The following is a 279,575-nucleotide window of genomic DNA, read 5'->3' as shown; positions in this document are numbered from 1 at the left end:
TTTTATTTTGCCCCCCTCGGCGGGCGGCAGCATGATGTAGTCATCCAGTGAACTGAAAATGCGATTTTAAGTATGTTTTTATTGCTACGAATCAGGACCTAACCTAGTAAAACACTGGACACTGAAGCCGAGCTACAGAGGAAATATCTCATCGAAATAGTCAAAGTTAGGTTGAAAAAATCTGCTTTTGTGGCCGTTAACCAGGGGCCCTGCCTTTTAAATTGTACCAGCCTGGCGGGCGTGGTGGCTCACTCCTGTAATCCCAGCACTTTGGGAGACCCAGGCGGGCAGATCACTTGAGGTCAGGAGTTCCAGACAAGCCTAGCCAACATGGTGAAACCCGGTCTGTAGTAAAAATACAAAAATTAGCTGAGCATGGTGGCACACGCCTGTAATCCCAGTTACTCAGGAGGCTGAGGCACAAGAATCGCTTGAATCCGGGAGGCAGAGGCTGCAGCGAGCCAAGATCGCACCCCTGCACTCCACCCTGGGTGACAGATCGAGACTCTGTCTCAAAAGTAAAAAAATACATACATACATACATACATACATACATACATACCAGCCTAGAGACCTGGATTTTACTCTAAGTTTTGCAACTAACTGTGTGGACTTAGACTAGTCTCAGTTTTCCCATCTATACAGTGAGAGTTGTAGACTGGTCTCTAGGTTCTCTGTCACAGCTGAAAATTGTAGGATTTTACTCTGCCAACATTCCACTATGTTGGTTTCAACATCCACCAAGGTATACTTGGTTTTTCTGCGAAATTCCTTGGTATTTTGGAGTTCTGGGAGAAAAGCAGTATTACAAAGTTCCTCTGATTTTACAAGTTGGCTAAAATATGTTTAGGACTATGTCCCAATCCTTCTTGCAGAAGTTATTTTCCAATGTAACACTTGAGAGAGAGAGAGACAGAACTGTGCTAGCGATCTTAACAGCATTGCTGTGAGTGGCACTTTCACGCTTTACAGCAACAAATCCCTGTTCATCCTCTGTATGTGCTTCTTTCTCCAGCCAACTTTTCCTAAGATGTAGTCTGCCCATGGTTATTTTATTTTATTTTTTTCCTTCCTTCTTTGTCTTTCTTTCTTTTTCTTTTGTCTTTTTCTTTCTTTCTTTTTCTTTTTCTTCTTTCTTGCTTCTTTTTTTTGACATGGAGTCTGGCCAATCTCCCAGGCTGGAGTGCAGTGGCACGATTCTCGGCTCACTGCAACCTCTGCCTCTGGGGTTCAAGTGATTCTCTTGCCTCAGCCTTCGAGTAGCTGGGATTACAGGCGCCCGCCACTAGGCTCGGCTAATTTTTGTATTTTTAGTAGAGACAGGGTTTCACCATGTTGGCCAGGCTGGTCTGAAACGCCTGACCTCAAGTGATCTGCCGGCCTGAGCCTCCCAAAGTGCTGGGATTACAGGCATGAGCCACCACACCTGGCCTGCCTATGGTTCTTGACTGACAGTTACTCTGTCCCAAGTAGCCATGCCAACCAGTTGGCCAGGTGTCTGCCTGAAACCAGATACCCTTTTTCCTTCAGGATCATGACAGTGCGCTGGCAAAGAAGTCTGCGGAGTGGTTTCTATGACTCCTCAAGATATAGTTCAGTCAGAGGAGCTGCCAGATCTGCGGCAATTATTCACACACATTTTGGGATTTATAGGCTAAAAATTTTGCACAATACTTTTCAGGTAAAGACACCTGTTTAACCCCATTCCATCCACATAGAGCTGAGTTCTCTCTATTCCATGTGTTCTAAGAAAACATGACCAAAGCGTGTAACAAGAGCACTATGTCTAATATGTTGCAAATGGAGCCTGAGACCGATTGAGAATTAGGAATTAGTAGACAAACAGCGTTAAATAGTGCTAATTTTGAAGGAGCACTGTATTCGTTTCCTGTTGTTGCTATAGCAAATTACCACAAACTTGGTGGTTTAAAACAACAGACATTTATTCTCTCATAGTTCTGGAGGCCAAAAGTTTGATAACAGTATCACTGAGCTGAAATCAAGGTACTGGTAGGTTCATGATTCCTCCAGCTGCTCTAGGGAAGAATACACTCCTGTCTTTTCTAGTGGCTGCTAGCATTCCTTGGCTTGGAGCACATTAATCCAAACTTCAAGACCAGCATCTTCAAATCTCTCTGCTCCATCTCCCCTCTGTGTTTGTAAAATCTCCCCCAGACTCCCTTTCGAAGGATACATGTGGTGGCAGAGTCCACCCAGATAATGCAGGCTAATTTCCACATCTCAGTATCTTTAATTACAATGAAGTCCAATGTTTTTCTTTCTTTTTTCTTTTTCTTTTAACCACATAAAGTAACATCCATAGGTTGTAGAGATTAGGATGTGAGTATATTTTGGGGGACAATTGTTTCAGCTCACCACAAGGAATATGGATCTGTCCTGGCACATGCTCAAGAATCCTAAGAATCCCTAGGCTTGTGGTGACGTAGGACACTTCTAGCAGTGGCAGTGGGCATGAGTTAAATAAAGTCTCCAAGTCCAAGGCATTGTCTGTGAAATCCTGAAGTTAATCAAATTTATCTTCCAGCTACTGTTTCCCCTTCCTTATTTCACCATTTCCCTCCCCCTCACTTGACCCCAACCTCCACTTTGTGTATCTAGTTCACCTAGAGCAGTCCTGTGGCCTCGGCTAAGCAAACACCTATATGTTGATGTTCTTCAAGTCTCCAGCTACAGTTTTCTGTGGCACTCCAGACACATTTAATCAACTGTCTGCTGCACTCATGTGATCCCGCAGGCGACCCAGTATCAACCTGTGTAAAACTAAAATACTTTCCCCCAAAATCTGTCCCTCTTCCTATATCATTCAATACATGGCAACAGTATCCACATAGTCATCTAAACCTCAATATCTGCACTCAGGTAGCTTGGACTTGAATTTTGTCTTTACCACTTACTATTTGAAACCTTGAGCAAGTTACTTAACTTTTCTATGCCTCGTTTACTTCATCTGTAAATGGAAATAATAAGAGCACTTATTAACAGTGCTCGCGTAATAGTCTTACAGGACTGGTATGTGGATTAAAAGAGGTGAGCACTGGCCAGGTGCGGTGGCTCTCGCCTATAATCCCAGAACTTTGGAAGGCCGAGGAGGGTGGATCACTTGAGGCCAGGAGTTCAAGAGCCTTCTGGCCAACATGGCAAAACCCTGTCTCTACTAAAAATCACAAAAATTATCCGGGTATGGTGAGGCGCCTGTAATCCCAGCTATTCTGAGGCATGAAAATGGCTTGAACCCAGGAGGCACAGGTTGCAGTGAAGTCCTTCTGATTTTACAGGTTGGCTAAAATGTGTTTAGGACTATGTAGCCAAGATCTGCCACTGTACTTCAGCCTGGGTGAAAGAGGGATACTCTGTCTCAGAAAGGAAAGAAGAAGGGGAGGGGTAGGGGGGAAGGACTTCTTAGGAGAGTGCATGACACGCTGTAAGCACTTACAGCTATTAGCATATATATATATATATATATACACACACACACACACACACACACACATATATGTATAATATACACACACACACACATATATTATTTATTTTTATTATTTTGTTTTTGGCAGAGTCTCGCTCTGTCTCCCAGGCTGGAGTGTGGTGGCATGATCTCAGCTCACCACAACCTCCACCTCCCAGATTCAGGCGATTCTCCTGCCTCAGCCTCTCAAGTAGCTGGGACTATGGGTACGCCACCACGCTGGGCTAATTTTTGTATTTTTAGGAGAGACAGTGTTTCACCATGTTGGCCAGGCTGATCTCGAACTCCTGACTCAGGTGATCCAACCACTTCAGCCTCCCAAAGTGTTGGGAGGCATGAGCCACAGCGTCCAGTCTAGCCTATATTTTTAATCGTATTGTCAGAGGCGTGTGAACCAGAGCAACTCCATCCTGAATAGGGGCTGGGTAAAATAAGGCTGACACCTACTGGGCTGCATTGCCAGATGGCTAAGGCATTCTAAGTCACAGGATGAGATAGGAGGTCAGCACAGAATACAGGTCATAAAGAACTTGCTGATAAAAGAGGTTGCCGTAAAGAAGCCGGCTAAAACCCACCAAAACCAAGATGGCCACGAGAGTGACTTCTGGTCGTCCTCACTGCTACACTCCCACCAGCGCCATGACAGTTTACAAATGCCATGGCAAAGTCAAGAAGTTACCCTATATGGTCTAGAAAGGGGAGGCATGAATAGTCCACCACTTGTTTAGCATATCAAGAAATAATCAGGCCGGACTCGGTGGCTCAGGCCTGCAATCCTAGCGCTTTGGGAGGCCAAGGAGGATGGATTGCCTGAGCTCAGGAGTTCGAGACCAGCCTGGGCAACACGGTGAAACACTGTCTCTACTAAAATACAAAAAAACAAAAAGCAATTAGCCAGGTGTGGCAGCGTGCGCCTGTAGTCCCAGCTACTTGGTAGGCTGAGGAAGGAGAATTGCTTGAACCCAGGAGGCGGAGGTTGCAGTCAGCCGAGATCAAGCCGCTGCACTGCAGCCTGGGTGACAGAGTGAGACTCCGTCTCTAAAAAAAACCAGAAATAACCAGAAAAAATGAGCAACTAGGAGCCCTCGGGGCTTCTCTGTCTCTGGAGTAGCCATCCTTTTATTCCTTTATTTTCTTCTTTTTTTTCTGTTTCTTTTTTTTTTTTTAAAGGAGTCTCCTGTGTCACCCAGGTTGGAGTGCAGTGGTGTGATCTCTGCTCACTGCAAGCTCCGCCTCCCGGTTCCAGCGATTCTCCTGCATCAGCCTCCCGAGTGGCTGGGACTACAGGAGCCCACCACCATGCCTGGCTAATTATTGTATTTTTAGTAGAGACGGGGTTTCACCATATTGGCCAAAATGTTCTCGATCTCCTGACCTCGTGGTCCACCCACCTCAGCCTCCTAAAGTGCTGGGATTACAGGCGTGAGCCTCCGCGCCAGGCTTTCCTTTACTTTCTTAATAACTTGTTTTCACTTTACTCTGTGGACTCGCCCCGAATTCTTTCTTGTACCAGATCCAGGAACCCTCCCTTGGGGTCTGGATCTGGACCCCTTTCCTGCAACATGTTTCTGGCAAACCCCAAAGGGACTATGGTGAGGAAACCCCCTACCCAAAGGCTAACTTTGGGTAAGTGGTGGGGTCCTGTAACAGTATTATCATTCTCCACTACTTCACCTCCTCACTCACTTCCACTGTTCCATCTTCTCCCTCACCCTTTGTGCCACCCTCCCCCAAAACTACATAATCTATCCACTACCTTTTTAATCAGTCCTCTTCTTTTCATTCTCATGGCTGCTCTTCTAATTCGGGCCTTGGTTTTCTCTGGATCACTGTACTACCTTCCTACATGGTCTCTCTGCTTCCATCCCTTACATAGAGGAGAAGGGGTCTTATAAACTGAAAACTCATCTTGTTAGAATAATAAACCCCTAGACTCTTTTCCTGAAATAGTAGACATTAAATAGCTTTTCAAAGTTTTGTTTTTTGGCCTGGCGTGGTGGCTCATGCCTGTAATCCCAGCACTTTGGGTGGCCAAGGCATGTGGATCACTTGAGGTCAGGAGTTCAAGACCATCCTGGACAACATGGTGAAACCCAGTCTCTACTAAAAATACAAAAATTAGCCAGGCATGGTGGTGTGCCTGTAATCCCAGCTCCTTGGGAGGCTGCGGCACAAGGATTGCTCAAACCCCGGAGGCAGAGGCTGCAGTGAGCCGAGATCACACCACTGCACTCTACCATAGGCAACAGAGCAAGACTGTCTAAAAAAAAAAAAGGGTTTTTTTTTGTTGTTGTTGTTGTTTTGTTTTCTTTTGTTTTTTGAGATAGGATTTCACTCTGTGACCCAGGCTGGAGTGCAGTGATGCCACCATAGCTCACTATAAGCTCAACTTCCTGGACTTTAGAGATCTTTCCGCTAAAGCCTCCCAAAACAGCTAGGACTGGACCCCTACCTACCAGCTGGGTGGGCGTGCCACCACACCCAACTAATTTTTTATTTTATTTTTTGTAGAGATAGGGTCTCGCCCTGTTGCCCAGACTGGTCTCAAATTCCTGGCCACAAACCTAGGCCTCCCAATTACTGGAATTACAGGCGTAAGTTACTGAGCTCAGCCTTTGTTTGTTTGCTTGTTGGTTGTTTGTTTTGAGACAAGGTCTTACTCTGTCACCCAGGCTACAATATAGTGGTGCTAAAAGCGCCTTTGCAAAAATTATAACAGTAACAAAATTATGACAGTGAAAGTAAAAGAGGTCTGACCTAACCCACTCCATCTTGCCCTTAACCTACAAACTGCCCGTGGTCATTCCTGGGTTTGGACCAAGCTAACTATGGGAGAAATTTACTTTATGGTTTAAATTATAATAGCCCTTCTCAAAACTAAACTACCTTTGTAAAACTAATGTAAAACTAGGAGGATGAGAGGACCCTGAATTCCGCTAAGATGTAGCCATAATTAAATGATTACCAGTCATTATTCCGGAGGTCACAAGATTTGCAACTTTCCCAGTTACTCCTGTAAATAACATCACATCACTATTGTGGAACCTAAGATTGGCCTTTTGAGGTGTCTTTTCAGGCTTTTGCATTTATTTTATTTTATTTTATTTCATTTTATTTTATTTTATTTTATTTTATTTGAGACAGGGTCTTGTTCTATCACCTAGGCTGCAGTGCAGTGGTGTCATCTCAGCTCACTGCAACCTCTGCTTCCTGGGCTCAAGCGATCCTCCCCGCTCAGCCTCCAGAGTAGCTAGGACCACAGGCACGCAGCACCACACCAGACTAACTTTTTGAGTTTTGGGTAGAGATGGGGTTTCACCATGTTGCCTAGGCTGGTCTCAAACTCCAGAGCTCAAACAATTTCCTGTCCTTGGCCTCACAAAGTGTTGGGATTACAGGTGTGAGCCACCGTGCCCAACTGACTTTTGCATTTCTGACTGTTACATGGCCCCAGTCAGACCAACAACTCCCCTGTGATCCTCCACCCAGAAGTAGACTCCACATACAAGAACCGTTTTCCACACTCCTATGATTGCATTTCCAACCAATCAGCAGTATCCTTACCCTAGCCCTCTGCCTGTCAAACTATCCTTTTAAAAACCTTAGCCTCCTAATTTTGAGGGAGGCTTATTTGAGTGATAATAAAACTCAGGTCTCCCATTTAGCTAGCTCTATGTGTTTTGAATTCTTTCTCTGTTGCAATTCCCCTATCTTGATAGAATGGCTCTATCTGGGCAGCAGGCAAGTAGAAACCATTGGGCAGTTACAGTGTGACCACAGCTTACTGTAGCCTTGAACTCTTGGTCTCAAGTGATCCACCAACTTGGCCTCCCAAAATGCTGGAATTATAAGCATAAGCCACCATGTCCAGCCAAGCCACCTCCCATTCTGTTCAAAGTCATCCGTCTGCTCACTGAGATAAATGCATATCTGATTGTCTCCTTTGGAAAGACTAATTACAAACTCAAAAGAATGTAACCATTTGTCTCTTACCTACCTATTAACTGGAAGCCCCCTCCCTGCTTCGAGTTGTCCCACCTATGTTTCCAGTTGTCCTGACTTTCTGGACTGAACCATTATTCATCTTACATATATTGATTGGTGTCTCATGTCTCCCTAAAATGTATAAAACCAACTTGTGTCCCAATCACCTTAGGCACATGTCGTCAGGACCTTCAGAGGCTGTTTCACTGGTGTGCATGTCCTTAACGTTGGCAAAATAAACTTTCTAAATTGACTGGGACCTATCTCAGATATTCAGGGTTCACAGGTTTTACAAGAGTGATGTTATTGCTTCTCCGGAGCAATTTGGGGAGGGACAGAATCTTGTAGCCTTTAGCTGCATGACTCCTAAACCATAATTTCTATCTTTCCTTCCTTCCTTCCTTCCTTCCTTCCTTCCTTCCTTCCTTCTTTCTTTTTTGAGACAGAGACTTGCTGTGTTGCCCAGGCTGGAGTGCAGTGTCAGGATCTCGGCTCACTGCAACCTCCGCCTCCAGGGTTCAAGTGATTCTCGTGCTCAGCCTCCTGAGTAGCTGGATTACAGGCACGTGCCACCATGCCCAGCTAATTTTTTTTTTTATTTTTAGTAGAAACGGGGCTTCACCATGTTGGTCAGGCTGGTCTCTAACTCCTGATTCAAGTTATCCACCTGCCTCGACCTCCCAAAGTACTGGGATTACAGACATGAGCCACGGTGCCTGGCCCTAAACCGTAGTTTCTAATCTTGTGGCTAATTTCTTAATCCTATGAAAACAGTCTAGTCCCCAGGCATGGAAGGGGGTTTGTTTTGGGAAAGGGCAGTTATTATCTTTGTTCCAAAGTTAAACTATAAACTAAGTTCCTCCCAAAGTTAATTCGGCCTATACCCAGGAATGAACAAGGACAGTTTGGAGGTTAGAAGCAAGATGGAGTTGGTTAGGTCAGATCTCTTTCACTGTAACAATTTTCCGTTATAATTTTGCAACAGTGGTTTCAATATGGGGTTCACTATATTGCCCAGGCTAGCCTTGAACTCCTGGACTCAAGTGATCCTCCTGCCTTGACCTCCCAAAGTGCTGAGTTTACAGACATGAGCCACCATGCCAGGCCACCTCCAGCTCAATTAATGATACAAGAAGCATCATGATACTGGAAAACGAGCTATCATTTGTTACTTCTCTACTACAGACTGGATGCTTTACATAACTTTTTCTTATTTATATCTTCTTATCTTTCTCGTGTGTGTGTGTGTTTTGTCTGTTTGTTTGTTTTTTGAAACAGAGTCTCGCTCTGTCACCCAGGCCGGAGTGCAGTGGCACGATCGTGGCTCACTGAAACCTCCGCCTCCTGAGTTCAAGCAACTCTCCTGCCTCAGCCTCCTGAGAAACTGGAATTACAAGCATGTGCCACCACACCCGGCTAACTTTTCTGTTTGTTTTTGACATGGAGATTTGCTCTTGTTGCCTAGGGTGGAGTGCAATGGCGCGATCTCGACTCACTGCAACTTCCACCTCCAAGGTTCAAATGATTCTCCTGCCTCAGCCTCCTGAATAGCTGGGATTACAGGCTCCTGCCACCTCACCCAGCTATTTTTTTTCCTTATATTTTTAGTAGATACGGAGTTTCACCACATTTGCCAGGCTGGTCTCGAACTCCTGACTTCAGATTATCCGCGTGCCTTGGCCTCCCAAAGTACTGGGATTATAGGCATGAGCCACCACGCCCAGCCTTGAAGCTCCTTTGTGAAGCCTGTAGACCAAGTTTTATTGTTTCCATTTTCTAGATAAGAAAGCAGAGGCTCAAGAAAGTGATGTGATTTTGCCAAGGTCATACTGTAAGTGACAAAGCAGAGACTGAGACTCAGATTTCCAACCCAAGTTCTCTTTTATTATGCTGTATTAGAAGCAGTGGGGTGAATTTATTTATATCCCCTGTGATCCTGCGGACATGTGAATTTGTATTTGTAGGTGCTTTACTAGGAACTCATGACAAACAGGGATTATGAGCTGATGGATTTCCAGAATTCTTACAGCAGGATCCTCCATATTAGGAAGCAAATGTATATGGAAAGAAGAGAGGAAAGAAGACAGAGAAAATAATGAAAGATTGGCAAGAAGAAAAATAAAGTAGAAGAAAAAAATGAAACGTAAGAAAAAAGAGAAAAAAGTAAAGGGACAGAAAGAAATAATATACATCGCTACATGTGTTAATTAAAGAAAGAATTCTCTGTGATTTGAAAGGCCTTTCAGAAGCAACAGATATATTGCAAGAACATGAAGTTAGAACTCAGGGAACCATGGGTGCAGAATCCACCTCCTACTTAAATGCTCTATTACTTTGGCTGAAATTACGTTCCCTTCTAAGTCTGTTTCCTCAACCTGCAAAATGTGGTTAATATGCTAACTTTTAGGGTGGTTTGTGAGGAAAGCTTGAAAAAAGAAAAGGTGTTTATTGCATCTGACAGCAACTCAATAACAGCATTCCACACCTATGGTTACTCCCACTGAGAGCCTGGAGCCTCAGCCATTCCATGACTGTTTAATCTTTTTTCCCTTCCAGGTTCTCTATGGGCAGACGGCGAAGGTCTTGGATCAGGTGCTCCAAAGCTTCCTCCCTGAGAACCCTGACTCCAGCAAGGTATAGGTACAGGCCTTCAAGATCCGAAGGAGTCACAGTCAGCCTCTCAGAGGATGTTGGCTGCCTGGGGAAAGTGGCAGGAGGAGGAAGAGGTTGTGTATTGAACTGGTTAAAATCAGGTTTGAATTCAAACAAACAACAACAAAAAACCTTGTGAATAATCCACTGTTTAGTAGCATGTGGATAATTGAGAGTTATGTCAATAACAAATAATCCAATGTGGATAATTGAGAGTATGTCCTCTGAGCCTGCCTCAAGTCTGTCATTATTTGAGTTAAATGTTCCTTGGGCCTTTGCTAGTTGACCCCTGTCTTCAACTACTGTGGTATACCAGTTAGGGCAGAGGTGATTACATAGGCCTGAGCTGGGAGGCTCTGAGCCTTAATTTCCCTGATTCTCCTTCCCCTCACATTTAGCAACTGATATCTTGGATGAATTCTGCACTCCCCTAGAACCTCAAGCCAGGGCTGGACTGGTGCCCTTTTTCTCAAGTTTGTCATGGAGCACTTTGGCCATGATGTGAATCTGGCTAACCTTTGGCCCTTTTCTAATCTTCATCCCTCTTACCACACACATCCTGGCCTCTTTCTCGGCCTCCTGAATAAGTCTATATTTGCACCTCAGGAATCTATCTGTCTTTTTGTTTTTCTCAGACTCTTCTCAACCTTTCTGCTTCTCTTAGAATATCCTTCACTTTCCTTTACTGCCTCCTTCTCCTCAACTTGCTGAGTTTGATTAGGATGGGGTTGCCTTATGTGGTCTGGTTCATGATCCTTTGCAGAGTGCCCTCTGTCTGACAATTTTCAGGGAAGGTAACTAGTGCCAAATACCAATTAATCCCAGAAGCAAGTTTGCTTTTCCTCTTTCTTTCCTCTTGTATCCCTCTTCTTTCCATCCTTTCAAACTGAACCACTTCTACATGCCAGGTTTTGTGTGGGCACTAAGAAAACAAAGAAATCAGATGGAATCCCTGCCCTCAATGAGATAAGCACCTCACCAACCCAGGTCTTTGCCTCTTAGTAGCAACGATTCTTCGGCAAGTTGTTTAACATTTCTGGGCTTTGCTCCTTAAATAAGTAAAAATCGGGGTTGAATATGAGTACTGTAAGAGAAACCAGAGGGAATTCAAAAGAGGGAGAGATCGGTTCCATCTCTGAACAACAGTGAAGGTGCCCTAGTTCATTTCTACTTCTATAACAAAATACCACAGGCCAGATAATTTGTAAACAGCATACATTTATTTTTCATAGTTCTAGAGGCTAAGAAGTTCAAGATCAAGGCACTGGCAGATTCAGTGTCTGGTGAGGACTGCTGTCTGCATCTGAGATGGCTCCTTCTTGCTTCATCCTCATGTGGTAGAAGGGCAAAAGGGATGAACATGTGGCAGATGAGATAAAAGAGCCAGGCAGCTATCTGAAGCCTATTTTATAAGTACATTAATCTCATTCACAAGGGCAGAGCCCTCATGACTTAATCATTTCTCAAAAGTCCCCACCTTTTAATACCATCACCTTAGGGTTTAAGGTCCAACATATGAGTTTTTTTTCGGTTTTGTTTGAGACTGAGTCTTCCTCTGTCACCCAGGCTGGAGTGCAGTGGCATGACAACAGCTCACTGCAGCCTCGACCACCTGGACTCAAGTGATCCTCCCACCTCAGCCTCCCAAGTAGCTGGGACCACAGGTGTATGCCCTCATGCTTGGCTGATTTTTTAAAAATATTTTTAGAGATGGAGTCTTCCTATGTTGCCCAGGCTGGTCTCAAGCTCCCAGACTCAAGTGATCCTCCTGTATTGGCCTCCCGAAACGCTGGGATTACAGGTGTGAGCCACTGTGCCCAGCTAGACTATTTTCTACGTATGTTCAAATATCCATATGTCTATGTGTGAGCATATAAGTGTATGTAAACAAAGGAAATGCATGTGAAAATATGTGAGCTTGTAGTGGAGTATGTGCAATATATGTGAATGGCGGGAGGTTGTGGTGTCTGGGAGAATATATATATGAATAAATGCATTTGTATCAGAGTGTAGGGCATAAGACTATGGCGGAATATATATGAAAGTGTGGGCAAGATATGTCTATGGGAGCTCATGTAAGCTTTGCAAGTATCTGTATGTGAGTGAGAGTGTATGTCAGAGTTTGAGATGAGTGTGTATGGTGTAGGGAGGGGAGGACTTGCATTGTTTCATGTGAGTGTATGGGTATGGAGAATAAATTAGTGGGTTGATTGGCAACCCTAGTTCTACTCCTTAGTTTGCATCATTCAGTGAAGGCTTTCCAGTGAATTGCCTTTAGCACCAGTTTCTGGGATTTGGGCACTCTAGGGTTAGGAAACTTGTTATTTTTCCCTTTCAGGCCCTTTGTTGAGGTACACCCTCATTTAGCACCATATACATTTTATGAGCACTTACTGTGCACAAGGCGTTGCTCTTAGATCTTTCCTGGCAGATAAGAATAATCTCTGAGGAGTCGTGTCCCTCAATATTATACCAAATCCTTTCCCTCACTGGATTTTCATAAGAGCTGACTCCCTTCATTGTATAAATGGAGACAGCAAGATCTGTTCAGAGCACGGGCTTGCAGGCAAGTAGACCTAGGGTGAATTTCTCTCTCTGTTATTACCTAGGTGTGTTAGTTTGTAAGGGCTACCATAACAAAATGCTACAGAATCGGTGGCCTAAAACAACAGAAATTTATTTCCTCACAGTTGTGAAGATTGGAAGTCCAAGATCAAGGTGTTAGCAGGGTTGGTTCTTTTGAGGCCCTTTCCTTGGCTTGCCAATGGCTACCTTCTTGCTGTGTCTTCAACATGGTCTTTCCTGTGTTAATGCATCCCTGATGTGTCTGTCTGTCTTTTCCAATATTCTCATTCTCTTCTTTTTTTTTTTTTTTTTTTTTTGATAGAGTCTTGCTCTGTCACCAGGCTGGAGTGCAGTGGCACCATCTCAGCTCACTACAAACTCCTCCTCTCGGGTTCAAGCAATTCTCCTTGCCTCAGCCTCCCGAGTAGCTGGGACTACAGGCATGCGCCATCACGCCCAGCTAATTTTTGTATTTTTAGTAGAGACAGGGTTTCACCATGTTGGCCAGGATGGTCTTGATCTCCTGACCTTGTGATCCGCCTGCCTCGGCCTACCAAAGTGCTGGGATTACAGGCGCAGGCCACCGCGCCCAGTCTATATTTTTTTCTTAAAAGGATGTCAGTCAGATTGGATTAGGGCCTACCCTAACAGCCTCATGTTTTTTGTTTGTTTGTTTTTTGTTTGTTTGTTTGTTTGTTTTGAGACAGAGTCTCCCTCTGTCACCCAGGCTGGAGTGCAGTGGTGCGATCTCGGCTCACTGCAACCTCCGCCTCTCTGGTTCAAGCAATTCTCCTTCCTCAGCCTCCTGAGTAGCTGGGATTACAGGCATGCCCCACCACACCCGGCTAATTTTGTGTGTGTGTGTGTGTTTTTAATAGAGACAGGGTTTCACCATGTTGGTCAGGTTGGTCTCAAACTCCTAACCTCGTGATCTGCCCTCCTCGGCCTCCCAAATGCTGGGATTACAGGCGTGAGCCACCATGCCGGGTCCAACAGCCTCATTTTAACTTAATCACTTCTTTAAAGACTCAGTCTCCAAATACAGTCACATTCTGAGGTGCTGGGGGTCAGAGCTTCAACATATGAATTTTGAGGGGATACAATCAGCCATATAACTAGCTGTGTGACCTTGGCCTCTCTGCACCTTGGTTTTTCCCCAGGGTATGTACAGATAATTAGGGGTTATAGTCTAAATATTTGACACCTGGAAGGGAGTCTGAGAACCTACAAACTTTGGTGGCCCTAGTGTTAGAGCAGAGTCCTGGAGGCCCCTGCTATGCCAGGCATTAATCCTTTGGTTGTTGAATTATATGGGGAGGTCCTAGGGGGAAGAGTTCTCATGAAGGAATCAAGGTGGTGGTGGCGCAAGTGAAGAGTGATACCAATCAGTATAGAAGTTTTTAATATTTTAACAACCTGTACGACTCTATCCCTGCATACTACCCAAACATCAGTCCCAGTAGAGTTAATGCCTACCGTATTAGTGTAGTTATACACACACATGTTGACCTCTTCCCCAAACACTCACCTTGGTTTCTCTAAAGAAATCCTATCAGCCCAATTCTAGGGACTCAAAAACTCAGCTACCCCAATGCTGAAGAGCTATTTTCTCCTCTCTCATACACTGTGGAGTTTACCAAGATAGGGTAGCTGGTGGCTGTTTGGGGCATGGTCTCTATATTACTCTGTTCTCACGCTGCTGATAAGGACATACCCGAGACTGGATAATTTACATAGGAAAGAGGTTTAATTGACTCACAGTTCCACATGGCTGGAGAGACCTCACAATCATGGCTGAAGACAAATGAGGAGCAAAGTCACATCTTACGTGGCAGCAGGCAAGAGGGCTTGGGTAAGGGAACTCCCTTTTATAAAACCATCACATCTCATGAGACCTAATCACTATCATGAGAACACCAAGGGAAAGACCTGCCTCCATGATTCACCAGGTCCCTCCTGCAAAAAGTAAAGTAGAGATTCCTTTTCAAAGACTTTCCTCCCCATCTAATTAGGAATAAATAGTAACTTCTTTTAGAAGCAAAATTTATTAAAAGACCTGTGCTAACATTCTTAAATATCTGCTAGCTGTAATAAAGAAATCAATGTACTTTACGTTCTTAGCTCCCACAATTTAGCCTGAATATTTTCCCTGGCATGCTTATACTGGTCCAAGCAAGCATTAGGCCATAGCCTGTTCCTCTTCCTTATTTAAAGGTGTTTTCACCTTTCTCAGCATTCTACAAGTTGATTCCTCCTTCCTTTGTTCTCCTCTGCCTTTGCCTCTTTTAAAAAGTTTTAAGTTGCTAGGCACTCAGGACAAATACAGGATGTGAGGTCCCCATGGAAACTGGACATAGCAGTAGGGTGGACGTGTCAGGTTATAAATGACCCTGTCTCCTTTGTTCGGTGTACTCTCGTGGCAAAACTGCTGGCAAGTGTACCCTTTCTGCAGAAAGTATAAAAATGGCCTTGCTGAGGAAATTAAATTTATGTTTAAGTGCTATTTCTTTACGGCACTGGGGAACAAGCATTTCAAACACTCCCATGACACATAGGAATTATGAGAGCCACCATTCAAGATGAGATTTGGGTGGGGACATAGCCAAACCATATCAGTCTCTAGGGACTCCAAGAAAGACACCCATCTCTATGTCCTGGAATGGTGTAGACTGTTTTACATCTACACCATTACAGTGTAGCAAAAGGCTAAGATTACAGTCTGGGCTTAGTTGCTTCCTCACCATTTCCCTCTCTTGGTGGACTTCACTCTTCCCTTTGTCCTACAAGGGGCTGGACAATTCAATGTTCTGTGAGAGCTTTTGCTGGGAAGCAGAAAGAAACTTGAACAGTAGTCAAGTTACAGTCATCTCTCTCCCTCATAGGAGACTCTTTCTTGACCTTGGGATCCATTTTATCCCATTCCCCTTTTTTCCCAGGGGGCAGAAAATGAGCCACCTTTGGGCAAGGAAGCCAGAGCAGGCTGCCTGCTTTCTCTTGACTGAGGGCCACTTCTCCATCGCTCTTTATGTCCTGACTCTTCTTTGTGTTTTTCTTTTGTTTTTGTTTTTTTTTGAGATGGAGTCTCACTCCATTGCCTAGGCTGGAGTGCAGTAGCATGATCTCAGCTCACTGCAACCTCTGCTTCTTGGGTTCAAGTGATTCTCCTGCCTCTGCTTCCCAAGTAGCTGGAATTACAGGTGCCCCTCACCACGCCTGGCTAACTTTTGTATTTTTAGTAGAAACGGGGTTTCAACATGTTGACCAGGCTGGTCTCAAACTCCTGACCTCAGATGATCTGCCTGCCTCAGCCTCCCAAAGTGCCTACCTCATCTTTGGGAAGTTGGTAAAAAGGGGTGGGAGCAGGGCCTTTTCTTAGGGTTGGGGGTTTCTTAATGGGAACCCAGGCCAAGAGGGATAATATGAGATTTCAGGGCAAGCTACTGACCCCAAGCCTCAGATAGTTTAGCAAAACCTAAATGAAGGATGTAGTCAGCTTCACTACCTCAGCATTCCTGGGGCTGTCCAGCAGGGCTCTTCTGGAAAGCTGAGGCCAAACAGAGAGAGAGAGAAGAAAAAGGTGCATCACAGTGGCAGAGGTGACTTTGTCAGAGGTGACTTTGGAAGTGGAGCAAGAGATCCCAGAACATTTGAGAAAGTTCTGTATAAACAGCTCCCAGATTGTGAAGGTAGTGGTTATGAGCAATGTTTGCTGGGATGAGGATTTAGGGAGGCCAGGGTGATTCAGTTTCATCTCCTCTCCTTGATGGAACCATGGGATCTCAGCCAGACTCCCTTGCAACCTAGTGGGGGTATTTTGTTTGTCCACCATTGAGTTGCTAGGGCAGCCTAATATTATTGAAAGAGCACTAAATTTGGAGCCACATCGTCTGAGCTGTAGCTCCAGTTCTGCCACTGAATTGCTGTGTGACTTGGGAAAATTTCTTCTTAGATCTCTGTAACATGAGACAGGGAGGGACTTCTTGGTCTCTGTGGAATCCATGCTGCTGTATAATCCTAAGTCTCTGAGTCAGTGGAGGTGGTGTAGGGTAGGGGAATGAACTGGCTTCTGCCTTCCAGCTTCCACCTTCAGCCTTGCCTCTTGGGACTGGGGCCAGCAAGCCTGAGAGAAGTCATTCCTCCTTTTACCTCTGCCTCCCAAGGGATGGCTCACTGACCCTCATTTTCTCTAGACTTCGTCTACTTGTAGTTCTTTTTGTTGTGATGTTAGGTTGTTAATTTGAGATCTTTCTAACTGTTCGATGTGGGCATTTAGTGCTACAAATTTCCCTCTTAACACTGCCGTAGCTGTGTTCTAGAGACTGTGGTATGTGTATCTTTGTTCTCATTAGTTTTAAAGAACTTCTTCATTTCTGCCTTAATTTCATTATCGACCCAGAAGTCATTTAGGAGCAGGTTATTCAATTTTCATGTAATTGTAATGTAATTGTATGGCTTTGAGTGAATTTCTTAGTCTTGGCTTCTAATTTGATTGCGCTGTGGCCCAAGAGATTGTTTGTTATAATTTCAGTTCTCTTCCATCTGCTGAGGAGTGTTTTACTTTCTATTATGTGATTTTTTTTTTTTTTTTTTTTTTGAGATGAGTTTCACTCTTGTTGCCCAGGCTGGAGTGCAATGGCACAATCTTGGCTCACTGCAACCTTCGCTTCCCGGGTTCAAGTGATTCTCCTGCCTCAGCCTCCTGAGGAGCTGAGACTACAGGCTTGCGCCACCATGCCTGGCTAACTTTTGTATTTTTAGTAGAGATGGGGTTTTACCATGTTGGCCAGGCTGGTCTCGAACTCCTGACCTCAGGTAATCTGCCTGCCTCAGCCTCCGAAAGTGCTGGGATTACAGGTATGAGCCACTGAGCCCAGCCTTATGCAATTGATTTTGGAGCATGTGCCATGTGATGATGAGAAGAATGTATATTCTGTTGTTTTTGAGTGGAGATTTCTGTAAATATGTAACAGATCCATTTGATCCAGTGCTGAGTTCAGATCCTGAATATCTTTGCTAATTTTCTGTCTCAATGATCTGTCTAATATTGTCAGTGGGATGTTTAAGTCTCCCACTATTATTCTGTGGGTGTCTAAGTCTCTTTGAAGGTCTCTAAGAAATTGCTTTATGAATCTGGGTGCTCCTGTGTTGGGTGCATATTATATTTAGGATAGTTAAATCTTGTTGAGTTGAACCCTTTACCATTATGTAATGCCCTTCTTTGTCTTTTTAAAATCTTTGTTGGTTTAAAGTCTGTTTTGTCAAAAACTAGGATTGCAACCCCTGCTTTTTTCTGTTTTCCGTTTGCTTGATAGATTTTTCTCCATCCCTTTATTTTGAGCCTATGCTTGTCACTGCACGTGAGATGGGTCTCTTCAAAACAGTGGTCTTGGTTGTTTATCCAGCTTACCACTCTCTGTCTTTTAATTAGGTCATTTAGCCTGTTTCAATTTGAGGTTAGTATTGTTCTGTGTGGATTTGATCCTGTCATCATTTTAGCTGGTTCTTTTGTACACTTGTTTATGTGGTTACTTTATAGTGTCACTGATCTGTGTACTTCAGTGTGTTTTTGTAGTGCCTGGTAATGGTTTTTCCTTTCCATTTTTAGTGCTTCCTTCACTAGCTCTTGTAAGGCAGGTCTAGTGGTAATGAATTCCTTCAGCATTTACTTGTCTGAAAAGGATCTTATTTCTCCTTCACTTACAAAGCTTAGTTTGGCTGGATATGAATTCTGGATTGGGATTTCTTTTCTTTAGGAATGCTGAATATTGGGCCCCCCATCTCTTCTGGCTTGTAGAATTTCAGCTGAGAAGTCTGCTGTTAGTCTGATGGGCTTTTTTTTTTTTTTTTTTTTTTTTTGTAGGTGACTTGGCCTTTCTCTCTGGCTGCCCTTAACATTTTCTCTTTTATTTCAACCCTGGAGAATCTGATAATTATGTGTCTTGGAGATGATCTTGTGATGTCAGTTACTCCTGATTCCTCACACACAACTAATGTTCCTGTATAAGGCTTTTACGGAACATTTCATCTTGCCCCAAATAAGGAGCTTCATGACAACTTTGCCTGATAATCTGCTAGACAGCTTGATCTTCTGTACTCACACAGTTGTTGAGATGCTAGGTACCATCTTTGAGGTGTTTGGGGGTCATCAATATCAGATATCCACCTCAGAAACTTCCTCACTATAAAGGATGAATTCATATAGAGCAAGGAGTCTAGCAGCACTCCTGTGCCTTTGTGTCACCATGGGAGAGGGACCAGAGAAATAGGTCTCACTTGCCCTTGAAAGTACATCTTTTCATCTTTTTTTATTTTCTTTTTCGGAGTCTCTCTCTGTCACCCAGGATGGAGTGCAATGGCACGATCTAGGCTCACTGCAACCTCCACCTCCTGGGTTCAAGCGATTCTTCTGCCTCCGCCTCCCAAGTAGCTGGGACTACAGGCGCATGCCACCATACCTGGCTAAATTTTGTATTTTTAGTAGAAACGCAGTTTCACCATATTGGCCAGACTGGTCTCAAACTCTTGACCTCGTGATCAGCCTGACTCGGCCTCCCAAACTGCTGGGATTACAGGCCTGAGCCACCGTGCCCGGCCTGAGAATACATCTTTATAGAATACTCGGTATAGTGCTCTGCCTCCACGCCCTGCTAAATTAAACTGGTTGTCACTGGGAAAAAAAAATCTCCTGTCTGGGTTTTACCAAGGGACACACACAGTTTGACTTTAGTCCTGTCCCCCTCCCAGTGAAAGTGGCAAAAACAATAACTGAAAGATTTAGGCATTACTGTACTTTCTTTATTGGGCAGTAAGTAAAAGTTATTTTAAAATTAACTAGTTTTTTTTTTTTTAATTTTAAAAACAATACCTGCACATAGGAAAGCAGTACAAACAGCCAGATTACCAAGTTCTTTCCACAAGGGTACCCAATGAAAACAGTTTCTTGTGTGTTCCTTTGAAAAAAAAAAAATGTTAAAATTTCTATAGAACAACTTTTTTTTTTTATTCACACAAATGGACTCAAACCAATTACACTGTTCTCTGCCTTACTTTGTCCCCTTAACTATTTGTATGCTTTTCCATATTAGTACAAACATATTCACCTCATTCTTTTTAATAGAGATATAGATGGAGGTAGAGTTTGTACCTCAGTTTAACTGATCAGTCCCTAAATGATGAATATTTGGGGATTCCAACCCCCCTACACCCAGTCTTTTGCTACTAGAAACGATGCTATAGTGACTATCCTTGTACACATGTCCATGCACAGGTGTGATATATCTGCAGGCTAAATTCCTAGAAATATAACTGTTGGATCAAATAATATGCACACTTCACTTTTTTTTTTTTGAGACAAGAGTGTCACTTTGTCACCTAGGCTGGAGTGCAGTGATGTGATCTCGGCTCACTGCAACCTCTGCATCCCAGGTTCAAGCAAATCTTGTCCCTCAGCTTCCCGAGTAGCTGGGACCACAGACACGTGCCACCCGCTATTTTTTTTGTATTTTTTGTAGAGACAGGGTTTCATCATGTTGGTCTCATACTCCTGACCTCAAGTGGTCTGCCTGCCTCAGCCTCCCAAAGTGCTGGGATTACAGGCATGAGCTACCACACCTGGCACAAGCTTAACATTTTTGATAAATACTGACAAATTGCCCTCCAATGAGGTTGCCCAATTTATACTCTTAACAGGCTGTGTAGAAGATGGACTGTTTTCCCACACTGTCACTTACAGTAAGAATTAACAAGCTTAATAATCTTATAAGTGAAAAGTTGTATCTCACTTTAATTTTAATTTCTTTCATTATGAGCGATGATGAGCATCTTTATCAGTAATTCATCTCTCTTACTGTCTACTTACTGTTCATGCCCTTTCCCCATTTTGCATTGTTATTCATCTTAATCTTATTGATTTATATGATCTTTTTGTTATTGAGGAAAGCAGCCCCTCTCTTACCTGTTTTATGTATTATAAAATCTGATACCACTTTGTCATTTGTGTTTTGACTTTGTCATATATATTTTTGTGATGCAAAAGTTTTAAATGTTATGTGAAATGCATCAATATTTTCTTGTATGGCTTTCAGATTTTGCATCATGTTTAGAGTTTCTTCACTTAAGGGTTATACATGTTTCTTCTTATACATTCATTAGTCACTTTCTTTCTTAACATTTGAATCTTAGATCCATCTGGAATTTTCCTTACTTTATAGTTAACATTTCAAACTTAGCACCACTAAACCTGCTTATTTCCCTCAGGCTGGTGCTTTTCAAATATTTCCACAAAAGGATATCTCAGAGGAGAGGAGTGTCCTTGAAACCCTGGGGATCTGGAGAGATTTGGTGCCAGCTACAGGATCAACATTTTTTTTTTTTTTTGAGACAGGGTCTTGCTCTGTTGCCCAGGCTGGAGTGCAGTGGCATGATCTCAGCTCACTGAAACCTCTGCCTCCCGGGTTCAAGCAATTCCCCTGCCTCAGCCTCCTGAGCAGCTGGGATTACAGGCACCTGCCACCACACTCAGCTAATTTTTGTATTTTTAGTAGAGATCCCCTGCCTTGGCCTCCCAAAGTGCTGGGATTACAGGCGTAAGCCACTACGCCCGACCAGGATCAACAATTTTTTTAAGCCTCGTGTTTTATCCTAAATAGCCGTGTCAGTTTTGCATTTTACTCCATGCTATGTCTATGTTTCCTTTAGTATAAAAATAGAAGTTTAAATTATTTATCCATTGAGTGAAAGTAGTGGCCCAAAAAGATGGGCCATGCCATGTTTTACCTGTGACTTCATTGCCCCGCCTTAGCCTTTTGTGCACACACAGGATTGCTGTATTCTGAGAGTGTGTGTCGGTGGAGGGAATTGCTTTTTGTACTTTGGAGCAGCAAAGCCTTGGGTTATTGGTCTAAAGTTAAGGTATGCAGCCATTAGGGGAGTGTACAGAGCCAATGGTGCCTCTATTAGTGTCCTAGGGCTACCATTGAGTACCATGATCTAGGTAACTTCAAACACCAGAAATTTTTTTCCTCACAGTTCTAGAAGCCAGAAGTCTGAAATAAAAGCATTGGATCTTTTTTGGAGCCTCAGAGGGATAATCTGTTTCATGCCTTTCTTCTAGCTTCTGGTGATTGTTGATAATCTTCGGCATTCCTTGGTTGTTGTGGCATAACTCCAAACTGCCTCTAACTTCACACAGTGTTCTCATTGTGTGTCTTTGTATCTCTTCTCCTCTTATAATATGACTTCAGTCATATTAGATCAAGGGCCCACTCTACTCCAGTATGATTTTATCTTAACCTGACTAATTATATTAGCAGTGATCCTATTTCAAAGTAAGGTTACATCCTGGGATTTTGGGAAGGACTTGAATGGGGGTGAGAGGGTGATACTATCCAACTCAACAGTGCCTTTGTTAGAAGAAATTGGTTCAAAGAAGAGGGTGACCTTGGGTTATGCCTGCCGTATCTTTCTGCCCACTCATTTTACTTTCCTATTAAGAGCTTCCTTTTACATTTTTATTTTAAGCTTTTTTTTTATTATGGAAACATTTAAATACATACAAGGTAGAGAGTAATGTAATGGATGGACCCTCATGTGTCAACCCTCCAGTATCAATAATTTTCAACTAATGGTTTCATCTATAACCCCTCCCCACTGGATTATTCCACACATTATATTATTTCATCCATAAATACTTCAGCATGCATTTCTTTTTTCTTCTTCTTCTCTGCCTTTTCTTTTCTTTTCTTTTCTTTTTTTTCTCCTCTACCTCTCTTCAGTATGTATTTCTAAAAGGTAAGGACCCTTTTTTCTCTTTTTTTTTTTTGAGACTGAGTCTTGCTCTATCACCCAGTCTGGAGTACAGTGACATGATCCTGGCTCACTGCAACCTCTGCCTTCCAGCTTCAAGTGATTCTCCTGCCTCAGCCTCTCGAGTAGCTGGGATTACAGGCACCCGCCATCATACCCGGCTAATTTTTGTATTCTTAGTAGAGAAGCAGTTTTACCATGTTGGCCAGGTTGGTCTCGAACTCCTGACCTCAAGTGTTCCACCTGCCTTGGCTTCCCAAAGTGCTGGAATTACAGACTTGAGCCACCTCAACTGGCCAAGATAAGGACACTTAAAAATATATATATGTCTATTTGCTCTTGTTACACATTAAAGAATTCCTTAATATCATAATAAATCAGTTTTTAAATTTCCCTGATATAAAACAATTTATGAAGACCGTTTAATAAATTGATGTTTTAGCCAGATGCAGTGGCTCATGCCTATCATCCCAGCAACTTAGGAGGCTGAGGCAGGAGGATTGCTTGAGCCCAGGAGTTCTAGACCAGCCTGGGCAACATATGGAGAAATAAAAAATAGCCAGGTGTGGTGGTGCACACCTGCAGTTCTAGCTATTCAGTAGGCTGAGGTGGGAGGACTGCTTAAGCCCAGGATTTTGAGGCTGCAGTGAGCTATGATTCTATGATTGCTCCACTGCACTCCATCCAGCCTGAACAACAGAGCAAGATCCTATCAAAATAATAGTAATAATAATAATAATAATAATAATAATAGAAAGAAAGAAAGAAAAGAAATTGATGCTTTCATTAACATCAGTAATTGTGGGGACTGCATGAGAAATTTTCGTTGAAGGTGCCAAGCCCCAGTAACTTCCTTGCGAATCCTTAACTATCAGCCCCTAAGACTGAATTCTTTCAGCTTCTCTCTGAAACCTATCTTTGAGTCAGACTCCTACCTTAATTAACTTTTTAACTTCCTTAGCTAGACCTTGTAGAAAATTAATTGTTCCTCCTTATTCTCTTTAGAACTAGCCACTTTCAAAGAGTTGCTTTTGAAATATACAATACCTTGTTGTTAACTATCAATTTTTAAAAAGTTGCTTCTGACAATAAGCATAGAATTCCATCAATCTCAGGATACACTAGAAACTTTTCTAAAATAATTTACTGCCAGGCACGGTGGCTCATGCCTGTAATCCCAGCACTTTGGGAGGCCGAGGTGGGTGGGTCACCTAAGGTCAGGAGTTGGAGACCAGTCTGACCAACATGGTGAAACCCCGTCTCTACTAAAAATACAAAATTAGCCAGGCGTGGTGGAGCATGCCTGTAATCCCAGCTACTCAGGAGGCTGAGGCAGGAATATTGCTTGAACCTGGGAGGGAGAGGTTGCAGTGAGCTGATATCATGCTATTGCACTCCAGCCTTCAGGCAACAAGAGTGAAACTTCGTCTCCCCTCCCCCCCCCCAAAAAAGAAAGAAAAAAGGAAAGAAAAGAAAAAAAGAAAAAAAGTCTTTAAGTCATTTTGGCTGGGTGTGGTGGCTCACACCCGTAATCCCAGCACTTTGGGATGCCGAGGGGGCTGGATCACCTGAGGTTAGGAGTTCAAGACCAGCCTGGCCAAGATGGTGAAACCCCGTCTCTACTAAAAACACAAAAATTAGCCAGGTGTGGTGGTGCGCACCTGAAATCCCAACTACTCAGGAGGCTGAGGCTAGAGAATCTCTTGAACCCGGGAGGTGGAGGTTGCAGTGAGCTTACATCATGCCACTGCACTCCAGCCTGGGCGACAAGAGCAAAACTCCATCTCAAAAAATAAAATAAAATAAAATAAAATAAAATAAAATAAAATAAAATAAAATAAATTTCTCTTGTGGGAAACAAACAAACACCTAGCTTTTTCATAGCTTTTCCTAATCTAAGCTGAGTTCATGTCTCCTGGGGGAAAATTAAACAAAACAAGGAACAGAAGGCTGAGTGAAGGATCCTGGCAGAGGTGGAAGTGAAGCTGGTCTCTTTGGGATCCAACTTTAATCACCCAAAGAAAGGCTACGTGGTTGATAGGGCACATCTATGTTCCATCTCCTTGGAACACAGATATTCAGGGGGCATGGACTGGGATTAATCACAGTCTAATTCCAATTTCAACCAGGCATAGAGAAGAAATTCTCTGGTAAATATTTGACAAAATAGAAATGGGCACAGTGGCACATGCCTGTAATCCCAGCACTTTGGACAAGGCAGGAGGATTGCTTGAGTTCAGGAGTTTGAGATCAGCCTGGGCAACACAATGAGACCTTATCTCTATTTTTAAAAAGTAATATTAATATACCGGGTGCAGTGGCTCACGCCTGTAAACCCAGCACTTTGGGAGGCTGAGGCGGGCGGATCACCTGAGGTCGGGAGTTCGAGACCAGCGTGACCAACATGGAGGAACCTGGTCTCTACTAAAAATACAAAATTATCCAGGCGTAGTGGCACATGCCTGTAATCCCAGCTACTTGGGAGGCTGAGGCAGGAGAATCACTTGAATCTGGGAGGCAGAGGTTTCAGTGAGCTGAGATCGCACCACTGCACTCCAGCCTGGGCAACAAGAGTGAAAGTCCGTCTCTAAATAAATAATAAATAAATCGAGAAAATAGTAAGATTCATGTCCACCCTCCTAGTCTTCAGGAGGATATTACTCCCTTGCCTGTACACTCCCTTCTCCAACACACACACTCTGAGTGGAAGCATCTTATTCATCTGTCAGAGGCTGGTTCAGGTTGTAGGCTTGAAGGCTGGGATTTGAGTCTTGACCTAGGCGAAAACAAGGACCAGGGCCTGGCCAGGAAAAGATCAAGAGGATACTGTTCACAACAACCCTTCCTATGAGTAGTGGGCATTTTATCTAACAAAACCTGTTCATGTTCATGTTCTTTTTTTTTTTTTTTTTTTTTTTTGAGATAGAGTTTTGCTTTGTCACCCAGGCTGGAGTGCAGTGGCATGATCTCAGCTCACTGCGACCTCTGCTTCCCAGCTTCAAGTGATTCTCCTGCCTCAGCCTCCCAGTAGCTAGGATTACAGGTGTGCACCACCATATCTGGCTATTTTTTTTTGTATTTTTAGTAGAGACGGGGTTTCACCATGTTGGCCCGGCTGGTCTTGAACTCCTGACCTCAGGTGATCCGCTCGCCTCGGCCTCCCAAAGTGCTGGAATTACAGACGTGAGTCACCATGCCCGACCATGTTCATATTCTTTCTTCTTTTTCAATTGTCTTCTTCTTATTACTACTATTATTATTATACTTTAAGTTCTGGAGTATATGTGCAGAACGTGCAGGTTTGTTACATAGGTATACATGTGCCATGGTGGTTTGCTGCACCCCTCAACCCGTCATCTACATTAGGTATCTCTCCTAATGCTGTCCCTCCTCTAGCCCCCTAGCCCCCAACAGGCCCCAGTGTGTGATGTTCCTCTCCCTGTGTCCATGTGTTCTCATTGTTCAACTCCCACTTATGAGTGAGAACATGAGGTGTTTGGTTTTATGTTCTTGTGTTAGTTTGGTAAGAATGTTTTCCAGCTTCATCCATGTCCCTGCAAAGGACATTAACTCATCCTTTTTTATATCTGCATAGTATTCCATGGTATATGTGTGCCACATTTTCTTTAGTCTATCATTGATGGACATTTGGGTTGGTTCCAAGTCTTTGCTGTTGTGAACAGTGCCACAATAAACATACGTGTGCATGTGTCTTCATAGTAGAAAGATTTATAATCCTCTGGGTATATACTCAGTAATGGGATTGCTGGGCCAAATGGTATTTCTGTTTCTAGATCCTTGAGGAATCGCCACACTGTCTTCCACAATGTTTGAACTAACTTGCACTCCCACCAACAGTGTAAAAGCATTCCTATTTTCCCACATCCTCTCCAGCATCTGTTGTTTCCTGACATTTTAATGATGCCATTCTAACTGGCATGAAATGATATCTCATTGTGATTTTGATTTACATTTCTCTAATGAACAATGATGATGACCTTTTTTCCCATATGTTTGTTGGCTGCATAAATGTCTTATTTTGCCGGGCGCGGTGACTCACGCCTGTAATCCCAGCACTTTGGGAGCCCAAGGTTAGTAGATCACGAGGTCAGGAGTTCAAGACTAGCCTGGCCAAGATGCTGAAACCCCGTTTCTACTAAAAATACAAAAATTAGCCAGGCACTGTGGCAGGCACCTCTAATCCCCACTACTTGGGAGGCTGAGGTAGGAGAATCACTTGAATCCTGGGGCCTGGAGGTTGCAGTGAGTCGAGATTGTGCCACTGCATTCCAGCCTGGGTGACAGAGTGAGACTCCATCTCAAAAAATAAATAAATACATAAAATAAAAATAAAAAATAGATGTCTTCTTTTGAGAAGTGTCTGTTCATATCCTTCACCCAATTTTTGATGGGGTTGTTTTTTTCTTGTAAATTTGTTTAAGTTCTTTGTAGATTCTGGAAATCAGCGTTTGTCAGATGGATAGACTGCAAAAATTTTCTCCCGTTCTGTAGGTTGCCTGTTCACTTTGAAGATAGTTTATTTTGCTGTGCAGAAGCTCTTTAGTTTAATTATATCGCATTTGTCAATTTTGGCTTTCATTGCCATTGCTTTTGATGTTTTAGTCATGAAGTTTTTGCCCATGCCTGTGTTCTGAATGATATTGCCTTGGATTTCTTCTAGGGTTTTTTATGGTTTTAGGTCTTACATTTAAGTCTTTAATCTATCTTGAGTTAATTTTTGTATAAGGTGTAAGGAAGGGGTCCAGTTTCATTTTTCTGTATATGGCTAACCACTTTTCCCACACCATTTATCAAATAGGGAATCCTATTCCCATTGCTTGTTTTTGTCAGGTTTGCCAAAGGTCAGATGTTTGTAGATGTGTGGTATTATTTCTGAGGTCTCTGTTCCGTTCCATTGGTCTACATATCTGTTTTGGTACCAGTGCCATGTGGTTTTGGTTACTGTAGACTCGTAGTACAGTTTGAAGTCAGGTAGCATGATGCCCCCTGCTTTGTTCTTTTTGCTTAGGATTGTCTGCTATGAGGACTCTTTTTGGTTCCATATGACATTTAAAGTAGGTTTTTTCTAACTGTGAAGAAAGTCAATTGTAGCTTGATGGGGATAGCATTGAATCTATAATTACTTTGATCAGTATGGCCATTTTCACCATATTGATTCTTCCTGTCCATGAGCATGGAATGTTTTTCCATTTGTTTGTGTACCCTCTCATTTCCTTGAGCAGTCGTTTGTAGTTCTCCTTGAAGTGATCCTTCACATCCCTTGTAAATTGTATTCCTAAGTATTTTATTCTCTTAGTAGCAATTGTGAATGGGAGTTCACTCATGATTTGGCTTTCTGTCTATTATTGGCGTATAGGAATGCTTGTGATTTTTGCACATTAATTTTGTATCCTGAGACTTTGCTGAATTTACTTATCAGCTTAAACAGATTTCGAGCTGAGATGATGGGATTTTCTAAATATACAATCATGTCATCTACAAACAGAGACAATGACTTTCTCTCTTCCTGTTTGAGTACCCTTTATTTCTTTCTCTTGCCTGATTCCCCCAGCCAGAACTTCCAATACTAGGTTGAAGAGGAGTGGTGAGAAAGAACATCCCTGTCTTGTGGCAGTTTTCAAAGGGAATGCTTTCAGTTTTTGCCCATTCAGAATGATATTGGCTGTGGGTTTGTCATAAATAGCTCTTATTATTTTGAGATACGTTCCGTCAACACCTAGTTTATTGAGAGTTTTTAGCATGAAGGGGAGTTGAATTTTGTCAAAGGCCTTTACTGCATCTATTGAGATAATCATGTGGTTTTTGTCATTGGTACTGTTTATGTGGTGGATTATGGTTATTGATTTGTGGATGTTGAAGCAGCCTTCCATCCCAGCAATGAAGCTGACTTGGTCGTGGTGGATAAGCTTTTTGATGTGCTGCTGAATTCGGTTTGCCAGTATTTTATTGAGGATTTTTGCATCGATATTCATCAGGGATATTGGCCTGAAATTTTTTTGTTGTTGTTGTGTCTCTGCCAGCTTTTGGTATCAGCATGATGCTGGCCTCATCAAATGAGTTAGGGAGGAGTCCCTCTTTTTCTATTGTTTGGAATAGTTTCAGAAGAAATGATACCAGCTCCTTCTCTGTCTTCTTCTTCATTATTCTGGCTAGCAGTCTATCTATTTTGTTGATATTTTCACAAAACCAGCTCCTGGATTCATTGATGTTTTGAAGGTTTTTTTGTGTATCTATATCCTTCAGTTTGGCTCTGATCTTAGTTATTTCTTGTCTTCTGCTAACTTTTGAATTTGTTTGCTCTTGATTCTCTAGTACTTTTAATTGTGATGTTAGGGTGTCAATTTTAGATCTTTCCTGCTTTCTCTTGTGGGCATTTAGTGCTCCAAATTTCCCTCTAAACACTGCTTTAGCTGTGTTCCAGAGATTCTGATACGTTGTGTCTTTGGTCTCATTGGTTTCAAAGAATTTATTTATTTCTGCCTTAATTTCATTATTTACCCAGTAGTAATTCAGCAGCAGGTTGTTAACTTTCCGGTAGTTGTGCATTTTTGAGTTACCTTCTTAATCCTGAGTTCTAATTTGATTGCACTGTAGTCTGAGAGACTGTTTGTTATGATTTCTATTCTTTTGCATTTGCTCAGGAGTGTTTTACTTCCAATTATGTGGTGAATTTTAGAATAAGTGTGATGTGGTGCTGAGAAGGATGTCTATTCTGTTGATTTGGAGCAGAGAGCTCTGTAGATGTCTATTAGGTCCACTTGGTCCAGAGCTTAGTTCAAGTCCTGAATATCCTTGTTAATTTTCTGTCTCGTTGATCTGTCTAATATTGACAGTGGGGTGTTAAAGTCTCTCACTGTTATTGTGTGGGAGTCTAAGTCGCTTTGTAGGTCTCTAAGAACTTGCTTTATGAATCTGGGTTCTCCTGTATTGAGTGCATATATATTTAGGATAATTAGATCTTCTTGTTGCATTGATTCCTTTACCATTATGTAATGCCCTTCATCGTCTTTTTTGATCTTTGTTGGTTTAAGTCTGTTTTATCAGAGACTAGGATTGCAACCCGTGTTTTTTTTTTTATGATACTTTAAGTTCTAGGTACATGTGCACAACGTGCAGGTTTGTTACATATGTATACACGTGCCATGTTCGTGTGCTGCACCCATTAACTCGTCATTTACATTAGATATATGTCCTAATGCTATCCCTCCCCTCTCCTCCCACCCCATGACAGGCCACAGTGTGTGATGTTCCTCTTCCTATGTCTAAGTGTTCTCATCGTTCAATTCCCACCTATGACTGAGAACATGCGGTGTTTGGTTTTTTGTCGTTGGTGATAGTTTGCTGAGAATGATGGTTTCCAGCTGCATTCATGTCCCTACAAAGGACATGAACTCATCCTTTTTTATGGCTGCATAGTATTTTATGGTGTATATGTGCCACATTTTCTTAATCCAGTCTATCATTGATGGACATTTGGGTTGGTTCCAAGTCTTTGCTATTGTGAATAGTGTTGCAATAAACATACGTGTGCATGTGTCTTTATAACGGCATGATTTATAATCCCTTGGGTATATGCCCTGTAATGGGACGGCTGGGTCAAATGGTATTTCTAGTTCTAGATCCTTAAGGAATCGCCACACTGTCTTCCACAATGGCGGAACTAGTTTACAGTCCCACGAACAGTGTAAAAGTGTTCCTATTTCTCCACATCCTCTCCAACACCTGTTGTTTCCTGACTTCTTAAGGATCACTCTTCTAACTGGTGTGAGATGGAATCTCATTGTGGTTTTGATTTGCATTTCTCTGATGACCAGTGATGATGAGCATTTTTTCATGTGTCTGTTGGCTGTATGAATGTCTTCTTTTGAGAAGTGTCTGTTCATATCCTTTGCCCACTTTTTGATGGGATAGTTTGCTTTTTTCTTGTAAATTTGAGTTCTTTGTAGATCCTAGATATTAGCCCTTTGTCAGATGAGACGATTGCAAAAATTTTCTCCCATTCTGTAGGTTGCTGGTTCACTCTGATGGTAGTTTCTTTTGCTGTGCAGAAGCTCTTTAGTTTAATCATATCCCATTTGTCAATTTTGGCTTTTGCTGCCGTTGCTTTTGGTGTTTTAGACATGAAGTCCTTGCCCATGCCCATGTCATGAATGGTATTACCTAGGTTTTCTTCTAGGGTTTTTATGGTTTTAGGTCTAACATTTAAGTCTCTAATCCATCCTGAATTCATTTTTGTATAAGGTGTAAGGAAGGGATCCAGTTTCAGCTTTCTACTTATGGCTAGCCAGTTTTCCCAGCACCATTTATTAAATATGGAATCCTTTCCCCATTTCTTGTTTTTGTCAGGTTTGTCAAAGATCAGATGGCTGCAGATGTGTGGTATTATTTCTGAGGACTCTGTTCTGTTCCGTTGATCTATATCTCTGCTTTGGTACCAGTACCATGCTGTTTTGGTTACTGTAACCTTGTAGTATAGTTTGAAGTCAGGTAGCGTGATGCCTCCAGCTTTGTTCTTTTGGCTTAGGATTGTCTTGGCAATGAATGCTCTTTTTTGGTCCCATATGAACTTTAAAGCAGTTTTTTCCAATTCTGTGAAGAAAGTCATTGGTAGCTTAATGGGGATGGCATTGAATCTATAAATTACCTTGGGCAGTATGGCCATTTTCACAATATTGATTCTTCCTATCTATGAGCACGGTATGTTCTTCCATTTGTTTGTGTCCTCTTTTATTTCACTGAGCAGTGATTTGTAGTTCTCCTCGAAGAGATCCTTTACATCCCTTGTAAGTTGTATTCTTAGTATTTTATTCTCTTTGAAGTTATTGTGAATGGGAGTTCATTCATGATTTGGCTCTCTGTTTGTCTGTTATTGGTGTATAAGAATGTTTGTGATTTTTCCACATTGGTTTTGTATCTTGAGACTTTGCCGAAGTTTCTTATCATCTTAAGGGGATTTTGGGCTGAGATGACGGGGTTTTCTAACTATACAATCATGTCATCTGCAAAGTGGGACACTTTGACTTCCTCTTTTCCTAATTGAATACACTTTATTTCTTTCTTCTGCCTGGTTGCCCTGGACAGAACTTCCAACACTATGTTGCATAGGAGTGGTGAGAGAGGGTATCCCTGTCTTGTGCCAGTTTTCAAAGGGAATGCTTCCAGTTTTTGCCAATTCAGTATGATACTGGCTGTGGGTTTGTCATAAATAGCTCTTATTATTTTGGGATACGTCCAACGAATACCTAACTTATTGAGAGTTTTTAGCATGAAAGGCTGTTGAATTTTGTCAAAGGCCTTTTCTGCATCTGTTGAGATAACCATGTGGTTTTTGTCTTTGGTTCTATTTACATCCTGGATTATGTTTATTGATTTGCATATGTTGAACCAGCCTTGCATCCCAGGGATGAAGCCCGCTTGTTCATGGTGGGTCAGCTTTTTGATGTGCTGCTGAATTCGGTTTGCCAGTATTTTATTGAGGATTTTTGCATTGATGTTCATCAGGATATTGGTCTAAAATTCTCTTTTTTTGTTGTGTTTCTGCCAGGCTTTGGTGTGAGGATGATGTTGGTCTCATAAAATGAGTTAGGGAGGATTCCCTCTTTTTCTATTGATTGGAATAGCTTCAGAAGGAATGGTACCAGCTCCTCTTTGTCACTCTGGTAGAATTTGGCTGTGAATCCATCTGGTCCTGGACTTTTTTTGGTTGGTAGGCTATTAACTATTGCCTCAATTTCAGAGCCTGTTATTGGTCTATTCAGGGATTCAACTTCTTCCTGGTTTAAGTCTTGGGAGGGTATATGTGTCCAGGAATTTATCCATTTCTTCCAGATTTTCTAGTTTATTTGCATAGAGGTACTTATAGTATTCTCTGATGGTAGTTTGCATTTCTGTGGAATCAGTGGTGATATCCCCTTTAGCACTTTTTATTGCGTCTATTTGATTCTTCTCTCTTTTGTTCTTTATTAGTTTTGCTAATGGTCTATCAATTTTGTTGATCTTTTCAAAAAACCAGCTCCTGGGTTCATTGATTTTTCGGAGGATTTTTTGTGTCTCTATCTCCTTCAGTTCTGCTCTGATCTTAGTTATTTCTTGCCTTCTGCTAGCTTTTGAATGTGTTTGCTTTCGCTTCTCTAGTTCTTTTAATTGTGATGTTAGGGTGTCAATTTTAGATCTTTTCTGCTTTCTCTTGTGGGCATTTAGTGCTATAAATTTCCCTCTACACACTGCTTTAAATGTATCCCAGAGATTCTGGTATGTTGTATCTTTGTTCTCATTGGTTTCAAAGAACTTCGTTATTTCTGCCTTCATTTCCTTTTGTACTCAGTAGTCATTTAAGAGCAGGTTGTTCAATTTCCATGTAGTTGACCGGTTTTGAGTGAGTTTCTTAATCCTGAGTTCTAGTTTGATTGCACTGTGGTCTGAGAGACAGTTTGTTATAATTTCTGTTCTTTTACATTTGCTGAGGAGTGTTTTCCTTCCAACTATGAGGTCAATTTTGGAATAAGTGTGATGTGGTGCTGAGAAGAATGTATATTCTGTTGATTTGGGGTGGAGAGTTTTACAGATGTCTATTAGGTCTGTTTGGTGCAGAGCTGAGTTCAATTCCTGGATATCATTTTTAACTTTCTGTCTCGTTGATCTGTCTAATGTTGACAGTGGGGTGTTAAAGTCTCCCATTGATATTGGGTGGAAGTCTAAGTCTCTTTGTAAGTCTCTAAGGACTTGCTTTATGAATCTGGGTGCTCCTGTATTGGGTGCATATATATTTAGGTTAGATCTTCTTGTTGAATTGATCCTTTTACCATTATGTAATGACTTTGTCTCTTTTTATCTTTGTTGGTTAAAGTCTGTTTTATCAGAAACTAGGACTGCAACCCCTGCCATTTTTTGTTTTGTATTTGCTTGGTAGATCTTCCTCCATCCCTTTATTTTGAGCCTATGTGTGTCTCTGCATGTGAGATGGGTCTCCTGAATATAGCACACTGATTGGTCTTGACTCTTTATCCAATTTGCCAGTCTGTGTCATTTAATTGGAGGATTTAGTCCATTTACATTTAAGGTTAATTTTGTTATGTGTGAATTTGATGCTGTCATTATGATGTTAGCTGGTTATTTTGCTCATTAGTTGATGCAGTTTCTTCCTAGCTTCGGTGGTCTTTACAATTTGGCATGTTTTTGCAGTGGCTGGTACCAGTTGTTCCTTTCCATGTTTAGTGCTTCCTTCAGGATCTCTTGTAGGGCAGGCCAGTTGGTGACAAAATCTCTTAGCATTTGCTCGTCTGTAAAGGATTTTATTTCTCGTTCACTTATGAAGCTTGGTTTGGCTGGATATGAAATTCTGGGTTTAAAATTCTTTTCTTTAAGAATGTTGAATATTGGCCCCCACTCTCTTCTGGCTTGTAGAATTTCTTTGAAGAGATCTGCTGTTAATCTGATGGGCTTCCCTTTGTGGGTACCCGACCTTTCTCTCTGGCTACACTTAACATTTTTTCCTTCATTTCAACTTTGGTGAATCTGATGATTATGTGTCTTAGAGTTGCTCTTCTCGAGGAGTATCTTTGTGTAGTTCTCTATATTTCCTGAATTTGAATGTTGGCCTGCCTTGCTAGGTTGGGGAAGTTCTCCTGGATGATATCCTGCAGAGTGTTTTCTAACTTGGTTCCATTTTCCCCATCACTTTCAGGCACACCAATCATACTCAGATTTGATCTTTTCACATAATCCCATATTTCTTGGAGGCTTTGTTCATTTCTTTTTACTCTTTTTTCTCTACACTTGTCTTCTCACTTCATTTCATTCATTTGATCTTCAATCACTGATACTCTTTCTTCCAGTTGATCGAGTCGGTTACTGAAGCTTGTGCATTCATCATGTAGTTCTTGTGCCATTGTTTTCAGCTCCATCAGGTCATTTATGGACTTCTCTGCATTGGTTATTCTAGTTATCCATTCCTCCATTCTTTTGCAAGGTTTTTAGTTTCTTTTTTTTTTTTTTTTTTTTTTTTTGAGGCGGAGTCTCGCTCTGTCGCCCAGGCTGGAGTGCAGTGGCGCAATCTCGGCTCACTGCAAGCTCCGCCTCCCGGGTTCACGCCATTCTCCTGCCTCAGCCTCCAAGTAGCTGGGACTACAGGCGCCCGCCACCTCGCCCGGCTAGTTTTTTGTATTTTTAGTAGAGACGGGGTTTCACCATGTTAGCCAGGATGGTCTCGATCTCCTGACCTCGTGATCCGCCCGTCTCGGCCTCCCAAAGTGCTGGGATTACAGGCTTGAGCCACCGCGCCCGGCCGGTTTTTAGTTTCTTTGCGCTGGTTATGTAGTTCCTCCTTTAGCTCTGAGAAGTTTGATCAACTGAAGCCTTCTTCTCTCAACTCGTCAAAGTCATTCTCCATCCAGCTTTGTTCCATTGCTGGTGATGAGCTGCATTCCTTTGGAGGGGGAGATGTGCTCTGATTTTTTGAATTTCCGGCTTTTCTGTCCTGCTTTTTCCCCATCTTTGTGGTTTTATCTGCCTCTGGTCTTTGATGATGGTGACGTACTGATGGGGTTTTGGTGTGGGTGTCCTTCCTGTTTGTTAGTTTTCCTTCTAACAGTCAGGACTCTCAGGTGTAGGTCTGTTGGAGATTGCTTGAGGTCCACTCCAGACCCTGTTTGCCTGGGTGTCAGCAGCAGAGGCTGCAGAAGATAGAATACTGCTGAACAGCGAGTGTACCTGTCTGATTCTTGCTTTGGAAGCTTCCTGTCAGGGGTGTAAACCACTGTGTGAGGTGTGGGGTGTCAGTCTTCCCCTAGTAGGGGATGTCTCCCAGTTAGGCTACTCAGGGGTCAGAGACCCACTTGAGCAAGCAGTCTGTCCATTCTCAGATCTCAACCTCTGTGCTGGGAGATCCACTGCTCTCTTCAAAGCTGTCAGACAGGGGCATTTACCTCTGCCGAGGTTTCTGCTTCTTTTTGTTTAGCTATGCCCTGTCCCCAGAGGAGGAGTCTACAGAGGCAGGCCGGCCTCCTTGAGCTGTGGTGGGCTCCACCCAATTCGATCTTCCTGGTGGCTTTGTTTACCTACTCAAGCCTCAGCGATGGTGGGTGCCCCCCCCCCACCAAGTCTCGCTGCGGCCTTGCAGTTAGATCTCAGACTGCTGTGCTAGCAATGAGAGAGGCTCCGTGGGCATGGGACCCTCTGGGCCAGGTGTGTTATATAATCTCCTGGTGTGCTGTTTGCTAAGACCCTTGGTAAAGCCCAGTATTAGGGTGGATTAACACCGATTTTCCAGGTGTTGTGTGTCTCACTTTCCTTTGGCTAGGAAAAGGAATTTCCTTCCCCCTTACACTTCCCAGGTGAGGCGATACCTCACCCTGCTTCAGCTCTCGCTGGTCGGGCTGCACCCGAGGACCAGCATCAACTGTCCGACAAGGCCCAGTGAGATGAACCCCTCACCTCAGTTGAAAATGCAGAAATCGCCCGTCTTCTGTGTCACTCACCCTGGGAGTTGGAGGCTGGAGCTGTTCGCCATCTTGGGCGTGCCACCCCAAACATTTTTTTTAAGAATGTTGAATATTGGCCCCCACTCTCTCCTGGCTTGTAGGGTTTCTGCAGAGAGATCTGCTGTTAGTATGATGTGCTTCCTCTTGTGAGTAACCTGACTTTTGTCTCTGGCTGCCCTTAACATTTTTTCCTTCATTTCAATCTTGGTTAATGTGACTATTATGTGTCTTGTGGTTGTTTTTCTCAAGGTATATCTTTGTGTTGTTCTCTGTACTTCCTGAATTTGAATGTTGGCTTGTCTTACTAGGTTGGGGAAGTTCTCCTGGATAATATCCTGAAGAGTGTTTTCCAACTTGTTTCCATTCTCCCGGTTACTTTCAGGTACACCAATCAAATGTAGGTTTGGCCTTTTCACCCAGTCCCATATTTCCTGGAGGCTTTGTTTGTGCCTTTTCATTCTTTTTTCTGTAATCTTGTCTTCACATTTTATTTCATTAAGTTGATCTTCAAATTCTGATATCCTTTCTTCTGCTTTATTGATTTGGCTATTGATACTTGTGTATGCTTCACAAAGTTCTCATGCTGTGTTTTTCAGCTCCATGAGGTCATTTATGTTCTTCTCTAAACTAGTTATTCTAGTTAGCAATTCGTCTAGTCTTTTTTCAAGGATCTTAGCTTCTTTGCATTGGGTTAGAACATGCTCCTTTAGCGAGGAGGAGTTTGTTCCCCCTTTCTGAAGCCTACTTCTGTCAATTTGTCAAGCTCATTCTACATCCAGTTTTGTTCCTTTGCTGGTGAAGAGTTGTGATCCTTTGGAGGTGTTCTGGTTTTTTAAATTTTCAGCCTTTTTGCAGTGGTTTCTTCCCACCTTCATGGATTTATCTACCTTTGGTCTTTGATGTTGGTGACCTTTGGATGGAGTTTCCGAATGGATGTCTTTTTTGTTGATGTTGATGCTATTACTTTCTGTTTGTTAGTTTTCCTTCTAACAGTCAGGTCCCTCTGCTGCAGGTCTGCTGGAATTTCCTGGAGGTGCACCCCAGACCTTGTTTGCCTGGGTATCACCAGCAGAGGCTGCAGAACAACAAAGATTGCTGTCTGCTCCTTACTCTGGGAGCTTTGTCCCAGAGGGGCAACCACCAGAGCTGGAGCTCTCCTGTATGAGGTGTCTGTCTGCCGCTGCTTGGAGTGGTCTCCCAGTCAGGAGACACAGGCATCAGGGACCCACTTGACAAGGCAATCTGACCCTTAGCAGAGCTCCAATGCTGTGCTGGGAGATCCGCTGCTCTCTTCAGAGTCAGCAGGCAGGGATATTCAAGTCTGCTGAAGCTGTGCCCACAGCAGCCCCTGCTGACAGGTGCTCTGTCCCAGGGAGATGGGGATTTTAGCTATAAGCCCCTGACTGGGGCTGCTGCCTTTTTTTCAGAGATACCCTGCCCAGAGAGGAGGAATCTAGAGAGGTGGTCTGACTACACAGCTTTGCTGAGTTGTGGAGGGCTCCACCCATTTGGAACTTCCCCAGGGACTTTGTTTACACTGTGAGGGGAAAACCACCTACTCAAGCCTCAGTAATGGCAGATGCCCTTCTCCCCACCAAGCTCCAGGGTCCCAGGTCAACGTCAGAGTGCTGTGCTGCCAGTGAGTGTTCCAAGCCAGTGGATCTTAGCTTGCTGGGCCCCATGGGGGTGGGATCCACTGAACTAGACCACTTGGCTCTCTGGCTTCAGCCCCTTTTCCTGGGGAGTGAATAGTTCTGTCTCACTAGTGTTCTAGGCACCACTGGGGTATGAAAAAAAAATAAAAATAAAACTCCTGCAGCTAGCTCAGTGTTGTCCAAATGGCTGCTCAGTTTCGTGCTTGAAACCCAGGGCCCTGGTGGTGTGCGCACCTGAGGGAATCTCCTGGTCTGTGGGTTGTGAAGACCATGGGAAAAGCATAGTATCAGGCCTGAGTGCACCATCCCTCACGGCAAAGTCGCTCACAACTTCCCTTGGCTAGGAGAGAGAGTTCCCCAACTCCTAGCATTTCCCGGGTGAGATGATGCCTCACTCTGCTTTGGCCCGCCCTCCATGGGCTGCACCCACTGTCTAACCAGTCCCAATGAGATAAGCTGGGTACCTCAGTTGGAAATGCAGATATCTTCCGCCTTCTGCATTGATCTCGCTGGGAGCTGCAGACTGGAGCTGTTCCTAGTCAGCCGTCTTGCCTGAGTCTAGACATGTTCATATTCTTAATGCCCATCAGTGAAGTGGGTGCTTTCATCTCTACTTGTTAGATGAGGAAATTAAGTCTCAAGAAGGAAGAGGTCCTCCAAGGCCACAGTGAGTGAGTATCAAAACTGACTACAAATCAGGCCTTGTAAACTCAGGTATCTGGCTTCCAAACTACTATGATTTTCCCCGAATTTGTCCTCTGTCAGTGGCCCATGGTGGAACTGCTCTCAGAGAGAATCCCCACTCACCTTATCTGAGCCCTGGAGATTTGGGGGATAATGGGCATCACTAAAGGAGGGCAGGGGCAGAAGGAGCACTTTGGCTGACACTACCCAGGCAAGGACGTGGCTGTAGCATTTCCGTGGAAGTGGTACAGTCTCCTCTGCAAGACAGGCCTCTTGGAGGAATTCATTTTTCTGAAGCTCAAGAAGCCTGGGCAAATCTTGTCAGCCCTATAACCTTCAGTCATGGCATTTATCTCATACATAACCTGGTACCAAGAGGGCCTGGGAATACCACTCCCTCCCCTGAGGAAGTAGATAGGGAGTAGCAGCTCGTTCAATAACCAGACACAGGGAGTCGTTGAGCACCGTTCAATGGAGTGGAGAAATAGAGGAGCAGAAAAAGAGAGAGGAAACCCTGACAGTCAGCCTCTGTATCCTGGCTGTCACCCCAGGATCCATGAGAAGGATTCAAGGGGTCTGGCTGAAGGATTCAAGGGATCTGGCTGAAGAGTCAGTTCTTTGTTATATCTCTCTATTCATTTCTCCTCTGGATCCTGAAAGCCACCCCTGACCCCTATTCATTGAACAAGGGACAACCTGGCTGTTTTCTCACTCCTCTTGTGCCCATGGGCAAGATGGAGGTAGTATGAGGGCCGATAATCCTATATCTTAGATGTGAAAAAACAAGGGATGTGATGTCCCCAGGGTCTAATCTAGGGAAACAAAAGCATTAGACATTTTACTCCTTGAAATTGCAAGACAGATCTAAACGTTGGGTCACAGGCAGGACCCTGGCCATTAGCAGCCACTCTTGGGCTCTGCTTGGCTCAGAGAGGGAGCCAGCAGGGGCCTCAGTCTAGGAGTTTGGGGTCAAATCTGAGAACCTTCAGCTTCTTTATAGAAAAAACAAACAAACAAACAAACAAAACAGGCTGCCAAGTCCCTGTCCAAAAGCTCCTGTAAGAGTTCCTCAGGCTGCCGCTGTCCCCAGGCCATATTCAGCTATGGAGACAGTATACCTGCCTTCCTAAATGCTGGTTTTGATACCAGTCTTATGGCTCAAGTTTCCTGTTCCAGGGCCATGGTGGAGTTCTGCTGTCTCCAGATTCCAGGAATTCTCTTGTATTCCATCATCATATACCAGACTGAGGATAAGAGGCACAGAATTGCAGCCATGGTCTTCTTCACCAAGGTAAGAACTACCTCCACCCTACAGAAGCCAGGAGTTGGCCTAGGACAAACATGTATATCTTCCTCTAAATATAACTTGCTTTTGTGCAGGACATTGCTCAGTGTCTGGATTGTTGTATGACTCTAACCAGTCATTGACTCTGGGACTTGGTATGGTCATCTGGAAAATGAGGGGTTCAGACTAGAGAATATGAAATCCACTGTATTTAGGACAAGAAGGTTCCTGGGGAGATCCCGTAGAAGTTTTCTTGCCCTCCTGAAACATTTTATCTCCTTGAAAAGAACAGACACCAAGCCTCTGTTCCTACTCTGGTAGGGACAGACTTGGGATGACCCAGGTTGTGGTTAGCAGATGCAAGTCTTATCTAGTTCTTTCAGTTCACCAGCATGTGGTTCCAGTGGGCATTTCTCCTCTGAGATCAGGGTAGTTGTGGGTTGCTAACGGGGCACTGATGGCAAAAGTGCCTCCTGCTTTGGGGAGGACTCATCTCAGCTGGTAGAATATGAGCTGGAAAGCCTTTCGGGGTCAAAAACCTCAGGGACTGACTCTTCCAGTATTTTGAAGCTCTCTGGTGTCCAAGCTGTTGCTTTGAGACTTGTTTCTGAGCTGCCTGTGTAAAGGCATCTGTGACAAGAGCATGATGGTGAGGCTAGTGAGTCTGCATGGCTTCAACAACATCTTCCACACCCCGGGTATATTGGGTGCACAGGGTCCAAATGTGGGGTGCAAGGCTGAGCAGAGGAAGGAAGGGAGGAATGCTCTAGCACCACTACCTCAGACCTTCCCTTAGCAAAGGCCATCCTCTAGGAATGGGGAAGCTAGGGAGGGTGAATTTTCTCATCACCCTCCTCCCCTTGCTAGGAAAGCATTAGTGTGCTCCATGATATGCAGTGTGGCTTAGTGGAAAGACCCCTGGCCTTTCTGTTAAGATCTGGGGGATCTTAGGCCTCCTCTGGGCACTCAAGTTAGATGCTTAACACTTGAAAGAACCTTGATCTGGGATTCAGCCACCCTGGATTCTCACGACAATTCTGTCCCTAACATGCAGTGTAACACTGGGAAAATATCTTCATTTCCCTGTAAAAATCCCTGTACATATTTTTCCCATCTGTAAAAGGTTTTATTTCTATTAGTAGATGCCTAACACTTTGCTTCAAGAGTCAGGACACCTAAGTTCTAGTCTCAATTCCAATTTGCTAGCAATTTGTTGTGTGACCTTGTTCAAATCACTTTGGGCCTCATGTAAGTTTTCCCACCTGTCAGTGTTGAGGGATGCATTTGGATCCAGGGATCTCTGAGGTGCCTTCCTGATCTACCATTCCATGTGTCTGTGCTTGATAACCCAGAGTAGTTTCCATCAGGCCTAGCTGCCAGGCCTTCTGAATGCATTCTTTGAGACAAATGAGTAGGTGATTTTGGCCAGCATGAGTGTCCTGTCAGACATATTCTACCCATTGGGTAAGTAACGCATGGGAACCTGGGCTTTGACATCACTCTTTCCTCAAAGTCTTTCTTTGATGATACAAAATGTGAAAAGGGAATTACTGCATATGTATTTGGTGGTACATGGGCCTCTTCAAATGTGTTCTGTGGAGTTTGTAGGTGGGTGAATCAAGTGTACAGAGCATGGGTACACTGAAGAGATGAAGACTCACACTCTGCCTCTGAGACCCAGGTCCGCATGCCACCCTGGGAGGCATTGTCTGACCCTCACCACTACCACCTTCCCTCCAAGGCAGAATCAAATTAGCTCCCAGAGTCTTTTCCCCAGCCCTCTAGTGCAGGGGTCATCACAATTTTTCTGTAAAAGGCCAGATAGTAAATATTTTCATCTTTGTAGCTATATGGTCTCTATGACAATGGCTCAACTCTGCCATTGCAACCACAGACAACATGTAATTGAATGGGCATGGCTATGTGCCAAATAAAACTTATTTCCCCAAACAGGCTGGGTGCGGTGGCTCACGCCTGTAATCCCAGCAATTTGGGAGCCCGAGGCAGGCAGATCACTTGAGGCTAGGAGTTCAAGACAAGCCTGCTCAACATGGCAAAACCCCATCTCTATGAAAAACACAAAAGTTAGCCAGACATGGTGGTTCATGCCTGTAGTCCCAGACACTTGGGAGTCTGAGGTTGACCCCAGGAGGTGGAAGTTGCAGTGAGCCAAGATTGTGCCACTGCACCCGAGCCAGGGTGAAAGAGTGAGACTCTGTCTCAAAAAAAAAAAAAAAAAGAAAAAGAAAAAGAAAATCAAACAAAAAGAAAACTTTATTTTCCAGCTAGATTTGGCCCCCAGCCTATAATTTGCCAACCCCTGTTCTAGTGTAATACTGAGCCCTATGAATCATGGGCATTTTGTGTTCGTTTGTTTCCTCTGCCACACCAAGGGCAGGGACAGTGACATAGTCATCATTTCTTTTTTTTTTTTTTTTTTTTGAGACGGAGTCTCGCTCTGTCACCCAGGCTGGAGTGCTGTGGCCGGATCTCAGCTCACTGGAAGCTCCGCCTCCCGGGTTTACGCCATTCTCCTGCCTCAGCCTCCCGGGTAGCTGGGACTACAGGCGCCACCACTTCGCCCGGCTAGTTTTTTGTAGTTTTTAGTAGAGACGGGGTTTCACCGTGTTAGCCAGGATGGTCTCGATCTCCTGACCTCGTGATCCGCCCGTCTCGGCTTCCCAAAGTGCTGGGATTACAGGCTTGAGCCACCGCGCCCGGCCAGTCATCATTTCTTTAACCTCAGAGGACCGCCCAGGGATTGGAAATTTTCAACTCAATATTTATTAAATACCTACTATGTCTTCAGCTCCCCTCCACCACCCCGCCATGTCCCAACATCATACACATGCAGAGAACTGAAACATGGGAAATGTCTGTTGAATTGTTTAATTTAAACATGCATACACAATTTTTGAAGCTGGGTGATGGGTTCATGGGCGTTCATTTTACTATTCTTACTACTTCTGTATAGTTTTGAAAACTTTCATATGGAAAAGTTTTAAAAAAATAAAAGAGTAGTAGACAAGGAGCCAGAAGGAAGGATATCACACAGATCTAGGAGAACTTGCAAAGCAACATAAAGCATTAGTACTTGCAAACCAATCTGCTGAGTACATGTAGGAAGTACTGGATGTGTATAGGTAAGCACAGAGGGTGAGAGTCTGTGTGAATTACTGTGGTTGTGTGTCTCTGTGTCTGTATATCATTATGTGAGTGTGTAAAGAAACATAGTTGTGTGCGTTTGCAAAGGAGGCTTCATTGTGACAGATTGTGGACATGTTTATATCCAAAGGAGATGAATATGAATGTTCTGAGTGTGGCTAGATGTATATGTACAGGTTTCTTTGAGTGTACACATACGTAGTGTGTGAGAGTCTGTATGTCCAGGCGTGTGTACTTGTGGATATTTTATGATCGCGTATGTCATACACACATACATGTCTAGGGGGAGGTAGGTACATGTGTTTCTGATCAAGGAGCAAGTTGCATGTGAGTATTTAATGGTAAACTTGGCTGAGTCATGTGTGTGTGTGCCAGAGGAGTAATGGTGACTTACTCAGGGCTGGAATCTGAGTATACTATGTTTTGTACCACTTGCCTGGGGAACAGAGGTTGAGTGCTACAGAAACAGGCTGTCATGGCTGGGCTGGGGCGCAGGCACACAAGGCCCTAGACACATAGTCTTAATCTGCACAGGAAGAAGGCTGTGAACGCACAAGAACTGTCACCATGTTTGGAAACTTGGTGGGTAGTCTAGAGAACAAAAGAAATGTGACCTTCCTTCATGATCAGACTTGCCACAGGTTTATTCCCCTGCTCTTTCTTCCACCTCATAGATAATAAGGAAGTGGTGAAGGTGAACTCACAGCCCTCAGCTAATTTCTCCTATGTTCCCCTCTCCCTGCCCCCTTCTTCCCCTTGCAGCACCCCCAGTGTCTATGAGCAGCAAGCTCCAAGTTGGCCTCTAGAGTCACTGGATGCTCTGTTCCCTGTGGTTGTCTCAGGCCTGCTGCTGTAAGCAGGGATGCCTGGGCAAAGCCCACCTCTATTCCTGGGGCTCAGCTCCCTGAAAACCTAAGTTGGTTGATACCCACCCAACTGCCTTGTCACTGCTCTCTTCCAGGAATCAAAGGCTTCTTGTCCTATCCTATCCATTTTCCTTTCTCCCCTTCTTATTTCCTCTGGTTAGAACTGGGCTAGAGGCCCACTATCTTAGTCTATTTTGCATTGCTATACCTAAGACTGGATAATTTATAAAGAAAAGAGATTCTGCAGAGTGTATAAGAAGGATGGTACTGGAATCTGCTTCTGGTGAGGACCTCAGGAAACTTTCAATCATGGCAAAAGGTGAAGGGGGAGCAAATGTGTCACATGACGAGAGAGGGAGGAAGAAGGTGGCAGGGGGGTGGCAGGCTCTTTTAAACAACTAGCTTCCATGTGAATTAATAGAGAGATAACTCAATTATTACCATGAGGATGACGCCAAGCCATTCCTGAGGGATCCACCTCCACGACTCAGACACTTCCCATTGGGTCCTAACTCCAACACTGGGGATCAAATTTCAACATGAGATTTGGAGGGGACAAAAAGCCAAACTGTATCACCCACCTCACCCCCTCCTCCCAGAAAACAGAAAAAGAGGCCAGTGCATGTCTAAGGGGAGAGGAATTGTTGGAGGATTCTCAGAGCCTGGGACCAGAGCAGCTGCCTGACTCCCTCACATCAGCTCCCTTTTCTTGCTCCACAGATTGTCAAACTCATCTTCTTCCACTGTGCCTATTTCCTCCAGTTGTCAGAGCTCTAGAAGTTCTTTTGCCAGATGGTCTGGGATAGAGATCTGTGGGCTCTGCAAATGTCTAAAAGTCCTTTATAAGGTGGATTTAATGGTTGAGACTGGACAAGGTTTTGGTTAAGGGTCTGGACTTTGGATTCTCTTATGCCTCTCTGGGATCACTGGGGCCCATGCTAGGGACCCATGACATGGCAACTAGGGTGCCTGACTTGGCCCAAAGATAACTGAGCCTTAGTCCTGAGTTGAAGCCTGTCTTTGTCTCCTTTATATAGGCAGAAAATGATGTTCATGTTCTGCAAAGTGGACATTTTCCTCTACCAGGCCATCAACTATATCCATTGCAAGCAACTGATTTAGGCAAAGCTGCAGGCAGTCTATAGGTTGATACACAGACTTCCTCTTCCACAACATCTCCACCTTTCAGTTCCTGACACCCACAAAGCTCCTTCATCTATTTTTTGGGCTGTTTACAAGTATTGGATGGTCTAATTCTCTCCAGCCTCTACCTCAAAGTGAAAATATAGGGATAGAAAACTGGCTTAGGATTTTGGATAACTTAGGTTTCATCCTTCCCAATTCTGCCACCTGATGCAAATCTCTTTGCTGCTCTGGCCTCAGTTTCCTCCCACTATAACATTGATTCATTGTAACTTGCCCTGCCCACTTCCCAGGGCAGTTGGAGAACAGTCTTTGAAGGTTGGGTATAGATGTGTCTGCATGGAAAATAAGCTAGATGACATGTAGACCTGGTTTCCTAGAGAAATTAGATTGTGGGTATCAGAGCACTGAACAATGTATCTGGAAGGTGAACATCCTTGCAGAACAATATGCAAGTGATTTCTCTGGTCTTGAGCTTGACAGCACAGTTAATTTTTGAAATATTCTGTATAGCCCTGCTCATAGTATATTGACTCTTTAGGGAAATTCCTGTTTCTAACCTCAAACTCCTTCTCAATTTGTTACCACATTCTTCCAGGGTTTTGAGGCTGGCTCTGGTTGCTCAAGTAACATTTGGGAACCTCCGACTTGAAGGAAAATGACTAGCAAAGATGCTTCCCCAACCTTTTCATTCTCTGTTTTTGTTTGTTTTGTTTGTTTTGTTTTTGAGACAGTCTCACTCTGTCTCCCAGGTTGGAGTGCAGTGGCACGATCTCAACTCACTGCAACCTCCACTTCCTAGGTTCAAGCAATTCTTCTGCCTCAGCCTCCCAAGTAGCTTGGATTACAGGCACCAGTCACCATGCCTGCGTAATTTTTGTATTTTTAGTGGAGACGGGGTTTCACCATGTTGGCCAGGTTGGTCTCGAACTCCTGACCTTATGTGATCCACCCGCCTCAGCCTCCCAAAATGCTGGGATTACAAGCGTGAGCCACTGTGCCTGGCCCATTCATTGCTTTTTGATCCTTTGAGGATATGCTGTCAACTTGCTGTCTTATGCTGTTTCCAGGGTTCTGTTTTAAAAGGGGTGTGGCATTCCTGCTTGAAGGTGAGGCCTGAACAGTGGGTTATCTGGATTGTTGGGATGAGGACAAGAGGACAGAGTGTGTATAGAGTCCTCATTTGCTTTTTCAGGGCCCATAATTTGGGTTCTGCACCCTAAAGCTGACTACTCCAGCATCCTTTAACATGGCTAGAGGAGTATTTAGGGGCTCTTTATCGCCAAATGTGAGATATAGCTGTGGCTGACTTGCTGGAGCAACTTCCCTTTAGGCTTCTTCACCTTCAAATCAGCGGTGGTGGAGAGCAGAGAGGAGCATTGGCCTAGACAGGCCCTGATATTATTTTTCCAGGGATAAGTGTCTATCTCATGAATGCATACTTTAGCAGGGCCTATTCATTAGGTATCTTCCTGGTGGAGTGTTTTCATGGGAGTCGGAAGGAGCCTTCACACTTTGGTCTCCTGCTCACTGAGGAGGAAGGACCTATCTATCCAGATGTTGAGGTGCCATCCTCTAGTTAGACTAGATGGCAGCACCACATGGGGTGAGGGATTGTGGGGGTGGCCCCAGGCTGAGGGTTCAGCTTGCCTTTTTTAAAGCTCCCTCTGTACAACCTTCTCTTTTCCTTTTTTCCCTTAACTTCTTTTGTCTCTTGATTGTTCCTCACTCCTCTCATTCCCCAACAGCCCTCTCCACCATTCCTCCACTGTTTTGCTTCTTGCCTATCATTCCCTGGCCATAAGCATCCAAAATGAATACTCAGCTGGGTGCGGTGGCTAAGGTCTGCAAGCCCAGCACTTTGTGAGGCCGAGGTGGGTGGATAGCTTGAGGTCAGGAGTTCGAGACTAGCCTGGCCAACGTGGTGAAACCCTGTCTCTACTTAAAAAAAAAAAAAAAAATTAGCCGGGCATGATGGTGCGTGCCTGTAATCCTAGCTACTTGGGAGGCTGAGGCAGGATAATCATTTGAACCTGGGAGGCAGATGTTGCAGTGAGCTGAGTCGGCGCCACTGCACTCTGGCCTGGGGTGAGAGTGAGACTGTCTTTCGAAAAAACAAAACAAAACAGAACAACAACAACAAAAAAACCCTAAAATGAATACTTACAAATGCATTCACTTATACCCAGCTGTACAAAAGATGACTCTCTAATTCCTGGGGGAAGTCAAGTAAGGTGAAGAGGATACAGATGTTGTAGAGCATTTCATTGTTCCCAAGGTCTTCATAACTCAGCAGAGGTCCCAGTGAGAATTCAGGCATCAGGCTAGCCAACCTCAGTTGAGAAAGATCCCATGTCCTTCCCTTCCCTTCCTTGCCTTTTTTGTTTTTTCTCTTCCTTATTCTTACTCCTTGAAAAATTCCTTGCTTTCCTTTTCTTTAAATATGACAAAGGCTCCCTCACCAGGGTGACTTTCAAGAGCAGGGCCATGCAAGGAATAAGAGGACTGTGTGGAAATGGTTCTCTCCTCCTCACAATGTTTCTTTAACTGAAGAGAGAGCAAGGAAACCATTTCCATTCCTACTGCTTCCTTGGGTCTCCCCAGGGACAGATGGTTACTGTCAAAACCAGTGAGTGGATAGGCTGGTTGAGAGGAAGCCCCTGCTAGCAGAGTATAGAGGGCTGGGTCCTGGAGTAGGAGTCCAGAGCCCTTTATATATCCATGGGAGGGAGGTAAACAGGGAGAGAGGGAGAAGGAGGCAGAGGAAGAGAGAGGGAAAAGGAAATAGTAGATTCTAAGCTATGTCCTACAGAACCTTTTTCTTGCTTAGATGTAAGTACAGGTCTGGCAAGGGCAGGGTGAGCAGCGGGAACAGTGGTGGGCATGGGATGGGCACAAGAGTGCCTCTGTCCTCTGCGCTGAGGATTCAGGTGAGGTGAGAACCAGACTTAGTGTCTCCACGAATCAAAAATATGGAGTGGAAAAGCAAAAAAATTAGTTGAAGGAACTTTTTATTTGGTAAGCATCATGCCAAGAAGCTCAGCTGATTGTTTTCCACTAAATTAATCAGGTGAACCAATTTGACCAAAATGGACCAAATAGTCTGCTTAGTTTTGATGTCATATAAACAATAACTTCTCCCTGGGCCCCAGTTTTCCTACTAATACTAGTCTTATGTATGATGCCTATTACTTATATAATTGCAACACTACAGAATTATTTCTTAGGTTAGTTTCTCTGGTTCAGGACACACTTCTCCCCACCTTCAATTCCAAAAGAGCAGCTGCTCAGAGTTAGAAGAGAGCTGCATTCCCCCCACCCACCCCAATTTTTTTTTTTTTTTTTTTTGAGATGGAGTCTCACTCTCTTGCCCAGGCTAGAGTACGGTGGTGCAATCTCAGCTCACTGCAACTTCCACCTCCCGAGTTCAAGTGATTCTCATGCCTCAGCCTCCCCAGTAGCTAGAATTGCAGGGGCCAACCATCACGATCAGCTAATGTTTGTATTTTTAGTAGCGATGGGTTTTGCCATGCTGGCCAGGCTGGTCTCGAACTCCTGATCTCAGGAGATCCACACATCTCGGCCTATCAAAGTGCTGGGATTACAGGTGTGAGCCACTGCACCCAGGCATGCATTCTTCCTCTTAAAATTTCATTCTCTGACATTCCAGTGAAGGATGAGGAGTTTGTCTGCAATGGCAGCTGTTAACTTGGAAGGTCTGCACAAAGTGGCCCAATTGGAGTAGCACTCCATTGTGGGATCAGACTCCAATGCTGCCTCCTCTAACCAACACCCAAACTTCTAATCCTAGGCTGGCTGGATATCCTTCAAATCTTTGGGTTCCATGAAGTTAGTTAGACTTTCCCTTTCCCTCCCACCTCCAGTCCTATCCCATCTCTCCCATCCTTTACCTGGCCCAGACACTTTTCTAGGATAAGGCTTATTTTCAGCACTCTATTGCTTGTTAGCTCTTTCTTTTGCTCAGATGATTTTGCCCCCTCCCGCCTTGAGTCTTGATTTGGCTACAACATAAGAGGATGTCTGATGCAAACTAGCTAAAACCATGTAAAAGCTTTCAACTTGGGAAACAGTAAGGTCCCCAAAGTCAGGTGCAGCTCCTCTTTAAAGCCCTGGGTTCCTAGTTCAAACCCCATACCTAACAGGCTATGGGTTGAGGACAAAGTTTGCCTTAGATCAGAGTGATTCCAAGTTGCTGCAGGTGTTTGAGTACCAGTCACTGAAAATGGGCATTGAGGGTACGCGAAGTTGGGCCTTGAGTATCAAATGTGATTTTGACTAGAATGATCTGAGATCTATCCAGCACTGAGATTCTGCATCTAATCAACTTCATCTCTCTGAGCCTCAATTTCCTCATTTGCAAAATAGAGATAACTCTGCTGGGTGTAGTAGCTCACACTGTAATTCCAGCACTTCGGGAGGCGGGAGGATCACCTGAGTCCAGGAGTTCAAGACCAACCTGGGCAACATAGAGAACTCCGTCTCTATTAGACAGAGAGAGAAGAGAGAGAGAGAGAGAGAGAGAGAGAGAGAGAGAGAGAGAGAGAGAGAGAGGAGAGAGAGAGAGAGAGAGAGAAGAGAGAGAGAGAGAGAGGAGAGGAGAGAGAGAGTAGAGAGAGAGAGACAGAGAAGAGAGAGAGAGAAGAGAGAGAGAGAGAGCGCTTTCCACATCCTGCCAACTTCACAGAGCTATGGGGATGCTAATTAGATGGCCATCCAGGTGGTAACCTATTATGGCCAGATTGCCCTGGTATTCTAATTGTAAGATGTTGAAATGTAGCTGAAGTATATGAAATACTCCATGGATGTAAAGAACTTATATAATGAGTATTGGAATCATCCCGTTCCAGAATCAGTACCCTTTTGGGGTGAGGGGACAACTTCAGGGGACAATGGCATTGTATGCTCCAGGTCTGAAGAGGGGAATAGATGGAAGAGAAACTTGTGGTCTGAGACCTTCGTGTGTGGAAAGTTGTCTTGCTTTACTCCCAGGAGTTCCAAGCCAACCAGGAAATTGATTTCTAAGATCACTTCATTTAAACATCATTTGGCCACATAAATTCCATCCCAGCCCACAAAATATGTTTTGACCCCTGCCTAAGCGCTTGTTACCCCCCACTGCTCTCCATTTTCCCTTCACTTATTATCCTTTCCTTCCCTCACCCAATTTTCTAAGCACCACAACCAGCCCGCCAGCAGCCAGCTCACTCAGGGCCTCATCCTTTGGACAAATTCCTAGAATTCACAGCCTAGATGGGAGAAGAATGAAGATTCATTTACCCCAGGACTCTTGCTTGATTTGTTGTTGAGCCTCTGCCTGATTTTCAGTCATCAGCCCCCAATTTTATTCCCAGAGCCAGTTAGGGCCAAGCCTCATTTTCCTGGGGGCCCAATTCCTCCCCCATTTTCCTTCCATCCAGGCATCAAGCCATAGGCCAAATGGGAGTCAAGGATGATGGCTCATTGGCAGGGCCAAGCAGGTGCCCCTGGCCTACATTCAGCCCTAGGGAGCTTCTTGTTTTCGCCTGAACTTCCAAGAATCTCAATTCCCAGATGAGGCATACTGTCAGATCTTGGCATATGACACGAAACATGTCCCCCTTTCCCTCTTCTGCCTGAGTCTGAATGTCCCTTTTCCTCTGACCTACAATGTAGAAGATTCTTGCTAAGAGCTGGATGAGGAAGGCTTCGTGGGGCCAGCGGGGCCAGGGGGTGGTGGGTCGCATCAACTAGAGTGCAGTTCTATGTGCGAAGAGGAAAAGCCCAGGTTCTGAACCTCCAAGATAGCTTGTTTAAAATTTCTATTGAAAGAATCTAGGGGTATTTACCTCTCAGCTCTGGACGCTGAGTTTTCAGACCTGCATATTTTGGGTAGAAGGGCCCGTGTCAGGCTGTGAAGCCAGTTCCTGGCAGGTCAAATGTGGCAAAGAACCATTCAGTAAAGCAGCCAGCCCAGCAACACAGGCTCAGAAGGCAGCCTTCAGAGCTGGTTCAGTTACAGAAGGTCTGAGACCCCTCTTCCAAGCCCCTTTTGGAAGCCTGACTCTCTGACTTCCAAGCTGCCTGCTGTCCCCAGTCCCTCTCTTTCTGGTGAAGACACTGAAGAACACGGTTGTGTCTTGTTTTCTGCCTGCAGCAGCTGGGGCTATTTGAATATTCTGTGGGATATTCCTGGAAGGTGACCTCCCTGGATCCTCCTCTTTCAGAGTCAAAGGCAAAGCAGGATGTGGCTGGGAATTCCACTTTTAAGGAACAGCACCATTAGATGACGCTAAGCCTCTTAGCCACTATGTGGCGCCATTTACCCATTTTTCTGTGCAAGGTTCGTGGGTGGTGGCTACACGCAAAGCAAACCAAATTTCAAAACTTGAAAATTTTTCAGGGATCTGGTTCTGACTAGGATCCTAAAATGTTGAGGGTACTTGGGCAAATCTCTTGACCTCTAGGAGCCTCAGTTCCTCATTTTGTGAAATGGGAGACAGATAGGGAGTCCCTGAAGTCCCTTCCAGCTTCATCATTTTGCACCTATGTGAGTGAATTCCCAATGATCGTCCAAGTGATGCAATTTTGGGCCTTTGGGTCACACAGAGCGTGGGTAAAAAAAAAAAAAAAGCGCATAAGGGCCAAGGCATGGATTTGGGGATGAGGGTGAGAAGGGGGTGGTCATGGAAGTGGGGATCCTCTACAACACACTGGCCAGGATTTTTCTTGAGCCTTCCATGGCACTAGAGAAGTGATAAGGGAGCCATTCATTTGCTCAGTAAACATTGATCACCAACTAGATGCCAGGCACTGTGTGATAGAGGCAAGGCTGCAGTGGTGGGTGGGAGAGAAGTGAATGGTGGGTGGGACACCAAGATGAGTAAACCCCAAAGTGTTTACCAGCCAGTGGGGAATAGATGAGTAAACAAATAACCAGTACACAAGGGATAATGGAGTCTGTGCTAAATAGAACTACAAACTGCTGGGGGTGACACTGAGGAAGGAGGGATAAATTCTGACCAGATAAGAAAGGTCTCACAGAGGAAGAGCCATTTTAGCTGGGCTTTGAAAGATGAACAGATGTGTGTGTGGTGGGGGAGGGGTCTGGAGAAAGGGAGAGCAGGAGGCGGAGGGAAAGGCAGGCATTCTGGGCGGAAAGAAGGAAGCAGGCATTCTAGCTTAACGAAAAACAGAGGGATGGGTACATTATGCTGTTTTGGGGGAATAGGGAGTAGTCCAAGGTGGCAGGAGAAATGGAGTGGGAAACGAGTTCACAAAAATGGTTTGGGGCCAAATTCTAGATTTACGGAGACTTTTCACTTGGCCAGATAGGTACAAAGTGTATGGGACAGGCTCCCAAGATATGGACAGAGTTCTAGCCCTCTAGTATGGAGAGGGCAAGAGCCAGTACTTCACACATATACAAGGCCACCATGGGTCAGTTAAGGTGAACAAGGCAGGCAGGCCTGACTGAAAGTATGGTAGATTAAAGGAGAAGGGAGCCTGAGAGGGCATTCTGAAGGAGCGCAGTCTTCCAACAGCGAATATTCCACTCTCTTCTGTCCTAAAACCTACATAGTAGAAGCTTTTAAAAATTATTTAACTTTTTTTTTTTTTTTTTTGAGACAGAGTCTCACTCTGTCGCCCAGGCAAGAGTTCAATGGCATGATCTCAGCTCACTGCAACCTCAGCCTCCTGAGTAGCTGGAATTAAAGGCACTCGCCACTATGCCCGGCTAATTTTTGTATTTTTAGTAGAGACAGAGTTTCACCATGTTGGCCAGGCTGGTCTCCATCTCCTGACCTCAGGAGATCCACCTGCCTCAGCCTTCCAGGTGCTGGGATTACAGGCGTAAGCCACTGTGCCTGACTTATTTAACTTTTATTTTAGGTTCAGGGGTACATGTTCAGGTTTGTTAGATAGGTAAATTGCATGTCATGGGGTTTTGGTGTGTAGATTATTTAGTCACCCAGGTAATAAGCACAGTACCTGATAGGTAGTTTTTCAATCCTCTCCCTCCTTCCACCCTTCACCCTCAAGTAGGCCCTGGCCTATTTCCCTCTCTGTGTGCATGTGTTCTCATCATTTAGTTCCCATTCATAAATAAGAGGATGCAGTATTTGGTTTTCTGTTCCTCATTAGTTTGCTTAGGGTAATAGCCTCCAGTTCCATTCATGTTGTTGCAAGGGACATGATATCACTCCTTTAATGGCTAATAGTATTCCTTTTTTTTTTTTTTTGAGACAGATTCTTGCTCTATTGGCATGGCTGGAGTGCAGTGGTGTGATCTCAGCTCACTGCAACCTTCACCTCCCAGGCTGAAGGGATTCTCATGCCTCAGCCTCTTGAATAGCTGGGATTACAGGTGTGTACCACCACGGCTGGCTACCTTTTGTATTTTTAGTAGAGATGGGGTTTTGCCATGTTGCCCAGGATGGTCTTGAACACCTGGCCTCAAGTGATCTACCCGCCTCGGCCTCCCAAAGTGCTGGGATTACAGGTGTGAGCCACTGCATGCGGGCTTTTTATGTCTACATAGTATTCTACGGTTTATATGCACCACATTTTCTTTATTATTATTATTATTATTATTATATTATTATTATTATGACAAGATCTGACTTTGTCATCCAGGCTAGAGTGCAGTGGCATGATTTCAGCTCACTGCAATCTCTGCCTCCTGGGCTCAAGTGATTCTCATGTCTCAGCCTCCCAAGTAACTGGGACTACAGGCGTATACCACCACACCTGGCTAATTTTTGTAGTTTTAGTAGAGATAGGGTTTCACCATGTTTCCCAGGCTGGTCTTGAACTCCTGGGCTCAAGCAATCCTCCTGCCTTGACCTCCCGAAGTGCTGGGATTACAGGCATGAGCCACCGCACCTGGCCCCACATTTTCTTTATCCAGTTTATCGTTGATGGTCATTTAGGTTTATTTCATGTCTTTGCTATTGTGAATAGTGCTGCAATGAACATAGGCATGCATGTGTCTCTATAATGGAGCAATTTATATTCCTTTGGTTGGGTGTATACCCAGCAATGGGATTGCTGGGTCGAATGGGAATTCTTTTTTGAGTTGAGAAACTGCCACACTGCTTTCTTTTATTTATTTATTTATTTTGAGACAGGGTCTCTGTTACCCAAGCTGGAGTGTAGTGGCATGATCATAGCTCATGGAAGCCTCAAACTTCTGGGCTCAAGTGATCCTCCCACCTCAGCCTCCCAAATTGCTAGGATTACAGGTGTGTGCCACCATGCCTGGCTAATGTTATTATTTTTTATTTTGTAGAGACAGGGTTTTGCTATGTTGCCCAGGCTGGTCTCAGACTCCTTGTCTCAAGTGATCCTCCCGCCTCAGCCTCCCAAAGTGCTGGGATTACAGGAGTGAGCCACCGTGCCTGGCCCTACACTGCTTTCCACAATGGCTGAACTAATTTACATTCCACCAGCAATGTATTCGCATTCCCTGTTCTGCACAACCTTGCCAGCGTCTGTTATTTTTTGGCTTTTTAATGCTAGCCATTCTGACTGGTGTGAGATAGTATCTCATTGTGGTTTTGATTTGCATTTCTCTAATGATAAGTGATGTTGAACACTTTTTCATACACTTGTTGGCTGCATGCGTGTCTTTTTTTGAAAAGTGTCGGCCAGACGCAGTGGCTAACGCCTGTAATCCTAGCACTTTGGGAGGCTGAGGCGGGTGGTTCATGAGGTCAGGAGTTCGAGAACAACAGCATTGCCAACATAGTGAAACCTTGTCTCCACTAAAAATATGAAAAATTAGCCAGGCGTGGTGGCAGGTGCCTGTAGTCCCAGCCAGTTTGGAGGCTGAGGTAGAAGAATCTCTTGAACCCGGGAGGCAGAGGTTATGGTGAGCTGAGATGGCACCACTGCACTCCAGCCTGGGCAACAAGAGTGAAACTCCATCCCAAAAACAAAACAAAACAAAACAAACAAAAAAACAAAAAGAAAATTGTCTGTTCATGTCCTTTGCCCACTTTTTAATGGGGTTGTGGTTTTTTGCTTGTTAATTTAAGTTTCTTATAGACTGTGGATATTACACCTTTGTTGGATGCATAGTTTGCCAATATTTTCTCCCATTTTGTAGATTGTGTTTACTTTTTTGACAGTTTATTTTTCTGTACGGAAACTCTTTTTTTTTTTTTTTTTTTTTTTTTTTTTGAGACGGAGTCTGGCTCTGTTACCCGGGCTGGAGTGCAGTGGCCGGATCTCAGCTCACTGTAAGCTCCGCCTCCTGGGTTCCCGCCATTCTCCTGCCTCAGCCTCCGGAGTAGCTGGGACTACAGGCGCCCGCCACCTCGCCCGGCTAGTTTTTTGTATTTTTTTAGTAGAGACAGGGTTTCACCGTGTTAGCCAGGATGGTTTCGATCTCCTGACCTCGTGATCCGCCCGTCTCGGCCTCCCAAAGTGCTGGGATTACAGGCCGGAAACTCTTTAATTTAACTAGGTTTCATTTGCCTGTTTTTATTTTTTGATTTTCTATTTTTGTTTTATTATTATTATTATTTTGTTTATTTTTGGAGATGGAGTCTTGCTCTGTTGAGCAACATCTGCCTTCCGGGTTCAAGCAATTTTCCTACCTCAGCCTCCTGAGTAGCTGGGATTACAGGCGCACGCCACCACACCTGGCTAATTTTTTTGTATTTTTAGTAGAGACGGGGTTTCACCATGTTGCCCAGGCTGGTTTCGAATTCCTGAGCTCAGGCAATCTGCCAGCCTCAGCCTTCCAATGTGCTAGGATTATAGGCGTGAGCTACCGCTTCCGGCCTTATTTTATTTTTTGAGACAGAGTTTCGTTCTGTCACAGAGGCAGGAGTGCAGTGGCACAATCTCGGCTCACTACAACCTCTGCCTCCCAAGTTCAATCAATTCTCTTGCCTCAGCCTCCCTAGTAGCTGGGATTACAGGCACCTGCCACCATGCCCGGCTAATTTTTCTATTTTTAGTAGAGACGGGGTTTTGCCATGTTGGCCAGGCTGGTCTCGAACTCCTGAGCTCAAGTGATCCACCCGCCTTGGCTTTCCGCAGTGCTGAGATTACAGGCAATTATAATTTTTATTTTTACAATTGCTTTTGGCATCTTGGTAGAAGCTTTAAACACCTGACCTATGAGATACAAGAAGAGGTCCTGCTTCAAGGATGGAAGAGTCATTCCAGGAAACCTGGCAAACTGCCCCTGCTGTGGCTGCATTTGCAGGACTAGTCACCAGTTTGTCTCCAGTTAGACCTCACCAGCCAGCGACAAATAGGAAAAGGCTGAGGCATTATGGGAGCTGGCATCACTCTAATTAGGATAATAAAGCAGGTGGGATTTAGGTTAGACTTAAGGAAAGCAGAAGACTGTATTCTGAAAAGTGAGAGATCTGGTAACCATAAGAGGTTATAACTTGTATTTGTTCAATAGCCGATGAGTGCCCACTCAATGCCAGGAGCATGGCTGGAGGGAGAAGTATGAAAAGTACTCTAGGAAAAAAAACCAAAGCAGGTTATGAGAATGCAGAGGACAGCACCCTGTCTTGGAGGAAAGGCATCAAGGAAGGCTCCCACAAAGTGGTGAGACATTAGAGATGGATATGGAAGAAGAAGTAGTTGATATACAGCTGGAGGGGATAGAGCAGTGTCCTGAAGAAAAGCACCATGCATGAGACTGGCAGGTTTAGGGAAGTAAGAAGCAAATGCACTGGAGTGGTTGAGGGTAAGCACAAGTGAGGGGAAGGGAAAGAGGGCGGGCAGAGAGAGGGAGCTGCTGCTTCTACCCTCCCCACTCTGAAAATCTCCAAGTGCCCAAGTTCTTATTTGCCATTTTTTGTTGAGTTAAGAATCCATTTCTGTAGAACTGAACTCAGGGGTCCCTGTGCACCTTTGTGTTTGTCACTACTCCCCTCCGCTCCATTCTAGCCATGAAGTCCACTGAGGAAACTACCCCCTGCACCAGGCATACAGCAAGTCAGTAATGAAGAGGGAAGAGGAGCCAGGAGCCTGCTAGCATGTCTTGAAACTCTCAATTCAGCTCAGCCCTGGCTCTGAGGGAGGAATGGGCTGAAAAGAAGAGTTAAGGAGGGTGTTGGATTGTGGTAGGACTTTTTATTCCTCATAGAAATTTTTGGTCTGGTGAAGGGAGAGAGGCATGGAGACTGGGTCAAGGGGTGGGGGCTACCTTGGAATTTAGATTCATCTAGGTGCTCCATTGGCAAACTCTCATTAGCAAAATAGGAGACTGGCTCAATCCTCAGGGAGGAGTCCTGGAGGCAGGAGTTGGGGAAGGGTGGGAGGAGGGGCTATGGCTTTTCTCAAAGGGACTGGGGTATCTGCCAGTTCTGGCACAGCCACAGGCAAGCAGGATTCTCTCTTGTTCCCCTGCCCCTCCCCTTCTCCAATCCCTATCACCTGCCTTGGCATGAGGGCCTCTAGAGAAAAGAAAATAAAAATGAGTGGGCAGAAACAGCTGGATACAGTCAGGAACACAACTGGCCTCCCGGGCTGTCTCCTGGTCCTTGTTTTGCTCCTCCCCCCACGCCCCTTCCTCCTCTGCAGGCTTCTGATAGGAGGACTGCAGCAGAGCTGGGGGAAGGGTGGGGAATTAGAGTGGGGTTGGATGATGGGGTAGAAAGTTGTTCCAAATATTAACTGGTCTCGTGAGATATCTTCTTGGCTGCAGCCTGACCATCTAACTTACTGTTTTTCCTCCAGCTGCTGCCTCCTGCTTTCCCTCTGCTGCAGGCTGGAATGAAGGGCGCGGGTGGCGGGGGGGGAGGAGAAGGAGGAGCAGCAAAGTTGGCCAGGGTCCTGCTGGCTGGGGGCCAGGACTGCCTCCCTAAACAAGCAAGCAGGGGCGCATACAGCCCTGGGTTGAGTTGTTGCCCTTAATCATCTGGCCACAGCAGGAATAAGAGGCTCCCGGAAAACCCTGGCTCTTGGCTATCTCTTCCATGAGCACACCCTGGCCCTGGGGCCTGAGATCTCTCCATGCAGAGGCAGCCATGAACTGCGGGGGCAGCAGCAAGGCTGGCCACACCACCCACCCCGCCACCTCCGGCCCCGCCGCTCAACCAGCCATCAGTCCCTTAACTGCCAGTGTTCGTGGACCATACAAAACAACCAAGTGAGTGAGCAGGGGCTGGCTGGGGGTTGGGAGAGATTCCTGGACTGGGAATACCAGCCTGTGCCCTCTTTTTTTTGCCCTCAGGGACAAACATGGGAGGCTTAGGCAAACTCTTCTCAGTGGATAGGGGACACTGAAATGTTGATCAGTGTAGGTGTTTTGACCCCCACCCCCAGCCATTTGCTTTTCTGTGTTCCTCTTGCCCTCTCTCCCTCTTTCTCTCTCTCTCTCCTTCCCCAACTCCCCACTCTGTTCTTATTCCTTTCTATTCCCAGACAAGGAACTCATTAAGCCCAAAGCAATTTTAGGGTGCCCAGTAGAAAGAATCACAGAGGCTGCTAGTGCCGATGCTGCTGGTGCTGCTGCTGAGAAGTGCCCAGGACCGGGCGCCAGGGGAGTTGGAGTCAACAACCATCACTGTCGGATCTGCTGACCCCCAAGCCAGTTTCTCCAGTCAGGCACCTCCTACTCCCTGTGGAGGCCTGGGGATCTCTAAGGCCCTCCAGCTTCCCTATCACTCCCATTTTCACTCCACTCTCTATCCCCTGCACTTAGCCTCCCGTGGTGGCTTTTCCATTTACTCCTTTCCCATCCCACCCCACCCCAGTCCCAAGTTTTCAAAGTGATGACAGAAGATTAAGAGATGCCCCATTCCTATCTTGGCCATTTAGTCTGCAGTTGCCCGTCTGTAACTTCCCCTGCTGTATACCGTGGCACAACTATTCTCTCAGAGCCACCAGGTGCCTCCCAAGAGCCCCTGAAAGACATCTGTTTCCAGGCTAGGCTGGTTTTTCTCCTGGAACTGCTGCGCCCAGGAGAGACTGGCCAGTCACTGTGACCACACTTGAGAGCTTGCTGTCCTCCTGATTCCTGAAGACCCAGGAGGAAAAGGCACTCCAGCTCCCTGCCTGGGATAACCTCCCTATGGTGCCTGGGCTGTCATATCACTTCTGTGGCTCTCAGCCCCCTTTCTGCCCTGGTCAAACGTGGGAAGGGAGAGGAAGGCAGGAGGGCCATGTCCTAACCCCTGTCATCCCTCCTCTTGCCAGCAGATCCCAGCCAGCCTAGAAGCAGGCTCACAGTTTTCCATGGAGGGCTTGGATAGTAAACTGATCCTGGATGTTGGCGGCATATGCCACCTGATCTACATCAGCACCATGAGGGCCTTTTCAGGTACCTGCCTCTACAAGCCAACTGAGCCGTCCCCGCCTGGCACCCCAGGTGCTCAGGGCCCACTGGTTCGAGAGCTTTTCTTTTCTTTTCTCTTTCTTTCTTTCTTTCTTTTTTTTTTTTTTTCTGAAATGGAGTTTTGTTCTTGTTGCCCAGGCTGGAGTGCAATGGCACAATCTCGACTCACTGCAACCTCTGCCTCCTGGGTTCAAGTGATTTTCCTGCCTCAGCCTCCCAAGTAGCTAGGATTACAGGTGTGCACCACTATGCCCGGCTAATTTTTTGTATTTAGTAGAGACGAGGTTTCACCATGTTGGTCAGGCTGGTCTGGAACTTCTGACTACAGGTGTGAGCCACTGTGGCCGGCCGAGAGTTTTTCTTTGACAGCAACCCTGAGCTCTTTGGCTATGTGCTGGGTTACTACCATACTCAGCAGCTGCACTGCCCTGCCAACGTTTGTTGGGATATCCTAGAGGAGGAGTTGGCTTATTGGGGCCTGGCAGAAGCACCCCTGGCACCTTGCTGCCAGCTCACGCTAAGTGGCAAGGAGACCTACACCCAGGACTTTCTGTCCTGGGAGGCCTGTGAGAATGCCTGCATGCATGAATGCCTTCTTCTGAACCACATAGAAGGCCAGGGACTGCAAAATACTTAAAATCCTGGCTCTGGGTGCTTCTTGACCAACCTCAGTCTTCCTTAGGGGCCAGGGTAACTAATTAACAGTGTGTGGCACCATGCCAGACACTCCTACCCCCAAAGGACCCTCCCAAAATGCCACAATGTCTACACACTTGACATGGTGCTTGGGACTCGAATCTATAGACTTCCGGCACAATTTGGGGGCATCCCTCAAAAAGGGAAGCCAAGAAGGGTGGAAGTATAGTTAGAGAGGTGGGGATGCTGGCAAATGGGATTCTCACAAGCATCTTTTTCTCTAGTGCCTTTCCCTGATCTCCACACTCTTTGCCATGTATGCCCTGGTCATCTTCTTCCAGGAGACAGAGGTCCAGCTGGATTACTTCTCTGTCAATTTTACTACTACGGAACATGGGATGGGGGTGGGGGAAAGCCAGCAGCAGCAGTAGCAGCAGAACAACAGTTTTGTTTACCGCCATGCCCCACATCTGCTATAACCTGGAGCTGCTCTGTCCCCTTTGGTTTGGAACTGAGCTCTTTGCCTGGACCATTTCTTGCCTTGATAAGGTGCGCTTCTTGTGTAGCCCTCTCAGTCTAGCTGATGTCTTCTGTTTGTTCCCTGCATTGGTGGAATTAGTGGTAGGCGACAAGGCTGTACGGCAACTCTATCTTAGCCGAATTCTTGGGGCCATTCGTTCTCTCTATGTCCTCAAGCTGGTTCGTCTCCTGGGCTTCCTTGAAAAATCCTTGGCCATGAGAGTCCTTGTTCATACCCTCCATTCTTCCTGGAAAGAGGTGGTGCCTTTCTCCTGAGTTAGGTTGCTGAAATCTTATTCTTTGGCTTGTTCTTCCTCTCTGGGGAGCTCTTAGGCTTGTCCATCTCAGGTCAAAGTGAGCCCCACTTGGGAGACATCTTTACATGTCTCTGGTGGACTGTCATAACTCTCACTACTGTCAGCTATGGAGATATCTATCCCCTCTCTGCTTCGGGCCAACCCACTGCTGCTCTCACAGCCACTGCAGGCATGTGCACTGGTATCTTGCTGGTTCCTGTGCTCCTGATCCGCTTCCAGCGCTATTATGCTGTAGCCCTGGCTCGCCAGAAACTAAGGCCCAGTGGGACCCTGTAAATAGGCCCGTTGATCAAGAGGGATGGACCCCACCTTCCCTTCTTTCCTTTTGCCAGTTTCTGGTTACAGAAAAGAAAGAGCCCCAGATCATGGCAATTCCTGCTAGTCAGGATCAGGTAACCATTACCTAAAGGTCATACTTTTCCCTGTTATCAAGGGGACACCCTGAAGGAAGGGCCTGGGGCAAGGCTAGCTAGGCTTCAGCTTTCCCTTGCCCTACCCTAGGCCTTTTTCTTAACCCTGGAGTGACCAGAAAGGATAGAAAGTAGTTCTTCTGGGATTAGTGCTATATCTCCCTCTCAACCAGTTCTCCTCTTCCATTCCCTCATCCCTGCCCCTGCCATCTAGACTAGGGTCCAGATGAGAGACTTCTGAGTGATGGTAGCCATAGGATATCAACATTGATTGCCTATGAGTATTATGGTGATTGCCTGTGGGTATTGATAGTAATTATCTGTGAGTACCTGACAGCAACTGGTTAGGGTATTGATGGCAATTGGTACCTTCAGTGCCCAAGCATAGCCAGATTGTAGCATTGCTCCCCCTACTGCTCCTGGGACAAATGCTCCTTAGAGCTATAAGAAGGCCTTTGAAGGTCCCTAGAGACTCAAGCAGATGCAGATCAGTCAGTTCTGAACCAAAGCACTCTAACTCCATGATATCCTCTTCATCCATTTTTTTTCCAGGCTGGAGTTCAGTGACGCCATTTTGGCTCACTGCAACCTCCACCTCCTAGGTTCAAGCGATTCTCTTCCCTCAGCCTCCCGAGTAGCTGGGACTACAGGCACGTGCCACCATACCCAGCTAATTTTTGTATTTTTAGTAGAGACGTGATTTCACCATGCTGGCCAGGCTGGTCTCAAACTCCTGACCTCATGATCTGCCCACCTCAGCCTCCCAAAGTCCTGGGATTACAGGTGTGAGCTACTGCGCCTGGTCTCTCTTCATCCCATTTTATCCTTGCCCACTCGTCCTCATCTCTGTGACTTTTTCATAATATTTTAGATACAGTATTAGCTATCATTAATTACAATGTATTAGCCAATATTAATCACAATACTTCAGCCATGATAACAGTATGTAATCACCTATAGATATGAAATGTTATCATTGAACATCACATGGACAGGAACGAAGAAACTGGGATTTTTGGCAACAATCGGCAAGCAATTTCCTCTTCCAGATTACAAAAACAATTTTGAGGCCAGGTGCAGTGGCTCACACCTGTAATCCCAGCAATTTTGGGAGGCTGAGGTGGACGGATTACTTGAGCTCAGGAGTTCAAGACCAGCCTGGCCAATATGGTAAAACCTCGTCTTTACTAAAAATACAAAAATTAGCCAGGCGTGGTGGTGCACGCCTGTAATCCCAGCTACTCAGGAGACGGAGGCAGGAGAATCGCTTGAACCCAGGAGAAGGAGGTTGCAATGAGCCTAGATCACATCACTGCACTCTAGCCTGGGAGACAGAGAGGGACTCCATCTCAAAACAACACCAATTTTGATTTTGCTTATTTATTAATTCTTTATTAGTTTTTCCAAACACTTTTTAGTACCTACAATGGGTCTACCCCAATCCTCGCTGCTACCTTCCCACCTCTTTTACCTTTTTATTTTATTTTTTAACTACCTGCATGTTTTTTCCTCCCTCCTTTTCCTGTGGTGCTTCCCACCATACACATCTTTTGGAAATGGCTTCCAGGAGGAAGAGAAGGGACCCTCTCAGGTCTAACTTCAAATCAAGCCACTGGGTTGTCTGAGGAAGTATCCCAAGCAACTAGTCTGGACTGGGAGGTTGAATTGAGCCCTTGCTGTTGCTGAAGCTGTGAGAATAATTCTGTTTACAAAACTTTTAAATAAAATATCCTTCAAAATATCCTTCAAAGTCTCCGTCCCAGGGTCTGTTTGTGGTTTTTCTGGGAGAGGCTTGTGGGAATCAGCAGTGGTGGGGTGGTGCAATAAACTAATGACAAGACCGTATAGACAAATTATTTTATTTTATTATTTTTTGAGAGGGAATCTTGCTCTGTCACCCAGGCTGGAGTGCAGTGGCATGATCTCAGCTCACTGCAACCTCTGCCTCCCAGGTTCAAGCAATTCTCCTGCCTCAGCTTTCCGAGTAGCTGGGGTTATAGGTGCATGCCACCACGCCCGGCTAATTTTTGTATTTTTAGTAGAAATGGAGTTTCGCCATGTTGGCCAGTCTGATCTCGAACTCCTGACCTCAGGTGATCTGCCCGTCTTGGCCTCCCAAAGTGCTGGAATTACAGGCATGAGCCACTGCACCCGGCAGGCAAATTATATGATAGGGTAAAAAGCAGTTTGTTATCTTCATTGAGTCTGTTCCTCACAGTAAACTATTATGACTCACAGACACCTTGATTGGGAGAGAAAAGCTTTTGTTTGTGTTGGGACCAGGTTGAGGAAGGGAAGGAGACAGGGCTAGGAGTTGCTGGTGAAAACTGCGGGTACTTATCAGAACTGAGAGGCTGTAGGCAGAGAGGTTTCCATTTAAGGAACACTAAGAGAGGATCAGAATTATGGCAAAACATCAAAGACAGTCTTGTCCTTCTCATTGCCTAGAAGTGAAAGATGTTGGAACAATTTGCTGCTTTCAGAGACCATTCTAGTCTACCACCCTTAATTTTGAGTTGGGAAAAAATTAAGTTTAGAGAAGTGGGGGTATTTTCCCAAGGGCACAAAGGGAAGAGTGGCAGAACTGGGAGTTCTGTCACCTCAGAGCAATACTGTATCAATCTTTATCAACTCATTAGCATTAGAGGTGGGTTGTTAGAATTTCCAAACAAAAGTAGAGAAGACTGCACCCTGTTCTAGACAGCAGCAATGGTGGTAGTGGCATGAGGGGATGGTGGTGGGATGAAGTGGTGGGGGTGGGACTAGGATGTAATGGAAAGCCTTGGAAGCTTGAATGAGTAGGCTTGGATGTTAGGGTTGAAAGGACCTTTGGGAATTGGTGGCCCCTACTCGGGTAGGGGCAGAGAAGCATACAACACCACAGAACATTATAAAAAGAACCAGATAGAATGTCAGAGCTGGGAGAAACCTGGAAGCTCATCAAGTCCAGCTTGCTCCTGTTTCAGGTGGGGAAACTGAGGCCCAGAGAGATGCTGAAACTTGACCTGGTTTCTACAGTGAATTAGGAGAGAAGTAGGGCTGCAACCATCCCTGTCACATAAGAAGAAACACTGACTGCCTTTGTTGTTTCCCTTGCATCTGAGTTAGGTGGTCAGACTTTTTAACCAAGAAAGAGAGATGGGGCAGGGGAGCCCAGTGTTGCATGGCCTGCCTAGTACTGCTTATATAATAAAACATTATAGAATGACAGTAATGAAAGCCTTAGTATGCACCTGTTTCTGTAACATAACCCTATATCTGAACCCATCCTACACCTCCAGCACGTAATGCCCTGCAATACTGTGTCCAAGAAGCCCCTCAAATTTAGTGATACCTCAACACTGAGCCCACAAATCCTCTAGACAGTAGGGCCTTCCCTGAATACCAAGCACTCCTTGGTCTTTCTCATGATTTAGTCTTTCTCATGATTAAGTCTTTCTCATGATTAGGTTCTCACTCTCACACTAAGGTCACTCCTTTTTTCTGCCCAGGCATAAATTTTCTTTTCTCTGAGGAGGGAAGGGAGTAGATGGGGATGCTGAAAAGCACTTTCATTTGAGCAGTTCTTGCCATATCTTTGCCCCACATGTGAAACTTCTCAGCCAAGGAACTAACTTGTTCCTATACCCACTCTCATAGCACAGTCACCACACTCCACCCCCATTCATCCACACCCCCGACATTCACTTTGCCCATGGCAGAGACCCTACTGGCCACGCTCTCTGCACAGCCCTGGAAAGCCTCTTGTTTCTAGTCACTAGGAGAGAAGGTTCAGTCTCCCAGCACACACTTCTTATCTGCATGTCTCTCATTGTGAGGGACTGGGAGGTCTGTAGGTCAACCGCAGCCTGATTCTGGCCCTATCTAGTGAAGTACTCAGTGATCTCTTGTGCTCCCCTCTGGCCTCAGCTCTTTAGCAGTTGCTACAGCAAGTGGTCTAATTGGGCCTCCACTTCCAGGTCAGACCCATAGAGGGCAACCATTTGCCAGTTTATGAGAAATTACTCTGGGTGTGGCCTCTCCCTTTCTTCACTTCCTTTTCAGTACTTGTAAAATTCTAGAACCACAGGCTGTCAGAATCAGAGGGTGTGTTTAGATAACTTATATTTGAATATCCTCACGATAAAGATAAAGAAGCAGGCCCAGAGAAGAGATGAGACCAGTCTAAACTCAGGCAGTGATTCACTCTGTGGCAGTTGGGGCTAGAATCCACGTTTCCTGAATGCCGGTTCAGAACTTTTGAAACACACTGCTAAGCATCTAACCCAAATGCCTCATTTTATAGTTGTGAAAACTGAGGCCCCGGAAAGAAGTTGACTAAGGTTGTACAGTCGTTGTGATGGAGCTAGGACTCAAACCCAGGTCTTCTGAATCCCAGTCCAGATTCAGAAACAATTTTAGGCATCTAGTTCATCCTGTTTTTTTTTTTTTTTTTCCTTTACAGATGAAAAGAGTTCAGAGAGGGAGTGTAATTTACCTGAAGCCACAGAGTAAATTAGTGAAAATAAGAACTGGAGCCCAAGGCTGGCTGTAGAACTGGGACTGAATGGAAATTGGAGACTCTCACTTCACTTCTAGTCTCCGAGAAACCTCAATAACTTCGGGACCCCAGTGTCTCGGAATTAAATAGCAGAGGTAGGGATGCAGTCCTTGCTTAAGCTGACTATGAATCCCCAGAAGGCTGGAATCTGGGGTATAGTTTGTATGTGTGTGTGTTGGGAGTGAGGGGTCTGCTCTGGTCCCCTCCAAAAAACTCTTAAGAAAAGGCTCACCTAATTTCTCCTCTTTCAAGGCCTCTGGCTTTGAGAGTGAGAAGATAACTCACTCATTGCCCACAGTTGCCGCTGAGAACATAATTACTAGCTGGGACATCACCATAGCATCCGGCCATCACATTTGCAGAATAGTGTCTTGTTTTTGTCAAAGCTCTTTCCTATTTTTTCTTTGTTTTTCAATTCAGCTTCCTCAAGCTCCAGGGAGCCAGATGAGTCAGATACCATTACCTCTTCTTTTATAAAGAAGAAACTCATTTATGGAGGGGTGGGAGAAATGAGTGGGGAGCTGAACCAGTGTTGGACAGACTGAGACTAAATCCCCAGTCCTTTGATTTCCAGCTTTCTGGAGTCTCTGCATAAATACCCAGAGTCCCAGAGGAGGCATCAGTGTCCCTCAAATGCCTGATGACAACTCCCTCCCTCATTTATTAATCACTGAGCTGGGGCCAGATACTGTATGGGGCTTTCATTGGAAACAAAGGTGACAGAGACCCTGCCTTTAAGTGTTCACAATCTGGATATTGATTAGTCACCACTCTGCCCATTTCAATCCTCAGCTTTCTCTTCTTCTACTAGAAAAATAACCCCAACAGTGCTTTATTTTATTTCATTTATTTCTTATTTATTTATTTGAGACAGTCTCACTCTGTTGCCCAGGCTACAGAACTTGATCACAGCTCTATGAAGCCTCAACCTCCTGGCTCAAGTGATCCTCTCACTTCAGCCTCTTCTGAGTAACTAGGACCACCATGCTTGCCTTTTTTTTTTTTTTTTTTTTTTTTTTTGGAGACAGCATCCCACTATGTTGCTGAGCCTGGTCTCAAACTCCGGGACTCCAGTGATCCTCCCACCTTGGCCTCCAAAGCACTGGGATTACAGATGTGAGCCACCTGGCCCAGCCTTGTTTTATTATTTTTGAGACAGGATCCGGCCCTATAGCTCAGGCTAGAGTGCAGTGATGTGATCACAGTTCACTGCAGCCTCAACCTCCTGGGCTCTGGTGATTCTCCCACCTCACCCTCCCTAGTAGCTGGGACCACAGGCATGCAACACCATGCCCAGCTAATTTTTAAATTTTTTGTAGATTTGGGGTCTCGCTCTGTGGCCTAGGCTGGTCTTAAACTCCTAGGCTCAAGCAGTCTTCCTACCTCGGCCTCCCAAAGTGTTGAGATTACAGGTGTGAGCCATCATGCCCAGTCCAATAATGCTTTTTGGCTGGTGATGTTGAATCAATTTTATAACCTTTTCAGAAGTTGATTAGGAGTCAGAACACTAGCATTCTAGTTCCAGTTCTGCTACTTTACTGTGTAGTAGTGAGCCAGTCCTTTCCTATGCGTGGGCTTTAGTTTTCACATCTGCAAAATGATTTTGTGGGATTGTGTCAGAAGAGAGTAGGAATATGGTTTCTAAGAACTTCTGGCTCAGATCATTTAGGAGATGAAGACCCTTTGTAATCTGTGGGCAGTGTTGTTTCTTTGGGTGGAAGACTGGAGGGTAGGAGCCAACAGGGCATGTTATGAGACCTTACATCCTGCTGCCTTCCTCCTTAGCTTTGTGAAATACCCTTCCCAAGGAGCAGGGAACTTGAGCTTTCTGAAAACCTCAGAGGGACCCCATTTCTACCTGTCCTCACTAGCAATACTCAGGAAGCACCAAAACTATTTTGGATTGGAAGTTATTCAGCCAGATTCCAAGGTTGAAGTTCATGAACAGAGAGAGAATCAGAGAAGGAGAAGAGAGAGGCATAAAGGAAGAGGCAGAGAGACAGAGAAAAGGAAGAAAGAGGTTGGAGGGACAGAGGGAAAGACTTAGAAGAAAAAAAGGAGGAGGGAGAAAAATAGTAGGAATTAGAGACAGAAACAGATAGAGACAGGAAGAAAAAGAAAGAAACAGACAGAGAAACAGAAGAGAGAAGGAAACAGAGAAGGGAAGAGGAGAGAGGAGAGAAAAACGGGAAAAGAGACAGAAACAGGGAAAGACAGAGAGAGAAAAAAATATGAATGAATATGATAATATGATAGTGGACATACCTAGTCCCAGGCAGCCGCATGAGAGAAACTGCATAAAATCGTACATCTTGAACAGAATCTAGAAGTGAAAGTGAATCTAGAAGTGAAAAATCAAGGCCAGAGAGCAATTGAGCTTTGTTCATAGTCACACAGCAAGCTAGTGGAGGTGCCAGGACTCAAACCCATGAGGCACTGGCATCAGGGAGTTTTGCCCTCTTCCCCCATCAGTTCTCCTCTGAGGATGAAGACATACAACATACATGCATGCTTACTAAGGCTGACTAGGGTAAGTTTTGTTCTATTACACAGCACTTTTGGGAGATTAGAGGCAGACTTCATGGAGGAGGTGACTTTTGGGTCAGGGCTTGAAGGATGAAAACAACAGCCAAAATTTTAATTGCGGCCAGGCGTGCTGGCTCACGCTGGTAATCCCAGCACTTTGAGAGGCCAAGGAGGGTTGATTACCTGAGGTCAGGAGTTCGAGACCAACTTAGCCAACATGGTGAAATCTGTGTCTACTAAAAATTAAAAAAAAAAAAATTAGCTGAGTGTGGTAGCACGTGCCTGTAGCCCCAGCTACTGGGAAGGCTGAGGCAGGAGAATCACTTGAACCTGGGAGACAGAGGTTGCAGTGAGCTGGGATCGCACCATCACACTATAGCCTAGGCAACAAGATCAAAACTCCGTCTCAAAAAAAAAAAAAAAAAGAATTTCAAAGATACAGTTATTCTTCAAAAAAATTCAAAGTAAGACTGGGCACAGTGGCTCATGCCTGTAATCCCAGCACTTTGGGAGGCTGAGGTGGCCAGATCACAAGGTCAAGAGATTGAGACCATCCTGGCCAATATGGTGAAACCCCATCTCTACTAAAAATACAAAAATTAGCTGGGCGTAGTGCGTGTTCCTGTAGTCCCAGCTACTCGGTAGGCTGAGGCAGGAGAATCACTTGAACCAGAAGGCGGAGGTTGCAGTGAGCCGAGATAGCGCCACTGCACTCCAGCGTGGGTGACAGAGTGAGACTCCATCTTAAAAAAAAAAAAAAAAAAAAAAAAAGTAGGTAAGATTTTGATAGGTGCAGAAGCGGGTGGTTCTAGTTCAAGGTAATAGCATAGGGGGTAGGAGTGCTTGAGGAGGACATGAATAGGCGGCTGAGCAAGGTGTCATCTGCCTTCTGGAGGGCAGAGGGCATGAAAAAGGGGTCCCAGATTTTGGTCACCCCATGAGTGACAGGTGTCTGGGTTGGCTTGTGATGACAGTGAGGAGGAAAGGGAGGCTTTTGAGCAGGGATGCTGTAAGAACAGGGTTGAGTTCTAGGAAGATTCCCTCTGCCAGTCAGCCTGACGGAGGATGAATTGGAGAAAAGATACTGACATCAGGGAGCCATGACAGAAGATCTTTGCTACAGTTCAGGTGACAGATAAGTAATAAGAATCTGATGTGGCGTGGTGGGAGTGGGTATAGATGCAGTGGTTTTGGGGGTGGCTTTCTAAGGTTCCTTTGGAGAAAACATAGGATCTGAATTAGTACCATTGTTGGGGGAATAAGGAGAGAGATGAGCAGAGGGCCAAAAAGCAGCCACCCAAAACTCCAGACAGGTGGCTGTCTTTTCCTAGCTTATGGTTGGAGTGTGTGTTTGTGTGTGTGTGTGTGTGTGTGTGTCTTTTTAAAATTTTCCATCGGCTGCTCTGAGAGTTTGTGTGTTTCCCAAAGTGCGTGAGCAACCTCCTGCATATGCATCTGTGTATGGATGTACGTCTCCAGGCGTCTAAATGCGTCTGTACCTTGCTCTGTGCGTGTTTTACCTAATCCATGCTGTGGTTAAACTGATTGGCTAAAGGAATGACTTCACATTGCTTCATGCATCTTAAAGTGCAGGAATAAGCATCTTTGCTCCCAAATGTGCTTCTAAATTCTGTTTGCTAAGCTAGGCTGTGGTGGATTTGATTGGCTAAAAGAGCTATTCCAAATTGCCTGTGCTCTGTGGCATAGCTACAGCTTGAAATCCTATTATTGCTGGCTACAGGAATTACCATAATGTGTTTGGCTTGATTTTCCAGACAATAATTTAGAACCTTGCCACCTCTCTATGCAGATCTACCCAGCTAAATGAGAAGTGGAACTGGGAATCTTTTTTGCAAACAAAACTCTGGCCCATTAAGAACTCTCTGCTGCCTTGTGAAGGGAATAGGGAGGGGAATGCAGCCTTGAAGGACCCCACAACTCTGATTATGGTTTGATTCTGCCCAGAGACATAGATATGTAGTCCACATAGGCTTAAGGTCTCTTATAGAATTTAGACCATTTCTTTCCATTCCAGCCTGTGAAATGGTGAGTGTTCTTATCATGCCTTCTTCTCATTCTTAAGAGCTGTCAGCTCTACCAAGAACAGTAGGCTCTCATAAGTATTTATTGCCTTGAAATTGAATTACAGCTGTCGAAGCCAAAACCCAGAGAGAAGGAGAATTTATTCAAGATCTCACAGAGGAATTTGAACTTGAATCCTGGTTTCTGGATTTCCTGTCAAGAACTCTTGCAACAATGTCATCCTGCCTTGTGATAGCTCAGGTTCAGACCTCTGGCAGTAGAGGGCTTATACGGCTCTGACCAATGTGTGATTGGGTCTAGTCTCTTTACCCCTCCGGGCCTCAGTGCTCTCATCTGCACTGTGTGAAGATTAGGCTACAAGGTATTCAGAGGCCTTTCTAGTTCTGCTTCTAGGAATCTGTGACCAACACTGAGAACATAAACCTGTAGGCCCTTGGGTGGGGTGAGGAGGGTAGGAAGCAGTTGGGGCCTGTCTCAGAAGCTGTGTGTCACACCTTCCTCCCTCTCCCCTGACTCCAAATCTCCATTAAAAGAGTAGAATAACTTTTCCGGTTTGGGAAATCATTCTCTGACCCAAAAGCCATTGGGCCTCTGGAAAGTGGGACAGCGTGTCCAGCCCACAGCCTCTAAATGCCTAATAGGGCTAGAAAGGCCAAGGTGGCTGGCGGGGCAGGTGGGAAATGGTTGGCTTGGAGAAGTTCCCCACTTCTGGAGGATCTAACCCTGGTGGGGAAGGGAGGTGACTGCCACTCAGCCCTGGCAGGTTGACAGGCTGGGCTGAACCAGTGTGTTCTGGAAAGGCCAGGAATGATGTCAGGGACGCTTTGGGCTGCAACAACAGGAAACCACTGAGTGTTTACATTGGCTCTCAGAGCTCAGGCAGCCTGTTTTTTCTTCACTTCCTCAGTCTATCTGTTTCCTCTGATTCAAATATTATGAAGAGGGACTCATTGCTCAGGCTAGGGAAAGTGGAAAGGAGGCCCAAGAAGAAAGAGCCTCCTTCCCAACCCAGAATGTCAGATGCTTGGGAGGGAAGGCCAGCTTTACGCTAGCTAGGCCCCTGCCAATAATAGATCTTAGGGTAGGGAAGCAAGACAGTTAGGGCTACTCTGAGCATTCTACTGCTCCGTGGAAAGCAACTTCAAAATTCTTCCAAAGACCCAAGTTCTAAACTTGGAAGCTATCTTGTATTCTCTTCCGATCTAATCAGTTACCAACTCTTGTTAATTAAATCTAATTGAATCCGTTTTAACCAACAGTGGATTTGTGTGCAAAGTGCTATGTTGTGCTGTCTGTGTGTGTGTAGGGAGAGAACACAGGTAGTGGGTGAGATACAAATAAAAAAGAGTTCTTGCCCTCAGGGATTAATGATAGAGTGACAGAGAGTAACAGTAGGATGTCCTCCATCTGTTACTATCTCTTCATCCCCAAGGCTGCTGCCCCAGTTCAGGAACACCCATCATTTCCCATTTGCATGCAACGGTCTTTTAATGGGTCTCCCTGTTTCCAGTCTTTCCCCTCCCATACTTCCTTCATAATTATATTGAAGTGACTCCGATATAATTATGGAGGAAGGCTCTCCAGCTCCACTCTCTCATCAAGCCTCCTAGATGGTGTGGCAGGGTGGCTTCGAGTTTCGTCTTGGTGTCAGGCAGACCTGGATTTGAGTGGGTACCTTACCATTCACTATTGGCTGTATGACAGTGGGCAGTGGCTTTGCTTTTCCAAAGTGCTATTTCTCTAGTTTTAGGTTCTTTATTGACAAAATGAAGATAAATTCTACCTCACAGGGCTGTTGTGAGAATTAAATGAAATAATGTATGCATGGTGCCCAGTACAGAGTTAACATTTGATAAATGGCAGTTCTAATTACCGTGCCTCAGATGTGTCATGTTCATTTCTATCTCAGCTCCTTTATGCCATCTGAAACAGGCTCCTTTCTCTTAAAGACTACTATAACTGGTGGGACCTTAGAGACCATATACAGGAGTCTGATCACTCCTACTGAGGCCTGGGAGGGGAAACAACGTGCTCAAGATTACACAGAAAGTGAATTCCAGGTCAGGTGCAGTGGCTCACACCTGTAATCCCAGCACTTGGGGAGACCAAGGTGGGTGGATCACCTGACATCAGGAGTTCGAGACCAGCCTGGCCAACATGGTGAAACCTCGTCTCTACTAAAAATACAAAAACTATTGGGGCGTAGTGGTGGGTGCCTGTAATCCCAGCTACTCAGGAGGCCGAGGCAGGAGAACAGCTTGAAGTTGGCAGGTGTAGGTTGCAGCAAGCTGAGATCATGCCACTGCACTTCAACCTAGAGTGACAAGAGCAAAACTCCATCAAAAAAAAGAAAAAGAAAAAGAAAAGAAAATGAATTCCAGAACCACAACTAAAACACTTTACAAATGTTAACTCATTTTATCTTTACAGCAGCCCTGTAAGGTCGGTAGTAGGGGTAGTATGTACTATTATTAGGTCCATTTAATAGATGAAAGGACAGGCTCAGATAGGTTAGGTAACTTGCCTAAGGTCACACAGCTGGAAATGACAGATCCAGGATATGCATCTAAGTAGTCTGACCTCAAGCAGCTGAGCACTTGAAATGTGATTAGTATGACTAAGCATTTCATTTCTAATAATAATTTATTTTAATAAATCTAAAGTTAAAATTTAATAGCCAGTTGAAGCTAATGGCTACCATGTTGGACAGGATGGTTCTAGGCTTAGTGCTTCTTCAGACCCAGAAGGATAAGACCATATCTAATAAACTTTTATGTCATTGCAGTACCCAGCACTGTGCATGACACATCTACCATTATATTCAAATTCAGCTATGTTAGTAGGCTCTTGTGATCCAGGCAAAAAGGAGCCTACAATATGGTAGTCACAGTCAAGAGGACAGAAGAGGACGTATTTGAGAGATCATTATTAACGATATGGTAGTCACAGTCAAGAGGGACAGAAGGGGACATATTTGAGAGATCATTATTATCACTATTATCATCACCATTATCATAGTAAAATTAATAGGTAATTAAGTACTTACTTATGTGCCAGGCAACTGTTTTACGTGCTTTCATAGATTAATTCATTTGATTCTTACAACAACTTTATGAGGTACGCTTAGGTACTATTACCATCATTCCCATTTTGCAGGTAAGGGAATGAGCCACAGAAAGTTGAAGTGACTAGTAAGTTGCAGAGCCAGGATATAAGCCAAGGCAGGCTGGTTTTAGAACCCAGTGTCTTAACAACTACTCTATATCATGCACTGGAGCAGAGGACAGATGTCCAGGGAGCAATATGAAAGTTTGGTTCATGGTAGGGTTGTAGTGCACGTGGGATGTCCACAGGGAGATAGCCAGTAGATGGTTGGCCATGTGGGTTTCAAGCTCAAAGAAGAGTGCAGGGTTAGAGATCGAATATTTGAAATCATCAGCATAAAGATGGCAATTGAAGCCACGGGAATTCATGTAATCCCACAGGGAAAGTGTGCAGTGTTAATAGAGGTTAGGAACACTAGGCATCAACATAAAGGAGGGATTCTCTGATAATGGATTTCAGGTAGAAGGAATAGGCTCCTTTTGAAGGTGGCAGCAGATCAGAAATAAGCATAGGGAGCAAGAAGGGCAGAGAAAGGGATTGAACTAAGCATCTTTCCCCCAAACCTGCTCTTCTTTAGTGGTCTCTACCTCAGTGAATGGCTCCACTATCAACATAATTGGAAAAACCCAGAACCTGGGGATCATCTCTAACTCCTCCATGTCCCTCACCTCTCGTATTCAATCTATTATCAAGGTCCATTGGCTCTTTTCAAAATTTATCCTGAACCTAACCTCTTCTGCCCACCTCCACCACCACTACCCTGGTCTAAGCCACCATCACATTTCACTTATATGACTGAAGTGGCCTCCTTCCTGGTCTCCCTGCTTCCATACTTACCTCCCTACAGTCAGTGCTCAACCCAGCATTCAGAATGATCATGTTAAAAACAAAAGTCGGTTTATGTCATTCCTCTATTCACAACTAGCCCATGGCTCCTCCAGCATGCTCAGGACTTACAATCCCCTTAAAGATGCCTCAGTCTCTGTCCTGGGTTCCAGACTAACGTTTGACATCTCCATGTGATAAATTGCCATTTGATAATTTGACATCTCTATTTGGTTTGACATCTCCATGTGGTATATTACCATTTGGTAAATTCTCCATTTACCACTGGTAAATCAAAGACAGCCAAAACAGAACATTGCCACTCCAAAGCTTGTTCCATCACAATCTTTCCCGCCAAAGAAACGGCACCATCATCCACCCAGGTAGCAAGTCAGAAATCTAAGACTTAGGTTTGCCTCCTTTTTCTTATTACCCCTAACCATTCAGCTTATTAGCAAGTCCGGCTACACTCAGAATATATCCTAACACTCCACCTCTCTCCTCATTTACTTCCCAAAAGTCCAGTTCAAGTCCCTATCATCTGTCAACTGGATGACTTGCCCTAACCTCCTTACAGGTCTCCTGGCTTCCACCCTTGCCCCCTACAACCCCTTCTTTACAATAAATCCAGAAGAATCTTTGTAAAACATAGATCATGCTAATCCCCTGCATGAAACTCCCCAGTGTCTTTCCATCACATGAGGACCAAAAGCCAATGTTTTGCCATAGCCCACAAGGGCCTACGTGATCCAGTCTCTGCAATTTCTCCAACTCCTTCTCTTACTACTCACTCCTTTTCTCACCACAACTCAGCCCTCTGATCATTTTTCCGGTATTTGAACAGCTCAACCCGTCACCACCTCCTCTCCTTACTTATCACCTGATTCACTCCTTCCTCAGGCATCAATTCAGATACTCACTGGCTCTGAGAGACTCTTTTCCATATCCCAGACTAAGAAATTCCTTCTGTGTGTCACTCTCACAACATTCCGTCATTCTCCTTCACAGTGTTAAGCCTAGGTTCAATCGTTAATTTAATTAATTGATTAATCAATTTTTGAGACAGGATCTTGCTCTGTCACCCATGCTGGAGTGCAGCGGCGTGACCACAGCGCACTGCAGCCTTGACCTCCCAGGCTCAAGGGATTCTCCCAACTCAGCTTCCCAAGTGACTGGGTCTACAAGTATGCACCGCCATACCGAGTCTTTGTTTGTTTGTTTTTATGTTTTTTTTTTTAAAAGGATTTTTTTCTTTTTTTTTTTTTATTATACTTTAAGTTCTAGGGTACATGTGCATGACGTTTATATCATGTATAACTCCCCAAAGCAATCCCTCCCTCCTCCCCCCTCCCCATGATAGGCCCCAGTGTGTGATGTTCCCCTTCCCGAGTCCAGTGATCTCATTGTTCAGTTCCCACCTATGAGTGAGAACATGCGGTGTTTGGTTTTCTCTTCTTGTGATACTTTGCTAAGAATGATGGTTTCCAGCTGCATCCATGTCCCTACAAAGGACGCAAACTCATCCTTTTTTATGGCTGCATAGTATTCCATGGTGTATATGTGCCAGATTTTCTTAATCCAGTCTGTCACAGATGGACATTTGGGTTGATTCCAAGTCTTTGCTATTGTGAATAGTGCTCTGTCTCAAAACATGAAAACATACGTGTACAAAGACACATGCACACGTATGTTTTTATGTTTTGAGACAGAGTCTTGCTCTGTTCCCCAGACTGAAGTATGGTGGTATAATCTCGACTCACTGCAGTCTCCACCTTCCAGGTTCAAGTGATTTTCCTGCCTCAGCCTCCTGGGTAGCTGGGACTACAGGCGTGTGCCACCATGCCCAGCTAATTTTTGTATTTTTAGTAGATGAGGTTTTGCCATGTTGGCCAGGCTAGTTTCAAACTCCTGAACTCAAGCAATTCTCCTGCCTTGGCCTCTCAAAGTGCTAGGATTACAGGTATGAGCCACTGCATCCAGCCTGATTGTCAATTTAATTACTAGATTGTAACCTCCATAAGAATAGGGACAGTCTGTCGTAGAATTCTATCCCATATGCCTAACACAGTAGCTGCAATATAGTATGAATTTATTTGTTTATTCATTCATTCAAAAATATTTATCAAACACTCACTATTTTTGCAAGTTACTATTCTAGGAGCTTGAGGTACAAAACAGACATAAGACTTGCCTTCATGGAGCTTACATTCCAGTGGGACACACACTGAGTGGCAGTAATTATATTTGATATTTATTGGATCTGTGATCTTAGCCTGAGTATAACCGTATTACTTAGTTTATTCATTTATTCAACAAACATCTATTGATATTTTCAATTGACCAGGTACTTTAGACATATTTTCATTTAATCAGTGAACAACCCTGTGAGAGAGATATCACTAGCCCCATTTCTAAGACAGAGAAACTGAGGTCAGAGAGGTTTAGCAACTTGCCTTAGGTTAAGTAGCAAACAGTCAAGTGCATGTAGTTTGACCAGAAAGCTTGCCAGCTTACTCATCACACTACAACATACTGCTTTTGACAAGTCAGTTCTGGCCCTAGAAGGATACAAAGGAACTCCTGCAGGGCGCCTGACCCAGAGGGAGATCTTGAGGAAATGAAGCCATGGAGAAAGCTCCCAGCCTACACCAGGCCTGTTATAACCCTGATGTAGTCTCCATTCCTTATGGTGATAGAGTAGACCTCATAACTGGGTTTTCTTTGACAGATTGGGAAAATAGAGACACAGGGTCAGGGAAGGAGTCACCCAAAGGCACATTAGCAGTGAAGAAAGACCCTGGCACCCTTGTATTCAGGATATCATAGAATAAGGCACTGAGAGTTAACTTTGGGAAGGAGACCAGTGGTGGTAGCTACAGAACAAGTACCTAATTGTCAATCTTAAGCCTGGGTTCTTGGGTAAGTCCTGTTTCCACACCTTTATGTGAACCCAGGAGATCTTTGCTATTCCGGACCATTTCCTGCCCTCACTTCCAATTCCGCCCTATTCTGAGCTAAGTGTTTGAAAGACAAGAGGCAGGGGACATGGTTCCGGGGCTCAACCTCTCCCACCATAAAGGCAATATAGGGAAAGTCCACTGGGCCTGGTGACACATGTGTGTAATTGTTGCTACTCAGGAGGTTGAGGCAGGAGGATCACTTGAGCCCAGGAGTTCAAGACTCTGTCTCAATTAAAATTAGAAATAAAAGATATAGGAAATGTCTTCAACACTGAAAGGGAGGCAGGTGCAACGGCAGGTGGAAAGGGGTATAGCCCTACCGGACTGCCCTTCCCTGAGGTGCAGAGCAAAACTCTGTCTGTGTAGTCCCTCTGCGAAGTGATTCCAAATGCCACAGTGTGGGGCAGACAAACAAGAAAGGGGTGGCAGGGATTTACAATCTTTGGATATGGCTAGACAGAGCCTGTCAGTGGGTAGGAGACTGTGTGTGAGTTAAATGAAGACAGTTTTGCATGGAGACAGGGCAGGCCTGGGAGAGGAGGAGAAAGGGAGGAGCATGAGGCAGGATGAGTGAAGAATCTCTGTACCCAGTTTTGTTGCTAGAACACAGCTGTGACTGTGTATTTCTAGGATATGTGTTCATACCTGAGTGGGTGTGTGGAAGGCAGGGCTTATTTATGCAAGGTCTATGCAGGAATATGTGTATGCAAGGTGTGTGTGTGTGCGCGTGTGTGTGTGTATGCGAAGTGTCAGGGGAGGGAAAGTTGTGGGTGTCAGTGTCCTTGTAAAGTCAGTCTGGATGTGCATTTCAGTTTTTGTGTGGAATGCAAGAAACACAAGATATAGGTAGTGTGTATCAGGGAGATTTTATATGTGAGATGTGTAAGAGGAAAAAGGGGCTAAGCATGCAGTGTGTGCTGACGGTTATAGGGGAACATTGAGGTAAGGTGTTGGCAGAGTACATGGCATGCTATCTGTGTGGCGTAAACAAGAGCTTTGAAATGGTCTAAGTGTACCAGGCATTCTCAGTAACCTCAGCCATGTCACTCTGAACCTCAACTTCTCTGCTGATAAAAGGGATAAGCCTCACCCACATACAGGGTTGTATAAAAATTCAGTGAGTTAATCCATGAGAATTGTCCTGCTCACAATAGGTGCTCAAGAAATGGTTAATACCATGATTCTGGTTGTGAAGTGAAATTGCCAACACCTGAGACAGAGCTCATTAAATGTTTATCAAACTAAAGAATAAATGACTTGTTGGTTTGGTTTTGCCTGCTCAACACCAAATAGTCAATTGATAACTTAACTGGGGCTTGTATTAGCTCATTATTTTTTTTCATTTGTATTTTATTTTTTATTATATTTATAGATCCAGGGCTCTCATTATGTTGAGAGCCCTGGAGCTATAGATATACAAGTCCCTGAAGGGGTTGGTGGGGAGTAAGGAAGGGAAGAGATGGCTTGAAAGCCATTCAGACAGGCCTGGGCAAAAAGCAGGGGAAATGCCAAGAACTCTCTATGCACTCAAGGAATTGAGTCAAGAATGCAAAGGTATATAGGGTTTCCATCCTACCCTGGCTCCGTCATTCCAAGGCAGCTCTTGAGTTTAAGGCTCAGGCCTGCCCAGAACAAGGCAAAATTGACCTCCTAAAGAGCAGAGGAAAGGGAGGAGCAGAGACTGCTTGTACGGGAAATGCCCATTGCTGTGAACTTGATCACATATAAAGCACGTAGCTCTACAACCTAGTCTCTAGGGCTTGACCCAAGCCGGGACTCAGCAAGTGGTCATGGAGAACAGAAGCCACATAGTCCCACGGCCATAGTATTAAGGTTAAAGAGTAGATTTCCTGGCCAGGCGCAGTGGCTCACGTCTCTAATCCCAGCACTTTGGGAGGCCGAGGTGGGCGGATCACGAGGTCAGGAGATCAAGACCATCCTGGCTAACACAGTGAAACTAAAAATACAAAAAATTAGCCGGGTGTGGTGGCATGCACCTGTAGTCCCAGCTACTGGGGAGGCTGAGGCAGGAGAATCGCTTGAACCTGGGAGGCAGAGGTTTCAACGAGCTGAGATCGTGCCACTGCACTCCAGCCTGGGTGACAGAGCAAGACTCCGCCTAAAAAAAAAAAAAAAGTAGATTTCCTGACTCCTTATTTGTGTGTATATTGTCTGTCTCCTCTCACTAGAATGTTCTTCACTACTATTTTTCTGGTACCTAGACCTAGCATGGAGTAGGTACTTCATAAATGGTTACAATAGATTATAGCCATAAGAGTAATATTTATCATAGCTGTTATTACCATTTTTTTCTTTTTGGTACTTTTTTTAACTGTGGCAAAATACATATCACAAAATTTTCCAACTTAACCATTTTCAAGTGTTCAATTCAGTGGCTTTAATACATTCACAGTGTTGTGCAACCATCACCACTTATCTATTTCTGAAACTTTTTCATCATACCAAACGAAACTCTGTAACCATTAAGCAATAACTTCCTACTCCCTGCCTCCCTCCTGTCCCTGGTAACCTCTAATCTACTTTCTGTCTCTGTGAATTTGCCTATTTTGAATATTTCATATGTGTCTTTATATAATATTTGTCCTTTTGTTTTTGGCTTATTCATTAACAATGTTTTCAAGGCTATTCACATTACAGCATATAAAGAACTTCATTCCTTTTAACAACTGAATAATATTCCACTGTATGTATATACCATATTTTATTTATCCATTGATCTGTTGATGGACATATGAGTTGTTTCCACATTTTGGCTATTGTGAATAGTGTTGCAGTGAACACTGGCATACAGGTATCTGTTTGAATACCTGTTTTAAATTATTTTGGGTGTAACCTAGGAGTGGAATTGCTGGGTCATATGGTAATTCTATGTTTAGCTTTTTGAGGAACTGCCAAACTGCTTCGCATAGCATCTACACCATTTTGCATTCTCATCAACAGTGTATGAAACTTAGAATTTCCCCACAACTTTTCAACATTTACTTTCTATTCTTTTTTAAAGCTTTTAATGCTTGTTTATTTTTAACTGTAGCAAAATATACATAACATACCACTGCACTCTAGCCTGGGGACAGAGTGAGACTCCTCCAAAACAAATAACATAGCATAAAATTTACCATTTTAACAATTCGTAGATTTACAATTCAGTAGTGTTAAGCATATTCACATTGTTGTGTAACCAATCCCCAGAACTCTTTTCATCTTGCAAAATTACTCTGTACCCATTAAACAACACTCCTCATTTTTGCCCTTCCACCAGCCCTAGGGAAACCATAATTTTTCTTCTGTCTCATGAATTTGACTACTCACAGGTACCTCATACAAGTTACGTCATACAGTTTTTGTTCTTTCCCTCCCTCCCTCCCTCCCTCCCTCCCTCCCTCCCTCCCTTCCTTCCTTCCTTCCTTTCTCTCTCTCGCTCTCTCTCACTCTTTCTTTCTCCTTCCTTCCTTTCCTTCCTTTTCTTCCCCTTCCTTCCTTCCTTCCTTCCTTCCTTCCTTCCTTCCTTCCTTCCTTCCTTCTTTCTTCGAGTCCTGCTGTCTCATCCTGGCTGGAGTGCAGTGGCACAATCTTGGCTCACTGCTACCTCTGCCTCCCAGGTTCAAGTGATTCTGCCTCAGCCTCCTAAGTAGCTGGGATTACAGGTGCGTGCCACCATGCCTAGCTAATTTTTGTATTTTTAGTAGAGATGGAGTTTCACCATGTTGCCCCGGCTGGTCTCAAACTTTCTGACCTCAGGTGATCCATCCACCTCAGCCTCCCAAAGTGCGGGGATTACAGGCATGAGCCACTGTGCCTGGCCAGTATCAGTATTTCTGTGACTGCTTTATTTCACTTAGCATAATGTCCTCAAGCTTCATCCATGTTGTAGCTTGTGTCAAAATTTCCTTCCCTTTTAAGGCTGAATAATATTCCATTGTATGTTTAGTGTATTTCATTCAACCTTTGATGGACACTTGGGTTGCTCCTCCCTTTCAGCTATTGTGAACAATGCTGCTGTGAACATGGGTGTATCAATATCTCTGTTTTCCAAAGTGCCTGTACCATTTAATATTCCCACCAACAGTTCACAGAAGCTCCAATTTCTCTATGTCCTCACCAATACTCCACTCTTTTTGGGTTATAGCCATTCTAAAGGTTGTGAAGTGGTAGCTCATTGTGGTTTTGTTTTCCATTTTCCTAATGACCAAAAATGTTGAGCATATTTTTATTTGCTTATTTAATATGTTATATCTTCTTTGAAGAAATGTCTATTCAAGTACTTCATCCATTTGTAAAATTGGCTTGTGCTATGGTTTGAATGTATCCCTCCAAAAGTGTGTTGGAACTTACTCCCCAATACAACAATTGGGAGGTGGGAGATGGGGCCTAATGAGAGGTGATTAGGTTAGAAGTGTATTAACACTGGAGTGGGTTTGTTATTGTGGGAAAAGATTCATTATAAAAGAGCAAGTTTGGTCCCCTTTTCTCTCTCACCCTCTCTTGCCCTCTAGCCTTCCACTATGTGATGACACAGCAAAATAGCCCTCACTAGATGCTAGTTTCTTAATCTTGGACTTCGCAGCCTCCACAAGTGTACGCCAATACATTTCTGTTCTTCATAAATTACCTACACTCAGGTATTCCGTTATAGCAGCACAAAATGGACTCAGGTTATTCATCTTTTTGTTGCTGAGCTGTAGCAATTCTTTGTATATTTTGGATACTAACTCCTTATCACATAAAATTTGAAACTATTTCCTCCTATTTTGTAGCTTGTCTTTTCTGTTTCTTCATAATGGCTTTTTGTTTGTTTGCTTTAGTTTTTTTGTTTTTGTGAAGCAGGGTCTTGCTCTGTCGCCCAGGCTGGAGTGCAGTGTTACGATCTTAGCTCACTGAAACCTCCTCCTCCTGGCTTCAAGTGATCCTCCTGCCTCAGCTTCTCAAGTAGCTGGGACTACAGACACATGCCCACACACCTGGCTAATTTCTGTATTTTTAGTAGAGACGGGGTTTCACCATGTTAGCCAGACTGGTCTCAAGTGATCCACCCGCCTCAGCCTCCCAAAGTGCTAGGATTACAGGTTTGAGCCACCGCACCCGAACCATAATGTTTTCTGATACATAAAAGTTCTAAATTTTCATGAAATCCAATTTACCTGTTTTTTTTGTTGTTGTTGTTACTTTTGGTGTCCTTTCCAAGGATCCATTGTCAAATACTAGATTATGAAGATTTTCACTTAGTTTTTTTTTTTTTTTTTTGAGAGTTTTACAGTTTTAGCTCTTATATTTAGGTTGACACTTTTTTGTTTTTGCTGTTGTTTTTGAGACGGAGCTCCGTCTGTCACCCAGGCTGGAGTGTAATGGCATGATCTCAGCTCACTGCAACCTCCACCTCCCAGGTTCAAGCCATTCTCCTGCCTCAGCCTCCCAAGCAGCTGGGAATACAGGCGCATGCCACCACACCTGGCTAATTTTTTGTAATTTCAATAGAGATGAGGTTTCACTGTGTTAGCCAGGATGGTCTCAATCTCCTGACTTCGTGACCCGCCACCTCTGCTTCCCAAAGTGCTGGGATTACAGGTGTGAGCCTCTGTGACCTGCCCAGGTTGCTATTTTTAAAAATTTTAGTAACTTGTGCAAACAAGGTTGATACATTTTGACTTGATTTTTGTACATGGTGTCAGATAAGGGTCCAACTTTATTCTTTTCATGTAGAAGTTCATTGTCCTGCACCATATGTTGAAAAGACTATTCTTTCCCCCAGTGAATGGTTTTAACACCCTTATCAAAAATCAGTTAGCCACAGATGGCTGTATTCATTTCTGGCCTTTCAATTTTATTTTATTCATCTATATGTCTATACTTATGCCAGTACCGCACTGTTTTGATTTTTGTACCTTTATAGTAATTTTAGAAATTGAGAAAAATGACCTCCAACTTTCTTCATCTTTTTCAAGATTGTGTTAGTTATTCAGGGCCCCTTGTAGTTTCATATAAATTTGAAGACTAAAAAAAATTTGAGGATTAGCCTTCCCATTTCTGTAAGAAAATACCTGTGGAAATTTGATATGGATTGCATTAAATCTGTAGATCATTTGAGATAGTACTGTGTTTTAAAAATATTAAGCCTTCATATCAATTACATGGAATGCTTTCTGTGTATTTAGGTTTTCTTAAACTTATTTCAGCAAGGTTTCCTAGTTTCAGTATACAAGTTTTTCAACTCCTTGGTTAATTTATTTTTAGGTATTTTATTCTTTTAGATGCCATTTTAATGGAATTCTTTCCTAATCACCTTTCTGGATTCTGTTGAATAGAAATACAAGTGATTTTGTGTATGGACATTGTACCCCACAATTTGGCTGAATTTGATTATTAGCTCCAATAGTTTTTTTTTGTGTGTGGATTCTTTGGGATTTTTAAATATATGGGATCATGTCATCTGGGAATAGAGGTAGTTTTATTTCTTCTTCTTCTTCTTTTTTTTTTTTTTTTGTGAGATGGAGTCTCACTCTGTTGCCCAGGCTGGAGTGCAGTGGCTCCATCTCGACTCACTGCACCCTCTGCCTCCTGGGTCAAGCAATTCTCCTGCCTCAGCCTCCTGAGCAGCTGGGATTTGGCACCTGCCACCACGCCTGGCCTATTTTTGTATTTTTTTTTTTAGTAGAGATGGGGTTTCACCATGTTGATCAGGCTGGTCTTAAACTCCTAGCTTCAAGTGATTCACCTGCCTCAGCCTCCCAAAGTGCTGGGAGTACAGGCATGAGTCACTGCACCCGGCCTTATTTCTTCTTTACAATTTTGATATTTTAATTTCTTTTTCTTGTCTTATTGCTCTAGCTAGAACTTCTAGTACAATTTTGAATAGCAGTGATGAAGCTGGGCATCTTTGTCTTTTTTTTTTTTTTTGAGACAGAGTTTCACTCTGTCGCCCACACTGGAGTGCAGTGGCATGATTTCTGCTCACTGAAACCTCTGCCCCCTGGGTTCAAGTGATTATCTTGCCTCAGCTTCCTGAGTGGCTGGGACAACAGGTGCACACCCCCACATGCAGCTAATTTTTGTATTTTTAGTAGAGACAGGGTTTTGCTATGTTGGCCAGGCTGGTCTCAAACTCCTGACCTCAAGTGATCCACTAGCCTCGGCCTCCCAAAGTGCTGGGATTATAGGCGTGAGCCACTGCTCCCAGTCAGCATCTTTGTCTTGTTCTTGTTCTTGATCTTAAGGGGAAAAGTTTTCCCGTTTTTCTCATTGAGTATGTTAGCTGTGAGTTTTTCCATAAATGTTCTTTTTAATGTTGATAAAGTTTCCTTTTATTCCTAGTTTTCTCAGTGTTTTTATCATCAAAAGGTATAGATTTTGTGAAATGCTTTTCCAATCTCAATTGAGAAGGCCATGTGGGTTTTTCCTCTTCCTTCTTATTAATATAATGGATTACATTGATTGGATTTTCTTTTTTTTTTTTTTTTTTTTTGAGATGGAGTTTCGCTCTATCGCCCAGGCTGGAGTGCAGTGGCCGATCTCAGCTCACTGCAAGCTCCACCTCCCGGGTTTACGCCATTCTCCTGCCTCAGCCTCCCGAGTAGCTGGGACTACAGGCGCCCGCCACCTCGCCCGGCTAGTTTTTGTATTTTTTTTTTAGTAGAGATGGGGTTTCACGGTGTTAGCCAGGATGGTCTCGATCTCCTGACCTCGTGATCCACCCGTCTCGGCCTCCCAAAGTGCTGGAATTACAGGCTTGAGCCACCGCGCCCGGCCCGGCTTTTCTTAAGTTGAATGTTGTTTCAATTCATGCAATAAATCCTACATGATTATGATGTATAATCCTCTTAATATGCTACTAGATTTTTTGTCAGTATTTAGTTGAGGACCTTTGCCTCTAAATTCATAAGGGAGGTCAGTCTGTATTTTGTTTTTAACATTGTATGCTTCATCTGGCTTTAGTATTAGGGTAATTCTGGCCTCAAAGAATGAGTTAGAAAGTATTTCCTCTTCTTCTATTTTTTGAAAGAGTTTCATAAGGGATGTTAGCCTGTAATTTCTTTCTTTCTTTTTTTTTTTTTTTTTCTTTTTTCTTTTTTTTTTTACATTGTATGTCTTCATTTGGCTTTAGTATCAGGTTAATTCTGGCCTCAAATAATGAGTTAGAAAGTATTCCCCCTTCTTCTGTTGTTTGAAAGAGTTTGAAAATAATTGGCATTAATTCTTCTTTAAATATTTTGTAGAATTTGGCCGGGCACAGTGGCTCAAGCCTGTCATCCTAACACTTTGGGAGGCCAAGTCGGGGGGATCACCTGAGGTCAGGAGTTCAAGACCAGCCTGGCCAACGTGGTGAAACCCCATCTCTACTAAAAATACAAAAATTACCTGGGGCATGGTGGCAGGCGCCTATAATCCCAGCTACTTGGGAGGCTGAGCAGGAGAATCACTTGAACCCATAAGGCGGAGGTTGCAGTGAGCTGAAATCGTGACATTGTACTCCAACCTGGTGACAAGAGAGAAACTCTGTCTCAAAAAAAAAAAAAAAAAATTGTTGGAATTTATAAGTGAAATCATCTGGCTCTGGTCTTTCCTTTGTTGGGAGTTTTTTCACCACTGATGCAATCTTTACTTGTTATAGGTAGCTTAAGGTTTTCTATTTCTTCTTGAGTTGCTTTAGGGAATTTTTGTGTTTCTAGGAATTTGTCCACTTAATCTAATTTATTCATGAACAACTGTTTATAGTATTCTTTTGTAATAATTTTTACTTTGCAAGGCTGGTAGAAATATCTCCACTTTCATTTATTATTTTACTTACTTTTTTTGTTGTTGTTGTTGTTGTTGTTGCCTAGGCTGGAGTGCAGTGTTGTGATCTTGGCTCACTGCAACATCTGCCTCCCGGGTTCAAGTGATTCTCCTACCTCAGCCTTCTGAGTAACTGGGATTACAGGCATGCACTACCACACTTGGCTAATTTTGTATTTTTAGTAGAGATGGGGTTTCTCCATGTGGGTCAGGCTGGTCTTGAACTCCCAACCTCAGGTGATCCATCTGCCTCGGCCACCCAAAGTGCTGGGATGACAGGCGTGAGCCACCATGCCTGGCTTATTTTACTTACATGCGTATGCGTATTCCCTCTTTCTTTTTTTGTCATTCTGGACAAAAGTTTGTCAATTTTGTTGATTTTTAAAAATGAACCAACTTTGGGTTTTATTGATTCTCTCTACTGTTTTCTATTCTCCATTTTGTTTATCTCACTCTAATATTTATTATTTCCTCCCTTCTGCTAGTTTTGTGTTTAATGGTGTGTGTGTGTTTTTTTTTATCAATGGCTAAAGTGAAGTTGTTGACTTGAGCTCTCTCTTTTTATTTTTTAATGTAAGCATTTAGAACTATAAATTTCCAGTCCCAGATACTCAGGAGACTGAGGCACAAGAATTGCTTGAACCTGGGAAGTGGAGGTTGCAGTGAGCCAAGACCACACCACTGCACTCCAGCCTGTGCGACAGAGGGAGATCCTGTCAAAAAAAAAAAAGAAAGAAAGAAAAAGAAAGAAAGAAAGAAAGAAAGAAAGAAAGAAAGAAAGAAAGAAAGAAAGAAAGAAAGGAAGGAAAGAAGGAAAGCAAAGAAAGAAAGAAAGAAAGAAAGAAAGACTATAAATTTCCCTCTAATCAGTGTCTTCACTTTATTCCCAAATTTTTGGTATGCTGTGTTTTCATCTTCATTCATCTCTAAGTATACTTTAACTTCCTTTGTAATTTCTTCTTTGACTTATTGGTTGCTTATGTCATTTAACTTCTACATATTTGCAAAATTTCCAGTTTTCCTTTAGTTATTGACTTCATTGCATGTGGTCGAGGAATATACTTTGCATGATTTCAATGTTTAAAAAATTTATTGGGACTTGTTTTATAACCTAACATATGGTCTATTCTGGAGAATGTTTCATTTGCACTTGAGAAGAACGTGTCTTTTGAGAAGAATATGTATTCTGCTGTTGTTGAGTGGAGTGTTCTATATTTGTTGGTCTAGCTGGTTTACAGTGCTGTTCAAATCCTCTACTTTCTTATTCATCTTCTGTCTATCCATTATTTAGAATAGGGTATTGTGTCTTCCACTGTTATTTTAGAATAGTGTATTTCTTCCTTCATTTCTGTCAGTTTATTTCATATTTTGAGGTTTTAACTGTTTGTTGCACATATGTTTGTAATAATTATACATTATTAATGAATTGACCCTTTCATCAATCTATAATTTCATTCTTTGTTTCTTGTTAACAATCTGTTTTATCTGATATAAATATTGCCACCCAGCTATCTTTTGGTTACTATTTGCATGGAATACTTTTTTCCATCCTTTTATGTTCAACCTATTTGTGTCTTTGAATACAAGTGAGACTGTTGTAGACAGACAACATATAGTTGGATCGTGTTTTTTAACTATCCTGCCAATTTCTGCCTTTTGATTGGATGATTTAATCAATTTACATTTAAAGTAATTACTGATATGAAAGAACTTACTTCTAACTTTTTGCTATTTGATTTTTTTATTCCTTTTCCCTTTTAAATAATTTTTATCTCTTTATTGATATTAAAAATTTCAAATATATATCTGTCCTGATTTTCTTCTTCAGTACTTTGTCCAAGTTTTCCTTTAGCTCTTTGAACATATTTAATACAGCTTTTTTTTTTTTCTTTTTTTTTGAGATAGAGTCTCACTTTGTTGCCCAGGCTGGAGTGCAGTGGCGTGATCTCGGCTCACTGCAAGCTTGGCCTCCCAGTTCACACCATTCTCCTGTCTCAGCTTCCTAAGTAGCTGGGACTACAGGCGCCCACCACCACACTGGGCTAATTTTTTGTATTTTTAGTAGAGATGGGGTTTCATTGTGTTAGCCAGGATGGTCTTGATCTCCTGACCTCGTGATCCACCTGCCTCGGCCTCCCAAAGTGCTGGGATTACAGGTGTGAGCCACCGTGCCTGGCCTCTTTTAAAGTCTTTGTCTTAAGTCCATTGTCTGGACTTCCTTGAGGATGGCTTCTATCAATTTATTTTGCTACTTCCCCATTTTATTGTATGCTTTGTGATTTGTTTTTGTTGAAAACTGTACATTCGAATATTACAGTGTGGTGACTGTGGAAATCAGATTCTCCTCTTTTTTCAGGGTTTGCTGTTTTGTTGATTGTTGAAGGCTGTTGTAGTCTGTATGTTTAGTAACTTTTCCAATCTCTTTTTGCAAAGGTTGTATCCCTTGTCACGTATGGTCACTGAAGTTTCTGGGTTTTTTTTAAAAAAGCTTATATTCAGCTGATGTTTTCATAGAGCTTTCCTTGAATTCAGGAGCTAGAAACAAAAACAAAAAATAAACAACAACAACAACAAAAAGCAACCTCCTCCTCCTGCCAAAAAAACCCAAAATCAAAACCAACACCTCCCCCAGTCTTTGTAAGATTGTCTCTGTGCTGAGACAATCCATCACTTAGCCAGGCTTACACTGAGCCTCAAGTGAATGCTTAGTATGGTCTAAGTTCTGAGTTAAAATAAACTAAAACAAGTGCCTGGGTCAGTTTTTCAGGAAGCCCCCAGATAGATTAGAATGGACTTACACTATAATTTGTGAATAATATCTGCTATGCTATTCCTGGAACCAGGAATCAGGGTCCCACACTGAGAACATGGGATGCCACTGCTTTAAGACTGCCACTACACCCAGGAGGAGATGGGACAAGCACAAGTAAATACACTACACAATTTACTTACCATTTTCAGCTGCCTTTTTTTTTCTGATTTACTTGGTTGTTGTAAACATTTTGACTGTTTTCCAGAGTTCTGACAAAGTTGGTTCTGACAGTTTCTGCTTATTTTCTGATATTTCTGTGGAGGGATGAGAACTTGAAGCTGTCTATGCTGCCATTTTGTTGCATGGTCTATAATTTTTAAATAACAGCTTTATTGAGATTTAACTGACATGCCATATGTATTAGGCCATTTTCATGCTGCTGATAAAGACTGTCAAGAAAAAGAGGTTTAATTGGACTTACAGTTCCACATGGCTGGGGAGACCTCAGAATCATGACAGGAGGCGAAACACACTTCTTACATGGCAGTGGCAAGAGAAAATGAGAGAGAAGCCAAAGCGGAAACCCCTGATAAACCTCATGAGACTTTTTCACTATCATGAGAATAGCATGGGAATGACCGGCCCCCACGATTCAATTATCTCCCCCTGGGTCCCGTTGTGGGAATTCTAGGAGATACAATTAAGTTGAGATTTGGGTGGGGACACAGCCAAACCATACATATCATTTTGCCCTGGCCCCTCCAAATCTCATGTCCTCACATTTCACTACCAATCATACCTTCCCAACAGTCCCCAAAAATCTTAACTCATTGCAGCGTTAACCCAAAAGTCCACAGTCCAAAGTCTCATCTGAGACAAGGCAAGTCCCTTCTGCCTATAAGCCTGTACAATCAAAGGCAAGCTTAGTTACTTCCTAGATACAATGGGGGTACATGTATTGGGTAAATACAACCATTCGAAATAGGAAATTGGCCAAAACAAGGAGGTTACAGGGCCCATGCAAGTCTGAAATCCAGTGGGGCAGTCAAATTTTAAAGCTTGAAAATGATCTCCTTTGACTACAGTTCTCATATCCAGTTCACGCTGATGCAAGAAATGGGTTCCCATGGTTTTGGGCCGCTCCACCCCTGTGACTTTGCATGGTACAGCCTCCATCCTGGCTGGCATTAATGTCTGTGGCTTTTCCAGGTGCACAATGCAAGCTGTTGGTGGAGCTACCATTCTGGGGCCTGGAGAACGGTGGCCCTCTTTTCACAGCTCCACTAGGCAGTGCCCCAGTAGGGACTCTATGTGGGGGCTCCAGCCCCACATTTCCATTCTGCACTTCCTTAGCAGAAGTTCTCCATGAGGCCCTGCCCCAGCAGTAAACTTTTGCTTGGGCATCCAGGTCCCATACATCTTCTGAAATCTAGACAGAGGTTCCCAAGCCTCAATTCTTGACTTCTGTGCACCTGAAGGCTCAACACCACGTGGAAGCTGTCAGGGCTTGGGGCTTCCACCCTCTGAAGCCACAGCGTGAGCTCTATGTTGGCACCTTTCAGCCATGGCTGGAGTGGTTGAGACACAGCGCACCAAGTCCCTAGGCTGCACCCAGCTCAGGGACCCTGGGGCTGGCTCATGAAACCACTTTTTCCTCGTAGGTCTCTGGACCTGTGATAGGAGGGGCTGCGGTGAAGACCTCTGACATGGCCTGGAGACATTTTCCCCATGGTTTTGGGGATTAACATTAGGCTACTTATGCAAATTTCTACAGCAAGCTTTAATTTCTCCTAGAAAAAATGGGTTTTTTCTTTTCTACTGCATCATCAGGCTGCAAATTTTCTGAATTTTTTATGCTGTTTTCCCTTTTAAAACAGAATGCTTTTGGCCGGGTGCTGTGGATCACGCCTGTAATCCTAGCACTTTGGAGGCTGAGGTGAGTGGATCAGCTGAGATCAGGAATTTGAGACCAGCTTGGCCAACATGGTGAAACCCTGTCTCTGCTAAAAATACAAAAAATTAGCCAGGCGTGGTGGTGGGTGCCTATGATCCTAGCTACTCGGGAGGCTGATGCAGGAGAATTGCTTGAACCCAGAAGGTGGAGGTTGCAGTCAGTGAACTGAGATCATGCCACTGCAATCCAGCCTGGGCAATAGAGCGAGACTGCATCTCAAAAAAAAAAAAAAAAAAAAAAAGGGAATGTTTTTAACAGTACCCAATTCATCTCTTGAATGCTTTGTTTCTTAGAAATTTCTTCCACCAGATACCCTAATCATCTCTCTCAAGTTCAAAGTTCCACAGATCTCTAGGGCAGGGGCAAAATGCCACCAGTCTCTTTGCTAAAACATAACAAGAGTCACTTTTGCTCCAATTCCCAACAAGTTCCTCATCCCCATCCGAGACCACCTCAGCCTGGACCTTATTGTTCATATCACTATCAGGATTTTTGTCAAAGCCATTCAGCAAGTCTCTGGGAAGTTTCAAACTTTCCCACACTTTCCTGTCTTCTTCTGAGCCCTCCAAACTGTTTCAACCTCTGCCGGTTACCCAGTTCCAAGTTGCTTCCACATTTTTGGGTATCTTTTCAGCAGCACCCCACTCTATTGGTATCAATTTACTGTATTAGTCTGTTTTCATGCTGCTGATAAAGACATACCCAAGACTGGGAAGAGAAAGAGGTTTAACTGGACTTACAGTTCCACATGGCTGGGGAGGCCTCAGAACCATGGCAGGAGGTGAAAGACACTTCTTACATGGTGGTGGCAAGAGCAAAATGAGGAGAAGCAAAAGCAGAAACCCAAATAAATCCAGCAGATCTTGGGAGACTTATTTACTATCATGAGAACAGCATGGGAAGACTCACCCCTATGATTAATTACACCCCCACCGGTCCCCACCACAGCTTGTGGAAATTCTGAGAGACACAATTCAAGTTGAGATTTGGGTGGGGACTCAGCCAAACCGTATCACCATAAAATTCAGTCTTTTAAAGTATACAATTCAGTCAAGCGTGGTGGCTCACACCTGTAATCCTAGCACTTTGGGAAGCTGAGGTGGGCAGATCACTTGAGGTCAGGAGTTTGAGACCAACCTGGCCAACATGGTGAAACTCCATCTCTACAAAAAATACAAAAATTCCCTGGGTGTGGTGGCGGGTGCTGGTAATCCCAGCTACTCGGGAGGCTGAGGTTCAAGAATCTCTTGAACCTGGGAGGCGGAGGTTGCAGTGAGCCAAGATCACGCCACTGTACTCCAGCATGGGGGACAGAGCAAGATCTGACTCAAAAATAAAAAAAAATAAAAAGTGTACAATCCATTGGCTTTTTGTATCCTCACTGAGTTGTGTATCATCACCACTATCAAAATGTAAAACATTTGTATCACCCTAAAAAGAAACCCTACAGGCTGGGTGCAGTAACTCACACCTATAATCCCAGCATTTTGGGAGGCTGAGGCAGGAGGATTGCTTGAGCCCAGGGGTTTGGAACCAGCCTAGGCAACATAGTGAGAGCACATTTTTTTAAAAAATAAAATAAAATAAAAAAGAAAATATTAGCTGGGTATGGTGGTATGTACCTGTAATAATCCCAGCTACTGGGGAGGCTGAGGTGGGAAGATCACTTGAGCCCAGGGGCTGGAGGATGCAATGAACTATGATCGTGCCACTGCATTCCAGCCTGGGTGACAGAATAAGACCCTGTCTCAAAAAAGAAAAAAAAAAAAAACCCTCAAATCCCTGCACCTTTTACCAGTCCTCCCATTCCTATCACCCTCCTTACCCTAGTGCTAGGCAACCACTAGTCTACTTTCTGTTTCTATGGATTTGCCTTTTCTGAATATTTCATATAATGGAATCCTACATTATGTGATCTTTCGTTACGATTTCTTTCACTTGGCGTAATTTTGCATGGTTCATATCATATCATGTGTCAATACTTCCTTTTAAAAATTTTTTGAAATTTTAATTTTGAGATAATGGTAGATTTACATACAGTTGAAAGAAATACTATAGTCCTCTGCATTTTTCCTCAGTTACCTGCACTCATAAAATCTTGCACAACTATTGTGTGATATCACAACCAGGATATTGACATCGATAGTCAAGATACAGACATTTTCACTACCACAGAGATCTTCATGTTGTCCTATAATAATCACACCTCCTCCCATCTACTCCTACATCCTTCTTTTTTTATTTTTTTTTCTGGGACAGAGTCTCACTCTGTTGCTCAGGCTGGATGCAAATGGCGCCATGTCTGCTCACTGCAACCTCCACCTCCGGGCTCAAACAATTCTCCTGCCTCAGCTTCCGAGTATCTGGGATTACAGGCACCCACCACCACGCCCGGCTAATTTTTGTAATTTTAGTAGAGACAGGATTTCACCATGCTGGCCAGACTGGTTTTTTTTTTTCTTTCTTTCTTTCTTTTTTTTTTTATTATACTTTAAGTTCTAGGGTACAGGTGCATAACGTTTATATCACCTATAACTCCCCAATGCAATCCCTCCCTCCTCCCCCCTCCCCATGATAGGCCCCAGTGTGTGATGTTCCCCTTCCCGAGTCCAAGTGATCACATTGTTCAGTTCCCACCTATGAGTGAGAACATGCGGTGTTTGGTTTTCTCTTCTTGTGATAGTTTGCTAAGAATGATGGTTTCCAGCTGCATCCATGTCCACAAAGGACGCAAACTCATCCTTTTTGATGGCTGCATAGTATTCCATGGTGTATATGTGCCACATTTTCTTAATCCAGTCTGTCACAGATGGACTTTTGGGTTGATTCCAAGTCTTTGCTATTGTGAATAGTGCCGCAATAAACATACGTGTGCATGTGTCTTTGTAGTAGAGTAATTTATAATCCTTGGGTATATACCCAGTAGTGGGATGGCTGGGTCATATGGTACATCTAGTTCTAGATCCCTGAGGAATCGCCATATGTTTCCATAATGGTTGAACTAGTTTACAATCCTACCAACAGTGTAAAAGTGTTCCTATTTTCCACATGCTCTCCAACACCTGTTGTTTCCTGACTTCTTAATGATTGCCATTCTAACTGGTGTGAGATGGTATCTCATTGTGGTTTTGGTTTGCATTTCTCTGATGGCGAGTGATGATGAGATTTTTTCATGTGTCTGTTGGCTGTTGATGTCTTTTTGAGAAATGTCTGTTCATATCCTTTGCCACTTTTTGATGGGGTTGTTTGTTTTTTTCTTGTATATTTGTTTGAGTTCTTTGTAGATTCTGGATATTAGCCCTTTGTCAGATGAGTAGGTTGCGAAAATTTTCTCCCATTCTGTAGGTTGCCTGTTCACTCTGATGGTAGTTTCTTTGCTGTGCAGAAGCTCTTTAGTTTAATTAGATCCCATTTGTCAATTTTGGCTTTTGCTGCCGTTGCTTTTGGTGTTTTAGACATGAAGTCCTTGCCATGCCTATGTCCTGAATGGTATTACCTAGATTTTCTTCTAGGGTTTTTATGGTATTAGGTCTAACATTTAAGTCTCTAATCCATCTTGAATTAATTTTCGTATAAGGAGTAAGGAAAGGATCCAGTTTCAGCTTTCTACTTATGGCTAGCCAATTTCCCAGCACCATTTATTAAATAGGGAATCCTTTCCCCATTTCTTGTTTCTCTCAGGTTGTCAAAGATCAGATGGCTGTAGATGTGTGGGTTATTTCTGAGGCTCTGTTCTTTCCATTGGTCTATTTCTCTGTTGTGGTACCAGTACCATGCTGTTTTGGTTACTGTAGCCTTGTAGTATAGTTTGAAGTCAGGTAGCGTGACGCCTCCAGCTTTGTCCTTTTGACCTAGGATTGTCTTGGCAATGCAGGCTCTTTTTTGGTTCCATATGACTTTAAAGCAGTTTTTTCCAATTCTGTGAAGAAAGTCATTGGTAGCTTGATGGGGATGGCATTGAATCTATAATAACCTTGGGCAGTATGGCCATTTTCACGATATTGATTCTTCCTATCCATGAGCATGGTATGTTCTTCCATTTGTTGTGTCCTCTTTGATTTCACTGAGCAGTGGTTTGTAGTTCTCCTTGAAGAGGTCCTTTACATCCTTGTAAGCTGGATTCCTAGGTATTTTATTCTCTTTGTAGCAATTGTGAATGGAAGTTCATTCCTGATTTGGCTCTCTGCTTGTCTGTTACTGGTGTATAAGAATGCTTGGATTTTTGCACATTAATTTTGTATCCTGAGACTTTGCTGAAGTTGCTTATCAGCTTAAGGAGATTTTGGGCTGAGACAATGGGGTTTTCTAATATACAATCATGTCATCTGCAAACAGGGACAATTTGACTTCTTCTTTTCCTAACTAGATACCCTTGATTTCTTTCTCTTGCTGTGCCCTAGCCAGAACTTCCAACACTATGTTGAATAGGAGTGGTGAGAGAGGGCATCCCTGTCTTGTGCCAGTTTTCAAAGGGAATTTTTCCAGTTTTTGCCCATTCAGTATGATATTAGCTGTGGGTTTGTCGAATAGCTCTTATTATTTTGAGGTACGTTCCATCAATACCGAATTTATTGAGCGTTTTTACCATAAAGGGCTGTTGAATTTTGTCAAAAGCCTTTTCTGCATCTATTGAGATAATCATGTGGTTCTTGTCTTTGGTTCTGTTCTATGCTGGATTACGTTTATTGATTTGCGAATGTTGAACCAGCCTTGCATCCCAGGGATGAAGCCCACTTGATCATGGTGGATAAGCTTTTTGATGTGCTGCTGAATCCGGTTGCCAGTATTTTATTGAGAATTTTTGCATCGATGTTCATCAGGGGTATTGGTCTAAAATTCTCTTTTTTTGTTGTGTCTCTGCCAGGCTTTGGTATCAGGATGATGTTGGCCTCATAAAATGAGTGAGGGAGGATTCCCTCTTTTTCTATTGATGGAATAGTTTCAGAAGGAATGGTACCAGCTCCTCCTTGTACCTCTGGTAGAATTCAGCTGTGAATCCATCTGTCCTGGACTTTTTTTCATGGATAGGCTATTAATTGTTGCCTCAATTTCAGAGACTGCTATTCGTCTATTCAGGGATTCAATTTCTTCCTGGTTCAGTCTTGGAGAGTGTAAGTGTCCAGGAAAATATCAATTCTTCTAGATTTTCTAGTTGATTTGCGTAGAGGCATTTATAGTATTCTGATGGTAGTTTGTATTTCTGTGGGGTCGGGGGTGATATCCCCTTTATCATTTTTTATTGCGTCTATTCATTCCTCTCTTTTCTTCTTTATTAGTCTTGCTAGCGGTCTGTCAATTTTGTTGATCTTTTCAAGAAACCAACTCCTGGATTCATTGATTTTTTGGAGGGTTTTTTGTGACTCTATCTCCTTCAGTTCTGCTCTGATCTTAGTGATTTCTTGCCTTCTGCTAGCTTTTGAATGTGTTTGCTCTTGCCTCTCTAGTTCTTTTAATTGTGATGTTAGAGTGTCAATTTTAGATCTTTCCTGCTTTCTCTTGTGGGCATTTAGTGCTATAAATTCCCTCTACACACTGCTTTATATGTGTCCCAGAGATTCTGGTATGTTGTATCTTTGTTCTCATTGGTTTCAAAGAACATCTTTATTTCTGCTTTCATTTCGTTATGTACCCAGTAGTCATTCAGGAGCAGGTTGTTCAGTTTCCATGTAGTTGAGTGGTTTGATTGAGTTCTTAGTCTGAGTTCTAGTTTGATTGCACTGTGGTCTGAGAGACAGTTTGTTATAATTTCTGTTCTTGTACATTTGCTGAGGAGTGCTTTACTTCCAATTATGTGGTCATTTTGAAATAAGTGCGATGTGGTGGTGAGAAGAATGTATATTCTGTTGATTTGGGGTAGAGAGTTCTATAGATGTCTATTAGGTCCGCTTGGTGCAGAGATGAGTTCAATTCCTGGATATCCTTGTGAACTTTCTGTCTCGTTGATCTGTCTAATGTGACAGTGGAGTGTTGAAGTCTCCCATTATTATTGTATGGGAGTCTAAGTCTCTTTGTAGGTCTCTAAGGACTTGCTTTATGAATCTGGGTGCTCCTGTATTGGGTGCATATATTTAGGAGAGTTAGCTCTTCCTGTTGAATTGATCCCTTTACCATTATGTAATGCCTTCTTTGTCTCTTCCCTCCCTTTATTTTGAGCCTATGTAATGTCTCTGCATGTGAGTGGGTCTCCTGAATACAGCAGACTGATGGGTCTTGACTCTTTATCCAGTTTGCCATTCTGTGTCTTTTCATTGGAGCATTTAGTCCATTTACATTTAAGGTTAATATTGTTATGTGTGAACTGATCCTATCATTATGATATTAACTGTTATTTTGCTCATTAGTTGATGCAGTTTCTTCCTAGCCTCAATGGTCTTTACATTTTGGCATGTTTTTGCAATGGCTGGTACGGTTGTTCCTTTCCATGTTTAGGGCTTCCTTCAGGGTCTCTTGTAAGGCGGCCTGGTGATTACAAAATCTCTAGCATTTGGTTATCTGTAAAGGATTTTATTTCTCTTCACTGATGAAACTTAGTTTGGCTGGATAGAAATTCTGGGTTTAAAATTCTTTTCTTTAAGAACGTTGAATATGGCCCAACTCTCTTCTGGCTTGTAGAGTTTCTGCCGAGAGATCTGCTTTTAGTCTGATGGGCTTCCCTTTGTGGGTAACCCGACCTTTCTCTCTGGCTGCCCTTAAGATTTTTTCTTCATTTCAACTTTGGTGAATTGGCAATGATGTGTCTTGGAGTTGCTCTCTGGAGGAGTATCTTTGTGGCGTTCTCTGTCTTTCCTGAATTTGAATGTTGGCCTGCCCTACTAGGTTGGGAAGTTCTCCTGGATGATATCTGAAGAATGTTTTCCAACTTGGTTCCATTTCCCCCTCACTTTCAGGCACCCCAGTCAGACGTAGATTTGGTCTTTTTACATAATGCCCATACTTCTTGCAGGCTTTGTTCATTTCTTTTTCTTCTTTTTTCTTTTGGTTTCTCTTCTCGCTTCATTTCATTCATTTGATCCTCAATCGCTGATACTCTTCTTCCAGTTGATCGAATCGGTTACTGAAGCTTGTGCATTTGTCACTTATTTCGTGTCATGGTTTTCATCTCTGTCATTTCGTTTATGATCTTCTCTGCATTAATTAGTCTAGCTGTCAATTCTTCCACTCTTTTTTCAAGATTTTTAGTTTCTTTGTGCTGGGTACGTAATTCTCCTTTAGCTCTGAGAATTGATGGACTGAAGCCTTCTTCTCTCATCTCGTCAAAGTCATTCTCTGACCAGCTTTGATCCGTTGCTGGCGATGGGCTGCACTCCTTTGCAGGGGAGATGCGCTCTTATTTTTTGAATTTCCAGCTTTTCTGCCCTGCTTCTTCCCCATCTTTGTGGTTTTATCTGTCTCTGGTCTTTGATGACGGTGACGTACTGATGGGGTTTTGGTATAGGTGTCCTTCCTGTTTGATAGTTTTCCGTCTGACAGTCAGAAGCTGTCTGTTGGTCTGTTGGAGATGCTTGAGGTCCACTCCAGACCCTGTTTGCCTGGGTATCAGCAGCAGAGGTTGCCGAAGATAGAATATTGCTGAACAGCGAGTGTACCTGTCTGATTCTTCCTTTGGAAGTTCCTCTCAGGGATGACTCCACCCTGTGAGGTGGGGGGTGTCAGACTGCCCCTAGTGGGGGATGTCTCCCAGCTAGGCTATCAGGGGTCAGGACCCACCTGAGCAGGCAGTCTGTCCGTTCTCAGATCTCAACCTCTGCGTTGGGAGATCCACGGCTCTCCCCAAAGCTGTCAGACAGAGTCGTTCGCGTCTGCACTGGCCCCGCTGCTTCCCCTATTGGACCTCAGCTGTGGGCTGTCCCCAGAGGTGGAGTCTACAGAGACAGGCAGGCTTCCTTGAGCTGCTGTGAGCTCCAGCCAGTTCGAGCTTCCCAGCGGCTTTGTTACCTACTTAAGCCTCAGCAATGGCGGGCGCCCCTCCCCCAGCCTCGCTGCTACCTTGCGGATAGATCGCCGCAGACTGCTGTGTTAGCAGTGAGGGAGGCTCCGTGGGCGTGGGCCCCTCCCGGCCAGGTGTTGGGATATATTCTCCTGGTGTGCCGTTTCCTTAAAGCGCAGTATTGGGGTGGGAGTTACGCGATTTTCCAGGTGTTATGTGTCTCAGTTCCCCTGGCTAGGAAAGGATTTCCTTCCCCCTTGCGCTTCCAGGTGAGGCGATGCCTCGCCCTGCTTCAGCTCACGCTGGTCAGGCTGCAGCAGCTGACCAGCACCGATTGTCCGGCATCCCTAGAGAGATGACCCCAGTACCTCAGTTGAAAATGCAGAAATCACCGGTCTTCTGTGTCACTGGCGCTGGGAGTTGGAGACTGGAGCTGTTCCTATTCGGCCATCTTGCTCCACCCCGCCGCCAGACTGGTTTTGAACTCCTGACTTCAAATGATCTGCCCACCTCGCCCTCCCAAAGTGGTGAGATTACAGATGTGAGCCACCGTGCCCAGCCCCCTACATCCTTCTTAACTGCTGACAGCCACTATTCTGTTTCCCATGCATTTAATTTTGTCTTTTCAATAATGTTATATGAATGGATTCTTACAATGTGTAACTCTTGAGATTGACTTTTTTCACTCAGTATGATTCTTTTAAAGTTAATCCAAATTGTCACCTATATCAATAGTTCATTCCTTTTTACTGCTGAATAGTATTCCATGTTATTGATGCACTGCAGCTTATTTATCCATTCACACACTGAAGGACATTTGGGCAGTTTCTAGTTTGGTACTGTTATTATTACTTTATTTTGAGACAGGGTCTCACTCTGTTACCCATGCTGGAGTGCAGTCGCATGATCATGGCGTACTGCAGCCTCAACCTTCTGGGCTCAAGTGATCCTCTCACCTCCATCCGCCTCTCAAGTAGCTGGGACCGCAAGCATGTGCTGCTATACCTGGCTGATTTTTTCATTTTTATATTTTGTAGACATGGAATCAGACTAAAGACCTAGGCTTGTTTCGGATTCCTGGGCTCAAGCAATCTTCTTGCCTCAGCCTCCTAAAATGTTGGGATTACAGGCATGACCCGCCCCCCCAACACATACCCAGCCTGAGCTATTATTAATGAAACAGTTATGAGCATTTCTGTACAGGTTTTCATGTGAACAGAAATGTTTACTTCTCTGGCATAAATGCCTAAGGGTGCAATTACTGTGTTATGGTTTGAATGTATCCCCCAAAAATCATGTGTTGGAAACTTAACCCCTAATGCAACAGTGTTGGAATGTGGGGCCTAATAATAGATTGTTAAGCCATGAGGCTGGAGGAATGGATTAATACTGTTATCATGGGAGTGGGCTCATTATAAAAGGGGAAATTTGGCCCCCATTTGCTGTCTCTTCCTTACCCTTTATTTGTTCTTCTGCCATGGAATCATGCAGCAAGAAGGCCCTTGCCAGATGCTAATCTCTCGATTGGACTTTTGAGCCTCCAGAAAATATGAGTCAATAAATTTCTGTTCATTATAAGTGATCAATCTGTGGTATGCTGTTATAGTAGAACGAAATAGACTAAGACATACTGGGTCACATTGTAGCTGCATTTCTAGTTTTATAAGAAACTACCAAACGATTTTTCAGAATGGCTGTGTCATTTTACATTCCCAATAACAATGTATGAGTGATTCCGTTTCTTCATATCCTTCACTGATTCAGTTCCTTAAATTTCTTCACATCGTTGGTGTTGTCACTGTTTTTTAAATTGTAGCCATTCTGATAGCTGTGTAGTGATGTCTGTTTGTATGACTTGGGCATGTAGTACCTACCTCAGTGGGACTCATGTGAAGGTTCACGTGCGTAAAGTATCTGGCACAGCTAGATAAATGTCAGCTATAATTATTACTACATAGATGGAGATGACATGGTCCCTGCCATCAAAGTAGTTATTATTTCAGGGAAGACAAAGATGTGGAAACAAATAATGTTAATCCATATTGGTAAATGGAGGAGTCATGATCCAAAAAATATTGGACTCCAGACTGAAGATGAAGGATCATCAGGGAGGATTTTTCAGGAGAAGTAATCCTCAGCTAAGCCTTGAAGGATAAGTTAGTTTAGCTAAGCAAAGGGAGGGCTGGCATGAATGCATTTCAGGCAGAGAGGACAGAAAGGACATATTATGGTAGCCACAGATTTAGTATGGCTGTAGGTTAGGGAGGTAGTAGTGGGAATAAGCCAGAGATGTAGCTGGGCAGGACATTGTAAGGGATCAAGCAAGGACCTACTTGTTACACAAAAGAGTTCAGACTTTTTACCCCATAGACATTGGAGAGCCACAGAATCCCCAAGAGTGATATTTGACCCAGGTGGAGACTCTTTTGCACCCCTTTTCTTCTAGAAATTTCTGCCCAGATGCCCACTGGAAAGGAGGTGACTTCTTCATGGGACCCTTGGTAGGCTGACATGCTCCCTTTTCAAGGGCTTCTGTTATTAAAAAGCTCTTTATGCATTAGGCATATTTACAATTCTTCTCTAACCTACCACCAAACAAAGCACAAACATGGCCATAAACAATTAATCACATCTCAGTTCTTATTAAGACAATAAACCCAGATTTCCATTCTTTAACTCACTGCCCCAGTGTGACCTGCATTTCCCCAGGCCTCTCACAGGCTTTCTTGCTCTCTCCTTCGTCCCTGCTCTAGTGAAATTCAGAAAACTTTGGCCTGATAAGGAAACCTGCATTCTAGGACTGGTCTGCCATAAAATGGCTGTGTTCCCTTGGGCCAGCCTCTTCTTCTTCTGGGCGTTAGTTGCCTCATCTGTATCAGGAAACATGTCAGCCTTCAATGGTCTAACATTCCCTAAAGGTATTTGTAATAATAGGTAGGAACCTTTCTCACACTTGTAGTTTTCGATAGTTCATTCTCACAGAAATGCCATGAGAACGCTAACATGATGAGTATTAGTCTCATTTTATTAAGAAAGAGGCTGTGTTTCAGAAGAATGGTCATGTGTCCAATGTCATACATCAATTCAAGAGCAGAGTTTGGCCTTGAACTTACTCAGTCCAATGTCTTACCACCAGACCACATCCCTTTCTTCACCTTCTTTATCAATTCCTTTAACTCATCTCCTTGTTTCCCCTGACTAGCTCCCAAGACCTAACCGCCACATCACAAAGGACAGTTTTATGCTATAAAGAATCTACTGCTGTCTAGGGACCCAAGAATCCTTGACGTGGCAAAGAGGACTGAGAAGAACAGAGAGGCATTGAAACAGGCCCAGGAGGGGAGCATGTCCTTCGCTTCACCCTACACTGCAACCCAGAGCCATGGTGGCAGGGCCAGATTAAGGCTTTAGAGGCCCTAGATGATGAACAGATTGTGATGCTCCTGTCCATATGTAACGCAAAAGAAAAACAACAATAAGCCATTGAAGGCCAGGTGCGGTTGCTCACGCCTGTAATCCCAGCACTTTGGGTGGCTGAGGCAGGTGGATCACCTGAGGGCAGGAGTTCGAGACCAACCTGGCCAACATGGTGAAACCCTGTCTCTACTAAAAACACAAAAATTAGCTGGGCCCAGTGACAAACACCTGTCATCCCAGCTACTCAGGAGGCTGAGGTAGGAGAATCACTTGAACCCGGGAGGTAGAGGTTGCAGTGAGCCAAGATAACAGCACTGCACTCCAGCCTGGGAGACAGAGCCAGACTTGGTCTCAAAATAAAATAAAATAAAGCCATTGAAATCAGTACAAGGAAGTTTATTAATATTCTGATCATCCTCATGATGACTAATATAAAATGTTTTTAAATATCAGACAGGAAAGTATTCTCATTTTGGAGGCTAGCTTTTTGTGCACTTGTTTGAGGATGACTATTTATCTACACATCTGCAGTACATGGTGGACGTGAGTGCCTGATCCGCTTGGGCTCACTGCTGTTTGGGCTCACGTATCTTGGGCCATCTGTCTGTTAGGGCCCCTGGGAGCCCTGTCAGTACCCCTCAGGCATTGGACTCCACAGGGAACACTCCCAGGACTCAGCCCAACCCTCCAGCCCAGGCTGTTGGCCTAATGCAGGGGTTTAGGGCAGGACAAATAATTGAGGCTCCTTTTTTATTCTGTCTTTATGGCTCCTACTCTCCCTTTTCCTCTCTGCCTGTCTCTGACTCTGTATACTTTTTCCCACCTCTCTTATTTTTTCTTTTCTGCTGTATTCTTTTCTATCGCTGAGTCTTTCTCCTTCTTTGCCCCAGTCTCTTGGACTGTTTCTCCTTTTGTCTTATCCTTTCTGTTTGTCTCTCTGCCTCTTGTCTTTTCTTCTCTCTCTTCCCCATACTCCAGTCTCTCCTTTTGTTTTTTGACGTCTATGGGTGTGTGTCTCAGTCTTAACCTCTCCCTGTCTTTGTCAGTCTCATTTTCTTTCCCATCCCAGAGCCCACAGAGACCTTTAGAGAGGGTAAGCTGTTATATCCTGGGCTCTCTCTCCAGAAGAGATAGAAATGGTGACTTAGGGCTAAATTTGAACTTTTCAGGCCTGGTGGGGGCCCTCCAGCAGACAGTTAAGGAAAAAGGAGGGAAAGCTGGTTTATTCAGTCAGGGGACGGAGACCGGGGTGGGAACTTGGCAAAGACTGTGAGTTCCAATGCTGTCCCAGCCCTACACTCTCTGACTGAGGCCTTGAGGCTATTTTTGGAAGCTTTCAAAATATCCCAGAAGGCGTGTCTATCCCCTCCATTCAGTCTGGAATGCCAGAGGATTCACTGAGGATAGCATAGCTGTAGCCTGTCCTGTATTCTTCCTCAGCTTCCACCAGCCACTGACAAAAGAACAGTAATGCTGTCCCCAGATTGGAACATCATGGAAGAGAGGAGAGTAGTAGCAGCAGATCATGAGTCATCCAGAGAGTGGGAAGGGATGAATAACGTGTGCCTCAATTTCCAAGACCCCAAAGTATCCACGCTAGAAGGGATCCTAGAGGTCAGCTAGTGTCACCCCTTCAATATTTATATGTGAAGGCCAGAGAAGGCGCTATTAATATCACCCCTTCAATATTTATACTTGAAGATCAGAGAGGGCGCTATTAATATCTCTCAAGAAGGAAGGGAGAAAAAAGAATCTCTTAAATCCATTTCCTTGATCTCTGTCCTAGTTTACTCTCTCCAGCGTGGATTGTTGCAACAGCTTGGTTTCACTGCCTCCAGTTTCTCCCTGGGCAATCTAGCTTCTATACTGGACAAATAGACCTACCATATTTTCGGCGGGGGTGGGTGCGGGGGAGAGGCAGCCCTGCCTATGTCACTTCTACTTCAGGTTTTCGCTAGTTTACCACTACCGACTGGATAAAATCCAAAACCCCTTAGCCTGAAACATAAGCCTATTTGTGATTTAGCCCCTACTCACCCTTTCAAACTTCTTTCTTACTTGCTATGTTTCCCTTTAGAACCTTCCAAACTCTCTACCATTCTCCCAAACTGACATTCTTTCCTCTCTGTGTTTCTTCCTCTCTCACATGCCTGCAGGTAGAAACTCGAACAGCTTAGAGAAATGAAGAGCAGGCTGAGTGTGGTGGCTCACGCCTGTAATCCCACCACCTTGGGAGACCGAGGCAGATGGAACATCTGAGGTCAGGAGTTCAGCAGCTCCAGACCAGCCAGGGCAACATGGTGAAATCCTGTCTCTACTAAAAATACAAAAAATTAGCCGGACGTGGTGGTGGGCACCTGTAATCCCAGCTACTCGGGAGGCTGTGGCAGGAGAATTGCTTGAACCCAGGAGGTGGTGGAGACTGTAGTGAGCCAAGATCTCGCCATTGCACTCCAGGCTGGACGACAAGAGCAAAACTCCATCTCAAAAGAAAAAAAAAAAAAAGAAAGAAGGAAACAAAGGAAAGAAAAGAAAAGAAAAGAAAAGAAAAGAAAAGAAAAGAAAAGAAAAGAGGATCCGGACGTGGTGGCTCACGCCTGTAATCCCAGCACTTTGGGAGGCTGAGGCGGGCAGATCACGAGGTCAGGAGACCGAGACCATCCTGGCTAACACAGTGAAACCCCATTTCTACTAAAAAAAAAAAAAAAAGAAAAAGAAAATTAGCCGGGCGTGGTGGTGGTGCCTGTAGTTCCAGCTACTTGGAGACTGAGTCAGGAGAATGGTGTGAACCCAGGAGGCAGAGCTTGCAGTGAGCAGAGAGTGCCCCTCTGCACTCCAGCCTGGGCAACAGAGCAGGATTCTGTCAAAAAAAAAAAAAAAAGGAGGGAAGGAAGGAAGGAAAGAAGGAAGGAAGGAAGGAAGGAAGGAAGGAAGGAAGGAAGGAAGGAAAAAAGAAAGAAAGAAAGAAAGAAAGAAAGAAAGAAAGAAAGAAAGAAAGAAAGAAAATAATATTAGTCCAGGAGCGGTGGCTCAAGCCTGTAATCCCAGCACTTTGGGAGGCCGAGGCAGGCGAATCACCTGAGGTCGGGAGTTTGAGACCAGCCCGACCAACATGGAGAAACCCCATGTCTACTAAAACTACAAATTAGCTGGGTGTGGTGGTGCATGCCTGTAATCCCAGCTACTCGGGAGGCTGAGGCAGGAGAATTGCTTGAACCCAGAAAGCGGAGGTTGCGGTGGCCAAGATCATGCCATTGCACAGCAGCCTGGGCAACAAGAGTGAAACTCCATCGAAGAAAGAAAGGAAGAAAGAAAGAAAGAAAGAAAGAAAGAAAGAAGAAAGAGAGAGAGAGAGAGAGAGAGGGAAGGAAGGAAGGAAGGAAGGAAGGAAGGAAGGAAGGAAGGAGAGAGAAAAAAAGAAAAAAGAAAGAAAGAAAGGAAAGAAAGAAAGGAAAAGAAAAACTCTTTAAGCTTTTCACACCATACTCCTGTCCAAAGATAAGCCTTCCACCTGTCTGACCTAATCACCTACTATTCTCTGTCCCCAACCCCCACCCCACAGTGATCCAGTCATAAAGAGCCTCCTTGCTGTTCCTAGAACATATGAGCTCCCACCTTAGGACCTTTGTCCTTGTTCATTTCTCTGTCTAGAATTCTCTTTTACCAGATATCTTGCTTCTTCCCTCAGTTCATTCATGTCTCTACTTATTTCTTTTTATTTTTTTTATAGAGATGGGGTTTCACTATGTTGCCCAGGTTGGTCTTGGACCCCTGAGCTCAAGCAATCCTCCCACCTTGGCCTCCTTAAAGTGCTAGGATTACAGGTGTGAGCCACCATACCTATAATGAATTGCTGCCTTTCAGTGAGGCATTCGCTGACCTTCCTTGTCTACATTTGCAACGTCCCCACACCTCCTTCCCTGCTTTATTTAACACTTATTACCATCTAACATACTATACATTAGACTGATTTACTTGTTTATTGCCCGTCTTCCCCACTAGAATGTAAGTTCCATGATGGTAGTGAGTTTTTAGCATAGCTATCTCCCCAGTACATGGTAGAGTACCTGTTAGATCATGGATTTTCAATAAAAGTATTCATTGCATAAAATTCAACAGGTGATAACCATAAATTCTGTTACATATTTCAGATTGCTTCTAGATTGTATTCTAATCCATTGGTTTGTTTGCCCTTTCTTTGGTAGAACAGTATTTTGTACTCGATGTGTGCTGTCATATTTCTCGCTTCTGTACATGCTGGTCCCTCTGCCTTGCATGAGTTTCTCTCTCCGTGATCTATGTGGAGAATTCCTGCTTACTCTTTAAGTATTTGCTTAATCTCCATCTTTTTGTGCTTCCCTTCCACTCTCCCATAGCATTTCTGCTTTCTGCCATTGTATTTATCACTCTGTGCCTTGATAGTCTATTTATACATCTGCTTCTCCTACTAAACTGTAAGTCCCTTGAAGGACTAGGAATTATTGATAGGGGCATCCGCGGTGTTTAGCATAGTACCTGGCATTTAGTAGGAGCAGCTATAATCAGAAAGACCTGGATTTTGGTCTTTTTTTTTTTTTTTTGACAAAGTCTCACACCTTCACCCAGACTGGAGTGCAGTGGCATGATCTCGGCTCACTGCAACCTCCATCTCCTAGGTTCAAGTGATCCTCCCACCTCAGCCTCCCAAGTAGTGGATTACAAGCGTGCACCCATGCTGGGCTAATTTTTTGTATTTTTAGAAGAGACAGCATTTCACCACATTGGCCAGGCTGGTCTCAAACTCCTGACCTCAAGTGATCCACCTGCCTCAGCCTCCCAAAGTGCTGGGATTACAGGTGTGAGCCACCACACCCTACCAGAAAGACCTGGATATGAATCCAGCTCTGCCATTTCCTAGTGTGATCTCCAGCAAGTTACTTCACTTCCTGTGTCTCAGTTACATGCCTTGTAATACAGGTATCATGATACTCACTTCAAGGTGTTATGGTAAAAATGCAATGAAATAACTCTGCATGCTAAACCAAATATGTGAACCTTTAGTTATCTTACTTGCTCTTCATGGCTCCTCCTGAGGGAAATAGGACAAGTATTATAAGCTTCATTTTTTTCAGAAGAATCAATAAAGGTCCAGAAAGAGAAAGTTCATTTTATTTTCTTTTCTTTTCTGAGATGGAGTTTTACTCTTGTTGTCCAGGCTGGAGTTGCCCAGATCTTGGCTCACTGCGACCTCCGCTTCCCGGGTTCAAGCAATCCTCCTGCCTCAGCCTTCTAAGTAGCTGGGACTACAGGCACCCGCCACCATGCCCAGCTAATATTTTGTATTTTTAGTAGAGACAGGGTTTCACCATGTTGCCCAAGCTGGTCTCGAACTCCTGACCTCAGGTAATCCACCTGCCTTGGCCTTCCAAAGTGCTGGAATTACAGGCGTGAGCCACCATGCCTGGCCTGAAAGTTCATTTTCTAAGGTTGCAGGGTAAATAAGCAAAAGAGCCAGGACCCAAATCGGAATCTCCCAAATTGGAGGTTTGCTGTCTGCCAGGGAAGTGGGAAGGGTGTGGACTCCGGGGTTCCTGGCTTCTAAGCCAGCATATGGGTATTGTGTGTTGTTCTTAGAGAAGACTGGCACCTCCTGGACAGCATGACCTGCCCCTCCAAGGGAAACAGAATGAAGTCCCCCTTTGCCTCCAGATCCACCTTAGTACAGGGATTCTTGGCTACCTCAACATCTTAATCAGGAAGCAGAAGGCAGTCCCTCAATCTTTGATGTTGGAAGGAGTAGGTGTTGGAAGGAGTAGAAACTTAAGAGCTTTCTTTCCTAAAAGGTAGCTGAAGGCTAGGCCTGATCAGGGAGGATTCTGAGAGGGAAGGTAAGCACAGGAACCACTATGCATAGTACCTACTGTTTGCCAGCTACTTTCTCACGTGTCCATTAATTCAGATTATAAACATTCACTGAGCACCTACTATCTGCCCGGTGCTTTGCTAGATGCTAGGGGTGCCCCAGTGAATGAGACCAGAAAGGAAGGACACACATGGCAAACAGGTGACAATCATAAATAACACATGGTAGTCTTCTTATTTTATGGATAAAGAAAGTGGGTCTTAGGAGAGGACATAAATTGTCAACATCACACAGCTAGTGTCGGGACTCAAAATGTAGATTTGTTCATCTTTAAACTTGATACTCTTTCCATTACACCACACCACCTCCCTGAATCTGCTGCCTCCAAATCATTTCCCTCACATTCCTGTTTCAGCACTCAAAATGTCACCATTGGCCGGGCGCGGTGGCTCACACCTATAATCCCAGCACTTTGGGAGGCCAAGGTGGGTGAATCATTAGGTCAGGAGTTCGAAACCAGCCTGGCTAACATAGTGAAACCCTGTCCCTAATAAAAATCCTCCCCCTCCAAAAAAATTAGCTGGGCATGGTGGCAGGCGCCTATAATCCCAGCTACTTGGGAGACTGATGCAGGAGAATTGCTTGAACCCAGGAGGCGGAGGTTGCAGTGAGCCGAGATAGTGCCATTGCACTCCAGTCTGGGCAACAAGAGTGAGACTCCGTCTCAAACAAACAAACAAACTGTCACCATTAGAGAGATACTCCTGTGGGATAACACTAGCTTCTCCAATAATTCAGTGTTAAAATATCAGAACAGCACACCCGGTGGCCTGATATTAGCATATCTCAGTTTATCAGCTTTAATTTATCAGTCACCTAGCAGGAAGCAGAAGGGAGTGGGTAGCAGATGGTGAGTTCTGATGGAGGGCAGAGAAAGGAGGAGGATAGGTATGGTAGCCTAAATGTATTAGAAGGAAATATAGATTAATAATTTTATAATCTTAGCACAGGGCCGGGCACAGTGGCTCACGTCTGTAACCCCAGCACTTTGAGAGGTCGAGGTGGGCAAATTGCTTGGGACTAGGAGTTCCAGATCAGCCTGGGCAAAATGGCAAAACTCCGTCTCTACAAAGAATACAAAAATTAGCTGGGCTTGGTGGCTCATGCCTGTAATTCCAGCTTCTTGGGAGGCTAAGGAACGAGAATTGCTTGAACCGGGAGGCGGAGGTTGCGGTGAGCCAAAATCGCGCCATTGCACTCCAGCCTGGGCAACAGAGCAAGAATCTGCCTAAAAATAAATAAATAAATAAATAAATAAATGAATAAATCTTGGCATAAGACAGAAATAATAAAATAAGCATTATTTTATTGGTAGAGTTGACTACATAAAAGTAAAACAAAAATTATTTTGTGTTGCAAAAGTTAAAGCAAATTCAAAAGACAAATGATAGGCGGGTGTGGTTGCTCATGCCTGTAATTCCAGCACTTTGGGAGGCCAAGGCAGGCAGATCACTTGAGGTCAGGAGTTTGAGACCAGCCTGGCAAACATGGCGAAACCCTGTCTCTACTAAAAATACAAAAATTAGCCGGGCATGGTGGTGTGCGCCTGTAATCCCAGCTACTCGGGAGACTGAGGCAGAAGAATCACTTGAACCTAGGAGGCAGAGGTTGCAGTGAGCCGAGATCATGCCACTGCACTCCGGCCTGGGCGACAGAGTGAGACTCGATCTCAAAAAAAAAAAAAAGTGAAGAATATCTATATATATATATATATATATATATATATATTAGCATATTGACAGAGATTAAAATGACTGATGATACCAAGTGTTGATGGGCATGTGGGGATAATAGCTCTGTATCCATTGCTCATGGAAATGGAAGCTAGAAAACTCTCTCTGGAGACTGAAAATATGTATCAAAATTTAAAATTGTTTACTGAGGATAAATGCAGCTAAGTGTGTAGAATATATGCCTAAGGTTATTTATCACAAAATTGTTTAATAGTGCAAAATTGAAAACAACTGTGTTGGCTGGGTACAGTGGTTCATGCCTGTAATTCCAGCACTTTGGGAGGCCGAGGCAGGTGGATCACCTGAGGTCGGGAGTTCGAGACCGGCATGACCAACATGGAGAAACCCCGTCTCTACTAAAAATACAAAATTAGCCAGGTGTGATGACGCATGCCTGTAATCCCAGCTACTCGGGAGGCCGAGACAGGAGAATCGCTTGAACCCAAGAAGCGGAGGCTGCGGTGAGCCGAGATCGTGCCGTTGCACACCAGCCTGGGCAACAAGAGCGAAATTCCATCTCAAAAAAAAAAAGAAAGAAAGAAAGAAAGAAAGAAAGAAAGAAGAAAACAACTCAATGTCCTTTGACAGCAGAATGGTTAAATAAACTGTAATACATCCATGCAATTAAACACTATGAAGCCACATAAAATGGTGAAATAGACCTATATTAGTTGGCATGCAAAGATGCCCAAGAATACTGTTGAGTGAAAAAAAGCAGGTTATAAACCAGAATGTAGAGTGTACATTATGGTGTGTGTGTGTGTGTGTGTGTGTGTGTATCCTGTATTATATTAATAAATATATTATTTTTAGAAGAAAGGAGGTAATAGTTCATTGGTACATTGGGCAGAGTCCTCCAGGTCCCAGGTTTGGACATGGCATACCACACAAAGTGACACAAGTCATAGACAAGGCATACAAACAAGTGACAAACTGGAGTCTGTCCAGAGGGAAGCAAGTAGGCTGAGAGGAAGTGGAACTCAAGTCAGGGAAACAGTTGAAGGATCTGGGGCAGAGAGAATATAAATCTCAGGGAAACTGATTTTGACTTGTATAAATGCAGCTCTTTGAATCCCTAGCTCTCTTGTGATTGAGTAGGCTGTCTAGCTAGGGACCGGGAGTGAGCTTCTCATCACTAAAGGTGGGTAAGGAGATGGTCAGGGAGTTAGATGACCTCTGAGTCCATTCTTTTCTAGTTTTTGAGATGTTCAGACTTGACAAATGTGGACGTGCATGGCCTGCCTGAGGCTGATGGGAAAGGCAAGGGCAGGGGCCTCAGGGAAAAAAGACCAATGGGACCTACTGTGAGTTAGGGCAAAGGCCAGTCAGCTTAGCTTCCCACCCCTGTCCCCTCAGGGAGATGTCCCCTCCCCAGCCACCCCATCTCATGGGCTTCTCCCTTATCTCAGAGCGTCTGACCTGTGGAAACTGCAGGTCTTCTAGCCCTTAGATTAGAACTCCTCCCTCCTTTTCCCTTCTTCTCAGTCAGAGAGCTTAAATTGCCTCCGTTAGTAGGCTGAATAGGTAGGTGGTTACCTAGGTGGTGTGATTCCCAAGGGCACTAGACCTATTCCTTGTTTCAAGATACCTCCCCAATGTCTGATTTTTCATTAGTGCTTTGTACTTTGAATCTGAATGCTTTCCAAAATTCCTTTGCAAAAAGGCCAATAATTCCGGGAAGAGGATCACCTTAAGCTGCCAGGAAAGGGGAGGGGTGGGGAAGGGCTTCTGTATTCTGCACAGGACTGCTTCTGAGTTTCTAGAGGAAGTTTTGTATGCTGGGAGACTGGGCAAGGCAAGAGTAGGAGGAGACGTTTGGGGAGGGGTTTTTCTATTCAAGGGCCCAAGTACTCTGTGGTTAAAGCTTAGAACCAGCAAGGCTCCATAGTTCCTAGGCCCAGCACACATTCGAATCACCCAGAGAACTTTTAAAAATATTGATGCTAGAAAGTTCGAGCAACTGTACTCAAGCCAGAAAGTTCTAATTTAATTGGCCTGGGGTGATGTCCAGACAGTTGTTTTTATAAAACTTCCCAAGTGATTCTAATGTGCAGCCAGGGCTATGAATGACTAAACCAAGAGAAGCCTAGTTAGATGTAATCTAGTTTGAGGAAGAAGAAAAAGGGGCTGGATTAGCTTCTTGGTCCTCTGTCAGGTGGGACCCACTGGGAATGTATGGTACTACTCCATTGCTCCCCGGCTACAACCTATTGTCTCAAGGGTGATTGAGGGCTGGAAAGCTGATTACCTATATATGGTGACCCAACTTTCTGGTTTGCCTGGGACTTTCCTGGTTTTGAAACGGAAAGTTCTGCATTCCCAGCAAACTGGAAATGTTTGTCACCCTACACAGGGTGACTGCAAGTATTTAGACCTTAAGTTATTTGAGCACTGATTGGGACAACCACTTTTTTCTCTCCCTCAGTTTTCTCTTCTGTAAAACAAGGCCAGCCTTTAAATGCTTGTTCTGCCTCTCTCACTGGCTGCTGCAAAATGGAATAACATTAGCAAAAGGGCTCAGTGATATGTATAACACTTCTGGATGGAATGGTATAAATAATATGCAGTACCTGCCAGTCTGGAAAGGTCGCAGGATGCTCGACAATTAAATCTGTAACACCCATTGTGGTGGTAGGCTGGCTTTCATATATTCTTTCCTTCTCTCCCATGAGTTCCTTTACCTTTTCCCCTAAATCCTAGGATATCAGAGCTGGAAGGGACCATAGACACTTCTTAGTCCTATTCCACCATCAAACAGATGGAAAGATGGAGGCCTAGAGAGGTAAAATAACTGATTCAAGATCATATAGCTCATTAGTGGCAGAGCTGGGTTTCAAACTTAGCACATCATTATGCCCAGCTCCTTCATCTCAGAACTGCATATCACTGCCCAACCACCTCTCTGACCCCCATAATCCCATAAAAAGGACATTGTGTTTTATTTCTCCCACAAATACTTTTTGAGTACAAAGAGAAAAGGAAGGTCAAGGGACTGTGGCAGCTCAGGGCAGGGGGAATCAAATTCAGACTGGGGAAGCAGCTATGGTCAGGGACTTCTTAGATGAGGTGAGCTGAGACTAGAATAAAAGTAATAGTTCTCCAGGTAAGTGGGGGAAGCCATTAGGGGAATGACATTCTAGGCAGTGGAAACATGTCCAATGACCCAGAGGAGGCAGAAAACATGGCTTTTCAGTCCAATCCAGGGCTTGGGATGACGGGAGAGCAGGGTGATGGGACAAGAGATGCCCTGCTAAGGAATTTGGACTTTCCCCTGTAGGTGTCACAACACTATGAAGGGATTTAAATAGCCAATCATAACTCCAGGACAAACAGAGGGGGATTTTAAAAACAATGGAAAAGTTAGAGTTACCCCCAATCTCAGAACAGAGTTAACACTCACTCTTCTAACACCAACTGCCAACTACTGGAGCTAACGCCAAGCCCTGAGTCATCCTTGGGCTACTGGGCTGGGAGGAGGCCCAGCCCCACCCTCCCCTGTCTGGGCTTGGTTTAGGCTGAGCCATGTAGACTCCAGGCCTAGGCTGGCCGGCCTTCAGGCCATCCTTCCCCAAGTGTGCTTCCCAGGCTGCTCTGAGCCTGGAGCTATCAGGACCCTCCTGGCTTCTGATAGCTGATAGCTAGCCTCTGATGACGCATCCCTCAAGGTCTCTGCTTTGATTCTTGTGCTCATTTGTATCAGTAGAGTTTTTCCTACCTCTCTCCTGGGCTTCGCGTAATGACCCCTCCTACTCCAAGGTCTCAGTAGCACAGAGTTTCCTTTCTTTCTGCCCCCATGGATTTTCCCTAAAGCATGTTTGTCAGGGAGTTGAGTGTCCAAAGCATTGCGAGGACACAGAGAAGAAAGGGAGTTTCTGTGGGGGGTGGGAGTGAGGGGGACAGCTTTTCACAGAAAATGACATTTGACTTGTATTGTGAAGGGTGAGTATGAGTTGGTCAGGTGAAAAAAGATTATAAAACTGAGGAGCAGAAAGCTCAAAGGCACAGAACTTTGAACCTATGTGGAAATGCTTAGGTGTGGCTCCAACATAGAGGAAATGCTTGGTGAGGTGATGAAGACCTGGGATGGAAGAGGAAACATTGAGATAAAACTGCTCAGCTGCCTCCACCTTGATGGTTCATGGGTACCTCAAATTCACCATGTCCAAAAACTTCATCCTCTTCCTTCTGCTCTGCAAGTTGGTACTGTTATAGGGCTTCTAATCACTAATTCCTATCTGTTCTGTAATACCTCTTTAATCCCTCAAATTTATCCTCTTCTCTCCATTTATATATAGATCTAGTATCCCTAATCCGAAAAGTGGCACTCAAAAAGTTTCAGATTTTGGAGCATTTTGAATTCTGGATTTTTGGATTAGAGATGTTCAACTGGAATAATGCAAATATTCCAAAGTTTGGAAAAATCATAGTTTCAAAACACTTCTGGTTCCAAGCATATTGGATAATGGATATTCAACCTCTACTACCATCCAAGTCCATAACTGAAGCATGAGTATGTCTTTTCCTTTTCTGCAATAAAAACTGGGTGTCCCTTTTCACAGCTCAGTTGCATGTGACCTGTGGCTTCCATTCTGTACTCTATTCTTAATAATTTAGAATGCTCAGAACCAAATTCACAGCTCAGTTGCATGTAAGTGGTGGCTTCCATGTCTGTACTCTATTGTTAATAATTTCTCCTCTTTCCTTTCCCCACTCAACAGGGTTCCCCAATTTTAACTTCCTGATCTTCACTTCTCTCATTCTGATTTTAAAGTTGTATTTATTTAATTTTATAATTTTATTGCTTTCTTTTGGTGAATTACCTCAAATCATTTGTGGAATGAATTGAGAGATGAATGAGTTGAGAGATGGCTGGCCCACAGGAGATAACATAGCTCACATCCTCATTACTTTTTGCCTGAACTATTACAATGGCTTCCAAACTGAGTTCTATATCCTCCATCTCATCTCATCCCATCCCCTCAATTCTGTCTTCCTTTGGCATGTGACATTATCTTTTCTAAAAACGAAAACCTGATCAAGTCACTTCCCTGCTTTAAAACTATAAGCAGTTTCTCATTATCCTGAGGATAACATTCAAGACCCCTAGTATGGCCGGGCACGGTGGCTCATGCTTGTAATCCCAGCACTTTGGGAGGCCGAGGCGGGAGGATCACCTGAGGTTGGGAGTTCAAGACCAGCCTGACCAACATGGAGAAATCCCATCTCTACTAAAAATGCAAGAAATTAGTTGGGTGTGGTGGTGCATGCCTGTAATCCCAGCTACTCGGGAGTCTGAGGTAGGAGAATCACTTGAACCCAGGAGGCAGAGGTTGCAGTGAGCCAAGATCGCAACACTGCACTCCAACCTGGGCAACAAGAGTGAAGCTTCGTCTCAAAACAAAACAAAACAAAACAAAAACAAAACTCTAGTATGAGGTACAAGGCCCTGTGTGAATTCACCACCTCTCATTCACTCTTATTATAGACACTGGTGTTCAATAGTGATAAAAAGCAAACACTGTTCCTGCCTTCATGGAACTTATGGTTTACTTGGGGAGACAGACATTAATCAACTGAAGACTCAAATAATTGTATATTCGCAAACTGTAGTAAGTTAGTAAGTTCTCTGGACAAAAGGTGGTTAGTTCTCTCTCTCTCTCGCTCTCTTTTTTTTTTTTTTTTTTGAGATGGAGTCTTGTACTGTCATCCAGGCTGGAGTGAGGTGGTGTCATCTGGGCTCATTTCAACCTCCGCCTTCCAGGTTCAAGTGATTCTCCTGCCTTAATCTCCCAAGCAGCTGGGATTACAGGTGATTGCCACCACATCTAGCTAATTTTTTTTGGATTTTTAGTAGAGGCGGGGTTTCGCCATGTTGGCCAGGCTGGTCTCGAACTCCTGACCTCATGATCCGCCTGCCTCGGCCTCCCAAAGGGCTGGGATTACAGGCGTGAGCCACTGCACCCAGCCAGGTGGTTAGTTCTTTGAGGACATATGGTAGGGATCCTGACATATGGTGGGTTTTAGAGAGTTCCACAAGCAGTGATATTTGATCTAAAGGAAGGATTGAATTGGTGTTAACTAGGTAAATGGTGAAGGTGGGGAAATATGTGCTCCCCTGCAGAATAAATAGTATGCAAAGACCTTCATGGAGGATGGACTGGAGGAAGCATAACACATTTTAGAGATGGAAAAATGGCTAGTGTGGCTGGAATGCAAGCAGTGACAGGGAGAGTTGGTAGAGACAGGCTAGAGAAATAGGTAGGAGCCATACCATAAATGCCTTTTAAAGGCCACGACAAAGATTATTTTCATCATAAAAGCACAGGGGAGAAGCCATTGAAGGTTTTTAAGCTGGAGAATGACATGATTTTGCATATTGAAAGTATTTCTCTGACTTCTTCGTGGACAAATGGATGCAGGAGAGCCAAAAAGGATGTGGGGAAATCAGTTAGGAACCTGCTGCAGTTGTCCATTTGACTGGGCTGGGACCAGGGTAGTGGCAGTGGACATAGAGAGAAGCAGACAGATTTGAAAGTTTTTAGAATGGCTCATTGATAGAACTTGGCAATGGGTTGAAATGGCGGGGGTGGGGCGGAGTGAGGAAAAAGAAGATTTTAAAGATGACTCTTAGATCTCTGGAAGGGTACAAGTTTGAGGAGAGGAATGATCAGAAGGGTTTTTGAGGCCTGGAGTGGTTGCTCATGCATGTAATCCCAACACTTTGGGAGGCTGAGGCAGGAAGATCTCTTGAGCTCAGGAGTTTGAGACAAGCCTGGGCACCATTGAAAGACCTCCATCTCTACAAAAAATAAAATTAGCCAAGCGTGGTGATACGCACCTGTAGTCCCAGCTATTCTGGAGGCTGAACCCAGGAGTTGAAGGCTGCAGTGAGCTGTGATTGTACCACTATACTCCAGCCTGGGTGAGAGACACCCTGTTTCTATTCCTTTTTTTTTTTTTTTCTCTTTGTTGGGCAGCCTCCTGAATCATAGTAGACTCAGAGAGACTCCCCCATTTTTTTTTTTTTGATATAGAGTCACACTCTGTTGCCCAGATTGAAGTGCAGTGGCACAATCTCAGCTCGCTGCAACCTCTGCCTCCCAGGTTCAAGCGATTCTTCTGCCTCAGCCTCCAGAGTAGCTGGGACTTTTTGTATTTTTAGTAGAGACAGGATTTCACCATATTGTCCAGGCTGGTCTCAAACTCCTGACCTCATAATTCCCCTGCCTTGGCCTCCCAATGTGCTGGGAGTACAGGTGTGAGCCACCGTGCCTGGCCCCCCATTTCTAAAAGAAAGAAAGAAAAAGAAAAAAGGAAGAAAGAAAGAGAGAGAGAGAAAGAAAAAGAAAGAAAAAGAGAAAAAGAAAGAAAGAAATGAAAGAGAGAGAGAGAAAAAAAAGAAAGAAAGAGAAAGAAAGAGAAAGAAAGAAAGAAAAAGAAAGAAAGAGAGAGAGAGAAGGAGGGAGGAAGGAAGGAAGGAAAGAAGGGAGAGTTTTTGGAAATGTTGAAGTGGAGGCATCTGTGAGTTGGTGCCTATTTGCCGCAGAAACCTACTGCTCCAGCCTCATCAATCTATTTGCAGATCTCTACATTTCCAGGATCTCTCTTGCTTCCTAGACTTTATAGATCTTGTTCTTTCTGCCTGAGGCACTATCTTCATTACTCTCTCTCCCCCCAACCTTCCAACTCCACTTTCCAGGAAGAAGATGTCTTAGTCCATTTCTACTGCTATAACAAAATATGTGACACTGAGTAATTTATAAATAATAGAAATTTATCCCCTCACAGTTCTGGAGGCCAGGAAGTTCAAGATCAAGGCTCTGGCAGGTTCTGTGTCTGGTGAGGGGCTGATTTCTGCTTCTAAGATGGCACCTTGAACACTATGTCCTCACATGGCAGAAGAGACAGAAAAGCAAAAAGGGCCTAGTTAGTTCCCTCCAGCCCTTTTATAAAGTTACTAATCTCATTCATGAGGGCAGAGACTTTATGGCCTAATCACAACTTAATACTGTTGTATTGGGGATTAAGTTTCAACATAAATTTTGGAAGGGACACCCACATTCAAACCATAGCAAAAGGAATTGCTAGAGGAAAGTCTCCAAGGTGTGAATGAGTACAGTGCGTGAGTGTGTGTGTTTGTGAAAACAGAATAGCCAAAGGAGCAGAGTGGTTACAAGTGTGAGCCCTGTGTCAGAGCATCTTGGCTCATAGTCTGCCATCCTTAGGTATCAATGACCTTGGGCAAGTTATTCTCTCAGCTTCAGCTTCCTCATCTATAACATGGGGATAATAATCACACCTATGATTTGAGGTTGTTATGAGGATTAAATTACCTAGTAATGCATATCAAGTACTCAGCAAGATGCCTGGCACAAAATAAGCACTCAATAAATACTGATCATAGTTATTGCAGAGCGTTTGGGTGTGTGTGTGTGTGCGTATGTGTGTGTGGAGTGGACATGGGCAATGAAGACACCAGTCTGAGTAGAGAAATCCAGCTGCATTTAAAAGAAAAGACGTGGGCCGGGCGTGGTGGCTCACACCTATAATTCCAGCACTTTGGGAGGCCGTGGTGGGTGGATCACCTGAGGTCAAGAGTTCAAGATCAGCCTGGCCAACAAGGCAAAATCCCATCTCTACTGAAAATACAAAAATTAGCCAGGCGTGGTGGGGCACACCTGTAGTCCCAGCTACTTAGGATGCTGAGACAAAAGAATTGCTTAAACCTGGGAGGCAGCAGCTGCAGTGAGCCAAGATCATGCCATTGCACCTCCAGCTTGGGCGACAGAGCGAGACTCCATCTCAAAAAATAAAAATAAAAATAAAAGTAAAAAAAGGCCGGGCACAGTGGCTCACGCCTGTAATCCCAGCACTTTGGGAGGCCGAGGCAGGCAGATCACCTGAGGTCAGGAGTTCAAGACCAGCCTGGCCAACATGGTGAAACCCCATCTCTACTAAAAATACAAAAGTTAGCCATGCATGGTTGTGGGGGCCTGTTATCTCAGCTACTTGGGAGGCTGAGACAGAAGAATTGCTTGAACCCGGGAGGCAGAGGTTGCACTGAGCCAAGATCACACCACGGCACTCCAGCCTGGGCGACAGAGAGAGACTTCGTCTCAAAAATAAAAGTAAAAATAAAAAATAAATAGAAGAAAATATGTGGCTGGAAATGAGAAGTGAGGCCTGGGTATGGATGAGGAGAAAATGGGAAAGATCACACTGTCCATAAGTGGCCAAGTGAACACCTGAATCTAGGCTGGGATGCCAAATCCTGTGATCTTTCTACTCAACTTACTGCTTCTTTTTACTGGGAGGAAAAATGGTTGCCGAAAGGCAGAGTGTATTACTTCAGCAGGGAGAAGGTAGAATGCTCAAGATATGGCCTAAGGGAAGAGACAACATAGGCCCAATGTGTACAACCTTGTGTGTAAGGGAGAAGTGCTGGTAGGTGGTAGCTTTAAAAAAAAGAAGAAAAAAAATATATATATATATGTGTGTGTGTGTGTGTGTGTGTGTGTGCGTGTGTGTGGCCAGGAGAGCCTGTAATCCCAGCACTTTAGGAGGCAGGGGCAGGCGGATCACAAGGTCAGGAGTTTGAGATCAGCCTGCCAATATGATGAAACCCAATCTCTACTTAAAAAGAAAAAAAAATTAGCCAGGAGTGGTGGCGGGTTCCTATAGTCCCAGCTACCTGGGAGGCTGAGGCAGGAGATTCGCTTGAACCTGGGAGGTGGAGGTTGCAGTGAGCTGAGATCATGCCACTACACTCCAGTCTAGGTGACAGAGCAAGATTCTATCTCAAAATATATATATATATGTGTGTGTGTGTGTGTGTGTGTGTATGTATGTGTATGGATACATATGTGTGTGTGTGTGTATGTGTGTATATATATGTATATAAAATTGGGTATAGTGTGTGTGTGTATGTATACATATGTGTGTGTATATGTGTGTGTATATATATGTATATAAAATTGAGTATAGTGTCTGTCTGGAGAGCTGGATTCCAGCTCACTGGCTGTGTGGCCTTGAGCTGGGCTCATACTTTGTCTTTGCCTTTTCATGGTAGGACTGGGAATCCCTACCCCACTAAAGCAAGGAGCAAATGAGATAACAAAAAAATAACATGTGAAACAGACCATTACCACCACCATCCACAAATAACATATGCACAAGCTCCTGGCACTGCATATAACACACCCTAGGTGCTCCAAAAAAGGTTCCGGAATGAGAATCATCATTTCTCTCTCTATATAGGTATGAAAAAAAGAACATGTGCACATTGTTGTGTGGATAGACAGGTGGTTAATATAGACTCCACAGGCCTCCTTTTTTCTCTTTTTATTTATTTATTTATTTATTTTTGAGGCAGAGTGAGACTCTGTCACCCAGGCTGGAATGCAGTGGTGCGATCTTGGTCCACTGCAACCTCCCGCTCCTAGGTTCAAGCGATTCTTGCACCTCAGCCTCTCGGATAGCTGGGACCACAGGTGCGTGCCACTATGCCTGGCTAATTTTTGTTATTTTTAGTAGAGACAGGGTTTTGCCATGTTGGCCAGGCTGGTCTTGAACTCTTGGCTTCAAGTGATCCACCCACCTTGGCCTCCCAAAGTGCTGGGATTACAGGCATGAGCCACTGCTCCCAGCCAACAGGGCTCTTTTTCTGATAAATAAAAGATGTAGGTGTTCTCAGGCTTCCAGCTTCTCTCCTACCAGGTTCTGGCTGGGGAGGTGTCAGCCTCCTTTGGACTCAGCCCCTTGGATGAAATGGCACCCCACATTAAGGGGCATTATGGAGGCAGGATCCATAAGGCATGCCCAGGCTTCATTCATTTATTTAACCTAATATTAATTGAGGTCTTACTCCATGCTGGGTGCTACACTGTATGCTGGGGCTATGATGGTGAGCAGAACAGACCTATTTCCTGCCCTCATCAAAATCATGATCTAATGGGGAAGTGTAATAGTTTTCCATGTGTCCAGTAACAAATTACGAGTGGCTTAAAACAATAATTAATTTTCTTACAGTTCTGGAGGTCAGAAGTTTAAAATGGGTCAGTAGGCCTGAGTTCCTTCTGAAGGCTCTAGAGAAGAATAAATTTCCTTGTCTTTTCCAGCTTATTGAGATTGCCTGCACTCCTTGGCTTGTGGTCCCTTCTCTCTTCAAAGTCAGCAATAGCAGATCAAATCTGCACACTGCATCACTCTTATATCCTCTCATGCCTCCCTCTTCCACTCTTCCACTTATAAAGACCGTTGTGATTACACTGGGCCCAAGTGGGTAATCTAGGATAATCTTCCCATCTCAAGGTCAGCTGATTAGTTACCTTAATTCCATCTGCAACCTTAATTCCTCTTTGCAACGTAGCATAACATAGTAATAGGTTTTGAAAATTGGAGGCTGAGTGCAGTGGCTCATGCCTGTAATTCCAGCACTTTGGGAGGCTGAGGTGGGCAGATCACTTGAGTTCAAGAGTTTGAGACCAGCCCTGCCAACATGGTGAAATCCTGTCTCTACCAAAAATATAAGATCACACCTGCACTCCAGCCTGGGCAACAGAGTGAGACTCTATCTGAAAAAAAAAAAAAAAAAAAGAAGAAGAAGAAAGAAAGAAAAGAAAATTAAGTTGTGAATATGTTCAGGGTGCCATTATTCTGTCTACTACAGGGAGGTAGATATTAAACAAGTAAATACATAGATAAAATACATTATTTCAAACTATAAGTGCTCTGAAGTAAACAAATCTCTGAGATTGAGAATATAGTGTTTTTTTTTTGGGGGGGATGGATTTTATTTTAGTGAAAATAGGCAAGGAAAGAAGAAATATTTATTATTATTATTATTACTATTATTATTTTGCGATGGATTTTTGGTCTTGTTGTCCAGGCTGGAGTGCAATGGCACGATCTCAGCTCACTGCAACCTCCACCTCCTGGGTTCAAGCGATTCTCCTGCTTCAGCCTCCTGAGTAGCTGGGATTACAGGCACCCGCCATCACACCCAGCTAATTTTTTGTATTTTCAGTAGAGACGGAGTTTCATCACATTGGTCATGTTGGCCAGGCTGGTCTCGAACTCCTGACCTCAGGTGATCCACCCACCTCAGCCTCCCAAAGTGCTGGGATTACAGGCGTGGGTCACCACACATGGACTTTCAGTTGCTCTTTACTTGCTGTGTTTTCCTTCTATCAGACATCCCTCTAGTCATATTAACACCATTCCAGGCTAGGCGTGGTGGCTCACTTTGAGGAGGCAAAGGTGGGTGGATCACTTGAGGCCAGGAGTTCAAGACCAGCCTCTACTTTCATCCCCTGTGCAGTCTATGAGGTCAGAGCCCTGAGGATGGGAAGCAACCTCCCTACGCCAGCAGGCAAGCCCATGACCCTTGGGATGTGCTTTGCTAATCCAGCCCCCTGGAAGATGGGGGCAACTAGAATGTGGAGCACTGGAAGGCTGGTGTACTTGCAGTTTAGTGATGCAGCCAGTCAGAGGGTTAATCAAGATAGAGATCTTTGCTCACAGAGCCAGGATGATTTCATCTCTATGGCAAGCATCATCAATCAACCAGGAGGCCTGGAGCTCGGCAAGTTTTTGGGAGATGAAAAGAGAATGCAAGCCACAATCCTTGCCTTCAGGAGCTTTTGTTGGAGATCTAGAACCCATGTCACAGGACGAGTAAGACCTCTCCAGTTTCCAGGTCAGCTTCTAAACAAGAGAAGCTCTCATTTCTCCTGAGTCTCAGATCTGGCCCCGAGCCATGGTAGGTACTTGGTCCAGGTCTGCTCTCAGCAGAGAGATCCACCAGCAAGCCCCTGTAATTTTTTCTCCCTCCCTAAAAACTTCTCAGCTTCTATTTTCAGATGTCTCCAAAGCAACAGGAGCATGGGATCATTAATCTTTTGTATTAACTTGCTTGATTCTTATTGCTCTTGAGTCTGGAGACCCAGTGGAAATAACCCTAGCCTGGGAGTCAGGAAAACTAGTCTTTTCCCTGACCAAGTCCATTCACTTCCCTTGGACTTAGTTTTCTCACTTGTAAAATTGGGACACGGAGCCTAGATGATGTTAAAGGTGTAATATTTTAAGATTCTGATTTCTGTTTTTGCTCTTTCATAAGGATGTGGGAGAGATGGATTTAGGCAGTGATGAAGGACCATGCTCTAAGATTCAGAGGTTCTATGAGTTCAACACGGGGCTCTCTCTTCTCCCAAACATTCTGATTCTCAGAATAAATGGCTGGATGTCTTTGGAACCAGTCATCTGGCAGTGTATTTAGGACTTTGTTGGCCTGCAGAAAGTAGAACCAGACCTCTTGGCCCCCAATCCCAAAGTCTTAGAGAAGTGGAGGCTGGGGAGTTGGGAGTGGTGTGTATGTGACAGGAAACTGGAGAATGGCTTCTCCTCTTCCCCTGTGGCGTTATTTTGCCAACACCACATTCTCTGGAGCCACTGGAGAGGCACATGATGTGGCTGTTTTGAAGGGGCACTTCAAACCCAGGGGAGGGCCCTGTATTTTCCTCACTGAGACACAGCCACATATGGGCTCACATCTTCATGTAAACACATGACTAGGCTGAATATAAACCAATGTCTTTGGTATAGTGTGAAGTAGGGGGAAGTCTCTTAAAAATAGTTAGGAATTTTTGAGGCCTATATTTCTCAGAAAAAAATAATGTTAAAATGTGTTCTGGTCTGAGACTAGGGACTAAAGAATGAGAAAAAGTGTTTTAGGAAGGTAAGTGGTGGGAGGAAGGGGCTACTATATATTAGGCTGACTTGGAAATAGAGATTAGGCCCAACAACACACATACAAGCAAATGGGCACATAAACAGGCAGGCATGGGAGCCTGTTTGCTCCATGTTTATGTTATCCATGTGTATGGATAACATACATATGGCCAAACAAAGGCACATCTGGGCCCAGGGAGATTCTGGAACCTACATTTATATACCACATACACATAGCTATGATCACCCTTTTTCTATGTGCAAGTATTTTTTTGTTTGTTTTTTTTGAGACGGAGTTTTGCTCTTGTTGCCCAGGCTGGAGTGCAGTGGCACGACCTCGGCTGACTGCAACCTCTGCCTCCCAGATTCAAGTGATTCTCCTGCCTCAGCCTGCTGAGTAGCTGGGATTACAGACGCCTGCCAACACATCCAGCTAATTTTTTGTATTTTTTGGTAGAGACGGGGTTTCACGACATTGGCCAGACTGGTCTTGAACTCCTGACCTCAGGTGTTCAAGACACACGTGAGTCACTGCACCTGGCCCTAAGCAATCATTTTATGGTTTGCAAAGACCCTTCTTTTTTTTTTTTTTTTTTTTTTTGAGACAGAGTCTCTCTGTCACTCAGGCTGGAGTGCAGTGCAGTGATGCGATCTCGGCTCACTGCAAGCTCTGCCTCCCAGGCTCATGCCATTCTCCTGTCCCAGCCTCCCGAGTAGCTGGGACTACAGGCGCCCGCCAGCACGGCCGGCTAATTTTTTTTTTTTGTATTTTTTAGTAGAGACGGGGTTTCACCGTGTTAGCCAGCATGGTCTCGATCTCCTAACTTTGTGATCCGCCTGCCCTCGACCTCCCAAAGTGCTGGGATTACAGGTGTAAGACACCGCGCCCGGCCTTGCAAAGATCCTTCTTATAGCCAACCTTACATATCCTCCTGATAAATAATCTTGGGAGATAGCTATTATTATTACCTCAATTTTTACAGGAAACTGAGGCTTGGGTTAATCAATTGATTTACCTAAAGTTGCTGAACTATTTATTGGAAAAGCAGACCAAAACCAGGTCTTCTGTTTCCAAAATTTACTGCTTTCAAGGTGGCACTTTCTCTCTCTCTCTTTCCCTCATACATATACGAAAGAAAAAAAAATGTGCCATTATTTTGCTATATATACATAAAGGCATATACGTACGAATAAAGCATATATACCACCAGTGGCCAGAAGGAGTTTTTGGGTTGTGCTCTCATGGAGGTCTTAGTAAGAGGAGAAGGGTCTGCTCAAAGCCCTGAGCCATCCTCCTTTCTGTTCCTTGTCCAGTCACCTACGACTGTTTTTTCAGAGCATTGTAGGTGGGAGCTTTTTATGCTGGGGTAATAGTTTTTATTGGCCCTGCTGAGATGAAGTCTTTGATGCCCCTACCTCAACACTTAGGATGTGGGGAGTGGTGAAAAAATATATTATATTACTGTTTCTTTGTCTGACTCCCTCACTAGGTTGTAAGCCCTGTAAGGGTAGAAACTTTTGTTTTTTTCATGTCTGTATACACAGAGCCTAGCACAGTGCCTTTTGTATAGTAAGCATACACACAAAAAATTGTTGAATGAATGAATGAATGGATGAATAATAAAGTCAGATAGGCTTGTTTCAAGACCTTACTTATAGTGAGATCATGGCCAAGTGACCTTACTTCCTTGAGCCTCAGTTACCTTATCTGTCAAATATGGATTGACACTCTGATTACCTAAGATGTTCTTGGTAGTGAATGACATAATGATTTGAAAATGACTGTTTTTATTTGAGGGCCTCTAACATATTGATTTTATAGACCCTTAGGGCATAGAAATTTTCTCTTCAACCTCCCAGAATATGGGGTCATCTAACCTTTGTTAACAAACTTTCAATTATGAGGACCTCAGTACTTTTTGAATGACTCTCTCCAGTTTTGGACAGCTGTGACTATACGAACCTTCTCCCTCCTGTCCCCCCGTGGCTTTCTCCCACTGGTTCCAGCTCTGTCTCTTGGCATTCAGAAGTCTGATTCAGAAGAAGACATAGACATCTCCCTGAATCTTCTCAAAGTTGAACAAGCTCAGATGCTTCAACTGTTCCTCATGTGTCCTGGGTGCCAGCCCCCCTCCCGCCAGCTTACTCCCCCATGGAGAGACCCTAGTGTGTATGTGTCCTACTTAAAGTGGGGGCCACAGCAGGATACAGTTCTTCAAATGAGGTGTCACTAGGGAAGAAGAAAGTAGCACTGTTCCCTTCCTCCTGGACACTAGACTTCTGGGTTTGAACGAACTCTCCTGGCAGCCACAACTTCTTGCTAACTTTTATGGGGTTTATTATCAAGTAAAACTTCAGAGATCTTTTTAGCTATGCTGCTACTAAGTCACATCTTTCCTATCTTTTCCTCCACGAGGTTGGCTATTTGGACTCAAGTACAATTCTTCCATTTGTTCTACTTTTAAGCTTTGCTATTATTTGGGCTTGTCATAAATTTGGGTCCAGATTCTGTTGCCCAAATGATTTACATTCTCTTTGAGATCCGTCTTATTTTTCTCTTTTCTTCTCTTCTTCTTCCTTTTCTTCCTCTTCTCTTTCCTCCTCCTCCTCTTTCTTTTTTTACTGGTTTATATAATTACAAAAGCAATTCATGCTCATTAAAAAATCAAAGAATACAAAAATACACAAAAATATTTACATTACATAAAAATTATCTCTTTACTCTTTTCTCTGATCCCCATCTTCTCTTCAGAGATAAACACTGTCATCAGTTTGCTGTGCACCTTTCCCCTTTTCTAGGGTCCTATAAAAACATGTGTGTAAAAGTATGGATATTTTAATTCACAAATGGGGTCATACTATACATATTGATATTGTTCTGTGACTCTTAGTAATAGATCTAATAGATCAAAACTCTTTTTTCATGATAGCTCATGTTTTTTGTTTTGTTTTGTTTTGTTTTTTGAGACAGAGTCTTGCTTTTGTCGTCCAGGCTGGAGTGCAGTGGCATGACCTCGGCTCACTGCAACATCCGCTTCCCAGGTTCAAGTTTTTCTCCTGCCTTAACCTCCCAAGTAGCTGGAACTACAAGTGCCCGCCATCATGACTGGCTAATTTTTGTATTTTTAGTAGAGACAGGGTGTCACTATATTTTCCAGGCTGGTCTCGAACTCCTGACCTCAGGTGATCCACCTGCCTCAGCCTCCCAAAGTGCAGGGATTTACAGTCGTGAGCCACCACACCTGGTTGATAGCTTGTGTTTTCAAAAGGTTGAATTACTGTATGGATATACCATAATGTATTTAATTAGTGCTCTAATGATGGACATTTATGTTGTTTCCCTTGATTATTATAGCATTGCAGTGAATGTCTTTGTAAATGCCTCTCTCTACACAGTAGAGTGTTTATCTAAGGCAGAATGGGAATGCAGCTGAAACAATCTATACCTGTGTGTGTGTGTGTGTTGTTTTTGTTGTTGTGAGTTGGGAGAGAGGAAGTGATGACATAGGATACTCTGTTCCATTAGTCTTGTCTCGTAACAGGATAACTTGAGGCAATGTGAAGGGGAATGTGTGCCCTTAGAGAAACGGAACATAATACAAGTTGATAGGCCTCCAAGGCTGGAAATGAGCAGATCCCTCTCTTCTTTTTTTTTTATTTTTTTTATTTTTTATTTTTTATTATACTTTAAGTTCTAGGGTACATGTGCATAACGTGCAGGTTTGTTACATATGTATACTTATGCCATGTTGGTGTGCTGCACCCATCAACTCGTCAGCACCCATCAATTCATCATTTATATCATGTATAACTCCCCAATGCAATCCCTCCCTCCTCCCCCCTCCCCATGATAGGCCCCAGTGTGTGATGTTCCCCTTCCCCAGTCCAAGTGATCTCATTGTTCAGTTCCCACCTATGAGTGAGAACATGCGGTGTTTGGTTTTCTCTTCTTGTGATAGTTTGCTAAGAATGATGGTTTCCAGCTGCATCCATGTCCCTACAAAGGACGCAAACTCATCCTTTTTGATGGCTGCATAATATTCCATGGTGTATATATGCCACATTTTCTTAATCCAGTCTGTCACAGATGGACATTTGGGTTGATTCCAAGTCTTTGCTATTGTGAATAGTGCCGCAATAAACAAACGTGTGCATGTGTCTTTGTAGTAGAGTGATTTATAATCCTTTGGGTATATACCCAGTAGTGGGATGGCTGGGTCATATGGTACATCTAGTTCTAGATCCTTGAGGAATCGCCATACTGTTTTCCATAATGGTTGAACTAGTTTACAATCCCACCAACAGTGTAAAAGTGTTCCTATTTCTCCACATCCTTTCCAACACCTGTTGTTTCCTGACTTCTTAATGATTGCCATTCTAACTGGTGTGAGATGGTATCTCATTGTGGTTTTGATTTGCATTTCTCTGATGGCGAGTGATGACGAGCATTTTTTCATGTGTCTGTTGGCTGTATGGATGTCTTCTTTTGAGAAATGTCTGTTCATATCCTTTGCCCACTTTTTGATGGGGTTGTTTGTTTTTTTCTTGTATATTTGTTTGAGTTCTTTGTAGATTCTGGACATTAGCCCTTTGTCAGATGAGTAGGTTGCAAAAATTTTCTCCCATTCTGTAGGTTGCCTGTTCACTCTGATGGAAGTTTCTTTAGCTGTGCAAAAGCTCTTTAGTTTAATGAGATCCCATTTGTCAATTTTGGCTTTTGCTGCCGTTGCTTTTGGTGTTTTAGACATGAAGTCCTTGCCCATGCCTATGTCCTGAATGGTACTACCTAGATTTTCTTCTAGGGTTTTTATGGTATTAGGTCTAACATTTAAGTCTCTAATCTATCTTGAATTAATCTTCGTATAAGGAGTAAGGAAAGGATCCAGTTTCAGCTTTCTACTTATGGCTAGCCAATTTTCCCAGCACCATTTATTAAATAGGGAATCCTTTCCCCATTTCTTGTTTCTCTCAGGTTTGTCAAAGATCACATGGCTGTAGATGTGTGGTATTATTTCTGAGGACTCTGTTCTGTTCCATTGGTCTATATCTCTGTTTTGGTACCAGTACCATGCTGTTTTGGTTACTGTAGCCTTGTAGTATAGTTTGAAGTCAGGTAGCGTGACGCCTCCAGCTTTGTCCTTTTGACTTAGGATTGTCTTGGCAATGCGGGCTCTTTTTTGGTTCCATATGAACTTTAAAGCAGTTTTTTCCAATTCTGTGAAGAAAGTCATTGGTAGCCTCAGCAAATGTCAAAGAACAGAAATTATAACAAACTGTCTCTCAGACCACAGTGCAATCAAACTAGAACTCAGGACTAAGAAACTCAATCAAAACCGCTCAACTACATGGAAACTGAACAACCTGCTCCTCAATGACTACTGGGTACATAACAAAATGAAAGCAGAAATCAAGATGTTCTTTGAAACCAATGAGAACAAAGATACAACATACCAGAATCTCTGGGACACATTTAAAGCAGTGTGTAGAGGGAAATTTAGAGCACTACATGCCCACAAGAGAAAGCAGGAAAGATCTAAAATGGACACTCTAACATCACAATTAAAAGAACTAGAGAGGCAAGAGGAAACACATTCAAAAGCTAGCAGAAGGCAAGAAATAACTAAGATCAGAGCAGAACTGAAGGAGATAGAGACACAAAAACCCTCCAAAAAATCAATGAATCCAGGAGTTGGTTTCTTGAAAAGATCAACAAAATTGACAGACCGCTAGCAAGACTAATAAAGAAGAAAAGAGAGAGGAATGAAATAGACGCAATAAAAAATGATAAAGGGGATATCACCACCGACCCCACAGAAATACAAACTACCATCAGAGAATACTATAAATGCCTCTATGCAAATCAACTAGAAAATCTAGAAGAAATGGATAATTTCCTGGACACTTACACTCTCCCAAGACTAAACCAGGAAGAAGTTGAATCCCTGAATAGACCAATAGCAGGCTCTGAAATTGAGGCAACAATTAATAGCCTACCCACCAAAAAAAGTCCAGGACCAGATGGATTCACAGCTGAATTCTACCAGAGATACAAGGAGGAGCTGGTACCATTCCCTCTGAAACTATTCCAATCAATAGAAAAAGAGGGAATCCTCCCTAACTCATTTTATGAGGCCAACATCATCCTGATACCAAGCCTGGCAGAGACACAACAAAAAAAGAGAATTTTAGACCAATATCCCTGATGAACATCGATGCAAAAATTCTCAATAAAATACTGGCAAACCGGATTCAGCAGCACATCAAAAAGCTTATCCACCATGATCAAGTGGGCTTCATCCCTGGGATGCAAGGCTGGTTCAACATTCGCAAATCAATAAACGTAATCCAGCATATAAACAGAATCAAAGACAAGAACCACATGATTATCTCAATAGATGCAGAAAAGGCTTTTGACAAAATTCAACAGCCCTTTATGGTAAAAACGCTCAATAAATTTGGTATTGATGGAACGTACCTCAAAATAATAAGAGCTATTTATGACAAACCCACAGCTAATATCATACTGAATGGGCAAAAACTGGAAAAATTCCCTTTGAAAACTGGCACAAGACAGGGATGCCCTCTCTCACCACTCCTATTCAACATAGTGTTGGAAGTTCTGGCTAGGGCAATCAGGCAAGAGAAAGAAATCAAGGGTATCCAGTTAGGAAAAGAAGAAGTCAAATTGTCCCTGTTTGCAGATGACATGATTGTATATTTAGAAAACCCCATCGTCTCAGCCCAAAATCTCCTTAAGCTGATAAGCAACTTCAGCAAAGTCTCAGGATACAAAATTAATGTGCAAAAATCCCAAGCATTCTTATACACCAGTAACAGACAAGCAGAGAGCCAAATCAGGAATGAACTTCCATTCACAATTGCTTCAAAGAGAATAAAATACCTAGGAATCCAGCTTACAAGGGATGTAAGGACCTCTTCAAGGAGAACTACAAACCACTGCTCAGTGAAATCAAAGAGGACACAAACAAATGGAAGAACATACCATGCTCATGGATAGGAAGAATCAATATCGTGAAAATGGCCATACTGCCCAAGGTTATTTATAGATTCAATGCCATCCCCATCAAGCTACCAGATCCCTGTCTTCTGTGGCCTAGCTGAGCAACCTGTCATGAGCTCTAAGGATATGCCTAGAAGTGTTCTGGATTCCTTTTGCGTGGAACACAAATTGTGATCCCTTTATGGGAACAGCTACAGCCCAACCTGGAATGGAAAATTAAAATAAAAAAAGCAGCGGCTGACAAGACAAAGCAGGATGTGAGAGGGAGACCAGATGAGCTCTGCGAACCTACTGCAGGCACTGTAGGGCTGAGGGAGACAGAGAGCACGAGGAGGGCAGGAAAGACCAAGGGAGGGCTTCGTGTAAGAGGTAGGGCCCAGGAAGCCCAGAGATAAGAGCAAGCACAGGGTGCTGCTGCGTGCAGTGAGTAGCCCAGCTAGAGGGCACGGCCTGTGCTGAGGAGCCGTGGGAGGAAGAGAGGGCTGGGAAGGTAAGGTGTGCATTGGTGTGTGTGTGAGGGGTCACTTGCCAATTCTGAGTACACATGAAGGCCATGTTTCTGAAGATCACCATGGTGACCATGTGGAAGCTGGCCCGGACAGGCAGCCTGGAGGCAGGGAAACCAGGGAGGAGCCTGTTCCGACAGTTGAGGCTAGAGTCAGGGAGCGCTGACCTGGGGCACTGGCAGTGGAGATGGAATGGAATGAAGCTGTGAAGGACACACAGACAGACAGAGAGCAGGGCTTGGTGACTGATGGCAGGGGTCAGGCAGAGTTAAAGATGATGACACTGTGCACACAAAAGACGGCGCCAACAGCAAAACCACCAACAGATACAGAGCTGCTGGGAAGGGGAGCTTGAGGGGAGAAGAGTGTGAGCACCCCTCACAGAGCCTCTCATAGAACCTGGCACTTAGCGGGCACTTGGTCACAGATGGATGTGGATGGTTTGCAGGCGGGCCATGAGCTCAGCAGGTTGTTTTCTCTCTGGGCACATGTAGACTGGTCACATATGCAGAGTGACTGGTCAGTGGGGGCAGGGCTGGAGGGCTGATGACTTGACTGGGAGATCCTGTCTATGGAGCCAATTTCATATTCCAAGAGGATGATGGCTCAAATTAAATTGATATTGGCTGGCTGGGGAAAGTGCTTGAAAAGCTTCCAGCCCTATCAGATGAAAAGCCAGAGAGAAACTTTGTCCTCTCATGGTGGTCCATTAGTGTGATTAATAATAAATATTCCCAGACACTTGATACTGACAAAACGCCTCATCAGACTGCTTATGATTTTCCACCTGCTATCTTGAGCCATTAGTCTGACCACTAAGGTGCAGGGGTGATGCGAATCTTAAGATACACCCCCTTCCTCAAGTATGTCTGGTCATAGCTCAGGACTGAGAAGGTCACAGATTCAGGCTGATAGAATGAAGGTGGACTTTGGGCTGACACTACCTGGGCCCAGATCCCTGTGCCACCATCCAGAAATCAACAAACATGTGACTGTTGGATAAGTCACATCACTCCTCAGATCCTCAATGTCCTCATTTCTACCAATGTAACTGTCATTTCTCGTGAGGGTTACATTGAGGTTAGATATTGAAATGGCCTCCTTAGTGCTCAGCACATAGTAAGTGCCTTGTTTAATATTATCTTCTCTCCTTTTACCCAAATAAGCTTTTTTCTTAAGAAGTAGTTACAGAACTGAGGATGGTTAAAAGCATGATTTTCCTACTACTGCAGTTTGTACTCTCAGCCACATTATGCTGTGAGAGGGTCTTTTTCCTTAGGGGAGACAACAGTATCTAAAGAATAAGCTAAAGAATACTTTAGTTTATTCTCTTTTTTGTGTAAGGGGCACAAACAGTCAAGTGTTTGCACTACTGACCCAGGGGAAGAAAAAGAGAGAGAGAGAGTGTGGGGCCCCAAGCTGATATTTTTTCTCATCTGTCTCTAACACATTTCTCTTCTATGAATGAAGCTAGAACAGCAATCCCAGGGGCTTAGTTAATTCTTCCTGCAGGAAAAACCCAAGAGCAAATGTGCTGAGTGAAGCAGAAGGACTTTCCAACAGTGATGAAAATGAAAAACAGCCCTCAGAAAGTTTTGATTGATGGGGAACTTTCAATTACTACCATTCAATGAATTGTTCGGGTGGAGGAATTCTTTTTGCAAAGTATCCCTAGGATTCAAGACTGTTCCCCAACCAGTTTGTCTCTGATATTGCCTCTTCTGCACTGCACTGCATCCCCTGAAGGAGGAATGCCACTTGAAATGCAGAAGCTTCTTTATTGCAGTGAACTTAGATCTAGGATGGGAACAATATATGAGCAGATAATTAAAAGTCCAATTTCATTTCTCTGTTGAGCTTGGACATAGACTTTCTTTTTCTTTTTCTTTTTCTTTTTCTTTTCTTTCTTTTCTTTTTTTTTTTTTTTTTTGAGACAGTCTCGCTCTGTCCCCCAGGCCGGAGTGCAGTGGCGCAATCTGGGCTCACTGCAAGCTCCGCCTCCCGGATTCATGCCATTCTCCTGCTTCAGCCTTCTGAGTAGCTGGGACTACAGGCGCCCGCCACCACACCTGACAAAGGGTTTTTGTATTTTTAGTAGAGACGGGGTTTCACTGTGTTAGCCAGGAGGGGCTCCATCTCCTGACCTCATGATCTGCCCACCTTGGTCTCCCAAAATGCTGGGATTACAGGCATGAGCCACCACACCTGGCTGAGCTTGGACATAGACTTTCATATAAATCAGCTTGATTTTTCTATTTTTCTTTTCTTTCTTTCTTTCTTTTTTTTAGATGAAGTCTTGCTCTGTCTCCCAGGCTGGACTGCAATGGCACAACCTCGGCTCACTGCAACCTACACCTCCCGGGCTCAAGCGATTCTCCTGCCTCAGCCTCCCGAGTAGCCGGGATTACAGGCATGTGCCACTGTGCCTAGCTAATTTTTGTATTTTTAGTAGAGAGATGGTTTCACCATGTTGCACAGGCTGATCTTGGACTTCTGACCTCAGGTGATCCACCTGCCTCAGCCTCCCAAAGTGTTGGGATTACAGGCGTGAGCCACCGTGCTTGGCCACCTTTTTTCTTTTTTCTTTCTTTTTTTTTTTTTTTTTTTTTTTTTGAGATGGAGTCTCATTCTGTTGCCAAGGCTAGAGTGCAGTGGCGTGATCTGGCTTACTGCAACCTCTGCCTCCCGTGTTCAAGTGATCCTCCCACCTCAGCCTCCCAAGTAGCTGGGACCATAGGTACCCACCACCATGTCCGGCTAATTTTTTGTATTTTTAGTAGAGATAGGGTTCACCGTTTTGGCCAGGCTGGTCTCGAACTACTGGCCTCAAGTGATCCACCAGCCTTGGTCTCCCAAAGTGTTGGGATTACAGGCATGTGCCATCACTCCCGGCATCACATAAATCAGCTTCATGCAGTTCTTGCTTGCCGTTCCCTTGACTTTGATGCCCAGACTAGCTGCAGCTCCAGAATCTTCCCAGTCCCCGGAATCCTGAGCCTTTCCAACTGGACCCCAACTCTGGCCCTAAAGCCCTGATCAAACATTCATTTGCATCTCCTGCCCACTGACTCAGATGCCCCTAGCTTCCTTGGACTCCAGCTCCAGAGTGTCCCTGTACCACTTCTGCTCATATTGGCCCTCATTAGCTGTACTGCTTGAAAAAGACTTGCCTGTCTCCCTTAGAACTTTCTGAATTTAGCTTGTCTGAAAACGCAAATGTCTTCATACTCCTTACATTCCTCTCACAGAGTAACCAACCTATGTGTAGATGTATGGCTCCTATTTCTATGTCTTCTCTCTAGAAACACTGACAAACCTCATCAGATCTAAATAGTTTTACTCATGGGTATTACTCTGGCCCCAGGATGATTGATCTAACTCTCAGTTCAAATAGGATCACAGTAGGGGGTAAGGTGGGAGGACTATCAGAAGTTTGGGCAATATAGGCATGAAGTGGTTTACAAGGAGGTAGGAAACAAAGCTGTTTCACTGCCATCTTGAAGAACAAGATAGCACCTCAGCTGCCTCTGCTCTGCTCTGGCATAACTGAGATGAGTACCTCCTAGCCAAAGTGCTTAATGTCTAGCCCCTAAACAATGTCTCGCTATTGACCATAATCACTATAACCAGCTTCTGTTTGGTGAAGTGGGGAGGAAGGCACTACTTCTCTGGTTCTAGCCCTCAAAATGTATTGCTTTATTTATTGACTCTCAGCCTGAACATTATTGGTGTATAGAAATGCTACTGATTTTTGTACATTGACTTGTATTTTACAACTTTGCTGAAGCTGTTTATCAAATCTAGGAGCCTTTGGGAAGAGATTATGTGGTTTCTAGGTATAGAATCATATCATCTGCAAAGAGAGATAGTTTGACTTCTTCTTTTCCTATTTGGACACTTTTATTTCTTTCACTTGCCTGATTGCTCTGGCCAGGACTTCCAGTATTATGTTGAATAGGAGTGGTGAGAATGGGCATCCTTGTCTTGTTCCAGTCCAGTTCTTTTTTTTGAGACGGAGTCTCACTCTTTTGCCAGATTGGAGTGCAGTGGTGCAGTCTCGGCTCACTGCAACCTCTGCCTCCTGGGTTCAAGCAATTCTCCTGCCTAAGCCTCCCAAGTAGCTGGGATTACAGGCACGCACCACCACGCCTGGCTAATTTTTGTATTTTTAGTAGAGATGGGGTTTCACCATGTTGACCAGGCTGATCTTGAACTCCTGACCTTGTGATCTGCCCACCTTGGCCTCCCAAAGGGTTGGGATTATAGGCGTGAGCCACTGTGCCCGGACAAGTCTTGTTCCAGTTCTTTAGGGAAAGGCTTTCAGCTTTCCCCATTCAGTATGATGTTGGCTGTGGGTTTGTGATAGATGCTCTTTCATTTGTTCTTTGTTTTTTTTTTTTTTTTTTTTTTGAGATGGAGTCTTCCTCTGTCACCTAGGCTGGAGTGCAGTGGCGTGATCTCAGCTCACTGCAACCTCCACCTCCCGAGTTCAAGTGATTCTCCTGCCTTAGCCTTCCAAGTAGCTGGGATTACAGGTGTCTGCCATAATGCCTGGCTAATTTTTATATTTTTAGTAGAGACAAGGTTTCACCATGTTGACCAGGCTGGTGTCGAACTCCTGACCTCAAGTGATCTGACCACTCGGTCTCTCAGACTGTTGGGATTACAGGTGTGAACCTCCTATAGATGGCTCTTATTATTTTGTGGTATGTTCTTTTGATGCTTAGTTTGTTGAGGGTTTTTTTTTTTTTTTTTTTGAGACTGAGTCTCGCTCTGTCACCCAGGCTGGAGAGTGCAGCGGCGCGATCTCGACTCACTGCAAGCTCCGCTCCCAGGTTCACGCCATTCTCCTGCCTCAGCCTCCCGAGTAGCTGGGACTACAGGTGCCCGCCACCACACCTGGCAATTTTTTATTTTTTATTTTTAGTAGAGATAGGGTTTCACTGTATTAGCCAGGATGGTCTTGATCCCTGACCTCGTGATCCACCCACCACGGCCTCCCAAAGTGCTGGGATTACAGGCATCACCCACCGTGCCTGGCTGCGTGTTTTTATCATAAAGGGATGTTGAATTGTATTGGAACCTTTTTCTGTACTATTGAAATGATCATATGATTTTTGTTTTTAATTGTGTGTATGTGGCAAATCACATTTATTGATTTGTATACGTTGAACCAGGTTTGCACTCCAGGAATGAAGCCTATTGATCATGGCATATTAACTTTTTGACGTGCTGCTGGATTCATTTGCTAGTATTTGTTAAGGACTTTTGCATCTATGCTCATTAGGGATATTGACCTGAAGTTTTCTTTTTTCATTGTGTCTCTGCCAGATTTTGGTATTAGGCTGATGCTGACTTCACAGAATGCGTTAGTGAGGAGCCCCACCTCCTCAATTTATTTTTAGAATAGTTTCAGTAGGACTGGTACCAGTTTTTCTCAAGAACACATCCCCATTTACAATAGCCACAAAGAGACTTGGTGCTGTGGCTCACACCTGTAATCCCAGCACTTTGGGAGTTTGAGCTGGGCAGATCACCTGAGGTCAGGAGTTTGAGGCCAGCCTGGCCAACATGGTGATGCCCTGTCTCTAGTAAAAATACAAAAATTAGCCAGGCAAGGTGGCATATGCCTGTAGTCCCCATTACTCGGAGGCCAAGGCAGGAGAACTGCTTGAACTCAGGAAGCGGAGGTTGCAATGAGCCGAGATTGTGCCATTGCACTATAGCCTGTGTGACAGAGCAATACTCCGTCTCGAAACCAAACAAAACAATAGCCACAAAGAAAATGAAATATCTAGGAGTATAGTAGCTAACCAAGGAGGTGAAAGATCTCTCCAAGGAGAAGTAAAAATCACTGCTCAAAGAAATCAGAGATGACACAAATACATGAAAAATATCCCATGCTCATGGATCGGAAGAAGCAATATGGTTAAAATGGCCATACGGCCCAAAGCAATTTACAGATTCAATGTTATTCTCATCAAACTACCAATGTCATTCTTTACAGAATTAGAAAAAACTGTTCTAAAATTCACAGGGAACCAAAAAAGAGCCCAAATAGCCAAAACAATCTTAAGCAAAAAGAACAAAGCTGGAGGCATCACACTACCCAACTTCAAACTGTACTATAAGGCCATCATAACCAAAACAGCATGGTACTGGTATAAAAACAGACACATAGACCAATGGAACAGAATATATAGAAAACTCAGAAATCAGGCCTCACACTTATAACCATCTGATCTTCAATGAGGTCAACAAAAACAAACAATAGGAAAGAACTCCCTATGTAATAAAAGGTGCTGAGATACTTGGCTAGCTATATGCAGAAGCATGAAACTAGACCCTTACCTTTCACCATATACAGAAATTAACTCAATATGGATTAAATATTTAAATTTAAGATCTCAAACTATAAAAATCACAGAAGAAAACCTAGGAAACACCCTTTTTGACATAGGCCTTGGTGAAGAATTTTTGTCTAAGTCTCAAAAAGAATTACAACAAAAGCAAAAATTGGCAAGTGACACCTAATTAAACTAAAGAGCTTCTGCACAGCAAAAGAAACTATCAACAGAGTAAACAGACAACCTACAGAATGAAGAAGACATTTCTAAACTGTTCAACTGACAAAGGTTTAACATCTAGAATCTATACGGCACTTAAATCAATAATCTAAAAATAAATAACCCATTAAAAAATGAGCAAAAGGCTGGGTGTGGTGGCTCATGCCTGTAATCCCAGCACTTTGGGAGGCTGAGGTGGGTGGATCACCTGAGGCCAGGAGTTCGAGACCAGCCTGGACAACATGGGGAAACCCTGTCTCTACTAAAAATACAAAAATTAGCCAGGTGTGGTGGTACGCACCTATAATTCCAGCTACTCGGGAGGCTGAGGCAGGAGAATCACTTGAACCCAGGAGGTGGAGGTTGCAGTGAGCTGAGATCATGCAATTGCACTCCAGCCTGGGCAACAAGAGTGAAACTTTGTCTCAAAAAACAAAACAAAACAAAACAACACAAAACAAAAAAAACTAATGAGCAAAGGACATGAACAGACCCTTCTCAGAAAAAGACATACAAGTGGCCAACAAATATATGAAAAAAAAAAAAAAGCCTGTCATCACACATCATCAGAGAAATGCAAATCTAACCCACAATGAAATACCACCTCACATCAGTCAGAATGACTAGTATTAAAAAGTCAAAAAAACAACAAATGCTGGCAAGGCTGTGGAGAAAAGGGAACGCTTATACACTATTGGTGGGAATGTGAATTACTTCAGCCACAGTGGAAAGCAATTTGAAGATTGTTAAAGAACTTAAAACACAGCTACATTTGTTCCAGCATTCTTATTGCTAGGTATATACCAAAAGGAAAATAGATCATTATACCAAAAAGACACATGGACTTGCATGTTCATCGCGGCATTATTCACAATAACGAAGACATGGAATCAATGTAGGTGCCCATGATCAGTGGTCAATTGGATAAAGAAATGGTTGACTGGATAAAGAAATGGTTGACTGGACAAAGAAAATGTGGTACATATACACCATGGAATACTGTGCAGCCATAGGAAAGAATAAAATTGTCCTTAGTAGCAACATGGATGGAACAGGAGGCCGTAACCCTAAGTGAATTAGTGCAGGAACAGAAAGCCAAATACTGCATGTTGTCACTTATAAGTGGGAGCTTAACATTGAGCACCTACAGACATAAACATGGGCACAACAAACATTGAAAACTACTAGAGGTGGGAGGGAGGAGGACATGGGTTGAAAAGCTTCCTAATGAATACTATGCTCACTGCCTGAGTGCAATATGTTCATGTAACAAACAAGCACATGTACCCCTTGTATCTAAAATAAAACATGAGAAAATAATATTTAAAAAATTTCTTGCTTGTACTCTCGCCAGAACTTCTTAACTGAGCTCTTTGTCTTCTGTACATTAGCTGTCTGGCCTTGAGTAAGTCCTTTCCTCTTTCTGATCCCCAGTTCTCCTGACCTGGAGTGAGACTGGACTAACTAGTCTCTGATAGTTTATGCTCTCCCTCTATTTCCCATCCTCTCCTCTCCAGAGGTCCAACCTCATCTTTCTCCCTCAGCCCCTCTTTCCTCCTATTTCTTAGCTCCCCCAGCCTCTGACACCCCCTGCCCCTGCTTGGACTTCTATGTCCCTTTTCTTTTCTTTTTAAGACGGAGTCTCACTCTGTTACTCTGGCTAGAGTACAGTGGCGTGATCTTTGCTCACTGCAGCCTCTGCTTCCTGGGTTCAAGCAATTCTCCTGCCTCAGCCTCTCAAGTAGCTGGGATTATAAGCACATGCCACCACACCCAGCTAATTTTTGTATTTTTGGTAGAGATGGAGTTTTGCCATGTTGGCCAGGCTGGTCTTGAACTCTTGACCTCAAGTGATCTGTCTGCCTCAGCCTCCAAAAGTGCTGGGATTACAGGTGTGATCCACCACATCTGGTCCCTGTTTCCCTTTTAGTAGTGTGTTCAGCTGCTTGACACTCTCTACCCAACTCTCCCCTGTGCATGTGTGTTGTGGGGAGTGGTTGGCATGGGAGGTAGGGAATGACACAGAGGAAGTTTCCACTTTCCAGAAAGTTGGATACTCCAAGTAAATTCTTTGTCTTTAGGCATTTGGCTTCATGCCAGGCCCCTGTGGGTTCTAGGTGAACATGAGTGAAGAAATCAGTTGAGTTCCTTGAACTTCTGGTGAAAAAGGGCCTATGGCAGTATTAAGGAGTGTGATGAGCTGCCATGCTACTCCTTCTGCTGAGGCTTTCTGGTGAGTGCTCTGCTCTTCCTTGGGACGACTGCTCAAAGACTGTTTGGACTTTCCGATGAGTGCTGCACTTTGAACAAATGCTTAGCTCAAGGAAATGATCTTGGCAGGGAACTTTGTTTACCCTAGCACACATCAATCAATCTTGTCAGCAGTGAGAGAAACCGAGGCACATTGAATTGTGGACACTGTTGGACTGGGAAGGCAGAGGAGGATGGAATAAGACTACTGGTTCCTGAATGCAAATGCAAGACCAGCCCATATGCAATCCTCTTAGGCTCATCTATTGCCCTAGGGAGTATATTTCCTTTCTCATCCCTTTATAATGTCAGAGTGGGAAAAGACCTTGGAAGTCCAGGAGTCCAGTCCTTTCTTGCTACAGAAATGGAAACTCAAGCCCAGAGAGGGGAAGGGAATTACCCAAGGCCACATAGTCGTCACAGGATGAGTTACCGGCAGAGCTATGAGTAGAAGGCAGGTGTCCTGACCTCTCAAATATCCTTTCCATTGTCTCAAACCGGCTTACCATCTGTGGTGCCTTACCTCACAAGGATATTCAGACCATGCCTTCACACGGTTGCTAGCGGAGAGAGGAATAACGGACTATTGCCAGCCACTTTCTATTTTTTTTTTTTAATTTTTTTTATTATACTTTAAAGTTCTAGGGTACATGTGCATAACGTGCAGGTTTGTTACATATGTATACTTATGCCATGTTGGGTGTGCTGCACCCATCAACTCGTCAGCACCCCATCAATTCATCATTTATATCATGTTACTCCCCAGTGCAATCCTTCCCCTCCTCCCCCCTCCCCATGATAGCCCCAGGTGTGATGTTCCCCTCGCCGAATCCAAGTGATCTCATTGTTCAGTTCTGACCTATAGTGAGAATATGCGGTGTTTGGTTTTCTCTTCTTGTGAGAGTTGCTAAGATGATGGTTTCTAGCTGCATCCATGTCCCTACAAAGGACGCAAACTCATCCTTTTTGATGGCTGCATAGTATTCCATGTTGTAGTCACATGTGCCACATTTTCTTAATCCAGTCTGTCACAGATGACATTGGTTTGGGTTTCCAAGTCTTTGCTATTGTGAATAGTGCCGCAATAAACTACGTGTGCATGTGTCTTGTAGTAGAGTAATTTATAATCCTTGGGTATATCCCAGTAGTGGGATGGCTGGTCATATGTACACCTCTTCTAGATCCTTGAGGAATCGCCATACTGGTTTCCATAATGGTTGAACTAGTTTACAATCCCCCAACAGTGTAAAAGTTTCCTATTTCTCCACATCCTCTCCACCACCTGTTGCTTTCCTGACTTCTTAATGATTGCCATTCTAACTGGTGTGAGTGTATCTCATTGTGGTTTTGATTTGCATTTCTCTGATGGTGAGTGATGATGAGCATTTTTTCATGTGTTCCTGTTGGCTGTATGAATGTCTTCTTTTGAGAAATGTCTGTTCATATCCTTTGCCCACTTTTTGATGGGGTTGTTTGTTTTTTTTCTTGTATATTTGTTTGAGTTCTTTGTAGATTCTGGACATTAGCCCTTTGTCAGATGAGTAGGTTGCAAAAATTTTCTCCCATTCTGTAGGTTGCCTGTTCACTCTGATGGAAGTTTCTTTAGCTGTGCAAAAGCTCTTTAGTTTAATGAGATCCCATTTGTCAATTTTGGCTTTTGCTGCCGTTGCTTTTGGTGTTTTAGACATGAATCCTTGCCCATGCCTATGTCCTGATGGTACTACCTAGATTTCTTCTAGGGTTTTTATGGTATTAGGTCTAACATTTAAGTCTCTCATCTATCTTGAATTAATCTTCGTATAAGGAGTAAGGAAGGATCCAGTTTTCAGCTTTCTACTTATGGCTAGCCAATTTTCCCAGCACCATTGATTAAATAGGGAATCCTTTCCCCATTTCTTGTTTCTCTCAGGTTTGTCAAGATCACATGGCGTAGATGTGTGGTATTATTTCTGAGGACTCTTTGCTGTTCCATTGGTCTATATCTCTGTTGTGGTACCAGTACCATGCTGTTTTTGGGTACTGTAGCCTTGTAGTATAGTTTGAAGTCAGGTTGTGACGCCTCCAGCTTTGTCCTTTCGACTTAGGATTGTCCTGCAATGCGGGCTCGTTTTTGGTTCCATATGAACTTTAAGCAGTTTTTTCCAATTCTGTGAGAAAGTCATTGGTAGCTTGATGGGGATGGCATTGAATCTAGAAATAACCATGGGCAGTATGGCCATTTTCACGATATTGATTCTTCCTATCCATGAGCATGGTATGTTCTTCCATTTGTTTGGTGTCCTCTTTGATTTCACTGAGCAGTGGTTTGTAGTCTCCTTGAAGAGGTCCTTTACATCCCTTGTAAGTTGGATTCCTAGGTTTTTTATTCTCTTTGAAGCAATTGTGAATGGAAGTTTATTCCTGGTTTGGCTCTCTGCTTGTCTGTTACTGGTGTATAAGAATGCTTGGGATTTTTGCACATTAATTTTGTATCCTGAGACTTTGCTGAAGTTGCTTATCAGCTTAAGGAGATTTTGGGCTGAGACGATGGGGTTTTCTAAATATACAATCATGTCATCTGCAACAGGGACAATTTGACTTCTTCTTTTCCTAACTGGATACCCTTGATTCTTTCTCTTGCCTGATTGCCCTAGCGACAACTCCAACACTATGTTGAATAGGAGTGGTGAGAGAGGCATCCCTGTCTTGTGCCAGTTTTCAAGGGAATTTTTCCAGTTTTTGGCCCATTCAGTATGATATTAGCTGTGGGTTTGTCATAATAGCTCTTATTATTTGAGGTACGTTCCATCAATACCAAATTTATTGAGCATTTTTTAGCATAAAGGGCTGTTGAATTTGGTCAAAAGCCTTTTCTGCATCGAGATAATCATGTGGTTCTTGTCTTTGATTCTGTTTATGTGCTGGATTACGTTTATTGATTTGCGAATGTTGAACCAGCCTTGCATCCCAGGATGAAGCCCACTTGATCATGGTGGTAAGCTTTTTGATGTGCTGCTGAATCCGTTTGCCAGTATTTATTGAGAATTTTTGCATCGATGTCATCAGGGGGTGGTCTAAAATTCTCTTTTTTGTTGTGTCTCTGCCAGGCTTTGGTATCAGGATGATGTTGGCCCCATAAAATGATTAGGGAGGATTCCCGTTTTTCTATTGATTGGAATAGTTTCAGAAGGAATGGTACCAGCTCCTCCTTGTACCTCTGGTAGAATTCAGCTGTGAATCCATCTGGTCCTGGACTTTTTTTGGTGGGTAGGCTATTAATTGTTGCCTCAATTCAGAGCCTGCTATTGGTCTCTTCAGGGATTCAACTTCTTCCTGGTTCAGTCTTGGGAGAGTGTAAGTGTCCAGAAATTATCCATTTCTTCTAGATTTTCTAGTTGATTTGCGTAGAGGCATTTATAGTATTCTCTGATGTAGTTTGTATTTCTGTGGGTCTGTGGTGATATCCCTTTATCTTTTTTATTGCGTCTATTTGATTCCTCTCTCTTTTCTTCTTTATTAGTCTTGCTAGCGTCTGTCAATTTGTTGATCTTTTTCAAGAAACCAACTCCTGGATTCATTGATTTTTTGGAGGGTTTTTTGTGTCTCTATCTCCTTCAGTTCTGCTCTGATCTTAGTTATTTTCTGCCTTCTGCTAGCTTTTGAATGTGTGTTTGCTCTGCCTCTCTAGTTCTTTTAATTGTGATGTTAGAGTGTCCATTTTAGATCTTTCCAGCTTTCTCTTGTGGGCATTTAGTGCTATAAATTTCCCTGTACACACGGCTTAAATGTGTCCATAGATTCTGGTATGTTGTATCTTTGTTCTCATTGGTTTCAAAGAACATCTTGATTTCTGCTTTCATTTTGTTATGTACCCAGTAGTCATTGAGAAGCAGGTTGTTCAGTTTCCATGTGGTTGAGCGATTTTATATTGAGTTTCTTAGTCTGAGTTCTAGTTTGATTGCACTGTGGTCTGAGAGACAGTTTGTTGTTATAATTTCTGTTCTTGTACATTTGCTGAGGAGTGCTTTACTTCCATTTATGTGGTCAATTTTGGAATAAGTGTGATGTGGTGCTGAGAAGAATGTTATATTCTGTTGATTTGGGGTGGAGTGTTCTATAGATGTCTATTAGGTCCGCTTGGTGCAGATGGAGTTCAATTCCTGGATATCCTTGTTAACTTTCTGTCTCGTTGATTCTGTCTAATGTTGACAGTGGAGTGTTGAAGTCTCCCATTATTATTGTATGGGAGTCTAAGTCTCTTTCTAAGTCTAAGGACTTGCTTTATATGAATCTGGTGCTCCTGTATTGGGTGCATATATATTTAGGAGAGTTAGCTCTTCCTGTTGAATGATCCCTTTACCATTATATAACGGCCTTCTTTGTCTCTTTTGATCTTGATGGTTTAAAGTCTGTTTATTAGAGCCTAGGATTGCAACCCCTGCTTTTTTTTGTCCTCCATTTGCTTGTTAGATCTTCCTCCATCCCTTTTTTGAGCCTATGTATGTCTCTGCATGTGAGATGGTCTCCTGAATACAGCAGACTGATGGGTCTGACTCTTTATCCAGTTTGCCATCTGTGTCTTTTCATTGGAGCATTTAGTCCATTTACATTTAAGGTTAATATTGTTATTGTGAACTTGATCCTGTCATTAGATATTAACTGGTTATTTGCTCGTTGTTGATGCAGTTTCTTCCTAGCCTCGATGGTCTTTACATTTTGGCATGTTTTTTGCAATGGCTGGTACCGTTGTTCCTTTCCATGTTTAGGGCTTTTTTCCAGGTCTCTTGTAAGGCAGGACTGGTGGTGACAAATCTCTAAGCATTTGTTATCTGTAAAGGATTTTATTTCTCTCCTTCACTTATGAAACTTAGTTTGGCTGGATTGAAATTCTGGTTGAAAATTCTTTTCTTTAAGAACGTTGAATATTGGCCCCCACTCTCTCCTGGCTTGTATAGTGTCTGCCGAGAGATCTGCTGTTAGTCTGATAGGCTTCCCTTGTGGGTTACCTGACCTTTCTGTCTGGCTGCCCTTAAGATTTTTTTCTTCATTTCAACTTGGTGAATCTGGCAATTATGTGTCTTGGAGTTGCTCTTCTGGAGGATTATCTTTGTGGCGTCTCTGTATTTCCTGATTTGAATGTTGTCTGCCCTACTAGGTTGTGGAAGTTCTCCTGGATGATATCCTGAAGAGTGTTTTCAACTTGGTTCCATTTTCCCCCTCACTTTCAGGCACCCCTATCAGACGTAGATTTGGTCTTTTTACATAATGCCATACTTTTGTGGGCTTTGTTCATTTCTTTTTCTTCTTTTTTTTTCTTTTGGTTTCTCTCTCTCGCTTCATTTCATTCATTTGATCCTCAATCCCTGATACTCCTTCTTCCAGTTGATCGAGTCGGTTACTGAAGCTTGTGCATTTGTCACGTATTTCTCGGTCATAGTTTTCATCTCTGTCATTTCGTTTATGATCTTCTCTGCATTAATTAGTCTAGCTGTCAATTCTTCCACTCTTTTTTCAAGATTTTTTGTTTCTTTGTGCTGGGTATGTAATTCTCTCCTTTAGCTCTGAGAAGTTTGATGGACTGAAGCCTTCTTCTCTCATCGCGTCAAAGTCATTCTCTGACCAGCTTTGATCCGTTGCTGGCGATGAGATGCGCTCCTTTGCAGGGGAGATGCCCCCTTATTTTTTGAATTTCCACTTTTCTGCCCTGCTCTCTTCCCCATCTTTGTGGTTTTATCTGTCTCTGGTCTTTGATGATGGTGATGTACTGATGGGGTTTTTGGTATATGTGTCCTTCCTGTTTGATAGTTTTCCATCTGACGTCAGAAGGACTGTCTGTTCGTCTGTTGGAGATTGCTTGAGGTCCACTCCAGACCCTGTTTGCCTGGGTATCAGCAGCAGAGGTTGCCGAAGATAGAATATTGCTGAACAGCGAGGTACCTGTCTGATTCTTCCTTTGGAAGTTTCCTCTCAGGGGTGACTCCACCCTGTGAGGTGTGGTGTCAGACTGCCCCTAGTGGGGATGTTTTCCCAGCTAGGCTACTCATGGGTCAGGGACCCACCTGAGCAGCCGTCTGTCCCTTTCTCAGATCTCAACCTCTGCGTCGGGAGATCCACGGGGCCCCCAAAGCTGTCAACAGGTCGCGTGTCTGCACCGGCCCCCGCTGCTTCCCCTATTGTACTTCAGCTGTGGGCTGTCCCCAGAGGTGGAGTCTACAGAGACAGGCAGCTTCCTTAGCTGCTGTGAGCTCCACCCAGTTTCGAGCTTCCCAGCGCTTTGTGTTACCTACTTAAGCCTCAGCAATGGCGGGCGCCCCTCCCCCTGCCTCGCTGCTGCCTTGGGGATAGATCGCCGCAGACTGCTGTGTTAAATGAGGGAGGCTCCGTGGGCGTGGGGACCCTCCTGCAGGTGTGGGATATATTCTCCTGTGTGCCTGTTTCCTTAAAGGGCAGTATTGGGGTGGGAGTTACCCAATTTTCCAGGTGTTGTGTGTCTCAGTTCCCCGGCTAGGAACGGATTTCCTTCCCCTTGCGCTTCCGTGAGGCGATGCCTCGCCCGCTTCAGCTCTCGCTGGTCAGGCTGCAGCAGCTGACCAGCACCGATTGTTTGGCACTCCCTAGTGAGAATGACCCCAGTACCTCCATTGAAAATGCCGAAATCCCCGGTCTACTGTGTCTCTCGCGCTGGGAGTTGGAGACTGGAGCTGTTCCTATTCGGCCATCTTGCTCCTCCCCTCCACCAGCCACTTTCAAACTAAAACTCAGACTTATTTTATTTTACTTTTTTTGGAGACTGAGTCTCGAGCTATTGCCCAAGCTGGAGTGCAGTGGCCCAGTCTTGGCTCACTGCAGCCTCTGCCTCCCGGAAGTGATTCTCCTGCCTCATCCTCCCGAGTGCCTGGAACTACAGGCGTGTGCCATCACGCCCGGCTAATTTTTTTGTTTTTGTTTTTTTTTTTTGTATTTTTAGTAGAGATGGTGTTTTGTCATGTTGAGCAGGCTGGTCTCGAACTCTTGACCTCAAGCGATCTGCAGACCTCGGCCTCCCAAAGTGGTGGGATTACAGGTGTAAGCCACTGTGCATGGTCTCACTTATTTATTATTATTATTATTTTTGAGACAGAGTCTTGCTGTGTCACCCTGGCTGGAGTACACTGGCGCAGTCTTGGCTCACTGTAACCTCCGCCTCCTGGGTTCAAGCGATTCTCCTGCCTCAGCCTCCTGAATAGCTCGGATTACAGGCACATGCCTGGCTAATTTTTGTAATTTTAGTAGAGACGGGGTTTCACCATGTTGGCCAGGCTGGTCTTGAACTCCTGACCTCAGGTGATCCACCTGCCTCAGCCTCCCAAAGTGCTGGGATTACAGGAGTGAGCTACCGTCCCTGGCACTCACTTATTTTTTTATATCGATATGGGAGGGGGTCTTGATATGTCCCCCAGCTGGTCTCAAATTCCTGGGCTCAAGCAATCCTCCTGCATCACCTCTCAAAGTGTTAAGATTAACAGTCGTGAGCCACCACCTCTCAGCCTAAAACTCAGACTTGACCAGACACTTCAACCGTCTAGAACACTGGCCATCCTGGGATTCTGTGACCTTGACAAGAAGCAGAAAGGGAGCTCGCAGACAAACCCCAAGGGTGTGGACTAGGGAGGTCACATCTAACCTGAGGGAATTATAGCCAGCCTCATCAGGGAATCAGAAAGTGAATGTACTGGGGGAGGGGCTAAAGGATCAGGGCACTGATTTGAGGAAGGTGAAGACTGGCATTTAGAGGAAGGAAAGATAAATGAGGACTCAGCAAGGATGGGTAGGAAATATAATGGGGAGAGTCCTACGGAAGAGAATGGATGAAGTGTTGGAAGAGGTGAGGCAGTTTAGTCAAAAGAAGAGAAGTTTCCTGTGGACCTGAGATCTTCAGGCCTTTGAGGAGCTGTTAGGGACAACAGGGGATTTGTGTGGCCTCGGGGATCTGAGGATGGAAGAACTGAGATCCATGGATGGAAGCCATAAAGAAAAGGAGTTCAGATATGGCAAGAACTTTCTAAGAGCCAGAGTTGTCTAGAGAAGGAAAAGATAGCTGTGATAGGTAGTGAGCTCCCCATCAGTGGAAAGTTGCAGTCAGGGGCTGAGTAAGCATCTGTCAGGGCCCAGGGTCTGGGGCCTGAGTGGGGGTGGGGCTGGAAGGCCAGGACGTGCAAGGCTAGGGGCTGTGATGGGGGTGGGAGAGAGCGAGGTGTGGTGGTGGGTCGGGAGTGGTAGCTATCCTAGGTCCGCCTGGGCCCAGCCGGGCCCCCCACGTGGGCGCTGTGGTCTGGCTGCGCCCGGCCGGGCCAGGCGGGGCTGGGCGGGGCAAGGCCAGCGGTCGGCTGGGAGGCGGGCGCGAGGGCGGGGAGCGGCGCGGAAGCCGGGCCACATAAAGGAGCGGGCGGCGCGACAGGGGCGGCTCTTTCCTGGGTGGGGTTTGTGAAGTCGTGGCCCGTTAGCAGGAAGCCTAACAGTCGCCCCGACGCTAGTGAGGGACCCAATCTGAGTCCCCGGCCAACGGAATCCGAGCTGTGTGTACTGCGTGCTCAGCACTGCCCGACAGTCCTAGCTAAACTTCGCCAACTCCGCTGCCTTTGCCGCCACCATGCCCAAAACGGTGAGTGCCGGGGGTGGGCGCTGTCGACCCCAATGGCTCTGGCTGAGCCTCATAGCCCTTTGCTGATGGCTGAGGGCTTGGCCCGCCACCGGCCCGCCTGGGACGCCGCGCCCTCCGCCATAGCCAAGGGTAGGGAGGGGACCGGAGTGGGATCCTGGTCTGGTGCGCCCTCAGGGGTTGAGGGGGTGTCCAGGCTGGAAGTTTGGACAGGGCGAGGCCTGCCTCTTTCTCAGGTTCGAGTTCCCTGTGTCTGAGATGCAACAGTGAGGACGGCTTCGTTGGGGCCTGGGGTTTCCCCTTTTCTCTGACGGGCCATGGGCACAGAGGAGAGGATTCTGGTCCAGAAGACTACACTTTCCCCAACTCAGGAATTGACACATTTCTGGGGCAAGGCTGCCAATGTCCAAGAGGGGCCATGGGAACAGAGAAGCAGGGAGGAAGGAGGGAGCCGCTAGGGGTGGATCCGGCACCCCGACTCATCTTTCCCACAGCCTCACCGGGTGGCTCCAGCTGTTTTCCACTAGGAGGTGAGGAGAGAGATGTGAGGAAATCGTCATCGAGGATGCACCCGAGAGCACCAACACTTATTTAGGCACCAGTCTGAGGAGAGGCCTACCTCATCTCCTGGGAGAGAGGACCGATTTCTCCCTCCCCTCCACCCCCAAATCCCTGCCCCTCCTATTGCTTAATGCCTCTCTATCTCCTCCTATCCCCTCCGGACTATTTTGTGTGGTGTGGGTTCTCTCGTGGGGCCACACCTTTCTAGAGTGTTGGTTGATTTGGGGATGCGTCTCCACCCCACTGGCTGTTATGAGAGGAACAGAAGCCTCCTGGGAGTGGGGATAGGGGGGCCGGATGCCCAGGAGGGAGAGGGGAGGAGGGGTGTGCCTGACTAATGAGCTCTGCTTGCTTTTGTGCAAGTCATGCCAAATGGCTGCTGAGGCCCTTCCCTTGCTCAGAAAGGCCTGGTGACCACCCTGACTTGAGTCCCTTAGGCCAAACAGCTTGTTGGGCTGGCCTAGGCAATGCAGTGCTCCCAGATATGTCTCCCCAGGACTGCTTGAGACTTGTAGAGGTGAGATAGTGACTAGTAGCCTTCAAAAGGGCTGAAGGCCCCTGGGATGAGAGGAGGCAAGTTGGGGGACCAGCCTTTTGGGTTTGTGATGAGCTTTGGTTGCCACGTTACTGTATACCAGCTTCACTGCCAAGTCGTTCTTGCCTTTCCAGAACGTTGTCCTTCAGAAACACCAAGTTTTCAAAAAGTATGTGCTTTCACTGTCTGTCTCCTTTAAATTGCTTGTGGTTTTAGGACATGAGACTTTTACACACTTTCTTCCCTAACCCCTGCCCCCAAAGAGAGAGAGTAATGGTTTTGGAGAGAGGGGAAAATACCCCATTGTCTGCCAAAACAGGATTATAAAGATCCTGTCAGGAGCGGCTCTTTGGGTCTCTTTCTGCGGTTGAGTCCTGACTCCTCTTAAGGTGCGGCTTTACCTGAACAGTTGGGTGGATCCCTGGGAATAGACATTGCTCTATGGCCTTTCTTCTGTAGTGACATATCTCATCCTCAATTCTGAGATAGCCCACTTTGAAACACAACTTCATGGGCCTGGAAGTTGCCTCAAACTTACATTAACATCTCATCTGAGTCAAAGTGGAAAAGAAGACAAGACGGCGTGTTTATTGTTTTCCTGGGAACGGAGAGAGATTGAAGTATAAGCTGTTTGTAGTCAGTCCTGGAGTAATGAAGTTACCTAAATACTGAAGGCATTTTTATGCAGATTGACTGAAACCTAAATCAAATTGGAGGGAGAGGGTTGAGTTTTGATAGACTGGAAGCATTAGATAATTTTCTGTGCTTCGACTCAAGGAATGGTCAACTTTTAGGAAAAGCAACTATATTATGTCTGTTAAGACCGTAGAATTTTAACCTGAAAGGGACTTTGGAGACTGTTTAATAAAACTCTCTTAAAACAAAAACAAAAACAAAAACAAAAAACTAATGAGGAAATTGAGACCTACAGGGAAAGACCTACCTAAGGGCACATGGTGACTGAGCCAAGATTGGGGTCCAGGCTTTCCGATGCTCATCTCATTGACCCTCTATTCTGACCCAATGATTGAGTTCTTGACATTTGAGTTCCCTTTCTTGCTCCAAACAAATTGCCCCCTCTTCTCAGAACTTTATGGGCCTCAGATAAAGGAAATGAGTAATTTGAGCAAAGTGGCCAAGGTTGGCATTTGTGTGTCTCCTGGTAAGGTTCAGTAGTGTCACCACGTGCCTCCTGTTACTTTTCTTATTCCTCATACCAAGGTCGAGGTGTTCAGGGGCACACCCTAGTTCACTGAATACCAACCAGTAATGTTAATTAAAAGGGGAAAAAAATTTCCCTTTCTCTGCTCCATTTTCATTTATGTGCTTTAGGCTATTTCTAGCGTATGACAGATAGAGAAAGGTAGTGGAAAAATCAAACTCCTTCATTCATATGCAGCATGTCTACAGCCTATCTAGGGTTGGTTTCACTTTTATAGCTAATTGTCCCTCTTAATCAGCCCAACCACCCCTACATCTGTTAAAACATGCCGGCCGAGCGCAGTGGCTCAAGCCTTTAATCCCAGCACTTTCGGAGGGCGAGGCGGGTGGATCACGAGGTCAGGAGTTTGAGACCAGCCTGACCAACATGGAGAAACCCCGTCTCTACTAAAATTACAAAAATTAGCCAGGCGTGGTGGTGTGCGCCTGTAATCCCAGCTATTCGGGAGGCTGAGGCAGGAGAATCCCTTGAACCCGGGAGGCGGAGGTTGCAGTGGGCCGAGATCGCATCACTGCACTCCAGCCTGGGCAACAGAGCAAGACTCCGTTTCAAAAGCAAAAAAAGCAAAAAAACAAAAAAAACATGCCTCACTACCCACTGCCACCCTTGCCTTCTTGCCATTCCTTGGACTCTGCTTCTGGTTGCCAGTTTCCTGAGTCTGCTTTAATAGCCAGAATGGAAAAGCTTATTAATTGCCATCTACATTTTTTGGTGATGATGACAGTTATATATATATATATATATATATATATATATCTAGATATATATTTTTTTTTTTTTTTTTTTTTTTTTTTTTTGAGACGGAGTCTCGCTCTGTCGCCCAGGCTGGAGTGCAGTGGCACGATCTCGGCTCACTGCAAGCTCTGCCTCCCGGTTTACGCCATTCTCCTGCCTCAGCCCCCGAGTAGGTGGGACTACAGGTGCCCGCCACCACGCCCGGCTAGTTTTTTTTTTTGTATTTTTTTTTTAGTAGAGACGGGGTTTCACCGTGTTAGCCAGGATGGTCTCAATCTCCTGACCTCGTGATCCGTCCGTCTCGGCCTCTCAAAGTGCTGGGATTACAGGCTTGAGCCACCGCGCCTGGCCCAGTTATATATATATTTTTGAAAAGGCCTTTCCCCTTCCCTACCTTCTTTAATTTTTTTCTTTTAAGATCACAAAGGACTTGAGGCTTTCTTGGATTTCCTAAAAAAAGAGTGTTCTGAATTTTTGAGATGTTCTTGAGTTTCTGGTTTCCTTCCTTGGGATTTATTAAATGCTAGTATTGAAAAGGCTCTCCACAACTACAAAGTCCAATTCCTCTCATTGTATAGATGATGAAACTGAAACCATGTTAGGGGGAGACTAACCTAGAGTGATGCAGTATGCCAGTTGCAAAGCTAGGACTTGAATCCAGGTCTTAGTTAGAGGGTCAGTCTTGGTGAAACACCTCTTTGATCTGCTGGGGTTTTAGCCATAGATCAACAGATCAAGGGAAAGGCAATCAAGTGGTCATTTGATGGGACCATCAATGTGAGCAGACATAGAGCCTAGATCCTTGAAGTATTTGAAGGTGTCTGTGTCAGCATTCAGCTAAACTTTAACAGGGGCTATGTGAACTGTTTATTCTCCTGCCATTCCTAGCATTACTTGAGCCACTCGAGTGGCACTAAAGTGGTACTTGGTAAATAGGAGCCAGAATCTCAGTCTTTTAACCCTTGAACCAGCCCTGCCTACAGACTTAAGTGTGGGGAAAAGGATCAGGAAGAGAGGTTGTATGAGAGAGGATCCTGCATCTCTCAACTTTGGTTCTTCAGTTCACTTGGCCCTTTGTGAAAGTGTAGATGATAGAGATAGAGCAGGAACCATCTTGGGAATTTCCTTTACACATTTCTTTTAACAGCCCTCTGGGTAGGGAGGGGGCTGGGGGGGCAGGAAGGCCTTTGTGGGACCCACACTAACTAATCTATACTCTGGTGTTAGGCTTGGAGAGCGAAAGGTTGCTCTGTGAGGCAGTGATAGAAGTAGTATTGACCACTAATCTTCTAACTTTCCGTTCTGTAGCTGCCTGCAACAGTAGCTTGTTTTAGGGTGTTGTTCTTTTCTCTTACCTCCTGCTCCCATGAAACTGCGTTACCGAATGATGGAGCTGGAAAGGACATTTGGAAGTCATCTAGTCTATTCCCCTGCCTCCAAATCTATTCTCTCTGGATGAGATAATATGACAGCTACAATTATTCTGAACTCTGTTCTAGTGTTGCATGGCAACAGCCTGTCTTAGGTCCCTTTGTATCTTTCTGGGAGTTTCCCCCACTGGAATTTCTAGACTCTGGGTCCCCAGAGGGGAGAAGATCTGGCTACCAACACTACCAGAGTTAGGCCTTTCATAACCATAGCTGCTGGAAATTTGGCATTGTTACAGATTGCGAACAGTCTGTCTCTAATCTTTCAAAGATAGAATTGAATTTATCCTATGCCTCTTTCCTAACTCACAATCTTCTTTCCGTGCCACCTGCTCTATTATTTTGCTTGCAAAGGGGAAAAAACAGGTACAAATGTGGTCTCCTTTGGGGTAGTCTGTTGGTTCAAGTGAAGGGGTGGTATTTTCACGATTGACTGGCTTTGCTGTCCATCCCTCCTTCCATTTCATGCTTAGAGCTGGAAAACTTCTCAATTCCAAGTTCTAATTTGTGGTATAGAAGTTGTCACTTTGGAGGGTTAGCTCAGGATTCCATGAATTTGGAAGGTGGGTGCTGGGAAATGGAAAGCAACACTGAACTGAGAAATTTTCGTCTCTTTCCATGTAAGAAGAACTTCTCTCCTGTCCTCAGTAAAGTGAGCCAAATGAAGTGGGACTTTAGGCAAGTCCTTTCTTAAGGCCCTCTGTCTCTCCAGCTTGTCATGAGGGAGCTGTACCAGTGATGGGTAAACTCTAGGAATCCCTCCAGTACTGATGCTTTTGAGAATCTTGATGGTATAGCATTGAGTCTCTTATTTGTGTGTTCATTTCTTCAGACATTCTTTCTTCAGCGTTTGGGCACCTATGTGCCAGGCAGTATTGGAAATACAAAATTGAACAGTGCTTATTAAAATGTTTCCTCTTGTCCCATTATACTTCTGGAGTGCTGTTTCTTCTTGAGTGCTGAGTTCAGAATGGACTGTTTCTCACATGGGAGTTAGTTTGTTTCATTAGTAGATCCAAGAAGAATACTGGCTTGAGTACTCTTGGCCATTTCTTCCTGAGTCTATGGGAGAGAAAGGGCTGTGTCTTTCCTTACTGTGGAAAGAAAGAAAAAGTGAGAGTATATTATGAAGGCTGTGGGTTGACTGAAAAGCTTTGGACAAACACCAGAAGCTTCATAGATTTTCCTGCCATTCTTCCCACATTTTTCAATGACTGCCTGCCTGATAGTAGAATAGTCCCTTTTATTTCTGCTGAAAGGAAGGCCTGGAAGCTACTAGATTATGTTTTAGATTTTCTTCTAACATGGTTAGTGTGGTAGTTAGATATATTGGTAGATATTGAGGCCTTCCTAAGGGCTCTGAAACAAGCCTCCTAAAGTATCTACCACCAGTGAGCTCAGGACTGGCTATTGTGGGGTACAGCTTTTTTTTTTTTTTTTTTTTTTTTTGATACGGAGTTTTGCTCTTGTTGCTGAGGCTGGAGTGCAATGGCGCGATCTCGGCTCACCACAACCTCTGCCTCCTGGGTTCAAGCGATTCTCCTGCCTCAGGCTCCTGAGTAGCTGGATTACAGGCATGCGCCTGTAATTTTGTAACCACGCCCGGCTAATTTTTTATGGGGTACAGCATTTCAAAGGCATTTGCATCTAGGGCAACCCAGAGCTTCCCTAGCCTTAAGCTTTCCTTTAGCTGGTTGTTCTGGATGGGCAGGGTTTCTCACAGGAGTGTTTTGAACCACGGAACAACTGAGCTGGCCTTAAATCTTCTGCCTCAGCCTTTATCTTCTTGATGGGGGCACTAAAGTCCAGAAAAGGCAAAGGATTTGAGTGAACTGGTTATAGTACCAGGAATAAAACCTAACTTGCTTGGCTCCAGTGTAGGGTAGGGACGTTGAATGCCTACCTTCTAAATGGCACTACTGCGAGGTGCTCAGTGTCTTCTCCCTCTGTGCTGGTGGTGACATGACTGTGGAGTTATGGTCATAGAAAGAGCAAGTTCTTCTGAGAATGTAGAGCTGACCTCATGGGTTTCTTTATTTGGAAATGGTTCAGGCTCTGACCTTATCTCAGGGACTCTTTGTAGCACTTCCCAGGAAGGTGTTTTGCTTTGGCTTGTGAAGGGTGGTGGAAGGCATATGTATAAGCTGAAGGGAGGTAGAGAGAGGACACTAGTTACATTTTCCTGCTTGAGACTAGGCCTTGCTGTCCTAAGAAACTTTAGGGAGTAATTTATTCATCGTATTCATAGCCAGAGGGGTTAGGCAGCTTGTTTGAGGTCACAAAGTTGGTAATAGTATTGAAAGGAGAACTTGGATTTCCTAATTCCCAAGTTAGTGGTCTCCCACTGGACTTGGCTGTCTTAGAAGGATGACTCCATCCAGAGAGCACAGACTTCCAGAGAATTGGCTCTGTGGTGATTACATTAACAATATGGCTACAATGGAGTTCCCCTAAAATGCTTTTGCTATAGCAGGTTTTTCTGGGATCTCCGATGACTGTCTTCTCTTCCTGTCCACCCCTCACCCCAGTTCCCTGCTTTCTCTTTGCCCTCTTTAATTCTGAGCTCTGACCTCTTTGAATTCTGAATTCTGACTCAGTGCTCCAGCTTGATCTGTCCCTTGAGTTAGGAGAACAGTATGGCACTTTTTCAATTGAGTGACAATATTTGCTGCTGCAGCAAATTGTTTGAATGCAGACTGGAATCTCCTGGCCTCAAACTTCACCACTCACCTCTAGGTGCTTATAGGCCAAGTCTGGGGCAGGAAGCTAAAAAAAGACCTTTCAAGCCTCCATGGAAAGGAAGCATAGTGTTGCAAAACAGACTCTGAAACTAGACTGCTTGAAGTCACATCTGAGCTCTGCGACAAACTAGTTATATAGCCTTGGACAAGTTATTTAACTTCTACACCTCGTTTTCCTCAACCATAAATATAATAGTACTTACAGGGTTGTTGTGAGGATTACATGAGGTAATTTATGTAAAGGGCTTAGAACTGTGCCTAGAATCTGACAAGTGATATACAGATGTTATGATTATTTGTTGAATTAGTATATGCCTAACTTTGTGCTAGATGGGATGGACAAGAAAGAAGACAGGTAGTTGAATTTTCACCATTTAATGAGTGGTTACTATGTACTATTTACCGTAAGGGATAGAAATAAATGAAGGGATGATGTAATTGCTGCCTTCAAAGATCTCCTATCTCCTATTTAATGGGGATTTAGGGCTAACTCACTTAAAAACGACTTGAGAAAAATATATACTTTGCATGGCATTTTCTACAACTTTTTGAGGAGAAAGGGTTTACTGGGACATGAACAGGGCCTTAAAGGGTGTGTGCACTTGGGAGCAGTGGCCGTTCTGGGTGGGAAAGTGATGTGTTTTGGGTATGTGGGTGTAAACCAGGTGGCCCTAGGCTGATGCTCTCTTGACAGTGACTTTCTCTGAAGTGAAGGGAGGCTTGAGGTGCTGACTGATTCAAGGGGAGCCACAGATATAAGCATAGATGAAGCTGCTCTTTCTAGGGTCATATGGATCCAACAGTCCTTTCTTAATGGCAAACAAGGGTCTGTGGGGAGACTATACCTTTGGTTTTCCAGAATTGGGCAAATTATTTTTTTTTTTTTTGAGATGGAGTCTTGCTCTGTTGCCCAGGCTGGAGTGCAATGGCGTAATCTTGGTTCACTGTAACTTCCGCCTCCTGGGTTCAAGCGATTCTTGTGCCTCAGCCTCCCAAATAACTGGGATTACAGGCATGAGCCACCATGCCCAGCTAATTTTTGTATTTTTGGTAGAGACGGGGTTTCACCATGTTGGCCAGGCTGGTCTTGAACTCCTGACCTCAAGTGATCCACCTGCCTCGGCCTCCCAAAGTGGTGGGATTACAGGTGTGAGCTACCACGCCCCGCCTGGCAAATTAATTTTTAAAAATGTTGCTTTTGTTGCCTAAGTAGGTATGTGAGAGGGTCTTTTCTTCATGCTTATACATGAACTAAACCAAAGAATAGAGCTTGGCAATAACTTTTTATGTCAGCAGCCTAGAAACAGCTTTTAATTCTCCCATTGACTGTGCTATAAAATCAGGTATTTGGGAAAGGGTGGAGATACAGGGAGGATTTCTCAGTGTGTGGTTGTTAGAGGTGGAGGAATATGACGTTTTCTGGCCAGGGCACAGCTGCAGCATCCGTGTCTTGAATTTGGAGAAAAGGCCTTTTGGGCAACTTTCAAAGCATAGCCCTTTGTGCCTAATGACACAGATATGAGATCTGATGCTTCTTTCAATCGGCTTGTTGTGGCATAAGGTAAGTGTTGATATATCTCCTAGGCCACTAGTATGGCAAATGGCTCTGTGCTTGCTTGATAGAACTTTTTTGCCAGTTATCTTCTGTGATTGGTGACTTCGAAGACTGAAGTTTCTTCCCATTCCTGGCAACCTTCTACCTTGTGGGAATTTGACAGATACATTGTACATCTGGGATATTGGTCAGGGCCTAATGAGAGAAGAGTTGAGATGTGACAAATTGGTTGTGCAAAACAAGATATAATCCTGAACTTTTCCTGGGTATATATTTGGGAAGTGACTGGGGCCAAGGCCTAGGAGGGGGAACAAGGCATACCTATCAGGCTTGATGAGTATTTCTTTCCCTCGGCCTCCATTAAATACCTGAGAAGGATCAAGTCTTATTTTTCTCAAGTTGTGTGTTTAGATAAGGTTCCTGATCTCACTTTCTTGATCTAATCTGCCCTCCCTCCACCCATGATCCATTTCTTTTTTTCTTTTCTTTTTTTTTTTTTTTTTTTTTGAGACGGAGTCTTGCTCTATTGGCCAGGTTGGAGTGCAGTGGCACGATTTCGGCTCACTGCAACCTCTGTCTCCTGGGTTCGAGAGATTCTCCTGCCTCAGCCACCCAAGTAGCTGGGACTACAGGCGTGCGCCCCCAAGCCTGGCTAATTTTTGTATTTTTTTAGTAGAGACGAGGTTTCACCATGTTGGCCAGGCTGGTCTTGAACTCCTGACCTCAGATGATCCACCTGCTTCAGCCTCCCAAAATGCTGGGATTACAGGTGTGCGGCATCGCGCCTGGCCGATCCATTTAGTTTTTCAGAATCTCAACCTGGATGTTTGATGAAGCTCACCAAGAGCCTCTTTTTTATCTGTTGTAATTTTTAACTGAGGTTGACTAATCTATGGTATGGAGTTGGAGGGTGAGGGTCAAGGTAACAGTCAATCTGGGTATCATTAGTTAAGTCGTACAAATCTTTGCTGTTTTCAAGGGTTTTAAGTGAGCTAAACTCCTCTCCAAACATCCTTGTAGATACTTGTGGGAGACTGACTAATTCCTTTACAAAGAAGAAAAGTCACATAACTTCTTTGTCTTTTAATTTTCCTTTTCTCCAACATGAAAATATCAGCAATATTAGAAATAGGCAAATGGAATTTGAGCATGGTGGCTCACACCTGTAATCCCAGCATTTTGAGAGGCCGAGGCAGGTGGATCATTTGAGGTCAGGAATTTGAGACCAGCCTGGCCAATATGGTGAAACCTTGTCTCTACTAAAAATAGACAAAATAGCCGGGCGTGTTGGTGGGCGCCTGTAATCCCAGCTACTGGTGAGGCTGAGGCAGGAGAATCACTTGAACCTGGTAGATGGAGGTTGGAGTGAGCTGAGATCACGCCATTGCACTCCAGCCTGGGTGACAAAGCAAGACTCTGTCTTAAAAAAAAGAAAAAAGAAAAAAGAAATATGTAAATGGAAAAGAACAAAACCCCCTCCCAGGTTCCTTATTTCCCTTGTGCCTGGGCCATTGTAGAGCTAGCATATGCCTGGTGGGAACATCTACCATTTGCTTTAGGGTTACACTACATCTTTCTACTTTGAGTGCTTGAAGAGCTGCTCCAGCAGGGCCTGTTGTTGGCCTGGTGAAAATCTAGCCTAGTTGCCTTTCTGTCTGCCATAGCCTGGGCATTTTCCTAAGGTTGGGAGTTTTTTTCCTTCTGGCCTTAGGCCAGTTGCCAGAGGAAACCGATGACTAAAGGCTTCCTCCCTGCGACGTCAACTTCTGGAACCCTTCCTGATGATTCCTACCAGTCAAGTCTGCCTTATTTGGCTATTTTCTCCCCCCTCAAGTTACTCCCTCTCCTTGCCACCCCACCTCAACTAGTCCTCTGTTCCCCTTTAGTACAGGGATTGCCTTCTTCAAGTTTATACAATACCACCTGCAAACTTCTTTTCTTCTTGTTTAGAGTCCTAATATGGGGGAGGAGTGGGGAAGGAGAGAGGAAGATGAGAGAGCTCTGGAATGACTGTGATTTCTCCACCCTGCTTTCTTATCTCCCCTTATCCTCTTGGCACTGCCTGGTCACTCCTCTCCAGCTTCTTACCTAGATCTTTGACAGCCTAGGAGTGGTCTCGATTGGCCTAAAGAGGTTCAGAGTGTGGAGGTGGGATGGGGCTAGGGCTTTCAGCATTTGAAACTTTCTTTGGAGCAGGTAAAGCCTTCCAGTTGGTAAGTCTAGTTCTTTAAGTATGCCTGTTGTATGCCGAGCCTTCTCACTTGGCTTTCCTGGATGGGCTGAGTCTAAGTTCCCTTTACCTCCCCTTCCCAGTCCTGAGCTATCTAACTTTAGGTTAGAAGAGCTGAGCTTTTGATACTTACAGCTTGGGGCAGTTGTCTAGGTGTCTTTTTAAAAATACCTTTTGAGAAGCTTCCTTTACCCATTTAGAAAGGCATTGAGTGTGTCATTTTCTCCTCCAACTATCAATATATAAGCAGCCCCCTCTATTTCAGTGAGCTCTGCTTTTGATATACTGGATCTACCTACCAGAGAGCTCACTGTGGAGATCCTGGCTTGGAGACACAACTGTTGACTACATGCCTTGGGTGGGGTCTTGGAGTCCAGCCTGCAGACTACAGTTGCTGGCTATTTTTGGTTATCTGTGACTCAGGAAGAATAGAAGACCCTTGGATTGGTCATTGTTCCATCAGGGAAAGGGAAGACAAAGAAACAAACTAAAACTGAGCGCATATGAGATTTGACTTCCTTTACTCCCTCCCCCACAACATCCCTCTTTGTAGGGCTATGAAATTGCTTTTGACTGAGTCTTAAATTGCTAAGCTCCCTTTCCCCTTCCTCTATCTGAGTCATTGTTGACTGTGTTGCCCTTGGACGGGGAGAGTTGGTGATGTGGGCTTGGGTGGAGCAAAAGGGAGAATTTCTAGTCAGGAAGATTGCCACACACCTAGTGTTGGGCTTTCAACTGATCCTGTATTTTGTAAATATGATTTCCTTTGGTATTAGTCCTGGAGATCAAAGGAGAGGGACTTCTGAATTTTCTGTGAGGGCCTACAAGGCTGATAGAGAATAAGCAAGTTTCTGGGAGAGGTGTACCCTTCACTGGATCTGTTTTTGCCCATCCTCTACTTCTTCCTCCTTTTCTTCCTTCTCACTGACATTTTATCCAGTGCTTGCTTGTGAAACAAGGATCCCACATTGGATCTCTAGCCACCTAAGAGTTGGCCATGAACATAAAACTTAACTGCTCTGAGCCCCCTGGAGAAAGCGCAAGAAGAAGTCTTGGCATCTGTTTTCCTTCCTTTAGAAATGGCCATGTAAAATTTCTAATGGCCATGTAAAATTCTATTCAATGGCTATGCCATAATTTAAAATCATTCTCCTTTAGGGGAGCATTTAGATTACCCCCAGCATTTGCTAGTATAGATAACATTCCCATGAATGTGAAAAGAGAAAATTGAAACCTCTTAGCATGGCATGTAGGGAGATCCCTTTGGTACCTCACCCCATTCTAGCTTCCTCTCCCAACTCAGCTCCCATTTATTCCCACATGTATGCTATGTGGTAGCTTTGTGGGCCCAAGGTTTCCCAAGTCCAGGTAAGCCATACCCATCCTTTTTCTTTTTATCATCCAGCTTTCTCAGGTTGAATTTTTGTTGTTGTTGTTGTTGTTTTGCTTTTTTGAGACAGAGTCCTACTCTGTTACCCAGGCTGGAGTGCAGTTGTCCAAACTTGGCTCACTGCAACCTCCACCTCCTGGGTTCAAGCGATTTTTAGCCTCAGCCTCCCCAGTAGCTGAAATTACAGGCATGTGTCACCACACCTGGCTAATTTTTGTATTTTTTTAGTAGAGTCAGGGTTTTACCATGTTGGCCAGGCTGGTCTTGAACTCCTGGCCTAAAGTGATCCACCCACCTCAGCCTCCCAAAGTGCTGGGATTATAAGCAAGAGCCACAGTGCCTGGCCATGATTTTTTTTTTTTTTTTAACTGTGGAAAGCAATGGCATACTTCTTCTTTCTGCTTTAGACTATGTTCTTTCCTTCAGCTCGAAATTTCAGGTGCCTCTTCTTCACCTTCCCCCCCCCCCCACCCACTCCATGTCACTTCCACTGGAAATTTTCTTTATTACTCCCAGATAGTATTGTACTATCTTCTGTGTGCCCATTGTACTTTGTAAGAACTTCTATTATGTTATTTACCATGCGAATTGCAGCCATCTGGGCTCCTAGGGTTGCTCTTTCGTTAAACTTGTGCATTTGGAAATTTCTAGCTCTTCCTGCCTCAAGAAGGGGCCATTCTCCAGGTGGAGGTGGTTAGGAATGGACAAACCTTTGAGGAGTGTTTGGTCAGTAATATACATGGTGAGGGAGAAGCAGTAGCAATGAATGCAGGGGATCCAACAGTGTTGGATGAGCACCTGGTAGGGCATACTAACCACTAGTAATAGAAAAAATACACCTTGGAGAAGGGACAGGTGTATTAGCACCTATAGGGAAGAGAGGCCTGAGGGTAAGTACAGAGAAAGCCTAGCTGGCCTTGAGTCACTAGTGCAAATTCTGAAACCATTCCAGATTTTAGTTCCCCATCTCTGGAATGGAGAGAGTAATAGCACCTTACTTTTTAGGGTTATGCTGAGGATTCATTCAGTGCACTAATGCATCTGCAAGTGCTCTGTGAGGTGTGAGGCACAAAGGAATGAAGGTAGGCCCAGGACATTCCATGTTTTGTTCCAGTTGGCCTTTTAAAGTTCTGTCCTATGTATGATTCCAATCAGAAGGCTAGATGCTACAGTTTCTCTGAACCCCACATAGGTGCCCCTACAGCCTGTTTTTTTTTTTTTTTTTTTTTTTTTTTTAGTAGGAGGTATGCAGGAAAGTACCATCTCCTCTCTGATTTGAGCAACATGACTCCAACTACCCTAGCACAACCCTACTCAAGAATGACCACAAGTGCCTGGGGAGGGAGGTGCCACCTTCACCTTAGCTCTTTAGTATAAAATAAGTGGTTTGGAGTAGAGGGTTTCCTAACATCCTTTTAGCTGTAGGTAGAAGTATAGAAGCTGCAGTGAAACTGAGCACCTTTCAGGTCTTCTGGTCTGAAGCCTGCCATGCACTGTGGGAAGAACAGATCTTCATGTCTGTCACTAACTGTATACTCTTCAGAGGCCTGCCCATCTCATCTGTCTTAGGAAAACAGTTCATGAAGAACCATCTAAGCCAAATTCAATGTCTTTGAGTGGAGAATCCCAATTAATTGCTTTTTGTTTTCACCACATACTACCCATGGCTTCTTTTGTTGTTTTTGTTGTTGTTGTTGGGACCCTTGGCTTCTTGCTGCTGCCTTGGCCATTTGCATACCCCCAGTCCACCCCAGGATTTTATGTTTTGTAAGGAAGCAAATTACCTGAGCCAGTGGAAGATCTACTCGTATACTATACATCAACACAAAGAAGGGACTTGCTCAAGGTCACGAATTGAGGCAGAAGCAGAAACTGGTATTGAAGGCAAGACTCTCAGGAGTGTGGTCTTTCCATTATATCAGTCTAGCCCACTAGTATGTAAGCTTCATGAGAACAGAGATGGTTTCCCACCACCCATTGTATCCCCAGTACCTAACACAATGATGCCTGGCATAAAGTAGAATCTCAACAAATATATATTGAATAGGTATGTTAATAGCTACTATTTTCATGTTGGAACTGTATTCTTTAGATTCCTTTAGCTAGATCTACCAGACAGCCAAACAACAATTCCATTGATCCACTGGAAACTACCTAATGTGGACCCAGCTGGCCCTGGCAGAATGGAGCAGGGTAGCACCAGGGAATGGGAAGGCATTGTCTCTCTTGTGCATCTTGGAGAGACTGTTTATCTGTGAGTGGCCAGCATGTTCATAGCCATTTCTGCTCCCTTTTCCCATATCTTCACATAATACTGTAGTGTTCATGTCAAGTGAGAATATTCAAATCAAAGCTTTTTGTGTATTCTAACAGGCAGCCATGCAAACATTTCTGTCCACCTTTGTGAAGTAGCCCAAAGTTTGGCTGTAGAGTACATATTTGAGACATTACTCAATTTTTTATTTTTTGTATTTGTGCCACTCATTATGGCATGGCCAGCAGGCAGGGCTGCATTGTGTAAGTTAATCCTGAGAGGTTTGTGCACCTGAGGTTTAGGAATTCCGTTGGCCCCTGTGCTGAGGCCTACGAAGAGACAGGCACAGATCAGGGAGGATAGCAAGGAAGTCCTGGAGATCATAATGTTGGAGCATCCAGTGGATATCCACTCTTGCTATTGCTACTGTTGCCACCACCACCACCACCACCACCACCCAGTCTGCTTTAGGGCCCAGAGCTGCATATCTTTGCAGACTGGGTATGTTTTGTCCAAGGTAGGCTAATTTGGGGGGCAATAGGAGGTATTTTCCTACCATCCACTCCTGAGAGAGGGGTAGGGCCAGCATTTGAGAGGTGTAGGTTTATGCTTACTAGGTAAGGTTGGCTGTCCTAAAATAGGGAGAGCTTCTGAAGGTCACTTAGTCTTTAAAGGACTTTTCCCATCTGTTTTTTAAATCCTGAGCTAGACGGCGTATAAGGAAAGTTAACAGACACAATTTCTGCTGTGTGGCAGGACAGATTTAAATAAAGACAGGCTTTGTTTTACAATTTTGGATTAATTTTTCATTATGAAACTAAACATATTTGTTGTAAGAAGTGAAACAGCATTGAAAAACATAAAACCTCCTGTCTTCTGCCCCGACTGTATTCTCCAGAGACAACCATCATTAACCAGTTAGTTATGTGAACATAGACTCTTTTTTTCTGTTTTTTTTTCTTTCTTTCTTTCTTTTTTGAGATGGAGTCTTGCTCTGTTGCCCAGCCTGGAGTGCAGTGGTACGATATTGGCTCACTGCAATCTCTGCCTCCCAGGTTCAAGTGATTCTTAGGCCTCAGCTTCCTGAGTAGCTGGGATTACAGGCGCCTGCCACCATGTCTGGCTAATTTTTTCTATTTTTAGTAGAAATGTGGTCTCGCCATGTTGGCCGGCCTGGTCCTGAACTCCTGATCTCAGGTGATCCACCCGCCTTAGCCTCCCAAAGTGCTGGGATTATAGGCATGAGCCACTGTGCCAGCCCATAGACTTTTTTTTCATGCATTTGTACATATATGTCTTTAAACGCACAGATAGTACAAATCCATATTGTTTGGCTTTTTTAACTTAGTATGTGCTGGCCGTCTTTTAATGTCAAATCTGACTTTAAAGTCTACAGGGACTCATTAATAAGCAAATTAACAAATAGGTAGAATACTTTTTAAACATTATTTTTATTTTTGTTTTTTGAGACGGAGTTTTGCTCTTTTTGCCCAGGCTGGAGTGCAATGGTGTGATCTTGGCTCACTGAAACCTCCACCTCCTGGATTCAAGCTATTTTCCTGCCTCAGCCTCCCGAGTAGCTGGGATTACAGGCGCATGCCACCACAGCAGACTAATTTTGTATTTTTAGTAGAGACGGGGTTTCACCATGTTGGTCAGGCTGGTCTCGAACCCCTGACATCCACTAATCCACCCGCCTCGGTCTCCCAAAGTGCTGGGATTACAAGCGTAAGCCACTGTGCCTGGCCAAAATTTTTTTTGTATAGAGACAGGGTCTCACTCTGTTACCCAGGCTGGAGTGCAGTGGTGTGGTCGTAGGACACTGTAACCTCCAACTCCTGGGCTTAATCAATCCTCCTGTCTCAGCCCCCTGAGTGGCTAAGACTACAGGCGCATTCTTCCATGCCCATTTTTTTTTTTTTATTTTTTTTGTATGGACAGGGTGCTAGCCATGTTGCCCAGGCTAGTCTTGAGCTCCTGGGCTCAAGAAATCCTGTCACCTCAGCCTCCCAAAGTGTTGGGATTAAAGGCGTGAGCCACCAACGCCCAGATAAATTGGCGGAACACTTAAAATCTACACAAATATAGGGGCCATACTCTTCATTAAGTGGAAAATAAAGAAGATGTAGTGAGGATTTGTCTGTTTGAGAGGGAAGGCTTTTTGAAGATGTGATATGTGAATCCTTCTGCTGGGATGAAAGATGATGGTAGCTGCTCCCCTTTCCAAGCTCAGTAGGCCCCACCTATAGAGATTGCTTTAGATCCTGTGTCTAAATGATCTCAGTGGAGTGATTAGTGGTAGGATAAACTTATTTTCTATGCTTAGCATGGTCTCCTTCCTGTTCTGTGGTTTTGCCAACCTGGGGTGGTTTGATTCCAGACAGTACCTGACTGAGAATCCTGCACCTCAGAAGACCTCTGGCTGTTGGAGCTGTCTGAGGTGAAGGAAAGAAACTTTGTGAGTGTACATATGTGTGTGTTTGTGGTAGGCACATGCTTTTCCAATGTTCTCCAAAGAAGAGCAGTGGAGACTGGTCCGATGGTAGTGGGTTACTGATGGTACTGGGTTATCAGAACTTATTAACATTAACGTCACCAAAGGTTTTGTTTTTGTTTTTGTTTTTTTGTTTTTTTGAGACAGAGTCTTGCTCTGTCACTCAGGTTGGAGTGCAGTGGCATGATCTTGGCTTACAGCGGCCTCCACCTTCCAGGTTCAAGCAGTTCTCATGCCTCAGCCTCCCAAGTATAGGCATGCGCCACTGTGCCTGGCCAATTCTAATATTTTTAGTAGAGACAGGGTTTTGCCATGTTGGTCAGGCTGGTCTCGAACTCCTGGCTTCAAGCAACCTGCCTGCCTTGGCCTTCCAAAGTGTTGGGATTGCAGGTGTGAGCCACCATGCCTCAGCCACCGAAGTTGGTATACAACCCCCCACTGCTAAATTTGACAGGCTTAAAAAAAAACAAAGAAGAGCTTTGGAAGGGCCTGTCAATTATCAGAGAAGCTGGATTAGAATCCCCTTCCTAACAACATACACATCAGGAATCTTGTCCACGTGGTAGGAAAGTGGAATTTTGCAGGGTACTCAGCTGTAACTGAGCCACCAGTTGAATAATTGAGGAAGATAGTGATTTTTGAAATACAAATATTTTGAAAGAAAAATTCTAGCCTAGTGGTTGCTGGTCCTGGTCTTAGAAGCTTTCTAGCTTGAGGGTATTGATTATGTAGAAGGAACCAGGCCAGTAGAGGAGAAGCAGAATTACCAGAAATGCTGGCTCTATTCTGCCCACTCATGGCAGGCCCCACCTTTCTCTTGCCTTTTTATTCCCATACTTCCACAGTGGGTGGGGCGGAGTTCTGCTTGCCCAGCCTGGAGCCTCTGCTACCAGAGGTTGACCCTGACTGGGCTAGGCCCACAGGCCACTGCAGGCATGATTCCCTTCCCTTTCAGACAAACAGGAAGCTGCCTGCAAACTCTGAGTGACTGACACTTTCAGAAGCTTTGTGGGGCAGGGCATTTGAGATGAGGCTGCAAAAGGAAAAGGAAATGGCATTTTAAACAATTTTTTGGGTTACTTGAGAAGGTGTGGATCCAAAGTATCTCCAGGCATTTATTGTAGGCCAGGCTTGTAGGAATATCTGTGTTTCCATACTTACTTGCTGTTTGACCTTGGGGAAGTTTGTTAACCTCCCTGAGCCTCCCCTTCTGCCATTGGTAAAGTGGGAAGGATTATGTGTTAACCTCAGAATTGGTGGGAAACTTGGATAAGTTAACAATGGAAGGCTCTGAAATGTTAGCTCTGTAGAAAATCAAGTGTACAGGATTCAGGTGCCCAGAGAAGTTTAAATCTTGTTTTAATAGTCTCTGTTGACAAAAGTAGTAGAGTATGTCAGTAGATGAAAGACTTTCAGCTCACCACTAAGAATAGTTATGGTCCTTAAAAGGGTGAGCCTCAGTTACCAGAAAATGTTCAGTTCTGTGGTACAGCTTATTTATAGACCATTTAGGACCAATGAGGCATTGCCATATAATCGTCTCTCAACCATCCATAATAAAACTCTCTTCTCAGCCGGACATGGTAGCTCATGCCTGTAATCCCAGCACTTTGGGAGGCTGAGGCGGGCGAATCATGAGGTCAGGAGTTTGAGACCAGCCTGACCAAAATGGTGAAACCCCGTCTCTACTAAAAATACAAAAAAATTAGCTGGATGTGGTGGCGAGTGCCTATAATCCCAGTTACTCAGAAGGCTGAGGCAGGAGAATCACTTGAATCCAGGAGGCAGAGGGTGCAGTGAGCTCAGATTGAGCCACTGCACTCCAGCCTGGGTGACAGAGCGAGACTCTGTCTCAAAAAACAAACAAACAAACAAATCCCCTCTCTTCTCAGCTACCTGTGGACTGCCTATTCTAAATAATGTGAGCTCAGGAATATAAGCTCTTATGATAGTCCAAATAACATATAATTAGTTATTCAAACATGTCCCAAAAGTTTCCAGGGTGAAGTGGTTAGGTTGCTATTGCTGAGTAATCCATGGAGTATTACTCTTATGTTGATGTGGATAACTGATCTTAACTATAAGGAAAATGGTGAACTTTGCACTCTGGAGCAAGGAAAGTGATAGGCTTCTACTTCTCAGATCATTTGTGCCCTCACTGACCATCCCTCCAGCTGTGAACTCAGGTAGAGGAAGCATATTTATGAGAATCGGATTGGAAAGGAGGCAATTCTTCAAAGATTGGAGGTTGAGAAGACATGTTTGAGGTGTCCTGCGCTGCTGAGATTGTCCTTTGGCAAGAAGAACCAAGCGTAAAGAAAATCTTAAAAGAACCATTAGGAACCTCTTGGGGCAAGTTCTTCTGGAATCTCTAGCTGTTTAACACCCAGAAAAGGAAATTCTAGGGTTAGGAAGCTGGAAAGGATTTATAATTTAGGGGATAGCTGCCCATTTTACAAATAGTTTTCTGTTCAAAATAGCCAAGTCAGATGCGAATCGAAGGAATCTCTTGATAGGTTGGCTGGCATTGCCCTGTAATTTTCTTCCAGTGTCCATGTAATGATAATTCTCTATATTTGTAATAAGTTTCATAGTTGTAAAACTATTTTTATTGTTATTACTGTGTCATTTGATATTCATCAACTCTCTAGAGTTATGGATTATTATAGTTATCCATAGGTTAGGAATTATTATCTTTTTTTTTATTTTTAAAATAGAGACGGGATTGCACTGTGTTGGCCAGCCTAGTCTTGAACTCCTGGGCTCAAGAGATCTGCCCACTTCAGCCTCTCAAAGTGCTGGGATTACAGGTGTGAGTCACCACACCCAGCCAGGAATTATTATCTTTACTTAAACATAAGGTAAAACTGGGGCTCAAAGACTTTAAGTGGCTGCAAAAATTACTCAGCTAATGAGTAATGGAGACAAGGCTTGATTGGGAGACAGAAGACTTTGGTTTTCGACTATGCACAGGGTGGAGTGTGGGAAGGGAAGGCAGTGTTGTTTCATAAATGCCTGGACTTAAGCTCTGGTCATGTTTAGGTCAGAGTTCTGAAGTTAGAAAGGAAGTTTCAGCTTTAAACATTTGGCCCTTCCCCCGTTCCAGTGGTTGCCCAACCTCTTTTCAGTCTCTCTTCTAAAAGATCGTAAGTCAAGACTAATGTTTAGAGAGAGAGCACTTGGGGGCTGTGTGGGGATGGCCACCTGTTATGTTTGTGTCCTGCCTGCTTGGGGCCTGGCCTGACTCTGGTTTTGCAGCTGGCTTCCTGTGTAACCCATTCTTGGTAGTGTCAGACTACTACCTTCAAGGCTAGTTGTGCTTTCCACCTGGTTGAGCCAATAACTTATTTTGTTTTGCCATGCTCCTGGATGTATAGGAGTTGCTTGTTAGTAAGTGAAAATTGTTTGGGAGCTGCTTAGACCTAGCTAATGTAGGGTTTTGTTTGTACCTTGGTGGGAGCAAGAGCATTGATCCAACTTTTTGTTGAGAGGAAGGGGCATTGGAGAATCATGGAAAGGGCACTCTTTTTCAGTTGAAGAGCTGTTGTTTATTCTGGCCCTGCTGTTAGCTTTCCAGAGCAATCTTGACAAAGTCCTTGCTCCTTTTTGAGCCATAACTGTTCCACAGGAGGTTGGTTTGGCTAATCTCTGAGGGCTATTTCCTGCTCTGAAGCTCTGGTTTATTCAGAAATGTTATACTCCCCTAACATTGGAGGCTGGTCTGCCCCATCATGGGTACGGGAATGGTGGCACACATCTCAGAAATGGTTTTGTTCTGTGGGGAAACTGAGCCAAATGGACAACTCTACCAGCTCTGAAAAGTTGGAAGTGGTCAGCTGTGTCTGAATTTTGTAAGGGAGCATAACTGGGCCGAGGGGTGGGCAGGCAAGGGTGGTAGGCATCATTAGAGGCTGGATGTGGATGAAGAGGGAAGAGGTGCCCCGGAGAGGTAGTTCATAGATAACCCACCAGAAACAGGTGATAAACTGACATCATAAGGTAGATGGTTTATCCCAGTCTGTGGCCAGGTAGTTCCTAGTCACAGGCAGTTGGTACTCCCTCAGGAATGTGATACCATCACATGGGAATGTGTCACTAGAGCAGCAAAAGGCTGGATGCAGGAAGAGCAGCTGTCTCTTGTCACCATTCCCTCTGTGTAGGGTGGGAGGTTCTTAAAATTGGGCCATAGAGACCATATATGGCAAATGAAAAAAACAATTCATAATGGCAGATAGGACTGGTCCTTTAGAGAAAGGAAAAGTTGTAATGCTTGCTTGATGTCAAAGCATGTGGGATTGGATTTGCTAGTTCAAATACATTTTATTTTTTTTTTTTCTTGTAGACTTGAAGCAAGCTTTGGAAAAAGGGGGAAATTTAAACTCATGACCCTAGGAGACCAGAATGAAGCTGAATGTTGACTGTTAGAGCTGCCCTTCTTATAATAGGGGGCTGAGTTTTGCATGGAGCCATCTAGGCTCCCTGACTTCACATCTACCTTGGCCAGGGTGTACCTGGGGAAGTCCAGCTTACCTGTGTAATTGATCTTGACCAGTTGGTAGGAGCACATGTAGACTCTGATTAATTGGTTTGGGTTAAGGCTTTGGGAATCAATATTTTCTAAGCACTCCCACAGGACTTCCAACATTGGGCAAAGGTTGATTACTACATCTCTAATAGAAGCCTCTCCTTGCTACATGTGACAAAACTGAACCAGAGAAAGGGGAGGGAGGCCTGTGCCCATGCCAACATGGCATGGATACAGCTGATCTGAGCTCTGAGCTAATGCTTTTCCCTGGCTCTTTGGACTTTTCTAACAGTTCAACTGGGCATCCTCTAAACTTGGTCAGAGGTCCAGGAAGAGATAGTAGTTATGGCGCCCAACCCACAAGTGCTGGAGGAAGGGGTGGGTTTAACTAATTGCACCCAAGGGAGGTGAGCAGCCCTTTTTAGAGAGTGAGTTCACTGTCTAGGCATGAGCAGACCAGTGGTTGGGGGAAAGGGGAAGGATAGAATAGGGTAGGAGGTGAGTAATGCTGTGAGCATCAAGACATTCAGTTAGTGAGAACTTTATAGGGAGCTGGTGAGCTCCAAGGACCTGGTGACTTCCTCCTTAGATCCATGTGGACTTGCAGGGCTGGGACCCTGTCTCAGTGTCCAAGACTTGTGTCCTGTGCTTGGGAACTGAGGACTGCTTGTTCTCTGCTTTCTGCTTCAGCTGGATGGCCTTTACACTTGATTAGGGAGTGAGCCCAGCAATAGAGCAGCCTCTCCTTGGCCCCAGCCCCTACTGCTACTATCCTTTCAGAGTGCATCAAGCTCTCCCACATGTTGGGGCACACCATACCATAGTGTGGTCTTTGATTATTTTTCCACTGTTTTACATGTAGTATCCCGATTAGAGAATAAGCTCCTTCTATGGTAGGAAAGAGGTCTTTGTTCCAAATCCTTCCTGGGAGTATGGGAAGGTGCTTAATGGAGAGAAGCAAGTAGTATGAGTAGGACACTTTGGGTTTCTTTTCTCTCATCAGTATCAAAAGGAACTTTTCTTAGGAGAGAAAGGTGACTTGGAGCTTTAGGGTGGATATAGTACACACTTCATTCTGTGGGGTGCAAGAATTATGTCTTTTTCCTACTAGATGGGGAACCCCTTGAAGTAGTACTTGTCATAGTGTCTGTATTCCCAGTGCAGAGTAAAATACCCCACATTTTGCAGGGATTCAATAGCTGCTGAATTGGTTTAAGGACATTTTTTGTCTTACCCTCTCCCTTGAGTCAGATTAGATTCCCTAGAAGCCCCCTATCTCCTGGCTGAAGACTATAGAAGCTAACGGGGGAGGAAAAGAAGGGCTGTATCCACGGTTGGCTGTCTATGGCACCTCTTGTATCCAGAAATCCACCTATAATTCTTAGCAGTAGTTAACTTTTCAGGTGTATATACTTTCACATGTAGATGTTTTTTATTTCTTTTCTTTCCTTTTCCTGTTTTTTTTTTTTTTTTGAGATGGAGTTTTGCTCTTGTTGCACAGGCTGGAGTGCAATGGTGCAATCTCTACTCAATGCAACCTTCGCCTCCCAGGTTCAAGTGATTCTCCTGCCTCAGCCTCTCAAGTAGCTGGGATTACAGGTACCCGCGACCACGCCTGGTTAATTTTTTGTATTTTTGGTAGAGATGGGGTTTCACCATGTTGGCCAGGCTGGTCTTGAACGCCTGGCCTTAGGTTATCTACCCACCTCGGCCTCCTGGGATTACAGGCATGAGCCACTGTTCCCGACTCTTTTCTTTTCTATAGGAGGAACAAGTGTAAAGAGCCAGGGTGGGAGGTTAGAAGGTAGGCACTCCTGAATGGTTGTTTCTTCCCACCACTTTTGAGAGAAGGCCAAGCAGATCATGAACATCCTATACTTAGTCCAGAGGAGAAAAACCTTAGTGTAGTGTGGCAACTAATGGAAGTCATTGGCCATGGATCTCTGTGGTGGCCTTCTTTCATTCTTAGCCTCTCACTTCCATTGAGTTTGGCATCTTTAGCTTGATTTCCTTTTATTCTCCAATCCTTTTCTGAGGGAATAGGGAGAGAAGCAAGGCACACATGTTCCTTTGCTTCTTGAGCCCTTAATTGGCCAACTGGGAGGGATCCCCTTCTTGCTTCTTTCAGCTTCATGCATGCGGAGCCAGAGGCCTGGGAGTCAGGTACTTTATGGCTCAGCTTCTGGCCTGGGGCCTCCTATCGTGGGGATCAGCTTGGCCCAGGGCCTTCCTAGTATGAGAATGAACTTTTGGGGAAGATGATTAGTGGTCTAAGCTTATTATCTATTATTTCTGCCAGTGTCTTTGCATAGGAAGGGAGTAGGCTGCTATGTATGATTAACTGGTATGTGGGCCAGTTATCTTTGGCTAACTTTCAGATAAAATCTTTGCTATCCATCTCTTTTGGAAAGTAGAATGTGAAAAGAGATATTTATCCAGGTTTGAGGCCTTGCAGATAGTCAGTGAGTTATCAGACTACTAATATTTGGTTTAGTCTAGGAATTGGTGAACTTGCCTGTTGGACCAGTTTTTGTATGTATCGTAAGAATAAGTTTTACAATTTTAAAAGCATTTTTTGTTTTTTTGTTTTAATTTTTTTGTTTTGTTTTGTTTTGTTTTGCTTTGAGACGCAGTTTTGCTGTTGTTGCCCAGCTGGAGTGCAGTGGCATGATCTCGGCTCACTGCAACTTCTGCCTCCTGGGTTCAAGCGATTCTCCTGCCTCAGCCTCCTGAGTAGCTGGGATTATAGGTGCCCATCACCATTCCCAGCTAATTTTTGTAGTTTTAGTAGATACAAGGTTTCGCCATGTTGGCCAGGCTGGTCTCAAACTCCTGGCCTCAGGTGATCCTTCTGCCTCGGCCAGCATTGTTTTTTTAAAAAAGAAAAAAGAATATGCAACAGAGACCATATGTGGCTTACAGAGACAGTTTGCCAATCTCTGCTAGTCTATGCTTTAGACTGCCAATTTATTGTATACCTATTTCTTATATACTCATGACTTCTTTATAGTCACCTCTTTCCTGAGCCAGACACACTGCAGGCCTTTGAATCCTGCTTCTTGTAGCCAATCATAAATACCTTCCATGTTGGTTACTAACTAACCAAACCACTGTGTCTCCTTCCATGTATACATGGGGTCTGTGGTCACCTAGGGTTAGAATTAAAATTGTATCCTTGGAATGGAAATAACTTGGTAGATGATGCTTACCTCCAGCGCAGTGTTCGTTTGTAAAACTTTGCTTTTCATTGCAGATAGCCCTAAATCTAGAAAGTACACAGCTCCTGTTGATAGTAATTAGGGAGATTTGAAAACACAAACACAGAAGTCCAAAGCTGTACTCAACAGGAGATTCCAGAGCTGGGGCCAGCTCTTTCTGTTACTTCCCTCACACTTAATTCCTGGTTTTGTTGAGCCTCCTAAAATCAAATCTGGCTTTTGAGAATGTGCCTTTGTGTTCTTGTGGGACCACGCCTGGACAGAGAATCTTGGCTACTTTGGAGCAAGACACTGAAACTGTTTGGAGTTGTGAGGGTGATACTAGTGTAGTTCTAGTGATAGGCTTATCCAGCCAGGGAGGCATTCCTGGCTTCATCTGTAGCCCTTATGCCCTTTATACTATGTTAGATTTTGCGTATTTATGGGGGTTCATGCCTATTTGAGCACCCATACCCATTTGTGCCAGGTCTTTGGGAATCCTGGAGTGGAAGGAGTATGGTGCTAAGGCTAAGTCACTCTCCTGGAAAGGTCAGGATTCTAATAGGAGGTGCCTCACGTCTGCTCTGGAATGCCTTTTCATCTCCCTCCTGCTGTGCCTGCCTTCCTCAAACACACCTAGGATTGTAGATATCCACCCAGCTCTAGGCTACTAGCCTGGGAGACTCAACCACTGGGCTTACTGACCGCTGGGCTCAAAGAGTTGAGCAGCACTTACCAGGGCTGCTCCTTTTCTCCCCTTTTCTACTGCTCCCCAAACCCTGCACCTCTACCCACAGTAGCATAATAGATACAAGGAATATGAAATGACGCTTCTGCCCTTTAAGGACTAAAGAGTATTTATGAGTAGTTAATGAGTGAGGTTGGCTTAAATGGTTTTCAGGTGATAATTAATGGTGAGCATCCTAAGTAGAGTTGCCTCAGGTCTTCCTGTGATTTTTTTTGGAGGGCCTAGAGTCTGATCAACATTGCTCAAGTTGGTTCAAGAGAAAGGAGGTAAATGAGATAAATAATAAATGAATAAATAAAAGATAAATGAGAAACCAAATATTAGAATCATTTTAACCATTATTTATTGCTGCATGACTTTGGGTAATGTATTTAATGTCTCTGAACCTTAGTTTCCCCATTTTTAAAATGGAGGATAGTGGGCTGGGTGCAGTGGCTCACACCTGTAATCCCAGCACTTTGGGAGGCCGAGGTGGTCAGATCATGGGGTCAGGAGATCCAGACCATCCTGGCTAACACGGTGAAACCCCATCTCTACTAAAAATACAAAAAATTAGCTGGACATGGTGGCATGTGCCTGTAGTCCCAGCTATTCGGGAGGCTGAGGCAGGAGAATTGCTTGAACCTGGGAGGCGGAGGTTGCAGTGAGCCGAGATCTCACCACTGCACTACAACCTGGGTGACAGAGTGAGACTCCATCTCAAAAAAAATAAAAAAACCCAGAAAACCAAACCCAAAATGCAGGATAGTAATGATACCTACTTCACTGAGATTTATGAGAGTTAAAAGAACTCAAGAGTATGAATATATCTAGGAGAGTACCTGGCATATTGAAAGTGCTTGATAAATGGCTGGATTCCCTAAATCTTTTCCATCATATTTTGCCCTCTTTAAGGATTTGAGATCGAATAATTTTAGAATCCTAAAGTCTGCTTTTAATTTGTTAGTGTGCCTCCTGTACTGCACTATCTCTTTATGATTTTTTTCCAAAAATCATGAAAGTGCTGGGATTTTCCAAAAATCCCAAAGTGCTGGGATTGCAGGCATGAGCCACCACGCCCGGCACTCTTTATGATTTTGTTTTAATAGATGAGGAAACTGATACTTCAAACAGTGATACCAATGACTGGCCTAGTTTGTGGTGAAACCCACTGAGCCTTCTGTAGCAATCTGTTGGAGGGAATGGTTGTCTGAGAATCCATGTGGGTGTGTCTATCGCTTTGTAAAGAGGAACTCCAGCTCTGGGGGGCCTTAAAAGTCCCAGGATGAGGGAGTAGTAGAAAAGGAGAAGAGGCACATGAGACCCAGGGTAGAAAGGATGGTTATGGGATGGGAAGAATGGAGGATGTATGGAGGAGAAAATGATTAGAGGAATTCTTACTTAAGAAGGCAAAACAGTTTGTGAAATCAGTGGATCTCCGCCCCTTTGCAGAAGCCAGGCAGCCTTGGCTGAGGCCCACCTCAGACCCTTGTTATGCTGGTAGCTTTCACTTCCTCTTTGTGTGTGTGTGTGTATGTGTGTGTGTATGTGTGTGTGTGGTGGAGTATAGATGCAGAGGGATCTTAGTTTGGTTGCCTTTCCAGGTCTATCTGTAGGTAGGCAGGTTATCCATGTGTATTGAAAGTATGTTGTTGGGCCGGGCGTGTTGGCTCACACCTGTAATCCCAGAACTTTGGGAGGCTGAGATGTGTGGATAACCAGAGGTCAGGAGTTCAAGACCAACCTGATCAACATGGTGAAACCCGGCTTTACTAAAATACAAAATTAGCCATACGTGGTGGCACATGCCTGTGATCCAGCTACTTGGGTTGCTGAGGCATGAGAATTACTTGAACCTGGGAGGTGGAGGTGTTGCAGTTAGCTGAGATCGTGAGATCATGCCATTGCACACCAGGCTGGGCTGCAAGACAAAACTCCATCTCAAAGAAAGAAAAGAAAAGAAAAAGAAAAAAGAAAGTATGTTGTCACGGGCTCCCTCAAGTCCTGAAGAGTGATTCCTCTGAGGTCTGTGTGAACTAGGGTGCGGAGTGCTCATTAAGCTAAGCTGGTGCCTCAGTGGGGCTGTGGGAACATAATTAGCTTCTTACCTTTATTTTATACATTAGTCCACCTTGCCTGGCTTTGTCTTCAGGGATTTCTGTCTCTGATTGTGGCCCATCTACCCCAAATCTTATGAGCTGGCACCTAATGCCAAAGTGGTGGGAAGATCTTTAATTCATTTTCTTCTGATAAATTCTGGGAAGAGGGTCAGGAAGCTGGGAAAGGAGACATTGATATTTAACGTCATGCCTTTGAGAGAGTTTTTGCTTATATATTTCTCTGTGTCATTTGAAAGGAATACTTTGTGTTTCTTACCTCTGTATCCCTGTACATGCTGTCTCTCTACCGAGAACACCGTGAGGCTCCTTTTCCCTTTAATCTTTTTCCTGTGATAGTCTCCTTTATCCTTCAGGAGAGGTCAGCTCTATCTCAAGAAACCTTCTGCCTTCTCACCTCCCCTTGTCTCCTCACCTTCCCCATTATGGCCTGGATGCCTGTTGCTTGTGTTTCCACAGTCCACTTTAATTACCTCTATCTCTGCCCTTGCTGTAGAGAATGGTAATTTCTCATCCATTTATCTGCATATTTCCTCCATCTGACAAAAAAATGCCCTCACGTGCTTGCTCATTCACACACACACTCACATGAATTATTTCAAAGCCTGATCTGATCCATATTGGGTGTCTGATAAAGTGGTGGTATGTGGAACCTGTATGTGTATACATATGTCTGTTTAGATAATGTGGGTTCTTTCTGAAACACCTGAGGTAGGTAAGATGTAGTTTTACTTGTTTTTCCAGATCTTACTAGAATTGTAGATTTTTAGAGTTTGCTTTGGATTATGGAACAATGTATGTTGCCTTGACCATTAGGGAGGCTTCTGGGTAATTTCCATAGAGATTCTGGCTGGCCTCTTTACTGTTGTCTGAGAAAACTAGACCAAACATTCGGGTCTGAGGGTAGGATTCTTATTCTCTCCAAAGAACTGATATGAATATGTGTGTGGGGGGCTAGGTGGGTTCATGCTTGCTCACCTCAGCATTGAGGGGTGTGAAGGTTATGTGTTTGTGGTGGTAGGGGTGCTAAAAACCCTTTTATTATTGCAGGATAGGTTAAATAGCTTTTACTAGTCTCAGTAAATTGTTAGCTGAGCTTGTGGTTTGGAGGGAAAGATGTGGCTTTATCAACTCGAAAAAACAAAGCCAGCTTTTGGAGAAGTTATCTCAAGCTACAGAGGGACCAAAACTAATAAGCTGGATGCCATGTGGTCTCTTCTCTTATCCTTGCCACCAAGGGACTTTTCCAAAACAATCATAGATCCATAGAGCCCAAGAGCATTCTTGGGCTCTCTATACCTCTGCTTCTAGGAAGGTGGTCATGACAGAAATGAAGGCTGTGAGCTATTGGCTTTAAACAAATACACCTGCAGCAGGTTATGAAGCCACCTTTCAACCTTCATTACATCCACTGGAGGTAGGTATTTTTGAGAGTAGGTATTTTCTTAAGGTCTACATGGTAAACCTTGTTCCCTAATGGGGATGAGAATTGGATTAGGCTGTAAGATTAGGTGTAGGGGAACAGCAGGCTGGGTGGGGGGTTGGGGACATCCTGCTTAGGGGTAGCCAGCCAAAGTCCCCCATACAAGCCCAACCAAGGATCATGCCACATTGAAGGTCTGCACTTAGTAGTGAGGCATCTGCCTTCCAACTTCTCACGTGAGTAAGGAGGCCCTCCCTAAATATTCAGATGGATGTTCAGCCACATTCTTTGCTATATTTATAGGGTGGGAAGGGAAGACATGGGGGGGCCAGGGAGTCCGAGCTGTTTAGAGAGGAGAGAAGGAAGTTTCAACAATGAGTAGGTTCAGGCTGTGGCATACCCTGGCTGCCTCTTCCTCTTTGAGTTTGTCAGGGGACCTTCCTATGGCCTGAGATCATTTTCTTTTTCAAATGGGCCAAAGCCACTGTAGGCACATTTAAATCAGGTGCTTTAACAGAAATACCAATGCTGGCATCTAAAACCCATGTGTAATGAGACTTGAGTGACACTTGGGACCTTTTTAAAAATATAATTTTCTTGTGTTTTTGCATTTCCTGGTTTGTTAATCAAGGAAGAACACTGGCATGTCATCTTCCAGTCTCCAAATGTAAGTTAAATTGTCAATTTGGTTTTTTCCAGAAAATTTATTTTTCCAGAAGTGCTTTGAATCATCATCATCTATCTGTAGGCATGGATCCTCCAATTTAGAAGGTGCTCCTAGTGTTACCTAGTTACCCTTCCTGTTCCATTCTGTGAAACTGGGAGATTTACTGTAGATTATTCAGTCTGGTCAGATAGAGAACTGCAGCTCCCTCCCCAGTCAACCAAAGCCACCTCTATGGAGGGGGGGAAGTATGGTAATGACATTATCTTTCCTTAGGCAGCCACGTGTTCTCTGAGAACAGGATGTGGGGAGGGCTGGACCCCAGTCACAGGGTATGGGGGTGGGCACCGGAAAATGGGCTGGTGGTAAGGCAGTGAGGATTAGTGCCTGCCTCCTTGGCTTTGAGAGGCATGAAGAGCTCCTGTATTCTTGATTGTTCACTCATGTGTACATCTCACCCTTGCACATGGCATGTCTGTGTTCTTACCCTAAGAAAGACTGTACCTGAGAAACACCTTGTGTAAGAGCCCCAGCTCTTTGGCCTGCAGAAACTCAGTGAGGCAGAGTCAGTGGGTCCAGGCTGCTCACTGTACCAACCCATGCCTTGTGATTCTTTATGACAGCCTGTGGCTTCAGGTCACTTTGGCTAAGCTTTGTTGGGGAGCTGGGCCCCAGTAGATAATGGGCAGCTTTGCTGCTCTTTCTCAGGGCCCCAGTTGTTTCCCTCCCCACAAATGGCTCCTTAGCTGAGGTGATTTGCATGTTCAGCTTCCTTTCAGGCCCCATCCTTCTCTTCTCCCTGCCCCCCACTGCTTCTGCTGGGGACCTTTGGTGATGTGCTGCCTGGGGTGGGGAAAAGAGGATGTAGCTAGCTTCCTGTGCAAAAGAGGGTGGGGCGCCGGCCTTCCTGCCTGTCTGCCCACCCACCCAGTGCTTGAGGAATTGCCTGAAGAGTTCAGTTCAGAGTCACCAGAGGCTGAAGGGCTTTCTTCAGAGTGGAGATTGACCTTTGCTCATGCTGGTCTCTCTCCACAGTTTTCTACTGTGGGAATAGCTGAACACTTTTTTCCTGAAATCGCAATGCTGAAAGGGCCTTTAGAGGCCAACTAGTCCAACCACTTCACATTACAGATGGGGAAACTGAAGCCCAGAAAGTCATATAAGTGCTATAAGGAATCAGTGGCAAAGCCAGGGATGAGTAGAATTCTAAAAGGTCAGACCTAGAGCTCTCTCCCTCCCCGCAAGCTGTTAATCCAGTGGGTTACAAACTGTTTGGCTGGGCTACCTGGTGAGCTACAGCCTCCCTTCAACCAGAACAGCTCTACTTTTACATACTTTGTATTTTGAAGTTTTGTGTGATTTTCAGTTTGGGAGATTGAGGAGGCAGGGAGCTGTTAAAAATGTAATAAAGTCAAAACCACTGAGTAAAACCCAGACATTACAGTTGGGAACACTCAGACCTACAGTGGGAAGGGAGTATCCCAAGTTTACTGGGATTGGATTCAGACCCAATCTCTGGACCACCATTCGTTGCTGGTTGCTCTGAGCTAATGATGTGACTCCTTCTACCACAAGGACTGTTCCCACCCTGTGTTACCAATGCTCTTCTCCTGTCCCAAAGACAGCCTCTTTTGTAGCATCCTAAGACAGACCTGAAGTCCATAATGATGTGACTCCTTCTACCACAAGGACTGTTCCCCCCTGTGTTACCAATACTCTTCTCCTGTCCCAAAGACAGCCTCTTTTGTAGCATCCTAAGACAGACCTGAAGTCCAGAGGCTGCTCAGTTTCTTGGATGAAACAAGTGGTAATAGACAAGCCTTTGCAAGGACCTTTGTGTAGCCTTAAATAAGAGAAACTTGGAAAGGTAAAGAACAGAATACTAGTAGTTAGGGAGATCAGGGTTCTAGTTCTATTTCTTTCACACTTGAGCATGTTGTTCTTTACCTCACTGAACCTCCATTTCTCCCTTCTTTAGAATGGTACTTGTCTCGGTCCTGTCTTTTTCTTACAGGGTTTAATTCAGTGAGAAAATGCATATGGGCAAGTATCTTTTAAATTGTAGAGCACTGCACACATGGTGCTAGGATTATTGTTGTATACAAGTGAGCCAGAGGCCCTGGAAGAATCTGGGTTGGATAATGGGATTGCAAGAGAAAGGAACTAAAATTTATGAAACATCTACTACATGCCAGGTACCAAGCCAGGTGCTTTTCTATTTGTAAAGGATAAAATGTTATCCTTGCAACACTCCGATGAGGTGGGCATTATTACTCCCATTTTACCTGTAGGAAAACTGAGGCTTTAAGAGGTCTAGGGACTTGTAATGTTCCACAGACTACCTCTACAGCCCAGGGTTTCTATCAGGTATTTGTGAAGAGACCTTAAGAATGTCGTGTGGTTTCTACTGGGGCTTTCTAGCCCACTCCCTGCCTCACTCCAGCCTGTCTCCTCTGGTGGGGATGAGACTGTCTCTTGTTGGCTTCATGTCTCAGTTCTGAACTCTTTATTCTCAGATTTCCTTGGTGGTGCACTGGGCACAATTAAGTGCCCTTGTTTGACCTTTACCTGATGGGGAGCCCTTTGGGTCAGCCACCTTTTGCCTGATAGTGAAGATGTCCTGCTACCCTGGGGTACTGGTAAGGAGAGCCAGGGATTTGTAGCTAGCCAGACAGACTTGGCTCTTGGTCAAGGTCATGCAGCTAGAAAATAGCAGTTGGTTCCTTTCTTTGAGACTCAGTTTCCTCATTCATAAAATGGGTTTAATAATGCTTAACTTGCATGTATCTCTTGTCCAGTGTGCTGATAAATGTTTAACAATCAACTCTTTGGCAAATCCGTGATTTTTACCGTTTGCCAATTCCCATGGTATAAATACTCCCACCATGGCTGATTTCAGGCTACCAATATGCAGTCCTTGGTGGAGGAGTTGGGAAGAGATGTGCATGATCAGCTCTACTGCAAGCTGGTTCTAGTGCACCATTGCTAGTCATACCTATTTTAGACTTCTACCCTCACCCTCCAACCTACTCACATCTGTATGCAAGTGCAGCATCCTCTCAACCATGCCTCTTCTTTTCCTCAAGTTCCAAGAACATCAAGGAAAGGAAGAGCTTCATTTAAGGTCTGCTCCTTGCCTGAAAGTTCTTCCAGAAAGAGTGAATGTGGAGTGTTTAAGAGGCAGAGAACTCAAGAGGGCTTTGAGTGGGGCCCTAATTATAGCATCATGTTTTGACTGCTGAAGTATCTGAACTGTCTGTTTTCTCCCACTGTTTGATTCTTAGCTAGATGGGAGGATGGTTGAAGATCCTGGACAATGGCCTGAGGGTGTGGTGCACTTAGCGTTCTGATTGTGATTTCAAAGTCTCCTCCTCTTCCTGCCATCTGACCATACTTTGCTGGATGCTAACCTCAAGGTCCCTGGTCATGGGGATCTCTGGGCCAGAAAGCATTTTGGATGACCAGACGCCTGGTCCTGTTCTCTCATTTCAACAGCATCAGGGCCATATGTTGTTTCTTTGAACTTTTCAGATGGAAAGAATCACCTGAGGCATTTGTTAAAAATGCTAATTCCCCAGCATCTCCTCTGGAGAGTCCAATTCAGTAAGCTTAGGGTGGTGTCTAGAAGTCTGGACTTTTTGGCCAGTGCCAAATTCTTATAGTAAGCTAAGCTTGGGATATACCTCATTAAGCACTGCACAACACTCCTGCCATGGTGGCATCATTATGCCCATGTAACAAGTTGAAATTTAAGAGTTCATGGCTTATTATTGGTAGACCTGGATCTTGAGATCAGGTTTTCAGAACACAAAACTATGTTGCTCTTACTATAGAGACATTATTTAGTGCACAGTGGTGTATGTGGTGGTGTGTAGTGATGATTCTAGGTAGGGAGGAGCAGGGATAATCCCTGTACTACTTTACAAATAGGGAGGCCAAGGTGCAGAGGGATTTGAGGGCAGTTGCAGAACTGACCACATCCTTGCATCCTTTATCTTTTGTGGATATGGACTGTATTCAATCCTGGAGAGCCATTTACCAGGTCCAGCAGCCCAGATGTCTCTATAGTTGGCTTTTTTTTTTTTTTTTTTTGACAGAGTCTTGCTCTGTCGCTCATGCTGCAGGACAGTGATGTGATCTCGGCTCACTGCAACCTCCGCCTCCTGGGTTCAAGCAATTCTCCTGCCTCAGCCTCCCAAGTAGCTGGGACTACAGGAATGCGCTGCTACACCGGCTAATTTTTATACTTTTAGTGAGACGGAGCTTCACCATGTTGGCCAGGCTGGTCTTGAACTTCTGGCCTCAAGTGATCCGCCCGCCTTGGCTTCCCAAAGTGCTGGGATTACAGGCGTGATCCACCACACTCAGTCTCTCAGCTGTTCTTTACTTGTTGTGTTTCCCTTCTATCAGACATCCCTCTAGTCCTATTAACACCATCCCGGGCCAGGCGTGGTGGCTCATGCCTGTAATTCCAGCACTTTGAGAGGCAAAGGCGGGCGGATCACTTAAGGCCAGGAGTTCAAGACCAGCCTGGACAACATGGTGAAACCCCTTCTCTACTAAAAATACAAAACTTAGCCAGACATAGTGGCGGGTGCCTGTAAGCTACTTAGGAGGCTGGGGCAGGGGAATTGTTTGAACCTGGGAGACGGACGTTGCAGTGAGCCAAGATCACGCCATTGCACTACAGCCTGGGCAACAGAGCGAGACTCTGTCCAAAACAAAACAAAACAAAACAAAACAAAAAAACAAAAACAAAAAACCCCATAAAACACCATTCCATGAGAAGCTGGTTGGCTCGGGGGGAATAATCTATGCCACGGGCTCCCAAATCTGGCTGGGTCTTGGAATTACCTGAGTTGCTTGACTTCTGATGCATGGTCCCTACTTCTGACCTAGTAAATCAGAATCTCTGTGGACAAGGTGGGAAATCTATATTTTAAAAATGACCTCAGGTGATTCTGATAAGCTAGTTTGCAAACCCAGTTTGTGATCTTCTGGATACCATCTGAGGGAGTTTGGAGGTCCCAGTGGGTTGTGTTGATGGTTGCAGACTTGTGTGTGTTATTGGGACATAACTGGAGAAAATGGCAAGGCAGAATCCAGAATAAGGAGGGAAGATCAGGCAGCCTTTGAAAATAATAAGGTAGCATAAGTGCTGTGTTGTGCTCTGCCTCGCCATAGGATTCTGCTTCTTGGGGAGGAAATCCCCATCCCTCTCAAGAGATAAAATATTTAAAATAATGCTGGAATATGTGTGTATTTAACTGTTGTGCATGGTTTCACATTGTCTTGCCAACTAGAAGTGTAATCACCTTTTAGTTTTCCCTGAAAGTGAGAGTCCTTTATGCTAGAAGGGCTCTTTAGAGGTCTTCTTGGGCAGCCCCTAGCCCTCTGTAGTGGAACAGGTTTTTGTTTTAAATTATTCCTGATAGGTAGGATATTCGTCATAATATGGCTAAAAGGGGAGGGGTTAGTAATCATCACATTCTACTTATGATGTGTCAAGTATTTTCATGTCTGTTATTATAATTATTTTATGTTTTTATTACTATTAAATTATTTTCTTCCTCCAGTGTCAAACATGTCTATTATTTTAACTTAAATCTCCCAATAGCCCTGTAGTGAGGTCGATATTATTAGACCGTTGTATAGATTAGGAAACCGAATTTTAGAAAGAGGAAGGTCAAAAATGCTCCAAAGCTCAAAATGCTGATACCATTATTCCAGAACAAGGGCTCCAGTTTTGTGGGTTCCCAAGATACTAGGTTTGGTTCTTAGCTTACCAGCAAGGTAGGTAGGAAGCCAACCTTAGCCTACCCCTGGTGTTGAAACTAGAGCTTTGATTTGCTTTGCTTTGCTTTTTTTTTTTTTTTTTTTTTTTTTTTTTTTTTTGACAGGATCTCTCTCTGTTGCACAGGATAGAGGGCAGTGGCGAGATTTGGGCTCACTACAACCTCTGCCTCCTGTTTTCAAGCAAGCAATCCTCATGCCTCAGCCTCCTGAGTATTAGTAGCTGGGACTACAGGCGTGCGCCACCATGCCCAGCTAATTTTTATACTTTTTGTAGAGACAGAATTTCGCCATTTTGCCCAGGCTGGTCTTCAACTGGGCTCAAGCGGTCTGCTCACCTCACCCTCCCAAAGTGCTGGGATTACAGGCATGAGCCACCACACTCAGCTGGAAACACAGCTTTTTGATTAGGGCCAGAAGCATACCCCTGCAACTGCATATTTGACTAATCCTGGCTTCAGCAGTTTTAACATTCCCATGAGCAATAGATGGAACCCAAGTTTGGGTTTGGATCAGCTCCAGTGTGCTTCAGAAGTATGATGCTTGAGGTTGCTGGAGTCTGTTCCTAAGCAGAGGGAATAGAGCCCTCTTCTGGCACCCGGGGCAGAGCTGGCATATTCAGGCAGCCAAAAATGGTTAGTTTCCAGTCTACAAATACTTCCTGTGAAACTTGCTGGCAAGAAGCTGGGTCAAGCAGGAAACTGATGCTAAAAAGTGAAGCCCAGCTAGGTGTGGCCCTGGATAGGGGCTTTGCCCATTTGAAGACTTACTTTATTAGTGATGGACCTGCACTCCTTTTATTTCAGCAGCTTTGAAGTTTTATGGGGGTTGAACGAATCTGTTGTTCTTGGCTGCCTGGATATGAACCCATTACTCAAATTCCCTTCCTCTTTCTCTGCTCTGTGCCCTCCTCAATCCCCAGCTTGAGTCTTGGCTATGCCTGTTACTGGGGGCCTTCCCAACCAGTTGCTATTTAAGTTTTTCCAAAGGAAACAGTTCTAGAAACAAGGCTGTCTGAGTTTTCCTTCCATGGTGTTATAAAACATTTAGTCTCCCTAGAATGGGTGGTGGTGATTGTCTCACAGCCTGAAAGTTAGGCCTGCCCTCTGTTGAAAGCTAAACTTCCAAGCAGTGCCAGCTTGGAGTTTTTCACAGAAACAAATTGATCCAGCCTCCTCCACATAGTTTTTTTACATCAATAATAGTATGCTTGAAGTATCTACTCTTTTCTAAATGCCAGGCTGGCACTATGGCTTACTAAATAGGCTAGTGGATCAAAAGCCAGGTTTTTTTTTTTGTTGTTGTTGTTGTTGAGATGGAGTCTTGCGCCATCACCCAGGCTGGAGTGCAGTGGCACAATCTCGGTTCACTGCAGTCTCCGCCTCCCGGGTTCAAGCAATTCTCCTGTCTCAGTCTCCCTAGTAGCTGGGACTACAGGCACACGCCACCATGCCTGGCTAATTTTGTGTGTTTTTAGTAGAGACAGGATTTCACCGTATTGGTCAGACTGGTCTCGAACTCCTGACCTCAGGTGATCCACCCACCTGGGCCTCCCAAAGTGCTGGGATTACAAGCGTGAGCCACCGCGCCCAGCCTCAAAAGCCAGGTTTTTAACCCCTCCTCCCACACTGCCTAGCAGCTGTGTGGCTCTGGGCCAATGCCTCCATTTCTTTGAACCTCAGTTTCCCCAACTGTATGTTGCAAGGTTATAATCGAGTGATCTCTGAGGTCTTTTTCAGGTCTGACAATCTGGCATTCTGGACTGTTTATTTTCTTAGAGGACAAGTTGAAGTTCAGAAGGGAGAAGCCATATGAGATTCTCGGATGCATGGGTTGAAATAATGAGAAAATGTAAAAAGAGGAATGGCCATGCTAAGGAGCTGGTGGGACAACCCATGTGCCTAAGAAGGAGAGATGAGTTGGGGCTGGAGAGTATTTGCCCTGGGGGTATGGTTTGGCTAAGGTGATTTTGAAAGTAAGAACTGAAGTTAGGTTCAGACACTAAGGAGATGGTTTTCTTCCTGACTTTCACGTGTGGAGAGAAAAACAAGAGGGCTCTACCTGGGCCTGAGGTTGAACAAAAGGCCATGCAATTAAGGCTGGATTAGCAAAGAAACTAACTTGCTAAAGTGACATCACTGTCTCTGATTTTTTTTCCTTCAGTTTTCACCTTTGACCTGAGCTCTGCTCCCACAGGGATGAGGTGGTTGTATTTCCATTGCTAACCATCACACATATGGTAATTGGAGGAGTAACTGCCAGTCTCCAGTATGCCCTTGTCTTCCAGTTGAAATGCTTCTTGAGGAGCTTTGGATGACAGGGCTGGGTCAAAACAAATGAAAGGGGACCCTTGTCTCCCATGCCCTCTGGAGCTGTTGGAGTGGTTGAAGAACTACTGCTAACCCATTAAGCTGTGAGTGAGGTTGGGTATTATTCTCCTTTCTGGAAGCTACTGGGAAAAGGCATGGGCATACAAAAGGTTAACGCCAGGCAGGTCTTATGGGCTGTATTGAGAGTCTGGAAGAGGTCCTAGCAGATAACTGTACCAGTTACCACTTCCAAGTCAACAGGGAAGAGGCTGGCTTGCTGGGAAGTGAGTAAGTCAGTGAAGGAGGAGGAGGAGGAGGAGGAGGAGCAGAGTAGCCCCTAGGCTAAAGATTTCAAAGCAAACCTTGTTTTCCCCCTTATGGAAAATAGCTGCTTGAGACAGTGCTGTCATCCAGAGAGGCAAAACAGACCAGGACCTGCCCTGCCCTGCCTTGTCCCCACTCTTAGTAGCAGGAAATGGTGGGAACTGGAGCCTAAACAATGGAGTTTAGCCTCTGACCTGATGAAGGCAGTGTGAGTGACGCTGTGATGACTATTCTCTGGCCAGGGAAGATACTAGAACTCTGGGATTGCGTTAGTAGGGCTCATCCTTCCTCTGGCTTCCCTGCCCCACTTATACTTGCCTTCTTTTCTACACCAGCAGTCCCACTGAAAGCCCAGTGGGGGTGGCCCATGGGGGAGGTGGCAGGTGGGAAATGAGGTCATGGACTCAGACCCAACTGAGCTGACTCACAAGCTCTGCCCCAGTGAGACAAGGGGACCTTCCCAAGCAGTGCTTCCCAGATGTGCCCAGGCTTCCTATGCCAGAATGTTTGAGTCTTAGCCAAAATAGTTGCCAAGGCAGTGTCTGAAGACAACATGACAGGAGAGGTGGGTGGAGTTGTGGAAGGAGCTCCAGGAATGTCCAGAAGACCCGCCTCCACTACTTGTTGGCTTCATAAATGTGACCTCAGTGATGTTAAGTGAGACTGTGTGTGATGAGGCCGACACATTGTTGGCATTCAGTAAGTGTTCATTTCCAACCTTCTGTCACCTGCCTCTATGCACTTCAGTTTTCTCATCTATGAATTGGGGATGGTAATGTTCATTCCCTCGGCTCGGAGGTCCATGCTCCAGGCAAGTTACTTGTAATTATTTGACTTACTCTCTGCTTTTCTCTCTGACTCTTCCAAACTTCTCTGCAGGAAAGAGCCATCTTATAGTTCAGTGACATGGGGTAGGTGAGGGGAAACCATTGACAATCCCTTTTGCTGTAGCTGGGCTACTGCTCACATGGGTGCTACTGACAATAGGCAAAGAGAGAGTTGCTTATTTGAAACTGGCAGGCCCAGAGACCAAAGTACCTCAGCTGCTGGTGCCAAGACAGAGGTAGTATCTGGCCTGGTTACTTCTGTGTCTCAGCCCAGCTAACTGGGGACATGAGAGAGATCCCAGTTTGTTGAAGGCTTTGGACAGTGGACCACCGAGATGAATTTGTTTGTGCTTAGCGAAGTGCTTGGTGTGGGAAGTGTCTATGTTGAATTGCTCAGTAAATAACAGTGGGCTTATTGTTCTTGGGCAATGGGTGGGAGGGCCAGGGCATGTGAGAGGATGACACTCCCCCTTCCCCAAACACACATGCAGACATTTTGTTATTGTTCCTTCAACCCTTAGTGTTCTCCTGAGACACAGTCTTTGACCTCATGCTGTGCCTAGATCCTCAGGGCCTGGCTTTGTCAGGGATCTAGCCTTATAAACAGTTCTCTACTGGGGACTACATCTTGAAATGCTACCCCACCCAGGTCAGCTCCTTTATTCTTGTCAAACTGAAGGCTGACTGGGAATTTTCTGCCAACTTTGGAAACTTCATTTTTAGGTTCTTTCCTCCCAAACAAGACCACTGTCTTCTCTTTGGGGAGAGAGCAACATCTAGGCCCGAAAAGAAGACCGTGGGTGCCCACTAAGGGTGAGCATCCAGTGGGCCCTCTGTGGCAGTGGGTCTGGGTCTGCAGCCCACTGGATCCCATTCTTGGATCCCAGATGAATCTAAGAGAGAACAAAGGGACCTTTTTTGATCAGGACTTCTATCGATCACCTTCAGGCCCCAGCTGTTACTACCCTTACTCCTTGCTACCTCTGACACGTACACAGAAAACAGGAGAGCATAGACCCATGGCCTTGTCCTCATGACTTACAATTTTTTTAAATTTAAATTTTAAAATTTTTATTATTTTTTAACTTTTTTTTAATTTAAATTTTAAAATTTTTATTATTTTTTAACCTTCTTTTTTTTTTTTTTTTTTTTTTTTTAAATAGAGATGGTCTTGCTATACTGCCCGGGCTGATTTCTAGCTCCTGGCTTCAAGCTGTCCTCCCACCTTGGTCTCCGAAAGTGTTGGGATTACAGGTGTGAGCTGCCGTACCCAGCCTAATTTTGATTTTTTTAACCTGATACATAATAATAAATGCGTACATAAATTGTACATATTTATGGGGTACATAGCAGTGTTTCGATATATACAATATATAGTGATCAGATCAGGGTAATTAGCATACCATCATCTCAAACATTTATCATTTCTTTTTTTGAGACAGGGTCTCACTCTGTCGCCCAGGCTGGAGTGCAGTGGTGTGATCTTGGCTCACTGCAACCTCTGCCTCCCAGATTTAAGCGATTCTCCTGCCTCAGCCTCCTGAGTAGCTGGGATTATAGGTGTGTGCCACCATGCCCAGCTAATTTTTGTATTTTTAGTAGAGGTGGGGTTTTGCCATGTTGGCCAGGCTGGTCTTGAACTCCTGACATCAGGTGATCCGCCCGCCTTGGCCTCTCAAAGTGCGGGGATTACAGGTGTGAGACACCATGCTTGGCCGGGTGTTTAACTTTCTGTGCCTGGCTTATTTCACTTAACGTAATGTCCTTCAGGCCTATCCCTGTTGCTGCAAATGACAGGATTTTATTTATTTATTTATTTTGAGATGGAGTCTTGCTCTGTTGCCCAGGCTGGAGTGCAGTGGCATGATCTTGGCTTACTGCAACTTCTGCCTCTCAGGTTCAAGCGATTCTCCTGCTTCAGCCTCCTGAATAGCTGGGATTATAGGCACACGCCATCACACCTGGCTAATTTTTGTATTTTTAGTAGAGACGGGGTTTCACTGTGTTGGCTAGGCTGGTCTTGAACTCCTGACTTCAGGTAATCCACCCATCTCGGCCACCCAAAGTGCTGGGATTATAGGCATGAGCCACTGTGCTTGGCCAGGATTTCATTTTTTATGGCTGAATAATATTCCATTATGTATATATGCCACATTTTCTTTTCTTTTCTTTTCTTTCTTTTTTTTTTTTTTTTTTTTGAGACAGAGTCTTACTCTTCTGGCCAGGCTGGAGTGCAGTGGCACAATCTTGGCTCACTGAAACCTCCGCCTCCCAGGCTCAAGTGATTCTCCTGCCTCAGCCTCTGAGTAGCTGGGATTACAAGCATATGCCACCACGCCCAGCTAATTTGCCACATTTTCTTTATCCATTCATCTGGTTTTGCACACTTGGGTTGATTCCATATCTTGGCTATTGTGATGTGGTGATGCAGTAAACACGAGGATGCAGATATCTCTTCAATATACTGATTTTTTTTTCCTTTGGATAAATGCCTAGTTGTGGGATTGCTGGATCATATGGTAGTCCTATTTTTAGTTTTCTGAGAAACCTCCATACTGTTGTCCATAGTGGTTGTACTGGTTTACATTCCTGCTAACAGGACTCTCATTTGCTTCTGAGTTAAGTGGAGACAGGAATGGGAATTCTTTTGTGTTTGTTTTTCTTTCCAATTTTTTAAAAACCTAAATTATTTATCTCCACAATGAAGTTCAGGAAACCTCAGACTGTTGTCCCTGGGAAGAAGCCACGGTGGAATGGCAGAAACCCTGAGTAGGGATTCAGAAAAAAAATAGGTTCTGGTTGGGTTTCAGCTCACACTTTCAGATTTTGGTAGAGCCCTTGTACTAGGGTGATCCACTAGGAGGGAGGAAGCATGGGCAACCCTAGCCTCTCTGACATGCTTATTCATAATTCAGGATGGGCCCTTCCTTACCAACTGATTTATTTAAGAAATATTTGTTTAATGAATATTTGATTACATACTTTGGGCCAGCACTGGGCTCCACCCTTGATTGGTGCCCTGAAGATGCTGGATTGGCATGATCTACAATTGACATGATCTGTACGAGACACTGGCTTGCTTCCTTTGAAAATTATTTCCAATATTGTGAATTAAAGGGAACTTGTGGGTTTTGGAATATGTCCCCAGAATCCCACCCCTTCCCCTTTCCTTAATTTCCTTCCTGGGTGTTTTCTTCCAAAAAGCCCAGCTCTGATTGTGCCCCACCCTGCCTGGAACTTCTAGACTGGCTGGCCACTGCCAACAGGATTAAGGCCCAGCCTTCTAGCATAGCCTTCAATGCCCTCCACCTACCTTCCTAGACTCTGCCCTCTCTTCACTTTGCAGGCCTCATTCACCCTGGAGTAGGTGTACATACTGACTTCTAAAGGGGCCATCTGCATCCTTGCCTCCCTCTGGGCCATCATACATGTTGTTTTCTCTATCTGGGACATTTGAGTGCTCTTATCCCTACCCACACAGTCTTTCTTTTCCACAATCCAACTTATTCTTTGGAATCAGTGCAAACACCACTCTGAACTGTGGTTCCTAATTTCCATGAAAGGTTTCCTCTGTTCTTCTATTATGGCACTTCTCAGGGTCTTCCTTGTACATTTTAGTTTTTGTGTTTTTCAGTAAGTGCCTTGAGATCAGGGACTGGTTCTACTGCTCTGTTCCAACCATAGTTTCTTAAACATTGTGTTCCATTAATATTGGGTGAATTGAAATGAATTTATAGGAAGCTCCTTAACCTGGAGTCTTCAGACCTCTATGGGGTCCATGGATAGAATTTGAAGTGGAAAGGATATATGAACTTGGATGGAGGAAAATAACTTATTTTTTTTTTTTTTTTTTTTTTTTTTACCAACCTCTCCTTTGTAATTTAGCTATTTGTTCAATTATGAATGTAGGCAAATAAAAATAAAAATAAAATAAAGGCAGCAGTAATAGCAGTACCCATGACCTTGTTACCAACTCTTAGGTTGTGGAGTGTTTTCCTGGATTCTAACCTTTTTTTTTAAGTTTGCTTAATAATAGAAGTTTACATAGAAACTATCTAATATGCTTCTTTTTTTTTTTTTTTAGATGAAGTCTTGCTCTGTCACCCAGGCTGGAGTGCAGTGATGTGATCTTGGCTCACTGCAGCCTCTGCCTCCTGGGTTCAAGCGATTTTCCTGCCTCAGCTTCTGGAGTAGCTGGGACTACAGGCATGCACCACCATGCCCGGCTAATTTTTTGTATTATTATTTTTTTTTGAGATGGAGTTTTGCTCTTTTGCCCAGGCTGGAGTGCAATGGCGTGATCTCAGTTCACTGCAACCTCCGCCTCCCAGGTTCAAGCGATTCTCCTACCTCAGCCTCCCAAGTAGCTGGGATTATAGTCATGCCCTACTATGCCCAGCTAATTTTTTGTATTTTTAGTAGAGGTGGGGTTTCACTATGTTTGTCAGCTGGTCTTGAACTCCAGACATCAGGTGATCCACCTGCCTTGGCCTCCCAAAGTGCTGGGATTATAGGTGTGAGCCACCGTGCCTGGCCTAATTTTTGTACTTTTAGTAGAGATGGGGTTTCACCATGTTGGCCACGCTGGTTCGAACTCCTGACCTCAAGTAATTCGCCCGTCTTGGCCTCCCAAAGTCCTGGGGTTACAGGCGTGAGACACCACACCTGGCCCCTAACGTACATATTTTTATATCACAATTAGTTATTGTATATTTGTCAAAATATTATTTATGCTCAATACATGTTTGAAATTACAGTAGCAATAACTAACTAATAAGACCTAGTGCTAGGTAATTACTTAATGTGGTAATAAGCACACATTATTAGATTTTGATTTACATTTCAACTATTTCAATATAATTTTGTTTTATTGTGTCTACTTTATTTCATGCATTTACAAATATTCTGAGAAGGAGTCCATAGGCTTCACTAGACAGGCAAGAATGATTCATGGCACAAAAAAGTCCAGATGTCAAATATCCCCATCTCGATGTGTGTATATTATGCTGTATTTATCTCCAATATCCCCTTGTTTAGTACCCATTCATTTAGCCAACATCGTGTGTGAGTACCCATTGAATCTTGAGTACTGGAAAGGTAATTCTAAGTAAGACGTAAACTTTGAGGTGAGAATGAAGCCTATTGTTCTAAAAGCCCACTGCTCCTTTCTATTCTCTCCTGTCCCTTCAGTCATTGGTGTTTTGAGGTCACCCCTTACCCGGCTCAAGGGTGATTTGTGGCTGGATATAGCATGGTGCCCTTCAAATTCCAGTCCAGTGGCCCCATCCTACTTTATGAGGGCCCATTCTATAGGGGTCACTGACTTGGCAGGAAGCCTAGGGTAGTACCAAATCAAAGTGGCTAACCTTGCCTTACTCCCACTGGGGTACTTGCCTTACTTGTTCCTGCCTTCAGGGCCTTTCCTGTCCCATTGTCAATCCTAAAATAGATTTCCTCCTTGGCTCCCTAGTGAGATTTATTTACAAAGTTGTTTTCTGGGCCTGATCCTCATAGTAATTGTTTATCTGACAAAATGGCTGCCTGGCCCCCTCTTCCCTGCTCCTGACCCGTGTGTCCAAGAAAGTCCTAGGGGTTCAAAGACTGACAAGGCTTAATGTCTTACTCACTCCATGGAAATTTGCATCTTTGGCAATACTATATCTAGTGCTTTCCCTCAATACTATTAGTAGTATGTGACCACCTTAGAAAACGTAGAATTTTTTTTTTTTTTAGTTTAAAGAAGGGAGAAAGCACTCATAAGATCACCACCCCAAAACAAAGCCTGACTATTACTTGGACAAGATTCCAATCATCCCTCTATGTATACATTTTACAAAGTTGAGCTCATGGACTCTATGAAATACTGTTTACACTTCCTCACTCAATATTACTAAAGTGTCTTCCCTGAGCATGAAATTGTCTTCATAAAGGTTTTGTATGACCATATAACAAGTCATCTCGTGACTGTACTATATACATTATTTAAGCAAAATGTCTAACAACTAAAAATCAATCTTTTATTTCTTTTAATGGTAGACTTTTGCACTCTGTAAGAGGAATTTAGCATATTGGTTTACATTGTGAGGTTTGGATTTAGACCTGGATTCAAACCCTGTCTCCCCTGCTTAATAGCAATGTGACTTTAGACAAATACCTATTTCTTTATCTCCAATGTGGAGGTAATACTCTACTTCACAGGGTGATTATTGATATTAAATGGGGTAGTACATATGAAGTGCCTGGTGAGTAGCAAGTCTTGATACAGGAAAGCTGCTGCCTGTTACTATTACTACTGCTACCATTACTACTGAGTTTTCAGCCAAAGGAATAAATCTCTAATTATGAAATTTCAGCTATCATTGACCTAGGCTTGGGGATCTATTTGTAAAGGTGGTGAATATTTTTTCTAGTGACCGTGAAGTCATATATGTGTGGCTGTCTCTTATTTTGGTCTGGGCCTGTTTCTGGACCTTTGTCTCCCTACTGACTTGGCTTTGGTAGCACCTCTATGCTGCCCATACTCACCTCTACTGAAGCCCCCTTCCCGTCTTGAGCCTAAGAAAGCCAATGAGACATAAATATAGGAAGCATTAACAATGCAAGGCAGTATATAGAACCACAGACATCAGCACTGAAATGGTCTTTGGACCATTTATCTTGTTTAATTGGCTGCCCTCCATCTCATTCCTGCCTTTGCACAGGTGAGGGAAACTAAGGCCCAGGAAAAGGACAGGAGTTATCTAAGGTTGTAGATTTGACCAGTTACATGCTAGGCTTGGAATCCAGTGTTCTTCTTTGTTTTTAATTTTTATTTTAAGTTCAGGGGTACATGTGCAGGTTTGTCATATAGGTAAACTCGTGTCATGGGGATTCATTGTACAGATCATTTTATCACCCAGGTATTAAGCCTAGTACCCATTAGTTATTAATATTTTTTCCTGATCATCTCCCTTCTCCCACCCTCCACCTTCTGTGTGTCCATGTGTTCTCATCATTTAATTCCCACTTATAAGTGAGAACATGTGGTATTTTGTAACCTCTGCCTCTCGGGTTAAAGCGATTCTCATGCCTCAACCACCAAAGTAGCTGGGATTACAGGTGTGCACCACCTTGCCTGGCTAATTTTTGTATTTTTAGTAGAGGGGGGGTTTTGCTATATTGTCCAGGCTGGTCTAGAACTCCTGGCCTCAAGGAATGTGTCCACCTTGGCCTCCTAAAGTGCTGGGATTACAGGTGTGAGCCACCACGCCCAGCCTGGCATTTGATTTTCTGTTCCTGCATTAGTTTGCTAAGGATAATGACCTCCACTCCATTCATGTTCCTGCAAAGGACATGATCTTGTTGTTTTTTATGGCTGCATAGTATCATACATTTCCTTTATCCAGTCTACCATTGATTGGCATTTAGGTTGATTCCATGTCATTGCTATTGTGAATAGTGCTTCAATGAACATGTGCGTGCATGCATCTTTATGATACAATGATTTATATTCCTTTGGGTATATACCCAGTAATGAGATTGCTGTGTTGAATGGTAGTTTTGTTTTCAGGTCTTTGAGAAATTGCCACACTGTTTTCTACCATGGTTGAACTAATTTACACTCCCACCAACAGTGTATAAGGGTTCCCTTTCTTTGCAATCTCACCAGCACCTGTTTTTTTTTATTATTTTTTAATAATAGCCATTCTGACTTGTGTGAGATGGTATCTCATTGTGGTTTTGATTTGCATTTCTCTAATGATGTTAGTTTGTTATATATGCTGCTTGGCCACATGTATGTCTTCTTTTGAAAAGTGTCTCTTCATATCCTTTGCCCACATTTTAATGGGGTGTTTGTTTTTTTTTTTCTTGTAAATTTGTTAAAGTTCCCTATAGATGCTGGATATTAGACCTTTGTAAGTTGCATAGTTTGCAAATATTTTATCTGGTTCCATAAGTTGCCTATTTACTCTGCTGATGGTTTCTTTTGCTGTGCAGAAGCTCTTTTATTCTTTTTTAAAAAATTTTTAGACAAAGCCTTACTCTGTTGCCCAGGTTGGAATGCAGTGGTGTGATCTCGGCTCACTGCAACCTCTACCTTCTGGGTTCCAGCAATTCTCATACCCCAGCCTCCCAAGTAGCTTTAACTACAGGTGTGCACCACCATGCCTGGCTAATTTTTGTATTTTTAGTAGAGATGGGGTTTTGCCATGTTGCCCAGGCTGGTCTCAAACTCCTGGCCTCAAGCAATCTACCCACCTCAGCCTCCCGAAGTGCTGGGATTACAGGCATGAGGCACTGCACCCAGCCTACATTCTTGTCTGTTCTTTGGTAAGTATTGCTCTGTGACTGTGTTGTTTGTCTTAAGTAAGCTGCTTGGGAGCAGGGGTTGTGTTTGGGTCAATATTCTCCCTTCATCCCTGTCAATATCCAAGTTGCTCAGGCTCTTAGCATCCTTGCTGTCTCCTTTGTGGTTGAGCAAAGACACTTATCTCAGGCTCTGTTGAACACAGAGCCAGATGACTAACCTGCTTCCTTTGATCTCATCCTAGATCAGTGTGCGTGTGACCACCATGGATGCAGAGCTGGAGTTTGCCATCCAGCCCAACACCACCGGGAAGCAGCTATTTGACCAGGTAAAGTGGAGATTCCTTAGCCTCCTCTCCTTCTCCCAATAGCTTCCACCACAATGCCAACAATCCATGCCTTTTGCCTCTTGTCAAAGAATCTCTCTTCCTGTTCACTACAAGATAGGTCAAAACGAAGGCTGATTCCAGCCTTAATATAAAAGGAGGCAAAGTTTAACTTTGGCAGCCTGCACCCTATGGTCCTGATTAATTTTATCTTTGGTCCTGAATAAGGGAGAAAAGAAAAGGTGTATATTCTATGCTAGATGCTTTAAAAATCTTAGCATATGGAGCCTTCCTTTCAACTCTGAAACATGTAAGTGATGTCTTCTCCATTTTAATGATGAGGCTCAGAAGTTAAATAAATTAATTGCACCCAAATGATATTGACTGGAATTTGCACCCCATATTCTTGCCCACTGCACCACACTGCCTCTGTCTCATATTTTTGCTTCCTAGTAGAAGGAAACTAACTTACTCTCCTCGAAGTAGTAAGCTCTATGTACGTTTCTCTCAAAAGAATGTTGGGACTTAGGACAATATGGGAGGTGATAGATGCAGTAGGAGGCTGCTTCATCTCCTGCAGGCATGCCATGAAGATAATTGCTTACTCGCCATAGTGAAGTGGTCATTCCCATCTCCAACCCAAGGGATGTCCCTTTGTGGTGAATCATTATTGTCAAAAAGGATGTACTGTATACTATAATAAACAGATGGGAGCTACAGACATTTTTAGCATTCAAGGGAATGTGCCATCTGTGGCCAGACTTCTAGGAGCAGAAATGAGGCTCCCATTTCCAGAGGCTGGGACCTCACCAGACAGGCCATTATCCCATTTCTCCACCAGCCTCCGATGAGGTAGAGGTCTGAGTTATTGTCTGGGATGTTAGGCTGCATATCACCCTGATGGATTCTCCAGGACCTCTTGCTTCCCTTTCTTCCTTGCTCTCTGTGTCCTTCTACCATATAAGAACTTCCCCAGGGTTGGGGAGAGGAAGAAAGAAAGAAGGAGGTTGTGTTCAAATAAGCTAATTCTGTTCCTGTGAATACTCCTGACTGGTGAGAGAAAAGACAAGAGTAGAATGGAGACAGGGGTAGGAGAGGGCTAGAAATTTGAGAACAGCTTGGGTACGCCTTCTGAGTTCCTATTACATAAAGTGGGAAAATTATTGTCTGTGTCTAATACAGATGAGAGTTAACATTTATCCAGGACTCAGTATATGCTAAATATTATGATAAGCATTTGACTATAACAAAGCTCTGTGAGTGCATGATTTAGTACTGGCACATTTTACAGATGAGGATGCAAAATCCTTATTTTCCTAGTTAGACCCTGGGAAAATTATTGGTTGGTATCCTCATCCCCCCAACTGCCACCCGCAAAAAAAAAAAAAAATCTAATACTTACCTCACAGGATTTTTGTGAGTGTATTATGTTTTGTATCTTACCTGTTACTCAAAAACTGATTATAGTGGCATATGAGGATGTCTAATCCAAAAGATAAATTAGAATCGATGAGAAAGATAAGAAAACATAAATAGGGAAGAAAGTGTTAGCTGGAAGAAAGCATCCAGCATATAGTAGAGAAGTAATGAATGATAGTTCCCTTTCTAATACCATTGTGCTTCTTGTATTACTAATTGAACTGGAGTTGACATGATGTGGTGGCTCCTGTCTGTAATCCTAACACTGAGATGGGAGAATTGCTTGAGCCCAGGGGTTCGAGACCAGCCTGGGTAATATAGTGAGACCCTGTCTCTACAAAAAATTTAAAATTAGCCTGGCATGGTGGTGCACACCTATAGTCCCAGCTACTCAGGAGATTGTGCCAGGAGGGTTGCTCAAGCCCAGGAGTTCGAGGTTACAGTGAGCTATGATCATGCCACTGTACTCCAGCCTAGGTGACAGAGCAAGACTCTGTCTCTACAAAAAAAAAAAAAAAAAAGGTGAAGAAAGATAATCTAGAATTGGGAAGTTGGGAGATGGGCTTAATGATCCTCAAAATATCTAACTTTAGATTTAGGTGGAATTTACTTCTCTGGACTTTGTTTTGTGTTTGTTTTACTTTGAATGGCAAAGTGTAATCATTGATACTTAATTTGTGAACATGCAAATTAGTCTGAGGAATATTTAAATATAAGTTTACAACAATTCAAGTGATGTGCTTACATTCACATAGCTCACAAGTGATTACGGTGCTAGTCTGGAATGACTAAATGCATTCAAATTATAATTGTGCTTTTCATTCTCCCTTTGCAAGGAGGTTATATTGGAGAACTTTTAAAGGGACAGCCTAGTGAAGTCAAAAGGGCCTGGATAGATAGCCATGAATCTTGGGCTCTAGGGCTGGCTCTGTCACTAACTCCCTGTGATACAAACATTTCCCTTCTTTGGGCCTCAGTTTCTCATCTGTACAGTGCCTAACTTGTTTCTCAAATCTGGTTATCTCTCAAAAAATTTATCTGGCATTTATTTGTGCATTCAATCTCTCTGTCTCTCCCATTTCTGTTCCTAGTATTGGGATTTCAGACAATCCTTTTCTGTAAAAAGGAGGCAAATGTGTCACCTGAGTATGATCAGCTGCTGGCATATGTGAGGAGGTAGGGCTAGCTGGCAAGGGATCATCTCTTCCTTGACAGGCTTCTTACTATCTCTAAGACAAAAGGGAGGAGGTGTCCATAGAATACATAGGCTTTTGGGCCCTTTGTTTTAGATAGATGTTTTGCTATCATTCTGGGTAGCAGCTATTAGAGAGGGAGGAGGTTACTCAGTGCAGATTTTACAGACCAGCTGGGAGCCAGAGGCTCCTTTGACATTTACCTATACTCCTTCCAAGAGCCGGATTCTACTAATTCCCCATCCCAAGCCAGATGATGCCATCTCCTACCCTCAACACTGGGGGCTTTGTGTATGTGCATTGCAGGGGGATGGCTGTGGAGGGTGAGGAAGGCATGATTTGGAGCCTGTGGGGGGCAGAAAAATTATTGAACAAAGAGGTTTATTAACTTCAAAAACCTCAATGCCTGGTAGTTTTTGTTAGTGTTGGTTTGGTTTGTGTGCTGTGGGTGTGGATTTGAGGGAAGCCCAGGTAGTAGGGAACCCTGACCAGATTGGTATGCTAATTCTGAATGCTACTGCTTCCTAAACAAAGCCTTTGAGAGACTTGGAAACCAAGAAGTCCATGACTTCCCATCATTGTTATCTTGAGAAGTATTATTTATTCAACACATACTATGGACTATCCCTGGCTAGGCACTTTAATCCTCACAGTGATCCTGCCTCTGCGAGGTGAAAGAACATACCCTAGGTCATGTAGTTGGTAAGTTGTGATATGAATTTTGAATACAACTCTGATCACAAAACTATACTTTTCCTGCACTGCACTACTCTGTTTGGGGTGATTGAGAGTATTTAACTTAGAGAAGACTCAAGGAAGATATGCTTTCTGTCTTCAGACTTCTGAAGGACTGCCATAAGAAGGAGAGGGGCAGTCACATTCTGTAAGTCAGAGGGACAGAGGTGAACCCCACAGGTGAAAAAATACAGGGAAAAAGATTTGAACTCAAGGAATTGAGCATTTGGCCCTCTTGAGGCCAAGGCAGGTCAGGTCAGGAATCAGTAGAGGTATGTGTTCATAGGCAGTTGGGGGATGTGAGCTCTTCTCTCTCTAACTTGATGAGGCATAGGGAGGAAGTCCGTTCTCTCTGACCTTTGGGACCCATCATTCAAGGAGGCCCTCCTGGTGAAGCCGGGGCCTGGGAGGAAGGAGCTAGACTCCTTGGCAGGAATTGGCAAAAGCTCTATGGCCATCCTGGAACGCAGCAGTCATCTGGCCGATGACCAGAGAGGAAGCCAACCAAGAGGAAGTACTCCTTGGCACCAGCAATAAATAATAGGCAACAATGGGATGCCATAGCTTGAGGAGGTCTAGGGCCTGGTGGGAAAGGGAAGTAGGGCTCACAGTTTCTCTCATTTACCTCTCTTCTTGTGAGTGTGCTTATAGCTAGAGGGGAGAGAGAACATGTTTTGCTATAGTGATTCTGTCACTTGCTTCAACTTCTAAAGCTTTTGATCTTGGATTACCTAGGTGCCACTAAAGGGCAGTGCTCAAAGACAGAGGTGAAATCTCACAGCATCGATTCATTCATCTATTTACTGATTCATTCAATATTGACTGAAGGTCTACACTGTCAAACACCATCTCTGTTCTTCAGGAACTTTGAGTTCCTTACCTATAAGGCATAGAAAGGCACATGCAACTCTCTACCCACAAAGAATGAAATAAACTCCCTTGAGGCTCAGGTTCCATGAGGTAGTATATAAAGCATAGGATTTAGAACCAGCCCTGAGTTCGAATTCTGTCCTGTTACTTCACTGTGTGACCTTGGATGGCTCATTTAGCCTCTCAGTACTTAACTTTCCTTAGTAAAATGATAATCACTCTAATCTCAGAGATTTTGTGATTTAATCCTCAAATAAGGAAAATGCCTGGCACATACCATGCATTCTAATATTGGTGGTTCTTATTAAGGACTAAAGTAGGTGGCTTTGCCCTGAGAGTTCAGATGAGGGAGCTACGAAATCAGGAAGTTCTTCTGGTTCAGTAAAGTACTTAGGACTTTAATACTCTGCAATAAGGACAGTAAACCTTTTTATCTTTCATTTTATAGAATAACTAACATCTATTATTGTAGTAGGAGGATCTCCATCTTACAGATGAGGAACCGAAGCTTACAGAGGTGAAATTATATGTTTAAGGTCATATAGCTAGGAAGTGGTATAGCTGGGGCTTAAACCAGGGCACATAGCATTTCCAGTTTTTCTTATGCTTTTGGTCAACTGTCCTCTGGAACCTTCTTCCACTTTACCTGCTTCCAAAACTTAGAACCCTAGCTAGGTTGGGCATGGTGGCTCATGCCTGTATTCCTAGTGCTTTGGGAGTCCAAGGTGAGAGGATCACTTGAGGCTAGGATTTTCAGACCAGCCTGGGCAACATAGCAAGACCCCATCTCTACAAAAACTTAAAAATTAGCTGGGCATGGTGGTGTATGCCTGTAGTCCTAGCTACTTGAGTGGTTGAGGCTGGAGAATCACTTGAGTCCAGGAGTTCAAGGTTACAGTGAGCTATGATTGCACCACTGCACTCCAGCTTGGGTAACAGCAAGACCCTATCTCCAAACAAACAAAAAATGATAAAAGAAATAAACTTAGAACCTCAGCTGAGTATGTTCTCTGTTATAGAGCAAGTGACCACTTGACCACAGGCAATGTGGTCAAGAAACAGCAGTAGTGGTAGCCCATCTTGGTACTTTCCAGTGGTGCAATAATTTGCTTTCAGGTGGGTGGCTGATGCAGATGCTGCCAGATCTGTAATGGTATCTTGAGGGTCTCAGGTGTTTGGGCATTGATGCAATTTTGCACATTGTTTCTCGCACAGTTCTCTTGTGGCTCCAGCATTACTCCCTCGCTCTGTCACCCAAGCTGGAGTGCAGTGGTGTGATCTCACTGCAACCTTCGCGCCCCACAGTCTCAAGTGATCCTCCCACTTCAGCCTCCCAAGTAGCTGGGACCACAGGTGCCCACACCAGCTATCTTTTTGTATGTTTAGTAGAGATGGGGTCTCACCATGTTGCCTAGGCTGGTCTCGAACTCCTGAGCTCAAACAATCTGCCCACCTCAGCCTCCCAAAATGCTGGGATTACAGGCATGAGCCACTGTGCCCGGCCATGCTCTGGGCTTTTGAAGTGGCTGATGTCATCACTAGTTTGTTTACTCAGATGAATGCATGGGGGATTCAAGAAGAGAATCTCTGGTCTCCTAAGCTGACCTGATCTCCCCTCCCCTTTACAGACCTCAGATGTAGGCTGCCTCCACATGACAAAAGGAGATAAAGGTTTTTTTTTTTTTTTTTTCTACTTCCAGAAGCTCCTGATAATTAATGAGGATTTATTCCGAGGCAGATCTTTTCTTTTCACTGGACATCAGTTTTCCAGTTTTTGTTCCTTGAACACTGTAACTCTCCACAGTCATGGAGCTGAGTAGAATACACAGCCTCCAGTTTCTTAAGCTAGTGTCTTAACTGAAGTCTTAGTTTCTTTAGGTGTATGTGGCAGGTTCCAAGAGGTACACGAAGCTATGAGATGAATGTGATTTAGTATTCTAGAGCATTAATTTTACTTGCAATAATTTTTAAAATTCATCCTTTATAGAGTAGAATATAAAATTTGCACAAATAATTAAAACTAAACCTGAGGCTTCAAAGAAATTACAGCTGGCTTACAGCCATCTACCTATTATCTCCCCCTACCCCATCCTACCACCCCACTGTGTCCCTTGATATATGCATTCATTATTTTCTGTTGCTTAAGGATTTTTTCCATGGGAGCTTTGAGAAATACTGGCTCAGATCAGATAAGCTGGCTGTCGGGTCAAAGGGAGCCAATAAAGAATTTTCTTTTTCCTCAGGGATAGAACCATTTCTCAGAGTGGAATGATAAGGACCCTAGTCACTGGAGCCACAGAGGTTATTCCTGGAATTAGAAGCTATATGCTAAGCTCTCACTTGAAAATAAGGTTTCTCTTTCTTCTGGAATGGAGGTCTCAACTGGAAGCAAAGCTGGAAGCAAGAAAAACTTGGCTTGGAAAAGGGGTTTAGAGTTGCGTGATAAAATGGTTCATAGCACCCGCATGGACCTTAGAGATTTCCTTGTAGCCTGGGGTCAGGAGTCATCCATTTTTGTTATTTGTTCTTTTTCAGTTTCAATTCTGATTTCAGACCATATTTCCTTCCCGCCACGTCCTCAATTTCTCACTTTGGGACTTCAGTGCAGGCTGAGAAATATTACTCATCTCTTTAAGCCCTAGAGCCTAAGGAAGTGGAAAATTTATGTTTCTGATTTCTTTATGTTCACAAAGGAAGAGGCAGTGCTCAGAGAGATCACTCCCCCTCCCCCCACCACTGAGCCTGAATTCTCTTTTTTTTTTTTTTTTTTGATACCGCTTTAGGTATTACTTTGTCCAACTTCTCCTCAGTTACTATGGATCTCAGAACTACTTTAGTCACCATGATCCTCCTTCTCTCTCTCTCTTTTTTCTTTTTTTTTTTTTTGAGACAGAGTTTCACTCTTGTTGCCCAGGCTGGAATGCAATAGCATGATCTTGGCTCACTGCAACCTCCACCTCCTGGGTTCAAGCGATTCTCCTATCTCAGCCTCCCAAGTAGCTGGGATTACAGGCATGTGCCACCACATCCAGCTACTTTTCTATTTTTCAGTAAAGACGAGGTTTCTCCATGTTGTTCAGTCTGATCTTGAACTCCTGACCTCAGGTGATCCACCTGTCTTGGCCTCCCAAAGTGCTGGGATTACAGACATAAGCCACCACGCCTGGCCAGTCCACCTTCTCTTATCACACCCCTACTCCCACCAAATAGTGAAACAGACAATGTGGTGCAAAAAGAGGCTAAGGGGCTCACTCCTGGGATTTCTGGGACTGGCTGCATAGTCTGTGCCTACCTCACTTCCTTTCAGTCGTGGAGTCTCTGAGCCTGTACAATTAGTACAAAACTGTACTAACTACAAGTTAGTACAGGCAAAGATCAGTTGCTGCTTGTCTGAGTCCATTTTATGTTTTTTTTTTTTTTTGATGGTGTCTTGTTCTGTCACCCACACTGGAGTGCAGTGGTGCAATCTCAGCTCACAGCAACCTCTACCTCCTGGGTTCAAGCGATTTTCCTGCCTCAGCCTCCCAAGTAGCTGGGACTATAGGCATGCACCACCATGCCCGGCTAATTTTTTGTATTTTTAGTAGAGACCGGGTTTCACTGTGTTAGTCAGGATGGTCTCAATCTCCTGACCCTGTGATCCGCCCATCTTGGCCTCCCAAAGTGCTGAGATTACAGGCATGAGCCAACACTCCTGGCCCATTTTATGTTTTTATAATAAAATACCTGAGGCTAGGTACTTTATAAAGAAAAGAGGTTTATTTGTCTCGTAATTGTAGTGGCTGGAAAGTCCAAGAGCATGGCACCAGCACCTGCTCAGCCTCTGGTGAGGGCCTTTGTGCTGCTTCATAATGTGACAAAAGGTCAAGTAATTCACAGGGACAGGGGTCCCCATGACTGAAACACCTCTCATTACACACTACCTCTTAATGATTCTACCTCCCAGCACTGCCACACTGGCAATGAAGCATCAACATGAGTTTTGATGGGGACAAACCACATCCAAACCATGGCACTGCTCTACTACTTCTGTTCCAAGTCTGTTCTCTCCCCATGACCTAATATCTTGGCACTCATGGTCCATCTTCTCTTCAGCATCTTTAGTGGGTCTTCTCTCTCTCTCTGTCTCTTTTTTTTGTCTCTCTCTCAGCTGGATTGTTTCTTGGATCTTGCCTCTTCCCATCAACTGCATCTGGACACACTATTCTTCTGCAGCCCTGCGGAAAATAATTAGAAATGTTCATTGGGCCTTGGGCCCTGTTTAGATCTAGGATGATATAAGAGGTGCTTTAAAAATATTTTTTCTGTTCATGCCCCCCACTACCTTCATCCTCTGCAAAAAGCCAATATTACATTTCAATATAAGCATTCACATTTCTGCATCTGAAACTTTCTGGCAGTTCCAGCTGTCTATTGCCTTAGAGTCAGGGACTCACCTGGCCATTGAATTCTGGAAGCCTTTTGAACTCTCCTCATTACCTCCCAACCCCATTGATCTTTTCTAAACATGTTTCTAATTATCCACATCAGCAAGAGGTAGTTGGGAAATGGGATTGTTTTTATTAACCATTTGCAAAATAACCTTGTAATGTAATTAGTACAGTGATAGAACTTAAGAGAAGAAAGAGATCATTGAAGCCATACTCCCCAATTTGGATAGATAAGGAAGGTGAGGCCCAGAGAGGAAAGGTGCCATCTTAATATCATACAGCTAGTTGGAGACAGACATGAACATTTTCTCAGGTTTCTGATACTTGATCCAAGCTATGAAAGGGAAGGGTGACCTGGTAAGCAATGGAGGTTGATGACTAGGGGGACATAGCTTCTCCCCAAAGTGGTTGTTGCTTGGGTCTGTATGCTTGCCAGGAAGCATATCTCGATGCAGAAGTAATCAAAGTTTATTATCTGGATGGGATATTTAGGCTAAAAGAGAGACAAGACAATTAATCACTTGAGAAGCTCAGGAGTCCTAAGCTCATATGAGTACTTGGCATTAGGAGATAGCATGCTAGAGAAGAAAAGATACAAGCTTTATTTAGTCAGATACATCATGGTTCTGTATGGCTCTGTAATTTTAGATGCATTACCTCTCTAAGCTTAGTTCCTCATCTATAATATGTTGCTATCTCACAGGATTGTTTACTGTTCAGTGCCTGACACATGATTGGTGCTTAATATATATGAGCTACTTTTTTCCTTGGGGCCTCTGAAGCTCTAGATTATAAACTCTGGGTGTGACTGTGGGGCCTGACTTTGGATCCATAAAAGAAACTTTGTGGATACAGTGTTGGTGTGTATATATGTGTCTTTGTGAGTGAGTGTGTGTGCGTGTGTGTGTGTGTGTGTGTATTTTGAAGGGAGATATTAATTTGTTCATAAGGGAAGGACATCAGCAACACTGGGTCCTTGTTCCCTGCTTCCATCTCTAGGTATATTTCTGTGATTCTTTCTCACCTTACCTTACCCTCCACTTGCATCCTTCCCCCAAAAAAACAAAATAAAGAAGACTGCCTAAGGCCAGCCTGACCTCATTAGGATGTGGCTCAGCTTCACTGCTGCCATCAACAGGGGTGGGTATGCTGGGGTTGAGCTGACAGCCAGACTATTAACATGCTAATGTCAGGGACTAGAGAACAGAGCTCATCTGTATTCTCTTGGCAAGCCTCCCTTTCCTGCCCACTGTTCAGCCAGGAGGCTCAGGACAACAGGGAGCACCTCAGCTACTACACTGAGGTACTTACCCTATTTCTACCCTCAGGTCCACCTTAAACCTGTGTAAGAGGAATCATGACTGGGCTTTGATCAGGGTTGGAAAAAATCCTCTCAGAACCCAGGTACAGCATGGCTTCAGAGTCCTTCACAGTCCCTGTTTTATCTTCTCAAACATTCTTTATTTGGGGTATTGTAAATGGAACTCAGTCTTAAGGGTGTGGGTATTACCCCCAGTTGCTAAGGATAAAGGACAATGTATGGGAGCAACCCAAGAGAACAAGATGCAGGAGTTAATCCAACAATCTCCACATTCAGTCTTTAATTCATCATGGAAGTGGAAAGTGGCATGACATTGTAGAGGGAGGGAGAAGGTGGCAGAAATCACTGGATATGCATGGATTTGGAGTCAAACAGACATGGTTTGAACCCTAATTCTGTCACTCATGACCTGAACCTTGGGCATTTCTTTGAACCTCATTTTTGATATCTATAAAATGGGTCTAATTATAAGTCTAGCATAGGGATATTATGAAAATTAAAGGAGATGATGGATGTAAGGTTCTTGGTATGTGTCAGTGCTCATAAGTAATAGATCCCTTTCCTACCCCAGCAGTACTTTGTGCAGAGAGATGCTGACATCAGTTCTTGATTGCTGCCCAAGTGTATTTTCTTGCCAGACCCTGAGCACCTTAAAACCTTTAAGGGCAGATATCATATTGACTTCAAACTTGTGTCCTCTGTGCCTCACATAGGGGAGGTATTCAATCAATGGTTGGTTGTTTTGGTTTTCTCTTCTAGGTGGTGAAAACTATTGGCTTGAGGGAAGTTTGGTTCTTTGGTCTGCAGTACCAGGACACTAAAGGTTTCTCCACCTGGCTGAAACTCAATAAGAAGGTAACTGCTTATTCCTCGGTTGGGTTTAGAATTCTTTTCTTTTCCAGAACATTCCTGGGAGGGTACCATGTGCTAATTGGCAAATCCTGTATACCTAGGGCTGTGTTTGTGACTGGGTGGTCTGTTGACCACCTGGATCAGAATAAGGACAGAGGACTCAGGCAAGTAAAAGCTTTTGCTCTGTCTCCACTTTGACTTCTAACAGCGACAATGGCCAGCATTCAAAGAAGAAGAGACTCTTTTCTTTCTACTGGGAACACTAGCTTGAACTTTGACTTGTTTTGGATCAAATCCATTAGTGGCTCTTCAAGAGAGGATTGGTATCCCCTTCATCTCTCCAAAGTCAATGGCTTTAGGGGATTTTTTTTTTTTTTTTTTTTGAGAAGGAGTCTTGCACTCTCGCCCAGGCTGGAGTGCAGTGGTGCCATCTCAGCTCACTGCAAATTCCGCCTCCCAGATTCACACCATTTTCCTGCCTCAGCCTCCCAAGTAGCTGGGATTACGGGCACCCGCCACCACGCCCGACTAATTTTTTGTATTTTTAGTAGAGACAGGGTTTCACCATGTTAGCCAGGATGGTCTCAATCTCCTGACCTTGTGATCTGCCTGCCTCGGTCTCCCAAAGTACTGGGATTACAGGCGTGAGCCACTGTGCTCGGCCGGGGATTTGTTAAAAAGAGCCACAGATTCTTGAACTAGAAAAAAAAATCTGAACGATCTCACAGTCTTATGCTGAACCTTCTCCAGCAGTCAACTGATATCTGAACCCCATATAGATGTTTCCCTCTTTCTTGACCTTTTACCTCAGTTGGACCCCAAATGGAATGGTTTGAGTCCATGCAAGCTCTCCACCCCAAGCAGCATCTCCACGAGAACCTGGTAGCCTTCCATCTTCGTATCCTCAAACTGGCTGGTCTTGTCCTTAGAAGTCTCCATACTGTCCTGCAGTTTGCTTCTCTGATTGTGTCTAGGGAGTAGGTACCCCACTTTCTGCTGGTAAAGTCTTGTTTTCCTAAAAAGTTGAGTCTTTTGCTGGACAAGTGTGGAGCCACTAGTATTCCATTTCAGGCTTTAAAAAATGGTCTAATTTGTGCTCTTGTCTAGCCAATTCTTAATCCTTAGTCATATATCCTAGTCCTTACTTTGCTAATTTATGAAATTGGAGGAGACTTATAAGACAAGCCGAAAAGAAGAGCTTATGCCTACTCTCAGAATTTGGGGATAGTTGGATATAGTCAGATAAAATGGTTTGAAGACTTCTGATCATCAGTCGGTATTAAGGTAATTTCAGGAAGAAATTCCCAACAGAAAGTGATTACAGACATGGGATTCAGTCCCCAGTGAAAGTAATGTATTGTTTTTCTTAATTACCAGGGGGTTGCCACCCAGCTCTCTAAGATTATGCAAATTGATGATCTTTCAGTGTTTTTCCCCCACCCCACAGCCACTCTGTCACCCCTAAAACCTATTTTTTGAGAGTCCATAACCTTACTGCTCCCAGGTGACTGCCCAGGACGTGCGGAAGGAAAGCCCCCTGCTCTTTAAGTTCCGTGCCAAGTTCTATCCTGAGGATGTATCCGAGGAATTGATTCAGGACATCACTCAGCGCCTGTTCTTTCTGCAAGTGAAAGAGGGCATTCTCAATGATGATATTTACTGCCCACCTGAGACTGCTGTGCTGCTGGCCTCGTATGCTGTCCAGTCTAAGTATGGCGACTTCAATAAGGAGGTGCATAAGTCTGGCTACCTGGCCGGAGACAAGTTGCTCCCACAGAGGTGAGGTGATTCCCTGCCCTCCTTTGCCTTGGCCATAAGGGGCTGCAGCCCATAGCTGACCAATCCCTGCCCCACAGGGGATGCCAGATCTGTTCCTCTCCATTGGGGTCTGTCTGAAGACTGTGTTATGCTGCTCAAGAGACATTTGCATATAGTGTCATACTCTGTTGTTGTTTTTCTGGCTTTCCAAATTAAAAGCCTTTTTTCCCCTCTGTCTACCTGATTACAGAACTTTATTAACCTGGAGGCAAGTGCTTATGTAGAACCAGAGATTGAGTAATTTCTTTCACCCCTCCCTGGTTCCATTTTCTCAGTTCTTTTTACTGATTTAGATCTCTTATATCAGAAGTTCACAGGGGAGAGAGAGAAATAAGCAAACCAGGGACATGGGGAGCTCAAATAGTCTTTTAATATTGACAACTAGTGTACAGAGCTTTCTCCTTTTGTAAACTTCAAAGTCAAAAGCTCTAAAACCCTCATTATTTTTGTTTTTGCATCACAATAACACACAAAAGAACAAAGCAGGCATTATCCTTATTTCCTGGCCGAGGAAATAGAGGTGCAGAGGTACTCACACTGACTTTCCCCATCTGCTGCAGCTCATCTGAGGCAGAGCCAGACCTGGAAGCTTAGCACCTTAATATTTTAACACTAAATTTTTTCTAACTATACATAATGGCCATTTCCATAGTCTTTTGGATTAGAAGGAAAAGCTTTGCTTCATTCTGGGAGCCTCAGTCCCACTGGAGTTATGGCATATATGTACAACACACCTATAAGATATTAGGGATAGTGCTTATACCCTGGGGACTCTCCCTGAGTCATTGCCATGATATCTGAGATGGCATGTTTAAAGCTAACCTTGTTTATAATCTAGTAGGTCTTGGAGGTTGGACCTGTTGGTTTTTCTCAAAGCCATTAGGACTCAGTTCATTGCTCTGTAGCCAAAGGCCATTCTTTCATTTCTGAGCAGTATTCTTATAAACATAGACTGTTGGTCCCAAGAGGATCTAGGAGAGAGTGTACCTGGCTCCATGAGGTCCATCCCTACTGTTAGCCCCTCAAGTCAGCACAAACTCCTGACAATTTATTGCTATACTTAGGGACCACAGCACATCATTTGATTTGTGGATAAAGGTACAAAGGAAGGTGTTCCCCTTGTTGTTTTTGATCATCCATTCTTGTAGCTCTCTTACCTTTCAGGCAATTCCTTGTGTCTAATTTAATACCTTCTTAGCTATAATTTCAGTCTGCTTCCAGTGTGACCTCAATTGGCTGACTCTACATCCTCTTTGCATCAGCCTCTTAGAAAGCTAAATGGCTTCCTTCTCTCCTGCACAGGGACTTTTGTGCTTTAAACTACTCATCACCCATTGTCTTTCCAGAGTCCTGGAACAGCATAAACTCAACAAGGACCAGTGGGAGGAGCGGATCCAGGTGTGGCATGAGGAACACCGTGGCATGCTCAGGTAAGCTTGCCCAAGCAGTGGTGGGCCCCACTTCCCTTATAGGGTGAATGAGAATGCATTCTGGGGAGAAGAGACAGATGACAAGGGACATTGGTAGATGTTGGAGAAAGAGGGAACAGGGACGATAGAAGGCAAACTAGGACTATTATGAGGCTGTTTTTTGTTTGCTTGTTTGTTTGTTTTGCTGAATGGTAGTAACTGATAGCACGAACAGTTTTGACTATCAAGAAATGGAGGGGACCTCAGGATGTCCAGGGAGCTACTGGGCCACCAAGGACTCCCCGCCCCCTACCAGAAGGAAATAAGGAAGGAGCTCTTAAACATGGCAAAGCATTTTTGAGGGTTGTCTAGTTGAAGGACAAATATCATTTTGCCATCACCACATTCTGAGCCCTGCTAAGAATGTGTAAGAGGCTGTCACAATGAATGAGAGAAAGAAAATTGCTTCTGTGGCAGTCAAGATGCCAGAGGCCAGCAAGGGTCAGCCCATCTTTATTCCCTTTGGGAGCATAGACCCTAGGTTTTTGTTAGGAGATTTTGCTTTGCAAAAGTCATGCTATCCTCTGTTCTCCATCATCTGCTTGCCTTTTGTCCCCTTTCCCACTCCTGATAGCAAGATCCTTGTCAGAAGTACAGAGTAAGCAGGCTTTCTCTCTCCTTGGGTCTGACTCAAAAGCCCCACTTTGTGACCCCCAACTGTGTCATTTAGGGAGGATGCTGTCCTGGAATATCTGAAGATTGCTCAAGATCTGGAGATGTATGGTGTGAACTACTTCAGCATCAAGAACAAGAAAGGCTCAGAGCTGTGGCTGGGGGTGGATGCACTGGGTCTCAACATCTATGAGCAGAATGACAGGTATAAGTCAGATCTCTTTTAGTTTATTTAGATTATGTTAACATCTAGGGCTCACTTTTCACCAAGGAGCAAGGCCATAGCTCTTGGGTCCCACCTCAGTTCTTTTTCTACCTAATTTAGTCCAGCCCAGATGATTTCACAACTTTCCTTAGGCCTCTAAATCCTGTATTGACTAGACTCACACTGTCAACTGTGGTAGCCACCAGCCACATGGGGCTATTGAACACTTGAAATGTGGCTACTTTGAATTGAGATGTGCTGTAAGTGTAAACTACACACTGGACTTTGAAGATTAGTGTGAAAAACAGAATGTAAAAATGTCTTAATGTTTTAAAAAATATTTATTTACATGTTCAAATGATAATATTTTAAATATATTGGGCTAATTAAACTTATTAAAATTTTATTACATCCGTTTCTTTTTACTTATTTTCATGTAGCTACTAGAAAACTTAAAATTATATATGTGACAGTCATTATGTTTTTATTGGTTTGTGCAGGCCTAGACTCTCTTATCGGGATATATTATAATTAGTCTCCTGTGATAATTAAATGGCTTTTGGCCTATAATCCTCTCACTGTAGCCTTATCTCACTTGCTTATATTTTTCACTTGGTGTGCTCTTGGTGAGAATGGAGATCAATAGATTATTGTTCCATATAACTGCTGAATCTTGGAGTTCATTATTTACTTTTTCTCTAACTTTTGTAAGCTTGGATAGAAGAAACTCAGTTAAATAGGGCTGGGGATTCCCTTGAGGAATTGTTACAAGTTCCATTCCTCAAACAAAAACATAAAACGAACTCGAGACAAGGAATCATATGTTAGTTGTAATATCAGGAGATCCTTTAGTGAACTCAATGCTGGCAACTGACCTGGTGGCATGTGATGACACTAGCTGAGCTGGCACCGAGTCTGCCTCCTCCAGAGAGAAGTGTTTGTTTGACCAAGCTTGGTGGCTCACGCCTGTAATCCCAGCACTTTGGGAGGCTGAGGAGGGAGGATCGCTTGAGCCAAGAGTTCAAGACCAGCCTGGGTAACATAGTGAGACCTCGTCTCTATTATTTTAAAAGAGAGAGAGAGAGAGAGAGAGAGACATAGAAGCTTGGGGGTGACGTGAGGGCAAGCCACCAGTTCTCTATGCCCTTCTTGTCTTGCCCTTGTCCTGATATTATTGGTTTCCATTTCTACAGACTAACTCCCAAGATAGGCTTCCCCTGGAGTGAAATCAGGAACATCTCTTTCAATGATAAGAAATTTGTCATCAAGCCCATTGACAAAAAAGCCCCGGTGAGTGATTCCTCCCTCTGACCAAGACGGGTACTTGCCAAGGCCTGCAGTAATGAGCAATCATGCTATTCTATTTTTCTCTTCCTTTGCTGGTGTGTGTGTGTGTGTGCGCGCGTGTCTGTGTGTGTGCACATGTGTGTGCACACGTGCACGAACAGGAAGCACAGATAGAGATTGGGAATGGAGGGAGATGTTGATGCTAAAAATGGCCAGCAGACATCCTGTACCTGGTTCTACTCTGCTACCTGTCTCCCTCACTGTGGATGAGGGAGAGCCACAGGCAGTGTTAAGTACTGCTTCTTAGCCATTGTCTCTGCCACCGTGAGGTTCTGGGGTGGAAACCAAATGCATCTCGTATTTCCAAGCCCCTGGGGTCCTGGAAAGTGGACACTGTTCACATATTTGATTCCTTCCTTTCTTTTCCTTTTTCCCCTTTCCCCTTTCCCCTTCTCTCCTCTCCTCTCCTCTCCTCTCCTCTCCCCTTCCCTTCCCTCCCCTCCCCTCCCCTCCCCTCCCCTCCCCTCCCCTCCCCTCCCCTCCCCTCCCCTCCCCTCCCCTCCCCTCCTCTTCTCTTCTCTTCTCTCTCTTCTCTTCTCTTTTCTTTTCTTTTCCCCTCCCCTCCCTTCCTCTCCCTCCCTTCCCTTCCCTTCCCTTCCTCCCTTTTTTGACAGAGTCTCGCTCTGTCGCCCAGGCTGAAGTGCAGTGGCACAATCTTGGCTTACTACAACCTCAGCCTCCCGAGTAGCTGGGATTACAGGTGCATTCCACCATGCCCGGCTAATTTTTTTTTTTTTTGAGGCGGAGTCTTGCTCTGTCACCCAGACTGGAGTGCAGTGGCCAGATCTCAGCTCACTGCAAGCTCTGCCTCCCGGGTTTATGCCGTTCTCCTGCCTCAGCCTCCCGAGTAGCTGGAACTACAGGCGCCCACCACCTCGCCCGGCTATTTTTTGTATTTTTAGTAGAGACGGGGTTCACCGTGTTAGCCAGGATGGTTTCGATCTCCTGAACTCGTGATCCGCCCATCTCGGCCTCCCAAGTGCTGGGATTACAGGCTTGAGCCACCGCGCCCGGCCAATTTTTGTAGTTTTAGTAGAGATAGGGCTTCGCCATGTTGGCCAGGCTGGTCTTGAACTCCTGACCTCAGGTGATTTGCCTGCCTTGGCCTCCCAAAGTGCTGGGATTACAGTGTGAGCCACCATGCCCAGCCCTTGATTTCTTTTTTTTATTATGGAGAAATGGCTGTGACCAGAGAAGTCCAAATCCCAAGATGATCCTACAAACTTCTTGGTAGAACTTGACTGCTGCCCTCTCAGACTTTTCTCCAGAGCATTCCAAGACCAAAAAAGTGCTTTAAGTTCACTCATTTCTCTAATACACTCGCCACACTTCTTACCCACTCAAGACCAGACAGCTGGTGATTGTGGTAGGGTAGGAAACTGAGCTAAGTATCTCCTTTTCTGGGATACCTCATGTCCAACAAGGCCCAGTGACAATACTGCGCCTTACCTTTTTTCATGAAGGCTCAACCATTCTTCTCCAGCCCTGAGGTGTCTGAACTTTCCCTGCTAGGGACTTTACACATGTTGTCTCCTTAAACCCTCAGCAACATGGTCAGGTAGGTAGTAAGTAGCATACTAATTTTATGGTTGACAAAACTGAGGTTAGAGAGATGGAGTGATTTGTTCAAGATAACACAGCTAAAAATGGTAGAACTGGGATTTAGACCTAGGTGATTTGACTTTGAGAGCCTGTGCTCCCTCCACTGCACCCCAAGCTATATGAGACAGTAGCAGTGTGTGGTCAGTGGCAGAGGAGATGGCGGTTAGCCCATCAGCTGGTGACTTTGGTCCAGTGGTATTTGTAGTAGCAAACTCAAACTCACTGAATTTTCTTGTGTGTTTTCTTTTATTGCTGCTGTGCTCAACTTTTATCAGAAAAAGTTAAGTAACAAAGCCAGCTGAGATCAAGGGCTCATTTTAAAAACAACAACCAGGACAAGCAGTGATCAGAGATTTATGTATTTATATATGTATTTACAGCCTGCCTTGTTCCAAAAAGGATTTAAGGGGCTGGCTCTAGGATTTGCTTTCAGGAGATTGTAGAAACAGTCCAGTCACCCATACTGCACCCACCAGCATATTGTCAGGGGTCATTTGGCTTCCAAAAGAGGTCACCTGAGACCTAGCATGTTCCTTAATTAGCAGAGAAAGTTTGAATCCTTCAACTTGATTAAGAGTAATTTAGGATGCTTTCATAAGCAAAGATTGAAAGAAATTGTGGGAAGAACACGGGTTTCAGAGTCAAGAAACCTGGGTTTCTAGTCTTTGGTCTGCCTGCTGTCTGACCCTGGGCAAGTCACTTTACCACTCTGATAATTAGTCTTCCCATCTGTAGTGCAGGAGGTTAGATTAAACATTCTTTTCAGTGCTTTTGGATTTAGCTTTTCAGAAGGCAGAAGATCACTTTCACCTGGCCCTCCAAATTCTTTCTGATTGCTGATTTCCCACCAGGACTTCGTCTTCTATGCTCCCCGGCTGCGGATTAACAAGCGTATCTTGGCCTTGTGCATGGGGAACCATGAACTATACATGCGCCGTCGCAAGCCTGACACCATTGAGGTGCAGCAGATGAAGGCACAGGCCCGGGAGGAGAAGCACCAGAAGCAGATGGAGCGGTAGGTGCTGCACACTGATGTGAGGGGCCAGGGCTGGGGCAAGGAAGCTTCTCAAAGGTGCCCAGCCTGCTAATTCAGGACATGAGGCCAACCTAGGACTTCATAGATGAGAGGTTAGACACCAATATTACATTTATTCAGAAAACATTTACCAAGTTTGAGGGGCAGTTTTTACAGAGCTGGATCTAGCAGGAACCTGCCCTGTAGGACCTCATAGTCTACTCAGTCTAGTAGCAGAGAGAGGGAAAACAATATATACATAACTCAAGGTACAAACACCATGCCATTCATTCACTTAATAAATATTTATTAAGCAATGAATAAGAAAAGACCAAAAATCTCTGCTTTTGTGAAGCTAGCATTCAGTGGGGAGAAGACAAACATAATAAATAAGCAAATTATGTGGTACATAAGATGGTTAACAATTGCTATGGAGAAAAAAACATAGAAGAGGGGTGGGGAGAAGGGTAAGCCAAGTATTCTGAGGGCTCAGATGGAGAATACCTAGCCAAGGGAGATAAGAAGGTTCCTGGAAGAAATGGTAGGGCAAGAAAAAGCAAATACCTATTCCAGATTTGTAACAAACTCTGGGGAAAAGAAGCCTAGAGCTGGGCTTTAGGGCAGGCAGATTTGGACCTGAGGACTGATGCACTAGCCATAGAGATTACTGGACTTGAAGCACTTCATCCCAGCAGAGAGCCAAAACTTGTCTCCCTACAAGGTAGACAGGGCAGGTCTTATTGGACCATTTTCAAGATAGGGGAACAAGAGCAAAGCAGTGACATAGCTAAGGTCACCCAGTGGGTTGGTGGGAGAGCTAGGATTCCTGACTCAGGGGCACATTGACAGGGCCCCGTGTACACTGGCCTATGTGGGGCTGTGATATGAGGACAAGGGTATGGAGGTAAGGGAGGGTGGCCCAAACTCACAATCCCTGAGTGTGTTGGGAAGGTTGGGCTGAGAGACCCAGAGGCAGCAAGCCCAGGATTTTTTGTTTTTTTTTTTTTTGAAAATGGGGTCTTGTTCTGTTGTCCACGCTGGAGTGCAGTGGCGCAATCTCAGCTCACTGCAACCTCCACCTCCCAGGTTCAAGCTATTCTCCTGCCTCAGCCTCCCGAATAGCTAGGGCTACAGGCGCAAGCCACTACGCCCAGCTAATTTTTGTATTTTTAGTAGAGATGGGGTTTCATCGTGTTAGCCAGGATGGTCTCGATTTCCTGACCTCATGATCTGCCCGCCTCAGCCTCCCAAAGTGCTGGGATTATAGGCGTGAGCCACCACGCCTGGCCTCCTCAGGCTTTTATGGAGCTTTACTATCCTGTTTTATCCATTTTATCTCCTTCCCTAGTGCTATGCTGGAAAATGAGAAGAAGAAACGTGAAATGGCAGAAAAAGAGAAAGAGAAGATTGAACGGGAGAAGGAGGAACTGATGGAGAGGCTGAAGCAGATTGAGGAACAGACTAAGAAGGCTCAACAAGGTGAGGCTTGGAGTCACCTTGGAGATTGGGTTTTTCCAGACCTGACTCTGAGCTGGAGAACCTTCTTCCTGAGCTGTAGACACAGACAATGTAGTTCAGGTGTGGCTACAGACTAGAAAAAGAATGGGCAAGAAGAGAACTCAGAACTTTCTGCCAGCTTTGTCCTGGGGTGGATCATTTCCAGGAAGGAAGCTAGTGTGTCATCTTTATCTCTGTGCTCTTCACTGCTTCTCCCCTCCTTTTCTGCCCAGAACTGGAAGAACAGACCCGTAGGGCTCTGGAACTTGAGCAGGAACGGAAGCGTGCCCAGAGCGAGGCTGAAAAGCTTGCCAAGGAGCGTCAGGAAGCTGAAGAGGCCAAGGAGGCCTTGCTGCAGGCCTCCCGGGACCAGAAAAAGACTCAGGAACAGCTGGTAAAGCTGTAGGATGGACTGGGGTTTTGGGAACTGAGTTTTCTTCCTTGTCTGCCTACTTACTTATAGATACTTTTGCTTACATGCTGGCTCTTTAGAGCAGACTACCACTCCATGGGCCTCCAGCAAATAACTAGTTCGGAAGCAAGCTGAGAAGTCACTAGTGTGGCCCAGGAATTTTTGCAATCTTCCCTAACCCTTAGTTTCTGTTCACTTTCTTTACCCTTGGGTATCTGAGCTGATTGACCTAGCAAAGGAAAGGGAAGGAGAAAGGAACAAAAGGAACTCATACTTGAGTTCCTGCTGTATGTTGCTGTGTTGGAAATATTTCCCTTTTCCTTACTTATTTCTTCTTCCCAGTAACCCTATGGGATTAACCTCATATGAGATAATATGCCCAGATAAGGAAATTAGAGCTCAGAGAAGAGATTCACCAAAGGTCACACGGCTGTGGCTAAATAAGGATTAGAACCCATTTCTGCCTCTGTTTGAAAGCTTTGGTCCCTGAAATCACATGCAACTGTGTCTATGCATTTTGGGGACATTTGGCATCAATACTTTCATCACAGTTTCCAAGGGTTCTGTGACACAGAAGTGAAGAACCTGTGGTCCAAACTCCTTGACATATACTCTTCCCCTCTACTGTTGGAGGTGGGAATATAGGGAACCAAGACCTGTCTCTCATGAGGAAGCTGTCATGGGAGATTTACCCAAGGTGTGCATAAGCTTTTTTCCTTGTTCAGATCACCTTGTGACACTAGAGTGTCTTTCCTGTACTTGTCCTGGGAAGAGTCTTAGTGGAATCCTGAGCATTCTAGGATATCAGGAAAGGATCTGCCACTTCAGGAAGTGACCCAGTGATGGCCAAAGCTTTACTGAGGCCCCAGCTGCATACTTGCCAAGAGGGGCATGGGGAGAGATAATGAGGAAGGGACAGAGATGGCATATTGTCGGTCTTCAGGAGGCCTACAGTCTAGGTGGGGGAACTCTGACTTGAAGTGGTGGTCAGGGAAGATGGGACTGGAATGAAGTGGTGTGGTAAAAGATTCTCTGAGGCAGCAAGCAAGTGGAGCAGTAGGTCCCTTACTAGTCCCCCAGGGGAACTTGGTTTGAAGACACCTGGGTCCTGAGGACCAGAAGGCCCAGCTCTCACAGGCTTCCACTTTTTCCGTAGGCCTTGGAAATGGCAGAGCTGACAGCTCGAATCTCCCAGCTGGAGATGGCCCGACAGAAGAAGGAGAGTGAGGCTGTGGAGTGGCAGCAGAAGGTAAGACACAGGGCCTAAAGCAAAGCATTGAGGGAATGGGTACCATATGTATAGGTTACAGCTCCTTAGATTCCTTATGTTTTGGCTCCCTCCCTCTTTCATACTTCCTACAGCAGGCATCATGAGAGAAGGCACTCATGGTTTCCTCAAATACTTACTGGAGTTCTCCAATACCTTAAGGAAGTTGGAACAATTGCTCTTGTTTTATGGCTGAAGAAACTAAGGATCAGGCAGATGAAGTGTCTTGTCCTACTTGGTGCCTGCCTCTTGCCAGACCATTCTAGGCATATACAGGATGCCACAGTTTAACTGGTCTCACTGAAAGTCTTCTCTCCTTCTGTCGCTGGACAGGCCCAGATGGTACAGGAAGACTTGGAGAAGACCCGTGCTGAGCTGAAGACTGCCATGAGTACACCTCATGTGGCTGAGCCTGCTGAGAATGAGCAGGATGAGCAGGATGAGAATGGGGCAGAGGCTAGTGCTGACCTACGGGCTGATGCTATGGCCAAGGACCGCAGTGAGGAGGAACGTACCACTGAGGCAGAGAAGAATGAGCGTGTGCAGAAGCACCTGAAGGTATCCAAGTAGGGCCAAGAGTCAAGGAGACTATGCATTGATTTAGTAGCCCATGGTATTCCCTAACCATCATGGGAGATAGGTATAAGATCCTGTCCCAGTGCTGTGTGGGAGCCCAAGCCTTTCTTAAGTGACAGCTTTAAGGATAAGTACCTCTCCCTTATTAATCAGACCTTGGGCTATCTCTTCCCTTTTTGAGATTTTCTCTCTGCCCCACCTCCCACTCACTACATTCACCTCTTACATTAAGAAAATATCTAGCTGACAAAATTCCCACCTGAATCTTTGGTATGTTGTTCTACTCTCAGAGAATACCATTATCAGCTGGTCCCCTAAGTCTGTTTTATTTTTATTTTTAAAAATACTCTTGCCCCACTGCAGTTCTAACAGAGTTGGAAATGACTCAATATTTATATAGAGAGAGAAAGGGTGAGGAAGAAAGAAGGAAACAGAAGAGAGAAAAGTCTGGTCAAATAATAGGAGGTAAAATGGGAAAAAGCCATTGACCTCTGTGTTCCTGTGCACCCTCGCAGGCCCTCACTTCGGAGCTGGCCAATGCGCGAGATGAGTCCAAGAAGACTGCCAATGACATGATCCATGCTGAGAACATGCGACTGGGCCGAGACAAATACAAGACCCTGCGCCAGATCCGGCAGGGCAACACCAAGCAGCGCATTGACGAATTTGAGTCCATGTAATGGGCACCCAGCCTCTAGGGACCCCTCCTCCCTTTTTCCTTGTCCCCACACTCCTACACCTAACTCACCTAACTCATACTATGCTGGAGCCACTAACCAGAGCAGCCCTGGAGTCATGCCAAGCATTTAGTGTAGCCATGGGACCAAACCTAGCCCCTTAGCCCCCACCCACTTCCCTGGGCAAATGAATGGCTCATTATGGTGCCAATGGAACCTCCTTTCTCTTCTCTGTTCCATTTAATCTATATTGCTAGAATATCCTACTTGCCCAGCCCAGAGGTACTTTCCACTTGATTTTGCAAATACCCTTACAGTTACTGTTGTCCAATGGCAGTCAAGTGTGGAGTAGGTTGGAAGCTAGCTCCCCTCCCCTCCCCTCCCCTACCACTGCCGTCTTCTTCAGGGTCCTGAGATTTACAGGGTTAGAGTATTACGTGGTTTAGGGAATGAGACAGACCTTGGATATCTGCTCCAGGATGTCAACTGACCTAAAATTTGTCCTCCCAGTGCCCATCCCGTTTAGAGTTATTTAGGCTTTGTAATGACTGAGGGATAAAAAGATGTTCAGTCATTTTTGTTTCTACCTCCCAGATTGGACCTGTTACAAACTCAGCCTCAAACTGAAGCCTTGTCGTTGACTTTAGGGACTCAATTTCTCCCCAGGGTGGATGGGGGAAACAGTGCCTTCAAGAGGCTTCACCAAACGTACTAGAAGGCCATTGACCATTCTGTTCTGGCAAGGCTGAGTAGAAGATCCTACCCCAATTCCTTATAGGAGTATAGGCCTGTCTAAAGTGAGCTCTGTGGGCAGAGCTGCCCCTTACTTATTATTCCAGATCTGCAGTCACTTCGTGGGATCTGCCCCTCCCTGCTTCAATCCCCCAAATCCTCTCCAGCTATAATAGTAGGGATGAGTACCCAAAAGCTCAGTCAGCCCCATCAGGACTCTTGTGAAAAGAGAGGATATGTTCACACCTAGCTTCAGTATTTTCCCTGCCAGGGGTTTTAGGTCTCTTCCCCTCTCAGAGCTACTTGGGCCATAGCTCCTGCTCCACAGTCATCCCGGGCTTGGCATCTAGAGCTTGATGCCAGTAGGCTCAACTAGGGAGTGAGTGCAAGAAGCTGAATGTGGTGAGAGAAGTCTGTGCCCTGATCCCTGTTTACTCAACCCTCTCACGTGACCAAAATCTCCTTCTCATCACTCCCCTCCAAAGTGGTGACTGGGCCCTGCCTCTGTTTGACAAACCTCTAACCCAGGTCTTGACACCAGCTGTTCTGTCCCTTGGAGCTGTAAACCAGAGAGCTGCTGGGGATTCTGGCCTAGTTCCTTCCACACCCCCACCCATTGCTCTCAACCCAGGAGCATCCACCTCCTTCTCTGTCTCGTATGTGCTCTTGTTCTTTCTATAGTATTATGTATTTCACTGATATCTAAATACTGATTTCTGCCTTCCTTGCTAATGCACCATTAGAAGATATTAGTCTTGGGGCAGGATCATTTTGGCCTCATTCCTTTACCACCCCCACACTTGGAAAGCATATACTATATTACAAAATGACATTTTGCCAAAAATATTAATATAAGAAGCTTTCAGTATTAGTGATGTCATCTGTCACTATAGGTCATACAATCCATTCTTAAAGTACTTGTTATTTGTTTTTATTATTCCTGTTTGTCTTCTCCCCAGGGTTCAGTCCTCAAGGGGCCATCCTGTCCCACCATTCAATGCCCCTAGCTTAGAGCCTCCTTCAGTTCCCCTGTCCACCACCCCCGACTCTTTGCCTGACCTTGAGGAGTCTTGTGTGCATTGCTGTGAATTATTGACACTCACTTGGTGATATGTCCTATATTGGCTAAATTCAAACCTGGAATTGTGGGGCGATCTATTAATAGCTGCCTTAGAGTCAGTAACTTACCCTTAGGGAGGCTGGGGAGAAAGGTTAGATTTTGTATTCAGGGGTTTTTTGTGTACTTTTTGGGTTTTTTAAAAATTGTTTTTGGAGGGGTTTATGCTCAATCCATGTTCTGTTTCAGTGCCAATAAAATTTAGGAAGACTTCACAGTGACTCAATATTTCTTTGTAGTATGAGTGGGTAGCTCTAAGATATTTCACTGCAATTTCTATTTACTCTATATATTAGCATCTTATCTTTGGTCTCATTTCATCTATACCTCAGGTCTATGGAGAGGGGTAATATGACTATCCCCATTTTATACAGGAGAGAATGGACTCAAAGAAGTATAATAACTTCCCAAGGTCACAGGACTGTCTAACTTAATAGTTTGTGCCCTTTCTGTAGTTCCAGACCAATTTTTCTACTGTGGGTGTGGATCCTGCATTGACCATGTGATGCTCCTGGACTTGCCTGGCATTGGGACTTGCCTGGCATTGGGACAATACTTATTTGTATTACTTCATTTCTCTTGGGGTGGTCAGGCCTTGTCCTACCTCCTTGTCAGGAAGGCCTTCAGGCTTTCCTCACCTCCTACTACTCTCACATATTGTAGTGCCAATAAAGGTCAGGAAAACTACCTTGGGTCCTGTTTCTGAAGGCAATGGGGAATGGAGTGTGAAGTGAGGATGGAGAGTGTGTGTATGTACAAAAGCTATTGGGTAGTACTTTATAGTTTATAAAACATGTATAAAACATTTTGTAGCCTAGATATGGTTATCCTCATTTTGCATATGAGGAAACTGAGGCCAGACAAACCTTCTAAACTGTCCTGGACCTGGCACTCTCACTTACCAGTTTCCTTCCTGGTAAGCCAACACTTGCAAGGAAAAGTAAGTTATCATATGTTCCCTTTCCTTTCTTCCTTCCTTCCTTCCTTCCTTCCTTCCTTCCTTCCTTCCTTCCTTCTCTCTCTCTCTCTCTCTCTCTCTCTCTCTCCCCTCCCCTGTCCTCCCCTCCCCTCCCCTTCCCTTCCTTTCCATTCATCTCACTCTGTTGCCCAGTCTGGAGTGGAGTGGTGCAATCCTGGCTCATTGCAACCTTCAAGCAGTTCTCCTCCTGCCTCAGCCTCCCTAGGAGGTGGGACTAAAGGCACACACCATCATGCCTGGCTAATTTTTGTATTTTTAGTAGAGATGGGGTTTCACCATGTTGGCCAGGCTGGTCTTGAACTCCTGGTCTCAAGTGATCTGCCTGCCTTGGCCTCGCAAAGTGCTGGGATTACAGGTGGGAGTCCATGAGGCCTGTCCCAGTTGTAGTATGTTTTGTGAGCTTTAAATCCTTACAACAACCCTTTGAGGCAGTGGCTCAAAACTTGTCTGCACATAAGAACCCTTTAAAGATTTCAAAGCCCAGACCATATCCTCAAATCAAATTATAATCTCTAGTATTGGGATCCAGGCACCAGTGTATTTGATGATTCCAGTGTGTCCTCCTGGGAGTGGGCAGACATATACTAGGAAGAGGAGACATTTGCACAGCTTCAAGTCTAAGGTAGCAGATATAGTTCTAAGTCCCTGGACCATCAGTGTAGGAGGAGGCCTTAGGAATCTCTGCTAATAATTATCCCAACTGTTGTTGCCTTGGGAAGTGAAGGAGTTTTAGATCCTTTCCAACCACAACGAGAGGATGTCTGTTTTTGGATATTGGGTTGTATGTGTGGTAGTTATTTATTTATTTATTTTAAATGGAAAACAGGTAGACTTCTTCCAGAAAGATGGATGTGGCAGGCAAGATAATGGCCCTCTAAAGACATCCATGTTCTAATCCATGGGACCTATAAATATGTTACCTTACATGGCAAAAGGGACTTGGGATGTCATTGGGTTAAGGGTTTTAAGATAGGGAAAGGGTGCTGTATTATCAGGTGGGCCCAATATAATCACAAGAGTCATTAAGATGGAAGAGTGTCAGATTCAGAGAGATTTGAATATGCTGTGTTGCTGATATTAAAGATGGAGGAAGGGGCCATGAACCAATGAATGCAGGTGCCTTCTATAAAATGGGAGAGTCAAGGAAGTGAATTCTCCCCTAGAGCCTCCAGAAGAAATGCAGCTTTGTGGACACCTTAGTTTTAGCTCAGTTTTAGCCCATTTTCGACTTTCGTCTTGTTACTGGAAAGGGGTTCGATCCAGACCCCAAGAGAGAGTTCTTGGACCTCGCGCAAAAAAGAATTTGAGGTGAGTCCATAGAGTAAAGTGAAAGCAAGCTTATCAGGAAAGTAAAAGAATGGTTACTCCATAGGCAGAACAGCAGTATGGGCTGCTCGATTGAGTATATTTGTAGTTATTTCTTGATTATATGCTAAACAAGCAGTGGATTTTTCATGAGTTTTCTAGGAAAGGGGAGATATTTCCCCAGAACTTAGGGTCTCTCCCATTTTTAGACTATATAGGGTGACTTCCAAACGTTGCCATGGCATTTGTAAACTGTCATAGTGCTGGTAGAGTGTCTTTTAGCATGCTAATGCATTATAATTAGTGTATGATAAGCAGTGAGGACAACTAGAGGTCACTTTCATTGCCATTTTGGTTTTGGTAGGTTTTTGCTGGCTTCTTTACCACATCCTGTTTTATCAGCAGGGTCTTTGTGACCTGTATCTTCTGTTGACCTCCTATCTCATCCTGTGACTAAAAATGCCTGACCTCCTGGGAATGCAGCCCAGTAGGTCTCAGCCTTTTTTTTTTTATCCAGCCCCTATTCTAGATGAAGTAGCTCTGGCTCAAATGCCTCTGACAATCTGACCTCCAGAACTACAAAGTAATCAATTTGTTCTGTTTTAAGCCACTATAGCATTATTCTCCATTTCCCTATTTCTTGAAAATCCTTATTCTTGAAATGACAATATTATAGAAATGGAGAAGGGAACAATCAGTGGTTGCCTGCAGTTAAAGAACAAGGCAGGGGATGGAGAGCATGTGAGAAATGGATATGGCTATGAGAGAGAAACAGGAGGGGTCCTTGTAATAACTAGTGTCTTGACTATATCAGTGTTTAAATTTTGGTTGTGATATTGAAGGCTAATTTACAAGATGATACCACTGGGAGAACATGAGTAAATCGTACATGGGATCTCTCTGCATTATTTCTTACAACTGTATGTGAATCTACAAAGACTTCAAAAAAATTAATTTAAAAACTAAGGGGTAAAGGTGCTAGGTGTATATCCAAGAGCAATGAGTGCTTATGTCCACCAAAAGACATAGCAATACTATTTGCAATAGTGCCCAATCTGGAAACTAGCCAGACTTTCATCAACAGGAGAATGAACAAAACAATTGTATATTCATAAATGGGGTATTGCTCAGCAATAAAAATAAATGGACTACTGTGATATTGTGAAATATATATATTTGGTCTTCTTCCCATTTCCTGGCATACCACTCCTAAAGTCCTTGGGATCTCCAAACTGCTGTCTTTTTGTATGCTAATGATTGACTAATAACTTCAGTGTGGGGCTGATCACCAGAAAGACAAAGCATGAAAAGAAGGTTGGGACTTTAACCTCCAGGGAGGGAAGAGGGGCTTAAGGTCAAGTTGATAGCCAATGACCAATAGTTTAGTCAACGATGCCTACATAATGAAGTCTCCATAAAAATCTATTAATTTGGTGCAAAAGTTATTGCTGTTTTTGCCATTAAAAGTAACGGCAAAAGGTGTGGTGGCGCATGCCTGTAGTCCCAGCTACTGTTCGAAAGGCTGAGGCACGAGAATCACTTGAACACAGGAAGTAAAGTTTGCGGTGAGTGGAGATGGCTCCACTGCACTCCAGCATGAGTGACAGAGCAAGACTCTGTCTTTAAAGAAAACAACAACAACAAAAACCCTCACTCTGGATCCTCCTTGAAGAAGAAGCCAAAATTCCTTATCCTAGTGGCTCTTCACTATTTGACTTGTCTTATCTTCCACTATTCGTCATCATCTATCTCCCCACAGCACTTTGCATTCCAGGCATGCTAGACCTGGCATCCCTCAAAATTCCAGACTTTCTCATAACGACGTTCCTTGTAATAATAATTGTAATTAGCATTTATTAAATACTTACTCTATGCTAGACACTGTTCAGCATGCTTTACAGTTATTACCACATATCTTCACAGTATCTCTGAGGCAAGGGCAATTTTTACACTTAAGGAAACTAAGGCACAGAAACTATAAGTAACTTGCCCAAAGTCACATAGCTTGAAATGACAGAGGCAAGATTTAAATGTTTCCTGGAGCTTCAAATTCAGAATAACAAATATATTATTTTTATTCTTATTCCACTCGGCTCATCTTCTTATGTCTCTCTCTCACTCGGGGGCGCCACTATCCACACCTTTTTCCAGAATAAGAACTTGGATATTTTTTCTTGACAATTTTCTTTCCCTAGCCCGGTCCCTGTGCCCAATCTCCTTCCTTTCATTCTGCAAATAGCTTTTTAATGTCACATCTGCTTCTCTTCTGCTGCTGGGACTGTTGCCTCTAGTGAGTGGCCTCCTCACTAGATCTCCAGTCAACTTTCTATCCTCTGCTGCCAGTAACTTGTCAGAAACTTCTACTCTTCTCTCACCTTCTTTGCTCAGCTTTTCCATTCCTACGTGAGTTGGTCTCACATTCTCTGCAAGGTACAAGTGATTTCACCAGTTCAGTGACTAATAATGGTCTATGTACTCATGACTCCCATGTTTATCCCTCTAGTCCCTAACTCTCTCCAAGTTCAATTTGGACAACTAACTGCTCTCTTGAAACCTCCACCTGCATATCTAATACAATTCTTAAAGTTTACTCAGTCGAAGCAGAACTCTTGATTTTCTTCCCAAATCCTTTCCTCTCTCAATCTTCCTCACCTCAGTAAATGATACCACCATTTACCCAGTTGCTCAGGCCCCCAAATCAGGCACCATCATTCCTCTTTTCTCACTCCTAGAACCAGTCCATCGGTAGTAAGACCTGTCCAATCTACTTTCTTTCTTTATTTTATTTTTATTTTTTTCCATACGGACTTTCACTCTGTTGCCCAGGCTGGTGTGCAGCAGCATGATCTCGGCTCACTGCAACCTCCACCTCCTGTCCTCAAGTGATTTTTCTGCCTCAGCCTTCCAAGTAGCCGGGACTACAGGCATGCACCATCACTCCTGGTTAATTTTTGTATTTTTAGTAGAGACGGGGTTTTGACATATTGACCAGCCTGGTTTTCAACTCCTGACATCAAGTGATGCGCCCACCTTGTCCTCCCAAAATGCTGGGATTACAGGTGTGAGCGAGCCACTGAGCCCAGTCTATCCAGTCTACTTTCATATATGACTCCAAACACAACTACTTTTTACTTCCTCCAATAAATCACCTAATCTGAGCCATTATTACCTCTGGTCAGGACAATTGAAATGACTTCCCAACAGGTCTCTCTGCCTCCAATTTTGCTCTCCTACAGTCCATTCTTCACACAGTAGCCAGAGAGACCTTTTACAAGTGTAAATTAGGTTACATCACTCCCTTACTTTAAACCTCCTGTGGGTTTTTTTCTTTAATCACACTCAGAATGAAATTCAAATCTGTGCTATTACCTTCCAGGCTCTAGGTAATCTGGCCCTTGCTCACCTCTGATTTCATTTCACCTCTTAGCACCCTTCCCTGGCTTACTATGTTTCAGCCACATTGTCCTTATTTCTTTTCCATTAAGATCTCAAGCTCATCCAAGTATCAGGCCTTTAACTGCCACATTGTCTGGAATGTTCTTGCCAGAGAATTTCCCATTACCGGCTCCTCATCATTCAGGTCCCAGCTCACAGAGGTAGTCCTTTATCACCCTATCTAAATTAGTCCCCACTTTCCAACTCACATACACACCTATAATAGCTAACGTATATGGCTTACAATGTGCCAGATACTGTTCTAAGCCCTTTTGCATAAATTAAATCACCCTTGCTATGCTCCTACAAGATAAATACTGTTATTGCACCATATTATAGATGAGGAAGGACACTAAGACACACAAAAGTTAAACAACATTCCTAAAGTTACACAGCTAAAAGGGCAACCCATGATTTGAATTCATTCTCTATTTCATTATCCTGTTTTATTTTTTCATAATATTTCTCACTAACTGAAATGATCTAATTTATCTATTTCTTATTGTTTATTATCCATCTGTCCATCTAGAATATAACCTTCACAAAGGCAGGGACTTTTTTGCTTATAGCTGTATTCTCCAACATTACCTGGACACAGTAAGTACTCAATGTTTGTTGAATGAGTTAATGGCTCCTCCCTAGGAATGCGCGGCTTTCTCTAGTTGGGATGATCTTCCTCTTTCTTTCTGAATTCCAACATATAATCTTTTTTAAAATTTATTTTGTAATTGTTTTTAACTTCTTATTTCCATAGGTTTTTGGGGAACAGGTGGTGTTTGGTTACATGAGTAAATTCTTTAGTGGTGATTTGTGAGATTTTGGTGCACTCATCTCCGGAGCACAGTATATACTGAACCCAATTTGTGGTCCTTTATCCCTCACCCCTTCCCATTCTTTCCCCCTGAGTCCCCAAAGCCCCAACATCTAATCTCTTAGGACCAGCTTTAGTCTTGCTTTCCCTCAGAAACCTTCTGTCTAGCCTCCCCTCCTCACTAATGTACCATATTGTCTGTTCCTCCCCTGGCTTCAGCTCATGAATGAAATGACACTGAGTGGCACTCTTCATGTGTGAATCTACATTATGTCATCTCAACCTGATTATACAATCCCTCCGAAGAGGGACAATGTCTTTTTCATCACAAAATCTTCCACTGCCAGACCAAGCTTAGTACATAGGTTCCACGTGAATACTTGCTGTATGAATTGGAAACTCAAATTTCACTAAATGTATTACCTGGCTCTTCAGATCATTTATAACCATGTGAAATTGCAGATCTGTCCTGTGGTACAATTTGCTGTCAAAAGACATTGTTATTTTAACCTCTTGTTTTCTGTGTCCCAGCCAGCTTGCCCACCCATAGCTGAAAGTCTTCCAATCCCAGAATAACTTAATTTTCTCACAGCCCTTGGTTTGGATCTTGTGAGAGGGGTTTAGGAAGTGTCAGTTCCACCCATTGTTTTTACATATCCATTGACCTCTCCAGGAAAACTTCTAGTTTAGCTTGAGTCCCTTGTCTTGTCTTCTCTGTCAGTACAACTTTCTTCCTCATCCTGGTTAGGGGTATTTTTGGTGAGTTTTGGGTCTATGTAAATAGAACAACTTGGCAGCAGGGTGGTTCAGATGCCACTTTTCTGGATAAGTGAAAAACTGTTCAGTGGTCTACATTTCTGAGAAGGTAAGGTAAGGGTCTTATTACCAGTGGCAGAATTTAGTCTCACCCAAATAGAAATGGGCTTGTGGCAAAATATCCAAAATAAAGACAGCTCCATAAACTGCTCCTTACAAATGCAATATCTTTGCAAAGTAAAACCCTGCCCAAGTACTGTCTGTTAGGGATTTGCTGAGCTGTGTGTGTGTGTGTGTGTGTGTGTGTGTGTGTGTTTGCTATCAATGCAGGCCCAAAGGGTCTTTGCTAAAATCCACTCTTGAAACTTGAAAATCCAGAATTATTTCTTCTTCTGAATTATTTCTTCTGATCTTGGAGCCATGTTTTGTTCCTCTATTCCTCCTTTATTGCTTTCTTTTGCAGTATTCCTAATGCAACACTTTAATTTATTTAGTGTTTTCTGCTTTTTTTTTTTTTGTTATTTTGTTAGTGGTTGCTCTAGGGCTTACCATATACATCTTAACTTGTGAAAATCACCTTCAACTTATACAAACTTAATTCTGGTGAGATAAAGAACACTTACATGGCTCTATTATCTCCCCCTTTTGCGCTATTATTGTTATGTGTGTGTGTGTTGTGTGTATATATATATATATTATATATATATATATATATACTGGGAGATATATACACACACACAAACATATATATATAACATTTATATATGTCACAAATGCAATAATATATTGTTATAATTATTACTTTATACAATTTCAAGTCTATTAAAGAAATGAAGAAAAAGAGGAAAGCAAGTATATATTCATGGATTTCATTATATTTTGTTTCTTTAATATAAATTTGCTCTCATCTACTCCTTTGAGCTATCACTGTCAAATATATGACATTTCTATATGGTATAGACCCAACAGTATACATATTGCTTTATACAATTGTCTTTTAAATCAGTTAAGGAGAACAGAGAAAAATATGAATTTATATTATCTTTTATTCCGTAAATAACTTTACCACTGCTCTTTGTTTCTATATGTGGATTCGAATTGCTGTCTAGAATCACTTTCTTTCAGCATGAAAAACTTTTCTTAATCCTAGAATTTCCATTTGGTTATTTTAAAAAACAATTTACATCTCTTTATTAATATTCTCTATTTGATAAATCTCATGGCATCTTTTACTTTCTTTTTTAATTGTAATTTTTTAACATTAAGATGAAATTCACATATTACAAATTCCACACTTTCAAAGTGTATAATTCAGTGAATTTTAGTCTATTCACGAAGTTATAGGCCGGGCCTGGTGGCTCACACCTGTAATCCCAACACTTTGGGAGGCCGAGATGGGCAGATCACCTGAGGTCAGGAGTTCGAGACCAGCCTGGCCAGCATAGTGAAACCTCATCCGTACTAAAACTGCAAAAATTAGTTGGACATGGTGGCAGGCACCTGTAATCCTAGCTACTCAGGAGGCTGAGACAAGATTGCTTGAACCTGGGAGGCAGAGGTAGCAGTGAGCCAAGATTGCACCATTGCACTCCAGCCTGGGTGACAAGAGTGAAACTATGTCAAAATAACAACAACAACAACAACAGCAACAGAAAAAAAAAAAAAAAAAGTTATACAAATACCACCAGTATCTATTTTCAGGGCATTTTTATCATCCATAAAAGAAACTTCATATTCATTATCAGTCACTTTCTACTACCCTCCTCTCCTTACCACAAACCCTGGTAACTTTGTGGCCCTAATAAATCAATAAGTTAACAGGAACCAGGGAGGAGCCAGGCTGGCAGAACAGGGACCTAACCCGGTTTGCAGGGCTCACCTCTTTGTGTGAAAAACCACAGTCAGTATCTTGCAACACCAGAAACGGAAAGCATGTGGGTTGCAAGACAGCTAAAAGTAGCATAGTGTTTCCCCTGGACACTTGCATAGGAAAGACCTGGCAGTTAAAAATTACCCCAACATATTCTTAGCATACAGCACAAATTCACTTGCACATAGCCCCCACCAGCATGATCTTATAAAACTTTTGTCCATCCCCTGCTTCTTTGCAGGCAGTCTCTTCTCTGCTGTGCTGCCCATTGCTTTCTTGCAACATGTCTTTGTATCCTTTACTGCCCACAACATCGGCCCTAGCTAGTCACACCCACAACATTTTGGTGGCCCATATGGGGAGTGTGTGGGACTGATCAGGGAGACTCCGAGACTGTTCAAAGAATGCTTGGGAACTGCTCAGGGAGTGCTCGGGAACTGCCTAAGAATGTCTCTCCTTGTTTTGCCCTTTTCTCTTCCCCAACTCCAACCTCTTGGTGGACAGTGTCCAAGCCTGGAGACAATTGATGGTCCCAGTCGAGGCCAGAAGGTGGTCCCCAGAAAACCAGAAGATCCTGATAACACATCTGACCACTGCCCAGTTGGATGGGAGTTTAGAGTTTTGCTTTTCTTTCCAGTCTTCCTGTGAAAAAATTCCAGTATCCTTCTGGCAACTGATGGTCGCTGACCAGGGCCACTCTCTGGTGTGGCCTGAAGGTCAGGGACTGAGCAGGTTTGTCTACCTTACTCGGAAGAGAGGAAAACTCTCTCCAAAGTCCCCAATCCCTACACGTAGCATGATTGGCAGGTAAAGCTCAACTATAGCTAAGCTACACATGTTTTGGGGAACTCAGCCCCCTCTTTCTCATTCTAAATTTTCCTGTAAAGACAGTCAAATCTGCTCTGGATGTTGCCAAATCAGATGATCTCAAGCGGCCTCAGGTGAATTTCCCCATTGCCATTCCCTCTCCTGGGCTAGTTCCAGGCTGAGCTCTCCCTTCATCCTCATTCCTCCTACCTGGACTGGCCATTCAGCATAAAACCCCATGGCCATCAGCCTCAATGCTGGGAGATCCTTCCAATAGGTAGGATGTCCCGTTAGAAAGTGCATCTCGAAGTCCCTCAGTGGACATGAGTGGAACCCTTTTCCTCGGCGGGATTCCCTGAGACAAAGTGTGGTTCATGACCCCAGCGGACATTAACCCCCAGCGGCTTGTCATTTTCAGTCCCATGATGAGACAAATCTCATCTATTCCCTCAGACTCATCTGGGGGTTGCTTCCTAAAACACCGGGATAAATTTAACCCTCAGACTCTCAAAAATAATGTATATTTTTGTGTGTGTGTAATACAGCATGCCCCTATGCAGGAATCCTCAAATTAGCCTCCTCATTCTTTTATAACTGAGAGCAGAATAAGGAGAACAAAGCTAATAAAAAAGAAAAACACAGGAACATTAGGCAGTCTCAACTGTTGGCTATTTTACAAGTCCCCAGCCCCCTCCAGGTAGCCCTAAGGACACTCCTACAGGTAACTGCCATCATGCAAAAGACCAGGCCACTGAAAGGCAAACTGCTCTAAGGGGATAAATGTGAAAAAGCCCTGCATGGCTTGCCCCCTCTGCCACAAACTTGGCTACCGAAAATGGAACTGCCCTAAGGGTCAAAATGTTCCCCAGAACAGAATCCCAACCCCTGATGGCTTTTAGTTACAGGTACTTTCTTCTCCGACTGGCTTCCAAATCAGAGTCACCATCAACAAGACAAAGCCAAGGGCAACTCTGGAAGTGGCAAATAAAATAAATTTCTTTTTTAAGTTCCAGAACTGCCTACTCTGTACTAATCTTCTCTAAGCAACTCTCCTCCAAATCCTGTTGAGTAATAGGGCCAAATGGTACCCATTCCTTCAGTAGAAAAATTCACACCACTTTATTCTACTTAAAGGATAAATAATATTCTCCCAAGAGTTTCTGGTAATATCTAAATACCCCACCCCTCTTTGGGACAAAAATATACTTTCTATGATGGGTGTCTGCTTCATATTTACCCAACCTCTAAATTCCTCTTTCCCTCTAATAGCCCTGTTTCTCCCAGGAAGCTACCCAGATCTACAACCAATAACTTCAAACTAAATATTCCTACCTCAGGGGTTTTAAAAATAGCCCACACTTATTCAAACAAGCAAGAAATCTAACTGAGCAATCACTTGATGGGGGATAACTTCTACATCATGTAGATAACCTCCTTATCTGCTCCCTCTTCTCAGGACTCACACAACAGCATGTAACACAAACCATAACTTCTTAACAGAATAAAAGTACCTTGTCTAATTAAAAGATTATAAAGGTGAAGAGGTATTTTTGATAAGAAATACTACAAAGATTTAAGTCTCTAATCCATCTTGAATTAATTTTCGTATAAGGAGTAAGGAAAGGATCCAGTTTCAGCTTTCTATTTATGGCTAGCCAATTTTCCCAGCACCATTTATTAAACAGGGAATCGTTTCCCCATTTCTTGTTTCTCTCAGGTTTGTCAAAGATCAGATGGCTGTAGATGTGTGTATTATTTCTGAGGACTCTGTTCTGTTCCATTGGTCTATATCTCTGTTTTGGTATCAGTACCATGCTGTTTTGATTACTGTAGCCTTGTAGTATAGTTTGAAGTCAGGTAGTGTGATGCCTCCAGTTTTGTTCTTTTGACTTAGGATTGTCTTGGCAATGCGGGCTCTTTTTTGGTTCCATATGAACTTTAAAGCCATTTTTTCCAATTCTGTGAAGAAACTCATTGGTAGCTTGATGGGGATGGCATTCAATCTCTAAATAACCTTAGGCAGTATGGCCATTTTCATGATATTGATTCTTCCTATCCATGAGCATGGTATGTTCTTCCATTTGTTTGTGTCCTCTTTTATTTCACTGACAGTGGTTTGTAGTTCTCCTTGAAGAGGTCCTTTACATCCCTTGTAGACCTAATACCATAAAACCCTAGAAGAGAACCTAGGTAGTACCATTCAGGACATAGGCATGGGCAAGGACTTCATGTCTAAAACACCAAAAGCAACGGCAGCAAAAGCCAAAATTGACAAATGGGATCTAATTAAACTAAAGAGCTTCTGCACAGCAAAAGAAACTACCATCAGAGTGAACAGGCAACCTACAGAATGGGAGAAAATTTTTGCAATCTACTCATTTGACAAAGGGCTAATATCCAGAATCTACAAAGAACTCAAACAAATATACAAGAAAACAAACAAACAACCCCATCAAAAAGTGAGCAAAGGATATGAACTGACATTTCTCAAAAGAAGACATTCATACAGCCAACAGACACATGAAAAAATGCTCATCATCACTGGCCATCAGAGAAATGCAAATCAAAACCACAATGAGATACCATCTCACACCAGTTAGAATGGCAATCATTAAAAAGTCAGGACACAACAGGTGCTGGAGAGGATGTGGAGAAATAGGAACACTTTTACACTGTTGGTGGGATTGTAACTAGTTCAACCATTATGGAAAACAGTATGGCAATTCCTCAAGGATCTAGAACTAGATGTACCATTTGACCCAGCCATCCCACTACTGGGTATATACCCAAAGGATTATAAATCCTGCTGCTATAAAGACACATGCACACGTATGTTTATTGCGGCACTATTCACAATAGCAAAGACTTGGAATCAACCCAAAAGTCCATCTGTGACAGACTGGATTAAGAAAATGTGGCACATATACACCATGGAATATTATGCAGCCATAAAAAAGGATGAGTTTGCGTCCTTTGTAGGGACATGGATGCAGCTGGAACCATCATTCTTAGCAAACTATCACAAGAAGAGAAAACCAAACACCGCATGTTCTCAGTCATAGGTGGGAACTGAACAATGAGATCACTTGGACTCGGGAAGGGGAACATCACACACCGGGGCCTATCACGGGGAGGGGGAAGAGGGAGGGATTGCATTGGGGAGGTATACATGATATAAATGATGAATTGATGGGTGCTGACGAGTTGATGGGTGCAGCACACCAACATGGCACAAGTATACATATGTAACAAACCTGCATGTTATGCACATGTACCCTAGAACTTAAAGTATTATATAAAAAAAAAAATTCATCAGAATATATCAAAAAAAAAAAAAAGGAAAAGAAAGAAATGTTACAAAGAAAGAATCTTGTATGGGAATTCTTGTCCTAAAGTAAAATAACTGGTTGCTTGAGAAAAGAGGATGTCCAGTACAAGTTGGGTAGTCCAACAAGTATGTCACTGCCAAAAGCAATCTACATATTCTTTTTCTTTCTTTCTTTTTTTTTTTTGAGACAGAGTCTCATTCTGTCACCCAAGCTGGAATGCAGTGGCACAATCTCGGCTCACTGCAACCTCTGCCTCTTGAGTTCAAGCAATTCTCCTGCCTCAGCCTCCTGAGTAGCTGGGATTACAAGGGTAATTGCCACCATGCCCAGCTAATTTTTGTATTTTTAGCAGAGACAAGGTTTCACCATGTTAGCCAGGCTGGTCTCGAACTTCTGACCTCAAGTCATCTGCCTGCCTCAGCCTCCCAGAGTGCTGGGATTACAGGCATGAATCACTGTGCCCAGCTGCAATCTATATATTCAATGCAATTCTCATCAAAATACCATCATCATTCTTCACAGAACTAGAAAAAATAATCCTAAAATTCATATGGAATTTAAAAAGAGCCTGCATAGCCAAATCAAGATTAAGCAAAAAGAACAAATCTGGAGGCATCACATTAGCTGATTTCAAGCTATACTACAAGGCTATAGTTACCAAAACAGCATGGCACTTGTATAAAAATGGGTACATAGACCAATGGAATAAAATAGAGAACCCAGAAATAAAGCCAAATACTTACAGTCACGTGATCTTTGACAAAGTACACAAAACCATAAAGTGGGGAAATGGCACACTATTCAACAAATGGTGTTGGGATAATTGGCAAGCCACATGTAGAAGAATGAAACTGGATCCTCATCTTTTACCTTATACAAAAATAAACTCAAGGTGGATCAAAGATTTAAATCTAAGACTTGAAACCATCAAAATACTAGAAGATAACATTGGAAAAACTCTTTTAGACATTGACTTAGGCAAAGACTTCATGACCAAGAACCCAAAAGCAAATGCAACAAAAACAGAGATAAATTGATGGAATTTGATTAAACTAAAAAGCTTCTGCTCAGCAAAATAGTCAGCACAGTAAACATACAACTCACCAAGTAGGAGAAAATCGTCACAAACTATGCATCCGACAAAGGAGTAACATCTAGAATCTATAAGAAACTCAAACAAATCAGTGAGAAAGACACAAACAATCCCATCAGAAAGTGGACAAAGTATATGAATAGACAATTCTCAAAAGAAGATATACAAATGACCAACAAATATATAAAAAAAGTTCAACATCACTGTCAGGGAAATGCAAATTAAAATCACAATGCAATACTATCCTACTCCTGCAAAAATAGCCATAATTAAAAGTTGAAAAAAAATAGATGTTGGCATGGATGTGAAAAGGGACTACTTTTACACTGCTGGTGGGAATGTAAACTAGTACAACCATTGTGGAAAACAGTATGAAGTTTCCTCAGAAAACTAAAAGTCAAACTACCATTTGTTTGAGTTGGAGAATGTATCTTCTTCAATTTTTTGGAAGGGTTTGTGAACAATTGGTTTCAATTGTTTAAGTGTTTGGTACAATTCACCAGTAAAACCATCTTGTTCTGGTTTCTTCTGAGCAGCTTTCTGAAGACAAATCCAATCTCTTTACTTATAAGTCCATTCAAATTTCTATTTCTTTTTGAGTCACTTTCAGTAATATGTGTTTTTCTAGGAATTTGTCCACTTCATCTAGGTTATTTAATTTGTTGGCATACAAATTTTCATCATATCCTCTTATAATCCTTATTTCTGTAAGCTTCAGGTTAACATATTCCCTTTCAGTGCTGATTTTAGTCATCTGAATTTTCCCTTTTATTCTTGGTCAGGTTAGCTAAAGCTTTGTCAATTTTGTTGATCTTTTCAAAGATCCAACTTTGGTTTTGTTGATTTTCTTTATTGTTTGTAGAGTCTTTTAAATTTATTTCTGCTTTAATAATTATCCTTTCATTCTTTCTGTTTGCCCTGTGTTTATTTTTCTTTTTTTCTGGTTTCTTAAGGTGGAACACTAGGTTATTAATTAAGATCATTCTTCTTTTTAATGTAGGCATTTACAGCTATAAACTTCCCTCTAAGCAGTGCTTTAGCTGCTTCCCATAAGCTTGTCTAAGTTAGGTTTTTGTTTTCATTCATCTCAAATTATTTTCTAATTTTTCTTGTAATTTCTTCTTTGATCTCCTGTTGTTAAGGAATGTGTTGTTTAACACATATTTGTATACATTTTCAGAATTTTATTTTTATTTATTTCTAATTTTATTCCATTGTTTTCAGAGAACATATTTTCTGTGGTTTTAATCCTTTTAATTTCTTTGTTTTTCTTTTAAAATGTAGATAAATAGATATAGATATATAGTATGCTGGAATGAGGTATTCCTCCTCCCCAGGGTTTGTTCTTGTCTCTATTTGTTTATTTCATGAATTTTCACTACTAATTCTGCAAAGTCCTTTTTTTTTTTTTTTTTCTCATGTGTAGCCATTGAAACCTCTGCTTGCCTATCTTAGTGGCCAGCTAAAAATTCGACAAATATTAACTTAAATGCCTAGAGCCAATCAGTCTAACAGTCTTCACTGAAGGGCTTTGTGTACATGTTGAAACACGATTTCAACCCTCAGCCAGGCAGTTTACAACTTCACTCTAACTTTTACTTCCTGCTTGTGCAGCGCCTTAATGACAGCCAGAGGTGAGAGCTTATGGTCTTCTCAAGTCTTTTATGAGCATATGCCCAGCCCTGACCGTGGATACAACTCTAAACATGTGAATGGCCCTCTACATTCCCAGGAATATGTAGGAGATTATCAAAGCCGCTATGAGTGTCCCATTTTTCAGGTTTTTTAAAAATTTTATTTTAAACTTTTTGGTTAGTTTAGTGTTTGCACCAACTCTTATCCACACCTCAGATAGTGTATTGGTAAAACAGTTGCCTCTGTTTCTGATAAACCCCCTGGGAAATGTCTTTTTGTCAGGTCTTCAAGGGATCAACCAAAGAGGTCATATAATAGCAAATTCTCTCTGAATGAGGCTTTGAAGCGTCTCAACCCTGTTTTGCCCTATGTAGTTGTTACCATGTTGCTAATTTTCATCATGATAGTGGGCTGTTGGTTTTCAAAACTACCATGGAACTGGGAAAGAGGAGGTGGGAACACCAAAGATAAAAATGCCGTAAGACTTGTGGCTTGCTGTTCTTAGTAAGATTCAGCCATATATATATATATATATTTTTAAATGAATGGTCCCCAGATGGCTGTAAGACTTTAGTTAATGTCTATGTCCAAAAGAGTTGATTCTGACAGTTTTGAAACCAGTTGTCTTATTGTATTTATGGAGGATAGAATATATAGATGTTCTTACTCCTTCATTTTTACTCCTTCCTTTTTTCTTTAAGAATGATTTCCTTTAGTTCTTTGCCCTTTATTTTTAATGTACTTTATTTGCACACAATTTTATGTTCACAGCAACATTGAGTGAAAATATAGAGTTTCTATATACTCTGCCCCCACACATGCATAACCTCCTACTTTATCAACATCTCACAACAGAGTGGTATATCTGTTACAACTGATGAACCTACCTTGGCATCTCATTATCACTAAAAGTCCATAGTTTACATTAAGGTTCACTCTTGGTGTTGTGCATTCTGTGGGCTTTGAAAAATGTATAACATGTATCCATCATCATAGAATTACACAGAGTATTTTCACTGCCCTAAAATCATTTGTACTTTACCTATTCCTCCTTCCCTCTCCCTAACCCCCAACACCCACTGATCTTTTTACTGTTTCTGTAGTTTTGTTTTTTCTATAGGCTGATTTCTTTCACTTCGATGAATATGCATTTAAGGTCCCTCTAAGTCTTTTCATTGCTTGATAGTTCATTTCTCTTTGCCACTGAATAATATTCTATTATGTGGCTGTACCACAGTTTATTTATTCATTTACCTGTTGAAGGGATATCTTGGTTGCTTCTAAGTTTTGGCAATTATGAATAAAGCTGCTATAAACATCTGTGTACCTTTTTTTGCACGGACATAAGTTTTTACTCATTTGGATAAATACCAAGAAGTATGATTCCTGAATTATATGGTAAGGGTATGTTTAGTTTTGTAAAAACTGCCTAACTTCTCCATGATTCTCCCATCAATGCCTTCCCCCAAGAGGTAGCGATTGATGACCTCTGTCATCACAGATTTGTTTTGCCTTTTTTGAACTTCATATAAAGGTTATATAAAGTTTACATACAGTACGTTTATATATAAACTTTATATAAAATGTTTATATAATGTTTATATATAATATGTTAAACTATAAAGAGGTTGTATAAAGTTTATATATAGTATGTTTGTATATAAATTTTATATGCAGTATGTCATCTTTTGTGTTTGGCTTCTTTTCTTCAACATAATGTCTGTGAGATTCATCCATATTACAGTATGCCAAGTTGTATTCCAGTGACCTGGAATAGTCTCCTTTTGATGGATGTTTGGGATGGCTCCAGTTTTTGCCTATTATGGATAAAGCTACTATGAATATTCTGATAGAAGTTTTTTAATGGTCCTGTACACTTATTTTTTGGGGGTATATTTCTAGGAGTGGAGTTTCTGAATTATATGGTAATTATTTTAGTTTTAACCAGTAGTGCCAAACAGTTTTCAAAATGGTTAAGCCAATCTACACACCTACCAGCAATATATGAAATTTTCAGTTGCTCTACATCGTCACCAATTTATGTTAGCGTTTTAATTTTAACAATTCTAGTCAATTCTAGTCATTTTTAGCCAATAAGATACCATAAGTGGTATCTTATTGTGGTTTTAACATGCATTCCCTGATGACTACTGATGTTGAACACATCTTAGTATATCTGTTGATATTTGGATATCACCTTTTGTGAAATGTTACATTGTGAAGTTCTATTTTTAATTGTGTTGTCTTTTTCTTACTAATTTGTAGAAATTTATTAAATATATTCTGGAATGACTATTTTGTCATATATATAATAAATATTTGATCCCAGCTGTGGCTGGTCTATTCACTTTCTTTATGATGTTTTTGGATGAAGTAATTTTAATGAAGACCAATTTGTTGTTGTTGTTGTTGTTTGTTTGTTTGTTTTTGAGACGGAATGTTGCTCTGTTGCCCAGGCTGGAGTGCAGTGACATGATCTCAACTCACTGCAATCGCCACCTCCTGGGTTCAAGCAATTCTCCTGCCTCAGCCTCCTGAGTAGCTGAGACTACAGGCGCACGCCACCATGCCTGGCTAATTTTTTGTATTTTTAGTAGAAACAGGGTTTCACTGTTTCTCGCTCTCCTGACCACGTGATCTGCCTGCCTCGGCCTCTGAAAGTACTGGGATTACAGGCGTGAGCCACCACACGTGGCCCATTAATTTTTATAGTCTATGCTTTTTATTATACTCCGTTTTTAAATCTTTGTCTACCCCAAGTTCACAAAGTACATTTTGATCTAGCAGATTTTTTGTTTTAGCTTTTATGTTGCATCATCTTGAATAAATTTTCATGTATGGTGGTAGGTGTCAAGGCTCTTTTTTTCCTATAGATATCAATTTACTTCAGCAAGATTTATTGAAAAAACTATCCTTCCACACCCATGAACCTTCAAGTGCAATGATAGATATGTCATAAATCAAGTGACTCTACATGTAGGAGTCTAATTCAAGACTCTGTGTTTTGTTCCATTGTCCATTTGTCTATCTTTGCACTAATATCACATTGTCTTAATTGCTGTGTAAAAAGTATTGAAAGCTGGTAACATTAGAAAAATACACTTTGGAGAAAAATTGCCTATTAAACTATGTGTCCTGACTAGACCAGACAAGAGAGCTCACAAAGGGTAAGATTCAGTTGTGTGGACAGCTGAAGCCAAGGTGATAAGTATTCATATTTGGCAGAGCAGAGACAACCTGAGATGGGGCATGGGAAGGGAATTGGGCTTCAGAGGTTGAGCTCCTGTGGAGTAGCACAAAATATCCAAACAGCAGAGCTACTTGAGGGTGGAGGCAAAAGGCACAAGTCAGGCCCAGAATTTGTTAAATTCCAGGAAACTGAAACTGATGACAGATCTCTCTGTAGGAATGGGCCAGGAAGTATGAAACCACCACTGAAAGCAGTTCCAGATAGGGAAGTGAGTAATTAGCCAGGCCAGCTGTCAGATAAACTGTCAGTTCACAAGAATGGCCTACCTGGGAAGGTTCGAAGATGGCCGAACAGAAACAAGTCCAGTTTCCAGCTCCCAGCACGAGTGACACAGAAAATAGGCGATTTCTGCATTTTCAACTGAGGTACTGGGTTTATCTCACTAGGGAGTGCCAGACAATCGGTGCTGGTCAGTTGTTGCAGCCTGACCAGCGAGAGCTGAAGCAGGGCGAGGCATCACCTCACCTGGGAAGCACAAGGGGGAAGGGAATTCCTTTTCCTAGCCAGGGGAACTGAGACACACAACACCTGGAAAATCGGGTAACTCCTACCCCAATACTGTGCTTTAAGCAAACGGGCACACCAGGAGATTATATCCCACACCTGACCAAGAGGGCCCCATGCTCATGGAGCCTTCCTCATTGGTAGCACAGCAGTCTGTGACCTAACTGCAAGGCAGAAGCCAGGCTGGGGGAGGGGCGCCCGCCATTGCTGAGGCTTAAGTAGGTAAACAAAGCCCTGGGAAGATCGAACTGGGTGGAGCTCACAGCAGCTCAAGGAGGCCTGCCAGTCTCTGTAGACTCCACCTCTGGGGACAGGGAACAGCTAAACAACAACAACAACAACAACAACAACACCAACAAAAACAGCAGAAACCTCTGCAGACACAAACGAATCTGTCTAACAGCTTTGAAGAGAGTAGTGGATCTCCCAACACGGAGGTTGAGATCTGAGAAGGGACAGACTGCCTGCTCAAGTGGGTCCCTGACCCCTGAGAAGCCTAAATTGGAGACATCCTCCACTCGGTGCAGACTGACACCCTACACCTCACATGGTGGAGTACACCCCTGAGAGGAAGATTCCAAAGCAAGAATCAGACAGGTACATTCGCTGTTCAGCAGTATTCTATCTTCTGCAGCTTCTGCTGCTGACACCCAGGCAAACAGGGTCCGGAGTGGACCTCAAACAATCTCCAACAGACCTACAGCTAAGGGTCCTGATTGTTAGAAGGAAAACTAACAAACAGGAAGGACACCCACACCAAAACCCCATCAGCACGTCAACATTATCAACGACCAGAGGCAGATAAAACCAAAAAGATGGGGAAAAAGCAGGGCAGAAAAGCTGGAAATTCAAAAAATAAGAGCACATCTCCCCCTCCAAAGGAACGCAGCTCATTGCAAGCAACGGATCAAAGCTGGAAGGAGAATGACTTTGATGAGATGACAGAAAAAGGCGTCAGACCATCAAACTTCTCAGAGCTAAAGGAGGAATTACGTACCCAGTGCAAAGAAATTAAAAATCTTGAAAAAAGAGTGGAAGAATTGATAACTAGAATAGTGAATGCAGAGAAGGCCATAAACGAACTGACAGAGATGAAAACCATGACACGAGAAATATGTGACAAATGCTCAAGCTTCAGTAACCAACTCGATCAACTGGAAGAAAGAGTATCAGTGATTGAGGAGCAAATGAATGAAATGAAGTGAGAAGAGAAGTCTAAAGAAAAAAGAAGAAAAATAAATGAACAAAGCCTGCAAGAAGTATGGGATTATGTAAAAAGACCAAATCTACGTCTGATTGGGGTGCCGGAAAGTGAGGGAGAAAATGGAACCAAGTTGGAAAACACTCTTCAGGATATCATCCAGGAGAACTTCCACAACGCTAGCAGGGCAGGCCAACATTCAAATTCAGGAAATACAGAGAATGGCAAAAAGATACTCCTCGAGAAGAGCAACTCCAACACACATAATTGCCAGATTCACCAAAGCTGAAATGAAGGAAAAAATATTAAGGGTAGCCAGAGAGAAAGGTCGGGTTACCCACAAAGGGAAGCCCATCAGACTAACAGCAGATCTCTCGGCAGAAACTCTACAAGCCAGAAGAGAGTGGGGACCAATATGCAACATTCTTAAAGAAAAGAATTTTCAACCCAGAATTTCATATCCAGCCAAACTAAGTTTCATCAGTGAAGGAGAAATAAAATCCTTTACAGATAAGCAAATGCTTAGAGATTTTGTCACCACCAGGCCGGCCTTACAAGAGACCCTGAAGGAAGCCCTAAACATGGAAAGGAACAACCAGTACCAGCCATTGCAAAAACATGCCAAAATGTAAAGACCATCGAGGCTAGGAAGAAACTGCATCAACTAACGAGCAAAATAACCACTTAATATTATAATGGGAGGATCAAGTTCATATATAACAATATTAACCTTAAATGTAAATGGACTAAATGGTCCAACTAAAAGACACAGACTGGCAAACTGGATACAGAGTCAAGACCCATCAGTCTGCTGTATTCAGGAGACCCATCTCACATGCAGAGACATACATAGGCTCAAAATAAAGGGATGGAGAAAGATCTACCAAGCAAATGGAGAACAAAAAAAAGCAGGGGTTGCAATCCTAGTCTCTGATAAAACAGACTTTAAACCATCAAAGATCAAAAGAGACAAAGAAGGTCATTACATAATGGTAAAGGGATCAATTCAACAGGAAGAGTTAACTATCCTAAATATATATGCACCCAATACAGGAGCACCCAGATTCATAAAGCAAGTCCTTAGAGATTTACAAAGAGACTTAGACTCCCATACAATAATACTAGGAGACTTCAACACCCCACTGTCAACATTAGACAGATCAACGAGACAGAAAGTTAACAAGAATATCCAAGAATTGAACTCATCTCTGCAGCAAGCAGATCCAATAGACATCTACAGAACTCACCACCCCAAATCAACAGAATATACATTCTTCTCAGCACCACATCACACTTATTCCAAAATTGACCACATAATTGGAAGTAAAGCACTCCTCAGCAAATGTACAAGAACAGAAATTATAGCAAACTGTCTCTCAGACCACAGTGCAATCAAACCAGAACTCAGGACTAAGAAACTCAATCAAAACCGCTCAACTACATGGAAACTGAATAACCTGCTCCTGAATGACTACTGGGTACATAACGAAATGAAGGCAGAAATCAAGATGTTCTTTGAAACCAATGAGAACAAAGATACAACATACCAGAATCTCTGGGACACATTTAAAGCTGTGTAGAGGGAAATTTATAGCACTAAATGCCCACAAGAGAAAGCTGGAAAGATCTAAAATGGACACTCTAACATCACAATTAAAAGAACTAGAGAAGCAAGAGCAAGCACATTCAAAAGCTAGCAGAAGGCAAGAAATAACTAAGATCAGAACAGAACTGAAGGAGATAGAGACACAAGAAACTCTCCAGAAAATCAATGAATCCAGGAGTTGGTTTTTGGGAAAAGATCAACAAAATTGATAGACCACTAGCAAGACTAATAAAGAAAAGAGAGAAGAATCAAATAGACGCAATAAAAAATGATAAAGGGGATATCACCACCACCCCACAGAAATACAACCTACCATCAGAAAATACTATAAACACCTCTACACAAATCAACCAGAAAATCTACAAGAAATGGATAATTTCCTGGACACTTACACTCTTCCAAGATTAAACCAGGAAGAAGTTGAATCCCTGAATAGACCAATAGCAGGCTCTGAAATTGAGGCAACAATTAATAGCCTACCAACCAAAAAAAGTCCAGGACCAGATGGATTCACAGCTGAATTCTACCAGAGGTACAAGGAGGAGCTGGTACCATTCCTTCTGAAACTATTCCAATCAATAGAAAAAGAGGGAATCCTCCCTAACTCATTTTATGAGACCAGCATCATCCTGATACCAAAGCCTGGCAGAGACATAACAAAAAAAGAGAATTTTAGACCAATATCCCTGATGAACATCGATGACATCGATGCAAAAATCCTCAATAAAATACTGGCAAACCAGATCCAGCAGCACATCAAAAAGCTTATCCACCATGATCAAGTGGGCTTCATCCCTGGGATGCAAGGCTGGTTCAACATTCGCAAATCAATAAACGTAATCCAGCATATAAGGAGAACCAAAAACAAAAACCACATGATTATCTCAAAAAATGCAGAAAAGGCCTTTGACAAAATTCAACAGCCCTTCATGCTAAAAATGCTCAAAAATTCGGTATTGATGGAACATACCTCAAAATAATAAGAGCTAATTATGACAAACCCACAGCCAATATCATACTGAATGGGCAAAAACTGGAAAAATTCCCTTTGAAAACTGGCACAAGACAGGGATGCCCTCTCTCACCACTCCTATTCAACACAGTGTTGGAAGTTCTGGCTAGGGCAATCAGGCAAGAGAAAGAAATCAAGGGTATTCAATTAGGAAAAGAAGAAGTCAAATTGTCCCTGTTTGCAGATGACATGATTATATATTTAGAAAACCCCATTGTCTCAGCCCAAAATCGCCTTAAGCTGATAGGAAATTGCAGCAAAGTCTCAGGATACGAAATGAATGTGCAGAAATCACAAGCATTCTTATACACCAGTAACAGACAAAGAGAGAGCCAAATCATGAATGAACTTCCATTCACAATTGCTTCAAAGAGAATAAAATACCTAGGAATCCAACTTACAAGGGATGTAAAGGACTTCTTCAAGGAGAACTACAAACCACTGCTCAGCGAAATAAAAGAGGACACAAACAAATGGAAGAATATGCCATGCTCATGGATAGGAAGAATCAATATCGTGAAAATGGCCATACTGCCTAAGGTTACTTATAGATTCAATGCCATCCCCATCAAGCTACCAATGAGTTTCTTCACAGAATTGGAAAAAACGGCTTTAAAGTTCATATGGAACCAAAAAAGAGCCCACATTTCCAAGACAATCCTAAGTCAAAAGGACAAAGCTGGAGGCGTCATGTTACCTGACTTCAAAGTATGCTACTAGGCTACAGTAACCAAAACAGCATGATACTGGTACCAAAACAGAGATATAGACCAATAGAACAGAACAGAGTCCTCAGAAATAATACCACACATCTACAGCCATCTGATCTTTGATAAACCTGAGAAAAACAAGAAATGGGGAAAGGATTCCCTATTTCATAAATGGTGCTGGGAAAATTGGCTAGCCATAAGTAGAAAGCTGAAACTGGATCCTTTCCTTACTCCTTATACGAAAATTAATTCAAGATGGATTAGAGACTTAAATGTTAGACCTAATACCATAAAAACCCTAGGAGAAAACCTAGGTAATACCATTCAGGACATAGGCATGGACAAGGACTTCATGGCTAAAACAGCAAAAGCAACAGCAACAAAAGCCAAAATTGACAAATGGGATCTAATTAAACTAAAGAGCTTCTGCACAGCAAAAGAAACTACCATCAGAGTGAACAGGCAACCTACAGAATGGGAGAAAGTTTTTGAAATCTACTCATCAGACAGAGCGTTAATATCCAGAACCTACAAAGAACTCAAACAGATTTACAAGAAAAAAACAAACAACCCCATCAAAAAGTGGGCAAAGGATATGAACAGACATTTCTCAAAAGAAGACATTCATACAGCCAACAGACACATGAAAAAATGCTCATCATCACTGGCCATCAGAGAAATGCAAATCAAAACCACAATGAGATACCATCTCACACCAGTTAGAATGGCAATCATTAAAAAGACAGGAAACAACAGGTGCTGGAGAGGATGTGGAGAAATAGGAACACTTTTACACTGTTGGTGGGATTGTAAACTCATTCAACCATTATGGAAAACAGTATGGCGATTCCTCAAGGATCTGGAACTAGAAGTCCCATATGACCCAGCCATCCCATTACTGGGTATATACCCAAAGGATTATAAATCATTCTGCTATAAAGACACATGCACACGCATGTTTATTGTGGCACTATTCATAAGAGCAAAGACTTGGAATCAACCCAAATGTCCATCAATGACAGACTGGATTAAGAAAATGTGGCACATATACACCATGGAATACTATGCAGCCATAAAAAAGGATGAGTTTGCGTCCTTTGTAGGGACATGGATGCAGCTGGAAACCATCATTCTCAGCAAACTATCACAAGAACAGAAAACCAAACACCGCGTGTTCTCACTCATAGGTGGGAACTGAACAATGAGATCACTTGGACTCGGGAAGGGGAACATCACACACAGGGGCCTATCACGGGGAGGGTGGAGTAGGGAGGGATTACACTGGGAGTTTTACCTGATGTGAATGACCAAAAAAAAAAAAAAAGATTCCTATGAAAAAACAAAACAAAACAAAACGAAACCAAACAAAACAAAACAAAAAAAAAATGGCCTTCCTGAGGTGCAGAAGCCAGTTAGTGGCTATCCAGAAATCATAAGGAAGACTGGGCAAGTTAGGAAGCTGGGGCTCCAGGATGGACATGCCCCGGACTGGTATCAGGCAGAACACACTAATACAAATCAGCTGTTAAAATATTAAAGCACTTTGATTCCATGGTCGTTAGTCTTCCTTCTCAACATTGCCCTGCCCACTACAGACCCCTTTCTAGGACTCCCTAGATTTTCCTACAATCAAGCATCTGCCTTAACTGAGGGTTTCTGAGACTCTGCTCCAGCTCTATGGCCAGCTTGCTTTAAGATAGGTTGGTGCCCTGTGCCTTTACTATTGCTGGTTATTTATAAAATCCCTCCTGAAGGCTGAGCAAGGTGGCTCACATCTGTAATCCCAGCACTTTGGGAGGCTGAGGCAGGCAGATCTCTTGAAGTCAGGATTTCGAGGCCAGCCTGGTCAACATGGTGAAACCCTGTCTCTACTAAAAATACAAAAAAAAATTAGCCAGGCTTGGTGACACATGCCTTTAATCCTAACTACTCCAGAGGCTGAAATGTGAGGATTGCTTGAACCCAAGAGGCGGAAGTTGCAGTGAGCAGAGATCACACCACTGTACTCCAGCTTGAGTGACAGAATGAGACTCTGTTTCAAAAAAAAAAAAATCCCCCCGAAGACATACTAAGGAAGGACACTGAGGCAGAAGTTTAGTATATACCGAAGGAGAGAAGGTAGTTGTTACTCACAAGCTTCTAAGTTGCTCAGAACTCACCCCAATAACATGTCTAAACTAAGTCACAGTCCTACTGTATGACGTCACTGACCTACCTTAAGGCAAGGTTGGGATTTGTTCAAGAATGGGACATGTACACCAACGTTCATGGCAGCATTACTTACAATCACTAAAAGGTGAAAACAACCCATGAGTCCTTCAACAATTGAATAGATTTAAAAAATGTGGTACATACGTATAATGGAATATAATTCAACCTTAAGAATGAATGAAGTTCTGATACATGCTATAACATGGATGAGCCTTAAAAATACAGTATGCAAGGCACAAATGAAAACATGGTATGAGTCCACTTATATGAAATAACTAGAATAGGTTAATTAATAGAGATAAAAGTGGAAAAAATGTTATCAGAGGATGGGGAATGTGGATGGAGAGTTTTTGCTTAATTAGAATTTCCGTTTGAGATGATGAAAAAGTTCTGGAAATAGAGTGGTGATGGTTCCACAACATTGTGAATGCAGTTACTGTCACTGAATTGTACATTTAAAATGGTAAATTTTATGCTATGTATAATTTACCACAATAAAAAACATGCTTTTTTAAAAAAGAATTGTCCATGGTGGTTCAGTGGTTAGGATAATTTTGAACGAATGAGACAGCAGGTTGGGAAGGTGGATGGGCATCGGTGACTCAAAAAGAAAGGTAGCAGAAGCTGACACCAGACATACATGAAACAGACCCAAAGGCCTAGAATCTCCAAAGTCTCCAGTTATCCAGTCAGTCCCCAACCCCAACAATCTCTAATACTACTTTATTTTCTATAGACAACGTCAGAACCCTTCCATGTTCAATGCTTCTGAATTGAAGCTCTTATTTGGGGTGAAAACTACATGGCCTAAGTGCTTTCTGTTGTCTGGTATAAGATCTGGCAGCATCCAGGTGATTCCACTGTTTCCCGGTCCCTGGGGGCACAGTGGCACTTTCGCCTTTTCATTTATGCCCAACAACACAGATGCAAAAATTGGAACAGATGGTGAGGGGGTTTCAAATTTGTTGGCTGGCTCTCAACTCAGGAAAAGCAGCAAGGGAAAGATCTGCTCAACAAAACAAAACATGATCCCCAGCAGGTCTAAACAAATAAGTGTTCAAAATGTATTCAGTGGCACTGAACCACCAAAGGAGAGAAGGGACATCTGACAGCATGGGAGCAGGAAGATACATACTAAATAAAATTATCATTGTTATTATTATGAAGCAAGCCACTGACAAGCTGGACAATTTGGGGCTTGTGCATTTCTTTTATTACTTTTGTTAGGCAGATTGGCTGGAAAAAATGATTTCTCTGGGTAGAATGGGACTACTATGGACTCTTTCTTTTTTTTTTTAATTATACTTTAAGTTCTGGGATATATGTGCAGAAGGTGCAGATTTGTTACATTGGTATGCACTTGCCATGATGATTTGCTGCACCCATCAACCCGTCATCTACATCAGGTATTTCTCCTAATGCTATCCCTCCCCTAGCCCCCCACCTCTTGACAGGCCCCAGTGTGTGATATTCCCATCCCTGTGTCCATATGTTCTTATTGTTCCACTCCCACTTATAAGTGAGAACATGTGGTGTTTGCTTTGCTGTTCCCGTGTTAGTTTGCTGAGCTTCATCCATGTCCCTGCAAAGGACACGAACTCATCCTTTTTTATGGCTGCATAGTATTTCATGGTGTATATGTGCCACATTTTCTTTATCCAGTCTATCATTGATGGGCATTTGGGTTGGTTCCAAGTCTTTGCTATTGTGAATAGTGCCACAATAAACATATGTGTGCATGTGTCTTTATAGTAGAACGATTTATAATCCTTTGGGTATATACCCAGTAATGGGATTGCTGGGTCAAATGGTATTTCTGGTTCTGGATCTCTGAGGAATCGCCACACTGTCTTCCACAATGGTTGAGCTAATTTACACTCCCACCAACAGTGTAAAAGCATTCCTATTTCTCCACATCCTCTCCAGCATCTGTTGTTTCCTGACTTTTTTTTTTTTTTTTTTTTTTTTTTTTGAGACGGAGTCTCGCTCTGTCGCCCAGGCTGGAGTGCAGTGGCCGGATCTCAGCTCACTGCAAGCTCCGCCTCCCGGGTTTACGCCATTCTCCTGCCTCAGCCTCCCGAGTAGCTGGGACCATAGGCGCTCGCCACCTCGCCCAGCTAGTTTTTTTTGTATTTTTTAGTAGAGACGGGGTTTCACCGTGTTAGCCAGGATGGTCTCGATCTCCTGACCTCGTGATCCGCCTGTCTCGGCCTCCCAAAGTGCTGGGATTACAGGCTTGAGCCACCGCGCCCGGCCCCCTGACTTTTTAATAATCACCATTCTAACTGGTGTGAAATGGTATCTCATTGTGGTTTTGGTTTGCATTTCACTAAAGACCAATGATGATGAGCTTTTCTTCATATGTTTCTTGGCTGCAAAAATGTCTTCTTTTGAGAAGTGTCTGTTCATATCCTTTGCCCACTTTTTGATGAGGTTGTTTGATTTTTTTTTTTTTTGTAAATTTAAGTTCTTTGTAGATTCTGGATATTAGCCCTTTGCCAGATGGATAGATTGCAAAAATTTTCTTCCATTCTGTAGGTTGCTGGTTCACTCTGATGATAGTTTTTTTGGTTTGTTTTTGTTTTTGTTTTTGTTTTTTTGCTGTGCAGAAACTCTTTGGTTCAATTAGATCTCATTTGTCAATTTTGGCTTTTGTTGCCATTGCTTTTTGTGTTTCAGTCATGAAGTCCTTGCCCATCCCTATGTCCTGAATGGTTTTGCCTAGGTTTTTCTCTAGGGTTTTTATGGTTTAGGTCTTATGTTTACATCTTTAATTCATCGTGAATTAATTTTTGTATAAGGTGTAAGGAGGGGGTCCAGTTTCAGTTTTCTGTATATGGCTAGCCAGTTTTCCCAATACGATTTATTAAATAGAGAATCCTTTCCCCATTTCTTGTTTTTGTCAGGTTTGTCAAAGATCAGATGGTTGTAGATGTGTGGCATTATTTCTAAAGCCTCTGTTCTATTCCATTGGTCTATATATTTGTATTGGTACCATTACCATGCTGTTTTGGTTACTGTAGGCTTGTAGTATAGTTTGAAGTCAGGTAGCATGAGCCTCCAGCTTTGTCCCTTTTGCTTAGGATTGTCTTGGCTCTGTGAGCACTTTTTTGGTCCATATGAAATTTAAGGTGTATTTCTAATTCTGTGAAGAAAGTCAGTGGTGGCTTGATGGGTACAGCATTGAATCTATGAATTACTTTGGACAATATGGTCATTTTCACAATATTGACTCTTCCTATTCATGAGCCAGTCTTTCCACCTGTTTGTGTCCCCTCTTATTTCCTTGAGCAGTGGTTTGTAGTTCTCCTTGAAGAGGTCCTTCACATTCCTTGTAAGTTGGATTCCTAGGTATTTTATTCTTTTTGTAGCAATTGTGAATGGGAGTTCACTCATGATTTTGCTCTCTATTATTGGTGTATAGGAATGCTTGTGATTTTTGCACATTGATTTTCTATCCTGAGATTTTGCTGAAGTTGCTTATCAGCTTAAGGAGATTTTGGACTGAGACAACAAGGTTTTCTAAAAATACAATCATGTCATCTGCAAACAGGGACAATGTGACTTCCTCATTTCCTAAATGAATACCCTTTATTTCTTTTTCTTGCCTGATTGCCCTGGACAGAATTTCCAATACTATTTTGAATAGGAGCAGTGAGAGAGGGCATCCTTGTCTCGTGCTGGTTTTCAAAGGGAATGCTTTTAGTTTTGCCCATTCAGTATGATATTGGCTGTGGGTTTGTCAGAAATAGCTCTTACTATTTTGAGATACATTCCATCAATAGCTAGTTTATTGAGAGTTTTTAGCATGAATGTGTGTTGAATTTTATCAAAAGCCTTTTCTGCATCTATTAAGGTAATCATGTGGAGTTTGTCATTGGTTTGTTTATGTGATGGATTATGTTTATTGATTTGCATATGTTGAGCCAGTCTTGCATCCCAGGGATGAAGCCTACTTGATCATGGTGGATAAGCTTTTTAATGTGTTGCTGGATTCACTTTTCCAGTGTTTTATTGAGGATTTTCGCATCGATGTTCATCTGGGATCGTGGCCTGAAATTTTCTTTGTGTGTGTGTGTGTGTCTGCTAGGTTTTGGTATCAGGATAATGCTGGTCTCATAAAATAAGTTAGGGAGCAGTCTCTCTTTTTCTATTATTTGGAATAGTTTTGGAAGGAATGATACCAGCTCCTCTTTGTACCTCTGGTAGAATTTGGCTGTGAATCTGTCTGGTCCTGGACTTTTTCTGGTTGATAGGCTATTAATTACTGCCTCAATTTAGAAGGTGTTATGGGTCTATTCAAGGATTTGACTTCTTCCTGGTTTAGTTTTGGGAGAGTGTATGTGTCCAGGAATTTATCCATTTCTTCTAGATTTTCTAGTTCATCTGCATAAGGGTGTTTATACAGAGTTTAATACAAACTCTGATAGTAGTTAGTATTTCTGTGGGATCAGTGGTCATATTCCTTTTATCATTTTTTATTGCATCTATTTGATTCTTCTCTCCTTTCTTAGTTTTTAGTCTGGATAGTGGTCTATTTTGTTGATCTTTTCAAAAATCCAGCTCCTGGATTCACTGATTTTTTTTGAAGGGTTTTTCGTGTCTCTATCTCCTTCAGTTCTGCTCTGATTTTAATTATTTCTTGCCTTCTGCTAGCTTTTGAATTTGTTTACTCTTGCTTCTCTAGTTCTTTTAATTGTGATGTTAGGGTGTCAATTTTAGATCTTTCCTGCTTTCTCTTGTGGGCATTTAGTGCTATAAATTTCCCTCTAGACACTGCTTTAATTGTGTCCCAGAGATTCTGGTACACTGTGTCTTTGTTCTCATGTATTTCAAAGAACTTATTTATAACTGCCTTAATTTTGTTATTTCCCCTGTAGTCATTCAGGGGAAGGTTGTTCAGTTTCCATGTAGTTGTTGTGTGGTTTTGAGTGAGTTTCTTAATCCTGAGTTCTAATTTGATTGCACTGTGATCTGAGAGACCATTATGATTTCTGTGTTTTTTCATTTGCTAAGGAGTGCTTTATTTCCAATTATATGGTCAATTTTAGAATAAGTGTGATGTGGGGCTGTGAAGGATGTATATTCTGTTGATTGGGGATAGAGAGTTCTGTAAATGTGTATTAGTTCTGCTTGGTCCAGAGCTGAGTTCAAGTCCTGGATATCCTTGTTAATTTTCTGTCTTGTTGATCTGTCTAATATTGACAGCAGGGTATTAAAGTCTCCCACTATCATTATGTGGAAGTCTAAGTCTCTTTGCAGGTCTCCAAGAACTTGCTGTATGAATGTGCATGCTCCTGTATTTGGTACATATATATTTAGGATAGTTAGCTCTTCTTGTATTGATCCCTTTACCTAATGTAATGGCTTTCTTTGTCTCTTTTTATCTTTGTTGGTTTCAAGTCTGTTTTATCAGAGACCAGGATTGCAACCCCTGCTATTTTTTGCTTTCCATTTGCTTTGGAAATATTCCTCCATCTCTTTATTTTGAGCCTATATGTGTTTTGCAAGTGAGATGAGTCTCCTGAATACAATACATCGATGGGTCTCATCTCTTTATCCAATTTGCCAGTCTGTGTCTTTCAATTGGGACATTTAGCCTGTTTACATTTAAGGTTAACATTGTTATGTGTGAAGCTGATCCTGTCATTATGATGCTGGCTGGTTATTTTGGCCATTAGTTGATGCAGTTTCTTCATAGTGTCGATGGTCTTTACAATTTGGCATGTTTTTGTGGTGGCTGGTAAGGGTTTTTCCTTTCCATGTTTAGTGCTACCTTCAGGAGTTCTTGTAAGGCAGGCCTGGTGGTGACAAAATCTCTCAGCATTTGCTTGTCTGTCAATGGTTTTATTTCTCCTTCACTTATGAAGCTTAGTTTGGCTGGATATGAAATTCTGGGTTGAAAATTATTTTCTTTAAGAATGTTGAATATTGACACCCACTCTCTTCTGGCTTGTAGGGTTTCTGCAGAGAGATCCACTGTTACTCTGATGAGCTTCCCTTTGTGGGTAACCCAACCTTTCTCTCTGGCTGCCCTTAACATTTTTTACTTCATTTCAACTTTGGTGAATCTGATGATTATGTGTCTTGGGGTTGCTCTCTTGATGAGTACCATTGTGGTGCTCTCTGTATTTCCCGAATTTGAATGTTGGCCTGTCTTGATAGCATGCAGAAGTTCTTCTGGATAATATCCTGAAGAGTGTTTTCCAACCTGTTTCCATTCTCCACATCATTTACATGTACACCAATCAAACGTAGGTTTGGTCTTTTCACATAGTCCCATATTTCTTGGATGCTTTGTTCATGCCTTTTCATTTTCTTTTTCTCTAATCTTGTCTTCACACTTTATTTCATTAAGCTGATTTCAATATCTGATATCTTTTTTTTTTCTGCTGGATCAATTCAGCTATTGATACTTGTGTATGCTCACAAAGATCTTGTGCTGTTTTTCAGGTCCATCTGCTTATTTATGTTGTTCTTTAAATTGGTTATTCTAGTTAGCAATTCATCTAACATTTTTTCAAGGATCTTAGCTTCCTTGCACTGGGTTAGGCCATGCTCCTTTAGCTTTGAAGAGTTTGTTGTTATCCACCCTCTGAAGTCTACTTCTGTCAGTTCATCAAACTCATTCTCCATCCGGTTTTGTTTCCTTGCTGGTGAGGAGTTGTAATCCTTTGGAGGAGAAAAGACATTTTTGGAATTTTCAGCCTTTTTGCGTGGATTTCTCCCCATCTTTGTGGATTTATCTAACTTTGGTCTTTGATGTTGGTGACTTTTGGATGGGGTTTCTGTGTGGATATCCTTTTTGTTGATGTTGATGCTGTTCCTTTCTGTTTGTTAGTTTTCCTTGTAATAGTTAGGCTCCTCTGCTGCAGGCCTGCTGTAGTTTCGTGGAGGTCCACTCCAGACCCCGTTTGCCTGGGTATCACAAGTGGAGGCTGCAGAAGAGCAAAGATTGCTGCCTTTTCCTTCTGGAAGCTTCGTCCCAGAGGGGCATCTGCCAGACACCAGCCGGAGCTCTCCTGTATGTGGTGTTTGTCAACACCTGCTTGGAGGTGTCTCCCAGTCAGGAGGCACAGAGGTCAGGGATCCACTTAAGGAGGCAGTCTGTCCCTTAGCAGAACTGGAGCACTGTGCTGGGAGATCCACTGCTCTCTTCAGTGCTGGCATACAGAAATGTTTAATTCTGCTGAAGCTGCACCCACAGCTGCCCCTTCCCCCAGGTGCTCTGTCCTAGGGAGTTGGATGTTTTATCTATAAGTCCCTGACTGGGGCTGTTGCCTTATTTTTCAGAGATGCCCTGCCCAGAGAAGAGGAATCTAGAGTGGCAGTCTGGCTTCAGAGGGTTTTCTGAGCTGTGGAGGACTGTGCCAGTTGGAACTTCTCTGTGGCTTCATTTACACTGTGAGGGGAAAACCACTGACACAAGCCTCAGTAACGGCAGATTCCCCTCCCCCCACCAAGCTTGAGCCTCCCAGGTTGACTTCAGACTGCTGTGCTGGCAGCAAGAATTTCAAGCCAGTGGATCTTAGCTTGCTGGGCTAAGCTGGATCCACTAAGCTGGATCACTTGGCTTCCTGGCCTCAGCCTCCTTTCCAGGGGAGTGAATGGTTCTATCTCACTGGCATTCCAGACACCACTGGGGTATGAAAAAAATTCCTGCAGCTAGCTCGATGTCTGCCCAAATGGCCACCCAGTTTTGTGCTTGAAAACCAGTACCCTGGTGGCATAGGCACCAGAGGGAATCTCCTGGTCTGCCAGTTGCGATGACCATGGGAAAAGCGTAGTATCTGGGTCAGAGAGCATCATTCCTCAAGTCACAGTCTTTCAAGGCTTCCCTTGTCTAGAGAGGGAGTTCACTGACCCCTTGTGCTTCTCGGGTGAGGTAATGCCCCATTCTGCTTTAGCTCACCCTTCATGTCTGCAACCATTGTCTAACCATTCCCTATGAGATGAGCTGAGTACGTTAGCTGGAAATGCAGATGTCACCCACCTTCTGCATTGATCTTGCTGGGATCTGCAGACCGGAGATGTTCCTATTTGGCCATCTTGCTTGCAACCTACCTAAAGTTTTAATGTGTATGGCCGAACTGTTGTGTTAATTTATACATCAAAAAGTTGTATTAATTTGTATTTCCATGTGGTTAATTCTAACAATCTTCTTTTATGTTATTAGGTGCTGAATTAACAGGTTAAATATTTAAATTAAAAAATTTTTTAAAAATATAAAGACTTTTCTCATGGGTACTGATTATTCTTGTTTGTTCTCATTTGAATTGCCTTTCCATGTTCCTTACCATTTTTTAAATTGAGGAATTGATTTTTTTATGATTTAAAATAATTATTTATATAATTCATGAAATATATCCTTTGTTAAAGATAATTTAAATATACCCTCCATCCCATATGTCAACTTTGTTTATAGGGTATGTGTATGCACACAGATGCATGGGTTTAACCATTCAGAATATTTTTTTTAGTCATATATTTGATTTCTTCCTTAATTTGAGTTTAATTTTAGCTTTTGCAACTGCTGTGCCTTAAGAATAGAAACTAGTTTTTTTTTTTTTTTAATTTTTTTTTTATTATTATACTTTAAGTTCTAGGGTACATGTGCATAACGTGCAGGTTTGTTACATATGTATACTTGTGCCATGTTGGTGTGCTGCACCCATCAACTCATCAGCACCCATCAATTCATCATTTATATCAGGAATAACTCCCCAATGCAATCCCCCCCCCCCCATGATAGGCCCGGAGTGTGATGTTCCCCTTCCCGAGTCCAAGTGATCTCATTGTTCACTTCCCACCTATGAGTGAGAACATGCGGTGTTTGGTTTTCTCTTCTTGTGATAGTTTGCTAAGAATGATGGATTGCAGCTGCATCCATGTTCCTACAAAGGACGCAAACTCATCCTTTTTTATGGCTGCATAGTATTCCATGGTGTATATGTGCCACATTTTCTTAATCCAGTCTGTCACAGATGGACATTTGGGTTGATTCCAAGTCTTTGCTATTGTGAATAGTGCCGCAATAAACATACGTGTGCATGTGTCTTTATAGCAGAATGATTTATAATCCTTTGGGTATATACCCAGTAGTGGGATGGCTGGGTCATATGATACATCTAGTTCTAGATCCTTGAGGAATTGCCATACTGTTTTCCAGAATGGTTGAACTAGTTTACAATCCCACCAACAGTGTAAAAGTGTTCCTATTTCTCCACATCCTCTTCAGCACCTGTTGTTTCCTGACTTTTTAATGATTGCCATTCTAACTGGTGTGAGATGATATCTCATTGTGGTTTTGATTTGCATTTCTCTGATGGCGAGTGATTATGAGCATTTTTTCATGTGTCTGTTGGCTGTATGGATGTCTTCTTTTGAGAAATGTCTGTTCATATGCTTTGCCCACTTTTTGATGGGGTTGTTTGTTTGTTTTCTGGTAAATTTGTTTGAGTTCTTTGTAGATTCTGGATATTAGCCCTTTGTCAGATGAGTAGATTGCAAAAATTTTCTCCCATTCTGTAGGTTGCCTGTTCACTCTGATGGTAGTTTCTTTTGCTGTGCAGAAGCTCTTTAGTTTAATTAGATCCCATTTGTCAATTTTGGCTTTTGCTGCCGTTGCTTTTGGTGTTTTAGACATGAAGTCCTTGCCCATGCCTATGTCCTGAATGGTATTACCTAGGTTTTCTTCTAGGGTTTTTATGGTATTAGGTCTAACATTTAAGTCTCTAATCCATCTTGAATAAATCTTCGTATAAGGAGTAAGGAAAGGATCCAGTTTCAGCTTTCTACTTATGGCTAGCCAATTTTCCCAGCACCATTCATTAAATAGGGAATCCTTTCCCCATTTCTTGTTTCTCTCAGGTTTGTCAAAGATCAGATGGCTGTAGATGTGTGGTATTATTTCTCAGGACTCTGTTCTGTTCCATTGGTCGATATCTCTGTTTTGGTGCCAGTACCATGCAGTTTTGATTACTGTAGCCTTGTAGTATAGTTTGAAGTCAGGTAGCGTGATGTCTCCAGCTTTGTCCTTTTGACTTAGGATTGTCTTGGCAATGCGGGCTCTTTTTGGTTCCATATGAACTTTAAAGCCGTTTTTTCCAGTTCTGTGAAGAAACTCATTGGTAGCTTGATGGGGATGGCATTGAAACTATAAATAACCTTAGGCAGTATGGCCATTTTCATGATATTGATTCTTCCTATCCGTGAGCATGATATGTTCTTCCATTTGTTTGTGTCCTCTTTGATTTCACTGAGCAGTGGTTTGTAGTTCTCCTTGAAGAGGTCCTTTACATCCCTTGTAAGTTGGATTCCTAGGTATTTTATTCTCTTTGAAGCAATTGTGAATGGAAGTTCATTCCTGGTTTGGCTCTCTGTTTGTCTGTTACTGGTGTATAAGAATGCTTGTGATTTTTGCACATTAATTTTGTATCCTGAGACTTTGCTGAAGTTGCTTATCAGCTTAAGGAGATTTTGGGCTGAGACAATGGGGTTTTCTAAATATACAATCATGTCATCTGCAAACAGGGACAATTTGACTTCTTCTTTTCCTAACTGAATACCTTTGATTTCTTTCCCTTGCCTGATTGCCCTAGCCAGAACTTCCAACACTATGTTCAATAGGAGTGGTGAGAGAAGGCATCCTTGTCTTGTGCCAGTTTTCAAAGGGAATTTTTCCAATTTTTGTCCATTCAGTATGATATTAGCTGTGGGTTTGTCATAAATAGCTCTTATTATTTTGAGGTACGTTCCGTCAGTGCCGAATTTATTGAGCGTTTTTAGCATGAAGGGATGTTGAATTTTGTCAAAAGCCTTTTCTGCGTCTATCGAGATAATCATGTGGTTCTTGTCTTTGGTTCTGTTTATATGCTGGATTATGTTTATTGATTTGCGAATGTTGAACCAGCCTTGCATCCCACAGATGAAGCCTACTTGATCATGGTGGATAAGCTTTTTGATGTGCTGCTGAATCCGATTTGCCAGTATTTTATTGAGGATTTTTGCATCGATGTTCATCAGGGATATTGGTCTAAAATTCTCTTTTTTTTGGTGTGTCTCTGCCAGGCTTTGGTATCAGATGATATTGGCCTCATAAAATGAGTTAGGGAGGATTCCCTCTTTTTCTATTGATTGGAATAGTTTCAGAAGGAATGGTACCAGCTCCTCCTTGTACCTCTGGTAGAATTCAGCTGTGAATCCATCTGGTCCTGGACTTTTTTGGTTGGTAGGTTATTAATTATTGCCTCAATTTCAGAGCCTGCTATTGGTCTATTCAGGGATTCAACTTCTTCCTGGTTTAGTCTTGGAAGAGTGTAAGTGTCCAGGAAATTATCCATTTCTTGTAGATTTTCTAGTTGATTTGCATAGAGCTGTTTATAGTATTCTCTGATGGTAGTTTTTACTTATGTGGGGTCGGGGGTGATATCCCCTTTATCATTTTTTATTGTGTCTATTTGATTCCTCTCTCTTTCCTTCTTTATTTGTCTTGCTAGCCGTCTGTGAATTTTGTTGATCATTTCAAGAAACCAACTCCTGGATTCATTGATTTTTTGGAGGGTTTTTTGTGTCTCTATCTCGTTCACTTCTGCTCTGATCTTAGTTATTTCTTGCCTTCTGGTAGCTTTTGAATGTGTTTGCTCTTGCCTCTCTAGTTCTTTTAATTGTGATGTTAGGGTGTCCATTTTAGATCTTTCCTGCTTTCTCTTGTGGGCATTTAGTGCTATAAATTTCCCTCTAGACACTGCTTTAAATGTGTCCCAGAGATTCTGGTATGTTGTATCTTTGTTCTCATTGGTTTCAAAGAACATCTTGATTTCTGCCTTCATTTCGTTATGTACCCAGTAGTCATTCAGGAGCAGGTTATTCAGTTTCCATGTAGTCAAGCGGTTTTGATTGAGTTTCTTAGTCCTGAGTTCTAGTTTGATTGCACTGTGGTCAGAGAGACAGTTTGTTATAATTTCTGTTCTTTGACATTTGCTGAGGAGTGCTTTGCTTCCAATTATGTGGTCAATTGTGGAATAAGTGCGATGCGGTGCTTAGAAGAATGTATATTCTGTTGGTTTGGGGTGGAGAGTTCTGTAATGTCTACTAGGTCTGCTTGGTGCAGAGATGAGGTCAATTCCTGGATACCCTTGTTAAGTTCTGTCTCGTTGATCTGTCTAATGTTGACAGTGGAGTGTTGAATTCTCCCATTATTATTGTATGGGAGTCTAAGTCTCTTTCTAAGTCTCTAAGGACTTGCTTTATGAATCTGGGTGCTCCTGTATTGGGTGCATATATATTTAGGATAGCTAGCTCTTCCTGTTGAATTGATCCCTTTACCATTATGTAATGGCCTTCTTTGTCTCTTTTGATCTTTGATGGTTTAAAGTCTGTTTTATCAGAGAGTAGGATTGCAACCCCTGCTTTTTTTTATTCTCCATTTGCTTGGTAGATCTTCCTCCATCCCTTTATTTTGAGCCTATGTATGTCTCTGCATGTGAGATGGGTCTCCTGAATACAGCAGACTGATGGGTCTTGACTCTGTATCCAGTTTGCCAGTCTGTGTCTTTTAATTGGAGCATTTAGTCCATTTACATTTAGGGTTAATATTGTCCTGTGTGAACTTGATCCTACCATTATGATATTAAGTGGTTATTTTGCTCGTTAGTTGATGCAGTTTCTTCCTAGCCTCGATGGTCTTTACATTTTGGCATGTTTTTGCAATGGCTGGTACCGGTTGTTCCTTTCCATGTTTAGGGCTTCCTTCATGGTCTCTTGTAAGGCAGGCCTGGTAGTGACAAAATCTCTAAGCATTTGCTTATCTGTAAAGAATTTTATTTCTCCTTCACTAATGAAACTTAGTTGGCTGGATATGAAATTCTGGGTTTAAAATTCTTTTCTTTAAGAATGTTGCATATTGGTCCCCACTCTCTTCTGGCTTGTAGAGTTTCTGCTGAGAGATCTTCTTTTAGTCTGATGGGCTTCCCTTTGTGGGTAACCCGACCTTTCTCTCTGGCTGTCCTTAAGATTCTTTCCTTCATTTGGTGAATCTGGCAATTATGTGTCTTGGAGTTGCTCTTCTGGAGGAGTATCTTTGTGGCGTTCTCTGTATTTCCTGAATTTGAATGTTGGCCTGCCCTACTAGGTTGGGGAAGTTCTCCTGGATGATATCCTGAAGAATGTTTTCCAACTTGGTTCCATTTTCTCCCTCACTTTCCGGCACCCCAATCAGACATAGGTTTGGTCTTTTTACATAATGCCATACTTCTTGCAGGCTTTGTTAATTTCTTTTTCTTCTTTTTTCTTTTGGTTTCTCTTCTCACTTCATTTCATTCATTTGATCCTCAATCCCTGATACTCTTTCTTCCAGTTGATCGAGTCGGTTACTGAAGCTTGTGCATTTGTCATGTATTTCTCGTGTCATGGTTTTCATCTCTGTCATTTCGTTTATGAACTTCTCTGCATTAATTAGTCTAGCTGTCAATTCTTCCACTCTTCTTTCAAGATTTTTAGTTTGTTTGCACTGGGTACGTAATTCCTCCTTTAGCTCTGAGAAGTTTGATGGACTGAGTCCTTCTTCTCTCATCTCACCAAAGTCATTCTCTGACCAGCTTTGATCCGTTGCTGGTGATGGGCTGCGCTCCTTTGCAGGGGGAGATGCGCTCTTATTTTTTGAATTTCCAGCTTTTCTGCCCTGCTTTTTCCCCATCTTTGTGGTTTTATCTGCCTCTGGTCTTTGATGATGGTGACGTACTGATGGGGTTTGGTATAGGTGTCCTTCCTGTTTGATAGTTTTCCTTCTTACAGTCAGGACCCTCAGCTGTAGGTCTGTTGGAGATTGCTTGAGGTCCACTCCAGACCTGTTTGCCTGGGTATCAGCAGCAGAATTTGCAGAAGATAGAATATTGCTGAACAGCGAGTGTACCTGTCTGATTCTTACTTTGGAAGCTCCTTCTCAGGGGTGTACTCCACCCTGTGAGGTGTGGGGTGTCAGACTGCCCCTAGTGGGAGATGTCTCCCAGTTAGGCTACTCAGAGGTCAGGGACCCACTTGAACAGGCCGTCTGTCCCTTCTCAGATCTCAACCTCCGTGTTGGGAGATGCACTGCTCTCTTCAAGGCTGTCAGACAGAGTCGTTTGCATCTGCAGAGGTTCCTGCTGCTTTTGCTGTTGTTGTTGTTAACTGTGCCCTGTCCCCAAAGGTGGAGTCAACAGAGACAGGCAGGTTTCCTTGAGCTGCTGTGAGCTCCACCCAGTTCGAGCTTCTCAGCGGCTTTGTTTACCTACTTAAGCCTCAGCAATGGCGGACGCCCCTCCCCCAGCCTCGCTGCTGCCTTGTGGTTAGATCACAGACTGCTGTGCTAGCAATGAGGGAGGCTCCATGGGCATGGGACCCTCCCGACCAGGTGTGTGATATATTCTCCTGGTGTGCCCGTTTGCTTAAAGTGCAGTATTGGGGTGGGAATCACCCGATTTTCCAGGTGTTGTGTGTCTCAGTTCCCCTGGCTAGGAGAAGGGATTCCCTTCCCCCTTGCACTTCCCAGGTGAGGTGATGCCTCGCCCTGCTTCAGCTCTCGCTGGTCGGCCTACAGCAGCTGACCAGCACCAATTGTCCGGCACTCCCTAGTGAGATGACCCCAGTACCTCAGTTGAAAATGTGGAAATCACCAGTCTTCTGTGTCGCTCGTGCTGGGAGTTGGAGACTGGAGCCGTTCCTATTCGGCCATCTTGCTCCACCCCTGAAACTGGTTTTTTTCTTATCCTCCATGGTGTCTATGACAGAACTTTGCAAACAGCAGTGGCCCAATACATGTTTCATTAAAATTAAATCAGTCTTTTGAGAGATTTGAAGAATGCAGTGGAATTAGTCAAAGGACATGTTTTTCAGATGACCTTACCCTGAATGTGACTTATTGTATATAATTTCTTTCCATTCCTATTGAGGTAGTTGAGATTTGAGTATTGAGATACAAAATGTATCCAGCCATCTAAATGTTTTTGATGTTGTTGGCATTCATGTGGTCTTCCTTGGCCTGTATCAACACACATGGCCTTGTTGCCATCCAAGAACCATTCTGACTATCACTGAAGAGGAAGAGGAGGAAGAGAAGAAGTAGACTTGGATGAGTAAATTCCCCTTGGGGACTCAGAAGGGTAAAGTGAGGTGGCTGACACAACCCGATGTACCTGAAGGTAGGGCATTGTGGATCCACTTTGGCTAACTCTTCTCTAAATGGAATTCCTTCCAAGAACACAGGTGGCAGTAGGGGAGCACGCACCAGGTAAGTATATGCAGAGCCATGAAAAGGATTTGGAAAATTATGCTCCCTACTGATTACTTGTAGAAGAGGGCAGGAAAGGCTGTCTGGTTGAGTAATTAAAAACATAAGGCAACTCATCCCTCAAAGGCTCCAGCTTCATCCCAGAGCTAAAGGCTGTGTTTACTTTCACCCAAGGATTCAAAGCCAAGAGGGTCAGTCAGCAGGGCCCATTGATGCCAGACAGGTACAACGTTCAAAACAATACATCTTCCATAACTAACAAACAAACAACAAAGCACAGGAAAGCTATCTGATGCTGACCAGAGACACTCTTTTGACCTGCCCTCACCCCCTCCACACTGGCCCTTTAAGGAAGCATAAAGTCCCATAAATTAAGGAGATTTAATCAGTGGGCCAGGACTAGACATGACAGTGCTATCTCTCCAGAAATCAGATCCATTGCTGATACCAAAATATTGACATTTATACAATCCACAGATCTTATTCAGACTTCACCATTTTATTTAGCCTTATTTGTATGTGTGTACTTAGTGTTATAAAATTTTAGCACATATGTAAGTTTGTGTGTGCACCCCCACAGTCAAGATACAGAACAGTTCTATAAGAAGAATTACTCATGTTACTCTTTAATAACCAAACCCACCTCCCTCTGGTCTCTGTCCCAAACAACTGGCAACTATTAATCTGTTCTCATTCTAAATATTTGTTTTAAAAAATATTAAAGAAATGGAATTATACAATATGTAACATTTTGGTTTTAATTTTTAAATTCAGTATAATTACCTGGAGATATATTATTAACAAATAGTACAGAAGCATTATTCATACAGCCAAAAGTAAAAACAAATGTAAATCAATTAATGAATGGAAAAGCAAAATGTGTTTTATATATATACAATGGAATATTATTTAGTCATAAAAAGAACAAAGTGCTGATATATGTTACAATATGGATGAGCCTTGAACATATGCTAAGTGAAAGAAGCCAGACAAAAAGGATTGCATATTGCATGTTTCTAGTTAAATAAAATGTCCAGGATAGGCAATTCATGTATCAGTCATTTGTTCATTTTTATTGCTGAGTAGTATTATATGGTATGAATGTACCACAGTTTGTTTAACCATTCACCCATTGAAGGACCTGGGTTGAGTCCGATTCTTGGATATTACAAAGAAAGCTGCTATTCACATTTGTGTCTAATTAATGTGTTCTTTTTTTGTGTGTGTGAACATGTTTCATTTCTCTAAATAAATGCCCAAGAGTGCAATTGCCGTGTCTATGGTAGTACCATGTTTAGTTTCTTTAAAACAACTTTATTGAAATATAATTTGTTTTACACAATCACCCATTTGACATGTACAATTTTTTTTTTTTTTTTTTTTGAGACACAGTTTTGCTCTTATCACCCAGGATAGAGTGCAGTGGCATGATCCCAGCTCACTGCAACCTCTGCCTCCGGGGTTCAAGCGATTCTTCTGCCTCAGCCTCCTGAATAGCTGGGATTACAGGAGCATGCCACCATGCCTGGCTAATTTTTGTATTTTTAGTAGAAATGAAGTTTTGCCATGTTGGCCAGGCTAGTCAAGAACTCCTGACCTCAGGTGATCCACCCACCTTGGCCTCCCAAAGAGCTGGGATTACAGGCATGAATCACAGCGCCCGGCCTGACATGTACAATTTAATAGCTTTTGGTACTTATTATGCATCATAACAAAAATCAATTTTAGAATATTTTTATTATTCCCAAAACAAACTATGAATCATTTGTGTGAGAAACCACTGCCAATCCTACTCCTCCAAATCACTTCACCCCAAGGAAACCACTAATCTCCTCTCTTTCTCTATAAATTTGCCATTTCTAGACATTTCATATAAATGGAATCATGCAATATTTAATGATTTTTGTCTGGCTTCTTTCACTTAGCATAGTATTTTCAAGTTTCATCCATATTGTAACACATGTCAGTATTTTGTTGTTTTTAAAGCTGAATAATATTCCATTATATGGATATACTACATTTTATTTATTCATCAATTGGTAAATATCTGTTTCTCTTTTTGGCTGTATGAGCAATGCTGCTGTATTTTTCATGAAGAAGTTTTTGTGTAAACATGCATTCAAAATTACCTTGAGTAAATACTTAGAAATAGAACTATCTATATCTATATGATCTGTATGATAACTCTGTTTAATGTTTTGAGAAACTATCAGTCTTCAAAAGCAGCTGCACCATTTTACAATCTTGGAAGCAATGTTTTAGAATTTCAATTTGTATACATTCTTGCTAACATTTACTTTTATCATTTTAAAGTTGTAGCCATCTGCTATTGTTTGGATATAGTTTGTTTGTCTCTAGTAAAGTTCATGCTGAAATTTGATTCCCAGTGTGGTGATGTTGGGAGGTGGGGCCTGGTGAGTGGTATTTGGGTAATTGAAACTGATTCCTCATGGATGGCTTGGTGATATTCTCGTAGCAGTGGGTTCTCACTCTTGCAAGACTGGATTAGTTCTTGTAGGAATGGATTAGTAACTGTGAGAGTAGATTATTATAAAGTCAGGATGTCCCTCAGATTTTCCTGTCTTCACAGGTGCCTGCTTCCCCTTTGACCCTCTTTGCCATGTTGTGATGCAGCAAAAAAGCCCTGATCAGAAACCAGGGCTGTGCCCTTGAACTTCTCAGCCTGTAGAACTGTGAGCAAAATAAATCTCTTTTCTTTGTAAATTACCCAGTCTCAGGTATTATTTTATAGCAACACAAAATTGACTAAGATATTATTCTAGTGGGTGTAAAGTGTTATCTCACTGTGGTTTTAATTTATGATACCCTAATAAAAAATAATGTTGGGAAACTTTCCATATGTTTATTGGCCATTTAAATATCTTCTTCGGAGAAATGTCTATATAGATCCTTTACCTACTTATGTTGTTTTTGATTGTTGATGTTAAAATTTTCTTTATATATTTTAGATTTAAGTCCCCTATTAGATGTATGTTTTACAAATGTATTTTTACATTCTATGGGTTGCCTTTCTACTTTCTTGATAGCATCCTTTGAAGCACAAAGCTTTTAACTTTGATGATGTCCAGTTTACCTATTTTTCCTTTTGTTCCTTTTGCCTATAGTGTCATATTTAAGAAATCATTGCTTTATAGATGGTTACAAAGATTTATTCCTAATATTTTATTCTAAGAGTGTTATAGTTTCAGCTCTTACATTTTACCAATTTTGAGTTAATTATTAAATAAGGTGTGAAGTAGGGGGTTCAACTTTATTTTTTATGTGTGTTTATCCAATTGTCCTAGCACTCTTTTTTAAAGATTATTTGTCTTGGCATTTTTGTTGAAAATCATTGACTGTAAATATGAAGGTTTATTTCAGAACTAAAAATTTTATATGTTTGTCCTTATGCAGGTAGCACACTGCATTGACTACAGTAGCTGTGTAGTAAAATTCGAAATTGAGAAGTACTAGTATTCCATTATTACTCTTCTTTTTAAAAATTGTTTTGGCTATTTTGGTCTCTGAATTTACATATGAATTTTAGGATCAGCTTGTCAATTTCTACAAATAACTTAGCTGGGGTTCTGTTAGGAATTGTGTTGAATTTCTAGCTCAATTTGAATGGTATTGCCATCTTAAGAACGTTTAGTCTTCCAATCCATGGACGTAGAATGCTGATATGGTTTGGATTTGTGTCCTCGCCCAAACCTCATGTTGGATTGTAATCCCCAGTGTTCGAGGAAGGGCCTGGTAAGAGGTGAGTAGATCATAGGAGTGCATTTCCCCCTTGCTGTTATCATGATAGTGAGTGAGTTCTCATGAGATCTTGTTGTTTAAAAGTATGTAACATCTCCCACTTCACCCTCTTTTCCTCCTGCTCTGGCCTTGTAAAACATGCTTCCTTTTTCTTTGCCTTCCACCATCATTGTAAATTTCCTGAGGCCTCCCCAGCCATGCTTCCTGTACAGTCTGAAGAACCATGAGCCAATTAAACTTCCTTTCTTTGCAAATTACCCAGTCTCAGGTATTTCTTTATAACAATGAGAGAATGGACTAATACAGAAAATTGGTACCTAGGAGTGGGGCATTGCTATAAAGATACCTGAAAATCTGTAAGTAACTTTAGAACTGGGCAATGGGCAGAGAGGTTGGAACAGTTTATAGAGCTCAATAGAAGACAGCAAGTTGAGGGAAAGTTTGGAACTTCTTAGAGACTTGTTGAATGGTTGTGACCAAAATACTGATAGTGATATGGACAATAAAGCCCAGGCTCAGGATGTTTCAGATGGAGATGAGGAACTTATTGGGGACTAGAAAAAAGGTCATTCTTGCTATGCTTTAGTAAAGAGACTGGCAACATTGTGCCCCTGCTCTAGGGATCTGTGGAACTTTGAACTTGAGAGTGATGATTCAGGGTATCTGATAGAAGAAATTTCTAAGCAGCAAAGTGTTCAGGATGTAGCCAGACTGCTTCTAACACCGTATGGTCATATGCATGAGCAAAGAGATGATCCAAAACTGGAACTTATATTTGAAAGGGAAGCAGAACATAAAAGTTTAGAAAATGTTCAGCCTGACCATGTGGTAGAAAAAAAATTTGATTTTCTTGGGAGAAATTCAAGCCAGCTGCAGAAATTTGCATAAATTAAGAGGAGCTGAATGTTAATAGCCAAGACAATGAGGAAAATGCCTTCAAGGCATTTCAGAGACCTTTGTGGTAGCCCCTCTCATCACAGGCCTGGCCTAGAAGGGAAGAATAGTTTCATGGCCAGGCCCAGAGCCCGCTGCCCTGCTCAACCTTGGGACACTGCACCCTGCATCTTAGTCACTCCAACTCCAGTTATGACTAAAAGTGGCCCGAGACATGTCTCAGACCACTGCTCCACAGGGTGCAAGCTGTAAGTCTTGACAGTTTCAACATGGTGTTAGGCCTCCAGGTGCACATAAGGACAGAGTTGAGGCTTGGGAGCCTCCACCTAGATTTTGGAGGATGTATGGAAACACCTAGATGTCCATTCAGAAGTCTGTTGCAGGAGCAGAGACCTCATGGAGAACCTCTAGTAGGGCAGTGAGGAGGGGGAATGTGGGGTGGATCCCCTACAGAAAGTCTCCACTGGGGCACTGCATAGTGGAGCTGTGAGAAGACAGCCACCATCCTCCAGACCCCAGAATGGTAGATCCACTGACAGCTTCCACCATGCACCTTAAAAAGCTGCAGGGACTCAATGCCAGCCCATGAAAGCCGCTGAGGGAGCTGTACCCTGCAGAGCCACAGGGGAACAGGTGTTCTGGGCCTTGGGAGTCCAACCCTTGCATCATTGTGGCCTGGATTTGAGACATGGAGTCAAAAGAGGTTATTTTGGAGTTTTAAGATTTAGTGACTGCCCTGCTGGGTTGTGGACTTGCATGGGGCCTGTAGTCTCTTTGTTTTGCCTGATTTCTCTGTTTTAGAATAATTGTATTTACCCAATGCCTGTACCTGACTGTATCTTGGAAATAACTAACTTGTTTTTGATTTTACAGACTTTCATGTAGGTGAAAGGGATTTGCCTTATCTCAAATGAGACTTTGCACTATGGACTTTTGAGTTAATCTTGAAATGAGTTAAGACTTGGGGGACTGTTGAGAAGGGATTATTGTATTCTACAATGTGAGAAGTATATGAGATTTGAGAGGATCCAGGGCAGAATGATATGGTTTGAATTTATGTCCCCACCCCAATCTCATGTCAAATTGTAATCCCTAATGTTAGAGAAGGGACCTTGTAGGGGGGTGATTGGATGCTGGGGGAAAACTTCCCCCTTGCTGTCCTTGTCATAGTGAGTGAGTTTTCACAAGATCTAGTTGTTTAAAAGTGTGTAGCACCTCCCCCTTCACCTTTCTTCATCCTGCTTTGGCTTTGTAAGATGTGCTTCCTTCCTCTTCACCTTTTGCCATGATTGTCAATTTCCTGAGGCCTCCTCAGACATGCTTCCTGTACAGTCTGTGGAATCATGAGCCAATTAAACCTCTTTTTTAAAATAAATTATCCAGTCTCAGGTGGTTCTTTATAGCAATGCGAGTGTGGACTAACACAAATGGCTTTCTATTTATTCAGATCTTCATGTTTTCTTTCATTAGCATTGATAATTTTAGCCTACAGAACTATACATGTTTTCTTGCATGTATAACTAAATATTTTCTTTGAGTGATTGTACATTATATTGTGTTTTAAATTTTGATTTCCACATGGTCAGTATTACTATATAAAAATGCAAATGATTTTTGTGTGTTGATGTTGTGTCCTGTGACCTTGATGAGTTCCCATATTAGTTCTAATAAGTTTTTTGTATATCTCTTGATATTTCCTACATAGATCATCATTTCACATATAAATAGGGACAATATTACTTCTTTCTTCACAATCTGTTTTCTTTTGTTTCCTCTTTTGCCTTATTGTGATGGCTAGAAACAAGAGTGATAAGGGCCAGGCGCGGTGGCCGAAGTGTGTAATCACAGCACTTTGGGAGGCCAAGGCAGGCAGGCCACGAGGTCAGGAGATCTAGACCATCCTGGCTAACATGGTGAAACCTCGTCTCTACTAAAAATACAAAAATTAGCTGGGTGTGGTGGCGCACGCCTGTAATCTCAGCTACTCAGGAGGCTGAGGCAGGAGAATCGCTTGAACCAGGGAGATGGAGGTTGCAGTGAGCTGAGATCACACCACTGTGCTCCAGCCAGAGTGACAAAGCAAGACTCTGTCTCAACAGCAACAACAACAACAACAACAAACAGAGAGATGAGTAAACATTCTTTTTTATTTTATTTATATACATACATATATATATATATTTCTCTTTTTTTTTTTTTTTGAGACAGAGTCTCTCTCTGTTGCCCAGGCTGGGGTGCAGTGGTGCAATCTCGGCTCACTGCAACCTCCGCCTCCTGGGTTCAAGGATTCTCCTGCCTCAGCCTCCTGAGTAGCTGGGACTACAGGCACCCAACACCATGCCCGGGTAATTTTTGTATTTTTAGTAGAGACGGGGTTTCACCATGTTGGTCAGGCTGGTCTCGAACTCCTGATCTTGTGATCTGCCTGCCTCGGCCTCCCAAAGTGCTGGGATTACAGGGAGTGAACATTCTTGATTTGTTCCCAACTTCATGGGAAAGCATTCAATCTTTAATTACTAAATATCATGTCAACTGTAGGTATAATGTAGACACTCTGTATCAGGTTCCCTGTATTCCTAGTTTGCCGAGAGTTTTTATTATTAATAGTTACTGAGTTTTGTTTAATGTTATTTCTCTATCAGTAATATGATCATACAGTTTTCTTCTTTAGCCCATTGATATTACATTTGTTGCTTTTTAAATATTTTTAAAGAAAAAATGGTTGTTTTATTCATTTGTACTTAAACCAGCCAAAGTAATATTGATATCATTGTAACACAGCAAATACAAGACTTCTTTCCACAAATATTAGCATAACCAACAAAATATGGGGTATCTTAAAACAGAGCCATAAAGGGCTGAGGAAGTCAACGAAGTGTGTTACAGCTTAACTTTTCACCCTTCACCTCAGTCCTTCACCCTTCACCTCAGTAGAGTTTTTATTTTATTTTATTTTATTTATTTTTTTGAGACAGAATCTGGCTGTGTCACCCAGGCTGGATTGTTGTGACTCTATCTCGACTCACTGCAACCTCCACCTCCTGGGGTCAAGTGATTCTCCTGTCTCAGTCTCCCGAGTAGCTGATTACAGGCACCTGAGACCACACCAGGCTAATTTTTGTGTTTTAGTAGAGACAAGGTTTCATCATGTGGCCAGACTGGTATTGAACTCCTAACCTGAGGTAATCTGCCTGACTTGGCCTCCCAAAGTGCTGGGATTACAGGCATGAGCCACTGCACCCGGACTCAATATTTTTTTTTTTTTAAATAAGTAAAGCCCAATCCCAAACAATAGGAATATACCTTCATCACACCAATTTCTACTTTTGTTTCTTATTCTTGAGGTTAGATTCTAAACCCTAAAGATATCCAAACTAGTATCAGATCTACTTATCTATAGCCAGAGACAGCTTCTATCATGTTGTCCTTAGCAGCCAAGGTTATTAAAATGTCTTTTCTCCAGGAAGATCTAATAGGAAAAAAGAAAGAAACCTCTCTGATAAGGCTCCAAGCATTCCCCACCCTCCATCAAATTGACTGGGTAGGCATAATGGAAACCAGAACACGTAGTTTCCAAACAACAGAAATCCTATGAGGGAAGGGAGGAGAGAGGAAAAATTCAGCCAGTGCCCAGACTGAAACTGAGTAATATCAACTTCACTCATCTTCACACATCTTAAGGTTGCATGTTTGTGGAGTACTTCAGGAATAAATCTATGAATTGTGGAGTACTAAAATACCTAGTGGTCTGCTATACTACATTATGGCTTTCCCCAGCAGTTTCCAAGGAAACCTCCAAGTCAGGAAAATTTGGCTAGAACTGCATGCAGGACTGCAGAGATTCCTCTCCACAGTTATAGAAGGAAATGTTTCAGGCCTGATTGTTCCAGGACTGGGTGCACCAGGTCTGAGTGTTCCAGCAGTGGTTGCTCCAGGACTGGATGTTCTGGATCTGGTTGCTCCAGGTTGAATTGCTCTAGGTTTGGTTGTTCCATATTGGAAGGTTTCCAGTCACATTCACCAGGCATCCCTGGTGGTAGGAAGAGTCGAGACTGGGGTAGATAGGTGCTGAGGCCTTCTGAATCACACCATTGCTATTCTTTGGCTAGTTGTTTTTCTGCCACCTCTTAGATTTCATTCTCTGGTTCTGGAACCAGGTCTTCACCTTTGTAGCTGAGGTTCAGGATGTTGGAAAGTTCCAGCGTCTGCTGGAGGCTGAAGTATTTCTGTCTCTGAAATCTATCATTGAGTACACACAGCTGGTTGGAAGCGAACACAGTTCTGGTCTTCTGTTTCTTGACCAGGACCTTGTTTTCCTTTTTTGTGGCACTATTCTCTGCAGAAGTGGGCTGTTTGCCTTTGGAACTGGTGGAAGAATCCAGGCTGTCCTGAATAAGCAGATCCATGGAGGAAGGAAGAGGAGAGACAGTCTCTGTGTGAGGCATCTCAGCAGAAGACATTTGCAAGGATGAATAGTTTTCTTCAGGCCCACAAATTACAGGTGTAGGTGAAGAGTCTTTATAGTCGGATGCTTCGGAGCAAGGCAGGCTTTGTGGACAAGCTGGATCTGCACTCATGTTATTATTGGGGAAGAGGAGGAAAAAATTTAAGAGCTGGACTGGAAAAAAGGCTAAATGGCTTTAAGACTTTTTTTCTGGAAGATCTTAGAGAAATACGATCTCCAGAAGCAAAAGTATCAAGAAGTTTGGATGAAGTGAGTCACCGCCACAATAACAGAAGGCAACCAGCTCAGTCCAGCAAAACTGCTTTTTAAATATTGAAAGAACCCTGCAGACATAGATAGACTAACTCTTACACTTTTATGGTGTATTATTCTTTTTTATAGACTGCTATGGTCTGAATGTTTGTGTCCTTCCAACATTCATATATTGAAATCTAGTCACCAAGGTGAGACCATTAAGAGGTGGGGAATTTTGGAAGGTGATTAGATCATGAAGGTAAAACCCTCGTTATTGGGATTAGTGCCCTCATAAAAGACCCAGGAAACTGGCTATCTTCTTCAATAATATGCCATCTTTCAGTCAGAAAATAGGCCGTCACCAGACAATGAATCTGCTGTTAACTTGATGTTGGACTTCCCAGTGTTCAGAGCTGTGAAAAATAAATTTGTATTATTTATAAACTACCCAGTTTATAGTACTTTGTTATAGCAACCTGAACGAACTACAAGATAGACTGTTGGATTAGATTTACTTAAATTCAAATGAAGACCTCCACATCTAAGTTTACAAGACGCTGGTCTATGCTTTTCTTGGTTTGCACTGTCTTTGACTGATTTTGGTTTTAAAGTAATACCAGTTTTATAAGATGAATTGAGTAGTGTTTTCTATTTTCTGGAAGAGTTTGTGTAAAATCAGTGTTAATTATACTTTAAATGTTTGTAAGAATTATCTAGTGAAACATCTGGTCCTATAGATTTTTCATTAAGGAGCTTTTAAATTAATTTTTGTTAATAATTATAGAAATATCCAGATTGCACATTTCATCTTCATTGAGTTTTGGAAGTTTGAGATTCTTAAGAAATTGGTCCTTTTTTCTTGTCAATTTTCAAGTGTAACTTTTAAAATAGTATTCCTTATTATCTTTTTAATAGTTGCAGGTTCTATAGAGATACTCTCTACTTTATTCCTAATATTTGGATATACTGTCTCTGTCTTAATCTTTGCCAGCTTCGCTAGAGGTTTATCAATTTTGTTAATTTTTTTTTCCCTAGAAAACCAGCTCTTTGTTTCATTAACTTTTCTGTTTTGTTTTGTTTTGTTTTGTTTTTTCAATACCTCACTCTGTTGCCTAGGCTGCAGTGCAGGGGTGCTATCATGGTTCATTGCAGCCTCGACCTCCTGGGCTCAAGTGATCCTCAGCCTCCCAAGTAGCGGGAACCACAGACACACACCACCATGCCAGGCTAATTTTTATATTTTTTGTAGAGACAGGTTTTTGTCATGTTTTCTAGGCTTGTCTCAAATTCTTCTGGCTAAAGTTATCTGCCCATCTCAGCCTTCTGAAGTGCTGGGATTATACTTATGTGCTACTGTGCCCAGCTGTTTTTTTTTAATATTAAATCTCATTAATAAAAAGATCTTTGGGCCGGGCTAGGTGGCTCACACCTGCAATCCCAGCGCTTTGGGAGGCCGAGGCCGGCCTATCACAAGGTTAGGAGTTCGAGACCAGCCTGACCAACAAGGTAAAACCCAGTGTCTACTAAAAATACAAAAATTAGCCAGACGTGGTGGCACACGCCTATAATCCCAGCTACTCAGGAGGCTGAGGCAGGAGAATTGCTTGAACCCGGGAGGTGGTGGTTGCAGTGAGTCAAGATTGCATCACTGCACTCCAGTCTGGGTGACAGAGCAAGACTCTGTCTCAAAACAAACAAACAAACAAACCAACAAAAAGCCTTTACCAATTCCTTCCTTCTGTTCATTCCTTCCTTCTGTTCACCTTGGGCTTACTTTGCTCTTCTTTTACTAGTTTTTATTTTTGCAGTAGACATTTTAAAAAAGAGAAGACCTTTTAAAATTAACATTTAATGATGTAGTTTTTCCTCTCGGCACTATTTTAACTCATCCCACATATTTTAATATATTCTATTTTGTTTTCATTAAGCTCTATGTATTTTCTAATTGAGGTAAAATTTAGGTAATGTAAAATTAACCATTTTAAAGTGTACATTTCAGTGAAAGCTACTATATTGACCATGTTGTATAGCCATAACTTCTATCTGGTTCCCAAACATTTTTATCCCTACAAAAGTAAATGACATAACCATTAAGTAGACACTGCCCACTGCCTTTACCCCCAGCCCTGAGCAACCACTAATCTGCTTTCTGTTTCTCTGCATTTACGTATGCTAGATATTTCATATCAATGGAATCATACATTAGTGACCTTTTACATCTGACTTCATTCATTTAACATAAAGTTTTTGAAGTTCATTCATATTGTAGCATGTATTAATGCTTCCTTCTTCTTCTTCTTCTTTTTTTTTTTTTTTCCTTGAGAAGGAGTCTCACTCTGTCACCCAGGCTGGAACACAGTGGCACGATCTCTCCTCACTGCAACCTCTGACTCCCAGATTCAAACGATTCTCCTGCCTCAGCCTCCTGAGTAGCTGGGACTACAGGCGCGTGCCACCACAATCAGCTAATTTTTTGTATTTTTAGTAGAGATGGGTTTCACCATGTTAGCCAGAGTGGTCTTGATCTCCTGAGTCGTGATCTGCCCACCTCGGCCTCCAAAAGTGCTGTGATTACAGGTGTGAACCACCATGCCCAGCCCAGTGCTTCATTCTTTTTAAGACCAACTAATATTCCACTGTATGCATATACTGCATTTTGTTCATCCGTTCCTCAGTTGACATTTGGATTCTTTACACTTTTTCGCTATTGTAAATAGTGCCATGGACATCATGCACATGTTTCTGATTGAACACTTGTTTCTTGGATATATACCTAAAAGTAAAATTTCCCAACAGAAAAGTACAAGGGCTGCAATCTTTCCATATCATTCCTAATACTTGATTTTTTTCCATTTTAAAGAAATTATAGCCACCCTAGTGGGTATAAAGTGGTATCCTGCTGTCATTTTGATTTATATTTCCCCAATAGCTAATGAGGTTGAAAATCTTTTCATATGCTGGCTGATTATTTGCACGTCTTATTTGGAAAAAAATGTCTATTCTAATCCTTTTTACGTTTTAATTTGGTCAATTGTCACTTGGTTGTTCAGTTGTAACAGTTCTGGGTACTAGAACCTTATTAGACATGTGATTTGCAAGTATTTTCTCCCATTCTGTGGATGGTGTTTTTACTTCCTTTGTAGTGACCTTTGATGCACAAAAATTTTTGATTTTGACACTGTCTAATTTATCTTTTTTTTTGTTTCTTGTGCATTTGGTGCATACTTAAGGCTTCATTGCCAAATCCAAGGTCTTGAAGACTCACTACATATTTTTTCTGAGTTTTATACTTTTCCCTCTTACACTTAGGTCTTTCATTTTGAGTTAATTTTTGTACATGGTGTGAGGTAGAATGTCCACTGTTTTTGCATGTAGATATTCAGTTTTTCTAGCATTCTTTCTTGAATATTTTTTCCATATTGAAGGATTTTGACACCCTTGTTAAAAACCAGTGGACCAGCTGGGAGCAGTGGCTCATGCCTGTAATACCAGCAGTTTGGGAGGCCAAGGCAAGTGGATCACTTGAGGTCAGGAGTTCAAGACCAGTCTGGCCAACATGGTGAAATCCCATCGCTACTAAAAATACAAAACTTAGCCAGGTGTGGTGGCAGGTGCCTATAATCTCAGCTGCTCTGGAGGTTGAGGCAGGAGAATAGCTTGAACCTGGGAGGCGGAGGTTGCAGTGAGCTGAGATCAGGTCAGTATACTCCAGCCTGGGTGACAGGGCAAGACTCTGTCTCAAAAATAAATAAATAAATAAAAACAAAAATCAATGGACCACATATGTAATGTTTATCTGATTCTCTATTCTATCCCATTAATTATATGTCCATCCGTATGCTGATATGACAATATTTTAATTACTGTGGCTCTATAGTAATTTTGAAATAGGGAAGTGTGAGTCTTCTAATTTTATTTTTCTTTCTGTAAATTGTTTTGGTTATACAGGGCCCCTTACAATTCTACCTGAATTTTAGAATCAGGTTTTTCATTCTATGACAAACGCCTTTGAAAATTTGACCAGGATTACAGGAATTCCTAGGTCACTTTGTGTAGTATTGGCATCTTAGCAATATGAAGTTTTCCAATCAATGAACACAAGATGTCTTCTCATTTATTGAGATCTATAATATTTTCAGCAATGTTTTATAGTTTTTCAATGTATATATCTTGCATTGTCTTGGTTAAATTGTTCCTAAATATTTTATTTTTTGATTCTATTGTAAATGAAATTGTTTTCCTAATTTCCTTTGCAGATTGTTAACTGTTTATACATATACACTGAGTGTTTGATTGCGTATCCTGAAACATGGCTGAATTCATTAAATGAGCAAGTTTGTGGAGTTTAAATGATTTTTTATATGTAAGATCATTTTATCTGCAAACAGAGATAGTTTTATGTCTTCCTTTCCAATTTTGATGTATTCTATTTCTTTCCCTTGCCTAATTGCCCAGGCTAAATCTTCACATAAAATGTTTGATGAGGAGAGGGGGCGAAGCAAGATGGCCGAATAGGAACAGCTCCAGTCTCCAACTCCCAGCGCGAGTGACACAGAAGACCGGTGATTTCTGCATTTTCAACTGAGGTACTGGGGTCAACTCTCTAGGGAGTGCCGGACAATCGGTGCTGGTCAGCTGCTGCAGCCTGACCAGCGTGAGCTGAAGCAGGGCGAGGCATCGCCTCACTTGGAAGCGCAAGGGGGAAGGGAATCCCTTTTCCTAGCCAGGGGAACTGAGACACACAACACCTAGAAAATCGGGTAACTCCCACCCCAATACTGCGCTTTAAGGAAACAGGCACACCAGGAGAATATATCCCACACCTGGCGGGAGGGTCCCACGCCCGGAGCCTCCCTCACTGCTAACACAGCAGTCTGCGGCGATCGATCCGCAAGGCAGCAGCGAGGCTGGGGGAGGGGCGCCCGCCATTGCTGAGGCTTAAGTAGGTAAACAAAGCCGCTGGGAAGCTCGAACTGGGTGGAGCTCACAGCAGCTCAAGGAAGCCTGCCTGTCTCTGTAGACTACCTCTGCGGACAGCGCACAGCTGCAGTCCATTAGGGGAAAGAGCGGGCCGGAGACGCGAACGACTCTGTCTGACAGCTTGGGAGAGAGCGTGGATCTCCTAACGCGGAGGTTGAGATCTGAGAATGGACAGACTGCCTGCTCAGGTGGGTCCCTGACCCCTGAGTAGCCTAGCTGGGAGACATCCCCCACTAGGGGCAGTCTGACACCCCACACCTCACAGGGTGGCGTACCCCTGAGAGGAAACTTCCAAAGAAAGAATCAGACAGGTACACTCGCTGTTCAGCAATATCTATCTTCGGCAACCTCTGCTGCTGATACCCAGGCAAACAGGGTCTGGAGTGGACCTCAAGCAATCTCCAACAGACCAACAGACAGTCCTTCTGACTGTCAGATGGAAAACTATCAACAGGAAGGACACTATACCAAAACCCCATCAGTACGTCACCATCATCAAAGTCCAGAGACAGATAAAACCACAAAGATGGGGAAGAAGCAGGGCAGAAAAGCTGGAAATTCAAAAAATAAGAGCGCATCTCCCCCTGCAAAGGAGCGCAGCCCATCGCCAGCAAGGATCAAAGCTGGTCAGAGAATGACTTTGACGAGATGAGAGAAGAAGGCTTCAGTCCATCAAACCTCTCAGAGCTAAAGGAGGAATTACGTACCCAGTGCAAAGAAACTAAAAATCTTGAAAAAAGAGTGGAAGAATTGACAGCTAGACTAATTAATGCAGAGAAGATCATAAACGAAATGACAGAGATGAAAACCATGACACGAGAAATACGTGACAAATGCACAAGCTTCAGTAACCGACTCGATCAACTGGAAGAAAGAGTATCAGCGATGAGGATCAAATGAATGAAATGAAGCGAGAAGAGAAAACCAAAAGAAAAAAGAAGAAAAAGAAATGAACAAAGCCTGCAAGAAGTATGGGATTATGTAAAAAGACCAAATCTACGTCTGATTGGGGTGCCTGAAAGTGAGGGGGAAAATGGAACCAAGTTGGAAAACACTCTTCAGGATATCATCCAGGAGAACTTCCCCAACCTAGTAGGGCAGGCCAACATTCAAATTCAGGAATACAGAGAACACCACAAAGATACTCCTCCAGAAGAGCAACTCCAAGACACATAATTGCCAGATTCACCAAAGTTGAAATGAAGGAAAAATCTTAAGGGCAGCCAGAGAGAAAGGTCGGGTTACCCACAAAGGGAAGCCCATCAGAATAACAGCAGACCTCGGCAGAAACTCTACAAGCCAGAAGAGAGTGGGGGCCATATTCAACGTTCTTAAAGAAAAGAATTTTCAACCCAGAATTTCATATCCAGCCAAACTAAGTTTCATCAGTGAAGGAGAAATAAAATCCTTTACAGATAAGCAAATGCTTAGAGATTTTGTCACCACCAGGCTGCCTTACAAGAGACCCTGAAGGAAGCCTAAACATGGAAAGGAACAACCGGTACCAGCCATTGCAAAAACATGCCAAAATGTAAAGACCATCGAGGCTAGGAAGAAACTGCATCAACTAACGAGCAAAATAACCAGTTAATATCATAATGACAGGATCAAGTTCACACATAACAATATTAACCTTAAATGTCAATGGACTAAATGCTCCAATTAAAGACACAGACTGGCAAACTGGATAAAGAGTCAAGACCCATCAGTCTGCTGTATTCAGGAGACCCATCTCACATGCAGAGACATACATAGGCTCAAAATAAAGGGATGGAGGAAGATCTACCAAGCAAATGGAGAACAAAAAAAAGCAGGGGTTGCAATCCTAGTCTCTGATAAAACAGACTTTAAACCATCAAAGATCAAAAGAGACAAAGAAGGCCATTACATAATGGTAAAGGGATCAATTCAACAGGAAGAGCTAACTCTCCTAAATATATATGCACCCAATACAGGAGCACCCAGATTCATAAAGCAAGTCCTTAGAGACCTACAAAGAGACTTAGACTCCCATACAATAATAATGGGAGACTTCAACACTCCACTGTCAACATTAGACAGATCAACGAGACAGAAAGTTAACAAGGATATCCAGGAATTGAACTCATCTCTGCACCAAGCGGACCTAATAGACATCTATAGAACTCTCCACCCCAAATCAACAGAATATACATTCTTCTCAGCACCACATCGCACTTATTCCAAAATGACCACATAATGGAAGTAAAGCACTCCTCAGCAAATGTACAAGAACAGAAATTATAACAAACTGTCTCTCAGACCACAGTGCAATCAAACTAGAACTCAGGACTAAGAAACTCAATCAAAACCGCTCAACTACATGGAAACTGAACAACCTGCTCCTGAATGACTACTGGGTACATAACGAAATGAAAGCAGAAATAAAGATGTTCTTTGAAACCAATGAGAACAAAGATACAACATACCAGAATCTCTGGGACACATTTAAAGCAGTGTGTAGAGGGAAATTT

The 279,575-nt window shown here is 43.3% G+C and overlaps 1 protein-coding gene, 1 long non-coding RNA gene and 1 pseudogene across 5 annotated transcripts; 2 read left to right on the top strand and 1 right to left on the bottom strand.

Moving 5' to 3' along the window:
• Positions 1–57,416: 57,416 nt before the first annotated feature.
• LOC117077447 lies at positions 57,417–62,711 on the top strand. 2 transcript variants are annotated; one of them, XR_004434769.1, is made up of 3 exons: positions 57,417–57,912; positions 58,962–59,085; positions 59,239–59,295. It is a non-coding gene; the product is annotated as an uncharacterized LOC117077447 (long non-coding RNA). The 2 variants fall into 2 exon arrangements; XR_004434768.1 differs by lacking the exon at positions 59,239–59,295 and adding an exon at positions 62,550–62,711 and having other exon boundaries at positions 57,418–57,912.
• A 5,281-nt stretch (positions 62,712–67,992) lies between these two features.
• MSN (moesin) lies at positions 67,993–221,184 on the top strand. 3 transcript variants are annotated; one of them, XM_033201143.1, is made up of 14 exons: positions 147,931–148,144; positions 148,636–148,671; positions 195,723–195,806; positions 206,531–206,626; positions 208,128–208,402; positions 209,788–209,871; positions 210,581–210,727; positions 211,921–212,017; positions 214,528–214,691; positions 216,040–216,170; positions 216,422–216,582; positions 217,757–217,849; positions 218,201–218,425; positions 218,959–219,123. In XM_033201143.1, exons 3-14 carry the CDS (start codon positions 195,744–195,746, stop codon positions 219,121–219,123), a joined length of 1,701 nt encoding a protein of 566 aa, XP_033057034.1. In that variant the 5' UTR covers positions 147,931–148,144; positions 148,636–148,671; positions 195,723–195,743. The 3 variants fall into 3 exon arrangements, with proteins under 3 accessions (XP_033057032.1, XP_033057033.1, XP_033057034.1); XM_033201141.1 differs by lacking the exons at positions 147,931–148,144; positions 148,636–148,671 and adding an exon at positions 67,993–68,052 and having other exon boundaries at positions 218,959–221,184; XM_033201142.1 differs by lacking the exon at positions 148,636–148,671 and having other exon boundaries at positions 147,883–148,144; positions 218,959–221,184.
• Positions 221,185–271,071: 49,887 nt separating this feature from the next.
• On the bottom strand, positions 271,072–271,981 carry LOC117078172 (annotated as a pseudogene).
• Between the last annotated feature and the right edge of the window lie 7,594 nt (positions 271,982–279,575).

The sequence above is a fragment of the Trachypithecus francoisi genome, unplaced genomic scaffold (genome assembly GCF_009764315.1).
Source record: "Trachypithecus francoisi isolate TF-2019V2 unplaced genomic scaffold, Tfra_2.0 Lachesis_group6, whole genome shotgun sequence".
In the NCBI taxonomy this organism is placed as follows: Eukaryota; Metazoa; Chordata; class Mammalia; order Primates; family Cercopithecidae; genus Trachypithecus; species Trachypithecus francoisi.
This window is presented reverse-complemented; position numbering and strand designations above follow the sequence as displayed.

Excerpts from the sequence above, each read along its gene's own strand:
- MSN (XM_033201141.1), top strand. The coding sequence starts at position 68,008 with ATGAAGACATACAACATACATGCATGCTTACTAAGGCTGACTAGG. Across the intron at positions 195,807-206,530 it reads GGAAGCAGCTATTTGACCAG|GTGGTGAAAACTATTGGCTT; the intron begins GTAAAGTGGAGA and ends TTTCTCTTCTAG. Across the intron at positions 210,728-211,920 it reads ATCTATGAGCAGAATGACAG|ACTAACTCCCAAGATAGGCT; the intron begins GTATAAGTCAGA and ends CCATTTCTACAG.